The sequence below is a fragment of the Adiantum capillus-veneris genome, chromosome 9 (genome assembly GCF_014529385.1).
Source record: "Adiantum capillus-veneris isolate H3 chromosome 9, ASM1452938v2, whole genome shotgun sequence".
Taxonomy (NCBI): Eukaryota; Viridiplantae; Streptophyta; class Polypodiopsida; order Polypodiales; family Pteridaceae; genus Adiantum; species Adiantum capillus-veneris.
In genome coordinates this window covers 69,031,366-69,319,723 of record NC_140939.1, presented here as the reverse complement: position 1 = coordinate 69,319,723, position 288,358 = coordinate 69,031,366, and the positions used below count along the sequence as shown (strand labels likewise).

The window sequence follows — 288,358 nt, the reverse complement described above, 5'->3', positions numbered from 1 at the left end:
GCCTCTTCCTTCCTGTTGCCAGTGCGCATAATCTTCCTCATCAGCAACATGTGGCCGTGCAACCCATTGAATTTATTCTCAAGGGCATCGTTCCCACAGACACGAGCTCCACCCACACAATTTGACCTCATAGCACTATTTTTATTGGTACTAATTTGACACAAAGGCCGTTGCTCTATAACACAAAGTAGAAACAAAGATGTTAAAGCACTTCAAGGATTTCAAGTAGGAACATCAATCAAAGATTCAAGCATTAAATGGGCTGTAACAAAGGAATTTTTTGAGGGTATCCGTAAATGGTGGAAATAGCCTCCAAACAAAGATTCAAATGGGCAACTGAATTGGCTAGACTAGTAATTACCAAGGCTAGTTACTACGACAACTGATACAGTGCATAATCGATCAAAGGCCCAATCCGAGGGTAATAATAGGTCTCAGGTGTCTTGAGCTAATTGAATTTTGACAAAAAAATTATCTCCCAATTGGTGTTAGAGCTAGTTGTAATCGATCATGCCGCCCAGACGAGTTTGCTATGACAGAAGACTAGCTACTAGACTCATGGATGATCCAGATCACGTCAGCGTATCCACAAAGTGTTAAAGACAGGCTCTGATACTGAGAGAGAACCTGGGAAACAGATGTTCCTCCAAGACCAAGAATAGCTAATAAATCAAGGATTCTTAGAATTCAATTTATTCCAAGAGAAGACATACAAAGAGAGCAGAGCGACGTATCGGATCTCATGGATTTCAATGGAGCAAGAAACTTATCGAGGAAAGTGAGGGCAACAAGCAACTTCATCGATCAGAAACACATAAACCAACTAAGAAGATTGAAGAACACACAATGAGTGAGACTAAAGACAACAATGATTGGGAAGCTGATACATGTTACTACTATAAAAGAAGACCCAAAAATAAAAAACCAGCTCACAAAACCAAAGCCAGTACCCATGAACATTCTATTGACCTAAAAATCTCATTTCTAATCTTCAAAGTGGGCAAGAAAGACAATCCAGATGTGCATATCCAGAGTGGGTTTTGAACAGTATGTTGAGCTCAATGATATAGATGAGGATGAATAGGGAGAATAATTTCCTCAAACATTGAAGGAGGTAGCCAAGAAATGGTACTACCATTATCCAACCTGTCAACTTAGATCATACAACAAGTTGAACAAATCATTTTTCATGGAGTAATTTGATAAGAGAGGATATGAAGACATAGTGTGCAAGATGGATAAGGTAAAGCAAGGCAAGTTGTCAGTCAAAAGTTATGTAGAGAAGATTAAGAACCTCCATTAAAGAAGAGGATGAGAGCTTGGTTCCTTAATGACTTTAAAAGTAGGAAGTTAAGAGAATAGGAGGTTCCAGCCCCCACGAAGAGATTCAATGATCCGATTCAGAGAGCACTGAAACTAGAACAACAAGCTAAAAAGGAAAAGATCCATAAGAAGAGGAATTCCAGTGGTGGCAGTGAGATCGATTGAAGGGTCAGAGTCCAGTACAACTTTCAGCTCATCTGATAGTTAGTCAGATTAAAAAGGGAAAAGGCAAGAAGAAGGGCCGTGGATCAAAAAGCTGGAAGAAATGTTGAAACAAATTGCCAAAATTGGGGGTACTGAACTGGTGAAGGATCAATTATAGAGTCCATCACAGGGTCAAGCAACTACTAGATAAGGGAAGTTAGTCCAATAAAATTGCAAAGACAGTCAAGTGGAGGAGAAAAATTCCACTTCAGACTATAGCTCTTATAAGGAATAAGAAAAAATATATGTGAAGGCCTATGAAAGAATTCAAAAGATGATTGTAGAGTTGGATGATATCAGATGCACATTTTTTAAAGCTGCGTCATTCATTAGACAAAAAAGAAAGGCAGAGGCTGAAGCAAGAGTAGTGGACCTGGTAGCCATCAGAGATGACAAGGTTCTAGTCATTCAAGTCGATTACAAGCTAAGGAAGTAGTGGGAACCATTATCTGAAGTGATACTGGATGGAGGAGTTGGTGTCAACATCCTTGGAGAGAAGATGCACATTTTCAAAAGCTACGAAGTTCATTAGATAGAAAAGAAAGGCAGAGGTTGAAGTAAGAGCAGTGCGCCTAGCAGCCATCAGAAATGACAAGGTTCCAGTCATTCAAGTCAATTACAAGCTAAGGAGGTATGGAAACCATTCTCTCGCGTAATATTAGATGGAGCTGGTGTCAACATCCTTGGAGAGCATCTGAGGCAGAAATTGGGTATTCGCAATTTGAAACTAGCACCATTCAAAGTGAGAATGGCTGACCATAGGGTATTCATGCCACAAAATCAATTGAGAACATGTAAATCAAAAGTAGGAAAGGAAAAATTCAAAACCAGTTTCTTAGTTCTAGATGTACAAGGAGCATATGGAATGCTTTTAGGTAGGCCATGGCTCATAACTACTGGTGCAAATACATGATTATGCTAATAAAAAATTGACAATTCAAGGGTCCAACAAGAGAATTCAAATCAACACAGATAATACAAGAACCTGAAAAAAGGCTCTAAGACCAGAAGATCTTTGCAAGAAATATGGAGGATGTTAGCCTCAATGAAGATTTTTTCTTACTTGACTGCTGTTTTGATGGACAAAGGATGAGAGGTAGAAAAATGAGTACCTAGATCAGTTCACAGAGTCAAACATTAGGGAGAGGACAATTTAGCTGGACGGACAGATACCAGAATAGCTAGACCAATTAAAGCATGATAAGTTTAATTTCAGACCACCAACTAAACCCAGTTAGATGAATGCAGAAGGATCAGGTTAAACATTTGAAGGAATAGAGATGGAGCCTGGATTGGTAGAACTACGCAACCCATTCAATAAATATGCAGCAAGAATTTGTACAAAAAAGAGGCAAAATCAATGGCCAAGAGGAAGGGAGGGGGCTAGTTAGCGGGTCGCCGCGATGGACGCCTGCAACATAGCTTTCCGGCACTAACATAATGTCAATACTCAGGGCAAGTGACTCGGATGGGGCACGGAGACTCTATGAGATCGTCAATCTCATGAAGTGAACCTTAACAAGCAAACACACTAGCTCAACAAGCAAACCAACACTCAATGATCAGGGAAATTTGCCTATGTCCTTTCTCACAGCTCTAGGTCATCACGCCATTTTCTCACTTGAACGGACTTGAAATGCAACGAAACTTTAAGAGGAGGTCTACGACACCTAGGGGCACTATCCTAGCAAGTCTGGTCGCAATCCGACAAGGTACCAAAATCACGATCCACCATGAAAAAGGTCCTAAAAATTGCAACAGATCAGTCCAAGAAGGTCGCCCTATGGTCTAAGAACACTCTCCTATGGTCAAAACGACTAAAAACAATGATTTAAGTACTCAAATATGCAATTATAGCTCACAGACGCGTAGTCGCGAACCACATCAAAACTAACAATGCTTACACTTAATTTAAAGAGCGAAGAGAGAGGAACACAATGCAAGTTTCAAATTTGAAAACGGATTACCCAATCATTAGAAAAGTCGATTACAAGTTGGAGCAGCTCGTAGCTTGAGCGTACGTGCAGCATAGCTCTTTTTTCCTCTAAAAATAAGCCTTCTTTCACATTAAGGTTATTGAACTTTATACCTAGGGCATTCTAAAATGGCTAGTGGTCGGCTCACGCGGACCTTTACAATTATCATGACATCATTACAACTCCGGGAATTGACGTGTTACTCTAAAATTAGGATTTACATAGAGTATCACTACACTAGCTCGGACAATTAATAGAGTACAAATGTGGTGTCCGGCTACGTGTCCGACCAGGTGGGCACTCCTTTGATCTGTCCTCAAACATTCCCCCCTTCCTAATTCGTATCGTCCCTTAATACGACCTTGTGCAGTCTTGTCATAGGGTTGTCTTCAGCTTTGTCTTCAAGGTTGGACTTCAGCTTAAGAAGTGCTTTGTTGTTTATGACGCTCCCCCCTTCCTTGAGTGATTCATATCTGTCATGTTGATACGTGATTTGATCTTTGATTTTTGAGGCAACCTTTCCTCTTGTTGTGCATTCGCCTCTTTGTTGTCAATCTTAGCCCCCGTAAAGGTGGATGTTGATGTGTTTGAGTTTGTAGAATTGATCCTCTTTGGCACGTGGACTTTATGATGGATTTGCTTTCAAGGTCCACTGCAATTTGAGTTGTCTACAATAGGTCACCAATGTTGAAGCACTATGTGAGCTACGTATGGTTGCTATGGATAGCTCGCTTGCTGAATTTTTCATTTCTTGTTGTTGTAGGCCATTCTTTGACTTGCCATTGTTTGATGGATCTTTGTTGTCATCCTTGAAGATAAAAGATGTTCTTGATAAGCATATGGAGACCTGCTGTGTTTGCTCCAAGTCGTTGTCGATTGATTTGGGTAGCTACTTCCTTATTGTTGATGTAGAAGGAATATATACAAGAAGTTGATGATGAGGGTTTCTAGATTAGGGTCTTATAACCTGGATGACCAAAGGGAAAAAAAACCCAGTGGGAAAAAAGTGCCTTTGGTATACGCTCTTATTGAAGTTGAGCATTTGGACTTGAAGTACCTGTCATGCAAGGTGAGTGCTTGGGAGAAACAAAGGAAGAGTGCCTAATGCAAGAGCCAATTATGGGACACTCTATATGCATATGAAAATTTGTCAAACAAAAGCATGTAGTGTAAGAGATGGAGTTGATGGGTGCTTCAAGGAACAAATGTAGCACATGTGACATCAAAGGATGTCTCAATAGCTTCCATGTTTCCAAGAAGGGTTTTTGATGTAGAAGCTTCTCCACTCATTCCTCACCGTGCTGAGTGCGTGAGTGTCTTTTGGACTTCCTCCTTCACTTACCACCATACTACAATGACTTCGACTCTTATGCTCACCTATACCAGCATGAGCGACACAACGTAATTATACTCAACTCTCTGGCAGCTTGAGCAGTACCTAGAATAGCTAAGACGCTTAGACCACAGAGAATATTACACGAAGCTTTGGGACTAATGCCTAGCTCATTTAGTGGCTTAGCTGCTCGACGCTGAATTTTATGCCATGTATCTTTAATGGCGACTTGGACTTACCTATTCAATGCCAGAAACCCATTCCATAAGTTCTGGAAATTTAGGCCTCTTCCATTGTGTTGGTCTTTGGATGCCACCATTTTGTCGAGTAGGTTGGCATATTTTGGCTCCTCTTGACTTGCTTGTCATATGTTCACACTGCTTTGTGGAACAAGTCCTTCAACTCTGATAGGGCTTGATGTAGACTTTGCGTTATCTTGCATGAGAAGCGGTTGTCGAGATGTGTGGGTTTTTTATGATTGAGTTTCTACTGGCAATTTTGGAACCCACCTTGTGTTTGGTCCTTGTGTGACCGTCTTTGGCATTTTCCTCTTTTTCTCGATAACTTGATGGACACTAGATTTTGGTAGCCAGATTTGATGATTTCTATTGTAGAAGCCTTGATTTTGGAGTTGATGACGAGGTATCCATCTAGACATTGTAGGAACCTTGGTTTCATTTGGCTTCTTTTGGTTGTTGGTGATCATTGCTTGCCGTGGGGTAGAAGCTTGTTCTGCATGATTTTTCTTGGTTGTTCCAGATTGAGCTACACTTTTTGGTAACCATATTTGAGTGTTACCTGTATAGAATCCTTGTGCTTCGAGTAGCTTAATCGGAATCATCCGGTGATTCACCTATTTGTGTTGGGTATCTTCGTTGAAGTCTGATTTCGGTACCCAAACTTTTCACGTTGCCCGTTTGGAAGGTCTTTTCGTTTGCCTTTTGTTGGTATTCTTTCTCCTGGTTGAGTTGTTTTTCTTCTCTTGATAGCACATCTTGTTCTTTGTAGAACTCATTGGTTGAGGTGGGTAGGTCCAAGCTATTACTTTAGGATTTTTGTCCCAAACATTAGCGTTTTCTTGAAAGTAGCCCTGAGCAGTGATTGACTCATTATTTGCTACCCACCCTATCACCTTTTGTTGATGTTGAACTTGTGCTTAATGTATCCAAATTGGGTCTTTGACTTGGATGTGCTCTTTGGATACTAGCACTTGGTTGACATTCTTTGGTTTCTTTTGTATTCTTTATTGTGATGGAAACTTTGGTTGATAGACTTTTTGCTTTGATTTCCATTGCATTGTTGGTGATGTGGCTCTTGATGTAGAGGCTTCGTGAGAAATTTGATGGAAGCTCGTTGAAGGTAAAGTCGTCTGGCAAGGTTGATATACTTCAGTGTTTACCTTTGCGTTACCTTTTTCCGCGATGGTTGGTTGCTCATTTTTTGCATTGACTTGAGGTGCTTTTGGGGCTTTTGATGGTGTTGTTGTTGCGGCTTTTGATTGTTGTCGAAAGAAGACATTCCTCCAGCTTTTTGTCAAGACCAAACTCTCTTTGATGTGATGGGAGTTGATTATGTGGAACGTATCCTTATACTCCCCGATACTCAACTTGAGTATAGCTTCTACCACTCCGAAGCTAGGAATCGGCATTTTTGAACTTGTGTACACTGTTCCTTCTAGCTCATTGATTGGTGGCTTTCCCATCATGATCCACGTTCCATAAGTCATTAGATTCTTTGTCGCTTTTGGATTATCATAGCTGAACATGTGATTTTGAGTCGTGTTTCTCTGCATATGATAAATTTGATCATTGTAGGAGACAATAGATCTTCTTCCTTGTCCCTGCTCTTCTTTTGATCTTGCATTTTTTGAACATTTGACGTTGAATTTGGAAACTTTTTCCTTCATCTGCTTTCATTTGCACTTTTTTTGGAGTCGGCTTCTTTGAAACAGCTTTTGTCAATTCTTTAGGTATGTCAATGATGACATATTCTTGTGGTTGCTCTGCTTCCTTCGTTTTCACCTTGGAACCATGCTCCATGATGTAGCAATCTGTCTCAACTTTTCTGCTTTCACACTCACAAACTTCATTAGCTTCCTTCAACACCTTTATCATAAATAAGGGAGTTATATCATACCCATATTCATCGAAAAATTTAGTCAGGGTCGCCTCATTCACACACAAATCAAGAGTTGCCAGTATTTGATTCCATCCAAAGGGTTCAAATAATTCCTTTGGAAAAGATGCAGGTACATATGCCTCATCTTCTACTGAATGCTCTAGGATGCAATCTTGCTTTCTAAGACTTTCACTCTCAGGAGATCCGTACATCCAAATATGCTCTTTGCTTTTCAAATCAGTTGTGGAGTTTAAATCTTCCCCCGGGGTTCGCACTACATCTCTATAACTATGATCTTTGACACTGATTTTCGTTGTGACCTCTTTGTGTCTCAAGTAGATATAGTCATAGCTCCAGTCTTGTACCATTTTGAGCTGACGCATGAATGGTCTGCCCAATCTGATGTCAAAGTTGCTGCTCTTGTCAAAATTCATTATGGTAAAGGTGTGCTCATACTCTATGCCACACGAGGATACAATGATTTGTTCTAATATTCCAATCGGTTTCTCCGTGTATCCATCTGCTAATTGCAGTTTCATTTGAGTTTTCGTAAGAGCAAGCTTTTCCCATTTTTTCCATATCTCTTTGGTTGCAATGGTAATTCCTGCTCCACTATCTAATATAGCAACCGTATTTACTCCTTTGTACTCAAGTGGTAAGGTGGTGTTTCCTTCATCTCCTTCACAGTAGTTACCCACCTTGTTTACTGGTACTGGCTTTGTTTGTGGATTCTTAGGCATGGTGTCATCCATGTTTTCATATGCAAGTTGGTCATGTAAAAGGATTTTCAGCCCCATGTTTTCCAAGTGTTTGCCCATTTGGCCCCATAGATGCTGTTTAATTTTTAGTAGCTCTGAGAGATAAAGTGTGCATTATATAGGAGAAGACATCAATTCATGCAAGCTCTTGGTATCCATCATTTTTGGTGTGGATTTCCATTGAGAAGGTACCATTTTAACCTCATTTTGTTTCAAGTTCTCCTATGAAATATGGCAAAGTCTGTAGAGAGCGTGGTTTACTCTCTTCAGATGCGGCAGACCCGACAAACCCGTATAGAGATCGTATATCTCTTGGGAAAGATTCATGATCCATGTTTAACTCAGGAATAGGTGCTGATTGTAAGGTAGCACTACCACCTTTTCGGTTTTTGATTGATTTCCACAAGGATTGTGGCCACGGTTCTTATACCTCCGGAATAGGCATCACTGCTTGTGAGCCCACCCCATCTGTGGTATTGGCTACTTCCCTTGTATCTAAAGATGCCTCAACTCCCGGATATTCCTGGTCTCTGTTTAAAATACCCTAGCTCTCCAATTCTTGGAGTTTATCGCGGATTAGCACCTCGGTTTTTGGAGCATCTGGAACATGTGGTTCCATAAGAGCTTGGGCCTTCTGGATGAGCTCCTTGCACATTTGCAACCTCTCTTTTTCATACCGTGGATGAGGGTATGTTAGCCATCTATCCTCTTGGATTTGGTTGGGTTTTAGCTTAGCTTCATAAGCTTTCAAGATCACATCCAAAGGTTCAAACACTTTGTCGACCCAGACTGAACCTCCCGAGTTAGACTTTGACTCTTTAGGTCCCTTTGCATTTTTCTTCCTTTCTTGCTCTTGTCTAAGCTGCTCTCTTGTTTGATTCAATTTAGTTTCCAAAGCCGCTTTCTCCTTCAGCCTCTTCAATTTCATTTTGTCTCGTCTGCCTTTGCATGATCTTCTTCCGAAGGTTCTCACCGATTTGTTCTCAAATTCTGTTTGAACAGGCAATGTGGGTTTTTCAGTTGGTTTGTTTTTGGCAGCTTCTTGAGCTTGAGCTCGAGTCATCACATTTAAAGGAATGGTGGGTTCTACCTCAGACCCGTTTGAAGAAGGCATCACGCCTACAACATTCATTGTTGCTTTTCCTTTGTAGTATGGATTTTTAGCACAGTGTTGGCGTAGATGGTCTATACTGTTGGAATTAGGGTTGCAGAGAAACACACACAGCTTGGAGAAGACGAAGGAAGCTCAAGGCACACAATAGAGAGTGTGTTACTTAGTGTGCAATGGAAAGATGGATAGCCCTAGATTGATGGGCGTATATACAATGCACAGGGGAAAAAACCTCCTAAAGAGGGAAAAAATGCCCCGGTGGTCCTATTGTGTTCACACACATCACTACCACATGTATATGGTAACAAATCCCCCCTGGAGTGATGTGGTGAACGAGAGCTGGCACATGAGTAAAGGGAAGTGCCATGCCCTGAGGACAGGATCAGTCCACAAAGGGGAGTAAGCCCAAAGCTTTGCTGAAAGCTTCAAGCTTCTCACGAGACAATGCCTTTGTGAAAAGATCTGCAAGGTTGTCCTGTGTTGGCACATAAGCCAAGCTGATCTCTCCTGCTGAGAGCCTCTCCCTGACATAGTGGTAATGCACCTCAATGTGATTTGTGCGAGCTTGAAAAAGTGTGTTCCTCGCAACTGCCAATGCGCTCTGACTGTTAGTGTAGATAGTGTTGGCAGTGTCCTGTCCAACACCCAAATCAACCATAAGGCGTCTGAGCCATACACACTCAACCGTAGCTGTGAAGACTGCCTTGTACTCAGCCTCACAACTCGAAGTGGCCACGGTAGGTTGCTTCTTGCTCAACCATGATATACATGAACTGCCAAGCACGAAACAAAAACCACTTGTGGACACTCGCGTGTCAAAACAACCAACCCAATCTGAGTCCGAAAAAGCATGTAAGTCTGGCGGCAATGATCCCCCCCTTGGGATAAAACAAGCCAAGATGTAAAGTGCCACTAAGGTAGCGGAAAATCCTCTTAACAGTCTGCCAATGCTTAGACCCTGGCCTATGCAGAAATCTGCTGACCTGTGAGACTGCAAACTGAATATCTGGCCTCGTGTTGCATACATAAATGAGGCAGCCAACAGCAGTTTGGTAAAGAGTGACATGAGCAGGATCACCAGCATCATGTAGACTCAACTTCAAACCTGTTTCCATGGGAGTGGCAATAGGTTTGCAATCCTCAAGTCCAAACTTACATAGCAATGTCTCTATGTAACTTTTCTGACACAAGGCAATACCACCATCACACTACTTAAACTGTATACCCAAATAATGATGCAACAGCCCCAAATCTTTCATCTTGAAAGTAGCATTCAAATCAGCCTTAAATTCAGCAATATGTCTCTCATTTGGTCCAGTGATCAAAAAATCATCAACATAAAGAACCACAATGAGAAGTACATCACCCTCACGCTTTACATACAATGTGCTTTCTGTTGGACTGTTACGAAAGCCTTGTTTGACCAAATGAGTGTCAGCTTTCTCATACCAAGCACGGGGAGATTGCTTCAACCCATACAAAGCCTTGTTACATTTGCACACTTTGTCCTCTTGTCCTTTTATGACAAAACCGCGAGGCTGCATTACATAAACTTCCTCAAATATGTCACCATTCAAGAAAGCAGTAACAATGTCTGATTGATGTACATCCCAACCAAAATGAGCTGCCAATGCACATAGAAAACGCACAGTAGTCATACGACAATGGGAGCAAAAGTCTCTTCATAATCTATGCCTTTTTGTTGTGCATAACCCTTTGCAACAAGTCGAGCCTTATGGCGATCGATCTCACCATCCGGCTTGCGTTTCAACTTGTAAACCCACTTCGTACCAATGGCCTTTTTGCCAGGAGGCAAATCACATAAAGTCCATGTGTCATTTTCTATAAGTGCATCATATTCTGATTGCATGGCAGCCATCCATTTTCTGAATTCTGTGCTTCATCAAAAGACAGAGGCTCCTCAACATCATGTAAACTAGACACAGCCAAAGCATAACAATCTGATGCATAAGATGCATGGCGAGAGCCTGAACGAGTACGACTAGACAAAGGTGCATCCAATTTACTGTCACGCAAAGTGTGCACCAGCCATTTTGGCATACCTCTAGCCTGCTCATTTTCAGCCCTTTCCTCATCAAGTACATCATGTACATCTGCATCAGTAATAGGCTGATCTAAAACATTTTCAGAAACCCCCATAGGCTGTACATTTGCCTCATTGGAACTTACATTCGTATTTCCACCACTGAAAAGAGGCAACAAAGTGTCATAAATGTCCTGTGAGCTTACATTACTGTCTCTAGTACATGACAGCAAGGGCTGAACAAAATCTTCCACAAACACTACATCCTATGAAACCAGAATACGTTTTGTTTGCGGATGATACAACCTGTAACCTTTGCTTTCAGCACTATAACCAACAAAAATACAGTTGATAGCCTTATCATCCAATTTTCTGCGCTGCACTTGTGGCACCAAAGCATATGCCAAACAGCCAAAAACACGCATGTGCTCAATAGAAGGCTTTCTATCATGCCATGCTTCATATGGAGTAATAGACTGCAAAGATTTCTTAGGACACCTGTTAAGTACATAAGTGGCACACATAATGGCCTCAAGCCAAAAAGAATGCGGCAAAGCTTGACTTTTGACCATACATCGTTCCATTTCCGTCAGTGACTTGCTTTTCCTCTCAGCAACACCATTTTGCTGAGGTGTATAAGGCACTGTACATTGGTGTTTTATCCCACGACTAGCCAGAAATGCATTAAATTCATGAGACATATACTCCCCCCCTCGATCAGAACGGAGGGTGCCCATAGTACATTTCGAGACATTTTTAGCCATAGCCAGAAATTGTTTGAAGCACATAAAAACTTCGGACTTCGCTTTAAGCGGAAATACCCATGCATGCCTGGAGTAATCATCAATGAAAGTCACGAAGTATAGGTAATTTCCCAAGGACGGAGTTTGCATGGGCCCACAAACATCACTATGCACAAGCTGCAACCTGCATGTGGCCCGAACTGAACCATCCTTTGGAAACTTAGAACGCTGCATCTTACCCAAAATACAGCCTTCACAAACATGTTTGACAGGTGCTTCAAGAGGTGGCAAAGAAGCAACCATATCAGATTTTTGCAAACGCAGCAAACTGGCAAAATTCAGATGACCAAAACGTGCATGCCAAAGTTTTGCATCTAAAATAGCCCTTGAATCTGCAACAGAATTTGCAAAATTTTGTCCACACTTGTCATACAAAGTGAGCTTATACAACCCACGACACAAAAGCCCAGATGCAACAATTTCATCACCAAAACTGAGATCATGAACTGTACATCTGTCATCCACAAATTTGACTACAAGTCCAAGTCTAGCAAGTGCGGATACAGACAAGAGATTCTTCTTGATCCCAAGTACATAAAGTGCATCAACAAGTGTGAAGGAACTGCCATTAGCAGTAGTGAGCACAATCTTTTCAACTCCCTGAACTGGATAAGAGGCGTTGTTGGCACAAGTGACTGAATTCCCATGAGGGACAGACTCAAGAGAGGTAAACAATTCATGATGTGAGGTAATGTGCTTTGTAGCACCACTGTCGAAATACCACACATGTGAATCTGCAGCAACTGACAAGCATGCATCATGGACAGCAGGATTGTAAGTGCACTCTGCGCTAAAAGCCCATTCTGCATCGACATCAGCAACACAGCTCCTTTCATAGAAGACTCAACAATGGCTGCATTTGTAGTGGAACCAGCATTTGCAGTGGAACCACCCTCTTTCTTCTTAGCCTCTTTGGCCTTCAACTTAGGACACGACTTGATCAAGTGATCATTGGCTTTACAATAATGGCAACACATCTTCTTTTTGCCCTTATCACCAGAATTTCCAGACTAAGTACTGCCAGCAGAAGCATTAGGAACAGAATTTTTGCCACTCGCAGTAGAACCATAAGAAGTGGCTGCATTGTTGTAACCACCCTTTCTTTGAGAAGCAATAAAAGCCTATTCAACTGCACGCTGCCTAGTCCTGTTTTTTCTAGAAAGTGACTCTTGCAACAGCAATGTGTATAATGCATCAAACTTGACAACTTCAGGATTTCCTTGGGTCATCAGTCTCCAAGTACTAGCAAAAGTCTGGTAGGAATCTATTAAGGCATCAAGAACAGTCTGCACAAGGGAACTGTCTGAAATGACTTCACCTGCAGAAATAAGCTGCTCATTGATATCCTTGACACTAGCAAGGAAAGTGTCCATATCATCTTCCTCATGCATAATCTTCGACTCTAGCTCTTTACGCAGCAAAGCAATTTTAGCCTCATTGCGGCTTGCATAAAGACCTGCTAAAATATCCCAAGCCTGTTTTGCAGATTTTGCTGAACGGATGTGAGGAACAATGGTGCGCTTCACAGACAATGCAATCAATGCATGAGCCTGCGCATCCTTAACATCCTAATGAGCCAATTCTGTCGTAGGCAAAACAACTCTAACAGCTGCAATCCTTGCAGCAAGACCTGCAACATCCTCAACATCGCCTACATCCTCAGAACCAGGACGTACATCAATGCCCTGCACAATGTTCCAGACACCCTTTGACACAAGAACATGTTGCATCATATAAGCCCACATAGGGTAGTTGTCCCCATCCAACCTGTCCTCAGCAACAAACATCTTGAACACATCTGTGTTGTTGTTGTCAGCCATGGTAAATGCTACACCTGATGTGAAAGCTGCCCAAAAAGGAGAAACGGAGCGGAAACAACCTATGCTATATAGCACAAATCGTAGAAGACTATAAGGAACCTGTTATGCAAAAAACGGCACTGACAAAAATTCTGCACAAAATGACGAAATAGCCTATGCAGTACTGCCTGTAGTGGAAACGGAGGCCGAAATGAGCCCAAATCAAAATTCTGAGTAGACCAGGCTCTTCGAGCTTCCCCAAAGTTTTTGGTCGACCTGCGAACGCTCGCCAAAGCTCACTGAAATCGGAGAAAGTGAGCAGGCGTGTGCTGGAGCAGCTGGCGACTAAGCCCGGGAGGACGTGACCTGCTCTGATACCAATTGTTGGAATTAGGGTTGCAGAGAAACACACACAGCTTGGAGAAGATGAAGGAAGCTCAAGCCACACAATAGAGAGTGTGTTACTTAGTGTGCAATGGAAAGATAGATAGCCCTAGAGTGATGGGCGTATATACAATGCACGGGGGAAAAAACCTCCTAAAGAGGGAAAAAATGCCCCGGAAGTCCTAGTGTGTTCACACACATCACTACCACATGTATATGGTAACATATACCACAATGTTCACATAATATAAATAATTCAATTTGTGGACCCTTGTTTGGACAACTTCGTGCACAATGGTCACCTCCACACTCATAGCATGGACCTTCTTGTTTTACAGTTGGTGATCCAGCTAATGGTTGTTCTTGCCTTGTGAGGATGTTCTTTGAACCATACTCCTGTGAATGATTGGCTATGAACATGAGCGTATTCGCATCCATGGAGTACTGGTTTCTCATGGGTTGTGGCATATGCATTGGTTGAGCATAGTTGACTATCACTCTACCATCATTCAAAACAGGTGGTTGTTGCCCTAGCACACATTGTGTCTTTGGCTGAGTACTACACCATGGAGTGGGATGATCCCCTCCACAAGTATTATGTATCCTCAATTGAGGCTGTCGTACATCTAGGTTTTGCTTGTAGCCTTGGTTTATTCTTCTACTCACCCCCTCGACCACTTGATCAATGATGGGTTCCCAAGGAGTTTGAACATCTCTATTTTTTGTTGATTTGCTCTTCGGAGATGATGCACTACTAGTCGTGTTGTCTGTATCTTCACTCACCTCTCCGTAGGCCTTGCAATAGTCAACGAGATATAGAGCTTCTCTAGTGACTTGCTCAAATAATGTGCATCCTTTTAGATGTAGTTCCTTTTTGAGAGTTTCATTCCTCAAGCCCTCTATGAAGAGAACTGATAATCTCTCATCTTACGGTAACTCTCTCACAGGACATCTATCAATGTATTGTTTGAAGCGAAGCAAAGCTTCCTTCACTCTTTCATCCCTTTTTTGTTTGAAAGCATAGATTTGGGACACTGTGTTGTGTTTAATTCCCCTTTTCAAGAATTCCTCTACAAACTCTTGTAAGAGTTGTGCTATGTTGGGAAAATCATCTGTATTTAGTGGCTGGAACCAACTCAAAGTTGTTCCTTCCAATGTCAATCCAAATCCCTCATACTGAGTATGGAAATCCGCAATCTGTTCAGCTCTCAAAACTTGTTTGAAGAGTGAGACATGAGCATAATGATCCCCTAACCCATTGTACTTTGTCTTGACACATTGAGCCACTTGATATGGTCTCAATAGTTGTGGTTCAATCACCAGTCTAACCAATTTGTGGTCTCTTGGAAAGATGTCTCTCACTCTCTCCTCTCGTCTTGGAGAGAATCCCGATGGAATCCTCTCAAATATGTGCTATGGCATCGTTTTTGGCTGAAAGTAAGTAGAGATCAGAGTACCCTTGTACGTATATATCTCTAGGTCAATTGGATCAACAAGTGTGTACTCATGTCCATACTTATCTACCATCAAAACTTGCACTCCATTGGCATCTGTATACGTGAATGCATAGAGATTCTTATGGGTGATCAACTCTCTAGCATTGGGCTCTACACACCTGTAGAATAAGTATGGATCCCCGTTTGTGAATCTATGTAAGCCGTCATGAGTGTAATCTGTAAGCACTCTCCTGGATTCATTGGCTTTGATGAATCTCACGTAGGATGCCCCTCATCTATGTATTCTCTCAATCCCTCTGTTGAAGGCATTGCAGCGCTTCTTGCATTTTTCATGTCTCCGAGTGGAGTAGAGAACCATGGTGGTGAATGATTTATCATGATTAAGGATCACTCAAATCTCTCAAGATAGTCCTTGACAAGCTCACTTTGGCTTAGTGCCGCTTATCTCTTTTTGCCTCTGATCAGGTCTCTTAAAAGTCAGGAATTTATGACTTTTTGGTCTCTGGAAACTGGTCTTGGGAAAGCCTAAAAGTTTGGATTTAGGAAACCTTGTAAAATTTAGCTAGCTTTCTTCCTAGCTATACCTGACTCAATTTGGAGTTGTCTATCAAAAGTTAGAGCAATTTTAGTGAACTATACTTGAAACAACACTCAAAACAGTCTCAGGACCAGAACACATGAACTTTGGCTTGTATCTTGGCCTCCCGAAGGTATTTTTAGCTCAAACTTGAGATTTGGGATGTCCTTAAGTATGTCTACAAGATCACCAAGTCAGATACCCCCACTATGCTGAGAGGTACATGGATCGCGATCCATGTTCCCTGTCAAAAAAATTTTCTCCAAATTTTTACTGTGTGTAGACAAGGTCATGTGCATGCATGCTATATACCAATTTTCATCAAATTCTGAGGTGGAGGTACATGGATTGCGATCCATGTTCAACCACATCTGGACTTGTCCTCTTAGGGGTTTGTTCCTGACTATGTCCACAAGCTAAATCTCAAATATTTTTGGATTTGGACTTGTTTTGACAGGCCAAATTCTCAATACAAGGTCTGCATTGCGGTTTTCAGTCTGTCACCTGTTTCGTTCCCTTTTGACCCAAACTTGCTCAAATTTTTTCCCAAAATTGGACTTGGGGATACGTTTTCTTGTGTGAGCACTACTGATCTAGAAAGTTTCAGGTCAAGCTGTCACTATGGGTACATGGATCGCGATCCATGTTTGGAGCCCAAAATTGACTTCTCTTGCTATCATTAGATTCACCATGCTTAGGAGACCCTATGGTGTGAATGTTTTTGAAAATTGACCTCTAGATTGAAAGTTAGGTCAATTCTGGCACTTTGTCAGAATGCTTGACAGTTCTGTGCTTTTGGACAGGTTTTTGATATCCAAATTTAGTTTTGAGAAGAACACTAGATTCCTTGTGATGTCCTCTAGCTACGATGCAAGTTTGGTATCAGTCTGTGACAAAGGAACATGGATCGTGATCCATGTACCTATGTGTCAGATTGCATTGAAAGTTGGCACACAGCTTCCCCTAGGTCTCCTGATCATTGCTATGTGGTTTTTGTGTGATTTGGACTTGTTTAGGCCAAGCAAAAGTCAATCCTTAGGTCTGTTTTAGGGTTTTTCTTTTTGCAGTGTTTTTGGCTCTTTTCATCCACTTTTTGAACTTTTTTGACAAAAATTCTTTGGGGACTTTTGTTCACAATCATCTTTGCTACAGGCTTGAAATTTTTTTTTCCAAAAATTTCTCAGAGGTACATGGATCGCGATCCATGTTTCACCACTTCTGGATCTAAATTTTTTGTGTGCTGACAGCTTGTAATGTTTGTAGCCTGCTGGCAATTTTTTTGGAATTTGGATCAGTTTTACCCAACCAAAACTGACTTCTACAGTCTGCTGTGACAGTTTAGAGAATGTTATGTTTTTGCCTCTTTTGACCACTTTTTACAACTTTTTTGCATATGGTTCTTTTGGGAAAAGTGTTTGTCTATGTCTCAGCTACCCACTACTCAAATCTCAGCCAAAAAAATTTCAAAAGTTTTTCATGAGGTACATAGATCACGATCCATGTTTGACCACATGTTGACATGAAACTTGGTCAGCTTGTAGTCCATGTTATGGTGATACTCTTCCCCAAATCTTTTTGGATTTGGCCAACTTTTTTCTAATCAAAAGTGAGTTTTTCTGTCTACCCTGCTGTTTTTGACTAGTTTCTGTATTTGGCTATTTTGACCAACTTTTTTCAATTTTTTGACATGGTCCCTTTTGGCAATTTGTTCCAAATGATATCAGGAATGTACTTGTCAAATATTAGCCCCAAATACCAAAAAGGTACATGGATCGCGATCCATGTTTGACAACATTTTTTCATGAATTTTGTTATGTTGTTTTTTATGCCTTATAAAAGCCAAATCTCACCCCTTTTTTAATTTGGATCCCAAAATCTCACGATTTGTCCAATTTTGTGTCTGAAATGCCTGTTTTGCTGTTTTCGCGCTAACAGCCAATTTTGATGTGATTTTTGAGTTTTTCTTTCAAGCAAACTTGATCAGAGCAGTTTCCCAATGATGTACACTGTAACTGGTCACTTTTCACCAAAAATGGTTTTTTGGAGTACATGGATCACGATCCATGTTCCTCCACAGATTCTTGCCAAACTTTCCAGATTGCTTCTAGACAATATGTTGATGCCTTTGATCCACAAATTTTTGAATTTGGATCACTTTTGAGGTCTCTACCATCAAATTTTCATAATTTCAGAGTTATGATCATTTTGGCCAAAATATGGTTTCACCCTTTTTACCCTCAATCTTTTAGCCCAAATTTGATGGTTGTAGTTTCTACTTACCCTACTCATAAGTACTGAAATGAAACATGAATTAGAAACAAACGGAACGGTACAAAATAAAGTCGAAACGGAAAACGGAACAACACTCTTAAAGTAATGAGAGAATCGAAGAATGAAATGCTTTTTGCTATCTCAGTCACAACCCTCTTTACTTCTCAAGAATAGATCTAGCAAGTCCTCGACTTCTAGACTCTATCAAGCACTAAACCCCGTGTCTAGCTGCTTCACTACTAAGGTGTAAATGGGATGGAGAGACAAATCTTAGAAAAAGAACGCTCTAAAAACGTACTAGGTCACTCACCATCTAAGGATCATGTCCCCGGCAACGGCGCCAATGTTAGAGGGTCGCCGCAACGATGGACGTCTGCAGCATAGCTTTCTGGCACTAACATAATGTCAATACTCAGGGAAAGTGACTCGGATGGGATACAGAGACTCTGTGAGATCGTCAATCTCACGAAGTGAACCTTAACAAGGAAACACACTAGCTCAACAAGCAAACCAACACTCAATGATCAGGGAAATCTATCTATGTCCTTTCTCATAGCTCTAGGTCATCACGCCATTTCCGCACTCGAACGGACTCGAAATGCAACGAAACTTTAGGAGGAGGTCTACAACACCTAGGGGCACTATCCTAGTAAGTCTGGTCGCAATCCGACAAGGTACCAAAATCACGATCCATCATAAAAAAAGGTCTTGAAAAATGCAACAAATCAGTCCAGAAAGGCCACCCTATGGTCTAAGAACACTCTCCTATGGTCAAAACGACTAAAAACAATGATTTAAGCACTCAAATCTGCAATTATAGCTCACAAACGCGTAGTCGTGAATCAGAGCAAAACTGACAATGCTTACACTTAATTTAAAGAGCAAAGAGAGAGGAACACAATGCAAGTTCAGATTTGAAAACGGATCACCCAATCATTTTAGAAAAGTCGATTACAAGTTGGAGCAGCTTGTAGCTTGAGCGTACGTGCAGTAGAGCTCTTTTTTCCTCTAAAAATAAGCCTTCTTTCACATTAAGGTTATTGACCTTTTTACCTAGGGCATTCTAAATGGCTAGTGGCTGGCTCACACGGACCTTTACAATTATCATGACATCATTACAACTCAAGGAATTGACCTGTAACTCTAGAATTAGGATTTACATAGAGTATCACTACACTAGCTCGGATAATTAATAGAGTACAAAATGTGGTGTCCGGCTATGTGTCCGGCCAGGTGGGCGCCCGTTTGATCTATCCTCAAACAGGGCCCAAGTTGGTTTCTTTCAAATGATCAATAAGTGGAGGGATGGAATCTTGGCACATATGAAAACCCTAATATTGTCAAGATTAACAAGCATCTAAAGCTAGAATTAAGGAAAAGGCTAGAGCTCTATTTGAGAAATACAAGAATGTGTTTACATGGGAACACACTGACCTAAAAGTCATTGATCGTGAAGTATGGAATCATAATATACAACTGAAGCCTAATGCCAGGCTAGTCAGACTATGCAGATATAGAACGAGTCCCAACTATCCCAAGAAGGTCAAGGAGGAGATTGACAACCTTCTGAAGGCAGGGTTAATCATTGAGATTGCAAGTAGTGGTTTGCGCTTCCCTATTGTAGTGGTTCCTAAGAAGAATGGGAAGTTAAGGGTACGCGTGGGCTATAGGAAGCTAAATGCCCAAACCATTAAAGATCCTTTTCCACTCCCATTTATAGATATGCTACTTGATGAGATTGCAGGCCACAAGATGTATAGCTTTATGGATGGCTATAGTGGCTATATTCAGTTGAAGATTGCACTTGATGCTAGTGATATAACAACATTTATCATTGAATGGGGAGCATTCATGTACCTAGTCATGCCATTTGGACTCTGTAATGCTCCAGCTACATTCCAAAGGTGTGTGTTGTAGATATTCAATGAATTTTTGCATAAATTTTTTGCAATCTTTAGGGATGATTTCACTATCTTCTCTAGTGAGAAAAGGCATCTGCCCTTCTTGGAGATGATCTTTGAGCAATGCAAAGAGAAGAGGATTTGCTTGAATCCATTTAACTCAATATTCATGGTATGGAAGGGTCAGGTTCTGGGATATATTGTATCCAAAAATGGTATTGAGATGGCCAATGATAAGATTAAGTGTGTTTAGCAAAGCTAGAACACCAACAAATATATCTGAACTAAGTTCTTTCACTGGATATGTGAATTTCCTTCGAAGGTTTATCCACATGTTTGCAGCTAAAGCACTTCCCTTATATGAGTTAACCAAGAAAGGAAATGAATTCATTTGGACCCAGGAATGTGAAAAAACTTTCTAGTGCTTAAAGAAAGTGATCAATAGGAAGCCAGTTCTTCCTCAACAAGACTATAATGTAATATTTCATGCACATGTGGATGCATTTGGAATGGCGATGGGAGCTATACTGGCCCAACCTGATGGGAAGTTAGACTATCTAGTCTACTTTGTCAGTTGTTGCCGGTTATTTCAGCTGAACAAGTGTGTTCTACCACTGAGAGGAAAGCACTAGGAATGGTGTTCATTGCCACAAAGTTCAATTTATGTCGATCATCAGGCACTCCTATTTATAATTAGCACAGTGATTATTCAAGGCATGTTGATTAGATGGATAATGTTTTTGATGGAATTTGAGTTCAAAATCTTCCATAAGAAAAAAAAAATCCATTGTGGTGCTTATTTTCTTTCAAGATGCATAGAGGGAAATCTAGAAACATCATTAAGAGATGAACCCGTCGATGCTAAACTCTTTCAAAATATATCTATAGAAGGACCAGATCTTGAATGGCAAGATGTGTATGACTTCCTTCAATTGGGACGATTTAGGATTGGTCCCATGCAAAGAAAAAGGCATTGATGTGTATGACTTCCTTCAGTTGGGAGGATTTCCATAGGATTGGTCCCATGAAAACAAAAAGGCACTGATCATAAAGAGTTTGAAGTGTACCATTATTAGAGGAACTCTTTACAAATTGTGTGTTTATGATCTACTTCAAAGATGCGTGCATATGCAAGGGAGGATGCAAGTAATCACATCATAGTGGAGATGCAGGTGGACAATTTTCTACTGTCATCGCTTTTAAGAAAATCGTGCAAGTAGGTCTTTGGTGGTAGAGTATGATGGTGGATGTCAGAGAATTTTGCAAAACTTGTGACATTTGTCAGTGAATGGGAAGACCAACAAAAGATGACATGACATTTTTGATTCCACCAATACAACCACTGGGAGTATTCATGAAGTGGGGTTTGGACTTCATGGGTCCATTCAAGAATATTACTCCTAGGAAAAACAAGTACATCATAATGGTTGCGTGCTATGTGAGTAAGTGGATTAAAGCCAAAGCACTGCCAGATAACACTTCTAGATCAATAGAAGCATTCTTTTATGAGAATATTATTTGTAGATATGGATGTCCTATTGAGATTGTCTCAAATCAGGGTACACAATTCATGAATGAAACAATTCAAATATTGACTGAGATATTTTTAGTTAAGCACCAAAAATCCACACCATATCATCCGAGGTGAAATGGTTAGATAGAGAGAAGTAACAAGACAGTAAAGACCATGTTGACTAAGATAGTATAGAAAGAGCCATTTTAGTGGGATGCAAAACTCCAAACAACGTTATGTGCTTATAGCACTACCTACAAGATCATTACTGGAATGAAACCCTTCATTGATCTTGTAGGTAGTGCTTATAGCACTACCTACAAGATCATTACTGGAATGAAACCCTTCAAAATTGTATATGGCACAGAGTTTGCCATACCAAGCCTCAGGTTAGCACTGGAACATGGAATGAGTTTCAAAAATAATCTGAAACAAATCTTGAATGAATCACTGCATCTAGATGAGATTAGGCAATGTGCTATGTTGGAATAGGAGATCAAAGAAATCAAATTTGAAGATTGCATGGTCTGGACCTTATGAGGTTGACTGGATATTCTCTAATGGCACAATAAGGTTAAAAGATCTATTAGGATTGTTGCTACCTCAAGTTGTATTACCCCAAATCACATGATATTCTAGCAATAGCAGTGCCACACACCAATTAAAAATCAGAGAAAGAACCCCTTGATTTGTTTTATATCAGACCAGTTTAGGAGGCTAGGAATTGCTAGAACCAGTGGTTGGTGGATGGTTTGGATATAATCCAAAAGTTCAAACTCGCATGAATATATGCCACATGGCAGGTGGCAATCCTAGAACCAATGGTGCAAGCAAGTGGAGAATTCATGGCATGAATAAGGATAACTATGCTTACAATATGCCATCTTGCACTTTACCCTCAGCTTGCACGCCTTGCACCTTTTTGTGTAGATATTTTTGCATCCTTACCTTCTACATGACCCCCAGAGTCTTTCATATCCTCGCCTTCTCCTTCTACTTCCATAGTCTTTGCATCTAAACCTAACACTCCTAGGGTTTCTTCCATCTTGTTGTCAACAACCATAAATGAGTCTTCTTTCTCATAGGACTATTCAAAAGATTTAAAAAATGGGCAAAACCAAGAAGCTGTTAGAGCAGATGCATGAAAACTTTCATCAGGCTAGCGAGCAAATGGAAGAGCAACTCATTTAGGCTCAGCAAGCATGTTTGATACCACATAACAATATCAAAAAATATGTTCTCCATCTAAATGGATGAGCATTGTTGAAGCTCTAGACTTGGAAGTGGTATAGGAAGCTACTAGGATGGACTTTGATGCAAGGATTATCCAGCAGGTTGTCAACACCTTTGATCCAAACACTGGTCACTACAAGAGGTACTTCACATTAGTGACGCTCGTAGTGCAATGCTCAAAAGTGAAAATCCACGGCGCCGCTATGGGCGTCGCTATTTTATTTGTATATAGCAACGCCTATAGCGACGCCCATAGTGACGCTCATAACGACGCCGACAGGGGTAAAAAATAAATCGAGAGCGCCCGAAAACTCAGATCTCAGATCTGAGTTTTCTCAAATCTGAGTTTTTGGCGCTCAAGCAAAGAGGTAACTCGCGCTCTCCCTCTCTCTCTCTCTTTCTATGAACTATCATGAATTCATCTAGAAGATTTTCAATAACTTCATTAATAAATTGTGTGCCACACTTACTGACAAGTTCTATGGGTAGACCATATCTACCAAAGACGTGTTCATAGAGAAATTGTGCAGTTGTCATTGCATCCACTTTCTCTGTGGCTTTCGCTTCAACCCATTTAATGAGATAGTCTGTGGCCATGATGATATATTGGGCATGAGTTCTATAAGCAAGGGTGAAATCACACTTACAAAGTCTATACCCCACTTAGCAAAAGCTCTGGCTCCCATCATTGGCCTTAAAGGAATCTCATCCCTTTCTATTGGCACTTTGGTACATTGACACGCTCTTAACATATTCTTTAACATTCATGTGTAATGTAGGCCACCATATTCCAATGGTTAAGAAAATTTTTATTGTCTTATCCCCTGAGAAATGGCCTCCACTTATGCCTCCATGTGCTTGCTCTAAGATCGACAAATACATGCTTTTCGTAGCACATATCCTGAGTTCCTCTCTTTTGAAGTTGATTTTCAAGCAATGTGAAGTCTTGAACCTCTATTTCTATGGCACTTTGACGTGCTCTAGAAGTATTTTTTGAAAATGTTCTCGTTGCTAAGTAGTCAATTAGATATTGACTCCATTCTAGTGCACTTGTTACCTAAAACAACATTACATGTTTCATTGGTGGTTTAGACTTGATGTTGTGAAATTAGTAATGTACTCATGAACATCAGTGTGCATAGTTGGCCAATAAACTCCTAATTGTTTCAAGTGCTGGCATGTTTTTGTTTGTGAGCAATGAAAGGTTAAGTCCTAACCATGTGCTTCCAAAATATAGCAATCGTACTGTTTTGGACTTATGCATAATCGTAAAATGTTATGTGATCCCAAATGATACAAACATCCACCAAGTAACTGGAAATACCTTGATTATCGAACCGTTTGTCATTTATACTCTTGCTCCATTATATCAAACTCACCTCTATAGGATAGTAAATTGACTATCTCTTGAGACCATTTTGGTATCATTTCAACGTTAAAATATATGTGTCAGGGATGTCATCGTCTACCCCTTTTGGAACTTCTTCATTTGGCAATGTAGAAAGATGATCTGCTCAAAGATGCATCTGCTCTTTTTTAACCACTACCATAAAATCAAACTCTAGCAATATGATAAACCATTGCACAATTCTCCTAGTATTGCATGATTTTTTTACAAGGTACAAAAGAGCTTGAAATCCCTAGCCCTTTCTCTCAGTGGTAGTGTAGTTCTTCTCAGCACTGCTAAGCTGTCTGCTTGCATAGCAAACTGGGGAGGCATTAACAAAATCTCAAGAACGACATAAGAAGGCAGCATATTGACATCGATGAGATTTGAAATTAAAGGAAAGCAGGATTTGTTAGAATGTGCTAGTGTTGAAATGTGCAGGTTTTTGTTAGATCTGCTAAGTTCTGTAATGTGCAAGTAGTAGTAGGATTGTTAGTTAGTGTAGATTTGTGTTGAGCCAGCAGAGGATCACACCCACATTTTTGCTCACACCCATCATTTTGTAACCATTGATTGTAATAAATGTCTTTCCGACATTAATTTTGATTTGAGCCATTCATTAAGTAACGGGACTCAATTGAGTTTCCAGCTTGTAATCCCGAAGTAATTTCACCTGTTAATGTAAATAATTAGAGATGTTCTCACCTCCAAGGCTGAGGTATATAAGCCAAAGTTTTGTAACCTAGGGGGGATTCAATTATTAATCAAAGTGAGTTTTTGAGCGCCGTGACTGTGCCTGAGAGAGAGAGAGAGAGAGAGAGAGAGAGAGAGAGAGAGAGAGAGAGAGAGAGAGAGAGAGAGAGAGAGAGAGAGAGAGAGTCTTATCTCCTTGCTACGCGAGCTACGGGACCGCCATTGGAGAAGCGACACCGCCATTGTGTTAGCAACGGTGAGAGCTACGCACAGATACCAAGAGTGCGCGCTATCGGCTTCTACGTGTGGTAAGTTCCTACGAGCTTCGGTGTGAGTTTTCTTCCAACTCGTGTGTCGGAATAGAGCGTGCAGCATATCTATAGAACCACAACGAGTAGAGCTACACATTAGTACCATCGGGGTCAAGTTTCGGTCACCTGTATTTTTCGGCCTGTCTTCATACGCGTTTACCGCACGGAGTGATTATAGGTTGATTTTACAGTTCAAGTCTTTAGGGTGTTGTTCTTACCTAGTGCATAGACTTCCCCATGAGTTTGAGATCGATTCAATGATTCTAGATCCTGTTTCGTATAGCATTCGTTCGTAGTACGGATTTCAGTCACTTGCGTGTTTTAGAACTTAGATTTGATTTCCTTAGTAGTGATTGTCATTAGAAGGTCGAGTAGGTGATTTGACACCCACCTAGTTGTTTCCATGCGCCTGCGGGTCAAGCTTCGTCCTCGTCTGACAAATTCTGTTGTTGGTTGAGTTCTCGCTATTTAGCTTCCGCTAGCGGCGTAACCGCCTTAACATTTGGCGCCGCTGCCGAGGACGAGAACCCTAAGTAAGTGACCTTAGACTAATCCTACGAGGTGAGTCGTATAAACTACTTTGTATACTTTAGTTAGAAAAGATCTAGGAGTGGTGGACTCCGAAGGTCTCGAGAGATACTAGGAAGTGGGGTATTCCTGGGTCTTCCGCGTTGACAGTATTTTTAGTTTAGCTTAGATTAGATTGTTTTTTATGGTGTTTAAGTGGTTGTTGACATAAAAAGCATTTGCTACTCCTTGTGTGGTAGTAAATCTCTTTATATTTTCAATTGCAAAAAAATCCATTTTATGATTAGAAGTAGCTTAGGTAGGGCCTGATTTGATCCTGATCTAGAGCTATCAATTGGTGTTCTATTCGCTTGATGTGTTTGATTGCATGTTAGATCACTGAAAAAGTCTCTTTGGTAGTGAAATATGCAATAAACAAAGTTCAGAAAAATTTTCTGTGTAATTGATTGTTGCTGAGCACTTAAAAGAGCTATTGGAAGAGTTCTGTGCTGAAAAACTGGAAATCTGCAACTTTAGACATCATACGCGTATGATGTCTTAGGACCTAAACAGAGACTAAAATTGAAAATTTGACATTGCCAGAGTGTTTAGAAGGGGGGTTTTACCCTAAGATCAACTTAAAACAAGAACATTAACACTCAAAGAAACCCAAAAAAGACAAGTCGGAGTCCAAGAAACGCAAAGAATAGGAAATTTTGGATTCAAATCTTGTTTTTACATTCAAACCTGACAAAAACACTTGAAACTCAATTATAAACATTGGAGAAGGCTTAAAACCAAAAATAGTCAAAATCTGGGACAAAAGACATCATACGCGTATAATGTCTTTTGGCACATCCACTACTTATTTTTGAAATCTGACCTGACAAGATTGTTACAAACACTGTTGGAAGCATAAATATCAAGTTTGGACCCAAATTGATGAAAAAGACATCATACGCGTATGATGTCTTTGACCTAATTTTGGACATATTTTGATACTTTGCTAACACAGATCCATTGTAATAGCTGTCTAGAGGTTATATTTCAAGTTTCATCCCATTTGGATCACAATTGACCCAAAAAACAAGTCAAAAGCGGAAAATTGCCAAGAAAAGCCTGAACTAGCCATAACTTGCTCAAACAGAGTTCAAACTGAATTTTGTGAGTGAACAGAGCATAAAGAGGCCACTGAGAGTGAGCATAACCAAAATAGTCAAAATCTGTGAAAAAAGACATCATACGCGTATAATGTCTTTTTCAGCATAACTGCAACAAAATTCTCACTTGATGAAACAGAAGTTGTCCGACTGACAAGATTAAACAATTGACCAAGTATCAATCAGTTTGGATCAATTCTGACCACAAAAACTTGGGGAAAACAAATTGCCGAGACGGAAAAGTTACAGTCCTTTAGGGGAATTGATGAATTTGAGATCGGGCAGGAATCTCCGGAATAATCAACCAAAACAAGGGGAACCAGCAAGTGTCATATCAACCGAGGGAAGTGTAAACCAAAGTTGGGTGCAACCATTAGAGCCGATCTTTGAAGGAAGTGTCTCTGATTACTTCTTCGGAGAGATCTTACGAGATTTTCACCGAAAACTTGGAACACTTGAACCTGAACAATAGAGAAAATATGGCAGCAGGATCGTCAAACCCTTCCGCCACCATGAAGCTATTGTTCATAAAATACCAGTACGACAATGAGCAAGGTGCCAAGATCTACAAAGATGGAATGGACCGCTATTGTGTAAAGATAGAAGATAGACCTAGTGAGTTCAAGGACTTAGTGCCTGTGAGCTATAGCGGAGATAGATATCTAGATGACGAGGGTACCATGTACTTGGTAGTCCTAAATCCTAACATTGTGGACAAGTGGGGATTGATGGGCACCAAAGCCAAAATAGATGAAGAACTCGAGGAGAAAGCACCAATAATGAACTTCCCTAATGCGAGGTTAAGAAGAGAGAATGAAACTACAAGGATCAACACTGATAACATCTATGTGGGGCTATACAAATATAATAATGGGGAGCAAGATCTCTATTATAGATGTGAAGAACCCTACACCGGAGAGTTGACAGACCAAAAAAGACTTTATGTCTTTACCTACACAGAGGGATCGGAAGTGAAAATTGCCGCTTACGATAAGTACGGCAGGCAATACTCAACAATGGGCAAGAAAGAATTAGAAGGATATACATACTTTGGGGGACCACTACATCAGTATTATGTTACTTCTAGCTCACATAGACCAGCACCAACAAATGGAGTGCAAAACTCAATGACAACAGGAGGACAAAGAACTCAGGTTGCTGACTCTTTCAGTCAACCTTGGGACTCGAAGCTCGGACCAATGGGATCATTACATTCCAGAGAGTCAATGGAGACGAATCGAGGTAGTGCAGTTCCAATCCCCACCTATACCAAGCCAGGTCCAAGGTTTGAAGCGGAACCATCGCATTTACCTCCTAGTAGTAGATTCAGGGCAGGGGAACCGACAAGGGTAACCCATGAAGTCCATGATGCTAGAGAAAGCTTTAGCCGAGACACAGGAGCAATGAGATTGGTAGCAGATCATAGACGTATGAGACCATCTCAAGTAGCCAAGTGTATGCCAAAGAAGTATGGTGGTTCAAGAGATCCGTATGCACATGTGTCACTCTTTAAGCAAGTCTTAAGAGCTGAGCAGATAACAGATTTCCATACACAATACGAGGGATTTGGTCTTACTCTAGAAGGTACTGCATTGACATGGTTTCAACCAATGAACATAGGGGGATTCCATGACATTGACCATTTGCTAAGAGAGTTTGCTGAGGAATTCTCAAAACGAGGGATTAAGCACAATACGGTCTCACAAATATATGCTTTTAAACAGAGAGAACACGAAAAAGTGAAGGAAGCTTCACTTCGCTTCAAACAATACATTGAGAGATGTCCAGTACGTGAACGACCACAAGATGACAGACTATCCGTTCTCTTTATTGAGGGACTGAGGAACGACACTCTCAAGAAGGACTTGCACTTGAAAGCTTGTACAAGTTTCGAGCAAGTAACGAGAGAGGCATTGTACTTAGTGGATAACTGTACGGTTTATGGAGAGGTGTCAGCGGATACAGATTGTGCATCCAGTAGCTCCTCCTCCGTAGCGAGCGAGACTACCACTAAAAAGAATGTTCAAACAACAACCATGCCAAATGTAGAGCAAATGATAGAAGATGCTCTAAAAAGGATGGCACCATACCAAAAACCATTGCCAAAACCACTGAAATGGTGTGCTATTGAACAAAAATGGACAAATCATCCAACAGAGGAGTGTTATTACAACAAAGGGTATGTAAGGGAGCGCCAGTATGCACCTCCTGCTCAATTAGCACCACCTCAGATACATCCAGTACCTCGATACCCAACGGGAAATGTACCTGGACCTATGGGGATAGAAAGACCGCAACCGGTATTGGGACAACAACCACCTTTACCAGGAGCAAGACCAGTGGGCATTAGATATGCACCAACCTTAGAGAATCAGGAAGAACAAGCCTTAGTGCCTGTTCAAGCCTATTACGAAGAATCGGGTGCACACATGTCTCCGACAGTTTATTACCCACCAGAAGAACCAAAACAACCAGAACCATGGGGCATGATGGGGAATGTTGGAATACCAACAATTACAAGTGCTTCTGATGAAGAGAGATACAATATGGACGCAAGAACCTTGATGTTCATAGCTCATGGAGGGTTAACAGGACAAAGACCATCCTACCCACAAAGGACGAATCAAGCGGGACCAAGACCAGCACTAGGACCCTGTTACAAGTGTGGAGGTGACCATCTGATGAATGTTTGCCCACATACGGAAATCATTCAAATTAACGCTTATTGCACTGAGTGTGGGGTTACTCACTTCATTGAGGATTGTTCAAAGAATCCAAACAAAGTGCAAAAGACGACATTGAATATGCTAGAAACTATTCCTACCAGCAGTGGGTCTGAAAATGAAACTCTGATACCAACGCAAGTTGTTACTAGAGCTCAAGCTAAGAAAACCACTAGAGAACCTGAGAATGGAAAGTTAGCGACTGACGTAGTTAGTCAAGGACCGCGGAGTCAGAAAAATACATGGAAAGCTAGAAAAGCACGCATGAAGTTGAGAAAAGAACGTGAAGACGGTATTCTAGCTGAGGAACTAAAGCTAGATTAGAAAAACTTGAGAGTCAAAACGGGAAACGAGAGATGAGCCCGGAAAGAACGAAACGAAAGAGTATCAAAGAAACAACGAGCTTAAGCTCCGGGGGATCAGTGCTAGTCGACAAGGTACACGAACCATTGGACGCACTGATGAGAGCTTACGAAGCTAGGTTAAAGAACAACCAAACACAAGAACAGAGGTGGATGACATACCCAAACGCGGAATTGGAAAAGCAGAGACTTGAAATGTGCCAGAGAATGATCGAGACTGCACAAGCCTTATTAGAACCACCAAAAGAAACAATGAATTGTGGAAAGGAAAACCCAATTCAGCAAGGGACTATCGTTTCACGGGTAGCTGAAAAGACTCCTAGTGCACAAAAGCCTGAAGATACACAAAAGGATGACCGCATAGTATTGAACACAACCGATCAGGAGATAGAGAGTTTTCATCCAGTCATACAGAGGATTTACGGAAAAGATGAGGATTACAATGAATTTTGGAAACAAGTGAGAGAGGCAAACTTTGCAAACGAGCTAAGTTGCCAAGCTAATCAGACAAATTGGGAAAAGGACATCAGGAATCCTCCCATAGTGGAATTTGAGGCAGGATCTCAAGTGGACTTGGATCTGCAATCTTACTGGGGAGATGGGGGCTCTGTTAGAACAATGGAGAGCAAACCTCATTCACTGAAAACCTTACCTTCATACTTAGGAGAGTATGAAGCAAAATCCGAGATTAGAGCACTTCCCTCACGAAAAATCTCATCAGAAAAAGTCATGGACTCGCAAGGATTGATAGAGATTTTGTCAACACCAGTGACATGCACTATCACTCTAGCTGAGCTTTTGAGGCTAAGACCACATATGTGGACCACTGTAGGAAAATGCTTGGAGAAATTCGGGATAAAAGATCCAACATCGAGATTGCAAGAGAGCATTGAGGAGCTGAGCAAGCCACAAAAGAACGGTAAGCTTGTACCCTTAAACAAGGTCGGAGAGTATTGCGAAGGTGAAGAGGGGAATACAACCTTACCAGTTGAATTCCAAGGAGTGCACACAATGGCAATACTAGACAGCGGAGCTGGGGTAGCCATAGCTACAAAGGAAATCTGGAAAAAATGGGGGAAACCAGCAATAAGGAAGACTAGGTTGAAACTCCAATTAGCAGATGGACACATGGAGAAACCTATGGGGTTATTAGAGAAAGTTGTAGTGACTTCTTGCGGCATTGAATACGAACATACTTTTGCTATTGTCGATTTTGGCAAGGAGAATAACTATGATATCATACTGGGAAGACCATTTATGAGACAGTTGAAAATGGTCCAGGATTGGGGCTACGATCACATATATCTGAGAAATATGGAAACCACTACACGTGTGAACCTGAAAGACCATAGCTACAAAGATGTGAACCGAACACCGGTAGAGGAGTTTGATTCAGCTACTTTGGCGGGATCCGAATTTCCAGCTTGGTTAGGTAAACCCAAGGAGTTATGGATGTGTGGAGCTTCGAAATGTGGAAGTCTGAAACGAGAAGAATGTGTTTTAGAAAGGGCTATCGAAGACGAAACTTATGTAGGAGAACCCTTTCCAGAGGACACGTTTGAACCATTAGAATGGACACACATTCTAGCAACCCTAGATGTTTGCGCAATTCCGGATGGTCCCACAACGAAATTTTGCGACAAGGACGGGTACGACGTGGTTCCGTATTTCATGTTGAGAACTGTGCTCCAAAAAGAAACTGAAAAGAACGATACACTGGAAAAGAAGGATGAAGAAGAGGTGTTTCACGACATTCCCAATCATCCAGAGTGGGGAAATGAAGCAGACAACGAGTCAACGGACAATTCAAGCGAAAACGAAGAAACTATAACGGATGTCCGATTTTATGATTTTCCGAACCAAACTAAACAACGCCAGAAACACTATAGAGCAAAGAAAAAAACAAAAGGGGTTAGAACCAATCCGATGCCTAGAATAAGAGGAAAAAATCAATTCCTAATGCTAGTAAAGGCCGAAGATTGTGTTAAGGATAAGATTTCTGGAAGAATGAGAGGCAGTGATCAAAAGAGCTTACGAAAAGACAAAAGAGGCTCAAGAAATCAAGTTCAAAATAATGGAACGAAAACTGAAACAGAAAAATCAGAAAAGAACAAGCGCAACAGAGAATACACGGAGTCCAAGTTAGAACGTAGAAACAAATACAGAGAGCTCAAGAAAACTCTGAAAGAAGTTTGGACTACAGAAATTGAAAGTGGAGAGGACGAAAACGCCAAAATCAAGGAAAACATGGATGTTCCCTCTCACCATAGGAAATTCACAATAGAGGATAGGAAGGTGATATTAACCCCACCTATTCGAGAGAGGAAGGAGAACGAATCTTATGACGGACCGGAGGATGCAAAAAAAGTTGATTTAGCAGCTCCAGGTGAGACGCCTAGACCGGTGTACATAGCCACAGATTTGTCTCCAAGCGAGGAAGAGAGACTTTTGAGTCTTCTCAGAGAGTATAGGGATGTGTTTGCATGGTCTTATAAGGACTTAAAGGGAGTTGACCCATCGATATGCCAACACTCAATCCCACTGAAACAAGACGCAAAGCCTAGCAGACAGAGACCATACACATATAATGATACTTTTGCTAAGCGAATCAAAGAAGAGATAGATAAGCTAATGGAAGCTGAATTCATATACGAGATTGAACACACTGATTGGGTATCTCCGATTGTGGTAGTACCTAAGAAGAACGGAAAACTCCGAGTGTGTGTCAACTTAAAGAAAGTGAATGCTGCAACAATCAGGGACAATTATCCCCTGCCGATAACTGATCATGTTCTAGAGCGTGTATCAGGGAAAACAGCATACTCCTTTCTTGATGGTTTTTCAGGATATAACCAGCTAGCCATAGCACTGGAAGATCAACATAAAACAGCTTTTGCAACGGAGTGGGGAATTTATGCTTATCGAGTTATGCCTTTTGGTCTAACCAATGCTCCCGCAACCTTCCAGAGGCTGATGACGCATGCTTTCAAAGAATACTTAAGGCTGTTTCTCGAAATATACATGGATGACTTATGTGTACATTCTCTACTGAGAGATGAGCATCTAGAACACCTAAGAAAAGTATTTGAGAAATGTAGGACATATCGCATTTGTCTCAATCCTGAGAAATGTGTGTTTATGGTCCGACAGGGCAGAATTCTGGGACATATTGTCTCACAAAACGGAATATCCACGGATTTAGAGAAGATAAAAGTTATAGTGGATATGCCTAGACCAACCAATGCGAAACAAGTACAGAGCTTTATGGGACATTGCGGATATTATAGACGATTCATTTACATGTACGCTATAATAGGCCAACCACTTTACAGGCTAATAGTGAACTTTGAATGGACAGAGGAGTGTGAGGAATCATTCAAGAAATTGAAAGAGGCACTCATTACTGCTCCAGTCTTGAAATCACCAGATTGGGAGAAGATATTCCATGTGCACATAGATGCTTCTGCATATGCAATAGGATGCATTCTGGCTCAGCCAGAAGAAGGAAACATGGATTTTCCTATCTGTTACGCCAGTCGACAGCTCAACCATGCAGAGAAGAATTACACCACAACAGAGCGAGAGGGATTAGGAATGATATATGCTGTGAAGAAATTTCGGCATTATCTTCTAGCCAACAAGTTTGTGTTTTTTACGGATCACCAAGCCTTGCTCTACCTAGTGAATAAACCATGCAATACCGGGAGAATAGTGAGATGGTTCATTATCTTACTGGAATTCGACTTCACGGTAGTAGTAAAGAAAGGAAAAACACATCTTAGAGCTGATCATCTTTCGCGATTGACGAATGGAGAAGACCCTATAGGAGTAGATGACGACATGCCAGACGCGTACTTGTTCAACATAGAAATGATACCTAAGTGGTCTCAAAATGTCGTTGACCTATTAACCTATGGAGGAGAGTTCGATAGAAGAGAATACAACCTGAAACATATTGCTATTCAGCAATCCAAGAATCTTCAATTGATTGCAGGAAGGTTGTATCAATTGGGAAATGATCATGTTTTACGACTATGCATCAATCCTGAGGAATATAATATATATCTGTGCGAAGCACATGTTCAGGAATGTGCATTTCATTGTTCAAGAAGGAACACATATAGGAATTTGTTACAATTGGGAGTCTATTGGCCAGGAATGAAAGAAAGCGTACATGAATATGTCACTGTATGTATTGTATGTTCATCAAAACCGCCAGCCGAGTATTCAACATTATATCAGATAATGATCGCTCCAGAATGGAGTCAGTATATTGTTGAATATCTCACAAATAGAACTTTCCCAGAAGGAACGTCAAAAGCTCGTCAGAAATCTGTAGAGACAGAAGCTAGAGATTACGCTTTAATAGGAGATCAACTCTATAAGAGAGGTAAAGACAACCAGCTTAGGATTTGCGCATCAGAGTCTGAGTATGTGATAATCCTAGAGCAAGCTCATGGAGGAGTAGGTGGAGGCCATTTCTCAGGTGATAAGACAGCAAAACTTGTCTTAGCCGCAGGAATATGGTGGCCAACATTACATATGGACGCTGAGGAATACGTTAAACGGTGTGATGACTGTCAGCGGACCAAAGTACCACTTAAAAGAGATGATATGCCGCTTAGACCAATGATGGGGGCAAGAGCTTTTGCAAAATGGGGGATTGATTATGTCGGACCCATTTCACCTCCTGCATATAAGACTCATGCACAATACATCATTGTGGCTACAGACTATCTAACAAAGTGGGTCGAAGCAAAGGCAACTCAAAAAGCAGATGCCAGGACCACGGCACAATTTCTATATGAATACGTCTTTGTACGATATGGATTGCCAATAGAAATTGTGAGTGATCGAGGCACACATTTCATAAATGAAGTGATAGAGATCCTTCTAGATGAATTCATGGTAATCCATAGGAAATCAGCCCCGTATCATCCACAAGCAAACGGACAAGCTGAAGCAACAAACAAAACCATATGCACGGTCCTTACGAAGATTGTATCTAAGTCGAGAACTGACTGGGACCAGAAGTTGCATTCAACATTATGGGCATATAGGGTAGCATATAAAACATCAATAGGAACGACCCCATATAACATGGTTTTTGGGCTAAATGCTATCTTACCAATAGAATTCTTGATTTCAACCTTAAGGGTGGCTAAGGATCTAGAGTGGACAGGGCACGAGCTCTCTGATAGAATAGATGACCTGGAAAAGCTAGATGAGCTTCGCCTAAAAGCAGTAGCTTCCATCTACGCTCAAAAAAGGCGACAAAAGGATTTTTTGATAAGCATGTGCGGACTAAAGAGTTTAAAGTTGGGGACTATGTCCTAGTTTACACTCTGAAACAGCATGCTAAAAAGCTTAAAAAGCGAGGGATGGGACCTCTGGTGATTAAAGATCTATCACCAAGTGGAGCCGTCAAGCTTGCTACATTAGACGGAGAAGAAATGCCCAATTGGATTAGTGGATGCAGAGTGAAAAAGTATCTTTTGCCGCTAACCCAAGACATGCTTCTCAAAATACATCAAGAAAAGCTGCGTGTCCAAAAAAAGAAAAAGATTGTAGAGGAAGCGCAAGCCGAGGCGAAGGAAAGAATGGAGAAAAGAAGACTACTGCGTCAGAAACAGCGCAATGAAGGAGCAATACGAATAAACGCAGTTAGTATAACAGAAATGGGGAATGACAAAGAAGAACCCATCATTGAATGCAAAGTAGGGACCAACCAAATCAAAGCCAGAGCACTATTGGATTCAGGAGCTCAAGCTAACCTACTTTCACTCAGTTTGTATAGACAATTGACAAATGACACTAAATTACAAACTGCCAAGCAAGAGTTAAAAAGTTACTCTGAGAATTCAATCAAAACTGTCGGATGCACAGTTTTACATATACAGATTAACCAATATGTGTATCCTCATATGTTTTACGTGGTTGAAGACCAAGCTACACAACATCCATTATTGCTAGGACAACCATGGCAGAAGCAATACAATGCAATGATTGACTGGAGTTCTAAATCAGTGCTTATCAAATACGAAGGTGAAAGTCAATCAGTTAAGTTCACCAAAGGAGCAGAGCCAACTCCAAAGGAAGAATCCACGGACAAGGTCAAACAACAAACAGAGAAAAAGAAGAAGCAATGGCAACCAAAAGTTTCTACACAACTGGATTGCTCGTCGACGAGGAACTCTCAACATTGGATAAGGAAGACAAGCAATAATATAACAGCTCAACCTTGGGATAAAACGGAGTCAACATTGGTATGGAGACCAAAAAAGGTGGTGCCAGAAAAAACAAACAGAGTCTTCAATACCAGACAACAGAGTGATCCCCGACAATCAAGGACAGTGAAACAGATCTGGATTCCAAAGAAGTTCATGACGGCACAAAGCTATAGCAAGCAAATTTGGATCCCAAAGATTTGTAAACAGGAACTCCCTTCAATACAATCAACGGAAACTCCTAGGTATTTCAAGCCAAGGAAATCAACACACAGAACAAAGCAGGTTTGGGTCGCAAAGAGTTTGTGGCAAGCACAAGCAAAGCGGAAGCCGATTTGGATTGTGAAAAAAGACAACAAGGTAACGAAGAATCCATCTACTGATTCTACTACCAAATTGCCAAAACCAACCCAAAACCCGACCACCAATCCATCAATCAAACAAAGAGCAGCTTTATTGGAAAGACTGTTGTATCATCGCTCTACAATTGCATTGGGAACTTATGACCAAAACAACTACAATGCTTCACCCACAGACACTTCATAGTCGTCCGGGAGGACTCAGACTAGGAGGGGGGGAGGTATACAGGAGCTACAAAGCAGCTACAAGCGGAAAAAACAAAGAAAAACAAAAATTATATTACAAGGGCAGTGTCTTACATGATTTTGCAATTTTTTATGTTTGATTGCGGATATTGATAATATTTATGCCCTTATATACCTTGTTTTGCAACAAGAAGAGATCAAATGATGAATTTGGGTCTCTAGATGTGTAAATATCACTAAATAAGAGTGTTTTTGGAGCTAAAAAGTGGTAATCCAAGTCCAAAAATCACAAAGAAGTGTATATTCATATACACAGGGTTACCAGCTATTTATCGTGTATGTTTGGAATTTTTTGGCTTCAATTTGCTATTTTCCTTTATTTTTTATGATTTTCTTAATAAAAGTAAAAGAAAAATAAAAAAGCAGGTGAAATGAGATCGGAAAAAAGAAAAGAATAGACGGTGATGATCCTAATGACAAGGGCAACCCATGGTAAAAATGGGGTACAATTCTGAAAAAGTTGCGGAAAGCCCGAAATGACAGAATTTTGGCAAAGTGGACAGATTTCTCAGAAACAGGTCAAACGGAGTCCAAATTGAGAAATTTCAAATCCTAAAGTGCATTTCACGACGAGATAGGAGCACATGTCAAATTTGGTAACAAGTGATCCGGGAAGCCCGAAGTTAAGTATTTTTCACTTCACTATCAAGCTCATTTCCACTATTACCTTCTTGGAGAGAGCAAAGAGCACACAGGAGCATCCGACCTTCTACCGCCTTCTACGACTGCTACGAGAGCTCAGAGGACACCAGACATGAGAGGTAGACTCGTTGCCATAAGCTTTTGATGCTTATCGTTAACTTTTGTCGCGAAAACTCACCAAAACCAAGAAACAAGAGCAGACGGGGAATGGGGAAGAACGCTAGGTAGGGGCACAACCGCCTAACCAAACCTTGCAAGAACTTAGAGGTGGGTTACCCTAACATAGAAGATGAGTTTCTAGCACTCAAAGCTCGAGAAAGAACGACTGGAAAAACCCTAGGTCAACAGAGCCTGCAAGAGGCAAACAGAAAAAAGTTGTCGGAACGACACAAAACTTCTCAGGAAGCTTAACAACATCGAGGGCAATGCAACCATGGAGTATCTCCGGGTTTGGATCACCAAAAGTAGGTCGGAACAACCGATTCGGCTGCGGACACACAAAGCGTCATTTTGGCATAACGGCTAAAATTGACGACCAAATGACATGAAACTTCACGAGCAGTTTCAACTATACATGGATGACTTATGTTTGCAAGCAAAACCCAAAAGAAAGCTGATTCACTTACCGATGGTGAAAAAGACGCTTTCGAGCAACCAAATGGATAAAGATGGAGAACGGGGAGCCAAAGTCAAGTCCAACCAACTGGATGGCTTCACAACATATCCAATGAGCTGGAAATGCAACTCTCAAGAAGAAAAGTTGAAGAAATTCAACTCCAAGGCAAAAAGACGACTTCGGAGACTGAAATGCCTATAAGAGGGCTTTTTAGCTAAACTGATGACTTTTTAAGTTGAAAACTAGTTAGCAGGGCTTAGGGCACTAGCACAAAGCATTCTTTGCACAAAAAGACCAACATTTCAAGAAAAGACATCATACGCGTATGATGTCTCACAGCATGATTTTCACATCCATTTCAACATTTGAGTGCATAGCCTCATTCCACATGTTAATCACATCCTATGAACCAAGTATCATGAGAATTGGAGTTAGAAAACCCAAGAAAACCAAAAAGACGCAAAGTAGGCCATAAAATTGATTTTTGGTCCTAATTTTGTCAAAATAACTCCAAACTCATTGAAACTTTGTAGGATTGTTGATTAACATATCTACAAGCTATCTGGAACCAAAAAGCACCATTTTGACACAAAAGACATCATACGTGTATGATGTCTATTTGCACTTACAGAGCCAAAAATGCTCATTTGTCATCATACATCCATTATATATATCTAATACATGCTACATATGAAGTTTGGAACCATTTGGTCAAGTGGATCACCCCATTAGCCCAATTAAGAGAAAATCCTTCATACAAAGCCTATTTTTGTCCCAAATCCAACATATTCAAGTCCAAACCAAGATTTGAGTATAAACAGTCCTTCACTAGCACATGGAGAGTCCACAGAACCAATCCCATGAAAAATTGATGAAAAAGACATCATACGCGTATGATGTCTCCAGAGCCATTTTTAGTCCAAATTCTATCCAAACTTGATAAATCCACTGAATAAGCCTATCTAAAGCCAAAACCAAGCTTATACAGAAAATTGGTCCAAAAATGCACTAAAAGACATCATACGCGTATGATGTCTCACTATGTGATTTTGGCATCTAAGGGCTTCAACCACCAAACAGAAGTGTTCTACATGCCATTTGAAAGTAATCCACCAAGTTTTATCCAATTTGGATCATAAAATCCATCTCCCTTTCAAAATTTTGCCAAGAGCCTGAATTGGACTAAACTGGCCAAAACTTGACCAAATGGGATCCAAACTCAAATCCAAGCATATGACACTCATGTATACACTATCAGCTACAAGCACAACCAATATGAAGTCATTCTGACACAAAAGACATCATACGCGTATGATGTCTCAAGCATGTTTTTGAGCCCAATTTGCATATTTTTTTACCTACATTGCATCCTTAGGCCCTGAATAGCTTATGTTTCAATTTTCAAGTCATTTGAATAGTTAAAAGCTTCATTTCGGCTTTCAGTACTAAAAAGACACTAACTTCTGAAATTGGAGTTACAGGATCCATGGATTCTGCTAAGTCATCGGCAACTAAGAGAAAAAGACCAACCATCAAGGATGCTCTTGCAGAAGCAGAACCTTTTGATATTCCAACAGAAACCCTCAAGCCAACCAAGACTTGGGTGGAGGAAGCAGTACTAGAAAAAGAGGGAATAAAGATCTACCAGGGGACTTTCAGAGATCCTCAAGGGCAATCGGTCGATGTGCCTATGATCCCACGAGAATTAGTGGATTATAGCAGATCAAAGAACATCAGCAGATACCTGGAAAAGGCTGACTTACACAGGTTCTTCACCTCGAGACCATCAGGTGTAGACACAAGAAGAGTGTATGAGTTGGCAACATCCATTCAGAAGGATGGGAAAGCCACATTGACAGCCATGGATGGAGAAACAGTTGAAGTACAGATCACTCCACAGCTCATTGCAGATGCATTGAAGCTGCACAACAAAGGGAGTTCTGTCAGAGAAAGAAGGGAGGCCATAGAGGTCTATGGATCAAAGAAACAAAATACAACCTACGGAGATATGGCAGATCAACGAGCGGCAACCCTTTGCCGATTATACAACCAGTTTTTCCATGTGTGCAGTAAAAGACCGCAGAAGTATACTACACCACCCCATGCCATTGCGACTACCATCACATGGGCACTGAAGAGCAACGTGCCAAAGGAGGTGAATTATGCTCAATACATCCACGAGCAAGTAATCGCCATGCACAACCAGAAACCAAAGTACATAGGAGGAGGAGAAATCCTAACAAGAATAGCTTATGAAGCTATTGGAGCCAGAGATCAAGGGCCACGGGTTCCCTCCCAGAATGAGTGGCTTAGAGAAGCCGATGAGGAGGAAGAACAACAAGAAGTATCCAAGAGGGCGTCCACAAGAGCACGCCGAAAACTAGAAATAGTTTCAGAACCTGAAGAGGCCTTGGACGAGCCGCTCAAGAAGAAAGTGAAGAAGAAGGCCGATCCCAAGCAAACCAAAAGTCAAAAAGCCGCAAGAATGGAAAGGCTGGTGGAGCAGTTTAGAGCGGAAAGAGCTCTAAAGGGGGACTTTGAAGAAATGTGGGTGCCAGACCCCAGTAAAGTCGGAACCAGCTCAGCCAGGCCACATGTTGATCAATATGATCAATATATTAGAGCTTATGAGGAGTCGGAGGCCATACTGGAGCAGCAACCTGTCGAGCCTTATACTGAAGAGGAAGTACAGCTTTTAAAAGCTGAGCTGCAAAAGGACGACAAGGGGAAGAAGAAAGTGGATGAGTCTACTGAACCTCAAGAGAAAGACGAGCAAGCAAACAAAGGGAAAGCCAAGATGACTGAGGAAAATCAGCCCTCTTTTACTGTTGTACCAAGCCCGAAGAAGATGGAAATTATTGTGGAGGAGACCACAATAGAAATAGAAACAGAAATTATGGAAAAGCCGGAGGCCGGGACCAAGGAAAAGGAGATAGATCCAGTTCAGCAAAAGAAAGATGATTATGAGGATCTGGTAGCTATCGGATACAATGAAGAAGAGGCCCTGGAGGCAGTTTATGGGATATCCCTACGGAAACAAGATGATCGGAAAGGGACGAAGGAAAAGACAAAGGGTACAATGGAGAGTAAAGAGAAAATGGACGAGCCGAAGCTATTGGAGGTGGTGGCAGAAAGAGTTGTCAAGTTGACAGATGAAGATGAAAAAGACATGCACATGGTGCATGAACTGCTCAGCAAGATTAAAGAAAGATCCAGAGCAAAGGAAGTAGCACTTGAGACAGCAAAACAAAAGGAAGCAGAGTTGCAGAAGAAGTTAGAGAATGCTATGACTGAATCTGAAAGTCATAAAGCATCACTCTACGACGCAAAAAACGAGAGAGACGGCTTGATACTCCAACTAGCCGAAGCTTCAAGAGAGGTAACAAGTTCACAGGAAGCAAAGGAGAGAATAGAAGATGAGCTGGAGGCAGCCAAGGATGAGCTCATTGAGCTAAGGGAAAGAGTCGAACTTCAAGAAAGGACAATCACGAGACTCAGGACCACCCCTAGAGCTAGCAGAGCAGGAACAGAACAAGAGGGAGCCCTCGTACCAGCTCTGGAAGAGCAGGTCAGAAGTTTGCAAAGAGAGCTAAGGTTAGAGCAAGTGCAAAGATTTCACATGGCGGAGGGATCATTGGCTGCAGAGGAGAGGCTCACATCAGAAAACCAAACACTAAGGACAGAAAATGAGGCCCTCCGCAAACAGCTCCAAGACCTCCAAGAGCAACAAAGAAGAGAAACAGAGCCACCACAAGAAGAAGCAGGGGGAGCAGCCATAGAGCTACCTGAAACTGGAGAGGCAACCACAATTGAAGATCCAGCCCCAGTTCAAGAAGTGGCCTCGACTTCAGGAATCTCTGAAGAAGAAGAACAAAGGCTCCAGGACCAAATAGAAAAGTCAACAGAGGAAAGTGCCAAGGCGGAAATGGAATGGGAAAGGAGACTCCTCATCTCCATTAGACTTCAAGGTTTAGACACAAAAGTGCTCCATGAAGAGTGGATGCAACCCAGCCTGCCTTTCCCTCTGATGAAATTTGAAGTGATAAAGACGAAAAAGAGAATAGAGGAGGAGCAGTATGTCGCTCTTTACGAAGGCGACATCACAAAGGATGAACAATCAAAGAAGATTGTAGATTCTCAACCTAGATGGAGGAAAGGTTGGCTAAACAAATACCCAGCCTACCTCATCTACTTGGTAGAGGCTCCAAAGGAGATTCGGGAGGATGCAACCTTCTGCCCGGTGCCAAGAGTCAGAAGCTGGAAAGAGCATGGCAGGATTGCAGAAAAGAAGCCAAATTGGCTTAATTACCCAAGGATGCCAGGACCAAAGGAAGGAGAGAGAATAGGTAAAGCCTACATGGTGAAAACCCTAACGGGCACCATCAAACTCTTTACTGGCTCTCCTGACCTTTCGTGTCAGATGCTAAAGAAAATCTGCAGGACTCTCTTAGCATGCATTGAAGTGTTCGCGCCAGATAAAGCCACGACCTCGAGTCTACTATCGACGGCCGACACAGTGACGGATATGATGTATGATCTTTCATTGCAGCCATCACCAAAGGTATTACATCTCTTATACCAAAGAATTATGTTTTTGCCTAGCTTCCACATGCAAACATTCGAAGAAGCTTTCTACACCGGCTTTTTCACTCACGAAAGCAAAATATTCGGCCCAACCTTGACCATCGGCAACCTACGCTACGAATCACATTTGCAGATGCTCAAGACGACAGGACTCTATTGACCAAGCCTAAAAGTCATGTCAGGGACGACATGAACGCGGAGGGGGGGGAGTGTTGAGCCAGCAGAGGATCACACCCACATTTTTGCTCACACCCATCATTTTGTAACCATTGATTGTAATAAATGTCTTTCCGACATTAATTTTGATTTGAGCCATTCATTAAGTAACGGGACTCAATTGAGTTTCCAGCTTGTAATCCCGAAGTAATTTCACCTGTTAATGTAAATAATTAGAGATGTTCTCACCTCCAAGGCTGAGGTATATAAGCCAAAGTTTTGTAACCTAGGGGGGATTCAATTATTAATCAAAGTGAGTTTTTGAGCGCCGTGACTGTGCCTGAGAGAGAAAGAGAGAGAGAGAGAGAGAGAGAGAGAGAGAGAGAGAGAGAGAGAGAGAGAGAGTCTTATCTCCTTGCTACGCGAGCTACGGGACCGCCATTGGAGAAGCGACACCGCCATTGTGTTAGCAACGGTGAGAGCTACGCACAGATACCAAGAGTGCGCGCTATCGGCTTCTACGTGTGGTAAGTTCCTACGAGCTTCGGTGTGAGTTTTCTTCCAACTCGTGTGTCGGAATAGAGCGTGCAGCATATCTATAGAACCACAACGAGTAGAGCTACACATTAGTACCATCGGGGTCAAGTTTCGGTCACCTGTATTTTTCGGCCTGTCTTCATACGCGTTTACCGCACGGAGTGATTATAGGTTGATTTTACAGTTCAAGTCTTTAGGGTGTTGTTCTTACCTAGTGCATAGACTTCCCCATGAGTTTGAGATCGATTCAATGATTCTAGATCCTGTTTTGTATAGCATTCGTTCGTAGTACGGATTTCAGTCACTTGCGTGTTTTAGAACTTAGATTTGATTTCCTTAGTAGTCATTGTCATTAGAAGGTCGAGTAGGTGATTTGACACCCACCTAGTTGTTTCCATGCGCCTGCGGGTCAAGCTTCGTCCTCATCTGACAAATTCTGTTGTTGGTTGAGTTCTCGCTATTTAGCTTCCGCTAGCGGCGTAACCGCCTTAACAATTTGTAATGTGCGGTAGACAGTGAGTAGATTGAGTAGTCTATGAGTGACAAGTATGTTGTGTTTGGAAGTGTAGACAGTGTGTAGTTTACTATGTTAGACAGTGTTTGTGCAAGCCCAAGCACAAGCCAAAAGCCCAGGCCCAGGCCTTAGTCCTCAGTCTTCTGATATAGTATAGACACTAATATATATATAAAGACTAGAACCTCAAGTGAAGGGAGGGCATGTGGGACAAGTTACTCAAGTCCTCCACCATTCCCTTCACACCACTCACCCTTTGGACTTACTAATTCTAGCGTTCTTCCCGACTAGGAAAAGACTGTTTTAGGATTCTGAGGGCTTTACGTAACCACATTGGGGATTGTAAAGCACGGCACATCCTCCAACCAAGACGCTCATTTTTTGAGCTATCACACACCATATTCCATCGTTTGGTTAGGAAAAAGGACCATAAAAATAAAAATTTGAGGGTAAATTTGGGTTGCAAACACCCAAAAAACTAGGTGAACAACCTTCACGGGCAGTCACCAACACTTCTAGAGTGTTGAGGTCACGTGCACCTATGCTATGGTCGTGTGCTAGAGGACAATCACATAGAGAGTGTCTCCGTTTACACGGGCACTCATTATTCCTCTACATTAGGCTCTACGCCCTCAGCGGGAACCCAAGGTTGCACCACTCAGGACCCACATATTGTATCTAGTGATTCTTCCTCTGACTACAACGTCATGGAAGGTTACCCGATGCTAATACCAATAGTTCAAGCCAAGACATGCATGCCATGGGCCCACGGTCCGGGCCAAGCATGCTGAGCCACTTGAAGGAGACTTTGAGTAGAGCCACTCGCTTCGAACATGGAGCTAGTGATGTAAATGAAGGCGGTGGGGATGTAAATTCACCATTCATGACCAACATAGACCCCATGCTCCTAGAGAATGTGCCTGTGAATACTCCATTCACTGCACCCCTTGACTCTTTAGAGATATTCCCCTTTGAGATTATATTACTTGATGGTAGAAGCCTAAGTGCAAGAGGTTAAGTGATATATCCTTGCAGCGAGGGAAAAGGAAATCAAAATTTTACACAAGGCAGAGCAATGGAGAGAGTTAAAGGCGAGGATCCCTATGTCATCATCCATGCTAGTCGAGCAATTGAGTGCTCCTGAATTAGCAACCACCAAGGGTCAACCCATAGAGAGCCACATTGCATCTAGTTCAAAGGACGCCCCTAGCACCTCTATCCTAGATGGAGCATTTTTGAATGAGAATTGGGAGTATGAACTACAAAGGGAGACTTTAATCGACCTATACACAGGTCACACCTATCACGTGGGTTGGTTAGATGTCCAACAATCCACAATGGGTGCTACTAGCATAGAGGATCAACAACAAAGAGTTTTTGATGTCATCTATACGGTTATTGAGCGGGAAAGGCAGAACAAAGGGATCCACATACCTTCAACGGGTCTCATGAGATTCTTGGATACAGGGAAGGCTAAGCAATCAAACTTATCACAAATTGAGACTCCCTCAGTAAGCCCGATGGATCCTCCATATGTTGTTTTGCTAGGGGTCTCAGTACAATCTGAGCCCACAACTGATAGCTTTACCTTTCCAAGTTTAGCTCATCTTTCTCTTGATGGCACCATGGCTACCATGCCTACGCCAGTGATGGGCATGACAAAAAAATACACCATGAACCTCATTTGTTAGTAAAGCACCACTACATGCTCAATGCCTGCAACAGTACCTACAAGTGTGTATTGAGAGCGGATTTTTTGAGATGGGGCTCAACTCAAGGCTCCCACCAAACAACCACTCCGTGAGACCCTACACACGCATATTTCTTAGGGGCACCACCCTCTTTTATGGAGAAAGAAGGAAACCAAAACAAACCATATACAACACACACACACACACACTCACACACACACTCACACCTTCCTTATGTGCTTCAACACAAAATGCCCTTCAACCATTCAACACACACTCCTTAAGCAATCCATTTGAACACTGCACAAACTCACATGCAAAGATTGACCTTCACCATATTAGTGCTCATATACTTCTAAGAAAAGCAAGCACAAAACCTCAAAACTCAAAACACCATAATGCACAAATACTTGACAACTCCTTTCCTTTCCCAAAAGAAGAGACTACTTACACACATAAGGCGGCATGCATAGAGAGCTCTTCTCCATCTATGCAGCCCCAAGACTTACTTACACACAACATAAGGAGAGAAGCCAAGCAAATAGACACCATGGTGCACAAAAAAAATTTCTCAACAAACAAGCAACCCAATGAGCACAAAATATGAGAAGCTGCCAAGATAGGCTTACCAATTTTACATGCGTTTAGAGCAAAAGTGTGACGACGACACCCCAATTGCAACAATTTGTTGATCAAACCATGAGATAGATCATTGAACTTGATATCCTTGCTCTCATATAGAATCTACAATCCTTATTTAGGGATGAGTATGATAAGAGAAATGTTTGCAAGAGAATGGTAGCAATAGCATATTGATGCTCTCTCTATGGTGCCGCTTATGATAGCGAGCTTAGGAAATGGATAGGGAGACAAGAGGAGAGAGAGATTAGGGCTTCCCTAACCTTAGAGGAGCTTATTTGCAGCAATGGAGTAGGTGTGTGTGTTTTTGTGCTTGCCAAAGGGCCTTTTTATAGTTGTACAAGACCTTGGGTTAGGTTAAACTTGACTAGGGTAGGTAATTAACCATAGTTAGGTTCCCTTTTGACCACTCCTTCAATTATGCAAATAAGGGACTTATTTTTTCATTAAAAATAGCCTTTTAAGTCATGGAGGCTCCATAAGGGTTGATAATGTATGTGGGCCCCACCATGATGTCCCTCCAGTGGCTCCTGTAGAGTGTCCCCACCCTGTTTGTTGTGTCTCTGGAAGCATCTTGAGCCGACCCCTCCACATGCAAGTGGTTTTTAACTCCCCATTGGTATTTTAGAATGTTGGAGAAGTCAAGAAAACTTTTCACCTTTGTGGTTTACCTGATTGTAACTTTGACCTGCAGTAACAGTGTCCGCAGCACCTTGTTTTCACCATAACTTTCAGCCTGTAACTCAGAATTGGGTGTTGTAAAAGGCAAAGTTGACCTTCTCAAAGTGTTTAAGCTGATTTTGGAGTGTTACTCAAGTATACCCACGAGCTAAGGCGTTCAAGATGCATCCAAAACACCTTTTGAACCAAGTCTCCTTGTAGGGGGCCCTTTAGCATGCATCCAAGGTGTAGCATGCTTTTTCAAAAGAGAATCCACCTTAAACAAATGAGGTAGGCTCCAATAAAGTTTGATTTATTGGGGATATACATTATATTTAAGATTTGTTGACCAACACAAGTAAATGATCCAAGAGTTGGGTCACATAGTGGTGGGGAAGGGAAGGCCTACAAGGTTAACCCTACCCTTGAGAGAAGATGGGTAAGATAAGTGCCCATAAATTATTTATTTACAAATTATGGGATGTAGATAGCTATTTAAATTAGTAAAGGTAATTAGTTAAAAGAATATGCAGTAAAAAAACTAGGAGAGTAGAATTAAGTTTACTATTTACATTTAGCATGAAGAGAGAAATATGATGTAAATGCATAAAGATCTAAGAAGGTAAGGTGTTTGTATGGAAAAAAGCTATTACGGAAAGAGAGAATGAACACTAGGTTAAAACTTTGATAAAAAATATATACATTTGAGTAGAAATGTAGTTCAAATGCAAGGTTACCATTTAACACTACTCAGTATCAATCATATGCACGTATGGGTCCTCATGCTCATGTAGCCCCTACCCCTCCGATTGTTTCAACAACTTATGCTCCACAACCACAACATCCAAGCTCTTATTTCAATAAGACCATACCGGCTAGCATTAGCATGTCACATCCCACGTCTGCTATGCCCAGGGCCACACATATGAACTTTGGGCCACCACATGGCACAACATCGTACCCAACTTGGAACCCAAGGGCTACCTATACACCAAGCCTGATGCCAACCCCCATTCCACATGCAGTCTTGAGAGCACCTATCCCCATCGTACCTGCTCACTTAGGTGACTTGGTAACATTTGCTCATGCTATCGGTCAATCTGTTGCTGAATATATGCGTAACACGCCAAATAGATAGCCTAGAAGTAAGGAATTACAAATAGCCAAGCTCACACAAAAATTCTAGTGGAGACGGGGATGTGACAAAGCATATCAAAGTATTTGAACAAATATGCGATTTCCTAGGAGAACACAATGACCTGCATAAGAGTAATGCTTTAAGCCTAACCTTGAGTGGGAAGGCTGGGGATTGGTATAGAACCCTAAGGGTGGAAGAAAAAACAATTCACCCTACTCTTAGGAGATTGTTCTTGAAAGAATACATACAAGAGGGAGTACTTTGGGGTGTAGCATCTCAGCTCCATAAAGCCCAACGAGAAGGAGGGGAGTCCGTGAGAGACTTTATTAGTCACTTGAAGCATTTGAATTCTCGTTGTAATCCCAATGAGCACTTAAATAATAATCAGATGCTTGATAGATTCATTAGGGGACTACGACATGAGGATATCTACAATGGCCTAGTCATTAGAGGTATCACCACTTGGAAAGCATTCATCACCAATGCGATCCAATTGGAGGACAACTTAATGATTCAAGGAGAAAGAGTGTTTGTTGAGCCTAAATCTACTAGCTCGCAAGCATTGGGGCATGAGACAATGACCATGAAGCCTATTGCTAAAGAGCCAAAGATATTTGAGATGACTTTAGCAGATCTCACCAAGGCATTCAGGAAAGTCTTAGAGACAGTCGCTCTCCACAAAACAATCATATGTATCCAAGAAGGGAGCAACAATGGTGCTCAGTTTGCTATGGTCCACATAGTACCAGTCAATTCCCTACTTTTAGAGTATAATTTACTAGAAATTTCAATGTCTGTGAGAGGTATGGTCATCAAGCTAAGGATTGCATAGTATTTAAATGCACGATAGCAAATAGACCAACCTTAGCATGGACGGACACACCTTAAGTGCCTGCATTGATGTTGGCCCCACCTCTTGAACAACCATCACAACACATGGTCCCTAGGGCCCAAAATGTTGTTCAAACGACACCCTTACCACCTCCAGTGCTAGGACCGCAACCCCCACATCCGAGAATCACTTCTGGGAATCAAGTGGGTTGTGAGTCATCTATGGCTTGTTTGGAAGGCTGTGACAAAGATATACACCCTAATATAGCCTATGGGATTGATGCACTTGAAGAAAGTTCACAATACTATATGGAAGACTATTGGGGATAAGTCAAAGCTGTCTATCAAGTATCTGCTCTTGCGGCGAGAGGCCAAATTATCACTTTCACTGCCAAGAGACCACCTCTTCAATGCTATGAGTGTGGGGATCCACATCCTGTAGCCGAGTGTCCTATTAGATTACAGAAGAATTCCACACTAATGCAAACCAATCAAGCAAGCACATCCACAATGCCAATACTCATGGCTAATCGATGTGGCATAGATCATTTGATTTCCCACTGTCCGAATAATCCAAATGCACCAAAGAGTCGTGCCATTGAATTTAATTGAGATTACCGAGGAGCCCTCACAAAGTACTTATGTGGTACCAGTAAATGTACTTACACGATCAATGCTCCAAAACCAAATGTATATTCTTGAAGAAAGAGACACAACATCAATTGCCCAATCTCAAAAGAAGAAGAAAACACGAAGGAAAAGATTGCAGCGAAGTCAGACCCCAGTTCGAAGACCAACATAGGGACTAGTGACGACCCCGTATATATGAATGATGCTGAAGAGGATTCTGATTCGGGTGAGACCATGGAGACTAAAAAAACCATTAGAAAAGAAAGAACAAGGAAAATCTTCATGAGCCACAATGGCCAGGGCCCAAGAAAAAGATAGAAGCTTACCCAAACCCTACAGAGGAGATCGAGCAAGTCAAGAAATTAATGGGTTTGGTGGAAGAGACCCAAAGGGATCTAGAGCTAGCACCTAGGCAGATCCAGATCACATACACAATGTTCCCTATGCAAAAGCAACCTCACAAAGTCCATAGACCACTAGCCATACCAAGGGTCATCCAAGAAGAAAGTAACCTTAAGTCATGGGAAAGTTGAGGTACTCCCTTCTTGTTGGAGAGAATGTTTACGAAGGGATTACCTAACCTTATCGAAGAAATGGAGATCCCATCTTCCCCATGTCAAGGGATTGAAGCCCAAAACTGCCATTAAATATTGCCACATTGATGGATTTCATGGCTTCAAAAATTAGATCCACCATCATGTCCAAACTATATGGAGACCCCAAGCTATTCTTAGCTCTTTGATCTTTCCTCAATGGAGAACTAAAAGTCGGGCTACCACAATTTGCACAGATGGATGGAGCTAGGGAGGTGCCAATAGAAGAATAACACTTATATCCACAACCCAACCTAGATGAGAACTTTGTTATTGAAATACCTGTTAACAAGTTGGGGCAATACTTTGAAGGAAATGAATCCAATGCAACCATACCAACCAAGGGGTTAACTGTGAAAGGAATCCTTGATGGTGGTGTTGGGGTTAGCATTGTAACTGAAAATTGATGGGAAACTATGGGAAGACCTCACCTTGAGACTACAAACATAGTGGTAAAGATGGCCAATGGGAATATTGTTAAGCCTATTGGGATGCTAGAAGATCTCAAGATCAAGGTCTTTGGACACAAAATAAGGCATACCTTCATTTTATGGATTTTTCCAACCACATTATGTCATTTGAGATGATCTTAGGATGTCCTTTCATGAGGGAAGCAAAATTGGTGCATGACTGGTCTAAAAACCATATCTACCTGCAGTTCCAAGACTCTGTCATTCGACTTGATCTTGTAACTGGTCGAGCACATCCTCTAGGAAACAGATTTATAATTGATCATAGATCTGATACCATAATTCACTCAGTCCCGTTGTAGTATTGTTACACATGTAAAATGGACACTAATGTTGGGGAAGATTCTCCTTATATGGTTGTTCTACCTGGGATGATTGAGTCTGACAATGTGGATTGGGTCCACCTAGTAGCAACCATAGACACTTGGGGAAATAGGGGGATGACCTGGGTAACACCTGAGGGGGATGAAATGCCACAACTTGTACCTTTAATTATGATAGGATCAATGCATATAGCTTCTGATGACCTCCCAGATGAAGGCTTGACTCACATTGGAACCAGTAGTGTCTCAAAAGTCAATAGCCCATACAATTTGGAGTCAAAATCATCAATTGAAATTGACTCTGAGGACAAATAATCTGAGTTAAATCTTGGTGCAAATGTGGGCATGAACCATACGAAGCCCAGTCATACTCTAGATGACAATCTATTTGGGAGAGGAAAAGCCACAAGTAGCGATTCATCTAGTGACTCTTCAGTGGAAATCGGCCATAATTTAATATTAGACAAGAGGAGTAAGAGATATAAGAGGCAACAATATCAAGTCAATGTACGTGCTAGGATAAATGAAAAGAAATCTACCGCAGAATGGCTCAGTTATATGGGGGCATGTGATGCTCATCGTAAGTTGGTAGATAATTTAAGCCAAGAGGAGCTACATGCCCAACCACGGCACAAGCAAAATTGAAAAAGATACAAGCTCAAGCTGAGGCTAAAGAGTGAGAACAACGTATTAGACGCCAACGAGAGGCTAACCTTGGAGTTACACATGCATTTCACATTGAAACAAAGGATGATTGGTTGGACTCTTACTCACCTCTACGATACCCTATTGAGTTAAATAGCACCTATGGGAAAGGGCTATATAACACCTTATTGGACACGTGTGCTAAATATAATCTGCTATCATATGGAGTGTGACGTCATTTAGGAAAGCCATCTCTATCTGAGAGTACCATCCAAGTCAAGGGTAATCAACAAGAAAAAAACTACCGTTTTTGGAATTTGGCACACTGCTGTCAATTATGAAAATGGGGTTATAGCTCAATACTTTTTGGTCATGCCTGCTGGGACTATGGAAGGCAATATAAACCTAGGATTCACGTGGATGATAGGGACCAAATGCACTATTGATTGGGGGACAGGGAGTGTCACAACATAGAAACCAACTCTTAGCTCTGCCACTCAAGCGATAGTCCCTGAGATATCACCTCCCGAGAAAATACAACCCAAAACAGTACATGCCCAAGAGGTTGAATCATCTGTAACTATAGCCCAACATTCTAGAGCTTCAACTTCTATAGCTGGAACAAAGCGTGAGACACACAAGAATCATCATAATATAACAAAGAAAACATACAAATGGGTCCCTAAAGCTTCTTTAGTAACCATTGTTGATGCTAAAAAATAGGAGCCTTGTAAGAGACGACGTTTCCTTGGATTCCTAAATGACTATTGGAAGCCCAAGGCTACTATGAAGGAAATGATCAAATCTGGGTCCCAAAACGTAAATTGTGTTCTTACCTATCACCTGACAAATGTGAGTCAAATCCTGTAACAATAAATCCAATTGAAGATCGTGGGAAGGGAACGATCCCAGAACACCATACACTTGTTCCGGAGCTAGTTTGGGTACCCAAGAGAGAAAGGCTTGTTTCGCTCAACTCAAACATAGAAAAAACAAATAAAGCTTCTTGCTCTTCATGTAGTTCATATACAGAAATACAAGCTTTGACACAACCTCCACCTACCATTGTATATATCCATACAAACAAGGGAGAGTACCTTACCACCCTTGTAGCTAGATAAAGAGCCTAAGCGGTCAAAAACTATTGGTCAAAGTCTTCACCCATAACAACTTGGAACAATTGGTTTCAAAAGGTGATGACATTGTTCCAAAAGGTATGATCTACCTAAGGAAGGGGGAAGTGTTTCCTGACATCCATCATTCACTTGCTTCCCTCTTACCCTTCCTCCCTGACCTCTCAATCTCCCAACCTTAAGAAATATATATATAGTCCAATACTCAAGAAAAATAAAAACAAAAAAGTAAAAGAGCAAGAGCCACCAAACAAAAAGCTAGAAACCTATAAATTCTAGTACATGACCCAAAAATCATAATAACACATTATGCACAAGGACATGACCTTTTGAAATGACCCTCATAATATTTGCACATTAACCAAAATCTATCTGTGTGTACAAATATGGCTAGTACAATAGAGTCATCCACTCCTACCTTGGGTGAGAGGTATCCTCTTTACTTTTCACATAGTCTACCTAGTGCTTACCTGTGAATGGGATTTGGTAGATACGCTAGCGTGTGAGAAAAATTTTAAGGAATTAGAATGGTTGATATGTCTCTTGACCATGACTGATCCCTACTTAGTAGAGAACGTATCTCCGATTGCACAAGCTTACCCTTTTGACCAAGATGAGTATAGAAGTCTAGTGACATTCTTAGTGAAGATATGTGCATCTAATGCTGAGAAAGAGTTACATGATTACACGGATGGCACGTATGGTCTCACGAATGATGACTTTTTTTTTCTCGACGATGACGAGGATAGGGGTTTAGACCTAGGGCTACCCGCCCATCTATTCACTATCATGTTCCTTTGACTCTCTAGGGGGGTGCAAATAATTAAGTTAGGGTTCCTTATGTTGTCTGATTGTGTTCAATAAAGGTTGGTGCCTCTTCCTACTGATGTGCCTCCTAGAGGTATTCCTTGTGTTTTCTAGTGTGTAAAGAACGCATTGTTGTTGTTGGGATTTTGAATCTTTGTCTAATTTACTCTTCAAATCTAGCACGATCATCAACATAAACAGATGTTTCTTGTCCGTTTACATTGCTTCTTGTCTTTTTTAGCATCCATGTTTGCCTGCTTTAACTATGATTGATAGCACAATATTCATCCCATTATTTAGTATTAAAACATTGAATTCAATATAAGTTTGTCTCATAATTCCTTCTCTAGGTTTAAGAATCAAGTAGTCTGACCAATGCAGAGTGGGTGCTTGAAAAAATCAAAACAAAAATGAGTAGGTGGGAGTATGCTCTTCTCCCATTCCCAAGTCGGATAAAAGTGATGAATGACTTTATGATTCCTTATATTGCCTTCACTAGCCTGCTTCTCAAGATGGCTAAGTGTAACCGGAAAGAGTTCTTGAAACCAGTAAAAAGTTTTTTATGGAAAAATAACACGAAATCTTCCAGGCCATGGCAATGGGCCCGTTGGGAATCAATTGCTCGGCCGGGGAATCAAGGAGGCCTCGGAATTCTCAATCCGATGACCCATGTAGAAGCTTGTTGCACAAAATTTGTTGTTTCCTTGGCTAAACAGGATCAAGTTTGGACTGTCATGATCACAGATATGATAGAAGCAGCTAAACTTGGCTCGAAGGGTGGAAAGTGGAGAGGGGTGGAGGTTCATGACAAACTGCTAGCCCCGGTGTGGTCTACCTTAAAAGTGGGGGGCAACTCAGCAAAATTGGTAAGAAAATAGAGCAGCAGGAGTCTTAAAGTGGGGGGAAGAAGCTAGATACTTCAAGAACTCCATTTTGCATTGGTCCCCCTCACTTTCCAAACTTGTAGATCCGCCACAAACTCCCTATTGAATTGAGACAGCCAGGAAGCTGAATAATAAGGGTTTGAAGCGACTTGGGGACTTCTGGGACAGTGGCAACAAGAGTTGGAAAACCATTGACCTTATGGTTACCCAGTACCAACTTAAGAGCTTGGAGGTCTTGCTTGTCCACAAAGTGATGAAAGACCTTGACAATATAGTGATGCCAATCTGTGATTCGGAGTTGGGACTGGAATGCTTGGAAATGGCCCGGAAGCAGTCTCTTATGGAAACCCCATACTTAAAGCATTTATGGAGGTCTTGCTTGTCCACAAAGTGATGAAAGAGCTTGACAATCTAGTGATGCCAAAGGTTCCGCAGCACATGAAGGTTTTCTTATGGAAGGTTATGTGGGGTGCTCTACCGACGGGGGCGAAGATTCAGGAGAGAGGGATTGGGTCAGATCGATGCTTAGGGTGCAGGTTGGCTAGTGAAGATCTGGCCCACCTATTCATGGACTGCCCAACTATCAAAGGCCTCGCATAGAAAATATGCAAGTGGGTCCAAAGAACATGGAAAATTAGTTTTTTCAAGACTGGCCTATTCCTTGGAGGTAAGATTCAGGTAGTCCTGCACTCCTCGTCAGCACTCAGATCATCAGATACTTCTTCTTACATAATGTATGACAACAAGGAACCGCCGTGTGTTTGAAGGAGGTTTTGAGGTGGCAAGCTTCGCAAAAATTATACAAGAAAGAAAAGTGCTAATATGGACACTCAGGCGCAAGCAACACTTCGAGGATTGGTCTAGGACTACTTGTGCCTTGTTGTCAGCAGATGGAATGCCTAGGATGGGGAAAAATCTTGGTCATCGTTAAATAAAAGATCTTAGAATGACAAGATTATGGACCTTGTGTATCAAGGAGGAGGGGCCGGGTTGGTAGGGGTGGCTGCTTCCCTGATAGCCGATGTAAGTATGGTCCCTGAATGATGTCATGGCTTAACAAGAGCATGACAAGACCTTGTAATTTTTTGGGTTGCTCAATATAATTCACTCACAATTGTGAGTTTTGAAAAAAAAAAAGGAATCAAGTAGTCTGACTAAGCTAGTTTGATCAACTTAGGCGTTAGAGATCTTCTCTTGATACCATGGGGAATACCATCCTAATAATCAAAGTTACTTTAGGTTCTTAATCCGATTTAGGCAGTATTGTGTGCAATGTACTAGGGCTTTCTAGTGGGCTTACTCTCTATTGACCTTTACCTTAAGTATTATAAAGGAAATTTACTAGTGTGATGAGTCTGGGGAGGGTAACAATTTCATATGACCCCCCAAAGTTACAAAATTGAAAGGTAATGAAAAACAAACAAACAAACAAAAGTGCCAAGAATGTAAAATCTTAATTTGGTACTTCACTCACATGTATTTCCTATGGTACCAGAGCCCTAGAGGTTCCCAGTATGAGCGCTTTTCCTTGAAAAGCAAAAAGCCCAAGGCATACAAAATAAGCACACACATCAAAAATTGAATCAATGTGAAAAAAAATTGGGGGGTCAAAGAAAAGGGAATAATTCAGGTGATGATTTCATGAGCAATTCCTTTTATTGTAGCTTAACTACAAGGTCTTCTACGTATAGCCTCTAGTCAGTCCTCAGACATGAAATACTTTGCTCTCACGATTAAACAACTTAATTGATCAGAAAAAATTGAGAAGCTCACCCATGGTATTAATAGTTGACCTCTAGTGCGCCTTGATTGTTAAATTAGTGACCCTAGATTTGTTTATTTTTTACCTTTACAAGTGCTTATGCATTTGATTATATTACAATTTAATGTTTACTGTTGAAAAATTGTTTAAAATTTTGTTACCAATCAATCTGTGTGCCTACTCACTGCATACACTTTTTAATTTTTATTGTATATAAAAATGCAATTACTGTGTGATTTTTGGTTGATTTTCTAGTGTTTGAAGAAAGCTCAAGACTACAAACTCATATGCTCTTCCACCTCGACGAACTGGCTTCATCTCAATAGATTTCGAGGATGGAACCTACATCAGGAAGGGGGACATGTTAACCCTTATGGACACCCTATCACCTTCGACGGACGCATTGTCATTATTTGATCGAGTCATGGACCGGGCTTGTCAGGCCAATAGGTGTGTAGGCGATCGTTGATGAGAGACGCACCACTTGTCTTATTTTTACAGTATTTTTGCAACGACCGACCACTATGAGTGCCCACGTGTGAATGGATCAGACTCTTATAAAAGGTCCATTTGATCTAAAATCCTCATTCTTTGAGGTGCAAGCTAAGAAGTGCTCTTGCTCTACCTCTATCTTCTCCTCCTTCGTGTGCTCACGTGTGTGTGTGTGTGTGTGTGTGTGTGTGTGTGTGTGTGTGTGTGCGCGCGCGCTTCACACACACACACACACACACACACACACACACACACACACACACACACACACACACACAGAGTATTGCAGAGGCATCGGTGGCGGTGAGGCAGCGGGAAACGGCTCCTTCTTCTTCATAGAGCAGGATCCTTCTTCACAACACAAGCATTGAGTGGTGAATGACACACCATTGCCCCTTTGAGCTTGCTAGGACTCTTTAGTTGTGTGCTTGCAGCCATTCCTGGCTCACACATGGTGTTTTGGAAAGTTCCCAGCCTTCCACACGTGCGGCAAAATGCACAGTAAAAGAACTATGAACGCGCATTGTGGGGATTGCTACTACATGACCTCTAGGAACCCAAACCTTTCTATGTCCCTCATAAAATCCTTGTGCCGCTAGTGACCATCTCGAAGCTAGCCATCCTTGTGATGCACCATCATATGCTCTATGGCTTGCTATCCGCACAAGTGTGTCATCACCAAACAAACACCTATCATGAAGCTCTCCGGGAACATAAACATGTCTAGTCCTATGGCAAGATCTATGAGTCAAGCACTATGGCTAGAATCCCTTATGTGCCCTGTTAAAGTAGCACCATAGTGTGGTGTAGAGGCCAAACTAGGCTCTAACGGCTCTCATATTTGTGGTTTGGTCTTTGTTGTGGTCTCATCAACATGTTCTATAGGAACTTGATGTGACAGTGTCTCCCAAGTTGTAACTACTCGCTCTATGATCAAGGAATGTGGTCGTGTCTTTGCAAGTACAAATGGCTTTGTGGGATCATCTATATGATGTGGTTGCTCTGTAGGAAAATCACTCAATAATTTGTTGCTCTCCTGCATATCAAGATGGTGAGGAACACATGTAAGCTCTATGTCGTCAATCTCATAACGATCGAAGCTATGAAGCTTGCTCTGTGGTAGGCTAAGCTCTGAAGCTACATCCGGGGGTGGCATAGTCCTAGGAATCTCTTGTGGAGGATCACAATCACTCATGGGTCTAGGAGGTGATCTATGACCTGATTGGATTGGAGCTATCATAGGTAGTCTAGCTCTATAACATGCTCGATTGATCAATGGTCTAGATGTGTAACTGAATCCGATAGTTAGCACATAGATGGCATCCTTAGTGCCCCTAGATACTCTCTCTGGAGGATATCGATCAAATATAAGCATGACGGTCACACTCAGAGGTAACTGGCCAAATGTGCTAGACGCTTTTGTGTACCTACATCCACAATTGTCAACATACGTATGTCTCTCCTCAAGTCAATACAACTCTACCAATGTTGGATGAGTATGCATATCTAGGGACTCGTCATAATATAAAGGCTCTCTGGTGCATAAGTCAATCATAATTATCGGCAAGTACAACACATCATACTTGTCTCTAAAGAATCTTGGCATGCCTGGGATAGCTATGGCTCACGCTAGCTGATGTCTGGAGGACCGGCTCAAATCATGAAATGTGCACAATCCCATTCTCTCACCACATAAGACTAGCATGTGACTATCTCTCTGTAGAGTAGTGGCTAGCAAGTGTAGCTCATCTCCCATCGCAAGGCTCGTGTAACTCATCGAAACTATAGCCTCATGTGACACAACTCTGTCATGGGCATGTGTGTCCACAGTCTCCTCAAATTTAGGCTTTGTGGGACATCTACCTCTATGATAGGTTCATTGGAATCAACAATAAGTGTATAACTTGGCACACTATCCATCCCTACTGGCTCAGGCTTCATCTCTGGTGTAGGAGCAATCTCACTAGGCTATATGTCGTCGATATCTGCGTCCACAATCATCAACATAGGTCAATGTTTGCTCCAATCTATGTAACTGCACTATCTTTGGATGTACTTGGGTGTCTAAGCAATTATCCGGATTTTCTCTATCTATAGCATTGTATGGGCTGATCGGAATGGACATGTATCTACCCTTGAGCTCATCAATAAAGAACTCAGTCGAACCAAGGTGACGTCTCTGAACTTTAACTACTTGTCGTATTGAAGGGTCAATGTCATTCAAAAGGGTGCCTCTATAGGAATGTCCATCAAGGTCAACAAACCAAGGCATGAATCCTCTGTAGCTTAAGAAATGTAGCACAAGCTCGGTATGGTGCTCTCTGGTAGTCGTGGCAACACTATCCTCAAGTGGTGCCTATGTGGTGTCTCTCAGTGGTGATACATGTCTTGTCATCATATTTGATGACGATACATGCATCATATCTGATCACATGCATCATATTTGACGCATGTGATCTATTAAGCTCAATGGACGGTGTGCTTGTGGTCTATGGTGCAGTCTCTACAGCCTCTCTAGCATGTGTACTAGTCATATTGGCAATCAAAATCTGTGATGTGACTGTGTTTATGCATGGTAACTCTGGTTGTGTAGTGGTAAGGCTCTGGCTCCTGCACTCCATACTTTTTCATGCTCTCAACAGATGTATGTCTACTAGACGGTTTAGATAATGTGAATCCTAGAGGAGATCTAAGTCGTCTCCACTATAGGCTCGATTGTACTACACGGAGAACAAAAATAGAGTCGTCCACATAGCAATGTATATGTAGCCCCATCATAAATGCTCCTTTAGATGCCTCGGAAGAAACTTGGTGGGATAACATTGACTGTATCGAAGGTAGGGTACTCTCGAAATATGGCTCTAGTACTCATGTACATCCTCCGATGCTCATCAACATAAAGGAACTTGGTGGGATAACATTGAGTGTATCGGAGGTAGGGCACTCTCCAAATATGGGTCTATTACTCATGTACATCCTCCGATGCTCATTAGCATAAAAGTACAAAGATACACTTTGTGGTAGCTCAAGGGTGTCTAGGCAATCCTCACGAAGAGCTAGCATGAAACTCGTTGGAATATCCTCCAGCATAGGTCTATATGATCATGTACCAAAACCATCAAGAATGTGTTCTAGTAAGGTTGAGTATGCTCGAGCTCTAAGCACCTGGAAACTAGGTGTCTTGAGAGTCTGTGGGATGAAGTTGGATATAGCTCCTCTATGTTTCTACATGTATATATATGGGCAATTTGTCTACCTCACCATAAATCCATAATAAACTATGGGTCCATGATCGCCAAAGTCGACCAATGTCGATCAATAAGCAAGCGCACAAGCTACGATGCAAAAATCTGGGAATCAAAGCCTAGCCAAGCACTAATATGGGATTGTTGTGTGTGAACAAGCTAAAATCCTCTCTCGGTCCAAGTCTTGGTCAAAAATCAATCAACGGATCAAACCGGGCTCTAATTGTGTGCAAGCGTGTGACCAACATCTAAAATCAGGCCAAGTCGAGATCTCACGTGTGAATTGGCTCTAGCTGGCATAATCTAGTCAATATCAAGTCCACAAATGAATCTCTAGCAAATCGGGGTCAAACGTGATCAAGCGCGGATTCTGCTGTCAAATCTAGCCAAAATGGAATAATGCGCATGAACAATCTCTAAAGTTCATCAGTTGGCCAAATGTAGACCAAATTCAAAATCCGTGTAAGAACAGGATCTATGCGTGCAATCTGGCTCAAATCTAGTTAAATCGGGTGTAATCGGGCAAAATTTAACTCCTCGGGTGTATCTAGTCTAAATCTGCCTAACCTTGCGTAAGCGGGTGTGTTCGAAGCCTATACAAGATGTTAGGTAAGACTTGCATATTCTCTAAAAAGTTATATTACCATAATTTATTGTTACCATAATCATTTGGTTTGTGTTAGTATTGAAATGTGGTTCAAGAAAACACCAATCTATGATGGGCGTGAGTATGCATTGAAGGGGGAAATCTCCCAATATGTGGCAAGGTTGATCTTTGCAGACTTCCCTACGTCCGTGTTAGTTTATGGTATTCACAATCACACTACAGGTGAACTTTTTTTATGTCATTTGGGAGGCTTCGTGTTTGTTATAGAATGCATATATGTTATGATGTAATTTTTCATTTTAACTTGAGGGTGTAGGTAATGTAAAAGTTGATCCTGAGTGGAACCACTTTTCCACTGCCTTGTCTTCTCTGAGTGTTTAGAGAAGAAAGTTTGTGGTCCTCCTAAGGAGAAAAACTACTAGATAGTCACTTCCATTGGTGGACAATTATTTTTGTGACGACTCTATGTATTGTTTGAGATAGTATTTTTTTTAATGCAACAACGAGGAACATATGGAGATTGTGGGTTTTTCCCTTGTCCCCACAAGGGCTTTCTCACCCACAGTCATGGTACCTTGATTGGGATGATGTTTCATATCTCAAATCGAGGCTCAATCTATATCTTGTTCAAATATGGGAAAACGTTGTGTTTCTTATGTCATTATCTTGTTCTTGTTATTCTTATTGGGGTTTAGGGTAATGCAAGAAAATGCCTACTCAATAATCATCATGTGGGGGGTCTCTCTTAATGCTCTAGACTTGCATCTCTCTCTCTCTCTCTCTCTCTCTCTCTCTCTCACACACACACACACACATTCTCTCTAATTGCTTATAGAATGAACAAGATAAAGACTCATTACTAGAGTGGACTTCAATTTGCCTCATACCAAAAATTCAAATATTTCACTTTGTACTCTCTCTCTCTCTCTCTCTCTCTCTCTCTCTCTCTCTCTCTCTCTCATTCTCATTGCTTGTAGAGCAAACAAGATAAAGACTTGTTGCCAAGGTAGACTTCAACTTATCCCATGCAAAAAAATTAAATATTGCACTCTGTTCTATCTCTCTCTCTATCTATCTATCTAATTAAATATTGCACTCTGCTCTCTCTCTCTCTCTCTCTCTCTCTCTCTCTCTCTCTCTCTCTCTATATATATATATATATATATATATCTAATTGGCTTATGATGCAAACAAGATAAAAACTCATTTGCTAGAGTAGACTTCAACTTACCTCATACCAAAAATTCAAATATTTTACTTCGTACTAAAATTCTTGTGGATCATAAACATAGACTTTGTGATGATCTTTCTTATAAGTACTACATATATGACATTGCAGTATCAATATATTGATATTGATATGGTTAGGTTTTTTTTTAATCAAATCCATGTTGTATTACTATGGCCCTTAATTGTGTCACAAACATGTAGAGCAATTTTTTTTTAATATGCACTTTATCCTAGTTCAAAAGCTATATACCTTAATATGCGCAAAAGGTTACATCTAATTTTGCTACCCAGAAAAAGCTCTAACTTTGTAAAGAAATCTCTAAATGAAAAGCTCCTATATTTAATGTCCCCAATCAACCACAAGAAGAAGCTAATGGATGGGAATGTGAACACCATTCTCACAAGACTTTCCAAGATCGAGACAAAAAGAGAACGATGGCACCAAGTGAAGGAAGGATCAGAATGAGGCCATGATGGTCTTGAAGGGCAAGATGCAAGAGGAAGGAGAAGTAGCCTCTCTTTGCGATCAAATCATGCATGAAGAAGGAAAGATTACCATCGAAAGCAAAGACGCTCTCAAGGAAGAGCTTACCAAAGCACTCACCGAGGGCATTAATGGGAAGCTAGAAGCCCACGGTGCCTCAACATACGTGTGACGGGCATTGAGGAGGAGAAGAATTTTACTCCCAAAATGGATGGAAAGGGGTTCTGCATAAAAAGATCGGATTTAAAAAAGAAGAGCTTCCAACCTTTGTAATCACCCAGGCTATTCCCAGAGTGATCCATTGGAGTTATTGACTTCACTATGTATCTTTGTAGGTGGGCTAACATGTGTCCCATAGGCCCTAAATCACTAATATGGGAGAACCATCAATGATGAACAATCCATCTTTATAGAAGGCCTTTTTTTTCTCTTTGCGTGCTTGGATAGCCACCTATGCTCAATTTTCATCTTGGTAAGGTCATCAAAGTAGATAGGGGACTCGTGAGCTCTTGTACGATCATCTGCTTGCTGATGAAGGTGGTTCTAGTCTTTTTTGTGGCAAATTATAGTATTAGAGCCCTCTTCTTAGTAAGATCTTTCCAGCTCTCAAAACCTTGGAGCATGTATCCTAGTATTCATAGAGACAGGCTACCAATAGGAGAGCTACACGTCAGAATATTTCGACAGTGGGATCTCCAAGGGCATCTTAAGAGTGGTAGCTTGGGCGTATCATTTCTCCTTGAGCAGAAATAGCATCGTTTCTTGAGCTTCAAAGAGGCACGAACCCTGACACCTATGATGGACACATACTTGGCACATATAAGCCAAGGGCTTGTACCAGGCGTTCTAATTTCTTTACCATCAAGTGGGTAAAGAAGCTCATGGTGATGGTCGAGGTTGCGGTGGTTGTGGAATGGGTGGTTCTTGGGGACCAAGGCTTTAAGAGACCTATACTTCTAGAGAGGTTTTTCTAGCGCCTACAATCATCAAGCATACCGTCATGTATGACGTGGGGCTTTTGCGCATTGAACGAGTGAGAATTTGGGAGAGTTCGATGACCATTTCTAGCACTATTAACAATGGCCACTTTCTACGATACTATTCGGATTATACATAGACGAGGTAGCCGACTTCATTATGTGTGGTGGTGGAGTAGGTACTCCAATCCACATTATTTTGTATAATAATGACATTATATTCGTTTCTAAGTCACTGAGAGGCCTGCAAAAGCACTTCCGTGCATTATGCGATTTTTGTATTGTGGGAAGACCAAGGTCACGATCTTCCACACCTCGAGACATGGCCAAAGCTAGGCTACATCCGACTACCTTGTATGGGGTGAGGGGGTGGTGGTCACTTCATATACATTGGGGTTACTTTTTCTGCTACCAACACATGATTCACCATGGAATCATCAGGTAGAGCTACCTTGAACGTGCTAGAGAGACGATGCCACCATGCATATTTTCACGAGCCCCAAACAAAGGGGTCCATTTTCAACACTCAAGTCATGGCAGCACTGATGTATGAAGGCACGATATGGGCACAAAGCCTAGATAGAGACCACATATACTCATGATAGCATGTTTGATGCATTGAAACGCTTTGCACTCCATGACATTCTATGAGCCGAGTTTGCTCCACCACGCACAATGGTGGAGGCCGCATTGCATACCATATGCCTTTCAAACAGATTCAAAGCGATGTCACAAGACCCCTTGTCACATGACAGCTTATCATATACAATGTTTGAAGCTTCTAAACATTTCAAATAGAGGATCTTTATATCCCCAAGTCACTCGATGTTTCTCATAGCAAGGACTAGAGATGGAGTGCATATCATACTTGTATACCCTTTGTATGTAGAATACATTCTCATCCCCTAGCAGCTCCATCCTCCCTATTCATCACGGTCACCACTTATTGTTCACCCCATATCTCACCAGCTTATCAGTTAGCTTTAACTACATTACTTAATTTCAGTTCATATTTTCCTTTTTTGGGATGACACGGGATATATCCCATATGAACATTGATTTTACTCATGGGCCAAGTTCAGCCTTACGATAGAATCTCTTTCTCTCTCTCTCTCTCTCTCTCTCTCTCTCTCTCTCTCTTACTTATCCAATTGCGCCGCCCCGCCCCGCCCCGCCCCGCCATTTCCTGCTCGCGCCCCGCTGCATGCCCCTACGCCCCTTTCCTTGCTCATGTCACACTGCCAGCTCTCACCCGCCACGCCAAATAGCTCGCTACACCCCAACCCATCAAACCCCCCCCCCCCCCCCCCAAAATTCTTCAGTCCCGCTGCCCCCGGCCCATCCCCCCAATCCCAGCCACACTCACCCACACACCTCAACACGCATACACATCCACCAAATTTTCAGTTTTACAGATTCTTAGAGATTCGCAATATTCTGAAACTTCAAAAATTTGCAAAATATTCAGATTGCAGAAATTGTAGAAATCCAAGACCTACCGCAATTATGTTTAATCGTGCCATGTGTGAGGGCCTGCCTGATACTTGGGGACGATCTACTATTGTATCTATCTTCAAGTCAAGAGACCTTATGGAGCTTGGGAATTACCGCACTATCATGATCGGACACACATTGGCACGGATGTACGCATCCATCCTTCAACAACAACTGAGTAGATGGGCAAAGGAGGGGATACGTACAACCAAGCAAACAAGGTTCAAGAGAGGTTTTTCTACTCTTGACCATATCCCGACACTCATAGCCATTATTGAGGAGGGCAGATAACATAGGAGACGAATCTATTGTAGCTTTGTGGACTTCCGCGAAGCATTTAACACAGTACTCAGAGCCAGATTGATGCGCAAACTACACAAGATGGGAGTACCCACAAAGCTCATCTGGGGGATCATGGCATTATATAGGTCAGTAGTGGGGCATGTACGCACCTCAGAGGGTCTATCTACACCAATTCACTCCACTATTGGGGTATATATGTGGATGAGGCTTTTGACTATATTGAGAGAGATGGTGATAGAGGTGCACAACTGGCAGGGACATGGATTCCACTATTGTTATATGCTGATGATATTGTGTTGATCTCGGACTCGTCGGAGGGGATACAAGGTCACTTGGATGCTTTGCATTGGTTTACCCATGAAAGTGGTTTGTTTGTCACCCCTGGTAAACCAAGGTTATGGTGTTTAATATCACTCCACAGTGGGTCAGGAGGTCAGCACCCGCATTTACATACGACCAAGAGACGATGGAGAATACAGATGCTTACACTTACCTTGCAGTGGTCTTTAGTGGACCAGCATTTTCATTGAGGAGAGCAACAGAGACTAGACTGACCAAAGTCCATGCAACATTGGGTAGATTGGAGAGGATGTGTTCACAAGTTCATTGGGTAGATTGGACAGGATGTGTTCACAGGTTCAGTTTCAAGAGCCTTAACAAAGCTCCGGCTCTTTGACAATCTAGTGGCTTATACATTGCTCTATCGAGCTGAGATATGGGGACCTTCATTGGATCATCAAGGGAGGTCGGGTCGCACTGATGGATTGGGGGATATGGAGAAGCCTCTAGTATCTATGATCTCGCGGCCCATTAGAGCCAAGGCTTCAATACCATGTGACATTATCCGAGCAGAGCTAGCTACCCCCCCTCTAGTGGTTGAGGCACTCACAAGATCAATCTCCTTCATACACCACATGTGGGAACTTCCCAGGGACAGATATGCCCGCCTTGCACTTGAGTCCTCTCAACAATTAGCCAAACAGGGAGATACGGCATGCTGGTATGGGAAAATGACATCATGGTTTCAAGCACATGGATTCACCATAGACAGATTGCCCTCCTTCCAACACTCATTAAATGCACCCTCTCTAACTCTTGCACAATCCGAGATCACCATGCTGATCCGCCAAGACCTAATCCAGCTAGACACCAAGAGGACATGGATACAGCCAACACAAGAGCTGAGCACGAATATGGCCTTCTACAAAGAGCATCTTCTCCAACTTGCAAAGGACGGTTTTGTGACGCAACCCATACACGGATAACCACTTGTCTCATGGGATGCGATGAGCTATTGGCCAGATACGCACATCTTCGCACCAACTACGGGTAGAGACTGGGAGATACAGTGGAGTACAAGTAGAGGCCAGGACATGCCCCTTGTATGACAAAGCCTGAGACAGATTTGCACTACACATGCCAATACCCAGTCTACTATGAGATACGAGGCTGCTTCCACTGCTTGTTCAGAGAGGGCTTTGGACCTCTCTCCAAGTCATGGGGTACGAGGACCAAAATGCCTGGGTTTGTTTTTGCTCGAGCTGCCCAGACATAGAGAGAGCCTGATGAGAGGAGAGGCTAGCCAGTCCCAAGAACAGATCACAACTTTCTTCAGAGCAAACACTGAACACCTGGAGGAGCTACTACCACAACCGAGCCCACATTCGCCTCGCACTAGAGGCACGTTGATCGATCGAGCGACTAAGCTGGGGAGATCCAAACGCCCATAATTGCGAAGGACTGCACACTATCGACGGAGGCTACATCAGAGAATTCGGATCACTTTGGCCCGACATGCACGACACCCACCCAGACTACTGACCATGGAGGAGATTGATGCGATCCGCCAACGACCGATGTTGGATCTCTTGTGATTTAGCTAACCCAGCTAGCTGCTTTGTTCACATCTAGCAGCTTAGGATTCCATAATATTCTTATTTTCGTTACTCAAACTTTGCATCAGATCCACCACATTGTAACTTTCTGATCTCATAGGTCATTTTGGGCTTTTACAGACGTTAATATAACATTTCATTTCATTTTTCTCTCCCCCCAAAGAAAAAAAAAAAGCAGCACACACAAGGGCAGACATGTAGGTGGGTACACTTAAGGGTGAAACTGCCTAATTTAAACCTTGAAATTTCCCTAAAAACATGAAATGTGGGGTGAATTTTGGTATGGGTGACATAGACAAATTGAGAACAAATGATGAGGACCATTTACATCTCTGCAAACTTTGGTAAAAAAAAGTAATCAGCAAGCTCAAGACATGATGTATACAGAAAATTGATGAGAATGTAGAAGTCCGAGACATATCTATACAAATTTGTGGTGAAACTCTCTACAAAGTGCTAAAAATTAAAGAAATGCTATACCCAATAATGCATGTGGTAGGACTTGATATTGGAGCCATGAGACCTTGCACCATCCCTGATCCTATACATCACTAATAATCTGGAAAATGACATGCTTTGATACATACAAAAGCTCTTCCTTCCAGAGAAATTTAGGCACAAATCATTGATCATCTAAAACTGAGCCTAAGTTTCTGATACACTGAATGCAGGCACCAATTCTACAACCCCCTTTTTGCCCCATATTACATTTTTATCAGGGCGCATCGAAGCCGCAGCGGGCTTTACCCCATGCCACAAGCATCTTCACAAAAATCATGTTTTGTAAGCAAAAATCCATGGAAACTTGCTCCAGCTGCCAATCGGAACATCCTTCAACTTTTACAAATTCTTACTGTACAAAAGACGGGAAACGTGCCCTTCAACAAGACCAGCCAAATGTGCTGAATTTGGTTGTCGAAGCATTCGTACTATTTGCGGATGCTGGACTTCCACCTCTTAAAATCCAAACCTGCTAGAAGAACACCCAGCTCTCTGGGGAGATACATACCCACCCAAGTCCATTCCAAATTCAAAGGTTTCAAGGTTTCAACACCTTGAGAAGTGCAGTCTCCTGTTCCCAAGTAGGGAAGCTTCATCATGCAATCTTGCCATCACAATTTCTATCCTTTTGAGACTGATGAGGGTGTAATAGGTTTTTGCAAGGGTTTCAATGTGTTTATTATCTCTGCAAAGGATGGGCGTAACGTGGGATCACTGCAAGAAGTACCCAATCAGCCAGTGTTAGAGGCCGTTCCAAAAGAGGAACCAGAAAAAGTAAGACATTGACACAATGCTAGCAGAGCACAGTTCTGTAAATTGAAGATTAAGACCATACAGAAGGTGATAATCTGACAGTAGTGCTTGCACCTTAATGATTGCTTGGTTCTGAGTACAACTAGCCTACAATTGCTAAAGCTTAAAAAGGGGAATCGTGTTCACATGCTGCCACTGTGCTGCCAGGACTCCTTGTCCTTAACATGCATAATGCAAGAGGAGGATCTCTTCCTGTTCCAAGCACAATTCCTGGTGTCCACTGTAGCAATGATCTCCACATGGGATGGCCACATGTGGCCCATGGCACTTGCATTACCAGTATATATATATATATATATATATATATATATATATATATATATATATATATATATATATATATATATATATATATATAGTGTGTGTGTGTGTGTGTGTACCTAGATGGACCCAGGAAGAGCCCAAATTCACCTCCGAAGGTAAGTGCAACTATAGTGAACCCATGCCCGAGGAATATCTAGATGAATCTGAACAGACAAATAAAGGGAATGGGCACAATTAGGGGTCAAAGAAAGGAAGGGTTGGGAACAGGAGTAAGAAAGGGGGGGTAAAACATATCCCAAAGAGAGCCGCTTTGCCGGTTCTACCCTCTTCAGCATTTCCACCAGCCCATCAAACCCCACCATGGAGGCAGGCCCCAACCTCTTGCTCACCAAAACTGACTCAATACCAATAGGTGCCAAAGCAACTGCAACCGAAGATCCCAACTTTACCAACCAAGCAGGCTATTCTTAGTAGTGAGCAGCAATGTCCAAGTACCAATTCCCTGGTAATTGTACAGCCCTAACTTAAGATAGGCCATGTGTGAGCAGCTATAAACATCACCTCACATCATCATGTTATGGGTCCAAAATCCTACCTATTTGACTCGAGTAATTAAGGAAACCACATCCTGACAGAGTGGCTTTCCAATAACAAGAAGCTGTTCCTAAAAGCTTACTTCCTAAACTAACCCACCAAATTTGACTAAATTAATCAAGTTACAAGCCCATTGTGTAACATTGTGTCTACATTGTTACAAAAGAAGACTTCCATTAGCAGACTCATAGTCAAGCACAATCAACAGATGACTCCATTTAGCGAACTCATAGTCAATGCTGCTATTTTCCCTTAACAAAAAGGATGCTTATATAAACCACTTTACCTCTGCCAGCATTGACGTATAACATTAACAACGATTGGATCCAGATTGTCGGGGATATCCAAGGTTCTGTGTTGGAAACCAACAGCTCCAACAACCTGCATCGGATTCATGCTAGCCCAAGGCTGTTGCAATGTAGCCAACTCCCACAATATCACGCCGAAGCTGTACACATCTGACCTGTGAAGCACCCAGAAACGCACATTTGATCAGACTCGATCTCAAGGTTTATGTTAGCAGCCCTTCAAACCATGCATATACATTCCCATGCTGCCAACTCCTATAGGTCAACATTAAGTCCCTCTCTTTTGATCCCTAATACATGGCTTATAATACTAAAACATGGTCCAACAATGCTTAAAGTCCACCAAAATTACGGAACATAGTGGCTCATCTCACAACTCTGATGCTTCTTAGCAGAAAACTAATGCCTTGATATCTGTTCTTAATTAAGATGGGGCTTGTACTAATGTCTAGAAACCTTTTTGAGGTACAATCTGTACCCAGTATATCTGAGGAACACCCCCTCCAACAAAAAGAAATTGTAAATAGGCATGCATGCACATCACTTTTCTCTCCTTGTTGTTTGTTCCGTGCCCATAATCCCTATTGACTTCAAACAACCACAATTGCACGACTGCAATGCAAGCAGACAAATGCACATACATACAAGCCTGCACACAACACGGCTTACTTTTCATTGGATGGCTCGTTTCTGAGAACTTCAGGTGCCATCCATTCAGGCTGAATCAGACACAAAAGAAACTTTAGTAGCTATTCAATCTAACAACTGGAAGATCCATGTCCTCTCAGCCTGGGATCTCAGACACACACATTCTACAGCAGTTACACTACTGCTGTTTAAACTGACAAACCATAATTAAGAAATGAAAAGAGACCACATGGTTACCGTTCCGGCTGTAGACTTGGAAGAAAGAAACGTATTCGGCTTCATGCGCGAGAGACCAAAGTCACAAACCTGCAAAGAGCACGTCACACAGTTTGGTATAACCAAAAAGGTCTAGATTAAGTCATATCAAAGCACGGACTTAGAAAGTACAAAGGTACTGCAGTAATGAAATAGGGTACCTTAACCACCCAGTTTTTATCAACTAGCAGATTGGGCGACTTGAGATCACGATGTACAATGACTGGAGAGGAGTTATGCAGGTAATTCATGCCTCTTGCCTGGAGATAGACACGCCACATGCAAAAAAGGGGGTGGTGAGATCATATGCAAAGTAGATTAGCTAAGGACCTTGACACCCATACCAAGCATACTCCTATCAAAACTCACAACATCCAGTGCCATACGCATCCGCCTCCTTTCATCAATCTGGCTGTTTGATCGATGAATCAATCGGTAGAGGCTTCCCCTGTAAAAAGAGCATCTCATATTCTAAGACATTGAAAATAGTCTGTAGGTAGACAAATACAAATGTGTGTCTCTGTCTTTTGTAACTCACCTTGGAAGAAACTCAGTGACTATGGACAAATTTGGTGGGTGCATGACAGCTCCCATGAAAAGAACCACATTAGGATGGCGCATACGTTGCATCAATTCTACCTGAAAGGTGATTAAGAGATCACATGAGAAAGGTTAGAATGCATAAGCATGTGGTTCTTTACACAAGATTCCCAATGATGCGCCAAAAACTAAGCTTGTGAATGCTTAGAAGCTAGCAATTACACAGCACTTTCCCTATATCAAAACGGCCTCACACATCACCGAAAGCCAAAAACAAGAGTCCTTGTCTAGCAGAACAATCTGTGTAATGACCAGGTTTCACTCGTTCATGAATGAAGAACAAAATGTTGCCAGTTAGTAGATTGACGGCAAAAAATGCTGATCTACACTCCCAATGGCATAACACAATTGATGCAAGATCAACCAACTCTGATGCGGCTCAGCACGTTTAAGAATTGCAGAGCGAAAAAAACCACTAAAAAAGTTGAACCCAAAACCAAACATTGATTGGAGGTTCAAAGCAAACACACTATAGACACTAGATTACAGCCTTTCAAAAACAAAGGACTTGTAGAGTAATCAGGCAGACACAATACAGAAGCATAACACTGTGCAATAAACGAAAAGTACCTCACTTCCAAACTCCAGAAGAGCATCTCCTGAAATATCTTGATTAAGGAATTTTTTAACAGCGACCTCCTGCCACCAAAAAACCAAATAAGTTTATTTTACTTCCCTTAGCACACAGCATGAGAGACGCCACAATTGACAGAGTAGAGTCTAGACCCAAGATTAAATGCACAGATCCAGGTTCCAACATTCAGCTCTCAATGTGTGTGTGCGTGCGCACGTGCACGTGTGTGTGTGTATGCGTGCGTATGCATGTTTATCAAAAAATTTAATTTACCAAAAAAAAGTGTAATCGTGTGTGAGCGCGCATGTGCACGCATATACATATACATAGATGTGTGAATCTCCTCTATGAGAGAGAGAGAGAGAGAGAGAGAGAGAGAGAGAGAGAGAGAGAGATGAAATAAAATGATATATTAACGTCTTCAAAGGCCAAAATGACCTATGAGACCAATCCGTTATAAACTGATGAATCTGGTACCATGTCTGAGTACAAAAGAAGAGATACTAAAATCAATCTAGAAGTGCTACTAGCTAGAACCGGCCCGTAGGGAGGTAGACTTAGCTTTCACCCCATTCTTACTTCACAAACTTTACTTGAACTTTACAACACAGAGAAACTTCACGAATAAGCTTGTGACTGGAAATTACACTTCAAACAAAATACGGCCTAGGAGCTAGAGTGCTTCCAAGAAGACAGCAACACCCTGGAGGCCCCAAAGACTGGCGCCCCTTTCAGTATTTCTTTATTCTTATTAGACTTAGGAGAAAACCTGCAAATCCCTACGAGCTGTCCCGCTTTTACCGGGCTGAAGATGACCTACTCTAGCCCGACTTTGGCAACATAACCGCAGTAGGAGGCTTCACAGACAAAATCCCCTACAAAAGGTGACTTTTCTAGCGCATTCGAGCACTTTCCCAAACCTAGCGAGAATCTGCAGCACGCTGAATTCTCTGTTTCTGCACCAAAAAATGCACCAGAACACCTGTACAGTGATCCCCTTCCCCGAAGCTTCTAAGGGTATTAGGGATCAATTAGGGTCAAAACCCTAAACCTGCTAAAATACACAGCAGGCTGTAATTTTCTGTTTCGGGCTCCGTTTCTATCGTCAAATCTCTCCGAGTTCACCTGGGCATGAACGCACACAATTGTACATCCACATGAAAAGCCCTCGAGCGGGACATCACGTTTCTGTATTCAAAAGAGGTGCACCAGAGCAGAATCATTGTGCTACATAAGACAATGGAGAAGGTAAGCTTTCCATTTTCCATTAAAGTTGTGATCACATGCACCCACTACTCACACACACAGAAAGTGGTCTCTTTGTTAAGAAAATCAGCCGCCTCTCTCAATTTGGACGCCCCCTCTTCATACAAACCTAGCAAAGCCCTCTTAGACCGCCAAGTGTCCCCTTTGCCTTATTTGAGTTAATTTCCTAGTACCAACCAGCTTATAAGTGTCACATGGGGCTAAATGACTTTGAATTGAGCCTAGACAGCCTTTTACTGCTCCGATTTCAGTGCCGATTGGCCCGACCATCTCGTGGCAACCTGCCCTTCACAGCTACGGGTAAAACTCTAGGCCGTCGACTGTTTCACACTGGTCACACAATGTCTGGCCATTTGTGACTTCAAAAAGAGGGTCACAAAAATTCAAATAAAAATCAAGGGAAAGAAACAAACAACTAAGGTTAGTGGTTGCCACAGCCTCGTGATAGAAGATGCTCTCTATGGAAAGCCATCTTCGTACCCAACTCATGTGTAGGATGTATCCATGTCCTCTTCGTATCCAACTGAGTCCCATTTCAGTCCTCTTTGCATGCACCATCCATCTCCCTCACTCGGACATAGATTCCTAGGCTCATGACACAGGACTTGGGTAGTCTGTCCATACTAAAACCATGTAGCTGAAACCAAGATGCCATCTGGATTCTATGCATACCAACATGATCTATCTCCCTGCGATGCCATTTGTCGTCAAGACTCCAAGGCTAATTGAGTGTATCTATCTTTGGGGAGAGTCCAAGTGCTATGCATAAAGGAGACTCCTCAAGTGAGCGCCTCCACTACCAAGGGAGGGGCAGCAAGCTCCACCCTAACAATCTCATGTGGTACTGAGGCCTTAGCCCTAATCATCCAAGAGATTATAGAAACCAAAGGCCTCTCCATACATCTCCGGCCATCAGCACTACCAGCTCTGCTGTGATGGTCCACTTAGGGTCCCATATCTCCACTCTGTATAGCATGGCAGAAGTGATGAGAGTGTTAAAGAGCCAGAGCTTTGTTCGAGGTTCCAGGAATTGAACCTGCAAGCACATCCTCTCCAATCTCCCTAATGCTATGTGAGCTCTCATCATGATCCAGAGGAGGGGAAACGAATGATCAATGCTCTCCTTTGAGGTCTCCCATTTCCTTCTTCCTTCTCCCCCACCCTCGATGCCTTTGTGTGACTAGCCTCACTACCCATCATGAAGAGAAGTTCCTTGACTTCCCACTCCACATCATCATGGTCTTTTAGACTGGTCACTCGTACATGTAAAGCTCTAGTCTTCTTCTTCTGAGGTCATGTTGATGATTGTGGGAGAGGGGATGGTTGTTGTTTCTTTCCCTTTCCCTTTCTTGGCCGCTAGTTGTAATCTGAGGTCATGTTGATGATTGTGGGAGAGGGGATGGTTGTTGTTTCTTTTCCTTTCCCTTTCTTGGCCGCTAGTTGTAATTTGATTCCTAGTCCAAGAAGGACCACTATCCACCTGTACAATATAACATGCCGGTCTAAGGATAAGGGAAGTAGGTGTGTCTTGAATGGTATAGCCTCCAAGAATCAATCTCGAAGACGAGGCATAGGAACTACTCCTCGGATGCATTGGGAAAAGCAACCGTCACACAACAAATCCAAAAGACGAGGCAACCACTGAAATGGCTAAGGAAAAACATCCGCCAAGATACTAACTGCATTGTGGGCTAAAGCAACCCACAAGAAATGGGCAAGGCAAAGGATTGGAAGCCACCATGCATGGTACTCTGCTAAATGGAGAATCAGAATTCAACTAAAGATATAACATGGAAGCCCCCTCTGAAAGAGAAGTATCCTCAAACTTAGGTAACAAGTGTCTCAACCCCTCGTCCGAACAGAGCAACCACTGTTACTGAAATCTCTAGAGCTGAAGCTGAGAACTCTCACGTGCGCACTCACTAGCGCTACGTGGACATGCTTCTGCTACAGTCTAGCGTCAGTCTTAGCTTAGGACCTAGCCTGGCACCCTTGTGAGCCTCTAGCAAGACGTGCATGTCCAGGCTAGTCATAGTTGCATACCCTCACTTGCACAATTAGGTCATTTAAACATATAGGCATATGAACAATCACTCAAGTCATTCATTAATAAGTGACTTTGACATGACATTTATTAAAAGTAGGTAGGGAAAATGGCTAAAGGACCTATAAAAGAAGCCCTTTGGGCACCAGTAGAGGATAAGAGAAGCAGAGCCTCTCAAGGACCAGCAGTACCAGCGTTTTTGCAGCCTTGCATCGGCGTTTTTCAGCCAGCATTCAACCCTAGCCTCACCGTCGATTTCAGCCCTTCACTTCATTACCGATTCAGTCCTCTGCCATTAGCAGCACCAACGATTTTCAGCTTCAGCCATTGCCACTCTCGGTGATAGCAAATCAACCCACAGCCTCGTCATCGTCGTCATCGACCCCGCCGTACCAAGTACCAAGAACCCGCAGTACCCTTCAATATCTCAAGAGTACCAAGCATCCACATCAAGTACCCATCAACATCTCAGCATCTACACATTGTATCAGCATTCTGCAAGTAATAAAGCAAGTACTTGCTCTAGAAACAGAGCAAAGGGCCCTTGAGGGTGGTTGGGACCCGACATGCAGTGTCGTTTCTGTTTTCTCTCTCTCGTGTCTCTCTCTTTCATTCAATTCAGTTCAATTCTTCAAGTGAAGTGAAGTGTCCCTTGTGTTTGTGCGAAGTACTAGATCCGAGCTAAACCCTTAAAACACTTCCGTTGCACCTGACATTGGTATCAGAGTTGTGTGAGTGCTTCGGCTTCGCAAACTCAAGGGAAGAACCACTAACCCAAGCAAAACCAAGAACCCAAAGAACCTCTCTCAGTTTTTTTCTCAAAGAATCTTCGTGTCCCAATCCCGGACTTTTTAGCCACTCCCACCATTAGTCCATCCTGCATCGGGCCCGCTCCCGTCTTCATCGCTATGTCTTTGAACGAATATCGACATCGGATCCACAAAAATCCAGATCTTGAATACCAAGTTTTGCTAGCCTCGTATGTGGACATGGAAGGAGTTGGTGGAAGGATCCCTAACCCTCTTCTGCATTTGCATTCGCATGTAGCGTGCATCGACTTCCGTCGACAAGAAACCCTCGAAAACCTCCGAGCACCCTTGCCGTTCATCTTCACCCGCAATGTTTTCATGAAAGGACTATTCGAGTGGTCGTACTTGCTCGCAGGACAAAGTCAGCACCAGCCTGGTATTTTGCGACAGTAGTAAGGCTGCCTAGCAACTTGTATGATCGGTGTTTACATCGCAACAACACCTACATCCGTAGTATCTCTCACAAAATTATGACATGGCATGACCTAATGACAAAGACCAGATGCTATAAGTTGTTCCAACTTATGGGCACATGCCGACAGGGCCCCAAGGGACACTACGAAATGAAAAGAAGGATGGCAGACAAGCTGTACGGACCCACCGCAAATCGCGCTTACTCGCTGTACGGACAGCCGAAAATCGAGTTGACAGTGTGGCACCGTACGACATCTTGTAATTTGCGCTGGCTGAAAATGCTGCCAGCTTTTGGGGCAAATTGCTTTTGAGTTTGAACAGTTTTATGTGGCTGCTTTCCATGGCCAAGGACCTTTAAATAAGACCCAAGGGCCACTCTCTGGCTCAGTTTTTCTGACGAGCTTACGAGCAGAGAGGACCTGCGGCCATTGTAACTTTGCTCAAGCATTAATAAAAAATTAAATACCAAAGGGGCGCCAGTCTTTGGGGCCAATCTCTCTAGGCACGAACTACGCCGAGCCGTGTCGACTCAATTGAGCTATGATTCAAGTGTGAAGTATTTTTAAGTGATTCTCTTGTGCGTCGTGCCAGATTCTCGACTTGGGGTGCCCAAGTGTGTTACAGTATCCACAAGTTTGGAGGAGTTTTCATCAACCACATTCAACATCAGAAGCATTCAACATCAAAAGTATAGGTAGAAGTTCGGCAGTTGTGCCTCACCTTTAACAGGGGGGATGTCACGTACGCACTTCACTTGCGCTACGTGGACATGCTTCTGCTACAGTCTGGCGTGAGTCTTCGCTTAGAACCTAGCCTGGCACCCTTGTGAGCCTCTAGCAAGACGTGCATGTCCAAAAAAATCATAGTTGCATACCCTCACTTGCACAGTTAGGTCACTTACACATATTGGCATATAAACAGTCACTTAACTCATTCATTATGTCACAACATGATGACGTGGCTACCGGCAGCAAAAAACCTAATTTTTGCCAGAAAACCCTAATTTCCTGCAAACCCTAAAATCTGCCAGAAACCCTAATTTTCAGCAAACCCTAATTCTTGGAAACCCTAACCCTAGGGCAGCAGGAGAGAATGCACTGGCCTGCTAACGTGACAGTACGGCAATCCCGAAATATGCGCTGGCTTTTTTTGCTTTTCTCTACACTGGGCCGAGAGAGAGAGAGAGAGAGAGAGAGAGAGAGAGAGAGAGAGAGAGAGAGAGAGAGAGAGAGAGAGAGAGAGAGAGAAAGTTGATTGCTTTTATTTTTACTCTCATTGAGAGCGAGAGAGAAAAATTGCTTTAGCTTTCAAGCTTTTGGGGCTCTGCTTTTGGGCATCCCTTGTAACTTTAAATAAGTGGTTTGGGCATTCACTTCTCAGAGAATTTGGACGTAGAGTCTGAGAGTGAATCCCGACCCACTCTCTTGTACTTTGAACTGATTAATACAAAAAGAAATACTGAAAGGGGCGCAGTCTTTGGGGCCAATACCTCTAGGCACGGAACTCCGCCGGGCCAGTGCAAATCTATTGTGATCTGTGAATTATTTGAAGTGGTTATTTGGTGCTATCGCGATTGATTCTTGACTTGGAGTGTCCAAGTCTCTTACAGTGGTATCAGAGCACGGCCGATTTCTCTTCTGCGGGAAGTCCGATCCCCAATTTTTTTTCCGCGGCACCTATGGCTTCACGCAAGGATCAGTCGACTCCCTCTGCATCTGGAGATGGGGGTAGGGATCACAACGAAGATTCAGACAAAGAGTATGGCCCACCTCGGCCTACACAGGCGGAGCAAAGAGCGATGAAGCGTCGTCAATTGATTGGCGATGCAACAAAGATGATGCTCAGTTTTGCGAAGGATCCGAAATTGGCAAAATATATGAGCGAGACTGCTTTTCATGAAGTGCATGCACAGTGGCAAAAAACCACTACACCACCCCTGAAACCCGCTCTCAAGAAACCTTCTGATCACAAACAGTACTCAGAGAAGAAATTACAAGAGGTGGTTGATGCACGGATTGCATAGCTTTTTGACGCGCAAGAATATGAACAAGATATACGAGCTGCTTGGAACCATCTTCGGAAGACCAAGAAAGATACAATCAATTGTTATTGTGAAAGATACTGGAGCTCTTTTCTACCCGCCTCTTCATTCAAAAAGATCTCGTTCAGAGAACAGATTGAGCGGTTTAGCTTGGGTCTACCTACAGAGATCCGAGATCACTGCTTGGAACAGAAGTCAACTTCTATTCAGGAGTTGACAAGTCATGCAAAGCAGGGCTTTGCCATTCACTGTAGCAGTCTGACCTACCCCACAGATGAGGCCATGACACAACAAGCAGAACAGACTTCTGGGAATGAAAGTAGAAAGAAAATGGCAATCTAGAGAAAAAGGATGCACGACCCCAGCTTACTCTTGAGGAGAGAGCTTGCTTCATCAGAGAGGGGAAGTGCTTTGGATGCACGGAACATGGACATATCTCCGCAAAGTGCCCTAAAAAGGCACAGAAAGAACAAAATGATAAAGACGATGATAAGCCCGAGAGTTTCACAGCCCCTGAGGAACGTGGCAGAAAGGCACATAGAGAAGCAGAACTGGTACCACATGGCGTAGGACCTGCACCGAATCTAATGAATGAAAGTACAAACTTTGCCCCTTTTGGGGCAAAGTGAAGGATCAGGAAGCTCTTTTGAAGGAGCCAAGGCCAACTTCTTTTCACTGGGAATTGGCGGCTCGATTTGGAATTACGCACGACAGACTGACGCCACAGGCGGAGGTAGTTCGACTGGGACCAGGATAGGATGTTGCCATTACACCGAGCATTGGCAAACTTCGTTTGCAATGACAAGGGTGTTCAAGGCACGCGAGTGACATTCTACTTAGGATACCTTGGTACCACAAGAACTACGGCGTGGTTGACTATCGGGCCGAGAAAGCCACTTTGATAAATGAAGGTCTCAGAGAATTGTACTTGAACTTCAGTTTCTTTACTCATTCTTCTGGGAGAGAACTGAACGATGGATAAAGGTTGAATATGTTTTCACGTGATCAAAAGAATGCCGATTGCTTTTGAGAGGGCTTGAAGATCAGACCATTGACTTGATACCTGTAAGCACGCCACCGAACCGGCCACCTTAATGTGTGAGCCCAGTACAGAATGAGAAGATTATGAACCCAATGAAAGACCTCTTGGAAAAGGGTCTTGTCCAACATAGTACTTCACCGTATTGCTCTCCACTGTTGTTGGATTTGAAGAAAGACGGATCTTGGAGAATGTGCATCGATTATAGAAGCTCTCAACAAAATCACCATCAAAACAGATTTCCGATTCCTAGGATCGATGATATACTCGACAGGTTACAGGGATCCTCGTGCTTTAGCAGGATTGAACTGAAGAGTGGATATCATCAGATCCGAATCGCAACGGGAGACGTCTACAAGACAGCCTTCCGGACTACCTTTTGGATTATTTGGACAGCCTTCAAGACTACCTTTTGGATTATTTGAGTTTTTGGTGATGCCTTTTGGCTTAACCAATGCTTATGGACAGGATTTTTCGAGAGTACATGCTATTTGTTGGCACTTTCTTTGATGATATCATTGTTTTCTCCAAGAATGAAGCAGAACACAGAGATCATATGCTTCAGAGATACTTTTTTTTTGGGACACTTTGTCTCAGCAAATAGGAGTGCAAATGGATCCGACCAAGATAGACATTATCCGTGATTGGCCCGATTCGAAGAAAGTCCATGAAGTTGGAAGCTTCTAGGGACTATGTTCGTACTACAGACAATTCATTCGAAAGTTTGCAGAGGTTGCTTCCCCTTTGCATATCTTGATACAGAAAGGAGTCCCTTTTCTCGTGGGATCCACAGAGGAGACTGCCTTTCAAACTTTGAAAGAGAAATTGACTACGAGACCAGTTTTGACTTTGTCGGACTTGCAGAAGTCATTCGAAGTATATTGTGATGCTTGTGGTCGTAGTCTGGGTGCGGTCTTGATGCAAGAAGGCCATGTCATTGCTTACAAGAGCCCATTGTTCTCTAGGCCGGAGATGGCAGCACAAATTTATGAGAAAGAGCTTTTGACGGTTATCCATGCTCTTACTCAGTGGCGGCATTCCCTACTCGAAGCGGATTTTACTGTCTTTACAGACCATCAGAGTTTGCGCTACTTCTTGTCACAGAAGCAGCTTTCGGAAAAGCAGATGCGGTGGGCGAACATCTTGTCACAGTTTCACTTCCAGATTGTCCATGTACACGGACAGAAGAATGTGGTGGCAGATGCTTTGTCTCGGAAGCCGTTGGTTCCGGCTATTTCCGCGATACATCACAAGAGCTTCGAGGATATGGTCGATCAGTATGCCACACATACAGATTTTGCAGATATTTCACACGCATACGGGATGGGGAGACAGTAGCTGGATACTCCCTTCAGGAAGGCTACTTGATCAGAAAGACTATGTTGTGCTTTACACAGCCGTTGATGGAAAAAGTTATGTTGAATGCCACTGTCCACCTTTTACGGGTCACCGCGGCATTGCTACCACCATGAAAGGGGTAGAGAGATAAATTTTTTTGGTCGAGACTCAAAAAAGATGTGGAAGAGTTCGTGCGCAGTATGCCAGAAGGTAAAGTTTGACAGGCATAAAGCACAGGGATTGTTACAGCCTTTACCCATACCCACCCGCCCCTGGGAAAGGATTGCAATGGATTTCATTTCTGATCTCCCAAGAACACAGAATGATCACGATGATTTTCTGATTACATGGCACATCTGAGACGATTGTCTCCGACAGAGACCCCAGATTTATGAGTTTGTTTTGGAAGGCACTTTGGGAGAACATTGGCACGCGGTTGCAGTTCTCGTCATCGTTCCACTTGCAGACTGACGGGCAGTCTGAGATTGCCAATTCAATGGTTTTAGATTTATAAAAGTCTAGTATCTCGGATCACAAGACTCAATGGGAAAAGAACTTACCTTTGGTGGAATTTGCCTACAATAACAAGATACACTCTTCGACAAGGAAGACGCCATTTGAGATTGTTGAAAGTGCTACGAAGGTTCCATCCTTCCTGAGCACGAAAGATTAGATATTTGAAGCGGATGAATATTCGCGAGATTTGGATACGGCTTTTACCAAGGTTCGCGAGACTTTGCAAAAGTCTCAAGAACGACAGAAAAAGGCTGCGGATCGCCATCGTCACGACTTGAAATTGAAGGAGGAAGATTGGGGGCTCTTACGTTTTCAGAAGGCACGCCTAAGAAAGAAAAAGGCAAAGGAGAGGCTTTTTCCAAAGCTTAGTATGCGATACTACGGACCTTTCCAGATTACTGAAAAGATAAATGATGTCTCCTTCCGATTGAAACTGCCAGATACTTGGAGGATTCACAATGCATTCCATGTGGGTCTCTTGAAACCTTTTAAGGGTGATGTGCCTGATGATGGGAAGCCTGATGAGCAACCCCGAAGTGGAAGAAAACGAGGAAACCCTTGTTTCTGAACAGATTTTGGCACATAGGGATACGAAGAAAGGTAAAGTCCGAAGGCGGTTCTTGGTTAAGTTCGAGAACTTTCCTGCATTTGATGCGAAGTGGATGGAGGAGGAGGACCTAGCAGATACTCCTCGGATTGTGAAACTTTACCTCAATGCTTTTGGATTAGCATAGTCTACTCCAAACAGAACCCGGAAATTCAGCTTAGCCGAAGATCTGGTGCAGCGAGATACACAAGAGGGGAGTTACTCCGCTCCTTTGTCAACAGATGCCTTGATTTTGATACTAAAGTCACTGATGTCTCTTTGAGCTTCAGGGATACTGAGAGCTGACAGTATTCTGCTGGATGACTTCATGAAATGGAAAAGTCAAATAGAATTGTTGATTATGATACTGATTTGTTCTTGACTTCTTTTAAGTGCAGGAACTGATAGACGAAATGATTGCAGCATTTTGGTCTGATTGATCTCGAATAGACATGGTTGCAATAGGGGTTAGTTAATCGGACATCGATGAGGTCTCGATTGGACCTAGATGTGATTGCTAGCTACATTGCCGATAAATCATGCTCTAAGATCCGAATGAATGTTGAATGTCATGTGATGTCTGGTGATGTCGTGTGATGTGACTATCGATTTGGTACATGTGCTAGATGTGTGTTCCTAGTACGTAGGTACTAACAGTCAGTGTCTGCTAAGATGGTTTATGGCTTTTGTCGGTTTTGCGAGCGTAATCGCGGTCGATTACAATGCTTTCAAGAGGGGGGTATGTCACAAAATGATGACGTGGCTACCGGCAGCAGAAACCCTAATTTTTGCCCCAAAAAACCCTAATCTCCTACAAACCCTAAAATCTGCCAAAAACCCTAATTTTTAGCAAACCCTAATTCTTGGAAACCCTACCCCTAGGGCAGCAGGAGAGAATTCCGGAAAATGCGCTGGCCTGCTGACGTGACAGTATGGCAGTCTCGAAAATTGCGCTGGCTGTTTTTGCTTTTCTCTACGCTGGGCCGAGAGAGAGAGAGAGAGAGAGAGAGAGAGAGAGAGAGAGAGAGAGAGAGAGAGAGAGAGAGAGAGAAAGTTGATTGCTTTTATTTTTACTCTCAGTGAGAGAGAGAGAGAGAGAGAAAAATTGCTTTTGCTTTCACGCTTTTGGGGCTCTGCTTTTGGGAATCCCTTGTAACTTTAAATAAGTGGTTTGGGCATTCACTTCTCAGAGCATCTGGACGCAGAGTCTGAGAGTGAATCCCAACCCACTCTCTTGTACTTTGAACTGATTAATACAAAAAGAAATACCGAAAGGGGTGCCAGTCTTTTGGGGCCAATACCTCTAGGCACAGAACTCCGTCGGGCTAGTGCAAATCTATTGTGATCTGTGAATTGTTTGAAGTGGTTATTTGGTGTTGTCGCATTTGATTCTTGACTTGGAGTGTCCAAGTCTGTTACACATTAATAAGTTACTTTGACATGACATTTATTAGGAATAGGTAGGGCAAATGGCTAAAGGACCTATAACATTGTTTGTCGGTAACCAACAAGGGCATTTTCTGCTGACGTGTCAAGCCACTAAAGACTAGAGTCAACCTGCAGATCTCGGCCGAGGGGCCTAAACCCTAAGAAGCAACAGCACAAGAAGTTTTTACCAACTTATAGAACCCCATTCCATGGGACCTATAATGAAGCTAAGCAAGACCCAAAAAGACCTGGCGTAAACAATTGATGACGTGGCATGCATTGTACGAACTGCCGCAATTCGCGTTCACATGCTGATGTGACAGGTATACAGACGCCCGTATTTTACGGTGATGAAGTGGCAGCTGTATGGATTCCATGAAACGCGCTAGCAACTTTGGGCGTCAGCTTTTGGAACCAGATGCTTTTAGAACTTAAATCTTCTTTTAGAGGCCAAGGGCCTTTAAATCATAGTTACCAGGAACGGGAAATCAGAAGGGGAACGAGGAACGGGAACGCAGAACAAAATGCCATTCCTTGTTCCGGGTACTCACATTTGAAACACAGAACGGGGATTCGGAACAGGAACTTGGAATGGGAACGGGGAACGGAGACCTGAAAAAGGTCATTCCCTGTTACTATGCTTTAAATATCACCCATGGGCTCTCACTCTAGCAGTCTATCCGTAGGAGATGTAGAGCAGAGCCATGGCAATTGTACCATGCATAGCAACTAAAATACGCGTATTTTATTTAGAATACACGACATCCCGTATTGAAACGTACAATACGTCTCATAACGTTTTCTATTCTAACGTTTTTTTCCTCAAAATGTATCTCTTTTCCTAGTTGATCGATTGTATTTTAGAACTTCATGGTGCTTGTTTATATATGTGATGGTTAAATATTGAAGAGTCATTGAAGAGGTCCATGAACCGCTTCATTTGTCCTTATTAAAGTATCATTTCTAAAAAACGTTGACGTATTTTATTTTTCATTCTCAAAAATACGTCTTTGTATACCGCGTATTAAACGTCTCGTCCCGTACCGTAGCTGCTATGGTACCATGTTGAAGCAATATAAAGAAATACCGAAAGGGGCACCAAGGTTTGGGGCCAATGCTCTCTCTTGGGGTGGAACTTCGCCACTCCCGTCTCGTGTGTCGTGCATCTCTTTCAATTCAGTTGTTATTGAAGTGCTTAAAGTTGTTCAATCTGGACTCTATTCTTTTTCGTTGGCACGCGGTGCCCGTCCCGTTACGTCCTTCGGAGTTGGCCATTCTACAAAAGCTTTTACTTTGATAGGATCCATATCTTTACTTCTACTCAAATCCATATCCATATCTTTTACTTTGATAGGATCCATATCTTGTGGCCAAGATACTTTATTTCTTGCAAAAAGAATTCACTCTTCTTTGGGTTGACATAAAGCTTGTGAGTCCGCAATTCTTGAAACACAATTGCCAAATGTTTCTTATGCTCTTCTTCATTGGATGAGAAGATGATAATGTCATCAAAGAAAGTTTCTATGATGACGAAACAATGTGATCCATCAAACGGTTGAAAGTAGTTGGTGCTCTTGGCTACTATGGGTACATTATGTCTTGCTGGATTTTTTCGAGCTCCTGCATTAGCCAGCTAGAGAGAGTGATCAAGAACTTTCTGTGGTCAAGGGGAGATACACACTTGGCTCGAACCAAACTTTTCCGGTAGGTTATTACTTTACCTTGCTCTAAGGGAGGGTTGGGGATCATCGACCCAGCACGTCGAAGTAGAGCCCTGCTTGGGAAGCTTGTGATCAGAGGTCTTCTTCCAGTGGAGGAGCCCTTGAAGGAGCTATTGTTACGTCGGATTCGTGCCCCAGTCGCTCAAATGAGCGGCCCATGGAATCCTTCCATACGATGGATTTTCACAGAGATGCGCAGAGTGCACCTCAATAGGAGCTAGGGAGACTGCTTTGCAACAATCCTGCTTAGGGCCTGTGAGCAGCTACGGAGTGGCCTTGAGCAGCATTATCCCACATGCACTGAGGAATGCTTCAGACAACCACTTGTTTGGAATCATATAGTCAGCGAGGCCACATGGTTGATAGCAAACCTCATGTTTCTTAGCGTCCCATGGCAAAGGGGCCAGCCCGTTCTCTTGGCGATTGGCTACAGCTTACACGACTTTATGAGAAGATCCAAAGCATCCAGCTGCGGGGCATGAGGGGGACACAGAGCATGTGTCAAGATATTGCAGAGGCTATACAAGCGGAGTGGTTCGCCCCTCTAGAGCCAACAACTCCCCTTTGGATGGGGACCTTTCACACGACTGGAGGCATGCCTAGCATTACATCGCAACCTTGATTAGGACCTTTGTCTTCATTAGTGAGGCCAATCAATCTGGCTGCTACCTCAGAGATGAAGTTACGAGGTTATTCAAAGTCAATCATAATTACAACAGGTAAACCTCTCAAGCTTTCCATGCTTGCCTTACTACATTCAAGAGCTTGGACGTCTCTAATGGTAGCAAACTTAGGTTTAGTTGGCTCCTCTGTCCTTTTCTTCCTACCATTCTTTTTCTTGTACTCGAATGCCATGTGTCCTTTGCCACCGCATTTGAAACGCCTTCCTTCCTTGAGTCGTCTCTTCATTTCTTCCTTTGACAGCTTGGTGTAGGTTGAGCTTTCTTGCTTTGACTAATCTTTAGAACTTGATGGTGTAGAAGGTGCTAAAGGCTTCTTCCCTTGATTCTCATCAATCTTCGCTCTCTTTGATGACCCTTCATTTGTTGAAGAATTTTTTCTCTTCAACATTCACTTTATATTACGAGCTTCTGCATTCAAAGTTGATTCCATGAAATCCTTCAAAGTTTTCTTTTTTGAGACATGCATAAGAGGCTTCAAAAGTGGATGTAGGCCGCCTTCAAACTTGCAGATAACTTCGTCATCGCTTACATTGATATATTGGGCAGCCTTGAGGTATGTATCCCAAAAGCGGTAAATATACCCTTGCACATTATCCTCTTTTTGATCCAGCTTATCCCAAACGGAGCACACGTCCTTCTTGAAATTCGTAGGCAGAAATTGAGATATAAACATCTCTTTAAATTCCTCCCAAGTTTTAGGATCTGTGTTCCTGGTTACATGTGTTAGATACCAATTACTAGCAACTTCTTTAAGAAGAATAGAATCTTCAGAGAAGTTAAGATTCTTGAAGACTAAATCAAATTCTCTGATGAAGGCAAGCGTTTTTGCAATGTCCATACCCTTTCCATCGAAGTAAGAAAGTTTTACTCTCTTGTCTCCAAGCTTGCATGTTTCTTTCTTATTTTTCTCATTTTCCGATTCAAATATCTTATTCTCCTTTGTACGTAGCTCCGTTGATGAATCATGAGAAGAGGATATAGCATCGAGCTCCAAGAAAATAGCATTTCCAAAGGAATCCGGACAGATGATGCCCACCTTTAATAGATATTCCTTGGCAACCACGATTGGGTCTTCATAATCAGAACTTTTTTAATAAAATCTTCAAAGTGAGATACCTTTGAATTTGTGATTGCCTTCCTAGCGACCACCAATTGCACATCAAGACCTGTCAAAAGTCTCCATCTCTTTCATAAGTTCAAGAAGCTTCTTTTCAAGCTTTGTCAATCCATCTTCTATATAGATGTGAGCATGAGATCATGATGGAGTCTTTTCTCTATGTCAACTCGTTCATTTCCCATGGCTACTGCTCTTGAAGAACGATTCTCTTTTGGAGGAAGAGGAATCTTTTGAACGACTGTAATGTGCGGTTGACCTCCACCTCTCTCTATGGCTTGAAATCCTTTCAACAGCAAAAGTCTTTTATGGTGAACCTCTTGATCACTCCAAGAGAGAGAGGGCTCAGGAGACACCAAAGAGTATTTCTCCGTGAAGCCTTCTCCAGAGTCCACTCTGATACCAATAAACCTCGCCCTTGATACACCGCAGGCTTATTACTACCAATTAACACTTTGCACATACGATAAATACCAATCTTTGGTTAGTTCTTGAGTGAGAGAGAGAGAGAGAGAGAGAGAGAGAGAGAGAGAGAGAGAGAGAGAGAGAGAGAGAGAGAGAGACATATATGTATGTAGAGATATAGCATAATAAGTGTGTAGAGATATGGATAACTTGAAAGAATGAGAGAGACAGATTAGATACTGAAATAACATTGATAGAAACACACCACTGACCCGGAACAACCAGACCCCTTCACAAGAATTTGTTTATTCATCCAAAAAATTACAAGTGCATAGGCTGAAAATTTAGCATGAAATCCCCGTGAGTTCTCCTTCATGCAATAATTGCGGCCACACCTCCTCCAATGTCTTCCTTCCTCACATAAGCTTGAGAGAGAGAGAGAGAGAGAGAGAGAGAGAGAGAGAGAGAGAGAGAGCATGTAGGGCTTATAGGAGACAAAAGTAGCATATAGCCGGCAATAGGCTGAAAATTTAGCATGAAATCCCCGAGGGTTCTCTTTCATGCGATAATTGCAGCCACACCTCCTCCAATGTCTTCCTCTCACATAAGCTTGAGAGAGAGAGAGAGAGAGAGAGAGAGAGAGAGAGAGAGAGCGCATGTAGGGCTTATAGGAGAGAAAAGTAGCATATAGAGGGCAATGGCCATGCTATTGTAGAGGCTTCTTGAGCTGAGATTTAGAGAGTAATTTCAATAACGAGGTGATCTCAAAAATGAGAGAAAGGGCTGCTTTTATAGATGAATTTGCCTCTTGAATAAGGAGGTTGTAACAAACTGCTGACGTGTCAAAGCCTAAAGAATGGAGTCAACTTACAGATGTGGCCGAGGGGCCTCAACCCTAATTTCTGCCAGAAACCCTAACCCTAAAACCTGCAAACCCTAATTCTGGAAACCCTAACTCTAAAACTGCAGAAACCCTAACCCTAACCCTAAGGGCAGCAGGCAGATTTCCGCGTTTTGCGCTAGCTGATGTCGTGGCAGCTATACGGATTTCGGTGATTTACGCTGGTAGCTTTTTGGCTTTGCTTTTGAACCAGATGCTTTTAAGTTTGAAGGCTTTTCACTGTAATTGCTTTTTAGGCCGAGGGCCTTTAAATATGAGGTTAGGGCTCATTCTCTGGCATGCTTCCTAGCGAAGGTGCAGAGTCTGAAGTACCGGCTTGTACTGTGTTGATGCAATATAAAGAAATATTGAAAGGGGTGCCAAGGTTTGGGGCCAATACTCTCTCGGGTGGAATTCCACCACTCCGTGTCGCGTGTCGTCTCTCTCTATTTCAATTAAAGTTGTTATTGAAGTCTGTTCAGTCTGTTCTTTTCTATTGGCACGTGGTGCCCGTCTTGTGACAGTGGTATTAGAGCATGACGCGTGTGCTTTTCTGAAAGCATACCGGTCCTACAAAAGAGCAGAGAGAGCTTTTGGAATTTTATTTGAGGTATTTTCACCCTCCACTCTAGCCCGGACTTATCAACCATTCCCACCCTTACTTCATCGCGCATCGGGCGCGCTCCCGTCTTCACCGCAGTGTCTTACAAGGCATAAGCCAATTAAGAACCCATTACTTGGAATTCATGGATTCAGCAAAATATTTGCAGTTTCTTCTCAATGAGCTTCACGACATTCTTTCGCGGCATCCTGAGAAGAATCTTCCGATGCTGCAAAGTTTTCAACAATTTTTGAACTACATGTTACCCCCTCTCATGCCCCAGGTGGTACCTCCTCCTCCGGCACAAAAAAGTACGAGAGCTTCCGACCAGCAACCTTCTCAACCATCTGTTCCGATCGGGGGAGTCTTCAGGAATATGGTGCAACCATCTGACCCTGATCCAGTGCAACCGCCTTTGCCACCGCCATTGCCCCCACCACCACCGCCACCGCCACCAGGCTACAATGTTTGGAGCCCATATGGATACCCTTATTATCCATACCCGGGACATGCGCCTAACCAACCCAAAGATTTCAAACATGGTGGCACGACAGTCAATTTTTTCACTTTTTCCGAGGTGAAAGGTCGCAAGAAAGCATTGCAATTCCTACAGCAATTCGACAACATCTATGCTTTGGGGAACTATACAGAAGAATCCAAGATTTCTCGAGCAACGGGATTTCTTAAAGATAATGCTATGCACTGGTGGAGTTCAATCGCGACACAACCGCATGCTCCAAGGACCTGGCAAGCTTTCAAGATGGTTTTTGCACGTAGTTACATGACTTCAATGTTTTGAAGTCCGGATTTTGGTAGAGTGGAGCAACTTGAAAATGCTTGCCACCGAAACCATGGACGACTATAACCAAAGGTTTCTCGACGTGTACCTTCCGGTGTCCTTCTTTAAGTTCATTCCCCTGGAGGACCACTGCGAGCGCTACACCATTGGACTACCATCACCATTGCAGGAATATTGTCTATCCAAGCAAGTCTCTACCATGCAAGACCTTATGGACCATGCCGCGGTCGGCTACAAGCTCATGAAAGGAAAGTTGGAGTTTACCACAGAAGAACCTCCGGCCACTAACCAGAACTCCCGACAACCAGGGTAGTTTTCGTTCGACGTACGGGACGTCTAGTACCGTTCGGTCGGACCCGTTCCATTCAATACGTTTAGTACGTTCCGTTCGGTCGAAATATGTAGCCTTTTATGACCGTTGGCCGCAGTTTTGAACGGTGACAGTGAACGTTAGTGGGCATTTAGGGAGCAGTTTTGGAGCATGTTTGCAACCATGTGGCATGTACCAATGCCCATTGCCATGCTCTCCCTCTCACATGCATAATGCCCCATGCTCTCCCTCTCCCATGCTCTTCCTCTTCCTATAATCTATTTAAGCAACTCCTCCACCTTGTTCTCAACACAACTTACAAGCTACAAGCTCTAGCCTCTCAATGCTCTCATCATCCATGTGCTCCCATTGAAGCTCTCAAGTGACAAGGCTCAAGCTCTCCATCTTCTCTCCCTTGGGTCTCTCCCCCTCAAGCTCCCATTGAAGCTCTCGAGTCTCAAGTGACAAGCTCTCCATCTTCTCTCCCTTGGGTCTCTCCCTCTCAAGCTCTCATAATTGTAATCTGTACAAATGTCAAGTTTCTTTAAGGCCTAAGCCTTAGGCTTAAGTATTATTTGTTTTTTTTATTTTGAACGTACATAACGTCATCGTACATCATAAATTTTTTTAGTTCGTTTAGTACCGCATATCATCGTACGTGTACAAAACGTACAGGACCGTACGAGACCACCCTGCCGGCAACAACGAACAAATTCTCGGGAATCCCATGAAAACCAACCTCAATGGCCTCGTTTGACACAACGTCAACGAGACGCCTTGTTACAAGAAGGCCGATGCTCGAATGTTTCCAAACAGCGCATACGTTCAATACATGTCCTGAGCGAGCCTCGACGTCCTCACTGCAACCTTCTGCTCCCACGACAGACAGATCCCCGCAGCCACCTCCGGCCAAGAAGGCTAGGCCTGCTATTGGGCTAGTACCCGATATTTATGTTATACACCTCGAGAGTTTTAATGAATTATGCAAAGCTTATGGAAAACTCAACAGCTTGAAAGCCCTTATTTTCTTTGACCCCGGAGCTATGGAGAACTTCATCCATGCAGAATTCTTGAAGCAGATGCACTTAAAAAATGATGCAGAGGGTGGAGAAATTGAAGTTGAGCTAGCCACGGGGCAAACTCAGAAAGTGATACCGCTCATTGGTGCACTTCCAGTGACTATACAAGATTATCATGGAAAAGCCGATTTCCACATTATGTATGAAGTTGGGCAATTGGGACGTTCTCTTGGGCATGCCCTGGCACGACAAGAATGATGCAACTCTCCAGGTCCAGAACCGAACCATCACCGTGATGCAGAAGGGCAAGCCCATTGTTCTCAAAGTTCGATTGTCCGAACAAAACCCTGAATGACCTCTCTAGTTGTTTTCTAGTTAGATACTTTTGAACATTGTTTGAGAAAGTATTGTTTGAACTTTGTTTAAAATGGATAATATCTGTTTTAAACATGTCTTGGTGCCGGTTTGAAATGTTACTCTGGTTTCAATACTGGTTTCATTGATTGGTTGTTTTGCTCCTGGGAGGAGAGTGAGAAATACTGTTTTGGTATTGTTTGAACCTGGGAACGACGCAGGCCGATGCCTGGGGAGCGTTTCGTTGTATGCTAGAAAACCTCGGAACGACGTAGGCCGATGCCTAGGGAGCGTTTGGTTGTATGCTTGAACCTCCGAGCGACGCAGACTGCGGTCTGGGGAGCGTTTGGTTGTACAGTCTTCTGAGCTCATGGCCCGGACCTATTTAGGTTATTTGCGGGGGAAGTGACGAGGTAGTCGTTGAGTAGCTTCATACCGCCGACCGTTTGTCTCGGGGGAGTGCTAAGCGGCGCTGTTTGTTGTGTCTTGTAACATGCATATGTAAGCATTTGTGTTGCATTGTGATGTGTCAATTACTCAATATTCCTAATTGGATGAGATTGCCTGGGTATGTAATTTTAGTGCATCAAGACACCCGTGGAAGATCAGTACAGCCTGGGTGTGATGGCTAATTTTACTACGCCGGAATATCAAGAGTTCCGATCTGGACGAAAGGAGAAGCTAACTCCTTGATCAAAACAGCCGAGAGGAGAAGCTAACTCCTTGATCAAAAGAGCATAAAAGAGAAGCTAACTCCTTGATCAAAACAGCCGAAAGGAGAAGCTAACTCCTTAATAAAAAGAGCAAATTGATTGTCCCTCAGAATGTCCCTCGGAATGACCCTCGGAAATTTTTGAGCTAACTTGAATTGTTTAGCAGATATGATGTAATCGCGGACAATTACTCTCTTTCAAGAACGGGAGATGTAACAAACTGCTGAAGTGTCAAAGCCTAAAGAATGGAGTCAACTTACAGATGTGGCCAAGGGTCCTAAACCCTAATTTCTGCCAGAAACCCTAACTGCTGAAACCCTAATTCTGAAAACCCTAACCCTAAACCCTGACAACCCTAATTCTGAAACCCTAACCCTAAAACTGCAAAAACACTAACCCTAACCCTAAGGATAGCAAGCAGATTTGCGTGTTTTGTGCTAGCTGAACACGTGGCAGCTGTACGGATTTCTGTGATTTACGATGGCAGCTTCTTGGCTTTGCTTTTGGACCAGATGCTTTTAAGTTTAAAGGCTTTTCACTGCAATTGCTTTTTAGGCCGAGGGCCTTTAAATATGAGGTTAGGGATCATTCTCTGGCATGCTTCCTAGCGAAGGTGCAGAGTCTGGAGTACCGACTTGTACTGTCTTGATGCAATATAAAGAAATACCGAAAGGGGCGCCAAGGTTTGGGGCCAATACTCTCTAGGGTGGAATTCCTCCACTCCGTGTCGCATGTCGTCTCTCTCTATTTCAGTTAAAGTCGTTATTGAAGTGCTAAAAGTCTGTTCAGTCTGTTCTTGTCTATTGGCACGTGGTGCCCATCTTGTGACAGAGGTTGTGTGTTAGCATTAGCACAAGTGTCTTGCCGCTTGTTTAAAAAGATAAATTTTCTTTGACAAGTGTCCTTACATGTCTCAAGTGTCTTGGCAGAACTGTTTTGCCTTTTGAAAAAAAGAAAAAGTGAATTGTCTTTTGTCTTTGGCTATTGTCCTTACACATGTAACAAGTGTCTTGACACTTGTTTTTCTTGTGAATTTCTCCTTTTAGATTCTTCTAGCCCTTGACTAGAAGCTTCTAGAACATTCCAGAATCGGCAGAAAACTGAAACAAAATAAATATGGGAATCAAATGAGAGCTCTTTTTGAGTAGAATACATGATGCTCAAGCATTTTCAAAACAGCAGTAAATGGAAGTCATCATGCATGTTTTAGTTTCTGTGTGTGCCTAAGTTAGCTTCCATCCGTTCCATACACTTGTATCCATCTATATCTCTCTTCCCAAAAAGGTAAGAGGATATAGTCCTTCATGCTTTTTAAGCATGTCAATGGCCATTCATACTTCCCCACTTACGGATAGAAGTATGTCTAATCAATCATGGTTTTGTAAACACAAGAACACATGTCCAGTTATCTAATCTTTCAATCAGAAAGACAACATATGTAATCTTTCATAAGTTTCTTTGATTCGTATACAAAAGCTGATGACAGCCATAAGATAGACTCACACTTTGAGGCCTCCAGGAAGATTTCACAGTCACATGAGCAGGGTTCTTGATACTCGCAGGTGAGAGAGTGGTTTGGACTTTGGAGCACATGGACTAGACATGGATAGCTTACCACCCTTCTAATACCACCTTGACTCACCCTTCATTCAGTTCTCACATAGTGAGAGGAACACAGTACTCAGAGAGGATCTTTGGCAGCTCTACATCAAAGAGACATGGATTGCACCTAGACAGTCTCTTCTTCCCCCAAAGATGATTACAGTGAACACTTCTTGACCATACTAGATGAGGGGTTCATTCAAAGACACCGCTACATGGACACATACATGCCACCATATATCTCACGAGGGCGATTGGTCAGCTCCGGATATCATTCACACTGGCTAGAAATAGAGACAGGACTCATACCCCCTCCCCGGTGAGAGATTTTCTAGCTTTGCACAATGAGGGTGATTGAGGACGAGGAGCACAGATGTAGATCTTGATGCACTTCATACTTGAACATTCCTGAGCATATAGATGTGCACACATACCCCCTAGTGATAGAGCTCCCCCCCCCCCCCCCCCCCCCCCCCCCCCCCCCCCCCCCCCCCTCCTCGTATACCATATATCTTGTATCCTGGCATCCCATAAATCACCCACTTCCCCCCTACCACCGGACCACATTTTTTTTGTACTTTTGTCCTTTCCTGATAGATGGAGGACACGCACATGTATATTTGATTTGTCTCATAGGCTGACTTCGGGCCTCTAATAGACGTAAAAAGATCTCTTTTTCACCAGAGAGAGAGAGAGAGAGAGAGAGAGAGAGAGAGAGAGAGAGAGAGAGAGAGAGAGAGAGAGAGAGCATCTATTTTAACCGGATGGATCAAAGAAAAAATTCACCTTCAGACGAACGTGTTAAGTTACACACACATACTAGACACACATATAATTAAAATATATCTACATAGGTATATACATGTGTGTTGTCTACATATAGACGTGCACACACATACATACATTGTGGGTGTACATGGGGTGGGGTGTGGGTGTGGGTCTATTTTTATGTGTGTGTTTGTGTGTCGATATACACATACAAAACACGTGCACACGCAAACACTTTCATACATAACTGAAGCCAGGAAAACAAAAGGCACCAATAATAGGCAGTTCAAGTTATAGCCTCATGGTCATCCACCAAACAATATAAGCATTATTTCCATCATGGTAGTATTGGCTACATGCGGTTTTGTTTTTGAGCCAAAAGGTGGAAAAACAACCTTTTACTTGGTGCGTAAAAGGTTGACTAATGCTTTTAATCTTGGCACTTCCATAAGAGGGTCTAAGGACAGAATATTTTGAAGATACCACGTAGGTCTAATTTTCAATCATAAAGCCAAATATTCTTTTCAAATTTACTATGCATTGTAATGCTCACTCAAAAAATGTGACAGCTAAACAATTATTGTTATTCACGATGTTGAAAGACCTCCACAAAGAAAGGAGAGAGAGCATCAAGAAAGTACCGTTCCATGCCAGTCTCCATGATAAACCTCTCCATAAGAACCTGTTCTAAAAGAATGCATATATAAGCTAATGAATAACAAATAAAAGCTCCCCTCTACAAAAAGTTGTTTGCTTAATAACGGTAATCTGAAAGGCACCTTACTGGATTGATAATCAATACATTATGATACAGCATGTAGAATGCAAAAGCCTTGAGTGTAAATAAACACACAATCCTAGACAAGGTCACATTCATTTTCACTGGAGCTGTGACATTGTGCTTGAAATAGAGAGAAACATATGCAGCAAAGGCAGCTGCAATATTCAAGACATGAGGTAAAATAGGTGACTTGATTTGAAATTTCACACTGAGAGCTGCACGTAAGGGGGAAACAAATAATGCGTTTCAGCTACCTACCCATCACATGATTTGAAGGTGTAACATCAATTTTTAGGGAGCACATAATTGTGATAAGATATCCTAACAAACCTTTGACACAACAATCCACTTACTTTAAACCTTTGACACAACAATCCACTTGCTTAATTGACTTACCCAGCCCAATCCGTTCTCCAATAACCAATTCATCCCAGTGAATTTCACATTTGGCCACTTCATGAAGAAGCCGATCAGACCTGGCACTGACAGACTCAGTAGACTTATCTGACACTCTTTCCTCTTCAGTGTTCTTATCTGCACCACCACTGCCTCTCCCTTCTGATACACTATGTTGTGAGTTTCGTCCTTGGTAATCAGTACCTTCATCATGCTTCTGCTCAAGCGATTCGCGGACACCCTTTCCTGAAGCTTCCTCCTTTATAGGCTCAGAAATGGGGAGTTCCATGCGCCTGCCAACAACTGCAGTGGTGGCTGCGACTACAGCAGCTGTTGCTGTTGCTGCCACTGCGACAGGAACATCCAAGGCTGGATCTGAAACGCGTTCAGATTTTGTAGCAGCAACCAGCATGGAGGAGGCCACAACAGCTGCTGTTGCTGCGGCAGCGGCCACAGGGCCCTTGATCAGTTCAGAAGGAAGAGTCTCATGGGCAAGGCTCAATGCACCTGCTGGAAGCACTGGACTTGTGGATTGCACAACAGCTGCCCCTGAAGATGCTGATGAATTTGGCGACGAACTGGGAGAGACATTTAAGAATGAAAAATCTAAAGGACGTCGATCTCCGAGGCCTTCTACAGAATTTAATCTCCGCAACCTCTCTTTGCAACTCTCCTCTGAGCTTGAGCTGTACGATTGTGCTGCAGAAGCAGGTCTTCCAGGCCCCACACTGCTCTTCTGTTTCCGTCGAATTGCACCTCCTCTTGATGCCTTTACTTTCTCACTTTCATCATCAACCTTCCATTCTTCACTCATCTGGTCTTGCAACTGCTTTCGTGACTTTTCAGTGAATAAGTCAGGAGGAGCCTGAACACCACTCTCAATCAAAACATCGTGTAGTCTCTGCGCAAGAGTGGGATTATCTTTCGCAGCATTGATCATATATTCAGAAACATCCTTTACTTTCGTGTCTCTTGCACCTGGTAGCCCAACACCCTCCGTCCATGATGGTGATCTCCGGAGCATTGTGGATTTATTCGGAGGTCGAGCAGGTATTGCATGCACTTCCTTCAGTTGCTGCCTGCTTACCTGGAAAACTTTAGTTGTCGGAGGTAATTCCTGGAACTCCTTCCCACCAACTCCTTCAGCAGAAAGCTCCTTTGCTGCCTTGTTAGGACTTTGTTGCAGGGAACCAAAATCTTTTCCAGCCATGTTTGTGCTTGGAATCAATGATGGATCATAAGGAAGAAGTGACCCAGGGACTGCCATCAAATCAATTATGAACTCCCTGCAAACCAAAAGTGTCTCTCTCTCTCTCTCTCTCTCTCTCTCTCTCTCTCTCTCTCTCTCTCTCTCTCTCTCTCTCTCTCTCTGTGTGGGGAGACTTCCAAGGAGAGAGCTTTAATCATGCGTTTCCCATCCATGGAGGTAAAGAAGGACTTCTTGAAGAGGCGTCCTACACTTAAGAAAACGGGCATATTCCTTGGAGATGACCTCACTCTCACACAACTTGCGCATATGAGAGAGGTAATGCCAGAGATTCAAGCGGCAAGAGAGAAGGGAAAGACGACCTTCTACAAAGATGGTCGGGTGGTGATTGTAGAGCGGCGCTCCACATGACAGTGCAAGACCTATGGGACCACACTCAAAGTTGCCACTTGGAATTGTAATGGATCTATGCGCCTTGATGTGGGTGCTTTTGAGGATAGTTTTATGGATAGAGACATCGTCTTCTACTCTGAGACACATCAGGCCCCTGGGCAGTCTATGCCTCACATTAGTGGATATAGATGGGAGACAGCTTGTAGACAGAAGACACGATCAGAGCACAGAGGGCGGGGTTCAAGAGGAGTGGCAATATCACCCACATGTACCTAGCTTGCTCATCCCTGCGAGCTATATGTATCAATGGTTGCAACTCCTCCCTGAATGGCCTACAGAGATTTCCCGCTGCGTGGGGTTTTACATGCTTTCCACACAGACATGGAGCCAGCACAGTGGATTATATCATGGCACAGCCGAGCCTCATCTCTCATATCCAGGATCTCACGGTTGGACCCAGACCTCTGGGTGTGGCAGTAGATCATGCTCTTGTGTCGTTTACCATCTCTTTTCAGTTTAGTGTAGCACACAGGTCACGGGCAACAGCCAACACTTGCTACGCCTTCACGCGGGAGACGGACTCTATATACATAGATGGGATCTACAAACGCCTGTGCATAGAGGAGCCAGGGCGATCTCTGGAGGAGCTTACTACTATACTGACACAGACACTACATGATGCAGCAGCAGAGGCATACCCACATACCCAGCCTGAGCAGAGACGCCGTTCGGGGAGCATGCCCCAAAATAGCTGGTATGATGAGGAATGCCGGGACACTAGAGCCAGACTTCAGAGGGAGGTACTTTTGGGGGACATCACTCACAGACAGTCACAGATTGACTTCCGCCCCCTAGTGCGGCAGAAGAAGAGAGCATTCTTGGCTCGCCTAGAGCAAGATCTATACAAGCTATTCTTGAGTCAGGACTCGCGTGAGGCATGGCGACTCTTTCATGAGCAATCCCCCCCCCCCTTTGCCATTACTTCTACAGAGGCCTGGGGCCAATACGCATCATCTCTGTACACAGTTCCTGAGCAACCCTCCCTTCCCGACCCCCCCCCGATCCATGCCCACACACGTGCTTTTTCCACCGCTGAGATGATGAGGAAGGCCATTGACAGGATGAGGATTGGGAGAGCATATGATCATGATGGCTTAGTGGCTGAGCATTTCACGCATGCCAGAGATCTACTAGCACAGCTTCTAGCAGTTATGTTTAACCGTGCCATGTCTGAGGGCTTGCCTGATACTTGGAGCCTATCTACTATTGTACCTATCTTCACGTCGGGAGACCCTATGGAGCCTGGGAATTATCGCACTATCATGATTGGACACACATTGGCACGATTGTACGCATCTATTCTTGAGCAGTAGTTGAGTAGATGGGTAGAGAGGGAGGGGATCCGCGCAGCCGAGCGAGCAGGGTTCAGGAGGGGTTTTTCTACTCTTGACCATATCTTGACACTCAGAGCCATCATTGACGAGGGCAGATCACATGGGAGACGGATCTATTGTAGCTTTGTGGATTTCCGCAAAGCATTTGACACAGTACCCAGAGCTAGATTGATGCGCAGATTACAACAGATGAGAATACCCACAGAGCTCATTTGGGGGGTCATGGCATTATACAGGTCAGTAGTGGGGCATGTACGCACCTCAGAGGGTCTATCCACGCCGGTTCACTCCACTATTGGGGTGAAGCAGGGTTGCCCGCTCTCTCCTACTCTATTTGGTATGTGGATGAGGTTTCTGACTACATTCAGAGAGATGGTGATAGAGGTGCACAGCTGGTAGGGACATGGATTCCACTATTGTTATACGCTGATGATATTGTGTTGATCTCCGACTCTCCGGAGGGGATGCAACGTCACTTGGATGCTTTGCATAGGTTTGCCCAAGAAAGTGGTTTGTCCGTCAACCTTGGTAAAACCAAGGTCATGGAATTTAATACCACCCCACAGTGGATTAGGAGGTCAGCGCCCGCATTCACATACGACCAGGAGACAGTGGAGTATACAGATGCTTACACTTACCTTGGAGTGGTTTTTAGTGGGCCAGTATTTTCACTAAGGAGGGCAGCAGAGACTAGATTGACCAGAGCCCAAGCAACATTGGGTAGATTGGAAAGGATGTGTTCACAGGTTCAGTTTCAGGAGCCTCGGACGAAGCTCTTGCTCTTTGACACTTTGGTGGCTTCTGCATTGCTTTATGGAGCTGAGAATTGGGGACCTTCATTGGATCATCACGGGAGGACAGGCCGCATTGATGGATGGGGGGACATGGAGAAGCCTCTTGTCTCTATGATCTCGCGGCTCATTAGAGCCAAGGCTTCAGTAGCACGTGCCATTGTCCGAGCAGAGCTAGCTGCCCCCCCACTAGTGGTTGAGGCACTCACCAGATCTGTCTCCTTCATACACCGTATGTGGGAACTTCCCAGAGACAAATATGCCCGCCTTGCACTTGAGTCCTCTCGACAGTTAGCCATGCAGGGAGATACAGCATGCTGGTATGGAGAGATGACATCATGGTTTCAGGCACATGGGTTCAACATAGACAGATTGCCTCCCTTCCAGTACTCACTGGATGCACCCTCTCTGACTCTTACACAGTCAGACATCACTAGGCTCATCCGCCAGGACCTGACTCAGCTAGACACCAGGAGGACATGGATACAGCCAACACAGGAGCTAGGCACGAAGATGGCTTTCTACAAAGAGCATCTTCTCCAGCTTACGGAGGACAGTTTTGTGACGAGGCCCAGGTACATGGACACCCACTTGTCTCATGGGGTACGATGTGCTATTGGCCAGATACGCACATCTTCACACCAGCTGCGGATCGAGACTGGGAGATACAGTGGAGTACCAACAGAGGCCAGGACATGCCCCCTGTGTGACATAGAGCCTGAGACACAGTTGCACTACACATGCCACTGCCCCGTCTACTACGAGATACGAGACCACTTCCACTGCTTGTTCAGAGAGGGCTTTGGACCACTCTCCAGAGTCATGCGATACGAGGATCAGAGATGCTTGGGTTTGTTTTTGCTCGAGCTGCGCAGACACAGAGAGAGAGCCTGATGAGAGGAGAGGCTAGCTAGTCTCAAAGACAGATCACAGACTTCTTTAGAGTAGACATTGCACACCTGGAGGAGTTACTACCACAGCAGAGCTCGTCGCCTCACGCCAGAGGCACACTGATCGACCGGGCGACCGAGCTGGGGAGATCCAGACGCTCGCGACTACGGAGGACTACACAACACCGACGGAGGCTGCATCAGAGGATTCGGATCACTTTGGCCCAACATGCACGACGCCCGGTCAGACTACTAACCATGGAGGAGATTGATGAGACCCAACAACGACTGATGCTAGATCTCTTGTGATTTTAGCTATCCCAGCTAGCTGATTAGTTCACACCTTGAAGTTTAGGATTCCATGGTAGTCATTTAGTCATTTTGTCATATTGTCATATAATTTCATTTTGTTACTCGGACTTTGTATTAGATCCACCACATTGTAACTTTCAGGTCTCATAGGTCACTTTGGCCTTTTGAAGACATTAATATAACATTTCATTTCATTCCACCACATTGTAACTTTCAGGTCTCATAGGTCACTTTGGCCTTTTGAAGACGTTAATATAACATTTCATTTCATTCCTCTCTCTCTCTCTCTCTCTCTCTCTCTCTCTCTCTCTCTCTCTCTCTCTCTCTCTCTCTCTCTCTCTCTCTCTCTCTCTCTCTCTCTCTCTCTCTCTCTCTCTCTCTCTGTGTGTGTGTGTGTGTGTGTGCGCGCGCGCGCACGCACGCGCAAGAACAAGAGGCTAATTCTATTACTTGAAAATCTCCCAGAACGCAACTAGGCACATGGCCAAACGGAAAAGATTGAAGGCCAAGGTCAAAAACATCTCCTATAGAGAGTAAAAAGTGTCGTGGCAAGCTAAATGGAGAGAGGATGGCACTAGCCTCTGAAAGATAGGCACTTCGACCAAAACCCCATTCAGCAACTGTAAATCAACAACCAGAGCCACCAAAAGCCACCAGCGATGAAGATGACAATGAGCTCTCTCTCTCATTTCCCTCCTAGTACGTCAATATATGCATCACCTAGAGGACAGTCCCCCTTCTCTATTTTAGATGATGAGATATGGGAGTTTTCCAGAGATGGCGACATTATTATCTTGGGGGATTTCAATGCTAGGACTGCCCATCACCAGACAATTTTCTATGATACCTCAAAGGAGTTGATGCGGGAGCTTGATATTACAAAAATGGGCATGTCTAGATTATGACAGGATGGGGAGCACACTAAGTATGGCAGATACTTGATTGATATGGGGACTGCACATGGATTGGCCATTTTGAATGGCCTACAGAGATTCCCTGCAGCAGCTGGTGGTTTTACATGCTTTCCACATCGGTATGGCGCTAGTACAGTGGATTATGATATGGCTCCGCCAGGACTCATTCCTTCCTTTCAGGATTTCGTGGTGGGAACTAGGCCGGTTGGGGTAGCAATCGATCATGCTATCTTGTCTTTCACTCTATCATTCCAGTTCAACACAGCTCCATTGGGAGAGGCCTCCTCACATACTCGGTATACTTTCACGAGGGAGACGGATCACGTGTACACTAATGAGATATACATGCAGCTATGCACTTAGGAGCCAGGACGACCACTAGATGAGCTCACCCAAATTCTGACAAAGACACTACATGATGCAGCATCAGAGGCATATCCCCACAGCCAGCCTACACACATACGATCTGGGAGCATGCCTCAGAACAATTGGTATGATGAGGAGTGTAGAGAGACGAGGATCAGATTACAAAGAGAGGTGCTCATGGGTACTACTACACATAGACAGTCACGGATTATCTTTCGCCGCCTAGTGTGACGAAAGAAGAGGGCTTACTTATCTCAATTAGAGTGTGATCTGTATCAGCTATTTATGAGTCAGGACTTAAGTGAGGCATGGAGGCTTTTCAATGAGCACTCTCCACTGCCAGCCATCACTTCCACAAAGACATGGGGGGAATATGCTACATCTCTCTATACAGCATCGGGGCAGCCACCTTTGCCTGACCCTCTAGAGGCATGCCCAGAAACATGTACTTTCTTTACTGCGACAGGGTAAGAAAAGCCATTGACAAGATGAAGACAGGAAGAGCACAGGATCATGACGGTCTGGTAGCAGAGCACTTTATCCATGCCAGGGATATGCTTGCAGAGCCCCTTGTTATGATGTTTAATAGAGCCATGTATGAGGGGTTCCCTGAGACTTGGAGTATGTCCACTATTGTGCCTATCTTCAAGTCGGGAGATCCTATGCTTCTCAGGAATTACCGAACCATCATGGTTGGTCACACTCTGGCTAGGCTATATGCATCAATTCTTGAGCATGAGTTGAATGGATGGGCAGAGAGAGAGGGCACACAGGCTGCAGGACAGGCAGGGTTCAGAAGAGGTTTCTCCACTCTTGACCAAATGTTGACATTAATAGCCATTATTGAGGGTAGACACCATGGCAGGAGGATATATTGTAGCTTTGTGGATTTCCGCAAAGCCTTTGATACAGTGCCACGAGCCAGACTCATACGCCGATTGCAAGATATGGGGATGCCCATAGAGCTGATATGGGGGATCTTAGCTTTATACAGGACAATGGTAGGACAGGTACGCACTACTCAGGGCATGTGTGACATGGTTCACTCCACCATTGGGGTGAAGCAGGGTTGTCCCCTATCTCTGACTCTCTTTGGGATATATGTAGATGAGTTTTCAGATTATGTACATACAGAGGGTGATAGAGGTGCTCAGCTTGCAGGGACATGGATTCGGTTGCTATTATATGTTGATGATATTGTGCTGATCTCCGACTCTCCAGAGGGAATGCAACGTCATTTGGATGCATTGCATGTATTTGCATGGGAGAGTGGATTGTCTGTGAGCCTTGGTAAGACCAAGGTGATGGTGTTTAACACCACGGCACAGTGGGTAAGGAGGTCCGCTTTACATATGGTCAAGAGACTGTGGAGTATGTAGATACATAAACTTATCTTGGGGCGGTTTTCAGTGGTCCAGTATTTTCCCTGAGGCATGCAGCAGATACGCGATTGACCAAAGCCTATGCAGCATTGGGGAGACTTGAGAGGATAAGTTCAAGTTCAGTTCCAGGAACCTCGGACAAAGCTTTCGCTCTTCGACACTTTGGTCACTTCGGCCATGCTGTACGGAGTGGAGATATGGGGCCCCTCAGTTGATCATAATAGCAAAGCTGGGAGTACTGATGGATGGAGATGTATGGAGAAGCCCTTGGTGTCTATGATTTCTCGGATGATTAGGGCTAAGGCCTCCGTACCACATGACATTGTTAGGGTGGAGCTCACTGCTCCTCCATTGGTAGTGGAGGCACTCACTCGATCAGTTTCATTTATGCATAGCACTTGGGCTCTCCCTAGAGACAGATATGCTCGATTAGCACTAGAATCTTCGCGACAGCTAGCATTGCAGGGAGATAGATCATGTTGGTATGCAGAGATGGCATCTTGGTTTCAGCTACATGGCTTTAGTATGGACCGGCTACCCCCATTTCAATACTCTATAGATGCACCCTCCATCTCCCTCACTAGGGCAGAGATTATCAGGCTCATCAGACAGGACTTGATTCAGTTGGATACGAAGAGGACATGGATACAACCTACACATGAGCTAGGTACAAAGATGACTTTCTATAGAGAGCATCTTCTCCAACTCACAGAGGATGGTTTTGTGATCAGACAAGGATACATGGATACTCATCTATCCCACGGGATACGATGTGTTATTGATCAAATACGCACATCCTCACATCAGCTAGAGATCGAGACAAGCAGATTTAGAGTACCCGCTGAGTCCAGGATTTGTCAGGTGTGCCAAATAGAGACAAAGTATACTATGATATACAAGGCCGCTTTCACTATCTATTCAGAGAGGGTTTTGGGCCACTTTCTAGAGTCACGAGATACCAGGATCAGAGATGCCTCGGATTATACTTACTGGAGATTCGCAAACACAAAGAGGACTCTTGAAGAGGGGCACAATGAGAGAGATCGAGCGACAGCGGAAGATTACAGATTTCTTTCAGTCACAGACAGAGGAGTTCGAGCAGCCTCCACAACATAACAACACCAGAGGCACCAGAGGCATACTGCTTGATCGAGCGATAGAGTTGGGGCGGTCCCGTCGCCCACGGATGAGAGGGCCCTCTTGATTTTGACACAAATTGCGATAGAGAATCCATACCATATTGGCGCGACATAGGAGTCGTCCCGGATACTGATGTATATGTATATGATGCCTCGACTGTCAGAGAGCTCCATTGCATTGTATCAACTCACCCTTAGTATTTCCTACTCCCTTTGTATCAGCTTTCACCCAACCCTACCCACTATTTTCTTTTCCGTTCTTTGTACTTTTTGTACCCAGACGTGGTTTTAGATTCACCACATGTAACCTTTTGGTCTCATAGGTCATTTTGGCCTTTTGAAGACGTTAATATTACATTTCTCCCTCTCTCTCTCTCCCTCTCTCTCTCTCTCTCGCGCGGACCTGCTGCACCAGCGCCCTCCTCCTGCTGCACCAGCGCGCGGACCTGCTGCTGTGCTGCCCCAGGCACATTACTACTGTGCTGCGCGCTGCTGTGTCACCCCGGTGCGCAGCGCGCCCACCCCACCTGCACAGCACCCCCGGTATCCGCCTGTTGCTGACGCTGTTATACCTGCTGCTGCTGCTGAACTGCCTTGCTGCACACGTACTCCCTCTCTTCCCCTCGCGCAGCCCCCCTCCAGCTTCCCCCTCACTCAGCCCCTACCCGCTCCCATCACGCAGCCATCTCTCTCTCTCTCTCTCTCTCTCTCTCTCTCTCTCTCTCTCTCTCTCTCTCTCTCTCTCTCTCTCTCTCTCTCTCTCTCTCTCTCTCTCACACACACACACACACGGATACATACCCACACACATAATACACGCATATACGCATACACACACGTACTCCCTCTCTTCCCCTTCTCCCCTCTTCTTCACAATATGAAGAGAGGGTAGCTTCGAAGACAACCATGTCTTCCCCCACCATCAAGACGCCGACACCGACAATGAAGACAACCTTCATGCTCACGAACAAGAGGCTTGCACAATTGGAGAAGGACATGAAAGAATGGTGGATGGAGAGAGAGATATGGAGGGAGGAGAAAGCCACCTTCATCAAGCTATGGAACGAAGAGAAGGAGGACATGAGAGCGGAAATCGAAAACCTCAAAGAGGAGAAGGAGAGAAGGGAACGGGAGAACGAGAAGGAGAGGGAGAGATGCAGGAAAGAGCAAGAAGAGATGAAGGCACAAATCGATCTCCTTCATGCTTCCATCACATCCCTCACCCCCGAGGAAGGAGAGATTAAAGAGGAGGCTAAGGAAGCCCTCAAGGAGGAGATCACCAAAGCCCTCACCGCAAGCATTGAGGACAAATTAGAGGCCACCAAAGAAGGATGGGTCGAAGTGGTCAAAAAGAATATCAAGAAGGTAGCAAGAGAGGAAGCCCAAAAAGATGAGGTACTCATAGTACACACAACCATCGAGGAGGAGAAGATGCGACAAACTCGCCGTCTCAATGTGCGAGTGACCGGCATCAAAGAAGAAGAAGGGTCTACACCCGAGAGCGATGGGAAAGCTTTATGCAAGAAAGTGGGATACAAGGAAGAAGAGATCCCTTTCTCCAAAGTTTGGAGAGCCGGCAAAGATCCAAAGAAGAGAGCTCTCATCCTCCAATTCGCCTCCGAGGAGTCTCGAACTTCTTTCCTCCGAAAGAGGGTCATCTTGAGAGGACTAGAAGGCCCCCCGATTTATCTTGATGATGACCTCACAAAGATGCAACAAGATCACCGTCGTGCGTGCATGCCTAGAGTCCACCAAGCCCGCAAAGAAGGGAAGAAGGCAGTATATCGAGATGGCAGGGTCATCATTGATGGCAAGACCATCGCATAGGGACTCGCGGCCTGTGGGACACACGAGGAGATTCATGTCACGGTTTGGAATTGCAATGCAGACCTATGGACACACCCAGAGAGACTTGAGGAGGTGATGAGAGGTCGAGACATCATTCTACTTACAGAGACACACGAGAGCCCAGAGAGAGGGCTACCACGGATACATGGATTCCAGTGGGAGTCTCTACATCGGGGATGTATGCGCCAGCACACCACTCGCGGTTCAGGAGGAGTGGCCATACTCTTTAGAAAGGGGCTTCACAACAGACTACAGATTGTTGCCCGAGACCCACAGGCCCGCTACATGTGGATTCGCCTCGAGCTCTCATGAGACAGGATCGTCTACATTGCCCTTTGCTACTTTGCTCCCACAGGCTCCAGATTCGTCCCTACTGAGCAGGAGTCACCGTACGCATGCCTCACGGAGGAGATTATGGAGTACTCCACACTGGGTGAAGTCTTCCTTATGGGAGACTTCAATGCTCGTACGCGTAGTGAGCAGTGTGAGGCATATGACCACGAGGACCCAGAGACACTACACACTCTAGATGAGGAGGCTACTATGAGAGATACAGCAGACAGAGCTCCAGTCACAGCCTACGGACGACATCTACTTCGACTTGGCTCCCAGCACCGTCTCGTTATTTATAACGGGATGGCCCAGTGGCCCACCTCAGGGGGCCTGACTTGTATGCCACATGGAGTTACAGAGGGAGGGGGGAGTACAGTCGACTATATTCTGGGACACAGGGAGGCTACACACCTTATCACATCCTTCACCATTCCACCCATACCCATCGGAGCCGACCACACATACCTCTCTTTCTCCATCACCGGAGATACCATCCCACACAGCTCCACAGCACACACTCCACACACCACCATCCATTTCACACATGAGCTAGCCCCTCTTTACTCGGCCGAGGTCGAGCATGGCCTATGCCTCCTCCACCCATCCACACCACTCTCAGTTCTCACATCACATATCTCTTCCGTTCTCCACACTTCAACTATTAGCTCTTTTCCACACACCACTCACAAAGGACGCACTCTCCTCCCGGGACTATGCCTCAGAACCGCTGGTATGATGATGAGTGCAGAGAGCTATACCGACGCCTCCGTGCACGGCGAGCCTTAGGAGAGATCATAGAGAGAGAGGCCAGACGGCATATGAAGACGCTGACACGCCAAAAGCGGCGAGCATTCGAAGAGGCACAGGAGCTAGAGCTATACCGCCTATTCATGAGCATGGATAGCGCGACGGCATGGCGCACCATGCGCGAGCCACGTCCGACTACAGCTATTGAGGATCCACAGATATGGCATGATTATGCAGAGCGACTCTATAAGGTGCCAGGGCAGCCTCCTATCCCACAGCCACACGGGCCACGCCCCACGTGCTCTTCCTTCTTTACAGCAGAGATGGTAGAGAGGGCCATACACCGCATGCAGCACAGACGATCAACTGACCATACTGGATTACAGAGTGAGCACATCATTTATGCGGCCTCCACTATAGCCCCATTGATTGCACATGTCTTCAACCGGGCTATAGGGGAGGGCTTCCCAGAGGAGTGGACACAGCACACCATAGTGCCTATCCACAAATCTGGCGACACCCTGGACCCAGGGAACTACAGGACTATCATGATTGGCCACACGATGGCCAAGCTATATGGAGCAGTACTTGAGGCACAGCTCAGCCGCTACGCAGAGACCGAGGGTTTACGAGCTCCAGGCCAGGTAGGTTTCAGACGAGCTTTCTCCACCACTGATCACATCTTCGTTCTGCGCTGCCTCATTGATGGGGCAAAGGCGCGGAAGAAGAGGCTTTACTGCTGCTTTGTGGATTTCCGCAAGGCCTTTGACACAGTCCCACGCGAGAGACTCTTCCAGCGCCTTCACAGCATTGGGGTACCAACAGAGATGATTTGGGCCATATATACTCTGTACGAGAGGGTGACGGGTCGGGTTCGTTGCCCAGGCGGTTTTTCAGAGACCATTGCTAGCACCATTGGTGTTAAGCAAGGATGCCCACTCTCCCCGACACTCTTTGGGCTCTACATCGACGAGATCTCCGACTACATACTGCGAGCAGGGGGAGAGGGGAGCGACTTGGCAGGTACTCCGGTCCACATCATGTTATATGCTCATGATATTGTGTTGATTTCAGAGTCACCCGAGGGCTTGCAGCGCCATCTTGAGGCCTTGGACGAATTCAGCACACACAAGGGGTTGACTGTGAACCTTGGCAAAACCAAGGTCATGATCTTTCACACATCCAGTGCAGTGAGGAGCGCTGCCACCTTCACAGCAGCAGGAGGACAAGTTGATGTAGTCACCTCCTATGTCTACCTTGGCATCACATTCACCAGCCTACCAAGACCCTTCACTATGAGGCAGGCTGCTGTTGACAGGCTCACCCGAGGATATGCAGCTCTGACCATGCTAGAGCGGAGGTGCCACCAGGCACACTTTCAGGAGCCCCGCACGAAGGGGTGGCTTTTCGACACCTTAGTCACCCCGGCCCTGATGTACTCGGCGGCAGTATGGGCACCAGGATTGACAGTTGACCAGTGGACACAGCTTGAGAGGCCACAGGTATGTATGATCTCACGCTTGCTCCGCAGCAAGAAGACAGTGCCACATGACATTATTAGAGCCGAGCTCGCCACACCACCTATGGTTGTAGAGGCACTATTCCAGACAGTCTGCTTCCTCCAGAGGATGAGAGAGCTACCTCCTGACAGACTTACTCGTAGAGCATTTGAGGCAGCTATACAGCTATCAGAGAGTGGGCATGAGAGAGCATGGTACTCACAGGTCAGAGCATGGTTTGAGGGACACGGTCTTGACATGGAGAGCCTACCACCATTCCAGTACGACCCCCACTCACCATATATTCACCTCTCTCGCAGTGAGAGGAACTTGGTATTGAGACAGGATCTGTGGCAGCTATACACTAGGAGAGTCTGGGAGTCACCTGGCTTGGGGACGAGGATGTCAGATTACAGAGACCAGTTTCTCACCATATTGTCTGGGGGGTTCATACAGAGACCACGCTATATGGACACATATATGCCACATAGCTCACGGGTGGCGATTGGTCAGCTGAGAGTGGCTTCACACAGGTTAGAGATTGAGATCGGGAGACACACTGGTGTTCCCAGGGAGGAGCGAGTCTGCAGAGCCTGCACAAAGGAGGTAGAGAGTGAGGAGCACTTTGTATGTAGATGCAGAGCATACACTGAGATCAGAGGCAGGTATGAGGCCTTATTCAGAGGACAGCCCACTCTCCGAGAGATCATGGACTCTCGAGATCAGAGACAGCTCGGACGTTTCTTACTAGAGATACAGAGCCATCGGGACACACTACTACAGCCACACACAGCTACACAGACAGAGGGGAGACAGTCGCAGCTCACAGACTTCTTTCAGAGGATTGCCGCCCCTCCCTCACCAGACACTCAGAGGGGAGTGACACTTCCACAGGCGGAGGTGAACCGAGCTAGACGACGACCACGAGTCACAGGCTACAGGGGCGCGAGCTCCCACCACCGACAGATCGAGGAGATCCGAGCCCGGGAGCGCTGTGCCACTGAGGAGCGAGTAGCTCAGATGAGGGCCGACCCGACAGCTTTCATCCGGGTAGCCTTGGCACCAGCCCCGCCCATGTACCACATCTTACATCCCCCCATTAGTACAGGATGGAGCTAGATAGCTTGATGCATTCTCATGATTGTACTACCTTGAGCATATAGACATGCATATACCCCTAGAGAGATAGAGCTCCATCCCTCCTCAGATACTCCACTACCTACATTCAGTTCAGTTTTGTATCAGTTTTGTTTCATTTGTCTTTCCGATAGACGGATGACATACACACCATGTACATCTGTTTTGTCTCAGAGGCCGATTTCGGCCTGACATAGACGTTAAAAATCTTTCTTTCTTTCTTTCTTTCTCTCTCTCTCTCTCTCTCTCTCTCTCTCTCTCTCTCTCTCTCTCTCTCTCTCTCTCTCTCTCTCTCTCTCTCTCTCTCTCTCTCTCTCTCAATGGAGAGCTTGATCCTTTTTTATACGTAACATACGCCCATAGGCATCACAACATAAACATAATCGGTAGTGAAAAAACTAGGTTAAAAAAGCACCAATGATACAAAGTTAAAAAAGATGGGTGATACATCAAAGGCTAGGGACAAAGGAGGGAAGGACAACAGTAGCAAAGAGCTGAAGCAAAAATAGGCCACCTCAAACTTACAACGAAATGCCACCAAAGAAGCTCCAATATTAGGTTCCAGGTCTCCAAGGCCAAAGGTGCACTTAAGTAGAATCCGCATCGCCACCGGGCATCCGCTTGTAATGTGCAGCGGAAGTGATTGATGGTTAATGCTTAGGATGAGTGCTCACTACGTACTCAAGGTTCCTTTTAATTCATGTTGAGAGAGTTGCAAAGACTAGAGACAGAAGAGAATGATACTGAGAGTGAACGTTGTGTATGTGTGTGTGTGTGTGTGTGTGTGTGTGTGTGTGTGTAAGGTGAAGCGGAAGTGAATGTTGATCGCTCCGAACTGTGCTAAAGGGTTCCTTTTACTTACGGAAGGGAGAGCCTTCCGTTCCTTTAGTGAGAGAGTGCAATGGACACAAACAAAGTGGATGAACACTGGCTGTGAGTGAAGGTACTGAGACTGAGAGATAGAGAGAGAAGCATACGACACCAGAATGTTGTCAAACCCTCCTCCGAAGGCCCCACTCTCTATGGCAAGAGCGGTCTACTATTGATTGCACAAATCTCTACAATGCTTGGACTTGCCGACGATGTTGACGACGATGAGACAGGCTGAAATCTGAAAATGCTAATGGCTGAAATCTGAAAATCTTTATCTGCTGAATTCTGACTCTATGTCGGTGACGATGTCCATAGCGACGATACGCTGAAAACGCAGATGCTGAAATCTACGTTTTCTGGGCTGAATTTGCAAACTTCGCGGGATCTGACCGTGCGGCGAGGATTTGTTGCGGGAAGGTGATATCTGCAAGGTTCGGGGCTTCTTCTGCGGGTACTGACTGCTGAAAACTGAAAACGCTAGTGTTCTTGATGGTCTTGTCGCGATGTAACTGCAAAACGCTGGATGTCCTGCTGTGATGAGCGCGCGGCGGTGTGTGCAAGTGATAGAGCACGCGAAGATGTGCAGGCATTGAGGCTTGAAGCGGAGGCACTGTGCTGCGAAAAGGAAGCGCTAGCAGAACGAAGAGGGAGAGAGAGAGAGCTCACGTTTTTGGGGAAAACTCAATAAATGAGTTTTGGGTTTTCCCACTTTTATTATAAGTGACTTTCAAAAAATGTGCCCAGGTTCAATATGAACCTGACAAAGTATAAAAATGTGGAAAAAGAAGTTATTTAAACCTTTAACCCAACAACCTCCCACTTAAAGGCATAAATGACGCCTTTAAGTTAACCAACTCCCACCAGCTGTATGCAATGCTCATGTTGAGCCTTAGCAAGACTCTTGGTGAGAACATCTGCAAGGTTATCCTGTGTATGGATCTTAGTCAAGCTGACTAGACCATCCTCCAATACATGTATGAAGTGGTACCGCATATCTATGTGTTTGGTACGCGCATGAAACATGGCATTTTTGGCTAAATAGACAGCACTCTGGCTATCACAACCCAACACGAGTGTATGAGCAGGCATGCCAAGTTCTTTTGTAAGTCTGCCCAACCAAATGGCCTCTTTTGAAGCCTCTGTGGCTGAAATATATTCAGCCTCAGTAGTACTCAATGCCACAATTTTTTGTAACCTAGAACACCAAGAGACTGCACCACCCCGCAATGGCAAATACATATCCACTGGTAGATTTCCAGGTATCCATGTCACCTGTTATGTCTGCATCACAATATCCCTGCAACTTTAAGTCACTTTTGCCATAACAGATACACTTTGATTGTGTACCTTTCAAATATCTCAGAATGCATTTGACAGCTTCCCAATGCACTTTGCCAGGATTCGACATGTATCGACTAACAACTCCCACAGCATAAGCAATGTCGGGACGAGTGGCAACCATAGCATACATAAGAGAACCACAAGCTGATGCATAAGGGATTCCCTTCATTGCTTTCAATGCCACCTCATCCTTTGGGCAATCTGCTTTGCTAAGCTTAGTATACAGAGGTAAAGGTACTCCAAGAGGCTTAGCATCAGCCATATTAAACCTGTCAAGTACTTTTGCAATGTACCTTTCTTGAGATAAAAACAGCAATCAGATTTCTATCTCTTTTAATACGCATGCCCAAAATATGCTCTGCATCACCCAAATCCTTCATAGCAAATGTTGAATTTAGCTTACGTTTCAGAGCATCAAGACTAGTCTTATGTTTCCCGGCAAGCAGCATGTCATCAACATAGAGAACAAGTATGATGGAACTACCATCTTCATCCATTTTCGTATACAAACAATGATCTACATGGCTGCGTTTAAAGCCTTGAGACAGCATAAAAGTGTCAAACTTCTTATACCACTGCCGTGATGATTGTCTCAAACCATACAGAGCCCTTTTCAGTTTGCATACAAGTTCCTCACGTGTAGGAACTACAAAACCTTCAGGTTACTTCATGTATATGTCCTCTTCAATGTCACCATGCAAAAACGTTGTCTTTACATCCATTTGATTCAATTCCAAATCAAGCACCACAATGAGAGCAAATAGAACACGTAAAGTTGTAAGCTTTACAACGAGAGAAAAGATCTCTTGAAAATCAATTCCTTCTTTCTGTGTATATCCTTTTGCAACCAATCTTGCCTTGTACTTGGGTTTTTCATCCACAATCTTAATCTTGTATACCCATTTGTTAGGAAAAGCCTTTCTCCCTTTAAGCAATGGCACAAGATCCCAAGTATCATTTGCATGCAAAACTTTAATCTCTTCCTGCATAGCAAGCTTCAACTTGTCGTTGTGCTCACATGTCTTTGCCTCTTTATAGGTAAGAGGCTCTCCCTCATCTATCAACATAATGTAATGCAAAGAGGGATCATATCTGCTCACAGGCCGTCTTTGACGAGTAGACCGCCTCACCCAATGATCCACATTCTCCGGCAATGGGTTTACATCAGGTGGCATGATAAAATCATCAACAATGGGCTGTTGTACATCATTTTCAACACCATTTTCAGCAAATGCCCTTCAGGCGCCTCAATTTGCTGCAAATGGCTTCATCATTTTCGTGGCTACAAATGCCCTTCAGGAGCCTCAATTTGCTGCCCAACATCATCTGGCTCAAACATCATTGGGTCATCTACATTTTCAGCCATATCTGGTGCATCCTGAGGGTCAAAAATAGGCCTAACAGGTGGCTGCTCATGCTGAAATTTGACCCTTTTATGCTCATGCTTTGAGGCACAATTGTTTTGAAGTAGCCTTGCCTCATTAAAAACAACCTCCCGGCTGCGTACAACCCTTTTGAGCTAAGGTAACCAAATCCTGTAGCCCTTTCCGCCTTCTTCATCATATCCCATGAAAAGGCCTTTAATGGACTTGACATCTAGTTTGCTCCTCAACTCGGGTCTAACATGCACAAAAGCTTCGCAACCAAAAATGCGTAAGTGGTCATATGAAGCAGGCTTGCCAGACCAAACCTCTTCAGGGATGTCACCTTTCAAAGACATGTGAGGGGATCGATTGCATATATGCACTGCAGTTTTCAAAGCTTCTCCCCAAAATCCATGAGAAAGATTCGCTGTGGACAGCATGCATCTCACCCTCTCACAAAGTGTCCTATTGAATCTTTCAACCACACCATTAGAAGAGGGATTGTATGGCACAGTAAGCTCCCTCTTAATGCCCAAATTTTCACAAAATTTGTTAAATTCAGCACTTGTGAACTCCCCCCCATCGTCCGTACGCAAACATTTTAGTTTTCTACCTGTTTGGGTGGTCACAAATGCATGAAATTTCTTAAACGCAACAAAGGCTTCATCCTTAGATTTAAGCAAATAAACCCAAATTTTCCTAGAATGATCATCAACAAAGAAGACAAAATAGCATGCACCTCCATAGACTTAGTAGGCATGCTAATGTACAAGATCAAGCACACAAGATTTACGAGAGACACCGGAGTAGTAAGAACGCTTTACTTGCTTGCCATATTGACAGTCATTACAAAAGTCAAGCTTTGTGCCTTTAGCATCAAGCTTGTTCAAAGTACAAAGCTTAGAAAGGCCCTTTTGGCTCATATGGCCAAGCCTATTGTGCCACAACTCCATGTGAGAGTTAATTTCAGCCAATGCAATAAATTTGCCCAACACGGCCTTTCCATGCATGCAGTAAAGTGTCCCTTTCTTTGTGCCCTTTACAATCAGCCTTGAGCCTTTAGTCATTTTCCATGATCCTCTCTCAAACAAGATGCTGTAACCATGCATATCCATCTAACCAACAGAAAGCAGACTCTTCTTGATTCCCGGCACATATCTAACATCATGCAAGACAAGCTCATTTGTGCCATCTATGGAGAGATGCACAGTGCCAATACCCTCAATGGAACATGCATGATTGTTTCCAAGGTATACATGGCCACGCTTGCCTGCATCAAAAGTAGAGAAACACTCCTTGATAGGAGTCACATGAAATGAAGCACTAGGAATCAACAATCCAAGTTTGGGATAATGAATCATTGACAGTCAACAAAGCATCAATAAGATCACTCTTGGTGATCTGCATGTCCTGTGAATGAACATTAAGAGAGGCATCAATGTTATAAGCATCATTATCTAACAAAGTGACACACAAGATGTCCTCTACATTTAACAGTTCCTCGATCACAACATTAGAAGCCACATAGGCCTTCTCTTTGTCCTTTGAGCTATCCTGTGCATCTGTCTTGACCTCCTTCTTCTCTTTCTTTTTGTCTCCGCCATTCTTTTTCCATTCTAACTCGGCTAAATAGTACCTGCAATCGGGTTTCTTGTGACCTTTCCTGCCACACTGATAGCAAGTCACATCACCCTTGCCTTTGCTGGCATTTCCCCTTTCCTTACTCTTACTCTTACTCCTTTGTGCATGGGCATTCTTCTTTTCTGTCCTCCCTCTAACCATGTTGGCACAACTGCCTCCCTCTCCACTTGCTTTCCTCCTGATTTCCTCATTCAAGATAGAACCCCTAACACCATCAAAGGTCAAATTGGGGTTATTGGATAATGAAACCACCAATGTTTCCCAGGACTCAGGTAAGGTCATAAGCAAGAAGATAGCTTTCAGCTTATCATCGAAAGGAGACAAGGCTGAATCCTGTAACTACGACAGAGTACCTGCGAACAACGACAAGTGCTCTGCAGCGCTCTTGGACTCATTTAGTTGCATGCCAACAAGTTTTCGCATCAAATGCACTTGGTTGCCAGGCGTTGTATTCTCATACATTCCCTTTAACTTCTCCCACACATCAAAAGCACTTGTGAAACCTTTCACATCAATGACTGTCTCATCGGTCATGGCCATTTTAATGTATGTAACAGCCTTCCTGTTCAGGCTAACCCATGCTTCATCCGTCATATTCTGTGGCTTTACCTGTTCAAGTGCCCCTTCACAATTCTTAAGAAATAGAATTCCCTAGATCCTGTCTTTCCAAAGGTCGAAACCTGTTCCATCGCATCTCCTAATCTCGAAGAGATTCTTCACATCGAAGAAGATGAGGCCATAGTTGCACGAATAAAAGGGCTAATACGCTGAATTTTTGGGCAAAATGCACAAAAACCGGAGTATAGCCTCACAGAGGTGTGCTTTACAGCTCCAAATGGTCACAGGAGCAATTTGGGGCAAAATAGGTCGATTTGGGCACAAAAATCAATTTCTGAAATTTACGTGCAGGAAATTTCAGCGAGCGAATTTGTGCTCAAAAACAACAATTTTAGTTGTTTTTAGCCTCACAAAACATACATAAGGCTAATGCACAGCCTTTAGAAGCATGTATGAACAAAAGCCCCAATTTGTAGCATCAAATTGCACAAAAATGAACCACAAATGGTCATATACATAGCCAAAATTTGTCAAATGCGCGTAGATTGCATCAATTTGCACTTTCCCCAATGTAGTCGCGTCATAAAAACACTTTCAAAAACCTGCGTAAATGTGAAATTTACTGAAAACACCTGTTTCAAGACCTGTTTTTCGACAATTTCAATGTTTTTGGGTAGCGAGGACTTAGCAAAAGTGTTCCCACACCTTAATACATGATTTGCAAAACCTGTATTTTGCTGTCATAACCTGTAATTTGCTGATTTTGACCTAATTTCAACCTGTCTTAGGTCAATTTGACTTGCCAGGAGCTCTCTAATGTCTGGGGTCGAGTCAGAGGATATGCATCTAATCTAAGTGTGTGGACATGCACGGTCTGCATACAGACTCACAAAAGTGCCAGATCACTTCCTAAGCTAACTAAACTGAACCCTTGTCATGAAGTAGCTTGTCCACGTACACATACGGTCAAATGTGCATGTGACAGTGTGTGTGTGTGTGAGAGAAAGAGAGAGATGTGAGAGAGAGAGAGAGAGAGAAGATTAAACACCATATGGGGTCCCAAACCCCCTGCCAAGGGCCCCCCTCTCTATCGCTAGAGAGATATTTGCTTTAGATTGCACAAATGTTGATACAATGGTCCTGGATGCTGAGATGTCGATGGGATCTTGTTGTGGATGCTTGGATTTGCAAGGCTAAAGGCTGAAAACTGAAAACGCTAGGTCTGATCTGGCTTGGGACTGCGATATGACGATGATGCTAGGGCTAAAATCTGAAAACGCTGGTTGATCTGTTGTCTTGGGCTAAAAATTGAAAACACTGGTACTCATGGTTGGATCTGCGACGGTAAGGCGAGGTTATAGCTGAAAGCTGAAAATGCTGATGTTAATGGGGTGTTGTAGCCTAACCTAGTGAAAAAACACTAGAGATGCTCAGGTATTGCGGCTACTTGGTGCTTGTACTGAGGGTACTGAGTCATGCTTGAGAAGTGATCCCTAGGGTCACTTACATATATGGAATTAAAGCTGGCCGGGCAATGCCACTAAAAAACCAACGATTTATCAATGAGTTAATAAACTCACTTATAAGAGGAGCTTCACGTGCAGATAAATACCTAGGTTGGGTACTCATGCAACTATATGGGAATAATCCCCAATGCCTACACCTAGCACACATTGGCTATGCTCATGTGCAATCAAAGGTATGCAACTAATCTAACGTGCCTAAACATGCATGTCCTACCTATAGGGTCACAAGGGTGCCATAACACTTCCTAGGATGTCATAAACCCTAGACATAGGAGTTAGCTTGTCCACATGCACATAGGGTTAGATGTGCACGTGACATCCCTCCCTTTTCAAGGTGAGATACTGGTACCGAGCTCCATGGCTTTTGTGTAGTCTGCCAACTACTCTGAAAAATCTGCACAGAAATCTTCGTCGGCCCACTCTACTGCGTGGGTGCCACAATACCTGAACTTCAAAACAGATTGTAATGCTTGCTTCTCTGAGCCGTGTCGAAAGTGATGCAGGATAATCTGCTCCGGTTCCATGTCTTCAACTTTGTCTACGATCTCGAGTTCGTCCTCTGAAAGATTCTCCTTTGGGCGATCTCCCTGAAACATTAGCACAAGCATTAGCACGATTGTCTATCAAGCATTGGTATTCCCTTTGTGGTTTTCCATAGTTCTAGTCTCTCGAGTCAAGGTCCACAATACCCATTCAAGAAGTATCTCCTGTAGCATGAATAGTCACTATGCATTTTTCGAGTCTCTTATTCATGATAATCTCTTGTATTATCGTCACCGTCTTTATGTGTTACCTTCTCATAGGAAAGCCATAGTGCACAATGCACATAATTCACTCATGAGTGAGCACACAAGCATGATCTTCATGAAGATCACTTTAGAAAAGGTACTTGGAGGCTTGATGATCCTTACGAACAATTAAATCTCTATCATGCAAAAAATGCTTCTCATGCTTTAGAGAATGAATGACAGAGAGAGGCTCCTTTTCATGCAATGACTGATTCTTTTCTTAACTGTGTGACTGTGTATTGAGAATGCTATTGGATTGCGTGTTATATCCTCTTTCAAAACATGAGAGAGAGATTAATAACAAAGACGGAATACTCTGCTCACAATGAATGGCCACTGGAGAGCCACCCTCGAGAGATGGTGAGAGTGTTTTCTTTCCAATTAACTTGCGGATCAGTCTCACGGAACCAATTAATGCCGAAAATCATATCACTACATGTCACAAATATGTGACAAGCACTAGCTACAGTTGTTGGTTCCTTTCCTTTGATTTTTATTTAATTTTTGGGACCCTCTTGTTAAATCACAAATGGCCGTACATTGTATGGCCAATGTGAAACCGCCAATGGCCGAGAATGAAGGCCAAGTGGCCACAAGTTGGTCGGGCCAATCGGCATTGAAATCCGAGTAGTAAAAGGGTGGCTAGGCTCAATTCAAAGTCATTTAGGCCCCATGCGACACTTTGTAAGTTAGTGGATACTAGGAAATTAACTCAAAAGGGCAAACCAGACACTTGGCGGCTCCACATGCATCTGCCAGACACCTCAACTGATGGGGGCGCCTAAAATCGATCAAGGCAAGAGAGAGGCTGATTTCATTTATTAGAAATGCTATTGTGTGTGTGAGTAGTTGGTGCAGGTGTCACAGCTTTAATGAAAAGCTTGCCTTTTTGCCTTCTCCGTTGTTCTCTGTAACAAGATGACTGCTAAGGTAAACTTTATCTCACCAGAGTTAGCTATCAAATTGGGCATCAAAGCTAAAGAGATGGTTACACAGCAGAGGCAGGTTTGGCATGTCCTGGCCATTCAGAGTGTGTTACTCCCATCATTAGAAAGTTGCATCTGCATATTCAGTCGTCTGTGGACAAGGAATTTTATATCATGCCACTGGAAGGGTGTGCTGCGTTGTTGGGAATCCCATGGATGTTTTATGTACATGGAGTCTTGGATGTCTTCAACCAAAAGGTCACCCTACACCATGGGGGCAAAACTCACATCCTGGTTGTAAAGATTAAAGGTGAGTTTGTCCCTATTGTATCAGCTTCAGCTAGCACTTCTGTAGTTAGGAATCATCTTTCTGCATACTTGAATTTTGCATATGATGTTTCAAATAGTTGTCAATCAAACTTATATGTGTTAGATAAAGAAAGGTCAGCATTTTTGCAAGAGTTTAGTGACTGTTTTTCTGACTTATTACCGTCCTAGTTGCCGCAGGAGAGGCCTGAAGATCATACGATAGATTTGGTGCCACGTTATAGACCTCCCTACATGGTTAGCACAGCCCAACCAAAAGAGATCATGAGCCAAGTAGAGGAGCTGTTAGAAAAAGGGTTGATTCAACCTGGTTCTTCACCCTTTGCTCCCCAATGCACCAGTGCAGAAGAAAGATGGCTCTTGGTGTAACAGCCTTGGACACTCCAAGTCAAGAATCTACCACGACAGCACCAAATAACCACTTCAAAACAGTTCACAATTCACAATTGATTCAACACTAGGCCGGCGAAGCTCCGTGCCTAGAGATATTGGCCCCAAAGGCTGGCGCCCCTTTCGATATTTCTTTTTGTATTAGTCTGAGTTCAAAGTACAAGAGTGCGGGCAGGCGCTCACACTTAGACTCTGCATCCAAATGCTCTGAGTTGTGAGAGGCCTGCTCACATATTTAAAGTTACAAGGGATGCCAAAAGCCGAGCCCCAAAAGCTGAAAATCAAAAGTCGTCCAAAACAAACTCGTGAACCTGAGGTCCTGTCGAAGACAATCGTCTCAGACATGCCATGTAATCTAAAGACCTGGGCAATCAACAATCGTACCCACGCTGTGTTCTCGGGAGATGAAATCAATTGCAATACTTTCCCAGGGCGGGTGGGTATGGGTAACAGGCTGTAACAATCCCTTTGCTTTAAGCCTGGCAAACTTGACCTTCGGGCATACCAAGCAAATGCGCACAAACTCGTCGACATCCTTCTTGAGTCTCGGCCAAAAGAAGTATCCGTCTACCCCTTTCAAGGTGGTAGCAATGCCGCGATGACCCGTAAAAGGCACACAGTGGCATTTGGTTAGAACCTTTTCCCTCGACGGCTGTGTAACGCACAACATGGTTTTCTTCATCAAGAAGCCATCCCGGACGGAATAATCCGCTACTATCTCCCCTTTCTGTATTCAACTAAATACATCTGCAAAATCTGTTTTGTGGCGTATTGACCGACCATACCCTCGAAGTTCTTATGATGTATCGCGGAAATAGCCAGAACCAACGGCTTTCGGGACAAAGTATTTGCCACCAATTTCTTCTCTCCCTGCACATGGACCATCCGGAAGTAAACCGTCACAAGAAGTTTTGCCCACCGTATCTGCTTTTTCCGATAGCTGCTTCCGTGATAAGAAGTAGCGTAAACTCCCATCATCTGTGAAATTCGTAAAATCGGCTCCGAGTAGGTAATGTTGCCACTGAATAAGAGCATGGATAGCCGCCAAAAGCTCTTTCTCACAAATCTGTGCAGTCAATTCTGGCCTTAAGAACAATCAGCTCTAGTAGGCAATGGCATTGGCCTTCTTGCATTAAGACCGCATCCAGACTACGACCACAAGTATCACAATATACTTCAAACGACTTCTACAAATCCGGCAAAGTCAAAACTGGTCCCGTAGTCAATTTCTCTTTCAAAGTCTGAAAGCCAGTCACCTCTGTGGGTCCCCACGAGAAAGGAACTCCTTTCTGTGTTAAGATATGCAGAGGGGAAGCAACCTCTGCAAACTTTCAAATGAACTGCCTGTAGTACGAACACAGTCCCAAGAAGCTTCTAACTTCATGGACATTCTTCAAATCGAGCCAATCACGGATAGTCTCTATCTTGGCCGGATCCATTTGCACTCTTGCTGCTAACACAATGTGTCCCAAAAAGTGTATCTTTGGTAGGAAAAAATCACTTTTCTTTGCAATAATCACTAAGTAATGCCTGAAAGACCTAAAGCAGATGATCTCTATGTTCTGCCTTATTCTTGGAGAAAACAATGATATCGTCAAAGAAAGTGTCAACAAATAGCCGGTACTGTCGAAAAATCATGTCCATCATTCGGTTAATTGTCGCAGGAGCATTGGTCAAGCCAAAAGGCATCACCAAAAAGTCAAATAACCCAAAAGTCGTCCCAAATGCTGTCTTGTAGACGTCTCCCGGCGGGATTCTGATCTGATGATATCCACTCTTCAAATCAATCCTGCTAAAGCACGAGGATGCCTGTAATCTGTCGAGCATATCATCGATCCTAGGAATCGGAAATCTGTTCTTGATGGTGATTTTGTTGAGAGCTCTATAATCGATGCACATTCTCCAAGATCCGTCTTTCTTCAAAACCAAAAACGCTAGAGAGCAATACGGTAAATACTAGGTTGGACAAGACCCTTATCCAAGAGGTCTTTCACTTGGTTCATAATCTCTTCATTCTGTGCTCGGCTCACACGGTAAGGTGGCCGGTTTGATTGTGTGCTTCCAGGTATCAGATCAATGGTATGGTCTTCAGGATGAGCAGGTGGTAACTCGCTTGGTAGGCCCTCTGAGAAGCAATCGGCGTGAGACTGCAGAAAATCTTGGCGTTCTTTCTCAAGTTTAGACATATTTGTCCTATCCTCATCACTCAACTCTTTCATAAAGATGGAGTAAACAAACAGACTGGATTTCATTAATTAGAAATGGCCAAAGCCGATACAACACAGACAGACTCGCCCTTCAGTTTAATGTCAAGTACAATGGTTCTGCCCTTCTCTATAGTCAATGTCGCTTTCCTCGCCCGATAGTCGACCAGGCGTTGTTCTTGTGGTACCAGGGAATCCCCAAGAGAACATCACAACCTTCCAAAGGCATTATGTAAAAGTCCTCATGCCCCAAATACCCCTGACAATGCAATCGAAGTTTGCCAATGACAGGTGTAATGGCTACGTCCCTGCCGGGTGCCGCTAGAACTGTCTCCGCAAGTGGTCCCATCCGATCGGGAGTGATCTCGAGCCGCGCAGCCAATTCCGGTGAAATGAAGTTGGCCTTGGCTCCTCCATCAAAGAGGATCAGGGCCTCTTGGTCTTTTACTTTGCCCCAAGCTCAGCAAAGTTATGTACTCTCGTCCATTGTGTTGGGATCGGTATCCACACAATCTGGAACCAATCCTGTTTTCATCTTGCCTTTTCTTCCACGTTGCTCAGCCGCTCTCGAACTCTCAGGCCTTTCGTCGTCCTTGTCATTCTGTTCTTCTATGCCTTTTTAGGGCACTTCGTAGAGATGTGTCCAGGTTCCCCGCATCCGAAGCACTTCCCCTCCCTGATGAAGCAAGCTCTTTCCTGAGGAGTAAGATTGGGTAGTGCATCCTTCTTTTCTGAGTTGCTCTTTCTCTTTCTACTTTCATTTGCTGAAGTCTGTTCAACTCGTTGTGTCATGACCTCATCAATGGTAGGTCAAACTGCCAGAGTGAATGGCAAAACCCCGTTTCGCATGACTCGTCAGCTCCTGAATAGAAGCTGACTTCTTTTTTAAGCATGTGATCTCGGATCTCTGTAGATAGACCCAAGGTAAACCGCTCAATTTGTTCTCTGAACGAGATCTTCTTGAATGAAGAGCGAGTAGAAAAGAGCTCCAAAATCTCTTGCAATAAGCGTCCACTGTATCTTTCTTGGTCATCCGAAGATGGTTCCAAGCAGCTTGTATATCGCATTCATACTCTTGAGTCAGCCAAGAAGAAATAAAAAGCTTCTTAAATTTCAGCCATTTAACTGGCGCGGTCTTGTTTAAAAGAAGCGTGGACCACCAAGTTCGAGCATTCCCCTTAGAGTAAGAGGCAGCTCTCCCAATCTTGAGTGCTCTGAGTAGCGTCCTCTCGCGACAGCGATGTCAAACTGAGGTACAAAAGACAAAGCCTTCGAAGCATCTCTATAACCAGAAAACGTGTCAAATTTAATTGACTGTCCACCTTCCTTAAACTCTCGAACTTTCTTGCTTTTGTCTTCCAGAAAGTCATACTGGTTGGCTTAATACAAATTCTTCTTTGCGTAAAAGTTGTTGTCATCACAGTCCGAACTGTCTGTAGACGAGTCCTTTGTAGAACTATCACTCACATGGAGAGATTTAGACTTCTTTGCCTTTTTCTTGCCCTTTCCGAAGCATTGCTTTTTGCTTCTCTTTTTGCCTTTTCGGTCTTCTTCGCTCGAATCAGATGAGCTAGAAGAACTGTCAGAAGAAGAAGAAGAAGAAGAACTGGGTACTCCTTCAAATCGAACACGCTTCTTCTATTTCTTTGCCTTTTCAAATGTCGTGTGACGACCCAAAATGCCCGGGAAGTCGATGCCTTTCTTCTCCTTTTTGCCGTCCTTTTCAGCTTTATTTTGCGCGTCAAAAAGCTGAGCAATTCGTGCATCAACCACCTCTGCTAATTCCTTCTCTAAATACTTCTTGTGAGCAGAAGGTTTTTTGAGAGTGGGTTTTGGGGGTGGTATTGTGGTTTTCTGCCACTGCGCATGACCTCCTGGAAAGAAGTCTCGCCCATATATTTTGCAAATTTTGGGTCCTTCGCAAAATTGAGCATCATCTTTGTTGCATCGCCGATCAATTGACGACGCTCCATCTCTCGACGCTCCGCCTGAGTAGGCCGAGGTGGGCCATACTCCTTGCCGTAATCTTCGTTGTGATCCCTTCCCGCATCTCCGGATGCAGAGGGAGTCGACTGATCTATGCCTGAAGCCATAGGTGCTGCGGAAAAAAAAATTGGGATCGGATTTCCGTAGAAGAGAAATCGGCCGTCCTCTGATACCACTGTAACAAACTTGGACACTCCAAGTCAAGAATCTACCACGATAGCACCAAATAACCACTTCAAAACAGTTCACAATTCACAATTGATTCAACACTGGCCCGACGGAGTTCCGTGCCTAAAGATATTGGCCCCATAGACTGGCGCCCCTATCGGTATTTCTTTTTGTATTAATCTGAGTTCAAAGTACAAGAGTGCGGGCAAGCGCTCACACTCAGACTCTGCGTCCAGATGCTCTGAGTTGTGAGAGGCCTGCTCACATATTTAAAGTTGCAAGGGATACCAAAAACAGAGCCCTAAAAGCTGAAAATCAAAAGCCCATAAATAAAGCAAAGGCTCTGCTCTTTCTCTCTCTTGCTTATAAAATAAAGCAAGTTCCAAAAAGTTGTCCAATCAAAAGCTTTTAAAATAAAGCACAAGCTTTTTCTCTCTCATTCTTCTATGCTTTTATAAAATAAAAGCAAAAGCTTCTCTCTCGCTCATCTCTTGCGTTGAGTAAAAGCAAAAGCCAAAATCTGCCCAGATTTCCGTAAATCACGCGGGTGTCCGTACAGCAGGCCACATGTCAGCCTGCCACGTCCGCAAATCAGGGTTAGGGTAAGGATTAGGGTTAGGACAGAATTAGGGTTTTAGATTTTAGGATTAGGGTTTCAGCAAAATTAGGGTTTTTTATTTTAGGGTTAGGGTTTTAAAAGAATTAGGGTTTTTGATTTTAGGGTTAAGTTTTCAACAAAATTAGGGTTTGTGGTTTTAGGGTTAGGGTTTCAGCAAAATTAGGGTTTTCGGTTTTAGGGTTAGGTTTCAACAGAATTAGGGTTTCTTGCAACCACGTCATCACTTTGTGACACTTGGTGCATCTGTATTGATTACCGTGCGTTGCATAAGAATATCATCAAAACGGGTTTCCTATTCCAAGGATTGATAACATTCTTGATCGGTTAGAGGGTGCTGCAATTTTCAAAAGGATAGACCTTAAGAGTGGATACCATTGGTGTAAATAACTTGACGTGGACGAGCTCGCTGCTGCTCACGCCCCCCCAGCCCCCCAGCTGTGCACGCCACTCCCTCGCCATTGCTCCTCACTCCCCCCTCCTCCCTCGCACTGCGCGCTCCCCTCCCCGCTGCCCTGCCCGCCGCTGTCCAGCGCGCTGCTGCGCTGGTACAGCCAGCCCCCGCGCCCCCATTTGCCGCCGACTCAGTCTCCCGCCCCCTGGCCTCAGCCCTCCTTACCCACCCCCCCCCCCCCCCCAGACCCCTTTTTCCATCCCTTTTCGTCTTCTACGTGCCTATAGGCTGTTTTTTCAGCTTACTGGCACTCGCCTCGACACCAACGACCCTATCCTCTTAGCAGCAGACACAGAATGGCGGCCTCTGCTCCACCTCAGAGGGACTCTACAGAAGCCCCCTGGACTGACACCGCGGAGCCGACCCTTCGGCTTGCTCTTTCACCAGAAGAGCAAGCGAGCTTGATGGCTGAAGTGGAGCGCTTGCGGGCCACTTCGGTTATCTATAAAATCATTGGCACTCGGACCTGTAAGGGCGAAGTTCGGGATTTAATGCAGGCCCGTCTTCTCTCCGATGTGGGCAAGATTACAGATGTCCAGATCCTCGGGAGAGGGTACTACCAGGTCGAGTTCGAGTCTGCAGATATCGCGACCAAAGTGATTTCGATGAGCCCGCTCGGCATTAGAGCAGCTCGAGCTTACTTCCGCCGTTGGCATCACGGTTTCGACCCTACTACAAATGTGCTCGAGGAGGAGGCAGACTTGCCGATTTCGGTTTGCTTTTTCAGGCCTGAGGCAAGAGTACCATCCCCTCCTACCTAGGATTGGTTCCATGTTCGGGACAGTTTTGGAGTCTCCACGCATGGCAGCTTCGGTTGTGGTCAAGACCGCAGGTCTACCTACTGTGCGAGTTCTTGTTCGTGACACACTCCCTCCCCAAGGTGGTACTGCTACCTAGGGTGAGTGGGGGATGGATTAGACAGAGAGTGGAGTATTCGGGTCTCCCGAACCAGTGTTTCATTTGCAGACAGATGGGCCATATGGCAAAGGGCTGTCCTCACAGGAGACCTCGACCCACAGCGCATGTGCAGCCGCCCAAGGCTGAGCATGCCAAGCAGCAAGGTACACAGGATACATAGGCTCGTACTTCAACAGAGACTAGTAACCAACCAGCTGATGGTTGGCAGCAAGTGCCTGGCCGCCGCCATCAAGGGAGAGCTCACCCCACTGCTCCTCCTGGTGGCCAACTGCAGCTCAGCAGCACTGGGTTCCGACTGGAAACCGTTTCGACCCCCTTCAGCAGGACCTGCCTGAGGAGGCCCCGTCCACTTCTGTTCCTCCACCAACGCCTCCTCCTCCCTCAGCCGCTGCCGCCCCGCCTGTTCCCCCCCCCCCCACCTCCACCTCCACCTCCACCTCCACCTTCGCCCCTCCCCTCTTCTCGATGGGGCCCACAGCATCATCTCCGGACCCCCCCGCCACTCCTCCTAAGACACGGGTACTGGCCACGCTTCTTCCGCGAGGCGTTCTCTTGGTAGTGCTTTCGCTAAGAGCCGTGTCGCTCGTGAGGGATAGCCCCACTTGAGGCCGCCTTTTTTGGTGCTCATTTCTCCCTTTGCACCGATCCCCAGAGGTCTGACCAGCTTCGACATTCGCAGACATTGGGATTTCTTCGATTTACAGCTTCACTCGGTTTCTGGGTGATTCCTCTTCCGACTTGGAGGAGGCAAGCTTTCGAGTCCACGTCCTCTTTCTTGCAGCTAGAGGCAGTGAGGCCCTGGACACAACGGTGCGTTTCTCCTTTCCGTTGTGTGGTAGGGATATCACGGAGTGGACCCAACAACAAAGTCCTGGACTGGCTCCAGACAGAGGCTATTGAGTTCTCACATCACACAGGGGACTTAGTAGTGACAGATCTGGTGCAGACACTTTGGCCTCTTGCCAAGTTCAGCGTGACACCTCCAGATGCAGCAGGTTGCATGCACATTGTGGTACATTTGTTTGCTGACACTCAGTGCCCTCCGTGTTATGTTTTTGTGCATGTTGGACAGAGGATGACATTCTTATGCTGCAAGAGCATCATCTTTGTGAGAGCCGCATTCGGCGTTGTGGTCAGATTTGCGTGGTCGCTATGAGACTTTTTGGTCAGCTGCTTTTGGACCTGGAGGCATCCAGGGTTGGGTATGTATAACTATTGCAGAGTCTCTACAGCAGGCCATTGTGGGCAGAGGGATTATTGTGCCAGGCAGGGCTCAGTGGATCACTATGCAGGTTCAGGGTTGCCTTGTGGGCTTCCTGAACATATATGCGCCCAATGTGGCGAGTGCACGAGCAGAGTTTTGGTCACAGATTCTTGAGTCTCTGCCGCAAGCAGAGCAATGGTGCATTGGGGGTAATTTCAACATGTTGGAGGACCCTTCTGACAGGATTGATGGTAGCCACGCTACTGTGTAGGGAGTTGAGCTGGCAGCTTGGGAGAGGTTTTGTATGACTCTGAGGGTTTCGGATGTGTGGCAGCACTCTAGCTTTGTGAGGCCCCCAGACAGCCTAGCCTTCTCTCGTTCGGACTGCAGAGTGGAAGGAGTGAATCTATCGCGAATAGATCGCTTCTACACTAGTGACTTTTTCTGTGACTTGTGTGGGACAGTTGGCATCCTGGTAGGGACTTCCTTCTCGGACCATGCACCAGTGATCCTCACAGTGACAGATAGGCAGAGACAGGGGAGCACGATGCTACGCATCCCTGAGAGGGTATTGCTGGACTCTACGCTCAGAGAGCGAGTGGAGGCTCTTTGGACAGAGAGCTTGGACATGCAGGATTCTCCTGTTGACAGAGTGGCCTCAGGACTAGCTCAGCTTAGTCGTTTCTTTCTCCAGGAGTCCTTGACTCACCTGACTGCAACGAGAGAGGAGCAGCAACGTCTCAGACGGGGAGTTGCTTCCTTGCAGAGGATGCAGGAGCAGCATCCAGACAGTCCTTAGTTGGAGGAGCAGTTACAACAGGCGCGCCAGGAGCTTGGTAGCACAGAGGACTGGCGCCATGAGTTTGCATTTCAAGTTTTCACCGACAGGCATCTCAGTGGACGTAGGTGGGTGACAGAGTGACTGGCGCTTTCTTCGAGGCAGTGGGACCTCGGCATACGCATGCCAAGGTCAGTCAGTTGAGGAGGCCCAACAGGTCAATTGCTTCTGAGCCACAGGACATGCGTGCAGTTGCTACTCACTTTTACCGTGAGTTACTATCTGTAGAGCCTCAGTCAGAGAGTCAGGATGCATGCAGGGAGCAGGTGTGGGCACAGATGCCTTGCCTTGTGACTGAGGAGATGCGCCAGAGACTTGAGCTTCCACTTCAGCTTGAGGAGTTGCACACAGCTCTTAGTGCACTCCCCCGTGGTAGCTGTCCAGGTGAGGATGGCTTGACTCTCAGTTTTTTCTTGGAGTACTGGGACTTGCTCGGCCCTGATCTCTGTAGTGCTTTCCAGTACATCTTGCACACAAGAGAGATGCCTGACAGCATGAGTGAGGGTCTAATCTACCTCATTCCCAAGGAGGGTGGCTCCTTGGATGAGATTTGATAGTGGCGCCCCATCACCATCCTCAACTCAGCCTACAAAATTCTTGCCAAGGATCTGAGTTTGAGGATCCAGCCACTTCTAGAGAGCCTTATACATGGGACCCAGATTGGTTTTGTCAAGGAGCGCAGTATCCTTAACATCTTTACTTTTTGGGAGGCTTCTGCCCTAGCGAGGCTTCGTGGTGAGGATCTCGTGATTCCTCTTCTCGATTTTGAGAAGGCCTACGACAGAGTTGACTAGGACTTTCTGGAGGGCACTCTACGCAGGATGGGCTTCTCAGATGCTTGGATCAGAGGGGTGTCAGCTTTGTACAGACGAGCACACAGTCAGGTACTTTTGTCAGGAGGTAGAGGCGATCGTTTCATGCTCACACGTTTGGTCAAACAGGGCTGCCCTCTTGTCCCCTTCCTCTTTCTGTTCTATGCTGAGGCAATGAGAAGGTTCTTGGTGTCGCAGTAGGTTGGTTTGCGAGGCTTAGCACTTCCTATTCGGGGAGATGAGCTACTGGACGCTGAGTTTGCTGACGACTCAGCCTTGTACTTGGATGGCCAAGAGGCCAACCTTCACAGGTGTGAGCAGGCTCTTGAGACCTTCTGTTGTGCATCTGGCGCACTGATCAACTGGAGAAAGACAGTGGCTTTCTCGGTTGGTAGTGCTCCTGTGCCCGATTGGATGCCAGGTGAGGGTTTTAGGTGGATTCCCCCAAGGACTGCAGTTCGGTACTTGGGCTGTCAGGTTGGTCTGGACTTGTCTCCCGAGCAGCAGATTGCTCCCCTCCTCCTGTCTATCAAGAGGAAGTTGTTACACTGGAGCTCAGCACGACTTTCTTTGGCTTGCAGAGTAGTAGTGGCCAACCAGGTGTTGTTGGCGACTATGTGGTACATCACTTCTTGCTGGATCTTCTCGAGTTCTTGTATCAGCCAGGTAGAGAGGCTGATCAGGAACTTCCTTTGGTCAGGACGTGACACTCAAATAGCCCGAGCCAAAGTGGCTTGGCAGGTCATCACTCTTCCTTGTTCACAGGGAGGGCTTGGGATCATTGACCCAGCACAGCAGAGCAGAGCCGTTCTTGGAAAGTTCATTGTCAGAGGACTTCTTCCACGAGAGGAGCCTCGAAGGAGTTCTTGCTACAGTGGCTTCGTGCTAGGGTGCCTCAGGCTGGAGGCCCTTGGCGACCTTCGACCAGATGGATCTTCACAGAGATGCGCAGAGTTGGTTTGAGCAAGAGACTGGAGGACCGCTTCGCTGTGAGTTTGCTTCGATCTTGGGAGCGCTTGCGGCGAGGCCTGGAGCAGCGACAGCCTACTTGCACGGAGGAGCGCCTACGACAGTCCCTTGTTTCGAACCCCATGGTTAGCACTTAGAGAGGCCACTTGGTTGGTAGTCAACCTCATGTTTCCTGGGGTCCCATGGCAGCGGGTCCAGCGCGCTCTCTAGGTGACTGGTTAGAGTTTTCAGGCTTGTCAGAAGAGTTGCAAGGTTTCCAGTTACAGGGCATGAGAGGGGTGCAGAGCATGTGCCAGGACATCTCAGAGGCAGTTCCAGCTGAGTGGCTCACTCCTCTCGAGCCAATAGCACCCAGGTGGATGGGAGCCTTCACACGACTGGAAGTTCTCATCTCAGTCCGGGCTTGCTCAGAGACTGTTCCATCCCTTCTTTTCCAATTACAAGGTGAGTGACGCTTACAGCGAGTTGCAGTAGAGGCCCCGCAGGTGGCAGAGTGTTGTTTTCAGAGGATCCGAGTGGTGGGCATCTGTGGGAGGACTTCTGTCATCGATCCTGACCCAGCAGCTCTTGAGACTGAACACTGGAGACGGTGGGCTTGGGAGTACTGTCCACTAGCACGAGTACAGTGGGATCCTAGGGAGTGGCTTTGGAGGGACCCTTTCTCTTCTGCAGACCACCCAAGTGTCCCGTTCTTTCAATACACTGTTCGACTGGGACGTCACATACTAGCAGCACAGAGAGAGGCTCGCCCCGCTGCAACCATAGTTACCGGGGAACGCGTTCCGTAGGCCCTAGAAGGCCGGAACGTCGTTCCCTCCCCCTCTGCCAAGCTGGAATACCCCGGAACGTTTTGCCTTTCCGGGTGACCACCTGATATACCGGAACGGCTCCGGAACGGCCAACTCTCAAAAATGGGAAGGAATAGGTAGTTTTTGCAAATTTGTTGTGAACATTAGGTGTTTTTTTAGTGTGCAAGGACTCAAAAATTAAAATGCACCCCCTCACACCCATTCCCTTCTCAAGCATTATTTGGGTGTTTTTTATGCCTCCCGTTCCGCGCGGTTCCCGTTCCGGACCCCTGGCCGTTCCCCCGTTCCGCGAGGGTCCCCGTCGTCGTTCCCATTCCGCGTTCCGGGTAACTCTAGCTGCAGCACCTCATTGGTAGGAGGAGTGTCTCACAGCTGAATTCTTGGCAGCCTTTTGGGAGAGGTTGTGGGACTCCAGACAGTCGAGGCGAGTCACCTTATTTCAGTGGCGGGTCGCACACAAAGCTACAGCAGTTGGGAGCTGGCTAGTGCATAGTGGTCTCTCGGCCGCATGTGCAGCCTGTGACCATCTTGTGGAGAGTCAGCGTCACAGTCTTTGGGACTATCCTTTGGCACAACAGGTGTGGCTTTGTGTTCTTCGGCTGATGCCTGCTCTCTCCACGGCTCGACAGTACACTTGGGGAGCAGCGGCTTGGTCCACCCTCACGGGCCCGGCACTTCAGTTTGAGCTATCTTTCACCAACAAGATGATACTGATGCAGGGGGGGCGACCTACACTCCAACCTGCCACAGAGCTTACTCCACAGGAGTGGTGCAGTGACACAGAGGAGTGTTGGGAGCTCATCAGTGGCCTGACACTCTGGTTCATCTGGCGGGCCCGTTGCTTCCGCATCTTTGAGGCTCGCCCTATGCCACCAGCAAAGACTGTTCGCGATCTTTGGCTAGAGCTGATCCACACTCTCAGAGGACAGCTCGAGAGACTACAAGGCAGCTCCGACCGCATGCAGGAGTGCAGAGAGGCTTTCCTTCGACTCTGGCGGTCATGGGCCTTCCTACACTGTGGTCCAAGGTGTACTCAGATGGCACTATCGACCACTTGTGTGGCTTTTCCCTCCTCCCATCTCTTGATTTAGCCTCATTGTACATATGTTGTTTTTTCATTGGGAGAGTCTCCCCATCATGGTTGTTGTAGCCCTCTCTTCAAGAGGTGGTTGTAGCCCTATGGGCAGTTTCATTAACTAATAGAAGGATCTTTTCCTCGGAAAAAAAAAGAGTGGATACCATCAGATCCGTATCAGGCCAAAGGATGTGCACAAGACTGCGTTTAGAACAACAATTGGTCTATATGAGTTTCTAGTGATGCCATTTGGTCTTACAAATGCTCTTGCTACATTCAATAGATAAAGGATCGGATTTTCCACCCACATCAAAAGTTTGTCAGCACATTCTTTGATGACATGATAGTTTATTCGAAAAATGAAGAGGAGCATAGGCATCACTTGACCATTGTGTTCAAAGAGCTACACAATCAGAAGTTGCTCATCAAACCCAAGAAAAGTGAATTTTTCTTGAAAGAGATTCACTTTTAAGGTCACATGGTGTTAAAGGATGGTGTCTGAATGGGTCGTGCCAAGCTTGAAGCAATCAAGACATGGCCAGATTTGAAGACTCTGCATGATGTCCATAGCTTCTTGGGATAGTGTTCTTACTACAAAAGGTTCATCCCAAACTTGCCAAGATTGCTTCACCCCTACATGCTTTGCAAAAAAAAGAGGTCGCTTTCAAATGGACACAAAGAGAGAACTAAGCTTTTAATCTCTTTAAAAAAAAAGATGACTTCGAACCAGTAATTGTTTTGCCAGATCTCAGGAAGTCATGTGCGGTCCACTGTGACGCGTGTGAATCTACGAGAAAGAGTTACTGGCCATGATTCATGCGCTTTCAAGTTGGAAACACTACTTGCTAGGTGCTGATTTATTTGTCCAAACAGACCATCAGACCTTGCGATACTTCTTAACACAGTAAAAGTTATCTGAAAAGCATATGCAATGGGCAAACATTCTCTCTGTTCGACTTTCAAATTGTGCATTTGGAAGTCAAGAAAAATGTTGCGGCTGGTGCGCTATCAAGAAAGCCATAAATTTCAGCTATGTCAATTCCTTAACATCATGAGCTTGATGACATCAAGGACCAGTATGCTATTGATGAAGATTTTTTTGCAAAATCCTTTGAACAATTGCAAGATGGACAACGCCATGAGCACTATCTCCTCAGGGACAATTTTATGATGATGCATGGCAGACTATGTGTCACTAGGCCATTGTGACATAAGGTTATGGTAGAAAGTCATGTCCCACCGTATGCAAGGCATCATGGTATAGATGCAAGAGTGAAAGTGTTGTCTAGGCCAGAGAGGGTTGCTTAGATATATGAAAAGGAGGATACTTCTTGTCCCAAAAAGAAGCACATCAGATGGGCAAATATCTTGTCGCAGTTTCATTTCCAAATTATATATCTTGAGGGAGAGAAGAATGTAGTGACAGATGCGTTATCTTGCAAGCCACAAATATCCGTTGTTACATCGGTGCATCATCAGGACCTTGATGCAATGGAGTAGTAGTATGCCACAAACCCCGATTTTGTTGAGATTTTTAAAATGGTACGAGTCGGGAGATGGGAGCAATATATTATGTCAAGAAAGGTTATTTGATGCATAAAACCATGTTGTATGTGACACAAGGTTTGAGGCAAAAGGTTTTGACGGCATGTCACAATCCTCCCTTTGTTGGGCACAGGGGCATAGAGGCGACACCTAAGGGTGTTTAAGGATACTTCTATCGGCCACGACTCCAGAAGCATATGGACGAGTTTTGAGTACTTGTTTGGTGTGTCAGAAAGTAAAGTATGAAAGGCACAAAGTGACACGACTCCTACAGCCTTTACCTATTATGGATCGACCATGGGAGAGTATAGAGATGGACTTCATCTTTGATCTTCCCAGAACTCAAAGTAGGTATGATGGCATCTGGACTAAAGCTCACAGATTGGTCATACCATATGCCAAATACCTACGCGAGTATGGTGCTACATTTACCATAAGAACACAGTAAAAATTATGCCTCTAAGTAAGAGCAAGACTACTCCAGACTCCACTTTTACTTTCACTAACTGGTGGATGATACTCTGGCTAAACAAGGCACCTCTTGCTCTGCCTCCACCCAAATAAAGGTGGAGTTATCCTAGGTGCAAAACCAAGAAAAGGTTCTCACTAAATTGGGTTTAATACGTAACTTTTTTCCTGACAAACCCTACATTAGACAATCAATGACTATCATTTAAGTGAAATGCAGGAATTTAAGGAAAAAATACAACCTTTCAAATATATTAGAAAAATGTGAGTAAATGACTCAACAGCAGATGAGTCGATCAAAATAACGATAGACAGAAAGAGAGTTCATGAACATCAACTGTAACAGGGTCCAATTGGTATGCTGACCTTTCAGAATCAGCCTTAATGACAGTCATAGCAGATTCATCATCAAATGCATATTGTTTGCCTTTAATTAACTGACAAGGAATCCCAACGGCATCGGCCAAAACCTGCAGATCACAACTATAAGAATTTTTGGCGGTGCAAGTTCAAGCTGAACATGCATGTGCTAATTCACTCGCTGTTACAAAGGAAACTCTCAATAAGCTGTGTGCTTATTATCAGTATAAAGACAGAAACATTGTAGCATCATAGAGATGGCATTTAATGAAGGGAAAGTATCCTATAGAATATCTTAAAAGTCTCCTTTTGAACAACTATGAAGAAACCTTGGCCCAACATAATAGCAATCTGGGTCCAGCTGGACTCGTCTTTTCAAAAAACCTGACATATCCTTGCAGTTTTAGAGAATTTGCTCAACTTAAACAGGAGTGCCCGATGACGCCCAAGACCAACAACTAGTCGTCCAAGTGGTACCACCACATTCCCGACTGCCAGCCTGAGGGCTGCACTGCTTGCCTTCCAGTTTTGAAGCAACAAATCTGCATTGTCTACTGGACCACCCATCTGATCAGCCACCAATTCTGCAATCCTGTTGATCACTCCACTTTTGGACTCAGTAGCAATGACTGAGCCATAGCTTGAAGCCAGTGCAATTGCCTTCTGTTCCAGCTGGACCAAGTCACTATCCACTGCTCTATTCACCAGAACAGCTTCCCATATCACCTCGTTTGATGCTGGAGTTTCTTGTAAGACAATCAAGGACGGCATCATCTCAGAAGGTAAGTTAGGAACTACTGCATAAACATCATAGAATCCATCCACAATCTTGTCTTCATAGCTAAGAGCGCTGTACTTCTGCCAAAAAAAAAAAGAACCAAGGAAACCACATCAGAATACCTTGAAACTTTTGAGGATCAATCAGAATAGCATTTCTGTATAATCTCTTTATTAAAAAAAGATTGTGATTATTTCTCAAAACAAGGGCGTGTGGGGGGCAGCTACACATAGATAAAAACAACATAGCTTGACGCACATGGTATGGTCTGACTCTTTAAAACGCTTCGCAATATCATTACTCCACATGATATGCTCTCACTATTTAAAACTGCACATCACTTCTCTAAATCATTACAAACAGATGTGACATATCGACACTCTAAACATGAAGATTTTGAACACAGTATGAAATTAAAAATGAATGGACCGCACAGCACTCTCTCAAGAGCCACATGCATGTACTAACAAAGCAAGGGCAAGCCATTTTCTCGAATAACATTACTCCATAACAAGAAATGCTCACTGTAAAAAGCTCTTAAATTGGAGGTGCTTTGTAAGTTGTCTACACTTTGTTGAGGGTCTCCATTCTTGGGAGAAGAAAGCTGTTAATTGCTGGACAAAGTAGATCCCAATCTTTCTATTATTAGAGTTTGAGGGTCAGCTCCTGGGTATTTTGTCATAATTTAAGCAGAAAGGGCTTCTCTGTGTCTGTGGAGGCTAGTCCCTACTGCTTTGATCTCAGGCAGTGCCCATATTCTGTCCAGTCACTTCAGTTTTGGGTCAGTTATAGAAGGTTTTTGAGCAATGACTTCTCATATCCCCACATTAAAGGATTGAGGGTGGTATTTGGGGAATTGAGCCAGCCCATGTAGACTTCTACATATAGAGGAGAGGGGAGGGGTAACACTTTAGAGATATCATCTGCACAGTTTGAATATCTAGTGATCATTGAGAGTGTGTGACGGCCTGCAGGGCTTGGTCCATTCTTTCAATTTTTTCTCCTCTTCCCACCACCCTCCACCCATGCTCTCGTGCCTTCGTCCTTTCCATTGCGCTTTGACATGGTATCAGAGCCTAGACTTTTGCCAAACCTGGCTTACAATTGCGAGAGCTAGGTACTGCACGGGATGCTAACTTTCCATTGCACTTTGACATGTATCAAACTCCAGAGCCTAGGGTTGCCGAAACCTGGCTTATGTTTGCGAGAGCTTGGTACCGCATGGGGTGCTAACTTTTTACCAGCACGGCTCGTGGCTGCGTTTCGTCACAGAGCCACATTCTGTGTTAGACGAATGGTCGGGAGATCTTGCTACACTTCGACAAGGTTCACAATCGGACCACGCCTATGAACCTTGTCGGCAGCAAGAGGTGCTCGCACATGGGCATGCAAGCTATGCTCTTACCATCGGAAAGGGGGCTACGACAAAGTGAGGGCACACTTTCTTCCAGTGCCAGGACATGAGGTGAGATTTTGCACCAACGTAAGCGCCAAGAAGAAGAAGGATCTTGAGAAAAAGGATCGGCAATTCAATCCTAAATCCAAGCCCGCACGCAAAGCTATCGACCCAAAGACCCTCATCCCTCATTTTTCCTTCTTCCACTCTTCCCGGTGGGTCTCCATCCAACGGGTGGAGCGATACGAGGAAGAGATCCATTCATGGCCTCGTCACATACTTTGTGAACTCTCATGATGCCACCGAGAGTGGAAAATCCGCCGATGTCCTCGCTGCAGAGTGGACAACAGCCATAGAGACGATCAGGAAGCAACATGTTGTCACACATGGGGAGGATCAAACAGGGCTGTAGAGGGCAATTATCCGCATGTCATAGTGTGCTTTTGCATGACACATTGCTTTAACAACCTTTTAAACGACATCGGCAAGCTAGAATGAATCGCATCAATCATTGCAGATGCAGTGACGACTATGACCTTCACCAACAATCACAATTTCATTCGGTCCAAGTATCTCAAGAGGTCAGGTGGCAAAGTGCTCCTCAAGTATTCAGACACCAGCTTCCCGTTCAATTTTCTCCTCGTACGTAGGTTGTCTAAATGTCAAAATGCGGTACGGCATGTTTTCATCAGTGACGAGTTCACCACCTCCTCCTATGCAAGGATTGTGTGCAAGGAGAAGGCAGAGGATTTAGATTTAGAGTTCTTGAAGGAGCTCAAGAGTCTAGACACACACGTTAAACCGGTGATTCATTTGCTTCGTGTTGTGGATGGCACGGAGCCTTCCATTGGCAAGGTTTATGAGGCCATGGAATGCATGATCGAGGAGCTTGCACGGCTTGAGCCGGATGTAGAGTGATATGCAGAGATCCATGCCCTCTGCAACTTGCGGTGGATCCAAAGTTCCAAGGTGCAGGGCAAGAGACACATAAGAAGTCATGTATCAATTTACAGAGATCTCAAACAAGATAGCCCTAGACAGAGATGGCCGACGCATTGTCAAGGATCAGTTGAGACAGTACAGAGAGATGTGGGGGTCATTTGGCACTCCTAATGCTCAGATTGATCGCAAGCAGATAGGTTCAATGCTACGGTGGGAGGACTGTGGCTATGATGGCCCTGAGCTTCAGAGACCGACGATCCGTATTCTCAGCCAATCACTTAGTACCTCATGCTTGGAGAAATTGCGGAGTATCTTTAGCCACGTTGCTTTCGACAAGAGGAATCGGTTAGAGTAGAGAAGGTAAATGATCTTGTCTTTGTTAGTGCAAACTTGAAAATGCTTTGCAAGAGAACGACTAAACAAACAAATCCTTTTACACAGTGGGAGATGGAGCAAGAGGCTCCTCGGGCAGGTGGAGATACAGAGGCACCAACACCAGGTAGTTTCTCCATGGCCGAGACCGAGCCGCCAGAGCTCGATGATGAGGCATGGGAGGATGTGCATGACATGCAACCGACTACTACTAATTGGGAGGCTACTCAAGGTAGTGACTCTTGAGTCTTCAGACTTTAAGACTTCCATACCTTTTTGTATTGCCACATTTGTAGTTTCTTTATGGTATATGTCACCTTTGGTTTTCTTGTATTGCAGTACATTAGACTTTAATTTTAAGTCTTCTAGACTTTTGGGTCTTCGCACTGTACATTAGACTTTATTGCAGTACATTAGACTTTAATTTTAAGTCTTCTAGACTTTTGGGTCTTTGCACTGTAGAGTCTAGACTTCTCTTGAATTTTATCTTTTTTGTGGCGCCTTAGCGGGCCTTGTTAGCCAAAAATAATGGAAAACTAAATTTTGTTGAATGTTATGGCTCAAGCTTCAAGTCTTGTCTGTTAACTTCTACTCTTGCAATTATTTCAGAGCTTTAATATGTAATTGCATGTGTTCTTATGTATCAGCATTGTGTCTATTGTGTATATACTATGACCGCGGATCACCTATCACGTGACACATCCAACCCTATGCGTCCGTGGACAAGCTACAGCATGACAAGGGTTCAGTTCAGTCCATTCGGTCTAGCTTAGGAAGTGTTCGGGCACTTTCGTGAGTCTGTTCGCAGACCGTGCATGCCCAGGCACTTAGAGTAGATGCATATCCTCTAGTTGCGCACAGCATGATCATTAGCACTACCATCAGAATCCATCAGAAGCATTTCTAGCACACAAAACCTATTTTTGACATTTTTCACTTATTATTTTAAGTGACTTTTGTTGGGAACTAGGTAGGGCAGATTTGCTAAGAGAATATATAGGCAAACCTAGCGCTAGTACAATTGGGCACAAGAGGAGAAAGCGCACCAGGAAATTCTCTGCAGCAGCAGACTTCTCTCTCCCCCTCTCAAGCAAGAACCACCCCCCTTAAGCCTAGCGTTTTTCAACAACTCCAGCGTTTTCAGCCCACACACCTGGTGTTTTTCAGTACCTGCTTTTCTCGCCAGCAGCCACTCAGTAGCGCCTGCAATACTCAGCCAATTCAGCGTTTCAACAACCTGCAGGCTCAGCGTTTTCCCAGCCATAACATCCAGCGTTTTTGGCTTCGAACACTAGCAAATTCAGCGAGCAGAAGGCACCAGAACCAGCGTTTTAAAGCAGTAAATTCAGCGAACAAAAGGCAGCAGATCCAGCATTTTTAATACAGCAGATCCGCATTTCATTCACAGCATGCACAGCAGCAGGCAGTAGATTCCGCAGTCGTCGTCGTCGTCACCGTCGTCTCCGCACTTTGCATCATAGCTTCACGAGTTTGCATCAGCATCTTGTACCGGTTTGTGCAATCAATAGCATAGACTTCTCTTGCCATCGAGAGAAGGGCCTTCGGAGGAGGGTTTGACAACTTGTTGGTGTCGTATTCCTCTCTCTCTATCTCTCAGTCTCAACACCTTCACGCACAATGTCACTTTGTTTGTGATCACTTGCACTCTCTCATTAAGGAAACGGAAGTCTCTCCCTTCAATAGAACCTTGAGCACGATCGGATCACTCATCTTGAGAAAGAACAACATTCATTTCCGCTGCACCTTATATTCGTATCAAAGCTTTGGCAGTGTTCTGTATCACTCAAGGAAAGAACCACAAGAATTTTTTTTTGCTGTTGCGGTCGCACGTAACCCAAGTTCGCTTGGGCGTGTCGATTCCTAATCGTGTTTTTGAAGAAGGGCTTGTCTAGCCTCCCCTTGTGCCTCTTTTCACTCATTGAGAGCGGACCGTGCACTTAGCGGCCGGCCAATGGACGTGAGGTGGGAAAAAGCAACCTTGGTGTGAGCGCAAGGCCGCCAAGGGATGCGCCTGCGGAAAAGAGCAAAACTCGGGTGAAGACCCTCAAGAACCCAAGTTCCTCGTGAACTTAAGAACCAAAGATCTCAGTGTATGGTCATCACCCGAAGCGGAATGGATACTTCGCATGGAGGTGATGGGCATGACAGTAGCGAAGAAGAATCTCATCACCAAGGAGGTTTTCCTAACCCTCCTCCTTCCCCATCTACGCCACGGGTTGTACCAAATCCTATGGAGGTTTTGGTCAAATCGATGATGGACATGATGGCACAAAAACAAGAAGCGAATTGCATTGCGATGGCTCAACAAGAAGCGCAGTGCGTTACCTTGGAGCTTGAGCGCCAAGAACGACAGGCAACCTCCGAGGAACAGATGATTCCTAACCCTCCTCCTTCCCCATCTACGCCACGGGTTGTACCAAATCCTATGGAGGTTTTGGTCAAATCGATGATGGACATGATGGCACAAAAACAAGAAGCGAATTGCATTGCGATGGCTCAACAAGAAGCGCAGTGCGTTACCTTGGAGCTTGAGCGCCAAGAACGACAGGCAACCTCCGAGGAACAGATGATTCGCGAGCGTGAACAAGCGCGCTTGGCGGACAAGGAACCAAAAGAAAGAAATGCAGAAAGAAAGGCATCTTTGGAGCGTGAGCGCGATGATGCACGCTTGGCGGCCGAAGAAAGATGAGCGGCCTTGGAGGCCGATCGTGAGGCACAAAGAGAACTACGCATGCAAGAATTGGTTCGACAAGTTCTCGCCTCGAAGTCCGAGCCAGCCAAAGATGTTGGTAGTTCATCAAGTGGCGCAAGCCGAGATTCAAACTCCAACAACCCAGTCACAGAGAAGTTAACTTTCAATAAGTATGATGGTAAGATGGATGCTACAGTTATTCATTCTTGGTTGCATCAATTTAATGAATATTTTGCGACAACTAAGAAGACAGGCAATAGCAAGGTTTTGATGACAGCCATGTACCCTGCCGGTGATGCCATCAATTGGTACCACGCATGGCAAGAGGCACAGTTGGCCGCGCACCTAGAGGAAGCCGACGAAGACGCACCCCTTTCCTTCAATTGGGCCGACTTCCAAGACAAGCTCAAGGCGTGGTTTATGCCACCCCAGTACCGGGCACGATTGAAGGATGATTGGCGCACTCTAAAACAAAATGGTATGCCAGTTATGTCTTTCTCTCATTGTGTTTTGCAGCTCAGCACTCAATTACGCAAATCGGATACGGAGCGCAAGGAGGCATCTCGCACAAAAGATGAAGCACAATAAGGGAAAGCCTAAGGAGAACAAGACTTCTGAAGGAACCTCTCAGACTTCTCAGAACCCACAGAATGGTAAGAACGGTAGAAATGGTAAAAATGGTAACTCTTCTATCCCATCTTCCTCTAATTCTTCGGAAAAGATCTCTCAAAATGAATTTAAGGGTAAAGCTAAAGCACCTACAAAACCTAAGCTAACCTAGATGAAAAAGTTGCACAAGGAACTATAGGAGGATACATCACGGCTAAAGAACAAGTGATTCATGCTAAGGAAGGTAGATGTTATCAATGTCACGTAAAGGATCACATTAAGAAGGCTTGTCCTAAGACAGCCCCACCTGAAGAACCAAAGGCATTCACAGCAACCACAAGCACTTTAATGAACCAAGCTGAATCTTCTCATGTCTCTGACACACACATTGATGAGTCTCTCATGAAGCGTTATAGTCATGTAAAGGGTCAGAGTTTTATCATATTGTTTGATCCAGGCGGTATGCATGATGTGATTAGAGCCTCTCTTGTTGAGAGAGCCCACCTAGAGGTCAGCCAGAAATCTCCTCTCGAGGTTTCTGGCTTCGCTCCCGGTATGGACTCTCTCATCACGAAAGAGTGCCTTGATTTGTTGTTTACAGTTCAACAGGATGCTTTCCATAGGAAATTTCTCGCGTCTCCTCTTTCAAGATGTGATATGCTTTTGGACATTAGATGGTTTAGTGAGCATAACCCTCTCATTGATTGGGAGGCCAACGCTCTCACATTAAATGCCAAGACTGACTCCCCCATCATCATTCGTGCTGAGGAAGGTCTACATTCTTTGCCTCTCATTTCTCATGTGCAGATAAAGCGTGAATTATGACGAGGAGCACAAGCGGCATTCATCTATGCTACTCCAGTTTCCCAGAGCATTCAGGCTCCAAACAAGTATTCAGATTTGTTTACCAAGTTTAAGCATCTCTTTTTGCAAGATGATCTTCCACCCCGTCTCCCACATGAGCGGCCGGAGGATCATCGCATCGAGCTTATGGAGGGGGCAAAGCCTGTCAGAAAGGCTCCCTGCCATTTGAACAAGACACAGGAGGAAGAGTTAGAGCCGCAACTCACGGAGTTGGTGGCTCGAGGATTTATATGTCCTAGTGTAAGTCCTTTTGCTGCTCCTATTTTGTTTGTCCGCAAGAAAGATGGTTCGTCTCGTTTGTGTGTTGATTACAAGGCATTGAACAAGATGACCGTCAAGAACAAGTTTCCGATGCCTCGCATTGAGTATATCCTTGATAGTTTTCAGCAAGATCGATCTCAAGAGTGGATACCATCAGGTATGGGTATTCAAAGGCGACATCTTCAAGACCGCTTTTCGCACCGAGCGAGGGCAATGGGAGTATGTTGTTATGCCTTTTGGATTGACAGGTGCCGTGGGTACATTTAATCGTCTCATGGTAGGCCGTTTCGGCGATATGGTTGATGTATGTGTGTTCATCTTTCTTGATGATATTCTCATTTTTTCTGCATCGTGGGAACAACATGAAAAGGATGTCAAAAGGGTACTAACCCGTTTGGATGAGTGTCAATGTACATTGCAGCTAAGAAATCTGCGTTTTTTCTCACTGAAGTTACTGATCTAGGTTATATCATTTCTGCAGAAGGCGTCAAGCTAGACCCCCTGAGGGTGGAACAGATACGTAATTGGGAATTGCCCAAAACTGCATATGATGTGCGTTCTTTTCTTGGTTTATGTCAAGCATATAGTTCGCAAATAGAGAATTTTGCACGCATTGCCGCACCTATGACTGATGTTTTGAAAGGGGTAAAGACTCGCCGTCAACGCGTAGACTTGCCCGAAGCAGCCATTGAGGCTTTCGCAGCTCTCAAGGTTGCGGTGCAAAAGCATCGTGTCTTATCCTTGCCTCTTGACCCCTTTGAGGTATGGACGGATGCGAGCAATGTCGCCATCGGCGCTGTGCTTCAGCAGCATGGTCGTCCTATAGCTTTCCTTAGCCGGAAGCTCAATAGTGCAAAAAAGAACTATTCAATTTATGATAAAGAACTTTTGTTTGTCATTCACTCTCTTAAGCATTGGAAGCATATTCTGTATGGTAGAGAGTTTACAGTTCGCACAAATCATCAAGCCCTCAAGTGGCTCCAATCTATGCCTAGTGCACATTGGAGTGATCGCCAAGCACGGTGGTCACAATTTTTTGAGCAATTTGGAGATTTGATTGAGTATGTGCCTGGAAAAGCTAACCCTGTTGCAGATGCGTTGAGTCGCAAAGGACAAATTTTGGCTCTTGAGTCAAGATCCACAATTTCTATTCAGGGTGTGTCTCGACAGCATGAAGAACCAATATGCGGATTCCGAGTTTAATAAACAATGGTTGCAGGCTCTTGCTTCCCAAGGGCCAAGCAACTATCTCATTCGTTATGGTTTGTTGTATTTTCGTCAAGTTTATGTGTGTTGTCCTCTCTCAGGCCAACCATATTGCATCACGTCCAATTTTTGGCGCGCACTCTTTCAAAATTTTGGCACTATGTTGAATTTTTCATCGGCTTTTCATCCACAGTCAAATGGTCAGACAGAGATTTACAATCAGTTGGCTTTTGATGTTTTAAAGTCATATGTTCATGATCAGCAGTCTCAGTGGGAGCTCTATCTCCCATTGGTCCAGGCTATTTTGAATCACTCTTTTTCCTCTACCATTGGTCGAACTCCGTATGAGACAGCTTTTGGCCGTCCATTCCAGTCACTTTTGACTCACTTGGTCAGTCAAATACCTGATGCCAATGCTGAAAGTCAGTCATTGGATGAGATTTCTGAGAGTGTAAAGCTTGGCTAAGCAAGGCTCAGGAATCTTATTCACGGCAGGCTAATAAGCATCGTCAGGAAGTTTCGATCAAGGAAGGGGATTGGGTGTATTTAAAAATCAAGAAGCAACGTCTTAAGCAAGTTGGAAAGAAGTGTCCCAAGTTGTCTTTTAGGATGTATGGTCCATTTCCAGTCATTAAAAAGATAAATGAGGTTTCAATGAAATTGCAGTTAACGACGCAATCAAGTCATAGTAAGGTTAAAGGTCTTCAAGTCGAGTTTCCTATGAGTAATTGAGTCAAAGAACTCTAATAGTACTTGTATTCAAGCACATAACGCTAAAAATTGCATTATTTGGGTGTTTTTATGGCACGCCATTCCGGTTCTCGACCTTTGCCGTTCCGCCATTCCACATGGAGTGTACCGCCGTTCCCGTTCTGCGTTCTGGGTAACTCTACCATCAGGTCTCGAGGCACAAGAAAAAGAACAAAATAGTAAGCTAAATAATTTGTTCAAGGGCAGGAACTTTCCCGCTCTCCATGCAAAGTGGATGGAGAAGAACTTTGCAAATTCTGCTTAATATTAGAGTTGTAACTTGAGACTTTAGCAGTGTCTATTCCTTAAGCGCACATTGAATCAGGTGGTTGTATCTGGTGTAGTGCGTGCTGCACAAGAGGGGAGTCACTCCACTCCCTTGTTACAGATTACCTAGATTGAATAAAATCACTCATGCACTCACATTTCAAGTCGGCCTTTCTTTCTTTGCGCTTGCGATCCAATTCTGCTTTTCTTTCTTCGCGCTTGCGATTCAATTCTTTTTTTCTTTCTTCGGCCACCAAGCGTACTTGCTCGCGCTCACACTCTAAGGTTGCCATTCTTTCTTCGCGTTCACGATCAAATTCTGCCTTTCTTTCTTCGCGCTCGCGCTCCAAGGCAGCGCATTGCGCTTCTTGTTGTATCATCATGTCCATCATCGTCTTGACCAAAGCCTCCATAGGATTTGGTGCAATCCTTGGCGTAGATGGGGAAGGGGTCGAAAAAACCTCCCGATGGGAAAAAAATTTCTTCGCCACTTCCATGCTCATCACCTCCATGCGAAGTATCCATTCCGCTTCGGGTGATGACCATACACTGAAGTCTTGGGTTCTTAAGTTCATGAGGAACTTGGGTTGTTGTGGTTATTGGGTTCTTGGGTTCTTGAGGGTCTTGAGTTCTTGAGGTTCTTAAGGTTCTTGAGGTTCTTCTTTAGCTTGCAATCTGTGTGTTAGAGAAGGATCTTCTCTTACCCGAGCTTTTCTCTTTCCCGCGGGCGTACCCCTTGGCGGTCTTGCGCTCACACCAAGGTTTCTTTTTTCTACCTCACATCAATTGGCCGGCCGCTAAGTGCACGGTCCACTCTCAATGAGTGAAAAAGAGAAACAAGGGAAGGCTGGACAAGCCCTTCTTTCTTGGGTTTCCTGTCACTCTTCAAAAACACGATTAGGAATCGACACGCCCAAGTGGACTTGGGTTACGTGCGACTGCAACAAGCAAAAAAAATTCTTGTGGTTCTTTCCTAGAGTAATACAGAACACTGCCAAAGCTCTGATACCAATGTAAGGTGCAGAGGAAGTGAATGTTGAACTTTGCTCAAGATGAGTGCTAAAGGGTTCCTTTTACTTACGGAAGGGAGAGCCTTCCGTTTCTTTAGTGAGAGAGTGCAAATGATCACAAACAAAGTGGTAAACATTGTGAATCAAGGCTGAGACTGAGAGAAAGAGAGAGAAGAATACGACACCAGAAAAGTTGTCAAACCCTCCTCCAAGGGCCCCTCTCTCGATGGCGAGAGAAGTTTTTGCTATTGATTGCACAAATCTCTACAATGGCCTAAATGCAATGGTCTTGCCGACGATGTCGCTGAAATCTGCAAACAGCGGTCTGAATCTGCAAACGCTGGTTGATCTGACCGTGCAGCAAGGATTTGCTGCAGGAAGGTGAGATCTACGAGGTTTGGGGGTTGCGATACGGAGTCTGACTGCTAAAAATGCAAAACGCTAATGCTAATGGTATTCTGCAAATGCAAAAACGCTAGGTTGATCTGTTGTCTGTTGCAAAAACGCTAGGGGAATCTACTGTGAATCTGCAAAACGCTGGGGCTGATCTGCAATGGCTGAAAAACGCTGGCCTTTCTTGATGGTTGAAAACGCTAAGTTGTTCCGCCGGGGGTCTTGCTCAGAAGGTGCATTGCCAGACAACTGGGTCTCTGCTGCCTCTTCTACTAGAAAGTGCTAGCACTAGTTTTCTTATATAGTAGCTTGGCCAAATTGCCCTACCCAGTTTCCCAACAAAGTCACTTATTAAAAATAAGTGAAAGATGGGTAAAATAGGTTCTGTGCACTGTAAAATGCTCCTGATGAAATCTGATGGTAATGCTGATGATCATGCTGTGTGCAACCAGAGGATATGCATCTACTCTTAAGTGCCTGGACATGCATGGCCTGCAAACAAACTCACAAAGGTGCCAGAACACTTCCTAAGCTAACTGAACCCTTGTCATGAAGTAGCTTGTCCACATGTACATAGGGTTAGATATGCACGTGACAGCAAGGCATCGGAAACTTATTCTTGACGGTCATCTTGTTCAAAGCCCTGTAATCAACTGTTAGGTGCAACGGAATGAATATTTGCGCTTTGCTCAAGATGAGTGCTCCGAACTGTGCTCAAGGTTCCTTTTGTTCTTATGGAAGGGAGAGCCTTCCATTCTTAATGAGAGAGTGTGCAATGGACACAAACAAAGTGAATGGACACTGTGCGTGAAAGTGTATGAGACTGAGAGATAGAGAAGAGAATACGACACCAGAGACGTTGTAAAACCCTCCTCAGAAGGCCCCACTCTCGCCGACGAGAGTGGTCTACTTATGATTGCACAATCTGGTACAAATGGTATGCATGAGACTGATGCAAGTCTAGGCTAAGTCGACGATGACGACTGTGATGACGAAGTCGACCTAAGGGCTGAAATCTGCAATCTTTCTACTGCTGTCCAAAAACGCTATGGGCTGAAATCTGCTGCAGGTCCAAAAACGCTGATTTTTGGGGCTGTTTCTGTGGTTCTTTGTCGCTGAAAATCTGCAGGTTTAGGGCTGAACACTGAGGTCTCTTAAGGCTGAAAACTGATGGTCTTACCGGGCTGAATCTGCTACTTCTTTATGGCTGATCTTGCAGGTCTTCTAATGCTGAAAATCGCCGGGCTGAAGGCTGTAAAGGCTGGAGTCTGCAAACGTTGGGGAAATCCAAAACGCTACGGTTTAGCATTTCCAAAAACGCTGGCCTGTTGTCTTGTCAAAAACGCTAGCTGAAGCGGAACAAAAACGATAGCTTCTGTGGTCTTCTGCTCGCGATGACATATTGATGCAAAACGCTAGGCAATGCTGATATGGTGATGATGTGCTGTTGCAAAACGCCAATGATGAGGATGGCTGGCGATGGTTCTTGTTGAAAAACGCTAAGGGAGGTCCTTCTTGCTTAGTGGGGGAAACCGCCAAGGTCTTTGTCTTGCTCAGAAGTTGCCTACTAAGCTTGGCTCCTGTTGCCTCTTCTGCCAAATAGTGCTAGCTCTAGTTTGCTTATATACAAACTTAGCAAAATTGTCCTAGCTACTTTTGTTGGAAAGTCACTTAAATTAATAAGTGAAAAATGCCAAAAATAGATAAAATAGGCTAAATAGATTGGAAAATTCCCCTGACTGATTCTGATGGATTCTGATGGGAATATTGATGATCATGCTGTGTGCAACCAGAGGATATGCATCTACACTAAGTGATTGGGCATGCACGGTCTACGAATAGACTCACAAAAGTGCCAGATCACTGCTAATCTAGACTGATTGGACTGACTGAACCCTGATCATGCTGTAGCTTGTCAACGGACACATAGGGTTGGATGTGTCACGTGACATTCTCTCCTTTTCAAAGTGAGGTACTGGTACCGAACTGTATGGCGTCAAGGGAGATCGCCAATAGCATCCGGAATCCTGGAAGGGACTCTTCGCCGTCCCACTCATATGTGTGGGTCGTGCCGTACTTGAACTTCATAAAGGTCTGCAACGCCTGCTTCTTTGGGCCGCGCCGAAAGCGACAAAGTCATCTTCAATGCTTCAACTTCGTGGAGTCATGCTTCTTTCTTCGTCAAGAACTCCATGGCTGAAAATTCTTGAACCCATTTCCAACACAAAACCATGAACATACCTATTCCATGTAAAGTGACTGGAAAAAATCTTGTCTTCTCTAAAGACTGTGTATGCAATGTAGATGAACATAGAGACGGAGTGACAAACCGTTCACCAAATACATGCAAACAATGAGATCGAATCTTTCTCTTTTGATCTAGAGCAATCAACTGTGGCAATTCACAACGGAAATGCCCATGCTTGGTGCTCATACTTTCATGAGCTCTTTCTACGAATGTGTCATGCCGAGGAAGTGACATGGAATGTGACTTCCTTACATACATACCTTTCAACTTTTCATGAAAAATCCGCATACATTCGTGCTCATTCATGAGTGAAACGTGCTCAACGTACAATATGTCATGCCTCGGAAAAGGGATCACATAAAGACACTGACTAAAATACAAGAAACGATCACGAATGAAACACTCGAACAATGCTTGCGTATCAATCATGCGAACACATAATACTTCCTGTGAGGGTTCTTTGGACCTAGGCTCGAGAGCAAAGATCGGTTCTTCTTGAAGGGGTTCTTTGGACCTAGGCTCGAGAGCCAAGATGGATCCTTCGTGATTGATCGAATCTGCAACGAGGTTAGCTTCGCTAGAAAAAGCATCAACTAACACATCATCTTCATGTAAATCATCATGCTTGTCATTATCATTCAAATCAATGTGACATGAAACGTTTCGTGGTTTCGGTCGTTTCGAGGTTTCGAGGTTTTGAAACGTTTCGTTTCATAGCGTCAAAAACATGAAACAGGTTTCATAAACGACATTAAATTATATATTAATAAAATATGATAAATATGTATACAATGTAGCACACAATGCACACGACTCTAGACTTTAATGTCCACAAGAGAGAGAGAGAGAGAGAGACGTGCTCACTGCTTAGAAGCGACTTCAAGCGAGCACGATCAAAGAGATGTTCAGTATTGATGAAAGTTAAAACACAGCCACTAGTTTCATGAATCATAACTGATGCATCATTGATTCATTTAGCAAAGTACTTCTATTGAATAAAGTTTCTGGAAATAAAGCCCCAATTTTGAATGTTTCATAAAAACTGCCTCTCCGTTTCATGCGTTTCGGCAAAACGTTTCATAGGTTTTGGGGTTTCGGGGTTTCATCTGCATGAAACGCGTTTTTATGTCACACTGATTCAAATCATCATGCTTATCAGAATCATGCAAATCATTGTCATTCAAATCATCATCATGCTTATCATCATGCAAATCCTGTGTGTCATGCTTTGGAGAAAAAGAGACTGAGAGAGTCTCTTTCTCATGAATCCGTTCAATCTTGTCCTGCATATTAGCAATGAGAGATGAAGAATGAACAATGTCCTCTCCATGAATGACAATGGGAGAATCACTTTTTGCATTGATGTTAGCCTCCCAATCAATGAGAGGGTTAGCATCACGAAACCATCGAATGCCCAAAATCATATCACATCCTGAGAGAGAAGAGACGATGTAAAGTATCCATTCCGCTTCAGGTGATGACCATACACTGAGATTCTTGATGGTTCTTGAATTCTTGAGGTTCTTGAGTTCTTGAGCTTCTTGAGTTCTTAGCTTGCAATCGGTGTTTGGGAAGGCTTTTCTCTTACCCGAGCTCAACTCTTCCCTGCGGGCGCACCCCTTGACGGCCTTGCGCTCACACCAAAGTTGCTTTTTCCCACCTCACGTTGATTGGCCGGCCGTTAAGTGCACGGTCCGCTCTCAATGAGTGAAAAGAGGAACAAGGGAGGTTGGACAAGCCCTTCTTTCCTAGTTTACCTGCCACTCTTCAAAAACACGATTAGGAGTCAACACGCCCAAGTGGACTTTGGTTACGCGAGACTGCAACAAGCAAAAAACTTCTTGTGGTTCTTTCCTTGAGTGATACAGAACACTATCAAAGCTCTGATACCAATGTAAGGTGCAACGGAAATGAATGATGATATGGCTCAACATGAGTACTCCGAACTGTGCTCAAGGGTTCTTTTTACTTACGGAGGGGAGAGCCTTCTGTTCCTTTAGAGAGAGAGTGCAATGATCACAAACAAAGTGAATGCTATTGTGAATGAAAGTGTTGAGACTGAGAGAGAGAGAGAGAGAGAGACAGAAGAAGACGACACTTGACGGTTCTCAAACCCTCCTCCAAGGGCCCCCCTCTCTATGGCGAGAGAGGTATGTGCTATAGATTGCACAAATCTGGTACAATGATCTAGATGCGATGGACTTGCCGACGATGTCGACAACAATGACGACGACGACGAGGACGGGCTGAAAACTGAAAATGCTAGGGGTGATCTGCTGAATTTCTGAAAACGCTGACTTTCTGCTGAGAACTAAGACTGTGTCGGCGAGGACGGCGATGGCGACGACGCGACGACGGTACGCTGAATACGCAGATGCTGAAATCTGCAGATAGCGAGCTGAAACTCGAAACGCTGGCTGATCTGACAGTGCGGCATGGATCTGTTGCGGGTAGATGAGATCTGCGAAGCTAAGGGCTGAAAACTGAAAACGCTACTTGACTTGGCTGATTTGGCGACGGGAAACTGCAAACGCCAGGCCTGATCTGCAACAGAAAACGATAGGCTGATCTGCAACAGAAATCGCTAGGCTAATCTTGTTGGCTGAAAACGCTAGGGCTCTCTCCCGGTCTTGCTGAGAAGGTGCACTGCAAGTCGCTCGAACTTCTTCTACTATGTAACAGACTTGGTCACTCCAACTCAAGAATCAATCGCGACAACATCAAATAACCACTTCAAAACAATTCACAGATCACAATAGATTTGCACTGGCCTGGCGGGGTTCCGTGCCTAGAGATATTGGCCCCAAAGACTGGCGCCCCTTTCGGTATTTCTTTTTGTATTAATCAGTTCAAAGTACAAGAGAGTGGGTCGGGTTTCACTCTCAGACTCTGCATCCAGATGCTCTGAGAAGTGAGGCCCTCACCACTAATTTAAAGGTTACAAGGGATGCCCAAAAGCAGAGCCCCAAAAGCTTGAAAGCAAAAGCAAATTCTCTCTCTCTCTCAATGAGAGTTAAAATAAAGCAATTCAACTCTCTTTCTCTCATCCAAAATCCTTGCATAGCAAAAAGCTAGGATTTGCATCCCTCATTTATAAATAAATAAATTTTTAACAAAAATACACCTCTGCAATTTCCGAAAATTAGGGTTTCTAGCATAAATTAGGGTTTCTGTTGTCCGTTGCCACGTCATCACTTTGTGACATACCCCCCTCTTGAAAGCATTGTAATCGACCGCGATTACGCCTGCAAAATAGACAAAAGCCATAAACCGTCTTAGCAGACACTGACTGTTAGTACCTACGTACTAGGACCACACATCTAGCACATGTACCAAATCGACAGTCACATCACACGACATCACAGGACATCACATGACATTCAACATTCATTCGGATCTTAGACCATCATTTATCGGCAATGTAGCTAGCAATCACATCTAGGTCCAATCAGGACCTCATTGATGTCCGATGACTAACCCCTATTGCAACCATGTCTATTCGAGATCAATCAGACCAAAATGCTGCAGTCATTTCGTCTATCAGTTCTTGCACTCAAAAGAAGTCAAGAACAAATCAGTATCATTATCAGGAATTCCATTTCATAAAGTCATCCAGCAGAATACTGTCAGCTCTCAGTATCCCTGAAGCTCAAAGAGACATCAGTGACTTTAGGATCAAAATCAAGGCATCTGTTGACAAAGAAGCAAAGTAACTCCCCTCTTGTGCATCCACTGCACCAGATCTTCGGCCAAGCTGAATTTCTGGGTTCCGTTCGGAGTAGACTATGCTAAACCAAATCATCGAGGTAAAGTTTCACAATCCGAGGAGTATCTGCTAGTTCCTCCTCCTCCATCCACTCCGCATCAAATGCAGGAAAGTTCTTGAACTTAACCAAGAACCGCCTTTGGACTTTACCTTTAGTCTTCGTATCCTTATGTGCCAAAATCTGTTCAGGAACAAGGATCTCCTCGTTTTCTTCCAGTTCGGGTTGCTCATCAGGCTCCCCATCATCAGGCACATCACCTTTAAAAGGTTTCAAGAGACTCACATGGAATGCATTGTGAATCCTCCAAGCATCTGGCAGTTTCAATCGAAAGGAGACATCATTTATCTTTTCAGTGATCTTGAAAGGTCCGTAGTATCGCATACTAAGCTTTGGAAAAAGCCTCTCCTTTTCCTTTTTCTTTCATAGGCATGCCTTCTCAAAACGTAAGAGCACCCAATCATCCTCCTTTAGTTTCAAGTCGCGACGATGGCGATCCGCTGCCTTTTTCTGTCGTTCTTGAGACTTCTGCAAAGTCTCGCGAACCTTGGCAAAAGCCGTATCCAAATCTCGCGAATATTCATCCGCTTTAAATATCTAATCTTTCGTGCCCAGGAAGGATCGAACCTTCGCAGCACTTTCAACAATCTCAGATGGCGTCTTCCACGTCGAAGAGTGTATCTTGTTATTGTAGGCAAATTCCACCAAAGGGAAGTTCTTTTCCCATTGAGTCTTCAGATCCGAGATACAAGACTTCAATAAATCTAAAACCACTGAATTCGCAATCTCAGATTGCCCGTCAGTCTGCAAGTGGAACGATGACAAGAACTGCAACCACGTGCCAATGTTCTCCCAAATTGCCTTCCAAAACAAACTCATAAATCTCAGGTCTCTGTCGGAGACAATCGTCTTAGATGTGCCATGTAATCGGAAAATCATCATGATCATTCTGTGTTCTCAAGAGATCAAAAATGAAATCCATTTCAATATTTTCCCAGGGGCGGGTGGGTATGGGTAAAGGCTATAACAATTCCTGTGCCTTATGCCTATCAAACTTGACCTTCTAGCATACTGCTCACAAACTCTCTTCCAAATCCTTTTTGAGTCTCGACAAAAAAAAAGTATCTCTCTACCCCTTTCAGGCCTGTCGTCTTCTTTATCATTGTGTTCTTTCTGTGCCTTTTTAAGGCACTTCGCAGAGATATGTCCATGTTCCCCGCATCCAAAGCACTTTTCCTCTCTGATGAAGCGAGCTCTCTCCTCATGAGTAAGCTTGGGTCGTGCATCCTTTTTCTCTGGGTTGCTCTTTTTCTTTCTACTTTCATTCCCAGAAGTCTGCTCGGCTCGTTGTGTCATGGCCTCATCTGTGGGGTAGGTCAGACTGCCAAAGTGAATGGCAAAGCCCTACTTCGCATGACTCATCAACTCCTGAATAAAAGCTGACTTCTGTTCCAAGCAGTGATCTCGGATCTCTGTAGGGAGACCAAAGGTGAACCGCTCAATCTGTTCTCTGAGCGAGATCTTCTTGAATGAAGAGGCGGGTAGAAAAGAGCTCCAGAATCTTTCACAATAAGCATTGATTGTATCTTTCTTGGTCATCCGAAGATGGTTCCAAGCAGCTCGTATATCTTGTTCATATTCTTGCATCAACCAAGAAGAAATAAAAAGCTTTTTAAATTTCAGCCATTTAACAGGCGCAGTCTTGTTTAAAAGACGCGTGGACCACCAAGTACGAGCATTCCCCTTAAGGTAAGAGGTAGCTCTCGGAATCTTGGAGTGCTCTGAATAGCGTCCTCCCGCGAAAGCAATGTCAAACTGCTATATAAAAGACAAAGCCTTCGAAGCATCTGAGTATCCTGAAAAAGTATCAAACTTGATCGAGTGGCCACCTTCCTTAAACTCTCGGACTTTCTTGCTTTTATCGTCGAGAAAGTCATACTGGTTGGCTTTGTAAAAATTCTTCTTGTAAAAAAAAAAACGGCCACGATCTCTACGCGAGCAGCTACTCATGCCCGTGGGAGCTATAAAAGCATCACATGCCCTCACTCAGAGAGGAGGACCAGTTTTTGCAAGAAGGAGATACTGCTGCAGAGTTCACCCGCAAAGACGACGTTTGCCGGTGATGCCCATGACCGTCCAAAGTGTACCCGATGTCGCCAAGACCCAATGCACGAGTTCCCTCGCGAAGAAGTGCCTACGGAGCGTGTTTCCATCGCGACAAGCTGCTATTTTTCTTTGTTTTCAGCCCATAAACGTCGTAGACGGGGCTGATTTACGAGAAGGAACCCGAGGACACACCTCTTCTGTGTGTAGGATTGGAAGAGAGGATTTTCTATGTAGAAATCTCTTCCAGGGAATTGCTTTTCAAGAACCGAGTTGCGTTTCGAGCTTCGAGACTTTGAAGGTAACGATTTTCATGTTATGAACTCTGAGTATTTGTTTGCAGGTGTACTTCCTCTTAGCGAGGGAGTAGGAGCAGAGGAAGGCATGAGCCTCTACAGGAGAAAAGCGCTCTGAGGAACTAGAGCAAGATCAGCCCAAGGGTTTTGTACCTGAGTTTGGGAAGTACATCCACGGATCGGAGAGAGGTAGTCTCTCATGCTGTGATCCGGAAGTTGGGATTCCCAAGGACTTCGTGTTCGGGAAAGCAAAGTTGTTCTACGGGAAGAGGACTCTAGAAACAGAGTTGGAAAAGAGAGTTGCAGGGATGTCATGCCCTGAGTCTAGAAGGTGAGATCCAGAGGCGAGAACCTTGGTTCTCAAGGATTTGAAATAAGGAACGGAAGTTCCTTGGGATAGGGTTTTGCCCTAGGAATCGAAAGCCGAGGCTTCCGGGAACCATCAAGTCTTATTCTAGAACGAACGTGGTAATACGTTCGGTTCAAGTGCTTGTATAGACTTCTCCTCAGTAATAAAGATACTATTACCGGGGGGGACCAGCCCATCTTCTGGTCCCCAGTACTGTGTCGATCTTCTCACTCTCTATCTCTCTCTATCTATTTCAGAATTTCTCTCTATATCCTTTGGCTTCAGTAATAAGTGATAAATTCTATTTATCCGAATGTATTTTATAATGTTATGCGCACCCGTTTGTGACAGTGGTATCAGAGCATGGTCTCCTCTCTTTCTCTGTAAAAGAGGACGACTCTGGGAAGATACGGGAAGAAGCCATGACAAGCCAAGAGAGAAGTAAGAAGGCGGAAACCTAAGACCTGCAGGAAAAGCTCGCAGAGTTCGAAAGAATTTTTCTCTTTGCAAGAAGTCGACACACGACTTGGGATTCTCTGAGAAGGCGACAAGAGCATGATGCTCAAGAACCTAGAGAATCCAAGGAGCGGAATGCTCGAGATCCTTCAGAATCCAAAAAATATCCATGAACGTCAATCCAGAACCATAGCCATGAAATCCCGTCATTCCGGGAAGGATATGAAGAAGGTCTCTAGATCTCAGAACACCCCGGTCAAGTTTGATACTTTTGACGGAACGGAAGATGCCCCGAAAGCTACCGCTTTCATTCGACAGTTTGAAGTTGCCTTTGCAAACGGCAATTTCTGAGAAGCGTCGAAGGTGAGGCATGTGACCAAACACCTCAAGGGGATTGCAAGTACTTGGTGGTATACCAAAGCTCTGCAAGGAACTTACAACAAGACTTGGATTCAATTCAAGGCTGAATTTTCCCACAAATTTTTTTCCTCTACACTGTCGGGGGATATGTGTTTGCTACGTGAGCCGGGTAGGCGCCGGGCCTCTGGTTGTGGGAGGTGTCAAGAGAGAGAATAAGAGACACTGACAGCTCTGGCAATCACCGCAATCATCAATTGATCAATTCAATACTTTGAGTATTGCTTAATCTTCAGCCAAGGCGGACTGTTAACAGCACCGTCACTTGGATTATCTACTAACTAGGAGTTTAAGCTCCCGTTATACACGATTAACCGGGCTGTTAACGACACCGGGGCATAATAAGCTATTTAATTAACCTTCGGAATGATGACGGTGATGGAAATTCCTCTGCCGCTTTAATTGCTTCAAACGCCTCCAAGATTCTGCACTGATCTTGTTCCTTGCTTAACCTCGTTTCTCCCTTGCCTTCTTAATCATGGCCGCTCATCTTATGCTCGACGAGAGTGAGACTTCATGCTTGCTTGGATCTGAGATCGAGAGAGAAAGTCGTTTTTCCTCCTCCCCAACTCCTTTCACCGACTTCTCAAGCTGTACCCTTCTTCAACACTCGTTGATGCTCCTCAATTCCCTGCTTTTCCTCTAACCGTTCTTGCTAATCCCCCCTCTTTGATGCCCTATTCCTTCCTCCTTTGCTTGCTTTACTAGTCAAGGATGAAAGCGCGAGAGAGACATCCCCTTGCTTTCATGCTTTCCCTCTTCCAAGCTCTTCTTCATGAGTGCCCTTGCTTAAGCCTTTGCTTGCTTACTCTCGAATTCGCTTGCTTCGGCTTCAGCCTTGCTACTTCGCCATCAAGCAAGCTCCCTCTCTTCTCCTTCTCGATGCCGAAAGCGAGAGAAGTGGCAAGCACCCCCCTTGAGGTCGAGAGCCCAAAGAGATGGCAAGCCCTCTTCTCCTCTTCGTTTTCTTCAATTTTCCGTATGCTCCTCAATTCCCTTCTTCCTTTTTCTTTACGCTCTTCCTTTGCCCTATTTCCACACACCTTAAATTTTTCGCCCCCCCACCACGCAGTCACGGCGCCGTGATTGACGTGGCATGGGACTCCCTACGATGGCGTGGCAGTGGCGGATTTTGAGCGGCTTCAAACGCGTCGCGGTTGGCACCGAATCAGGGTGCCATGCCATCCTCAGTCTTTTTCGTCTCTTGCTCGCGCTCATCAGAGCACCGCAGCGCGCGCTACGTCCTCCTCTTCTTCTTCCTGCACTCGTTGGCTGCTGTTGCCCGCCATGCCATTCCTTTTTTTTCCTTTTTTTTCTTTTGTTCACACTTTCCCTAAAAATAAGTGGCCCCGTTTTGATTTACTAAGTGGGCGGGCGGGCTCCCTATGGTTGCCTTTGGGTGGCCATAGGTTTAGGCCATTGGGCTTCATAAATTGAGCGGCCAATATAGTTTTATGGGTAGTGGGCGGCCCTTAAAGGGTACCCCATTTGGCATGCATAGCTTCACTTTATTTGGCATGCGGCATTCAGCCAAAGCAACCCTTGACTGACAATAACATCCGGATTCCAAAAATTCTTCCAACTCAGTAGTGCGGCAACTGACACCGGCCTCAAGCTGTATTATCTCACCAACCAGGACTCTATCAGACAAGCCATAAATTCCTATAGACTTCTCAAGCTACATACAATGCATACAAACTCTGCTAGGGCTGTAAATTTCCAGATGGCGCTCCGATCGAGGTGACCGGCCTGGCACGGAACTGGCCCCCGGGGAATCTGTAACGGCTAATATCTTGGCAACCGAAACTCCGATCATTGATCTGAAAAGACCGACTCGCTCCACAAAGTGAGCACTTCAAGTCCATGCATTCATTTCAACTCTGTCCCCACAGCTGCAGTTGCCCTATCCGGTATAGATCTGCAATCGACTTGAACTTTAAGCTGCCATAACTTCTTCACCGTAGCTCCAATCGACGAGCCGTAAAGACAGGCCGGTAGAGCACTTCAAGCACTGCATTTTTAGATCTTAATATCCCATCTGTGCTCACTTCAAGCATAGTCCTTTTTAGCATCATTAAGGCATCAATTGGCCCATTTAAGCCGCATCTGGCATACATTAATCATTAAACTTGGCCTGTTAACAAGCCTTGGTCACTGACCATTAATCAAGTAGGCTTTAAATAAGCTCGATATGTATTTTTCTGGCATCTTTCTTAGCATGGGAGCGGAGCTGCACGACAACGCTTTGAGGAAGGCATCCAAGAAGATTGGGATCGGTTTGCCCAATAGGAACACGAGTGAGACAGAGCAAGTATTGGTTCACTCTTGCCAAGGTAGCTCCACTCTCGACCCTCTCTAAGGGAGGAAAGATGAAGAAATTCAACAAAGGACTTTTGTCTGAATTTTGTAGACGCATCTGCAAAATACTTTGCTCGGATGGTGGAGTCAGTAATAAAAGCTGAAAGTGTACATTCAAACTACAAAGTTGTTCATTGCGTCGTTTCCAATAAGCTTAGAGGGCCCTTTTTACAGAAATGCCTTCTTTTTCGAGTTATTTCAGAAATATTCACCTTGGGTTCTGTAAAAGCAATTTTCTATATTAGAGCTACTCCTCTCACCTTCTCTTTTGCATAGGAGGCTTGTGGACCACATCCCTTATCTCCACATACCTTTAAGTTGGCATGTGTGGATAATAACACCTTGGCTCTCATTCCCACCTTTTGGTTATCCTTCTCACTTTCGGAGGCTTTCGGGATCCATTTTGAACTCTTTTGGACTCGCTAATACCCTGTCCTTGCCCATAAATCCCAATTGAATCCTTATTGAATTCCATTGGCACTTCTGAAGAATGCAACTCTCTAGTTCGCGAACACATTCCTTTGCCCATTGTACATAATTGACCCTTCTACTATTTTAATTTTCTCTCATTAGAATGGCCAATTCTAGAGAGAGAAAACTCATCTAAGTAGGTTACAGCTACTTAGCACGCTTGATGGTTCCTTATAGATAGATAATGAGAGAGAGAGAGGAAGAGATGTGTAGAGGGAGAGCGAGAGAGAGAGAGAGAGAGAAAAGGAGTGACACCCGATGGGTCCCAACCAACCCTCTCAAGAGCCCCCACACCGTTGCCGATGTGGTATTTGCTTTTGATTGCGTAGCTGGAATGTACATACAAAATTACCTTTCAGCTTCACCTGCAATGTTTTCACGACAGGACTATTCGGGTGGTAGTGCTTGTTTGCAAGCAGAGACAGCATGAAGGCTAGTATTCTGCGACAGTAGTAAGGCTACCTAGTAACTCGTATGGTCTGTGTTTACATCGCAGCGGTACCTACATATGTAGTATCCACCCGTTCGGAGGAATTCGTGATGCATCCACAGCATTAAGCATTCATCAGTCAGCATCAGAAGTTCGATAGCTGTGCCTCACTCTTAGCAGGGGGGGGGTGTCACGTGCGCACTTCACCCTTGAGGGTTGGGACCCGACATTCCTGTGTTGTCTCTTTTCTCTCTCTTGTTTCTCTCTTTCTTTCAATTTAGTTCAGTTCTTTCAAGTGAAGTAAATTGTCCCTTGTGTTTGTGTGCGGAGTATTAGATCTGAGCAAAATTCTTATACTCTTCCGTTGCACTCGACATTGGTATCACAGCTTTGTGTGTGCTTCAACTTCGCGAACTCAAGGGAAGAACCATCAAGAACCAAGAACCCCAAGAACCCTAAAGAACCTCAAGGACCAAGAACCCCACGAACCCAAGAAGAACCATCAAGAACCCAAGGAACCTCTCCCAGTTTTTTTTCTTGAAGAATCTTTGAGTCCCGACCATAGACTTACCAGATCCCGTCTTCATTGCCATGCCCTTGAAGAAAGATCGACATCGAATACATGAAAACCCAGATCTTGAGTACCAAAGATCTCTTAGCCTTGTATGCGGATATGGAGGGAGTTGGAGACAAGATCCCTAACCTCTTTTGCATTCGCATGTAGTGTGCATCCACTTCCGTCGACAAGAAACCCTTGGATTTTTCTCCGAGCACCCTTACCTTTCAGCTTCACCCGCAATGTTTTCACGACAGGACTATGCGGGTGGTAGTGCTTGCTTGCAGGCAGAGTCAGCACGAAGACTGGTATTCTACGATAATTAGTAAGGTTACCTAGTAACTCGTATGGTCGGTGCTTACATAGCAGCAGTACCTACTTTGTAGTATCCACCCGTTTGGAGGAATTTTCATTGGTGATGCATCCACAGCATCAAAGGCATCATCAATCAGCATCAAAATTTCATATAGAAGTTCGGTAGTTGTGCCTCACTTTTAACAAGGGGGGATGTCACATGCGCATTTCACTTGCGCCACGTGGGTAGTTGTGCATCACTTTTAACAAGGGGGGATGTCACATGTGCACTTCACTTGCGCCACGTGGACATGCTTTTGCCATGGTCTAGCATCAGTCAGCTTAGCTTAGGACTGAGCTTGGCACTTTGTGAGCCTCTAGCAAGACGTGCATGCCCAACCCAGTCATAGTTGCATACCCTCTCTTGCACAATACAATCATTTCAACACGAGCATTTTCTAGAGCATAGAACCCTTCTTTCCACAGTACACATTTTTCACTTATTTATTAATATGACTTTTGTTGGAAAATTAGGTAGTGCAAATTGCTAAAGAAAATATAAAAGAAAACCAGTGGGCACGCAGTAGAGGCAACAGAAGGTGGTGCACCAAGTGTTGCACTCGGCAGGTGGTCTCTCTCTCAGGAGTACCCCAGCAACACCAGTGTTTTTGGAGCAGATTTCAACCATCAGTGTTTTTGCATCACTACCATCCCTTTAGCCTCATCGCATCTCCGATTCCATTCCCGACAGCAGATCCTCGCCGGAAAGCCATCCATCATGACAGATTTAACTTTTCAGCCTTAGCGTTTTCCAGCCTTGACGCCGTCGTCGTCGACACCATCGTTGTCGTCAACATCGTCATCGTCATCACAGGTCCCATCGTCGTCATTGTCATCGTCATGACATAGTACTACATTGTCAGCCCTTAGCACAACAGGCCCCTTTCGGTATTTCTTTATTCTTTAGGAGGGTAAATTACAAGGTAAGGTCCTGGGAATCCTTCACGTGTATCCACCTAGATACCATTTGATTTGGCCAAATTTCGGCAGCATAACAATCCCAAAACTTGCGCGAAACCCATTCCCCTGCTGGAACTCGCTTGCACTGTCGTATACCCTCTGATTCCTGTCCAAAAACAGTAAATTCAGCACGCTGTATTTACTGGTTTTTGCCCTGTTTTCAGCCCCAAACAGTCCCCTAACTGTCCTTTGCCAGTGGGGCACGATTCCCAATGATCCTGGCGTCCGTATGGCTGAAAAACAGTCAAATTACAGCGCATACACAGCGCTGATTTTGCACCTGTACGGTGAGGTTATGACCCTCACCAGTGCCTGCTTTGGAGCAGCAATTAGCTACCCCTGTTCCTGCTCAAGGAGGCTCTTGCCTCAGCACAAAAGCATGAACCCACACAACTGTACATCAGTCAAATGAGTAGCCCTCTTGTGGGGCATCACATAACTACACGTAGGGGAGAAAGAGAGCAGTATGTAGCGTGCGGGGCATCACTCCCGTCACCATACTGTGCATAGAGGGCAAGGTAAGCATTCCATAGCTTCTGTAGCTGTTGCAATCCGCTTGTGGCTGAAAATGGCGCCCCCTTTGTTGATATGCAGCTCGTTTTTGCCTCCCAGAGTGGCAGAATCGCTCACAAGCTGACACGTCGCCCAGTTTCCGAGTTTGGGCTTTCCCTGCTAAAAATATCTCAACTGGTGCGTCAGTTGACTTCGCGGTAGAGTTGGAAAGTGTTCCCCTAGTCATACCGAAGGTAATGACGCGAACACATTTCGTGGCCCAAAATAGCAGTTCCCTAAATTTTAGGAGATGCTTCCGTTGGGCTCCCACTGGTCTTCTGACCATCTATCCTCATTGGGACCGCATCCAAAAATGCAATGTGGCCCAACTGTCGGATACTTTTTGTTGGAAGTCCCACCTTGACTTTACGCCTTAATTGAGTTCACTTCCTAGTATCCACCAACTTGCTAAGTGCGACGGGGGGACCTATATGATCTTGCTCTGAGCCTAGACATCCTCTTACCATACGAATTCCAATGCCGACCACTTCCCGTCTGCGGGTGAATCTACCGTTCACATTGGCCACACAATGTCCGACCGTTTGTTACTTCAAAAAGAGGGTCTCAAAATAAATAAAATAAACCCCATTGGAAAGAAACCAACAACCAAGGTTAGCAGTTGCCACATCTCTGTGACATGGTTAATAACTGCCACGTCCTCGTGACAGTTTTTATCCCTAGCGTTTTCAGATTTCAGCCCTAGTCTCGCGTCATGTCGTCACGAAGACATCATCGTGTCCGTGATGGTCGCGTCGTCATCAGCATCGTCGTCTTCGACATAGACCAGCAGTACCCATCATCGGCATCATTGTCTTCGACATAGACCAGTAGTACCCGTCACAGACCTCCTCGTCTTCGACATAGACGAGCACTACCCGTCGTTGACATCATCGTCGCCGACAAAGACCATCAGCACCTCGTCGTCGACATCATCGTCATCGACATAGAACCTCACTACCTTAGTACCCTTTCAATACCTCATTACCCAGTACCCAGTCCCCAGAATCAGTAGCATTAGTACCCATTAGCATCAACATCGTTGTAGTAGAGCATTGTGCAAGAATAAAGAAAGTACCTGCTCTGGCAAACAGAGCAAGGGGGACCCTTGAGGGTTTGGGACCCGACATTCGGTGTCATCTCTTTTCTCTCTCTCTCTTGTGTCTCTCTCTTTCTTTCAGTTCGATTCAATTCTTTCAAGTCAAGTAAAGCAACCCTTGTGTTTGTGTGCAGAGTACTAGATCCGAGCAAATCCTTATTCTCTTCCGTTGCACAGAGCCATGTGCACGTGACATCTCCTCCTGCTTAAGGTGAGGAACGGGTACCGAGCTGCATGGCCTCCTTGTTTGAGGCTAGCACATTTGGATAGTTGATGAATAATTCCTCGGCCACCCAAGCAGTTTCATGTGTCCCTCAATCCTTAAATTTGAGGAAATGTTGCTTTGCCTTCTTCTTATTGCCAAACTGGAATTGAAGCAATTGAATATGCTTCTACTTGACGACTTTGACTGAAACAAGGATCTCCAGTGGTTCTTCTTTTGGATTGCTCCTTAGAAGTCCACTCTTGTGGTGGCAACTCTTCAGGTCCACTTTGGAAACTCTATCCCTCGTGTAGCCGTTCCAAAGGCACGGCAATGCAAGGTATTGGCTTCCGAAATTTTACCATCCTTGTTTTGAGTGCCCTGAAATCCGCACAAAAATGAAATGAGTTTGGTTTCTTACTAACAAAGAGAACCAGTAACCAAAAAGACGTAACGAAACAGAATTTATGTGTTTTAAACTTGTCTTGGTGCTGATTGAGTTTCTTTGATTCTAGTTTCAATGCTGGTTTCAATACTGTTTGAGAACCTCTTGATGACGCAAGCTGCAATTTGGGGAGTGTCTAGTTGTATTTGGTCCTCGAAACGACGCAGGCTGCATCCTGGGGAGCGTTTGGTTGTATATGGCTTCTGAACGACAAAGACTTTGATCTGGGGAGCGTTTAGTCGTACTTGGAAACCCTTTGAACGACACAGACTTTGGTCTAGGGAACGTTTAGTTGAATTTGGATGTTTTATGTTATGTGTTTGAACATGTGAATTCTGTGTCATTTATAAAGCATTTTGTGGAGCATATAAATTTGATGCATCAATAGTTCCATATTGGATAGATTGCTTGGGTATGTGATCTTAGTGCATTGATATCCCTTTAAAGATCATTGTGGTTTGGTAATGGCTAACATTGCTACGCTAGAATATAAAGAGCTCCGATGCGGGAGGTGACTGGATAAAATGTGATTGTGGAATTGTATGGTGTACTGCATGCTAGATAGTGTGCGGTCTGGTAATGATGGGCATTGGCATGTATTCATAAAGGCAGTGTCTGCTAAAGAATCGGATTTGAGTTTTGCATGTCTAGTTGCGTACGATTACTCTTCGTTCAAGAAGAGGGTATGTCACAAGTTGTTGACGTGGCCAATCCTATGGGGTTAGGGCCACTAAAGAACTACAGTCAGACAAACCGGTCGAGAAAACAAACCCGAAAGTGTTGACGTGGCAGAGAAACTCAAATTGCTGATGTGGCAGCATTGTACGGATTGGCCCGCGATTCGCGAAACTGCTGATGCGGCAAGTGTACAAGCTATCGTAAATCATGGAACTAGGTTTTGGTGCCAACTTTTGACCCAGTTGCTTTTGGGGATGAAAGCGCCAGGTTCTGTAAAGTGCTCTAAAGTGCGCGGAAAGTCACTGTTTACTTGGTATTTTGTCCATGGAGACTTTTATTGTGGTTATGTTGCCAAAATTGGGTTAGAGTAGGGGATTCCAGCCTGATAAAAGTGAGACAGCTGGTAGAAGTTTACAGGTTATCTCAAGTGCAATAAGAATAAAGAAATATCGAAAGGGGCGCCAACCTTTGGGGCCAACAGGGTGTCGTTGTCTACTTGGGAGCGCTCTAGCAACCAAGTTGTGAATTGTTTTGAAGTGGTGAATTCCAGTTACATGTTTATCTGTGAAGTTACTTTGTGTCGTTAAGTATAGAGAAAGTTAATCAAAGTAAAGTTCGGGTCAAAGCCAAAGTCTACCGCCCTTTAGCGGGTCTACGGGCCGGTTTCACGCTTGGCTTTTGTGAGCTGCCACAAGGGTTTTTTCAGCGGATGCTTTATATCAGCTAGATACACAACATTGAACTTCGTGGTTATTGGTACATCGCCTGAGGTGGACAGAGCTTTGGACAGATTTCTGTAGGCTTATCACAAACCAGATAGCTACATTTCACTACCTGATTAGAGTAGTTTTATCCCTAGATGTATACTGTGGTTTTGTTTTGGGATTTTTCCTATTATCTCATTGTATATCTTTCAAGGTTTTCCCCGTATCTCTTGATATGGACCTGAGGTCGAGTTTATGTAATGCAAAGGGTCCCGTGGCCCTTACAATGGATTAAGGGTGTAGCTGCATTATATGGTACTGCTTCCAATGCTATCACTATTAGAGGCCACATTGGACTCCCCTCTTGTTCAATACGATAAGAATGTCCCTTGGCAGCATACATCTTTTTGTTTTTTGTTGAGGCCATGTCACTCTTCTTGGGTTGCAGGACACCACAATTGAGAGGTTTAGCTATGCCTTTGGATGGCTGGCCAGACTTGTTGGGTCAGGAGTATATAGATGACACTATACTCTTTGTACGCTATGACACACACACACAATCTACGCGATGCTCTTGCTTCCTTTTGCTTGGCCAATGGTGCACTTATCAACTGGCACAAGTCTCTTGGTTTTCTTGTAGAATGCATATGTGACAGACTCGCATGGGCATCAACTAGGCAAGAGGGCTCACATTGATTGGGCGAGATGGGATGATGGCCCGGCAGGTTCTTTACGTCGTTGGTCAATTGGTTGATGCACACGTCATTGGTGTTACATACGGGATCCATAGAGGGGTTGCTGCCTGTATAAGAGATTGATGATACTATTCTTGGTGACTGGAATGGCTAGTAGCTACATTGGGAGATAGACTATTTTACCTTCTCATCAAGGTTGGTGGCTGTTTTTTCGACCCTCTCTCGGGAGACCAGAGTAGGGGACTCTTGGTGTTTAGCATTGCAACGATTGGCCATCATGGCCTTCACATCAGGCCGGAGTTTCAGGGGGAGGTGCCACTTGATCAGCAACTGGATGCGGATTGGCAGCTTGTTAGAGTGGTAGGCTCTTTCAAGAGGTGCTCTTATGTTGACCCTATTTTCTCTACTGAGGCACCACTTGGAGATTGTGGATTTGGCAGATAAAGCCCCTAGTTGAGTTGAACTGGGATCCTGGCGAGTGGCAATGGCCGTCTTTGAAGGGAGACAGGGCCCCTCTTCCCTTTTTCGAGTACACGCTCTCTCTTGGGAGGAGGCTTCTCCCGCGGACACAACACCTACCTCACCATCCCCCACAATTGGAGGTATCGCAGTACCTTCGCATCTACCTTACTTTCCACCAACAGTTTTGGTCATGCATATGGACCCTCAGGATTAATCGCAGGATATGTTGTTTCATGTGGATGATAGCGCATGCAGGATTGCCTGTTGGCACTTGGGTAACAATCACTGGTCATGATTCGACGTGCCAACGATGTACTTTACAGGGCGAGTCCTTGAGGCACTGTTTTTGGGTTTGTCCATATGCTCAACCAGTGTGGAGGGCAATTTGTTGTTTGTTGATTAAAGTGGGCGTACATGATGGGTTTGTGACGTGAAGGGCAGTTGCATGGCCTTTGCAATTCCCGAGTCACACACCTTTTGCCAATAGATTGAGTCTTTATCCTTGCTTCCTTAGGATATAGACTAGGATTCTACAAATGATTCCAAATGCAGATCAGTGGTTGACCAAGGGAATACAATATTCATTACGATTTGTAGCATCACTCTTTGGACCATGTGGAAGGCCTGCTGCGCTCATGTTCTGGGCTATCAAAAACTGTTGACGTGTCAAGCCACTAAAGACCCAGAACCAACTTCCGCATGGCCCCATTACTAAAATGAAATAGGATTCCCAACCAACTTACGGAACTCTGGCCGAGGGGCCCATGTAACAGACTTGGACACTCCAAGTCAAGAATCTACCAAGACACCACAAATAATCACTTCAAACAATTTACAGTTCACAATTGATTCCCGGGGGAGTTCCATGCCTAGAGATATTGGCCCCAAAGACTGGCGTCCCTTTCGGTATTTCTTTTTGTATTAATCTGTGTTCAAAGTACAAGAGTGCGGGCAAGCGCTCACACTCAAGACTCTGCCTCCTAATACTCTGAGTTGTGAGAGGCCAACCCGCGTATTTAAAGATTACAAAGGGATGCTAAAAGCAGAGCCCAAAAGCTGAAAATCAAAAGCTATAGCATGTTCAATCTTTTTATTTCTCAAGCCATACTAGGCAATAAAGCAAAAGCTTTTTAAATAAAAGCTTTCTATCTCTCTAACTCCTTGCGTAGGAATTAAAGCAAGACCAAAAGCTGCGCTGCGTAGACAAAAGCAAGCCAAAAAGCTACCCACAGAAATTCTGCCAACGTAATTTACGGGACTGCCGTACAGGCCTGCCGCGTCATCAGTCAATCTGTACATCGCCTGCAACGTCCGCCTGCCACGTCAACGTTTCCGGCAATCTACAGCAGCCAGCCAGGCAGGCAAATGTGTGTGTACCACGGGCAGCCACGTGTCCAGATTGTGACATACCCCCACTCTTGAAAGCATTGTAATCGCCCTCGATTCTGCCTGCAAAACAGACAAGATGCCATAAACTGTCTTAGCAGACACTGACTGTTAGTATCGATGCACTAGGAACACACATCTAGCACATGTACCAATCGACAGTCACATCACACGATATTACAGGACATCACATGAGAAATCACATTCAACATTCATTCGGATCTTAGACCATGATTTGTCGGCAATGCAGTTAGCAATCGCATCTAGATCCACTCAGGACCTCATAGATGATTGACTAACCCCTATTGCAACCATGTCTATACGAGATCATTCAGACCAAAATGCTACAGTCATTTCGTCTATCACTTCCTGCACTTAAAAACAAGTCAAGAACAAATCAGTTTCATATTCCGGAATTACATTTCATAAAGTCATACAGCAGAATACTGTCAGCTCTCAGTATCCCTAAAGCTCAAAGAGACATCAGTGACTAGTATTCTACAAATCAAGGCATCTGTTGACAAAGGAGCGGAATAACTCCCCTCTAATGCAACCCACTGCACCAGATCTCAGGCCAATCTGAATTCGGGGTTCCATTTGGAGTAGACTATGCTAAACCAAAAGCTTCAAGGTAAAGGTTCACAATCTGAGGAGTATCTGCTAGGTCCTCCTCCTCCATCCACTTTGCATCCAATGTAGGATAGTTCTTGAATTTAACCAAGAACCGGTTTCTTACTTTACCCTTATTCTTTGTGTCCTTATGTGCCAAAATCTGTTCAGGAACAAGGATCTCATTTTCTTCCACTTCGGGTTGCTCATCAGGCTCCCCATCTTCGGGCACATCACCTTTAAAAGGTTTCAAGAGACTCACATGAAATGCATTGTGAATCCTCCAAGTGTCAGGCAGTTTCAATTCGGAAGGAGACATCATTGATCTTTTCGGAGATCTGGAAAGGTCCGTACTAGCGCATACTAAGCTTTGGAAAAAACCTCTCCTTTCCCTTTCTCAGGCGTGCCTTCTCAAAACGTAAAAGCACCCAATCATCCTCCTTCAATTTCAAATCGCCGCGATGGCGATCCGCTGCCTTTTTCTGTCTTTCTTGAGATTTTTGCAAAGCCTCGCTGACCTTGGCAAAAGCCGTGTCCAAGTCGCGCGTGTACTCATCGGCTTCAAAAATCTTACCTTTCGTGCTTAGGAAGGATGGAACCTTCGCAGCACCTTTAATAATCTCAAATGGCACCTTCCACGTCGAAGAGTGTATCGTGTTATTGTAGGGAAATTCCACCAAAGGTAGATACTTTTCCCATTGAGTCTTCTAATCCGAGATATAAGACTTCAATAAATCTAAAATCACTAAATTGGCAATCTCAGATTGCTCGTCAGTCTGCGGGTGGAAAGATGACGAGAATTGCAACCGCGTGCCAATGTTCCCCCAAAATGCCTTCCAAAACAAACTCGTAAATCTGGGGTCCTTGTCGGAGACAATAGTCTTGGGCATGCCATGTAATCTGAAAATCTAGGCCACAAACAGTCTCGCTAAGTGATCCGGCTTGACCGTTTTCTTCACTGGAATGAAATGAGCCTGCTTGTTAAATCTGTCAATAACAATCCAAATACCATCATGACCACTCTGTGTTCTCGAGAGATCAAAAATGAAATCCATTGCAATCCTTGTAAGGTGCAGCGGAAGTGAATGTTGAACTTTGCTCGAGATGAGTGCTCCGAAATGTGCTCAAGGTTCCTTTTACTTAGGGAAGGGAGAGCCTTCCTTTCTTTAATGAGAGAGTGCAATGGACACAAACAAAGTGAATGGACATTGTGAGTGAAGGTGTTGAGACTGAGAGATAGAGAGAGAAGAGAATACGACACCGGAGATGTTGTCAAACCCTCCTCCAAGGGCCCCACTCTCGATGGCGAGAGTAGTCTACTTATGATTGCACAATCTGATACAATGATGCTGATGCAAGTCTAATGGCTATGTCGAGGCCGACGGTGTGGACGACGAGGACGAGACTATGGCTGAAAACTGAGTGCTTCGAATCGCTGATTTACTGATCTTCTATCTGCTGATTTGCTGATACAAAACGCTGGTTCGGCTGAATGTTGTTGCTTCAAAAAACGCTATCTGCTGACCTCTTGTATGCTGCTAAAAATCGCCGTTTGCACTGCTGTCCAAAAACACTATGAGTGGCTGAAATTTGCTGCAAATTCCCCTGATGGATTCTGATGGAAACGCTGATGATCATGCTGTGCGCAACCGGAGGATATGCATCTAATCTAAGTGATTGGCCATGCACGGTCTGCAAACAGACTCACAAAAGTGCCAGATCACTTCCTATTCTAGATTGACTTGACTGATTGAACCCTGGTCACGTTGTAGCTTGTCCACGGACACACAGGGTTGGATGTGTCACGTGACAATACTTTCCCATGGGCGGGTGGGTATTGGCTATAGCAATCCCTGTGCTTTATGCCTGTCAAACTTGACCTTCTGGAATACTAAGCAACTGCGCACAAACTCGTCCGAGTAGGTAGTGCCGCCACTGAGTAAGAGCATGGATAACCGCCAAAAGCTCTTTCTCATAAATCTGTGCTATCAATTCCGGCCTTGAGAACAATCGGCTCTCAAAAGCATTAAGACCGCACCCTCTACGACCACAAGCATCACAATATACTTCAAATGACTTCTGCAAGTCCGGCAAAGTCAAAAATGGTCCTGTGGTCAATTTCTCTTTCAATGTCTGAAAGACAGTCACCTCTGTGGGTCCCCATGAGAAAGGGACTCATGAGAAAGGGACTCCTTTCTATGTCAAGATATGCAAAGGGGAAGCAACCTCTGCAAACTTTCTAATGAACCGCCTGTAGTACGAACACAATCCCGAGAAGCTTCTAACTTGATGGACATTCTTCAAATCGGGCCAATCACGGATAGTCTCTACCTTGGTCAGATCCATCTGCACTCCTGCTACTGACACAATGTGTCCCAAAAAGTGTATCTTTGGTAGGAAAAATTCACTTTTCTTCGCATTAATCACTAACTTGTGATCCCGTAAGGCCTGAAAGACTTGAAGCAGATGATCTCTATGTTCTGCCTCATCCTTGGAGAAAACAATGACATCATCAAAGAAAGTGCCAACAAATAGCCTGTATGCTCGAAAAAATCATGTCCATCATCCGGTTAAATGTCGTAGGAGCATTGGTTAAGCCAAAAGACATCACCAAAAACTCGAATAACCCAAAAGTCGTCCGAAAGGCTGTCTTGTAGACGTCTCCCGGCGCGATTCGGATCTGATGATATCCACTTTTCAAGTCGATCCTGCTAAAGCACGAGGATCCCTGAAGTCGGTCAAGTATATCATCGATTCTCGGAATCGAAACTCTGTTCTTGATGGTGATTTTGTTGAGAGCTCTATAATCGATGCACATTCTCCAAGGTCTATCTTTCTTCAAAACCAACAACACTGGAGAGCAATACGGTGAAGTACTAGGCTGGACAAGACCCTTTTCTAAGAGGTCTTTCACTTGGTTCATAATCTCTTCGTTCTGGGCTCGGCTCACACGATAAGGTGGCTAGTTCGGTGGCGTGCTTCCAAGTATCGTTTCAATGGTATGATCTTCAGGACAAGCGGGTGGTAACTCGCCTGGCAGGCCCTCTGAGAAGCAATCAACATGAGCGTGGAGAAAATCTTGGCGTTCTTTATCAAGTTCAGACATATTTGTCCTATCCTCATCACTCAACTCTTTCAAAAAGATCGAGTAGACAAACAGACTAAATTTCATTAATTTGGAAATGGCCGAAGCCAATACAATAGGGACAGACTCGCCCTTAAGTTTTATATCGAGTACAATGGTTCTGCCCTTCTCTGTAGCCAAAGTCGCTTTCCTCGCTCGATAGTCGACCACGGCGTTGTTCTTGTGGTACCAGGGAATTCCCAAGAGGACATCACAACCTTCCAAAGGGGTTATGTAAAAGTCCTCATGCCCCAAATACCCCTGACAATGCAACCGAAGTTTGCCAATGACAGGTGTGATGGCTATGTCCCTGCCGGGTGCCGCTAGAACAGCCTCCGCAAGTGGTCCCATCAGATCGGGAGTGATCTCAAGCCACGCCGCCAATTCCGGTGAAATGAAGTTGACCTTGGCTCCTCCATCAAAGAAGATCAGGGCTTCCTGGTCTTTCACTTTGCCCCAACTCGGCAAAGTTCTGTACTCTCGTCCAACGTGCTCGGATCGGTACCCAGGCAATCTGGAACCAGTCTTGTTTTCATCTTGCCTTTTCTTCCATGTTCCTCAGTTGCTCTCGAACTCTCAGGCCTTTCGTCGTCCTTGTCGTTCTGTGCCTTTTTAGGGCACTTCACGGAGATATGTCCAGTTTCCCCGCATCCAAAGCACTTCCCTTCCCTAATGTAGCGAGCTCTCTCCTGAGGAGTGAGTTTGGGTCATGCATCTTTTTTTTCTGGGTTGCTCTTTCTCTTTCTACTTTCATTTGTCGAAGTCTGTTCGGCTCTTTGCGTCATGATCTCATCGGTGGGGTAGGGCAAACTGCCTGAGTAAATGGCAAAACCCCGTTTCGCATGACTCATCAACTCCTGAATGGAAGCTGACTTTTGTTCCAAGCAATGATCTCGGATCTCTGTAGGTAGACCCAAGGTAAGCCGCTCAATCTCTTCCTTGAACGAGATCTTCTTAAATGAAGAGGCGGGTAGAAAAGAGCTCCAGAATCTCTCGCAATAAGCGTCCACTGTATCCTTCTTGGTCATCCGAAGATGGTTCCAAGCAGTTCGTATATCGCGTTCATACTCTCGAGTCAGCCAAGAAGAAATAAAAAGCCTCTTGAATTTCAGTCATTTAACTGGTGCAATCTTGTTTAATAGAAGCGTGGACCACCAAGTTCGAGCATTCCCCTTAAAGTAAGAGGCAGCTCTCCGAATCTTAGAGTGCTCTAAGTAACGCCCTCCCACAAAAGCAATGTCAAACTACTGTACAAAGACAAAGCCTTCGAAGCATCTATATAACCAGATTACGTGTCAAATTTAATTAACTGTCCACCTTCCTTAAACTCTCGGACTTTCTTGCTTTTGTCTTCCAAAAAGTCATATTGGTTGGCTTAATAAAAATTCTTCTTCTTTGCATAAAAGTTGTTGTCATCAGAGTCCGAACTGTCTGTAGACGAGTCCTCTGTAGAACTGTCACTCACAGGGCGAGATGTAGACTTCTTTGCCCTTTTCGAAGCATTCTTTTTGCTTCGCTTTTTGCCTTTTCGGTCTTCTTCGCTCGAATCAGATGAGCGAGAAGAATTGTCAGAAGAAGAAGAAGAAGAACTGGGTACTCCTTCAAATCGGACACGCTTCTTCTGTTTCTTTGCCTTTTCAAAAGTAGACCGACGACCCAAATAACCGAGGAAGTCAGTGCCTTTCTTCTGCTTTTTGTCGTGCTTTTTAGCTTTGTTCTGCGCGTCAAAAAGCTAAGTAAGTCGTGCATCAACCACCTCTTCTAGTTCTTTCTCTCTATACTTACTGGGAGTAGGTGACAGCGGGTTTGGGGGGTGGTTTTGTGGTCTTCTGCCACTGCGTGTGCACCTCATCGAAAGAAGTCTTGCTCATATATTTTGCAAATTTTTGGATTTTTCGCAAAATTGAGCATCATCTTTGTTGCGTCACCGATCAATCCTTGATGCTCTATCTCTGGACCCTCCGCCGGAGTAGGCCGAGGCAGGCCGTACTCCTTGCCTGAATCTTCGTTGTGATCCCTTCCCGCATCTTTGGATGCAGAGGGAGTCGACTGATCTTTGCCTGAAGCCATAGGTGTCGCGGAAAAAAAAAAGAATCGAATTTATCGTAGAAGAAAAATATGCCGTGCTTTGACACCACTGTAACAGACTTGGACACTCCAAGTCAAGAATCTACCACGACACCACAAATAATTACTTAAAACAGTTCACAGTTTACAATTGATTCGACACTGGCCCTATGAGTTCCGTGCCTACGGATATAGGCCCCAAAGACTGGCGCCCCTTTCAGTATTTCTTTTTGTATTAATCTGTGTTCAAAGTACAAGAGTGCGGGCAGGCACTCACACTCAAGACTCTACGCCCAGATGCTCTGAGTTGTGAGAGGCCAACCCGCGTATTTAAAGGTTACAAAGGGATGCTAAAAGCAGAGCCCAAAAGCTGAAAATCAAAAGCTATAGCATGTTCAATCTTTTTATCTCTCAAGCCATACTAGGCAATAAAGCAAAATCTTTTTAAATAAAAGCTTTCTCTCTCTCTAACTCTTGCGTAGGAACTAAAGCAAGACCAAAAGCTGCGCTGCATAGACAAAAGCAAGCCAAAAAGCTGCCCACGGAAATTCTGCCAGCGTAATTTACGAGACTGCCGTACAGGCCAGCCACGTCATCAGCCAGTCCGTACATCGCCTGCCACGTCAGCGTTTCCGGCACTCAGAGCGTTTCCAGCACTCGGACTCTGCGTCCAGATGCTCTGAGTTGTGAGAGGCCAACCCGCGTATTTAAAGGTTACAAAGGGATGCTAAAAGCAGAGCCCAAAAGCTGAAAATCAAAAGCTATAGCATGTTCAATCTTTTTATCTCTCAAGCCATATTAGGCAATAAAGCAAAAGCTTTTTAAATAAAAGCTTTCTCTCTCTACTCCTTGCGTAGGAATTAAAGCAAGACCAAAAGCTGCGCTACATAGACAAAAGCAAGCCAAAAAGCTGCCCACGGAAATTCTGCCAGCGTAATTTACGGGACTGTCGTACAGGCCTGCCACATCATCAGCCAGTCCGTACATTGTCTGCCACGTCAGCATTTCCGACAATCTGCAACAGCCAACCAGCCAGGCAAAAGTGTGTGTACCAGGGGCAGCCACGTGTCCCGATTGTGACAGCCCAACTTAAAATAAAGCAGGACACACACTCACACTCTTAATTGCATAATAGACATGACATGGCATGTTGTACGGACCTCCGCTAATTGAGGAACTGACAAATGACGTGGTAGCAGTGTACGGACAACCCTCTACATGTCAAGTCACTATAGACCCAGACTCCATGAGCCTAACCCTAGCCAACGTTCAGAACTTGGCCGAGGGGCCTAAACCCTAATAGAAGGAGCAGAAGAAGTCCTCACCAACTTATAGATTCTTGCCAAGTGGTCCCATCTTTTGAATGGGTTAGGATTAAAAATCCTAAGCCCCAATCAACTTACAGAATTTTGACCGAGGGGCCCAACTTAAAACAAAGCAGGACACACACATTAAGTACGTAAAAGAAGATGACATGACATATACCTAGATGAATCCAGGATAAGCCCAGATTCACCCTTGAAGGAAAGTGCAAGGTATAGACCCATGATAGTCACCCACAAGACAATATAACCATCAACTCCATCATGCATAGTATTGACTAAATACCACGACGTCCCCACTAACGTCGTCAGTGCCCAATAGTGGGTGTAGAACTAGGTCCTAACATATGCTCCCCAACACAACACACACCACACACACGCACACATGGGCATACATCAACACAAAGTTCAGCGTACTGAGTTTCTGTCATGACTACGGAGATCAAGGGCAAACTCAGCCCTAATGAAGCCTAGCACTAAAAGAAGCATGAAATCGAAAAAATTAGCACAAATGAGGTAGTTGATAGGACATACGCACCACAAAAGATAGAAAGAATTAGCACAATATCAACCGGTCATAACTCGGACGAAAACTTCACAATGTGAAGACATGACATGTTGTACGGATCTCCCCAAATTGTGGAACTCACAGATGACGTAGTAGCAATGTACAAATAGCCCTCTGGGCGCTTGCTTTTGAACCAGGTGATTTTAGAATTGCTGCTTTTCATGTAACTGCTTTTGTACAAGCCAAGGGCCTTTAAATACGTGATGTGGGCTCCCTCTCTGGCATGCTACCCGCAGGAGATGCATAGCAGAGCTACAAAGAGTTGTACATTGTGAAGCAATCTAAAGAAATATCGAAAGGGGTGCCATCGTTTAGGGATATTGCAGTTTGGGAATGGAACTCCGCCTCTCCGTGCCGTGTAGATTCTCTCTTCCTTTCTGTTTAGTTGTTTGAATTGCTAAACATGGGCTCACAGTCTTCCCCTACATCCACCACCTTCACGGCCATTTGGAATGAGGTGCTACATATTCTTTGTAGTCAATGAGATACTTCAACAGGCTTCTCCAAGGCAGCGAAGTAGTGTAGACACTCCTTTCTTCATACCTGGGTAAGATCTTTAGTTCTTTTTAGTTGAGACCTTATGGTCACATCACATGGCATTATGCACCTTCCCAGTGGTTCATTCTACATTCATCATATAGGCCATTTTGATGTTCACATAGCCCTCCCTTGGTTATCCCGCTTTTGTACTTCCTTTGGATGATAGGCCATCAGGCATCTCCAAAGGTCTCGTTTGTACACAGAATACAACACAGAGAGAGAGAGAGAGAGAGAGAGAGAGAGAGAGAGAGAGAGAGAAATTAAATGAAAATGAAATGAAATGAAATGTTATATTAACGTCTTCAAAAGGCCATAATGACCTATGAGACCAATTTGTTACAACATAGTGAATTTGATACCATGTCTGGGTACAAAAGAAACTAGAACAAAATACTACTGCTACAAGCTAGAACTATGTGAATGTGAAACAATGACAGGATGGGGGGTGGAGAAATGGTGAGAATCCATCCTGATCTGCATTCAGAGTGTCGAGAGAGTATAGCTCAAATCCTCTGATGTCACGTGACACATCCAACCCTATGTGTCCGTGGACAAGCTACAGCATGATCAGGGTTTGGTCAGTCCAGTCAAGTCTAGATTAGCAGTGATCTGGCACTTTTGTGAGTCTATTCGTAGACCGTGCATGCCCAATCACCGAGTGTAGATGCATATCCTCTGGTTGCACACAACATGATCATCAGAATTCCCATCAGAATCCATTAGAATCAAATAGGGGAATTTTCCAATGCATTCAGCCTATTTTTGGTATTTTTCACTTATGATTTTTAGACTTCCCAACAAAAGTAGGTAGGGCAATTTTGCTAAGTTTGTATATAAGCAAACCCAAGTTAGCACTAAATGGCAAAAGAGGCAGCAGGAGCACATGCTCAACAGGCACCTTCTCAGCAGAACCCCCCAAGTGACCTAGCGTTTTTGCTCCCAAGCAACAACCTAGCGTTTTTGGATCAAACCACCGCAGATCAGCCAACGTTTTACATTTGCAGAGCCACGGCGATAATTCACAGCAGATCAGCCTAGCGTTTTTGCATTTGCAGAATCCCGATGACAGAAACCTCATTTTCAGCCCCTAGCGTTTTTGCATCTACCAGCAACCTCAGCGTTTTGCAGATCTATTGCGACAGAATCAGCCACAAGACCAGTGTTTTCAGTTTTCAGCTTTGCAGATATCGCCACACTCCAGAACCTCAGCGTTTTCCATCAGTAGATACAGGGCAGCCCTAGCGTTTCCTGTTTCCAGCCAATCGGCAGCAGGAGGTCAGCAATTTACTAACGCTAGGACAGCAGGCCAGCGTTTTTGGTTTTCAGCCTTAGCGACAGCAGATGCTCAGCGTTTTCAGCAAGCCTTAGCAGCAGACAGTTCATCCCTAGTTGGTTGCAGAAGAACCCCCATTTTCAGCCATAAAAACGCAGCCAAAACAGTCATTTTCAGCCACCCAAAACAGCCCAAAGATTTGCAGATTTTCAGCAGATAGAAGACCGCAGATTTCAGCCCTTGAGTCGTCATCGACATCCCCGTCGTCGTCGTCGACAATAGCCTAGACTTGCATCAGTCTCATGCATCACCATTGTACCAGATTGTGCAATCAATAAGTAGACCACTCTCGCCCCGACGAGAGTGGGGCCTTCGGAGGAGGGTTTTACAACGTCTCTGGTGTCGTATCTCTCTTCTCTCTCTATCTCTCAGTCTCATTCCCTTGCACGCACAGTGTCCATTCACTTTGTTTGTGATCATAGCATTCTCTCGTTAAGAACAGAAGGCTCTCCCTTCCATAAGAACAAAAGGAACCTTGAGCACAGTTCGGAGCACTCATCTTGAGCAAAGCACAAACAATCATTCTGCTGCACCTAACATCTAATGTAGTCTCCGTCTATGCTGTGTAGCTCCTCTCCTCAGTCGTGGTCGTCTAGATCTCCGTAGCTCCAATGCTCGGTTGATAAGAGTGCCAGTAGTGGTCGAGTGAGTCTGGGCCGAGCTCTACGGTGGTGGCTACTCCTCTGGCTGTCCCATATCTAGTAATCCGTCTCTGGGACTGTCTCTCTCTAGCTCTCCCCACTAAAGTGTCTCTATGTCTGTGTAGCTCAAGTAGATATAGTCCAAGACATTTTTGATCCTCGTAACTTATGACCCTAGATAAAGGACCGAAACCCTCTCTGAATAGGCAGTGGAAACGGCCCCGTATCTCATAGTACATTGTGCAATGACACAAGGTTGATGTGTATGTACTGTACGTTCTGTATATGTACGTACTGTACGTTGTTCCGTACAGGAAAAAATTTTATGTACGTAAAAATGCGTACCATTGGTAAAAAATAGGACATTCAACACTTTTCTACATTTAAGAGACCTCAAACATTCAAGAACCAAAACAAACCACTTTGCATGTACTAATTTCAAAACACACATCAAATACATCATACTTGACACAAATTATAAATACGAGCATTGAGCCGCAAGCGGCAATACTAAAAGCACATTGTACCATATGGCATACTGCGAGAAAAGATGGATCATGGTCCACATACAAAACTGTGTCAACCAAAAAAGGCTCATACTAGAGCATACAAGAAAACAAATGTCTGATGTCAAGACTTAAAAGTAACAAAGACTAAGCAATAACAAACTGTCTGGAATCTAGACTCGGGACTCTACTCTCTGAATCCCAAAACTCCTCATCAGATGAGGATGATGACTCTGCTAAAGAGAGCAAGTCCCCATCTGTCAGGACGTTGCCCTCTTCATCATACTCTGGCTCTGCCATCATACTCTGTTGTCCTGGATCATCATCCTCCGTAGGCTGAATGAGAGAAACAGCCTCATTTGCCCGTCTCCGAGGAGTACGGACAGGAAGCTTTCCTCGACGAATGGTCTCTCGTCGTACAATCTCTGGATCTGCATCTCGCCCGACTAACGGAAGACTGAGAACTCGTGCACGTGACCTCGTCACACGTCGATCCACACTCTCCAGCTCTCTGTGTAGCATGCAAATAATCTCCTCCTGCTCGTTCCTCACAAGCTGCTGCTGTTGTTGCTCAATCTCCTCTACACTCTCCTCCGATACCAAGTGCAATTTTGATGGATCTGCCTGTTAAATACCAAAATACAATTCGTACTATTAACAACGTAGAAAGTGAAGGAGTACGAGCGGAAGTGCGACGCGAGAGAGAGTGCGAGAAGAAGAGCACGACGATATGGTGAACTTGCTCTACTGTAATGTGTAGAGCATAGTGAGTTCTTATTAGGTTTTTACAAAAGAATATGTGTACATACCTGGCGGCCCGCCCACTGACCTGGGCGACCACATTGGGCTTTATACCCCAACAACCTCCCACTTAAAGTCCAATGTGGTACTTTAAATGTGAGAGAAGCTACTATACAAGCTAATATACAAGAGATGTAGAGAAGTGATGTACTACCCTACACCTAACTGCTTGCGAAAATGCGCAAAGCTCTCTGAGGGAAGTCCTTTTGTAAGTAGATCAGCAGGATTTTCTATGGTGTGAACTTTGACAAGCTGAAGTTGCTTATCCTCGAGCATTTCCCTGATGAAATGATACTTCACATCCACATGCTTTGTCTTTGAGTGATAAACTGGATTGCGAGCCAATTGTATAGCACTTTGACTATCACAATATAACACAGGCATCTCTTCTTTGATTCCCAAATCTGTTACTAGTCGATTAAGCCAAATTGATTCTTTGCATGCCTCTGATGCTGCAACATATTCAGCCTCTGTAGTAGACTGAGTAACACAATCTTGTAATCTAGAACGCCATGATACTGCTCCACCAGCCAATGTAAAGACATACCTTGACGTAGACCTTCGGTTGTCTAAGTCACCTGCATAATCTGAGTCTGTAAAACCCTTTACACTTAGCTCCTGACTCCCATTGCATATACGCATACTCTTTGTAGCTTTCAAGTATCTCAATATTCCTTTCACTGCCTCCCAATGTTTCTTGCCTGGGTTTGACATGTATCGACTTACTACTCCCACTACAAATGCAATGTCTGGGCGAGTAGCAATCATTGCATACATCAAACTACCCACTGCAGACGCATATGGAATCTTATCCATTTCAGCCTGTTCTTCCTCAGACGCAGGACAATCTTGTTTGCTAAGTTTCACATATGGTGGCAATGGAACACTCAGTGCCTTTTCCTTCTCCATATTGAAACGTTGCAAGACCTTGTCAATATACTCTGTTTGAGATAACCAAATCAACTTCTTTGATCTGTCTCTCTCAATGCGCATACCAAGTATATGACTTGCCTCACCCATGTCTTTCATGTCAAACGATTTTGCCATCTTTGACTTCAAAGCTGAAATTTCTTCCAAGTGCTTGCCAGCAATCAACATGTCATCCACATACAAAATAAGGATCAGCCAACTACCATCCTTAGCCTTCTTTGTATATAGACAGTGATCGAACTCACTACGTTTGTAGCCTTGAGAAAGCATAAACTTGTGGAATTTATGGTACCATGCCCTCGATGATTGTTTTAAGCCATAAAGACTCTTTAACAACTGGCATACCCAATCTTCCTTGCCTTTCTCAACAAACCCTTATGGCTGCTGCATGTAAATTTCCACATCTAAATCACCATGCAAGAACGCTGTCTTGACATCCATTTGGTGCAACACCAAATCTAATATGGCAACCAATGCAAGAAAGCATCTCAATGTAGTCATCTTGACCACCGGAGAGAAGACTTCATCAAAGTCAATGCCTTGTTCTTGCTTAAAGCCCTTGGCAACAAGCCTTGCTTTGTACTTTGGCTGACTATCATGAGAGGTGATCTTATACCTGTAAACCCATTTACAAGGTAGAGCCTTTTTGCCCTGTGGTAATTTAACTAGCTTCCATGTCTTGTTTTTATGCAGAACCGTCATCTCTGACTGCATGGCCAATTGCCAATTCCCGAAGTCCTTCATTTGCACTGCTTCCTTGTAACATGAAGGCTCATTGCAATCAGTCAACATGACATAGTTCATAGATGGAACAAACCTATCAGGAGGTCGCGTGACACGTCCAGATCTACGCACAATAGGTGGCTCAGGCTCAGCCACAACCTGTGGTTCCACTCTATCCTGTCCTTGCTCCTCTTGAGCTCTGACATTTTGTCTTGCACGTGCAGGTCCATCTTCTTGGAAGACAACTCTTCTAATCTCCTCAACCCTCTCTGGTTTAGAATGATATTTGGATTCATTAAAGTGAACATCATTGCTGCGGACAACCTTTCTGGATTCGGGATCCCAAAGTCTGTACCCCATCTCACCAGAATTACCATAGCCTAGAAAGATGCACTTTCTACTCTTTGGCTCAAGTTTGTTCCTAAATTCCTTTGGAACGTGAGTATATGCCTCACAGCCAAAGACTCTGAGATGCTTGTATGAGGGCATTTTGCCTGACCATACCATCTCTGGCACTGAATCCTTCTGCAAAACCTTGCTAGGAGATCTATTTACAAGATGAACAGCTGTTGATACAGCTTCAGCCCAAAACCCATTTGGCAGTTGTGCATTAGACAACATACTTCTGACCTTCTCTTGTATGGTCCTATTCATCCTCTCAGCAACACCATTTTGAGGAGGATTGTAAGGAGCAGTAAGTTCACGTTTTATACCTTTTGACTCACAAAAGTCCTGAAAGGCCTTTGAAACATACTCTCCACCATTGTCAGTGCGTTAGCATTTAAGCTTCTTGCCACTCTGATTCTCCACAAGTGTCACAAACGTTTTGAAAACACTACTTGTGCTTGAGAAAGTAAACCCATACTTTCCTCGAGTAATCATCTATAAATGTCATAAAGTAAGAAGCTCCCCCTAGAGATAGGTTAGGCATAGGTCCACACAAATCACTATGAACAAGTGCCAACTGTGTATCTCTTCTACTGCTTCTATGCTTATGTGGCTGTTGTGTTTGCTTACCATACAGACAATGTTCACAGAATTCAAAATCATTAAATGAAAAGCCAGACAAATAACCAGAACGAGACAAGATTTCCATTCCCTTCTTGGACATATGTCCTAACCGGCTATGCCACAAAGAAACGTTCGGCTTCTCGGTTACATTGATTACATTTTAAGAGACATTTGATACATAAATCATGTAAAGTCCTCCAGACTTTAATCCATGTGCTACTGTCATAGAACCCTTGGATATCTTCCACATATTCTGTCCAAAAGTGGTGACGTAGCCAGCATCATCAAGTAAACCTGTGTTGATCAAGCTCTTTGTAATTGCGGGAACATGTCTCACATTCTTCAGCGTGAAAGAAGAGCCATTCTGAAACTTCAATTGAACATCTCCAACACCTAAGATCTCACATGTCTTCCCATTGCCTAGCCGAACATGATCTTTAGTGGTCACATAAGAGGTAAACCACTCCTTGTTTGGAGACACATGAAGTGATGCCCCTGAGTCTATAATCCAGTCACTCAGTGCATTTCCATCAGATGCTGTAAGAAGAGCTGAGTCCATTGTATTCTTCAAGAAGTAGATGTCTCCTGACACTAGACTGTCATCCTCTGCAACAGTGTTTGTCACATTTATTTCTTGAATCTTCACTGAGCACTTGTTCTTCTCACCATGGTCTTCAGCTTTCTCTTTGCCTTTTTCTGCTTTCCATTCTCTACAGTCTCTTTTCATGTGACCCTTCTTGCCGCAATGGTAGCATTCTATGTCACTCTTGCCTTTAGCACTGCGGGACTTGCTACGAGACTGATTCCTCTTTCCACCTTTGTACTTTTCATTGGTCCTTCCCCTGACAACTAAGGCTGTTCCTTTGCCTTTGTCCATTGTCTTTCTATTGGTTTCTTCAATAAGCAGACTTTCTTCTACACCTACTATGTTCAAACCATCTGGAGGTGCAGAATTACTCAAAGCTGTGCGAAAAGTGTCCCAACTTTCCGGCAATGTGATCAACAGGAACATAGCTCTAACAGGTTCATCAAACTTGACACCTTGAGCTGACAACTGACTGTAGATTGTGTTGAATTCATTCAGATGATTGGACATAGGTGTCCCTTCTTTCATCTTCAAGTCAACAAGCTTCTTAAGCCAGTATACCTGTGAAGCTGCACTCTGCTTCTCATAAAGATCACTCAGCTTTAACCATGCTTGATAAGCCGACATCTCGTCTGCTACATTGAAGTAAACGCTTTCTGCCAAAGTCAGCATAATGATAGAAAGTGCCAATTCATCCATTTCGCTCCATTCATCTTCGTCCATATCTTCTGGTTTTATCCCCTTGAGCTTTATAGGTTTTATCTGCTTCTTTTGTACCAACACGTGTCAAATCTGCTTCTTCCACAATGGGAAATTGGTTCCATCCATATTGTAAAGAGCAGTGTCCTGTGATCCAACCATAGCTACGCTTCACAGTAGTTTACTTTCCTGGGAAAAATTCGGCAAAGTTTCCCCTGTAAACTGACCTCTGAACCAATATCAACCTGTCAAATGAACCAAGAAAGCTTCAGATTCTGCAGAAATTTTGGCAAAGTTTCCTTTGTAAAATGGCTCTCGTGTACTCAAAAACAGACCAAAAAACAGCTCAAAAAACACTGTCTCTCTGACACTGTAAGCTGTGGGTAAACCTGTCCTGCACATGTACTGTCTCTGACTGTCCTGTCACTGTCCTGTAAGCATAAACTGCGACAATGCCTCAACGGCAGTAAAGCAAAGATGCAATCCCAACTGTCTAACTCACAGTCAATACATCCTAGCTGCCTATCTAAGGGTGCTCGAGGGATCGCTCCAAGACCTGTATCACCGAAAGGATCTCAACATTCGAGAATCCCCCAGCTCAATAAAACCTCACTCGACCCTCAACAAAGGCTGCAGTAAATCTGACAGTACATAGACTTCCCACAAAGCCATACATCCACAAATTTCCCATAGTATGCTGTAACCGCTGCGGCGGTTGTTTGCTGCGTGACTCACAGCCAGCAAACCCTCAACAGACATACATCATCTCTGACAATACATCCCATGTGGAAGTACCTGCAATGTCACGATGAAATCTGGAATATCAAGCAGCAAACACAAGCTACCTGATGAACTAGTGGATGTCGCCTACAGTCTGTGTGTAGATGCGTCCGTGTCGTATGTGACACGCCTCCAAGAACTGTGAGCCGTCCTTCGATGTGTAGATAGCCACAAATCAACACTCTAGGAGTGTCGATATCCTTAGCACTTGCAGTCGTAAGCCGAAAACCCCAAATTTGCAGAGTCGGATCTGCACCCGTCGAGACCACGTAGTCGAAAATGGCCTGCGCAGACCTTTGTCGAAGCCGAACGATGGTCGAGATGACCTCATAATGAAATTCTGACACGAGATTTAGGGCCGTGTCTTCGCCTGTCGAATTTCACTCCAATCTGAGTTGGTGACTCTAGCCTCCTACAGTGCTGCCCCGAGCCTCGATCTGAGCTCTGATACCAGTTGAAGGAGTACGAGCGAAAGTGCGACGCGAGAGAGAGTGCGAGAAGAAGAGCACGACGATATAGTGAACTCGCTCTACTGTAATGTGTAGAGCATAGTGAGTTCTTATTAGGTTTTTACAAAGAATATGTGTACACACCTGGCGGCCCGCCCACTTACTTGGGCGACCACATTGGGCTTTATACCCCAACAGAAAGTAGTAATTACGAATATTCGCGTATACAGATGCGTTATGCTTGCCCAAAGTTTCAACTTTCAAACCTGCTTGGGTGTCCCCAAAGCGTGGTAAACTCGCACAAGCTTCATATTTGCTCGGCAATAGACCAATCTCTCTAGTTGTGCAATGCTAAGTCGATTGCGGATCTTCGTGTGAATAAGCAAATAAGCGCTCCAATTGCGCTCGCATGCACCAGCAGAGCAATCCTGCATGTGACATGTGTCAATGGTGACAAATTACAATGGACATGGTCATAGACAATGGACAATGAACCATGTACACAAAATGTAACGATAGAAAACTTTACCTGTGAGAGGAGACGTAAAGCGATACGAGTGAGCTTCGGAAGACCTTGTCTTCCATATCTCTGCCACCATGTAAGAGAGAATTTCGTTGCCTCTGGCCTCAACACCACAGCTCTATTAAATGATGGCCCTAAATTATTCTCATAGCTAGCGATCTCTGCATCAATGTCCAGCTGATCATCTTCCTCGAACATTCTATCAATGTACTCATCCTTGCCTTTTAGCAGACTCCTCTCATTAAAGAGTTCTCGCTTCTTGTAGAAAGGATGAAGCAATGCAGCCATCGCATGAATGGGCCTACTCATAAATGTCCATCGCTTATCTACAATAGCCAAGATCTCTTCTCGGCTGTAACTCAACAATGAACATTAGTTAATAGGCTGAATTTTGAGTCTTGACACTATGGAATCAACAAGGTGCAATACATTATAGTATTACACTATATAGATTAATCATTAATCATTACGGAAACAAGTACAATGTACATAGTAGTAAGTACATACCGATCCAACGCCAATGATCTACAGCCTCTGATGTGTGTCTTCATCTCATGGAAGAGATGATAGACTAGGCCCATGGTGGAGCCCTCCATGTCTGTGACGCGTAGCAACACATAAAATGGTTGCAATGCTGCGATCAAACCCTGCACCTCCATCCAAAAGGACTCATCAAGCACCCGCCGCTGTATGTATCTAGTGGACTCCTCCTGCGCGTGATGCATATCTCTCCACTTCGGGTCCACTACTGTCTGTAGAAGTGGATCCCTCAATGCATAGAGTCTCTGCAACACAAGATACATATATGCAAATCTGGTCTTTGAGGGCCGCACCATGTCAAGTGTACTGTGACTCCTAAAGATAGCCAATGCCTGGTGCTTTTTGCGGAAAAACGTAGTCATTTTTGTGGCATCAGAAACAATAGGTGACACCCATGTTAACTTCCCTATGTCCTCCATCAACAAGTCAAGACAATGAGCTGCACATGGAGTCCAGACAATGTTGTTAAACTCAGCCTCAATCATCTCACCCATAGCCTTGCAATTGGAGGCATTGTCAGTAACAACCAGCACCACACTCTCTGGGCCAACCTCAAGTATAGCCTGCCGGATGTGCTTATAGATAAACTCACCTGTAATCCGCTCTCCAGCCTTTCCTGCATCAACAGCACGCAAGAAGTATGTGCCAAGGCAAGACGACACAAGAATATTAATGATGTGTCGCCTACGAATGTCACTCCAGCCATCTGAAATGATGGTGCACCCAAACTGTCCCCAACCTGCCTTCACTGGTACCAATGCAATCAATGCTTTCTGCTCATCAAGCATAGTAGTCCGCATCTTAGTGTATTCCAATCCCGACCAAGATTCTGTGTGTCCAACCTGGGCTATGGCTCTGACCATCCTCTTCCACTGCTCAGTCCTCAAGACATGAAAGGAGATGTTGCACTCAATGAGAGTGCGAGCAATCTCCATTTCAGCCACTTTCTGGCGCTCCTTTACCCAAGAAAGAGAGGCCACTCGAGAAGGCAAGGTAGTCTGACTCTGCCTCGGTGCATGCATCTCTTCATCATCCTCCACATCGACATGCATGGTACGAGCCCTCTTTCTACTGCCAGAGACCTCCTCCTAAACCTGTGAAGAGGAACCACCCAAGTCTCCCACAAGAGCATCATGGAGAGCATCCTGTGTCTTCTGACTACCTTTCACCTTTTCCGCTGCAGACATTGCTGGAAAACATTCAGCAATCAACTTATCCTTAATGCCCTTTGGTACTTCCTTGCACCCTCCACAGTTATTGGTTGTGCCAATGCTTGTCAAGTGCTTAACCACGCGAGAAATGGTACTGGTGAGCTGAAAGTTACAATACTTGCATTGCCATCGTCGCGTACCAGTCCCAGCTTGCCATGGCGTGTTGATGATGCGGATGACATTGGTGTGCTCCTTCCAATACAGGTTGCATGGCTAAGGCATGTTGGCTCCTAAGATTTTTGTCTGCACATTGCAAGTGCGCAATACATATGAAAAAAAATAAGCATGAAGGTCTCGCGTGACATGGAGAGAGAGAATAGGGAGGGAGAGAGCGAGAGAGAAGGAGAGAGGGGTGCTCAGTCTTTACCTTGCGTGTTGCAGCTTGCTCCTGCGTTGCTCTGCGTTTTCCTGCTCTCTGTTTTTCGCTCTCTGGAATCGTGTGTTTTTCGCTCTCTGCAATCTGTAATCTTTGGGACTTTAATATTAGCCAAACATCAAATGGCCAGGCCCATCATATAGGTGCCCTAAAAAAATACACTCGTCGGCAAACGAATTCCCGAAAACCAGGAAAAAAAAAAACTCGCGTACGGATCGATCCGTACGCGTACGGATCCGTACGGTACGGATCGTTTTTGCATCTACCACAACCTCAGCGTTTTGCGGATCTATCGCGACAGAATCAGCCACAAGACCAGCGTTTTCAGTTTTCAGCTTTGCAGATATCGCCACACTCCAGAACCTCAGCGTTTTCCATCAATAGATACAGGACAGCCCTAGCGTTTCCTGTTTCCAGCCAATCGGCAGCAGGAAGTCAGCAATTTACTAACGCTAGGACAGCAGGCCAGCGTTTTTGGTTTTCAGCCTTAGCGACAGCAGATGCTCAGCGTTTTCAGCAAGCCTTAGCAGCAGACAATTCATCCCTAGTTGGTTGCAGAACAACCCCCATTTTCAGCCATAAAAACGCAGCCAAAACAGTCATTTTCAGCCACCCAAAACAGCCCAAAGATTTGCAGATTTTCAGCAGATAGAAGACCGCAGATTTCAGCCCTTGAGTCGTCATCGTCATCCCCGTCGTCGTCGTCGACAATAGCCTAGACTTGTATCAGTCTCATGCATCACCATTGTACTAGATAGTGCAATCAATAAGTAGACCACTCTCGCCCCGACGAGAGTGGGGCCTTCGGAGGAGGGTTTTACAACGTCTCTGGTGTCGTATCTCTCTTCTCTCTCTATCTCTCAGTCTCATTCCCTTGCACGCACAATGTCCATTCACTTTGTTTGTGATCATAGCATTCTCTCATTAAGAACAGAAGGCTCTCCCTTCCATAAGAACAAAAGGAACCTTGAGCACAGTTCGGAGCACTCATCTTGAGCAAAGCGCAAACAATCATTCTGCTGCACCTAACATCTAATGTAGTCTCCGTCTATGCTGTGTAGCTCCTCTCCTCAATCGTGGTCGTCTAGATCTCCGTAGCTCCAATGCTCGGTTGATAAGAGTGCCAGTAGTGGTCGAGTGAGTCTGGGCCGAGCTCTACGGTGGTGGCTGCTCCTCTGGCTGTCCCATATCTAGTAATCTGTCTCTGGGACTGTCTCTCTCTAGCTCTCCCCACTAAAGTGTCTCTATGTCTGTGTAGCTCAAGTAGATATAGTCCAAGACATTTTTGATCCTCGTAACTTATGACCCTAGATAAAGGACCGAAACCCTCTCTGAATAGGCAGTGGAAACGGCCCCGTATCTCATAGTACATTGTGCAATGACATATGTGATGTAACTCTATCTCTGGCTCTACCTGGCATAAGTAGCATAACCTGTTGTCTACTGGTATCCCTCTGAATCTACTAGTTTCAATCTCGAGCTGATGTAAGGATGTGCGTATCTGACCAATGGCACAACGCAGACCATGGGACATATGTGTGTCCATGTAGCTGGGTCGAATCACAAACCCATCTCGTGTGAGGTGGAGAAGATGCTCTCTATAGAAAGCCATCTTCGTGCCCAACTCCTGAGGCGGATCTATCGATGTATTCCTGGTGTCCAGCTGGATCAAGTCCTGACGAATGAGTCTAGTAATCTCCACCCATGTAAGAGACAGCGAGGGTACCTGAAGAGAGTATTAGAAAGGGGGCATGTTGTCCATGGTGAAGCCATGCGCCTGAAACCATGATGTCATCTGTGCGTACCAGCATGAATTGTCCCCCTGTAGCGCTAACTGTCTAGAAGACTCAAGGGCCAGTCTAGCATATCTACTTATTTTGCGACAACTAAGAAGACAGGGAATAGCAAGGTTTTGACGGCAGCCATGTACCTTGCCGATGATGCCATCAATTGGTACAACGCATGGCAAGAGGCACAATTGGCCACGCACCTAGAGGAAGCCGATGGAGACGCACCCCTTTCCTTCAATTGGGCCGACTTCCAAGACAAGCTCAAGGCGCAGTTTATGCCACCTTGGTACCTAGCACGATTGAAAGACGATTGGCGCAGTCTCAAGCAAAATGGTTTGCCAGCTATGCACCTCGGCACCCAATTACGCAAACCGGATGATGAGCGCAAGGAGGCTTTTCATTTTCAGGTTGGACGAATATATCAAGTTTGATGTCGAAGTTCTCAACCCCGTACGGTGTAGATCTCAACAAGGCGGTAGCGATTGCTCTCGCACAAGAGATGAAGCACAATAAGGGAAAGCCTAAGGAGAACAAGACTTCGCAAAGTATCTCTCAGACTTCTCAGAACCCTCAAAACAATAAGAACGGTAAGAATGGTAAGAATGGTAACTCTTCTAACCAATCTTCCTCTAGTCTCTCAGAAAAGAACTTTCCAAATGAACCTAAGGGTAAAGCAAACACAATTGCTACACCTAAGCTCACTCCATATGAAAAGGCAAAACAAGGAATTTTAGGAGGATACATCACGTCAGAAGCACAAAGCATTTATTCTAACGAAGGTACAATTCAACAGATACAAGATTTGCAGATTTCAGCCCTTAACGTTTTCAGTTTTCAACCCGTCTCCTCGTCGTCATCGTCGGCAAGACCATTGCATTTAGACCATTGTAGAGATTTGTGCAATCAATAGCAAAGACTTCTCTCGCCATCAAGAGAGGGGCCCTTGGAGGAGGGTTTGACAACTTTTCTGGTGTCGTATTCTTCTCTATCTTTCTCTCAGTCTCAGCACCTTCATTCACAGTGTTTACCGCTTTGTTTGTGATTTTGCACTCTCTCACTAAAGGAACGGAAGGCTCTCCCTTCCGGAAGTAAAAGGAACTCTTGAGCACAATTCGGAGCACTTATCTTTAGCAAAGTTCAACATTCACTTCTGCTGCACCTTACACTCGCATTGAGTATATCCTTGATAGGCTCAATGGGGCAAAGGTTTTCAGCAAGGTTGATCTCAAAAGTCGATACCATCAAGTAAGGGTATTCAAAGGCGATATCTACAAGACCACTTTTCACACAGAGCGAGGGCAATGGGAGTATGTGGTTATGCCTTTTGAAATGACACGTGCTGTGGGTACATTCAACCGTCTCATGGTAGACCGTTTTGGCGATATGATTGGCGTATGTGTGTTTATCTTTCATGAAGATATTCTCATTTTCTCTGCATCGTGGGAACAACAAGAAAAGAATGTTGAAAAGGTCTTAGCCCATTTGAATGAGTGCCAGCTGTACATTGCAGCTAAGAAGTCAGCAAGGTTGATCTCAAAAGTGGATACCATCAGTAAGGGTATTCAAAGGCGATATCTACAAGACCACTTTTCGCACAAAGCGAGGGCAATGGGAGTATGTGGTTATGCCTTTTGAAATGACAGGTGCCGTGGGTACATTCACCGTCTCATGGTAGACCGTTTTGGCGATATGATTGGCATATGTGTGTTTATCTTTCATGAAGATATTCTCATTTTCTCTGCATAGTGGGAACAACAAGAAAAGAATGTTGAAAAGGTCTTAGCCCATTTGAATGAGAGCCAGCTGTCCATTGCAGCTAAGAAGTCTGAGTTTTTTCTCACTGAAGTTACTTATTTGGGTTATTTCATTTCTACAGAAGGTGTCAAGCTTGATCCCACAAAGATAGAGCAGGTTCGTAATTGGAATTTGCCCCAAACTGCATATGATGTGCATTCTTTTCTTGGTTTATGTCAAGCATATAGTTCGCACATAGAGAATTTTGCACTCATTGCCACACCTAGGACAGATGTTTTGAAAGGGGTGAGAACTGCCGTTAAGGCTTTGTCGGCTCTCAAGGTTGCGGTGACAGAAGCGCCGTGTCTCATCCTTGCCTCTTGGGACGACCCCTTTGAGGTATGGACGGATGCGAGCAATGTCGCCATAGGTGGTGTGCTTCAACAACATGGCCGTCCAATTGCATTTCTCAGTCAAAAGTTAAATAGTGTTGAAAAGAATTATTCAGTTTATGACAAAGAACTTATGTCTATTATTCACTCTCTCAAGCATTGGAAGCATTTTCTGTATGGTAGAGAGTTCACACTTCGCACAGATTATCAAGCCCTCAAGTGGCTATAGTCTATGCCTAGTGCACATTGGAGTGATCACCAAGCACGGTGGTCACAATTTTTTGAGCAATTTGGTGGTTTAATTGAGTATGTGCCTGGTAAAGCTAACCCTGTTGCAAATGCGTTAAATCGCAAAGGACAGATCTGGCTCTTGAGTCAAGATCCACAGTTTCTATTCAAGGTGTCTCTTCCGACAGCATGAAAAACGAGTATGCAGATTCCGAGTTTGATAAGCAATGGTTGCAGACTCTTGCTTCCCAAGGGTCCAGCAACTATCTCATTCGTGAACGTTTGTTGTATTTTCGTCACCGTCTATGTGCGTTGTCCTCTCTCAGGACAACCATATTGCACGATGCTCATGACTCTCACGGTGGGCACAAGGGAATAAACACCACTTTGGAAAAAATAGAAAGATTCTTTTATTGGCCTGAAATGCAAGGGCCTAGGCCTTAGACTTAAGACTTATTTGTTTTTTTTATTTTGAATGTACGTAACACCGTCACACATCTTAATTTTTGTTACTTCGTTTAGTACCGCACATCGTTGTACGTGTATAAAACGTACGGGACCATACGAGACCACTAGGCGCTCGAGCAAGAGGGGGCCATGTTGAAGTTGCAAGATCTGGAAATCTAGTAAGCCTTCTCGCGCTCCAAGAGCGGCCACACTAACCAAGCAACAAATTCTCCAAGCTGTTCCACTTCTTTGCTACTCCCAAACGGCTCCGTAAAATCTGTTATCCCTCTCTTAGGCTCCAATTTGCTCGTCTCTCCTAAGCCGCTTCACACACTTTGCTTCCAAGCTGCTCTGCAAGAGACTTTTCCGGCCCCTTGATATATCTCCTTGCTCCAATCTTCCAAAAAACTTGCCCTAACCCTCTCTGTGGCCCAAAGGTCCAAGCTACCCCTAGCTCACAGCGTTTTGTAATGTTGTAGCACCAAGGGAGAAGCGGGAGGTCGATTAGGGAGGGGGTTGTTTAAACACAACGTTCCAAAACGTTGGAATTGGAGTGGGTGATAGGACGACAATGTTTGTGTTGATGTCGTAAAGGGGAGGTCGTCGCAAAGGGTTCACCAAAGGGCTGTCAATAACAACGTTTTAAAACGCAAGACGTTGGGTACTATTTTATCGGCGCCGCCAAGGCAAGTTGCAAGGCCGTTGTCAACGCTACCAAATAGCGTTCTGAAACGCCCGACGTGGGAGAGCAAGACGGCGCCACCAATGGGCTACAGGGGGCTGCATTCCAAAACGCTTAGCAGGAGCCGGGGGCGAGGGGAGAGGGGGGGGGGGACAAAGGGCTGCGTTTTAAAACGCAGATAGCAGGAGGGTGGGGAAGTAGGGCGTCGACAACAAGGTGATCTTCTCAACTTCTCTGAGCAGCTTCACCTCCAAATCTCTTCAAGCACACGGCTCTGATACCATGTCAAAGTCGACGATACGGAAGAATAGAGACCAACGGGGGGGGGGGGGGGGGGGAAGAGAGAGAGAGAGAGAGAGAGAGAGAGAGAGAGAGAGAGAGAGAGAGAGTCTCCTGAACCATTCAACCTTGGCAATGAATAACTAAATGTGTAATACAATGGAGGCAAGGGATTGCATATATACCAACCTCAATAAATTGCCCTACCCATACCTTGACAAATAAGTAAAATAAATACGTAAAAGCCAAAATAAATAATGGGTTCACATTGGGCACTTCACTTGAGATGCCAAAACTCTAAGAGGAACTTCTAATTTACAAAGCACCATACTATGTCTGAACACAATCAACAAGAGGAGAGAGTGATTGACTTTACCAGTTTTAATTTTCACAATGATGCTACAACTGCTGATGGTATTTGAGCAGTTGAATTCTTGCTCGCAGGTTACAAGAAGTTATGGAAAATCCTGCTTTGCAGATTGTAGTCCAAACACAGCTGCAAACAAGGAATCTTATTGTCCCTGCTCCCAAAGAGGAGTCTCCTGTGAAGTCTCGTAAAGAAACTTCAAAAAGAGGAAATTCTATCAAGCAAAAGAAGCACTCGTCTACTACAAGAAGAGCAAGAAGCTCTAAACATGAGATAAAGGGAAAGAAGAAATACAAAGATAAAAGAGAGAAATCTCTTGTGAATGAAGAAGATAGTCCTATGCCATCTCATGCACATGTACATCCTAGGAGACGTCGAAGAATTCCCTCACCATCGCCTCCCTCAGGGAGGAAAAGATCTTCAAGCTCTCGTTCTTCTCGTCGTTCTGGGGAGAGTGAGAAGAAGCCTGAAAAGAAACAAAGAAAGAAGAAATCATCCAGCTCTCCGTCATCGTCAAGCTCATCTGGATCCGGGAGTTTTTCCTACTCATACAACAATTCTGCCAAAGCACACAAGAGGAGAGGCCATCGACGCTCTCATGCTGCCTTGAAGAGAGCATCTCGCCTAAGGAAGTTCCAGGAAGGAGATAAAAGCATAACCTTCCTCTCCTTCAATGGAATTTTTGGCAATGTGGACAAAGTTTTAAGCTTTATCCAACAATTTGATGGTTGATATGCAACATGCATCTCCAAAAATCAGCCCGTCAATATAATGCAAGCCTATGCTCCAAAAAAGAAGCTCCCAAGACTTGGGAAACAAGCCGAGTTGCTATCATGAAGAAATTCTTATCCAGTGGGGCTTCCAACCAAGTGCTTGCAGCATGGCGAAGCCTAAAGCTTCATGATGGAGAGAACATGCAAAGATATGTGGAGAAGTTTTGGGATCTACATCTCAAAGCTACGGTATACAAGCGCATCAACTTCTCAGAGCAAAAGCAGCATATCTATTATCTGTGTTGGGCTCCCTGAAAATTGGAGAAACTATATCAATACACAAAGACCCGGGACCATTTTGGAGGTTATCCGCCACGCAATGGTAGCCTCCAACATCAAATTCCAAGATTCCGACAAGGGTTCAAAGCCAAAGAATGGGAGAGACAAGCCACAGAAGAAAGAACAAAATTCAAATCAAAATGTTTTTACCAAACCTCGGAAGCCTAAAGACAAATATGGCTACCAAAGTAAGAATCGATTATCTCTGGAAGATATAGAACGTTATCGTAAGGATAATAGATGTTTTAGGTGCGGTGAACAAAGTCATTCTCACCGTGCATGCCCTCAAAAGCATGAAAAGAAGAAACCCCCTACAACTGCAATCGTATTTGTTCAAGAAGAGGACGGTATACACCTAGAAGTCCCTCATATTATGCATAGGGAAAAGTGAGAGAACATGATGTACTCATCTTCTTTGATTCTGGTTTCCCACAAGACTATCTATATAAATATATATGTGTGGGACTAGCATTAAAGCTAGGGATACATGCTCATGAGATAGGACAAACATATTCTGTTGAAGGACCCTTTGAAGGCAAAGAGACTCCAATCACACCTTTGATTGGAAAGTTAAGGCTTCATGTTCAAGGGTAGTGGACAAAGAGGATTTTCTCATCTCTCCACTCAAGAATGAAGATGTGTTGCTTCGGGCACCATGGTTCGATCGTATGGCCACTTCCATCAAATTTCCAGAGAGGTTGGTAGCATTTCAGCACAAGGGTAGAGACATCACTCTGCGAGTCAATGAGAAGAGGCACACCATTCCCATTGTATCCCATGACTCCTTTGAAAAATCAATAAAGAGTTCTATTTCTGCTTACATGATATTTGTCAAGGATGTTCCTAAAAATATTGTTCTCTTCTAATGGCTCATTGAAAGTAGAAAGTGATTTCTATTCGTTTCTAAATGAGCATGCTGATCCTTTTATTGATGGCATCCCAAGAGAGTTACCCCCCAGAAGGGGGGATGATCATCATAGGAGTGAGCTCATACCAGGAAGCTCTCCTCCTACCAAACCTCCTTATCAAGTGTCACCAACTCAGCAAGAGAAGATTATGTCACAAGTCAATGAACTTGTGCAAAAAGGAATGGTAAGACCTAGCTCTTCGCCATTTTGTTCTCTTGTTTTATGAGTGCACAAAAAGGATGGTACATATAGAATGTGTGTAGACTATTGTGCATTAAGCAAGAAGACAGTATAGAACAAATTTCCAGTCCCAAGGATTGAGTATTTGTTTGATAAGCTACAAGGATCTACCTACTTTAGTAAAATAGACCTTAAAAGCGGCTATCATAATCAAATACAAATTTTACCAGAAGATATTCACAAGAAAGCTTTGGCTTGTACAAATATCTTGTCATGCCTTATGGGTTGACAAATGCTCCAGCCACATTCAATTGAATGATGGAAAGAATTTTTCCTGTACATAGGGCTTACACTGGAGTATTCTTTGATGATACCATAGTCTACTCTAAGTCCTTAGAAGAACACAAAGAGCATCTCAAAGCAGTGTTTCAAGCATTGTAAGATAATAAGTTATTCATTAATCACAAAAAGAGTGAATTCTTCTTAGAAAAGATTCAATATTTAGGTCATATTATCTCAAAGGATGGTATTCGTATGGATCCACAAAAGCTAAAAGCTTGAGGTGATAAATGAATGGCCTGAACCAAGGAATCTACAGGAGCCACGAAGTTTTATGGAATGTGCTCATACTATAGAAGATTCCTTGCAAAATTCTCAGCCATAGCATGACCATTACACGATTTGACCAAGAAGAACGTCAAGTATATACGGACTAAAAAAGAGAGAAAAGCCTTCACTAAGCTTAAAGAGAGACTCGCATCTCAACCTATCGTAGTGCTAGCAAAACTCTCAAAGCCATTTGCGGTCCATTGTGCAAGTGGTGATTTCCTTGGAGCGGTACTACTTCAAGAAGGGCATGCCATAGCATATGAGAGTCGCCGATTGCACTCTGGTGAGATGATTCTTGGCATCTATGCAAAAGAGCTTCTAATTGTCTTACAAGCCTTGGATATGTGGAAGCATTACTTACTTGGGACACCCTTCATCATTCGAACGGATCATCAGTCTCAAGTATTTCATGAGACAAACCAAGCTTTCCGACAAACAGATGAGGTGGGCAAATTTCCTTTCGCAATTTCATTTTCATATTGCTCACATTCCTGGCAAGCACAATCAAGTAGCCGATGCACTCTCACGTAGACCTCGATGCAATGCTGTGCCATTAGCCTTTCACACAATGATCATCTAGCCTCTATGGTAGATGAGTATGCTACTGAACCAGATTTTCAAGATGTTATGTCTACCATAGCACTAGGAAAGACACAAGAATTATGCGTGGTTCAAGTATGACTTAATGCATTACTTGCCAAAAGATCAAATATGACTGTGGGAAGCAATGCAGTTTGCTTGGGCCACTCCCAATTCCTAATTCTCTATAGGAGAGTATCACTATGGATTTTATCTTTGGCTTACCAAAGTCTTCTCCATGGGAATAAATGAATATGGACAATAGTAGACATGCTTAGCAAGAAAGCTCGTTTCATACATGTCAAAAAAGAATATTAAGGCTCCACATACAGCATAACTATTTATCTTTCAAATATTTAAGTATCATGGTTTGCCAACAAGTATTGTTTCCGATAGAGATCCCAGAATGAGCAATAATTTCTGGAAGGGACTCTTTGAGAATCTTGAAACAAAGTTCAATTTCTCGTCAGTCTATAATCCTCAAACGGATGGGCAAAGTGAAATTGTGAACTCCATTGTGCTTGATCTACTCAAAGCCTATGTAACAGAAGTAGACCAACACAACGAATGGGAAAAGTATCTACCTTTAGTAGAATACGCGTACAACAATACTGTGCATTCTTCTATAGGTATAGCACCTTTTAAGATAACCGAAGGAAGGTCAAAAGTTCCCCCCATTTACGATGCCAAAAAGATGAGATCACTATCTAGAGAGCAAGTCTGTAGTCCACCTGGCTAGTGTACCAAAAGTCCACGAATTAACTCGTAATTACAAAAGAAAAGCAAAATTGCATCTCGAGGCTGAAACGCTAAAGCCTTTTCATAGCCATGGCCTGTATCTTGTGAGCGATAGTTCAGTTGATCCTTCAACTCCATCAACCACTCATGCTTCTTCAAACAAGATAATCATAAGCACATAAAGATACACATGTGAAGGGCAAACGATGTCAAAGCATGTGCAACTTGCACCCAAGGATCACCAAAGCCATGCATAAACCTCAACAAGCTAATGAAATGAAAGATACATCATATAATTTCATCAGCCTTAAAGAGAAAAAGATAAACAAAACTTTCACATGATGCCATTCATCACAACCTAAATTAAGCCACCTATACATTCACTTTAATCAAGCTCCAAAAAGGACTCTTTCAGCATATTGCTCCAATTTTAGCATCCAAAAGGACCACATCTAGTTAGCATTCAGAATGACCCTCTATCCTTACCGTTCATATCCAAAATCCTGCATTACGACAATTTTGCAGAGTCTTGCATTCTGCAATTCACAATATGGTTTGTTTTCTTGACAAATTGTCTAACATAGTTTTTAACAACAAAACATAGTCATTTGCCAAATAAGACTAAGAAACCCATTGAATGTTTTTTTTGTGTCATGTATTTGATAAAGAGTTGACTAAACAACCACCAAAAAGGGATCTAAACTATTCTGACATACAATATTGTGGAAATCAATGTCCTTTCAGTTTTGACAAGAAAAGCAAGACATACATAAATGCCACTTCCAACATAAACCAGTATAAGAGCCCTTACTCACCCAATATCGATATGCAAGGAGCTGAGCTGAGGAGTTTAAGAGTTGCAAATCAGAACCCCGAGTAGCATCCTTGATAGTCTCAATGGTTGCTGCTTCTGGATCATCACGCACGCTTAGCGCCATAGCTACACGTACCTGGAGTTCCTCATCTTGGAGTAAAACAGCTTGATTACTAGCAAGCTGGAGGGCCGTTGTCTCAGCTGTTTGTGTTCTCTGTATTCCTGGTGGACCCCTTAAAAGAGCATCAACGGCCAGAAGGGTAGAGTCTGACGATGTGCAAGCCAAGCTCTTGTGCTGTGTAGATGGTCTTGAAGTCACAGAAGTAGAGGGTGAAGCGACATTGGTGACCAAAAATTGCTGCTCATCATCACCCATCTTGCTAAGAGTCTCTGCATTCTCGGTGCGTATGCTGGCACCTGCACGTTCGGTGGTAACTGGACCTAGCTCATTTCGCTCAAGACGATCAACAGATGGGTCGTCCATATCTTCTCTATGATCTTGCTCAACAACAACGCAACCTTCTTTCTTTTGTTTGAAGTTTCCAGCCTGGTTGAGAGTCTGCTTTGCAGCACTGAGCAGACCTGACAACCCGGTAAATGGCTTGGAGTCGGATGCCGCTGAAGAGGAGGGTGCCAATGCGTCGGAGAAGGAAAATCGGGATTTGGGTCCTTTAGGGTGAGCGCCATCGGGGGGATCTTCAGGGGGGGCTGCAAGGTGAAGCCGGCGCAAGAGGTTCTTCATCGGAGGGATCTGCAGGGGAGGAGCCACTGCTAGAAATCAGACGGGTGGAAGAGGAGGAGGGGAAGCATCATCGCCCACATCGCCCAGATGGCCCATCTCACCCTCATTGCGTTTCTGAGCGAGAGCGAGTGTAAAAGGAGAGGAAATTGAGCGAGAAACCAGATGCAGAATGAGCGAGGGGGCAGGATCCATAGTTACCTTCTTACTAGAGGTCAAAGCTTGCCAGCTCAGGTAATCCCATTTTTCTCACACCATACATATGCATGATGTGACGGACTCCTTTAGCATCCAGCATTGCTTTCCAAGCTCCTAAACTGCAAAAGTCCATCCACATCCACACCCATCAACTTAAATATTTTCGTCCTCTCCCATCGTTCACGCGCGTGTAGGAAAAACCCATAGACTGGCTACTTTGCTCTCTCAAATTTCTTACTTGCAATAAGATACTCTCTCTTCCTTCTATATGTAGAGAGAGACAGAGATCAGAGCCGCTTGCAAGTTGCAAGTTGCGTAGAGAGAGAGAGAGAGAGAGTCTAATTTACCTTCGAGAGAGAGAATCTACCTAAGAACCTACTATTTTCATTTTTGTGTTGCGGTGCAGACATAATTGTCTATAGCCCAAAATTCTCAAGGATCTCAATATGCCACTCCCTTACCTACAAGGGGGTTATTCAATTCTCGAAGATCTACAAGGGAGTATCAAATTCTCGAAGATCGCAATTAGCCTCGACAAGATGCTTTCCTCAAAGAAAATCTCGAACATTCTTCTATTGATGTACTCTCTTTTGAGCCCTACCCCATCAAAGTGCAACAAAGACTTCAGAACATCCATGCAAATAGCGTCAACCATTTTCATACCATCACATTTTGAATCAAGGCTTGGGACAAATTAAATCTTCGCATGCATTGCTCTTAATGAGGACAAGGCGACAAGTTCTAGAGAAAAAAGTACGTTGATGTATGTGTAATGTGCATTGAGAGCTAGCATACGTGCTACCATGGAGTGTCAAGATGACATGGATCCTTGCTACCAGTGCTCACGTATCTCGATTTGCAGTGTAAATTTCCCGATTGAAAATGAAAAATCCCGGCTGTAAATTGGTGGAACCTTGATTTTCAAGGTCAAACATTAGGCATTTTAGTTGTAAATCGCAAAGAGTGCCCTAGATATTGGTATAAATCCCACTTGTCTGACTGGGCCTCCCTCATGTTGGGTTCAAACCCTCGTTCAGTTTTTGGTGTCAACCCGTGGGAAACGCCCCAAGACAATTAGGAGAGCCAGTTTGCATGGTCAAATCCTTTTCTATGTAAGGTTTTTTACAAAGCAATAAAATAATACCATAGCGTTTCTGGTTGCTGTGTCGAATCTCTCTCTCTCTCATTGCTCTGCACACTCACCATGGTTGCTCGTCCACCTCGCCATCATCCCCCATAGGCTATACTCAACACCTGATATCAAAGCAAAGTCCCTTGGATCCTCCAGTGGATTAGCATTTGGAGCTCAAGACCAAAGATCTCTTCCTGAAGTGACCCGCGCACCGGTAGAAGGCTCAAGAAGACGAGGGTGGAGATGATGAAGTGGAGGAGGCCTATACAGGGCACAAAACTCTATCGCTTGCTTGGGGCTCGCGCGCTTGGCCAGTTTGCTTCCTTGCTCATCACCTTCACGGGCCTCACTTCCAGCATTCTTGCGCGCCAAGGAATCAACGCTCCGACCTCCCAATCACTTTGCAATTATCTTCTTGTTGCACTTTTTTATGGGGGCATATTTATCAACAAAAAGAGCCACTGCAGGTGCACTGGTATTATTATCTTGTTTTAGCTCTTATGGATGTGGAAGGCAATTATTTTGTTGTCAAAGCATATCAGTACTCATCTCTTACAAGTGTGATGATGCTAGATTGTTGGACCATTCCATGTGTTCTCTTATTGACTTGGCTATTTATAAAGACCAAATACAATGTCGGCCAGCTTATTGGGGTATGTGCTTGTGTTTTGGGACTCGTGCTCGCCATCCTATCTGATGTACATGCCAATGATAGAGGGGGAGGCAGTAATGTTGTTTTGGGTGATGCTCTGGTTATCATCGGTGCCACGTTGTATGCTCTTACTAACATTTATAAGGAGTTTTTGATCAAGAAAGTTGATTTTGTGGAGCTGATGACATTTTTGGGCTTGTTTGGCTCTATGATAAGTGGATGTCCAGTTGCTATTCTAGAGCGAGCAGAATTGGCCAATATCAACTGGACCAGACATGCAGCTGGAGATGGTCATTTCGTATTTTGTTCATTCAATTCACCTGTCCATTTATACAACAGAATAAAGTGGCATCCAAAATCAAAACGGTAGAAAGACAGCCAGTAATGACTTTTTTTTTTACAATTTGCTTCGAGCACTCGATTCATCAACATATGCACAATTTCACAAACTATTTTTACTAGTTCAGTGTGGTAGTTTTGTTCAAAGTTTCTCTTTGGTCAACAAAATCAGTCAAAGCCTTGTTTTCTCTCATCATATGTCAGTCATGCCATGATAAAAACTTGTACTGGTTAGACACTGCCACAAATATATAAGTGGTAAGACCTCTCAAACATATTTGTTCTCATCCCATTTTTGTCATGCTTCTCGTGAGGTTACTAGGTACACCTTTAACCCAAGGTTTGGCAGTGAACCAAAAACTCCATTTATTGGTAGCTAATTTTTTGACCTACACCCTATCTATTCAAGGGGGGGTTTTACTATCATAGCACCAAGTTATGGATACACCAAAATCTTTGGTTGTGTGAGAACCTAAAACTCACGGTTGACAAGTACACCAAAAACTTGAGGTACCATGGGAATGGTATGTTTAGTTCGGGCTTGAGGGGGGGATTGTTGGGTTCCAACCCTCGTTCAGTTTTTGGTGTCAGCCCATGGGAAACGCCCCAAAGGCATGCAATTAGGAGAGCCAGTTTGCATGGCCAAATCCTTTTATATGTAAGGTTTTTTACAAAGTAATAAAATAATACCATAGCGTTTCTAGTTGCTGTGTCGAATCTCTCTCTCTCTCTCTCCCTCCCTCCTCTCTCTCTCTCTCTCTCTCTCTCTCTCTCTCTCTCTCTCGCGTTGTTGCTCTACACGCTCACCATGGCTGCTCGTCCACCTCGCCATCATCCCCCATAGGCTATACTCAACACCTCATGTGCTATTGGAAAACATGGAGAGCAAACCGAGGTCTACAAGGGAGTATTAAATTCTCAAAGATTGCAATTAGCCTCAACAAGATGCTTCCCTCAAAGAAAATCTCGAACATTTTTCTATTGATGTACTCTCTTTTGAGCCCTACCCCATCAAAGTGCAACAAAGACTTCAGAACATCCATGCAAATAGCGTCAACCATTTTCATACCATCACATATTGAATCAAGGCTTGGGACAAATTAAATCTCCGCATGTATTGCTCTTAATGAGGGCAAGGCAACAAGTTAGATAAAAAAAGTACGTTGATGTATGTGTAATGTGCATCGAGAGCTAGCATCCGTGCTACCATGGAGTGTCAAGATGACATGGATCCTTGCTACCAGTGCTCACGCATCTCGATTTGCAGTGTAAAAAGGAGCATTTTCATTGCCCGAGCAAAAAAAAGTGAGCAAAGTAGAATTTCGAGCAAAGATCACCAAAACTCTAATATTGTACCATCATAAAATTAAGAAAAAGACAATCACACAAAGTATGGTTAAAATATCCGGAGAAATGCGGGACTGTGTTATTGCTATAAAAATGTTAACAAGTAGTTCCATCAAAAAAATGTTGTTGACCACAAGATTTTTACAATGTGCCCACACAAAAGATGAAAGATGAATTACTTTTAAAAGCTATATATTCTTAATTTCTACAAACAATAGTATATTACAAGCACCAATAGATTGACCCTGTCTTGATAGTATTACATGAAAATATTAAAAGAATAGCTACAAAAAACATAAGTGTAAGCTAAAAACCAAATAATTTTTACTAGAATGAAGCATCCATGTGCCTCATATATCACCCAAGTAAAAGAGGATCGACGTAAAAATGATCTAATTCCCTCCTAAAATATTTATATCTACACGAAGTAATTCATTGAGTATTTCTATACATGACAATATGAGATATATAAAATCATTTTGACTATATCATTGTATTTAAAATGTTTCAAAATCTTACCTCAAAATGAAATAAAAGGCTTCAAAAGACTTTAAAACAATCTAAATTTTTACATTTGTTAAAATTTGACAATATAGTTGCGTTCGAAACACCCCAAAACCCTAGAAATGACTGCCCATATGCCTCATTTTAAAACCCGAAGACCGGGTTTCGAACCAAAAAAGGTTCTAAAACTACCTCAAAGGATCCTACGTCGGCGCAAGACCCTTTCGAGCAATTTCCAGATGGAATTTCATAATTTTGGCCACATGGTCACTTGTAGATAGTAGTTCTAGGGTTTTCGACCATTTCAAACACAACCATGTGGCCAAAATTGTGAAATTCCATCTAAAAACTGCCTAAAACCATCGTGGGACCCTTTGAGGTAGTTTTCGAACCTTTTTTGGTTCAAAAACCTGCTTCGAGTGTCAAAATGAGGCATATGGGCATACATTTCTAAGGTTTAAAGGTGTTTCGGACGCAACGATGTGGTTAAAATTATCAAATTCTAACAATTGTAGAAATTCAGATTAGCTCAGAGCTTTTTTCTTCATAATAAAATATATAGATATTTATTTTCAAGGTTTTCAGGACATCTTAATGCCGCAGCCTTTTCTAGGATCTATGGGCATTTCAAACACAATGACTGATCGAAATCATCAATATGTATCTCTCTCACATAATATCGTAATAATAGAAACTCTATGATTTGAAACAAAATACCTTGAAAGGTTTTAGGTCACGTCCTTGTTTCTCTCGCTAAGTGTTAGAACAAAGTGAGTCCACATAATATAAAAGTGAGATCAAAGTTTTAATTGTCTATTGCTGGTTTATATTTCATCAAATATTGAAGTAAAGCATTTTTAAGATATACTTTATTGCAAATTGGATTCTATATTGTAGTCTGTCTCTAGAGAGAAGGCTTAGAAGTCATTATGCAAGGGAATTTCTTCAATGTCAGCATGCATATTAGTGAGCACGAGTAGTTTCTACTCTCCCCAAAGCAAGCTTGATCCTTGGGTTTCATGTCATGATCTCGCAACATCTCTTCAATGGCAATATGAGCATAAATTAAAATGCTATACCATCTTCCTTTTGTAAACAAGTGAAAAACTCACATTTTGAATCAATCTTTTCCTTGATTGGATGTATGGTTGTTCGCTCGATATTTTGTTTGCTCGGTGTTTGGTAAAACTCATTAAAAAGGAAAAGGAAAAGGAGAGTCAGCAGGTGACAGGCGAATAGACGAGCAAGGAACATAGTGGGGCAAGTGGCATGCAAGGGAGGCAAACAACGGGGGGTAGGTGTCAATTCGTGTGCAAGGCTCCACCAACATGTGGTGTGCAAGGCAGCCCGTACGAAGTCTACACATCAAGGGTTGGCAAAAGAGAGGTCAAAGTCTTTTTCCTATTATAGTGGAGGCATCATCTAATGGGCATTGACCTTATTGCGGCAACATGGTTAATGCAATCGTTCCAATCTCATACATGAGTATCACAGTTCCATTCCCAACACACATGGCTCATGGTTGGGATCCATGGTAGTTTTGCTTGATCCTTGCATAGCTTTGAGTAGATGGAGAAGAGGAATCTGAAAAGGTTTTGCCTAATGGAAATGAGAAACCAAATCTTGATCTTACTTCTATAATGAAAAGCACACAATTTAGAAAATTGAAGGGTTCAATTGAGTGGGCCACAACTTTGAAGTAACTTAATTTGGCACCTTATATGAGTTAGAAAGAAAGGGAGGGTACCGAGTAAAGTATAAGAATGGTTAGGCTAGCAACACTGCTACCAACTCTCTCCCTCTCGAGCCCCCTTATTTTGGGATTGCAAGGCCTAGCAGTGGCCTACTCCTGCGTTCATAAGGGCGAAAGCTTGCCCCACCTAAGCGTGGATAGTTCGGATGTTGTTGTGGCAGCTACTTTTCCATGATAGACGATCCTTTTTCTAGGCCTCCAGTGTGGTGAGCATCCCATGGTAGGGGCTGCTCTCCATGGTGGCATCAGGGGCCACCTTCCGATGGGATGGGCTACCCTGTCTAATGGTGTTGAAGACTTGGTGGTGGATGCCGATAGTGGTGATGGATGTGCGGCTCTTCTCCCCTTGCGGGCTCTTGTTAGTCAGTTGTAGTTTGTAATCTGTAAGTTGTGCTACTCACATCTTGGATGCATGGGGCATACCTTGTGACAGGAGGTTTTCCCTAAGTGACAACCATCCAGGGTCTTGGGGTTTCTTTGTACTTCTGGGTCTGGAAGCTTTTGTAGAACTATTGTTGTTCTAACTCATTTGAGCAGGACCTATATTGTAATTCTTTTTGAGTAGTTAATACAAAACTCACAACTGTGAGTATTGGCAAAAACCAAAAGTATAAGAACGGACTCTAGTGGAAACCATAGATTATGTTAAGAGTTATTCGTGTCTATAAGATTCTGTGATAGGTGAAGACGAGGCGAGGTGACACCCTTACTACGGTTTGATAGCATGCTCAGTCTTCAGGAGCGGAGAAGAGCGTAGGAAGGGGGCACAACTGCATGGATGTGGTGGGGATAAGCCGAGATGCAAATCTCCCTTAACGTGAGGCGCAAGAGTTTGCTAGGGCGCCTCTCGGATGCCCTCCCTATGTCTTCGTGGATGTCCCCCTAGCTCGTCCGTCCCTTTTATTTTTGGAGTTAGGTAGAGGGCCATCCTCCTACCTCTTCACAAAGTATTCTTGGTGGCCTAGATTCTTTAGGAAGGCCTGTTCGACCTGGCTCCCTTTGTGGCAGCAGAATTGTCGTTGATGGCATGAATGGGCCGTCTTGGAAGGGGCTTGGCTCCCCCGAGAACTCTGTTTCTTGTTTGCGACCAATTGGGTTCAATCTACTTGCGACAAAGCCCTACACTGCTCACAGCTCTTTTGCAGACCCAAGTTCCTTGATGGATATTTTATGCAGAGGCATGGCTCCCCTTTGATAGTCTTATGTCAAGATGTCATTGCTCGGTGAGTGCAACTATGTTTTGTCAGGTGATGCGGTATTCTTCTGGTGCTCTTTGTGCCTTGGAGGTTGGCGGCATGCTTTATTTGGTGGCGGTGTCGTGCCACTTTGCGGGTACGGGTGAAAGATGCAAATCTGCATACTTATTCAAGGTTTTGCCAAACTTATGAATAATGTTACAATTTTTATGCCAGTAAGAGGGCAGGGATATATGCTTTATGTGGGTTGTTAGACCAAAAAGGCTCCAGACAGGGTTTGACAGGGTGGCAGGTGAAGAATGGTTGAGGTGCTGGTTTTTGGCCCAAATATGTAGAGCTTGAAGTGCTGAAGGAACAGGTCCAGACAACTCGTCAAAAAGAGCTATAAACTGCAAGATATTTGAGTTTGAAGTTGAAAGTGATTGCAGATTCAAGACGGATAGGCCGGGTGAAGCCAGTTAGTCCCATCCAATTGGGATCTATGGGTGTGTAGTGCTTGATTTATGCAACGTGTTGGTCTTTTCAGATCATCAATCGGAGTTCTGGATGCTAAGATACGGCCGGTCAAAGTTTTGCCAGGGGCCAGGTTTATGTCGAGTTGGCCGCCTCAGTAGATGTGCCATCTGATGATTTTGGAGCTTTGCCAAGGATTCTATGCCTTCTATGCGGTGTATGGAGTAGACAAAAAGTGACAGCGTCTCAAATGGAGTCCAGACCAAGAAGATGCAGACTGTTGAAGTTGGTGATGATTGCCGGTTGGGTGAGGCCAGACGATTTTACTAGGATTTGGTCGTATTGGTTGGCGGGCACGACAAGGTCGATCATCCGACCCTTGGGCATCGAATTGCGGGGAGAGAAATTGGGGCAAAAAAAGGAATTTTGAGATGTTTTGTGGTGAGTTGTTTGTGGAGTTTGGAAGAGCTTGGGGGGGGGGGGGGGGGCTTCTGTGGGACTGCCATGTGGCCAGTGGGTGGCCCCACATGCGCAAGGCGACCTCAAGCTCTCGGGTATATACACTGGGGTGTTACGCCCCATTCAATCAACGAGGTGGAATGAGGGAGCTCCTCACCAGCTGTAGCGATGGAGGTTCTTGATTGGCATTGCTTTGGCGGCATTCAGAGGTTGTGTGCGCTGCGAGGGGGAGACCTTGGGTGGTTTTGGCTGAGGCGGCGCCATAGGCACGAGGATGTTCCTGATGTGGCGCCCGCTTGGGGGGAGGTCACGTGCCCCTTGGGCAAACCCTTTTTGAGAGTAATCTTGGGAGCACCGACGGCGCCATCGGTGCCCCGGCTAAGATGGATGAGGTCTGCATTCTTCTTCTCAAAAACATCATTGTAATCTTGATATTGATGTGGAAATGCCTCCATGATTTTTGTTGTTGATGTGTCGGTCGGTGTTGCAAATATCAGGAAAGTTGGATACTTTTTGGCTGCACGCATGAAGACCTTGGCTCCAAGATATATAGGCCTATTGCCTTCCCTTCTTCTTTTGTACTTTTCGTGGTTCAATTCTCCGAGCCCTCCAATCGATGTTAGGATTATGTAATTCAAGCCACGGTAGCCCAATAACAATTGGACTGCTTGGGGCTTTGTATGATATTGAATGCTATTCTTGAAACATGCTCCTTCAATGTTACTTCTATGGGGCGAGTTTCATACCTGACATCCCCTGAAGCAAGGGGACGACCATGAATGACTTCTACAGTTGCTGGATTAAACTTCTCCACAAGTGGTATGCCTTGTTCTTTTGCAAATTCTTTGTCCATGAAGCACGCCATTGCAGCTGACGCTTCACAATCCATGTGCCTACCTGGCATATGGATCTTAACTAATGGCATAAAACTTGAAGTGGAATCAGCGGGAAGAAAGAGACCTTCTTTTGCTTGTCTTTTGTCCAACCGGTCGGTCTCTATTGAGGTTGGACGTCCATGTTTTCCGAACACATTGAGGCCATTGCACCATGAACCTTCATCCTTCTCTTCCTTTGGACACTGTTGAACAATGTGCCCCTACTCCTCTCCGCAATACATACATAAGCCATTAATGCACCGCCTTTGCTTCTCCTAGGCTAGAGAGGTTGAAACCGTGCTGAATCAATTTTCATGGGCTCAATGCTTGATTCATGGCCCTGTTGAGGTGTGTAGCCATCATGTGTCACTTTTGTTTGGGATCGCAATGGTGCCCCAAGATGCCTCTCTTGTCGTCTCTCAAATAGTCGATTATCACATTCTATTGCTTGAGAGATGAACTTGCTTAGTGTGTGAACCTTTAGCATAGTCAATAAAAGATCTTTTACGTCATCCTTTAATCCCCACTGAAATTGGCTTATGAAATATTCCTCATGCAAAGTTAAATCACAAGTGAGCTGTCGAAATTTGGATGCATAGACGGATGCAGTCTTGATCCTTGGTGGAGATTTCTAAGTTAGGTTTCAGCAACCCTTGCTCTATCAGCATCCCCAAAGGTTGCAGAGAATTCCCGCACAAAAGCTTCAAAGTCATGAAGGAGAGGATATTCTTTTTCAAGCAAGGGAGAAAACCAAGAGAGAGCCATACCCGAGAGGAGGGTCCCAATAAGGCCTGCTTTTTGAGAAGAATCAAATGGATAACGCTCTTGTTGCATTCGAATGAAGAGACGCACTTGTTGGAGAAAACCTTTAAACTTTGATCTAGTCTGATCAAATTTTTCAGGCATGCTGACCTTCGGCTCCTTCTTATGTTGTTGAGAATAGCTAGATCTTGCAGCTTGTGCTTGTCTCTTGAAGCTCTTGAATTTGACAGTTGTGCGCACTGCGGGGAGAGATCCTGGGTGGTTTTGGCCAAGCGGTGGCACCTATAGTAGGCAGCCGAGGCGGCGCCGCTGGCGCGCGGATGTTGCTGATGTGGTGCCCGCTTGGGGGGAGGTCACACGCCCCTTGGCCAAACCCTTTTTGAGAGTAAGCTTGGGGGCACCAACGGTGGCTAAGAGTGGATTCATGTGGGTGACTCGGGTCTCAAGGGAGCCGAGGTTGAAAATAGAAAAGGTGGTCTGTCACACTCCATGAAAAGCTAAAAAGGGAAGCATCGATAAAAATAGGAAGTAGGGCTCTCACATGCCCTAAGGGGGGTAGTTTTTTTGCATTGTGTTGTGGTTTTTGGAGAGCGGGAGTTGTCGAAGTAGGGGAAGCAGATCGTGTTTTGTGGGTGGGAGGAGTCAAAGAGGAAGAGACAGGTGGTGTTTTGGAGAGCAGGTGGAGTCGAAGAAGAACAAGCAAGTATGTTTTGGAGAGCAAGTGGAGTCGAAGAAGAACAAGCAAGTGTTGTTTTGGAGAATGGGGCAAGTGTTAAGAAGGGGAGAAGGGAAGGTATCTCGAGAATCACGTAAAAGAATTCTCTCTCTCTCGAAGGGAGAAAGGAACGAAAGAAGGAGTTTTTCATCAACAAGCTTCTCGTTCGAGAAGCGTCTAGCACATGATTCAAGAGCAAAGAAATAGTACAGGGTGGATGTTCTGCTTGGCAATTACGAGTTGCTTCCAACAGGTTTGGGTTATCTGAATAGTGGATTTCAAATCAGCAGGCATACCAATGTTGGCGTATGCAATCAATTTGTATCAAGGGTTCTAGATATCTGATTAATGGAAACATCTTTTGATTGCCAGCCTTAATTAAATGTTAATATCTATTCTAAGTTGGATTTTAGCCAATTAACTATGTTTCGATCAGTGTTATTCTCTTGCAATTCTCTCTAAGAATCTCTATATCATGTTATTTGAACTAAATCGGCCTTGGTTTGCACCTAGGCTACTTCTCTGTCTACAAACAAAAGCCCGGTGCTTTCCTGATCGACCCTGGAGAGACCCGCACTCCGATAGCAGCAAGAGGACCCATGGTGGCATCCTCACCCTCCTTGGCCTCTTCTTCAGTTGGTGATGGAGTCTCAAGCTCCCCCCATATGCGATAATATGTTCTCTCCTTTCTTCTTTGCTTTGTATGGCTCTTGGTATATCTGCGTGTTATTGGTGGCTCCTTGCCATTTGTTGTAATCTGTTTTATGGCTTTGTGTTGACTTGTGGACAACATTCTAATCCTTTTTTATGGTTGGTGCCCCCGCACAGTTGTCATGGGGAGATTGTAATGTTATGGTGGATTTGGTAATATATTCTCGAATCACATGTGTGAGTATGGCCAAAAAAGAATTACTTGTGTCTATTGTTGTGATCCAAGATGTGTGGCTTAGATGGCAGAACCGAAATGGAAATGTTGATTGCTTGAGGTCAAGGCATTGCTCACATATCTCGATTTGTAGTGTAAATTTTTGGGCTGAAAATGAAAAATCATGCTTGTTATATCATTGGGGGACCTTGATTTTCAAGGTCAAAATGGTGGCATTTTAGTTATCAATTTGAACAAATGCCTTAATTTTGGGAACTAATCCCGATTGTCTAATTTTATAACCAAGAAAAGTATTTCTAATGGCTTCAAAAAAATTAAAATGCATCATTTCTTCTGAGATTCTCTCTCTAGTTCAGCATGTCACAACACTGTGACCTTAATGAACAATTGTTTATATCTTTATATGGACTTCTTTGCTTAACTTGCTCTTTTGCATATCAAGCATGCACTTGATATTCCTAATGGCTCTAAAACAATTAAAATGCATCATTGCTTGTGAGATTCTATCGAGCTGGTCTACTATGGGATGTGCCAACAAACTATCCTTAAGTGCTAGGAAACGCAACGTAGAGAGAGAGAGAGAGAGAGAGAGAGAGAGAGAGAGAGAGAGAGAGAGAGAGAGAGAGAGAGAGAGAGAGAGAGAGAGAGAGAGAGGCATGGTGGTGTTGGAGCACTTTTAGGGAACACATATGGTAATGCCATAGCCTAGCCTCATTTTGGAGCTCGATAACGCCATAGCCTAGTCTCATTTTGTTGCCCACCATGGCTGTGCGACAAGCCATCAAAAAGGGCACCTCATTGAAGTCTCCATTCTGGAATCCATGTTGGACCTCTGCTTATTCATAGTCACCTTGTGTGGCGTTACCATCACCGTATTCGGAAATGGCTTACTACTTGTCTTCCTCTTCATGCTGCTTTGTGGCAGTGTCACCCTCCCCCTTTTTCTTCACAAACTAGTCCTTTTTCTACAATGTCTAGCTTTAGTTTGAGTCGTGGCCTCAACTTCAACCCCAACCCGAGCGGTGCTCCTAATTCTGATGTCGACTGGCCATCTCTTAAAGCTATCTCACTGCCGAACAAGGTGTCAAAGAAGGGCCAAGACATGACTGGGTACTAGAGGATATTCAAGCCATCTACAATTCAAACCATCACCTGCGATTGAAGCACACAACAAAAAATCGGTCTCTCTCTCTCTCTCTCTCTCTCTCTCTCAACCTGGTACGATTATGGAAAAAGCTGGTGGTGTGCATTGAGAAGTCCCGAGAGCCTACCCACATGAAATCTTTCACGTCTAGCAATGCCATCAGCAAGAACTTAGTGAAGATATCAAACAAAAAGGGCCACTTGCAATGCCTCCTGCACATGGCATTGCCATGTTTCTTTGCACTATTGCCTCCCTCTTTGTGGTGCAAAGGCATCCTGCTCCTCCGACGGGTAATGACCAAGCCAGGTTAAGGGCCCACCGACTTGATTGGGTGGCCTAATTAGTCCTTCATACTTGTAGCAAAGTAGCCCAGAAGAGCATGTTGGTTGTAGTCTTGCAACTACTATGACTCCCAAGGGAATAAAGCCGCCTTTGGCTTTTTCTGAAAGTATCTTCTTCTGGTTTGGAGGGTCGTGCACGATGCAAGCCATAGGCATCCGGTGCCTTCCTAAGTTCCTCAACAATTTTCCGCTTCTGGATCTTCTCTATCATGAAGCGCAAGTGCACAAATATGCACTCTATTCTCGATCACTCCCCTGTGTGTGTTTGAAATGTAGGTTTCCACCCATCCTACTCTAGATCTGTCAGCGATGATGACGCTCAATCTCTCGACCTTCCATATTCAATAAAGAGACGCGCACTAAGCTTTTAAATCACTTTTCATCTTTTCCTTGTTAGTACTAACAACCTTGCGATATGACAACCATCCCAAATTGATTTGGAATCTGGAGGGAATCCAGATGAGTATTGCACAAACATTTTCTTTTTTTTGAAATTGGAGGACCTAATGGCTTCAAAAAAATTAAAAGGTATTCCTAATTCAAAGATTACTTCAACAACAACAAAAACGATGTGCTATTCTATAGTACATAGCAATGGGCAATGAGGAAGCACGTAGATATGCAACAATATCAATAGGAAGAACGGATACAACAATGTGTGTGTGTGTGTGTGTGTGTGTGTGTGTGAGAGAGAGAGAGAGAGAGAGAGGGGACACTTTAAAGAGAAAACAACTCTAAAGGGAAAATAAAGGAGAAGAGAAACACAAATATACCAATGTGAATTTGACCACCTCTTTATATAGACACAAAAGGTCTTTTTACCTTCCACCTTTATATATCTTTTGACTTTTCACCTTCCTCTGTCTTTTCATTTCCTAAACCCACCTTTCACTTATGTGCTTAATATGTTTTGAAAGAATTTTTATGTTTGTGAGATCGAGAAGACCTAATTGCATTCACAAAAAAAATTGCTTTTTTTTAATAGTAGTGGTACTATAAGGTTTGTGTCCTCCTTTGCGTGTGTCTACCTTTTAATGCGGTTTAAGACACTTTGATGAAAAGAGAAAAACTCAAGAAAGTGTGGAAATTAAATTGGGTGCTGCACAACTCCGTGTCGTTAATGGGTCAAGGGGTAATGATATGAAAAACTAGCATAGCAATGACATCCAAGGACCCATTGCCTCACCACATAACAACCACTTAAAGAGACCCAGTGCCTCATTACTGCAATAAAACAAGAACGGCAAGGATGATGAAGTACAAACCACTAAGAACTTGTTTGCTTGAAATAGTGGCATTAGCATTCAAACTTGACTGATAAAAATAAATGTTGAAGCACAAATTGATAAGAGCTTGTTTGCGTGAAAGGTAGACTGATAGCTTTAAGAACTAGCAACCACATATCATACCTTTATGGCCCATTGCTAGTATGTCTCCTTCATGATTATGAATTACTATCAGCTGGACAAATTGCAAACAGTTACAAAGTCAACCGGCCAACTTATGCGGGGGTTATGCAATAATCTTCACATTTAAGGAAATAACGTCAATAGTATCTATTTGATCATATTGCAATCGTGAACTAGATCAAATGGGGATGGGAATGGAGAGAGCTTTTTGCTCAACTGAGAATTTTTTTTAAAAAAGCTCCCTTCACTCCATTATCAGTTTTTGGAGAAATCTTTTCGGAACGAGTTTTTTTCTTAATCGCTCAATCTCTCTCTCCCCCCCTCCTTCTCTCTCTCTCTCTCTCTCTCTCTCTCTCTCTCTCTCTCTCTCTATATATATATATATATATATATATATATATATATATATATATATATATATACACACACACACACACACATATGTAGATACACACACATATACATATATATTCATATATATATACATATATCTCTCTATATATATATGTATGTATATATATATGTATGCATGTATGAATATATATATATATATATATATATATATATATATATATATATATATATATATATATCTACATATGTGTGTGTGTGTGTGTGTGTTTGCAGAATCCTCAGATGATCAACGTATAATGGACGTGGATGAAAGTGCAGAAGTGCCTGATCCACGTCCATTATACGTTGATTATCTGAGGATTCTGCAAACACACACACACACACACACACTTATGTAGATATATATATATATATATATATATATATATATATATATATATATATATATATATATATATATATGTGTGTGTGTGGAGAGGAGGTTATGATGAATTCGATGAGGCAGAGCCCATGATCTCTGCGCGGAAGGCACATGAGTTGCTATTTATTGTTTTAGCTGAATGTCAGTGTTGTCCTTGTGAAAACACAGACTAGAACTCTTTTGCAAAATTTCAGGTGGTCTGCTAACCGAGTCCACGAAAAATGGTTTGTTGACGAGTTGAGTGTTTGTGATCGTGTTGGTTTGTTGGACCTTGTGCCTTGTGCCTTCGAACAAAGTAAAACCTAGCTTAAGAGAGAGAGAGAGAGAGAGAGAGAGAGAGAGAGAGAGAGAGAGAGAGAGAGAGAGAGAGAGAGAGAGAGAGAGAGAGAGAGAGAGAGAGAGAGAGAGAGAGAGAGAGAGAGATGGGCACTAGCACCCACCTAGCTTGAGAGGGTGCCTACTTCGCTCGTCATATATGGACCAAGCAGGTGTTGGACCATACTGTGGGCGATGCCTGTTCTATTCAATGCCTGTTGGCCCACTTGCAATTGGGGCCGAGTGCATAACAACGTAGTTGAAGCTATCAGGTGGAAACTAATTGGAGACTCTATTTTCGCCCGAAAGTTGGCATGGTCGAGAGTGTCGGGCCCTTGTGAGTGCTTGGAAATTTTCACGACACTGCATGCATTGTTTCGTGCACTATCTAGATTCCATTGGGAAGGCTCTGCATCAAGAACAAATCTCAACACACTATTGCTATCTCGAGGATTCCCTGGAAAGTGTGGTGCACTAGGTGCATACACACTAGCCCAAGTATCATCAAGACCATGCTTAGAAAGTCTTGAATTTGACTTACATCAAGACAACCTGGTTCACATGAGTGGGTAAGCTTAATTATAGAGCACAAGACTTGGCTCCCAATACCTCTATTTGCATTCACATTAGGCTTCCCATTTAAATATGTAGCCGTGTCATCTACAAAATGCCATCTAGTGCAAAGATTTGGAGCTGCATCTACACCTTCATGAGGATGAGATCCTGGAGTCCAAGTATTGAAGTCATTGCTCAACACCTCATTGTTAAGCTATTGAGGCCCGCCATCACACATTGTCATGCACATGCCATGGCAACCCCTCCCAGATCAAGTCCTTGACCTTTTGGTTCTCTCAGCTTCACCTACCCTCGATGGTATCAATTGGTGTTGCCTTAATTCTAGCTACACACTGAATGTACTCACTTACGCACCTCATCATCATCTTCACCCTGAAGTGCTCACTTTCTCACCTCATCATCATCAACTTCACACCTTTCTATTGAAATTATAGTGAGCCTTCAATACATGCTGCCCTTCGCATTGCTTGATCCTCTGTGCTGATTCTCTCCACAAGCGACCTCAACAAGGGATTGTACTCGTCAGCTTTGTCATGACTCATTAACCGACTCACACGTGGAAAATTGACCATGTTTATTCAGTTTTTGAAGATTACTTTTTAAGTGGCGTTCCCACTCAAATTGTAAAGCTCTAGAACATCAAAGCCTCGCCATCAAGCCACATGACGTTGCTGGAGAAATGAAATGCAGCATTTGTTCAGAGTATCATCCCATTGAGATGATGCAGGCAATAGCTTGTTGTGACCATTGTTGTTGCCTGTCTTGTTGGGGTGGAGATGCACATACATCTATAAGTGAAGGCCTGGGTTGCCTCTTGTTGTGATGTCCCATTCCTGATTGCAATGTGGCAGTGGGAGATTATCTTATTTTTTTCGTGGCATTGCAAGAGAACAAGACGAAGTACATGCGCTACATACTCAGATCCTTTGTAGAAGCGAATAGTAGAACACTAAAGTGGTGTCCTACATCGAGCTGTGAGAATGCCATCGAGTTCCACACCAGCTCACAAGTGCAGGTGTATACGTTGCCTGTGCATGTGGGCATAAGATTGTTTGGAATTACATCTCTCTCTCTCTCTCTCTCTCTCTCTCTCTCTCTCTCTCTCTCTCTCGCGTGCAAGTGGGCGCTAGAGAGAGAGAGAGAGAGAGAGAGAGAGAGAGAGAGCAATTAAGGAAAAAAGCTCACTCCAAAAATTGATTTTGGAGTGAAGCGAGTTTTTTTTAAAAAAATTGCTCAATTGAACAAAAATATGAAAAAAGCTCCTTCCAAATCTCCCTCCAAACCTCAACTCGTTAAAAATAAAAATTGCTTCTTGCTAGTACATCTTTGTCTTGATTAAAACTGCACAATCAATCTAAGAGTGCTAGGGTTATTACCTAAATAGGACCTATTCAATTATATTACAACCTCGAACAAGGTAAACTAGAAATAGCCAAATGAACCAAATGGCAAAGCTTGATATCTTAGTTGACAACCTCAAAATCTAAAGCCGAATTGTACCATAACCATGAGAAGCATTGTTAGCTAAACATTCTGAATGACAATGAGAGAACAACAAAGGAAGAGAAAATGCATTGCTTATCGCTGCTCAAGATAGCCAAATGCAATTGGAAGGAGCTCCTTAAACTAGTGAAGAGATTCCTATGGAAAAACAATAATAAAGGCTCAATGCCTTGTCTCTGGCTTTTCACTAGTGCCATGGGGTGGCCCCCTTGTAAGCCGATGTACTAGTGTCTGTTGGAAGATGTCATGGCTCATCTTGAGCATGACTAGTATTTGGAATTATTTTGGGTTACTTATATAATTTACTCACATTCGTGAGTTTTACCAAAAAAAAAAAAAAGTTGCATTGCTTATGCTTTTAGATGCAAATTAAAAATTCATTCAATTTTGATTTTCAACGTCAAGTTTGGACATTGTGGACTGTGGTTATAAATCCTAGTTCATAGCATACATTTTTGTGTGAATTTTTGTTGCTAAAAGGGAGGGAAAATAGTTTCTTAGGGAAAAGGATTTGTACTATGCACATAAAGGGATAGAGAGGTTTATTGCTTTCTCAAAGAGAGATATGGCACAAAATAAATACATAATTTTTGTCCCTACAATGAGAGACAATTGATTCCAAGTAGTTAATTGATAGCAAAAGCATTCCCCGAGTAGGCCTCAAAGAGGCGAGAACATGTGATGTATCCCTAAGTAACATGAGATTGTGAAGTAAAAGAATAATAGCAAGATTGTGAAAAGCGGTTGGCGCGGTCTACTGGTAATAGAGCGGGATTGGAGTGAGGTTTTGTTGTTTTTTTTTTTTTGTTTGGGGGGGGGGGGTGCCGGTTATAACTAGGGGACAATATTGAAGGTGAAAAGAAGATGACACTCATGCCCAAGCATCAACACACACCCTGCTTTTGTGCACTAGCAAGCTACCTTGTTGCAACTTTCTTTGTGGTTGAATGATTAATCAGGGTGCATTGAGGCACAATGATCTTAACTCACATTGAAGCAAGAGTTTTGAAGCTTTTCTCTTTTCACTTTATGCCATAACTCTTGGCATATAAGGATCTATACTAAGGATAATGGGGGAGGGAATTTCGGTTCTTTCCCACACTGTCGCATGTCAGAAGCTCCTTCAAGCAACAGGTGTGGCCTGTAACTCCGAGAGCACAACGACGCAGAGAGAGAGAGAGTGAGAGAAAGACAGAGAACTAGTTAGCAATAAGTTTATAAAGGACAATTGAAGTTACATATTTGAGTTTCTATAGCTAATAAGCTAATAAGAGCTGAATATTCACGATCTCATACTTTGCTTTTCGATAGCATATCATCCTTAAGTTTCCTCAATGGGTTTAAAATCTACTTTTTGGAGCCCATGTAAAAGTGAGAAACTTTAGGAGACATAGTACCTCCTTTTACTGCAAAAGGCAAGTAAAGCTAACATTACGTACCACAAAAGGTACCTCTCAACGTAATTATTAAATGCTGTATTCTCTTACTTTACTCTCTATGCATTAATTAGAAGTGGGGTACTTAGGAGAGCTATTTCACCACCCCTTCTCTTTTTACCAAATGATGGTAGGTAGGCCACACGCATACAAGGACACTAAGTGGAAACCCCTCTTTATGAGGTGTGGATAAGATGATCGGAAGTGTAGGTTGGGAGTAGTGTTTGTCGGGAAAATGATTTTGGTAACCATACACAATTCTTTTTTATCAATTTTGAAGAGTTAATTTTGAAAATGAAAGATAATTTTAATCAATTCAACAATATTTTCCTCAAACATTTACGCTATTTTCCAGGTGGAATTTTTCCTTTTCATTCTCCTCTCAACCGGCATTTTTTAATTTCAAACACAATTGTTATTTGAGACACATTTTTCTCGAACATTGGTTGGGAGTGCATATCTCCCAACTTTGACAAAAAGCAAAGCAAAGCTACCTAGGGTTGTACCCAACCCTCAAACCCCTTAGCATTCATATGCCTTAACCACTCCCCCAATGAGTATCTACACGAGAAACACGTGGAGCTCTTTCCTATTATGTTTCTAGCTAAACTTGGATAGGCTTCTTGTCCAGCTCAAGGTGTTTAGTCTCTCAACGTTTAAGATGATGACTAGGGTTTTGGGATCCTTAGGGCACTCACACACCATGGATCCCTTTGCCCTAGAGGAGATGTCAAATGTCATAATTGAACGAAAAGGATGCAATAATTGAAATTTGATAAAGTGTTACTTTCAATCCCATCGTTACATAATATTTACAATGACACTTTTCGTCATCTCTGGTGGTGATGTCAAACATGATCATTATGTGCACTTATACGAAGGCAATTTGTGTGTGTGTAAGAGAGAGAGAGAGAGAGAGAGAGAGAGAGAGAGAGAGAGAGAGAGAACCTACAATACGAAGGTTGTAGAGCTTGAGGATGTCATCTAGGATTAAACAAAGGTTGTTTGATATCGAGGTTGTTACCAAAGTAGCTATGGCCGTTCGACCTCAAATTAGGTAGGGAAAATATATACTTGGTCTCTATAGATATCTATCTTAACTTCTCTCTATTTGCCCCATATTACACAATACATGTGTACACTATTGGACCCATTCTTCCTGCTATACACATGTGTCTGTACACCTTGCATAAACTTCATAAATTGAACTTCGTATGCAGTTTTGCCTCAGAAATAGCCAATCGTGACTAATAAAGAGACCTATGTCTATAAACATATCATAAAAGAAAAATAAATATATCCATATCACAAAACCAAATTTGCAACACAATAAAGTCATCCACAACATAAAGAGACACGAGCTTCAAGCAAAAACCTTATTGAAACAAAAGAAAAATATGGTTACAATAATCACCCATGAGTCAAATCTGCTTATCTTATCAATCTAAGATGCTTGCACAATACCTTGGTGTGTTAAAATACAAATCATCTACCTTTAGGTTAGAGGTCCTTTACCACAAAAGCATAGAATCTAGAGCAGCAATTTGCGAGGATCAAAGGGGTATATTAATAATTATTAAGTCAGTCCGATGCGATTTAGCATGTTAATGATGTTACAATAATCAAATTTGCGTCTTTAGGCATTTCGATAAGAATTTGCGCTTGACCTTTGCACAAACCATGAAAACAATTGAAAACAACATATAACTTCAAGTAGTTGTTTGAAGTGAGAAAAGGAAAAACTTGAGTAGGCAAACATGTTCAACAAAATCAATTCAACCATTTGAGAAGAGCACACATCATTTTGACAACATTTTGATTAAGAACACATAGAAACAAAAATAACTTTTTTTTTTCCCTTCCAGTACTCACAATTGTGAGTTGTATATATAATATCATTGCAAAAAGAATTACACTAAAAGCCATGCTCAACATGAGCCAAGGCACCACAGCAGCAAAGATAGCCAACCATCCACACCTTTCACTCCCATCAACCATAACATACAGACTTACAATCGCATCAAAGAGTCCATAGGAGCTTTTTACAGGGAAGCCCAAAACCAACACAAAACAAATACAAGACCATTGTTGAGACAACTTTACAAAGCTACCATGAGAGCCACCACCCAAAGCGGGCTACCACCCCAACCTCAAGTGCTCACGGCCCCAACATAGAAAAAAACCCTAAACTGACAAAATGAGACCACAACTAGACACATGTAATGAACTTGAAATCAAATAATATTAAAATTGCTAGATATCTAGTAAAAATTGGTGTATTTACAACGTCACAAGCAGTGAAACATTAGCAAATCTATGAGATACATGTAGCTAAGGTCATCGGACAAGGAATAGGTCCTAAAGATAGACCAAGCCCAAGTGTGTAAGTAAGCTGGATGGCCAAGCATGTCAAGTGTGACTGCAGTACACAAGGGTAAAGGTTCCTATGTTAGCCATGGATTGCTACATTTTGCTAGGGATGTGGCTTGTGCTCTGGAGAGCTTATAAGAAGGAAGATTTGCAAACGTTGGATGGGAATGCCAAGGGCTAATGGAGGATGCTCTAATGGAGCATCAAGGGCAAGAGCTTTTCTTGTATAAGGTTGGGCGCAGAGTTACACACAATATTCTGATTTTTCATCTTCTCTCTCTTTGAGTTATCTATGTGCAAATGGAATTCGTCGTCGTCATGAGACAAAGGTCTCACATTTGGTATCAAAGACATGGTCTTTGGATCTTGTGAGATCAGCCATTTGCAATTTCATAGTCATCATGCAAGAGATATGTCAATTTGATGAGTATTTGAATTTAATTTGGTGTATTGAGTTTGCTTATTAATTATTACTTTTTTGCAATATGACTTCTCTAGTACCATATACGTGTGGTAGTAATAGTGTGAAGACACTTAGGGCTGTCGGGGCATTTTTGCCCTCACTAGGAGGTTTTCCCCCCTGTGCATTGTATATACACCCATCACTCTAGGGCTATCTTATCTTTCCATTGCACACTAAGTAATACACTTTGTGTTGTGTGCCTTGAGTTTCCTTCGTCTTCTCCAAGCTGTGTGTGTTTTCCTGCAACCCTAATTCCAAAAATTGGTATCAAGCAGGTTGCAGTCTCTCGGGCTTAGTCGCCAGCAGCTCCAACACACACGTGCTCACTTTCTCCGATTTTTGTGGGCTTTGGTGAGTGTCCATTCAATCTCCTCAGAATTTTTATTTGAGCTCATTTCGGCCTTCGTTTCCACTACAGACAGTACTGCACATGCTCTTTTGTCATTTTGTGCATAATTTTGTCAGTGCCATTTTTTGCATAACCAATCCCTTACAAGATTCTACGGTTTGTGCTATATAGCACCTGTTGTTCCCACTTTGTTTCTCCTCTTTTTGGGCAGTTTTCACATCAGGTGCAACATTTTCCACGGCTGACAACAACATAGATGTGTTCAAAATGTTTGCTGCTGAGGATAGATTGGATGGGGATAATTATCCGATGTGGGCTTATATGATGCAACATGTCCTTGTGTCAAAGGGTGTTTGGAATATTGTGCAGGGCATTGATGTACGTCCTGGTTTTGAGTATGTAGGCGTTGTTGAGGATGTTGTAGGTTTTAGTGGCAGGATTGCTGCTGCCATAGCTATTTTGTCTATGACTGAGCAAGCTCGTTGGGATGCAAAAGATGCCCATGATTATGCTTTCATTGCATTTTCTGTGAAGCGTACTATTACTCCTCATATTTGCTCAACAAAATATAGAAAATAGGCTTGGGATATTCTAACTGGTTTTTAGGCAAGTCGCAATGAGGCAAAAATTGCATTGCTGCGTAAAGAGTTGGAGTCAAAGATTATGCATAAGGAAGATGAAATGGACACTTTCCTTGCTAGTGTCAAGGATATAAATGAGCAAATTATTTTTGTAGGAGAAGTCATTTCTGACAGTTCCCTTGTGCAGATTGTTCTTGATGCTTTGCTAGATTCTTACCAGACTTTTGCTAGTACTTGGAGACTTATGACCCAAGGAAATCCTGAAGTTGTCAAGTATGATGCATTATGCACATTGCTGTTGCAAGAGTCACTTTCTAGAAAAAATAGGGCTAAACAACGTGCAATTGAACAGGCTTTTATTGTTGCTCAAAGAAAAGGTGGTACCAACAATGTAACCACTTCTCATGGTTCTTCTGCGAGTGGGAAATCTTCTATTCTTAATGCTTCTGCTGGCAGCACTTCGTCTGAAAATTTTGGTAATAAGGGCAAAAAGAAGATGCATTGCCATTATTGTAAAGCTAATGATCACTTGATCAAGCAATGTTCGAAATTGAAGGCAAAAGAGGCTGGATTAACTAGAGGGTCCAATACAAGTGAAAGGAGATTGTGATACTGATGTAGTCTATACATATCCTATAGGTCTTATCGTTCTTTTCAACTAAAAAAATAGGGGCTCCAAAGGGATATTAGAAGGTTGTATCAAGACTTTGTCAAGTAGTTCAATGGATTTTGAATTTTCTTTTGTGGAATGGGATTTTGCCTATAAGGTTCCATATGAGGAGGTTGACTACCTATAATAAGGTCAATTCTATGATCCTTGGTCTAAAAGTATGTACATGTGGAGGTAGTGTGAACCATAACAATTTTGATACTACAAAAGACACGAGTGATGTAGTGGAATGGCGGTGAAGGAGAAGACTCTTCCACTTCATCAAGGAGTGTTTGCTAGCTTACTTGCCTCTCTCTACCACTTTCACTTCTGGGTGGCTGATAAAGATTGAAAGGTGGTCCGCATTACTTTGGCTACGCGCTTTTGGATCTTCAACCTCTTGATTGAAGGTAATGGGGTTGACATTAGGTGTCATTAAATCTAATATCTACCCAACCCAAATGATTTTCTCATATTAAACTGATCATTTAATGTGGGATACTAAAAAGGGAACAAGGGTTAGAATATAGACATGTGCTTATACACACACACACACACACTCATTTTGTGGAACCATTCTCACTTGGAAAAAGATCAGGAACTCCACCTCCTTCTCCAAGCTTGTGAGAAGTGAGATCCTACACCAACACTCTTGGCTATGGAATGAAAATCCAACCAAGAGCCATGCTTCAATGCTTAAGCTTGCCATCTTCTCCATCTTCATTACTATGCTATTATGTATGCTAGAAAGAAGAGTAATGATAAGTGAGGAACTATTTCTTTCTCCTATGGAATGTTTCTTCTTCCTCTTCCCTATCCTCATTCCCCGCTAGCTCTCTCCACCTTTGAAGGTGTTTGAGGCCTTGGGACCAAGGCTTGGGATAGTTAATGCTTTCTACAAAGTTTTATGTTATGCCTGTAATGCATGAAGCTTTCCATCTTCATTGCATCACCTAGGTCACAAGGAACACAAAGATTGTATTGTACCAAGTCTCTCTTGATGGGAGAAACTATACTACAAATATTGGAGGTGTGACCGGCTCCATATGAATCCGGTCCTCAACTATTGTCATGTTCTCTAAACTCTATCTCTCTTGAAAAAGTATTGTTTATGCCAAGTTAACTAAGTACCGTGTTTATGTTGCTACCATTAATTAAGTTCACCCGTTATGCTCACAAACTAATCTCACAAAAGTGCTTCATCTAATTTTCTAATTCCGCTACTCTCAAAATTCATAGGCCATTTACATAACATTAGGTAGAGATAATATGCTTATAGAGCCTAGATAGATAAAGCTTGCTTTGAGAGGACCACCTTTGGTCTTTTTGTGGAGCTCCTCCGCTTGTTTAACCTGCTAATCCCTTTTTTCTTCTAGTTGTTCACTTATGGCCTAATTTGTAGTGGCTTCAACCTTGCAAAGAGCTTCTTGTGTAGTGGATTGATTGGCTTGGTAGTAACTTCTTTGTCTTTGGCCACCATTGCTCCTCCATTGCTTGTAGCTTTGATTGCTCAAATTCTATTGGAGTCGTGCTGCTTCTTGTTGTTCAGTGGCTAGAGGTTGGGTTGCAATCACCGCTTACTAATGTATGCAATCACTTCAATTGGAGTAACCACTTGAGAAATATCTTGGGGTAGTGCTATCTTCTTCTAGCAAGCTCTTGTAGTAGAGCTTGCTAGAAGGAGATGAGTGGTCCTACAATAAGATGTAGTCTTCCTTGACAATTTCTTTAGCCTCTGTTGTAGGTGTGAGCTAGACCTTTAGATTTTGATTTCAAGAGACACATTTTGTAGATCTTGATTAGCCTCAATAACATCCACCATAATTGGCTCACTTTTCTTTGTTTCCTTTAGAAAAGCTTTAAGAATATTCTTTTCCTTATTTCTTTTGGCTAGGAGTTTGTTTCTTTTTGTGATGGCCAACTCTTGTTGTCTAGTGAGTAGTGCTATGGGATTGCTATTTATGGACCGCTAGTCTTAGGAGATCCCTTTTCTATTGAAGCCTATCTCTAATGCACATTATTTCTTGGAAACAATTGCCATTCATTTTGGTGGCTATTTCTATCTCCAGTTCGATCACATCCTTTGGTACACAAAAAGATAAATAAAATTTTTGAGCTTCTTGGGCGTGTTGTATATGTTACAGCTGGATACACCTAGGGTGCATCAATTTTGGGCATCCATAGGTGAAACTTTTAACTTTGCCCAATTTCTTATCTCTCTAGATATTTTCCTTTTTAGCTCCCTAACCTGCAAATTAGTATGGAATAGAAATTCTAAAACATCCTCAATAGTTAGGGTGGTTTGTGGCTTGTCGTGCTCGGTTTCCATCTCAAGATCTTCTTTCAAATGACCTCTATTGTGGATTTGGCTTTTGCTAGTCTTTGTTGAGCTCTTCACGCATAGGAATGTGTGAGTGATTCTAACATGATCCATCTTCCTTTTTGTCTCCTGAGGCCGGGGTTTTTTTTCTTTAGAGGAGTTTGTTTTGAAGAGGGCGTAGTCTAGATAGGTGGTTGCTTTTTCCTTTTTGGCTTGTGGCTTCCCTTGGGATTTTTAAAAAGGATTCTTGGATCCTCGCTTGTAGAAGAGCATGGAACCAACCACACTTGAAAAGCAAGCTCCCCTATAGCATCTTGCACTTGTTTCTCTTGGACCACCCAACTTGGGTCTTTACTATTTTATACAACAGCTTTTGCATTTTCTTATCACATTGAGCTTGCAGGCTAGCTTATTCCTTAAGATCATGTAAGCGGATGGCCTTTCCCTTGTCTTTAACTATGTTTTGCTGAAGTAGGTCCAGCTTGCTCAACACTTTGGTCCATCTTGGATACTTTAAGTTATGTAGGTTCTTCAAGATTCTTTTCTAGCTTGGGTGGAGATGGTTCTTTGTTCTTTTTCGTGCCATTGGAAGCTTCATCTTTATAATCTTCATCATCCTCTTGGTTGTACTCGCACCTAATGTTAGAAGCGAAAAAGTGGAGTGGTATTTGGTGGAGATATGGTTCTCTCTAGTATAGATCTTTCTACTTCATGTTGGAGGAATCATCCTTGTTCTCTTCATTGGGTGGCGTAGACTGTGTGTCAGGTACCTACCCTTTTACCCACTAAAAGGTAACATTCTTTTATTATAAATGGCTCAAGGAGATTCCAAATTAGATAAAGTATGATATTTTATGAATCTTACGGTAAGCATTACTTTGCACATAAATTTTTTTCTTTGAAAATGGACAAATCTAAATCCTTGAAACCTAGATTGAAGCTTCGATGGAATTTAGAATTTGGTAGATCTTTTGTAATTTATAAGGGTTGAAAATCATGCAATTATATTGTCTAGAATGGATGAGGTATCACATGAATTGCACATGGGGACAGTGTGGCACTCAGATCAAGCAAGGAAGCAACTATAAAGGAGTAGCAAAGGAAAAAGATTTCCTATAAATTGACTAAATGGGTAGTGTAGAAGCAGTAGATGGCACGCCAGGCCTTACTAGGCTTAAAATAGCATTCTAGGGCGAGTGTGAGCTTGCTCTTGTAGCAAGGGGGTAGCTTCTAGTAGACCCCTTTCTTGGCAAAACCTATAAAAGTCATAGCGACCTCACTCACATCCACAAATGTTGGTAATACTCTATCACACTTAAGGCATATGCTACCCCCAAGAGAAGGGCATCCACAAACCACTTTGAGATCAATACCTCAAGTGGGTTTACAAGGTAATCTAGCGTTGTTATGCTGAATTTTTCCTTAGGTACTCTATGCAACTATACTAAGTCCCCTTTAGGTTAGAATCTATATTAATTACACACCTTGTTGCTTAACAAGAGTGATTATGCTAATCATGTTTAGTTGATTATGCATGCTTAAGCGTTATTATGCTGAATTTTTCCTTAGGTACCGTATGCAACTGAGCTAAGTCCCCTTTAAGTTAGAATCTCTATTACTTACTCCACAAACCTTGTGGAGTTGAGCATTTAACTTTTATTATTGACCTATTTTAGGTGCCAAATATTTGAGGCCCCTATTTACACTTTAGCATGAGTGGTGGATATCATTTATTGCATGACCCTTTATAGGTGTGTTCTCACTAAATATGTACAATAGAGCCATATTGACTTATTGACAAAAATAACTACAACACTATGCAAACATAAATGTCCGAGAGTTAATTGATGGGACCTTATCCTTAGTTCCCAGAGTTCCAATCTACACAACATCAATACATTATTAGTAAAAATAAAAGACAACATGGTAATTAACCATTACATGCCAACTCTTCTAATTGTAATGCTAACCACATATAATAGGAGAGTATCAATTAAGCACTATATGTACTTGCATTTATCAAAAGTATTGATGACTTTTACTTTGATTAGTATAAATTAACTAACTTAAAGACTAATTAAGAAAATAAAAGTAAAAATTGTATTTTCTATTGCATGATTGAGAGACATGCATCAACAATTTTTGCGCTATTAAAATAGAGGGAAAATTAGCTTTGTTTGAATTTAAGCTGAATTTGATTTCTCAAAACCTTTAAGATATTGGGAAGAATCATTGGTAAAGTTATGTTGCTCGATTTTACTCTTCATATATATTTTTTGTTAATTATAGAATTCTTAGAACATAGGAATTTCCATTAATTATACATATGACTATTAAAAATAAAAATCTTGTAATATAAAATTGATTTGATCTTAAAAAAATGATAATTTCTCAAAAAAATTTAAATTATATTCACTTTTTATTTTGATTATTTTAGTTGAAATAATACTAAATTTAATCTTAAAAATAGCTATTTTTTCCAATAATATAGATTTGGTAAGTCTTTGTTATAATAACTAGATATAACTAGGAGAAGCTTGAACCCTTGATTTTTCTTATTAATATTAGCAAATTTTCTCTTTTATATATAAATTGAGTAAAATAGTTACAAGAAAGTAAGTTAATTACGAGATAAATATGGTAAAAATCCCTTAGTTATATCTACCTATGTTAATTATTAGAGAGTTTATTTAATCTATACAAATCTATAAACTAGATATTTATTCTAAAAAATTAGCTCTAAAATAAAGAAAATAAACAAAAAAATTACCAAAAAATTATGAGAGTGCATTTAATAGCCTTAGTATATTCTTGGCTACCATGGTAAATTACATGAGGCTAATAAATTAATCTAAGTGTAATAGTGACCATCTACATATGCTATGGCACCTTGTAAGAGAGTTCATGATGATCAAGCTGCGAGAATGACCATGAAGTTGGTCCCAACAACTTGGCGACACCAGTGGACCACGAGAAAGCTATACCGATTATACTTGCCATGGATTTTGTATAGGTTAGGTTAGTGATGTCATTCAAGTTATGCATACTTTGCATACATGACCATAGAAAAGTAGTAGGGAAATTTTAGGATGTGGGATTTGTAGCACTTAATATGTGTGAGCTTCCACTTACTAGTGAATACTTAGTCAACATGTGACATGTGATAGACCATGTGATACATCACATGTGGAATCCTAGTGTGCAGTCTACTTGGCAATTCTTGCAACATCATCATTTATGTGTGCACAAATGCTTAGCTATAGGCTAAATATTGAGCATGTATCTAGTCTTTTCAATAATCATTGTGTGCTTATGCTATGCTCAATATTTAGCTATAGGCTAAATATTGAGCATGTGTCTAGTCTTTTCAATAATCAATAATCATTGTGTGCTTATGCTATGCTCTTGTGTGTATTGATTGTCTAAGAGTGATTACAACCTTCTTAATCTCTTGATTATGCCACTAGCATGAATGCTACATTAGATTATCCACCATAATCCACAACTAGAATCAAAGTATTTTAGTGTGATTAACATATCTTAATCACCTCTATTGATCCTAATCAAATCCCTCTCTTGTCTAAATTGTATGGCACCTCCTCTTAGGCTTTCAATCGACACTCATAACTTTAATAAAGCCCAAAGTAACCCTTGATTAGGCCATTGAGAGCATGTCCATGGGCCACTACTCTCAGGAGCTAATTGGGTAATTAATTATGGCAAATGTTGATCAATTTGCTCTTTTTTTTTTTTTGGGGGGGGGGGGGGGGGTGTTTTTTTCTTGTTCTTGTTCACCATCAAGTGTTGCATTCGATTCATTTGAATGCTTACATCAATAACTCTTTGCACAACCTTCCATAAGAGCCCATTTTTTGTTTAAAATCCAAGCAAATTAGAGTTACCAATCATATCTCTCGAAAATTAGGTGTGTGTGTGTGTGTGTACACGTGTGCATGCCTTCATGTGTGAGAAGGACCAATATTAGGTCAAAAAAATCATGGACTTTGAAAGTGGCCTGTTTCAAGTGAGGTTCAACTTCAAATATAGAAGCCCACATTTCCACTTGTCATGACTCTCACTCCAGCTGTATATATCAACTCTTGCATGCCCTTCCTCTTCATCATTTAATGCTCCATGACCATGGCACATGCGTACCATGCTAGTCTTGCCCATTGACTTGACCCTCTCTATCAGCTCCATGTGCTCAACTCCCTATAGATCACAAAAATGATGATGTTCAAGCCACACACACCTATCCAAGCCCTACTTGCCATGTCTACTACTCTATCCATGTGTGATTGTTGAGCCCCACCTACAACCTTGCCTCCTCATCTTGTGGTGATCCATGCCATCGCAGGCTACTACTCCTCATCATTACTTATTGCAGCTGTCCCCATATGTTGTTGCATGCACCTCAAGTCCAAGGGCCTCTCCACTTGCCATCTAAAGCAAGAGCTCACTCCCATGAAGCCTCAAAGGCTATAAGCCAAGCAAAAGTCTCCAAGCTCCAAGGTCTTCTTCCCGCGCTCTGTGTGGACATAGCATCAAAAGCTCAAGTTAAATAGGTGATCTTGCACAACTTTATATTTGCAATGTATGTCATACAAAGATAACAACAATAAGCACAAAGCAAACACAAGCAATGACAACCACTACAAAGACAAAGGAAAAACTCAAGTTAATGTTGTTGCTAAAGATCTTAATACCAAAGATGAATTGTTGGTCTGCTTTACACTGATGTATTCTAAGCACTTTAACCATGTGTTCCTCCCCCTATGCTAGCTCCATTACTACTTATGTACCGATTTTGGTTTTGTAACCTTCATGGTCCACCCACAATGTATTTCCTATAGTTACGATGAAAAGCTAGTCCTTCAATGATGGTCAATGGAAGTGTTATTATCCCTAGTTAATGGGATATGTTAAAACTTTTTTATGAAGCCGAGGTAAATCACCATATCATAATTAGAAGCTGGTACTATAGACTTAAAAGGTTATCATTAAATTATAAAACTTGAATAATTTCAGGCGCTTAAGAGATAATTAAAGATGGTTGACCCATATCAAGCTCATTAGATGTGTTGTGTCCATCCAATTCTAGCTTGTTCACAACTACCAAAGTTCACGACAACTAGAATAAACGTCATTTCATTGGTATAAAAGATACATGTACTTGATAACAACCACTTGATGGTCAATGGAAGTGTAATCATCCCTAGTTAATGGGATATGTTAAAGCTTACTTATGAAGCTAAGGTAGATCAACATATGACAATTAGCAGCTGGTACTGCAAACTTAAGAGGTTATCATTAAATTATAAGAATTGAATATTTTCAAGTGCTCAAGACATAAACCTCATTGAGATAAGGAAAAAATGCATTGCTATTCAAAAATGACAAGATAAGGACATTGAAGGACTAGCTTTGTGGTTGTTATCGAGTACATATATCTATTATACCAATGAAAGGAAATTTATTCTAGTTTCTGTGGACTTTTGTATCTATGAACAAGCTGGAATTGGATAGACACAACACATCTAATGAGCTTGATATGGGTCAGACCCTCTTTAATTAACATACCATAAGAATGATCACCTAGAATGAGCTGGGACATCTATTTGCGTAGATGGTTGGTATCATATGCCTTACCCTTAATGCATTGGATACATGCATGCTATACTTAAAATTTAAAAATCTAGAATCCTCTGCGCATGGATTCTTTGCACATTCAGTACTTTGCCTTGCTTGCCTTAGCTATATCAGCATATGCTACGAACACTTTCTCCATCATAGTCACACACACACACACACACACACACACACACACACACACACACACACACACACACCCACACACACATGCACACCCACATGCACAAGCACACTCACAATCTTATGCATCTACATAAGCACACACATAACCTACATTGTGCTTGATGCCCTTATACGCAATCAACTGGGAACTGCTTTTGATCATTTTCAATTTGGATATTGTCAGTGTCTCAAGCTTACAAATTCAGCCAATTTCAATACACATAGAGAGTGTCTTGCGAACCTGCAATCTTTGCTAAGATAGTAGCTATTTCAATGAATGATGTAGGCCTTGTTGCCTATTGAGATATTTGAAGTATTCATTTGATTCCTCATTGGGCATATCTGATATAAATTCGACATACAATTTTAGTTTTATTAACAATTGAACTAAGTGCTGAATTTTGTCTATAAGAAAGAGACCTGAGTTGATTTATGAACTAGCTTTAGAAAGGCTAGCTGATGTAATAGTAGTCTTCTTTCAAAATGATCACATTACTGTAGGATATTAGATGATTGATGAATTGAAGATATGAAAATCTATCTTATGAGTATAGTGTTAGCAAATAGAATATGTTTATTGGTTTTTTTGAAAATTGTCAATAAAACAAACGGGATGCTGGCAAATTTTTCAGGACTAGCGTATCTAATTTTTTAAATTAAAGTTGAGTTACTCAATGACACCATATATTTATACTTTTTGGATAGTGATTTCACGAATACTATGATGTTAACCTTTTTTACTTTTTGTTAACAAACAATATACCAACGGATTGCCTAGCTTAGCGCAAAAATCTTGCATATGTCTTACTTATGACACAATATGGTCATAGCACTACCTTCACCACACATGGATATTATCTCTGTATAATTTCGCATGATATGTCTAGTTTTACCTACCATCATGGCATGAGTTTAAGTATTGATCTAATTATTGTTCAAACATCCTAAAAGACATGTCTACATGGTTTTTTTAAAAGAAAGTTGCTAAAGCAAACAAAATACTAGCCAAAAATTTAGGGCGGTTGACTTCATCTACTTTGTTTTTAGTAGTGGGAGCTTCGAAAACACTAGCATAGGATGATACACTTAACACTGACTGGACGATTTTAGAACAAAGAGGGATTCACAAGATCAGTACAATACCTTATGTAATTACTTGTTTTAACTTGTAATGGTTGAAAAACTCATGCATGGTAAACACGAGGTGGTTACATACATCATAGGATGATTGCAATATACTATTACTTATTGTATTAATTGATTTTCATGATAGGTCTACCTTAGCATTATGTGGAAAGCATTTGATATTTCACACTGTCTAAATGCTACTTTAACTTATAGATTTAAGCTTCAATTTATACTTATTGCCAATATTTAATGAATAGAGGTGTGTTTTAGGGAAAAAGACTACCCACGGATATCATCTACAAATGCACGGCTAGGATGCATGTACAGACTCGGTTAAAATGGTAGCTATCAATGAAAAATTAGCATTAGCACGTTGGTGCAACCAAAGTTGGTCAGTACTGGGAAGTGTGCAATGCAATGCTGTGTATGTTGGCAGGTGCACAATGAAGGGCTAAGGCATGTATAAAGGCCCTAGGCAACCAGGTCATGGCAGAAAATGTATGCCTAATGTGGTTTTTTTTTGCCAAGGGGGCTTCAAAGAGAGCCAATTGAAATGGAGGTCAAAGTGTCCAAAGTGCTGGGAAAGTGCCATGAAATATAGTGTTTGAGAGGCTCTAGAAGCTCTTCCAGACGGCTCGTCAAACGGAGCTTTGGTGTGAAAGATGTGCTAGTTCAAATTTGAGGGATCTTTCAGATCCTCGACGGGCACAACAGATGGGGACACTTAGCCCGAACTAGAATGTGCAAGTGGGTGTGTAAAGTTCAAGTTATGGAGCATGCCGATCGTTTCGGATTGCCAATCAGAGTTCAGATGGAAAAGTTATGGCCATTTGAAAATTTGTCGGGGATCGAGTGTATGCCCACTTGACAACATCAAAAGACGTGCCATTTGATGGGTTTTGAGCTTCGACCAGGTTCTAGAGGGTGGATCATGTCACGTGAAGTTGACAGGAATTAATGGCTTGATAATCGGAGTTGCGGTGATCAAGTTGTGCTAGGTGGGAATTTGACCAAAATTGTTGGCATGGCAGCACCAAGTGATTTTCTTGGTTTTTGCAGCCCCGATTTGCAGCCTTGGTAAAGTTCAAGTGGGGCGTGGGTTGGCAAGTTTGGACTCCAAGTTGGCGACCTTCGGTAGCTTTTTGCAGCTCGAGAATTAGTACACAGAGCACTGGCAATATGGGGAACAAGGGTTTAAGAAAAAACCCCTTGGTTATTATTTGTAAAGGTAAAAGGAAGGAGTGACTGCAATTTGAAAGAAAAAAAAGAAGAAGAAGACAATGGCTAAGCTTTAGAGTTAAGAGGAAAAGAAAAAAAAAGAAATGGGAGGAGGCCCCAAAGGTTGCTAATAGAGAGGTCGTTTTTCAGAATGTTTGAAACAAGTGAAAGGGTCACGATGGCTTTCTAAAACAATAAGAAAGTGATAAAATCATTAATAAGTTGAGTTTAACTACAATTATATAAGGTGAAGTAGTATTCGGCAATTTCTCTTTTATTAAGCGATCAAGTGTCCTCCTCCCAAAGAAGCAAACAAAAAATACTAGCAATTTTTGTTTGAACTATGTAGGATTTTTGAACTAAGTTTTGACATCATTGCACTAGTTTATCTTATCTTTACCATGCTTTGCTCATTAATATTTCAAACATACAAGAGTATGTTTCAAAATGTGTGGTATGCCATGAAAGCAAACATACAAGAGTATGTTTCAAAATGTGTGGTATGTCAAAAGACAAAGTTTGATAGAGGGAAGCAACCACGATTGCTTCAACCTTTGCCAATCCCTAATTCACCGTGGGAGCGCATATCCATGGATTTTCTTTGGATTTCCCAAGTCTATCCATGGGAATACAAGAATATGGAAGATAGTAGACAAATTTAGTAAACAAGCACATTTCATACATGTCAAAAAGACTATCAAAGCCCATCAAATGGCAACCCTCTTTATATCACAAATCTTCAAGTACCAAGGCTTGCCAATGGCCATAGTGTTCGATAGAGATCCTAGAATGCCCAGTAATTTTTGAAAGGATCTCTTTGAGAATTTAGGTACAAAGCTAAACTTCTCTTTGGCCTATTATCTCTAAGGGGATGGCCAAATTGAAATAGCTCACCAAACCATTCGTGATCTACTAAAAGCTCATGTCACAGAAGTAGATCAAAAGTCCCAATGGGAGAAGTACTTACCCTCAGTGGAGTGTGCTTACAATAACAATGTACATAATTTCACGGGAAAAGCACCTTTTGAGATGATAGAGGGAAGATAAAAAAGGTCCTTGCTACTCAAGGTACATGGGAAGATCTTTGCTGTAGATGAATATATCCGAGACCTCCAAGAATCTTTCCAAAAGATTAAGGATGCTTTATCCATCTCTCAGCAAAGGCAAAAGGCTACTACTCATAATCACAAAAGAGTCCTAGCCTTTAAACAAAATGATTGGGTCTTGCTTAAGTTTCCCAAGGCTCGATTAAGGTACACAACGAGCAAAAATCCTACGGGACACCAAAAGTACTATGCTAAGTTAGCAAAAAGGTACTATGGTCCCTTCTAGATTCTTAGACCAATCAATGAAATGGGCTATCAACTCAAGTTGCCCAACCATTGGCCCATACACAATGCTTTCCACGTGAGCCTGCTAAAGCCTTACAAAGGAGAGCCACCTCAAGAAGCAATCATTGAAGACCCACCGAAGATTGAGGACGAAGAAGAGGTGTTGCAACCCGAGTCCATTCTCCGACAAAACAAGGTATTATGAGGCTATAAGACTATTCAATGATATCTTATCAAGTTTAAAAATTATCCTTTTAAAGATGCTAGATGGATGCAAGGCATACAACTAAAGGATAACCTAAACCTTGTCAATGCTTACAATGATTCCCTAGAGTAAGCAAATGTAAATATGTATAAATGAACAAAGTTTTTGTCTTATAAATGTCATAAAAACTTTGTTGTGTGTGGGGTGAGCCCAAGAAAGGGCCTTTCCTTTGTAACGAGGAGTCGAAGGAGAGACAGTGTGTCACCACCACGGAGGTGTGTTCTTGTGTGCAGGAAAGCTATAGGGAAAGGTTGTCGAGCCAGTGTTTGGGGCAAGCCGAGGTGCGACTATGGTGCCATAAAGAAATTTGTACTAGCTTTTGGTTAATGAATAAAAAAACTCCCTTGAATTGCATCGTTTTTGTGGTGTCGATTCCCTTTCCCCCCTTCTCTTTTGCCCTTGTAGAGGGTGTCTCCGGGTGTGTGTCAGCGTGCGCCACCCCTGATGGTGATGTGTGATAAAGGGAGAGAGAGTGTGCGGTGTTTGAGTGCATGGGAATGTAGGAAACAATGGAATTTGTGGGTGTGCGTTAAGTTATGGTGGTTTGGTGTAGTGTGGGTGAGTCGAGAAGTGTGCAGACAATGGTCTGCAAGTAAGAGTGCAAATTTTGAAGGTGGATCCCAGTGGATTGGGGTGTTGTGTTTACTGTCATAAAAACTACTATCTAATTCTCCCAAATGATTTTCTCATGTTAAACTGATCATTTAATATGGGGAAGTACCAGGGGAGTAAAAGCTATAATATTGCTAAGGCTGTTAGATCAGTTTTTGTAGGGATCCAAAGGAGGGAAAATAGGGATCCAAAGGGGGACGGCTTGCAAAAGAGCAATGTACTTCAATGGGGCTTAAAAATACCTAAGGTTCAGCTCCATTAAGACTTCTATAGGCTAAGGTTCCTAATTTTTTATTCAATTGTTCAAAGGCCAATATAGGGGAAAGTTGGATGGTCATGGTAAGACTAAAAAGTCTTCCCACATCCCTATTAAGGAGGGGGCGAGCCATGAGAGTAGGGGATGACACACACACACACACACAATCCAAAGCTCCCCCTTTGGAATACTTTGACACATGTCGGGCTCCTAGGCTAGTTGGCCCCAAGCTTTCCTCAAATCCTACTGGATGGCCATAGAGGTGGACCAATGAGAATCAGTCGAATAAATTTAGTCTAATCAATTTTTAAAAAAATGTTTGATAAAAGAAACAATAGAAATTAAGCTCCGTAGAAGACTACTGGACAATTTACCAAGGGGTCCAATGAGCATTCAACAACCCAATGGCTTGCCTGATTCCTATTGGCCAGAAGACTAAGAGGTCAAATGAGAGTTTAATTGAATTATTTAATTGCCTAAAGCTCCCACAAAAGGGAAAAAGGGGACACATGTCACAAGGCTAGCAACTATGCTTCTAATTTGTGATTGGCTAAGCTTTACAAGAGCCAATGGGAGGCCATCATGAGCATTTAGCAAGAGGGGTCAACCAAGATGAGAGAAGGGGCTGCATTTTACTCATACAAAATGCTACACACACACACACACACACACACACACACAAAACTCGTGTGCAAGAAGAACTCCATCTCCTTCTCCAACAACTCTTGGCTATGGAATGCAAATCCAACCAGGAGCCAAGCTTCAATGGCATGCTCATCTCCTCTACCATGCTAATTACTAAGCTAAGCTATGCTATTAGAGTGATTATGTGATGCGAATACTTCTTTCTCGTAAGATATCTCTTCTTCCTCTTGATCTATCCTCATTCCTTGCTAGCTCTCACCATTTTTGAAGGTGTGTGAGGTCTTGGGACTGAGGCTAGGGATGCTAGGTGTGATTTTAAAGCATAATTTGGTGCATGAATCTTCCTTCATTGCACCAACAAGTTTTGTCAAGGAACACAAGAATTGTATTGTACAAAAGTCTCATTTGATGGGAGAAGCTATAATACAAAACCTTTATGGAGGGAGGACCGGCTCAATGTAAATCCAGTGCTCAACTGTTGTCAACTGTTCCATTTCTCTCTCTTTTCAAGTATTGTCAATGCCAAATAGCTAGGTGTAAATCTCTATGTCGCTTTCTCAAATTAAGTACTCTCTCTATGCTCATTAGGAACTTGTTTTTAATGAATGCTCACTATGTTATCAATAGCCACTACACAAAGTTATTAGTGCATTAAATGTTACATTGGTATCAGAGCTATTGGTTTCTCTTTCTTGCTCAAGAAGAGAGGTCCTCAAGCTTGCTACAAATGGTTGGTGTTATTAATTGCATAAGAGTAAGTAGAGTAGGGATTTTTCTTCCTTGAAGCACACCTGCTTTATGCAGTTAACGGGGACACCGTCGAGAGCTATGGTCTTAATAACGTAGTTCTACGGGGCTTAACCATTATTGAACTATTAGAAGCTTGATAGGAATTGATGCTCTCTTGGCTCTGTTGAACCCTCTCTTCTATTCCTTGCAATTAATAATGTTTGAGCCACGGGTATAGATGCTTGAGTGCTCATCTTTGAAGGTAAAGAGGAGTAGCAACTAGGGCTTGAAGTGCCAAAGTACAAGTAAAAGTTTACATCTAAAATTTGCTAGTATGGCTGACAAAGGAAAAGAGATTGAAATAAATGTTGATAGATTTGATTTTGTTAATGAAATAGCAACTAATGATGCCCCTATGCTTGTAAACTATCTTGTTTCTAGGCTACAACAAGCCTTGGGCAACCCATGCCTCCAAGGTGAAGTGCTACAACAATTGCAATTTGCGAACCCATGGTATTCTCCAAACTCCCCACCAAGAAGAGAGAGTACCTAGGAAGCCTCTTAGTGAGACTACCAAAAGAGGACTCTCTCCAATAAGGGAAGACGAAGAGGATCTGTATGAAGGGCTCAAAAATATACTACTCGATGATGCATCTCCTTCCCAAAGGAGAACCCAAGTTACAATGGTAGAGCCCCGACCAAACGAATGAGAAAGAAGTGAATCTCCTGCCACCTCGGTAGAGATGGCTCCACAAAGACGGCGGGCAAAACACTCTCCAACAACCCCTAAACGAAGAAGACCATTGCATACTTCTCTACACCATAATTCAAAGAGGGACGAGAGAAAACAAGAGAAGAAAAAGGCGAGAAAGAGTTCACCCTCTTCTCCACCTTCTTCATCCTCTTCCTCTTCTGAAGAAAGTGATGGTGCAGACAAGGAGGATCAAGGGAAGAAAAAGGCAAGAAAGAGGTCACCCTCTTCTCCATCCTCCTCATAGACTTCCTCTTCCGAAGAAAGTGATGGTGCAGCTTTTGAGCCACCTAAAAGAAGAGGCCATAGGAAATCCTATGCTGCATGGAAGAGGTCTTCCAAGATAAAAAAGCTCAAAGAGGGAGAAAAGAACATCTCTTTCCTTACCTACGATGGCACCTTTGGTGCTACGGAAAAAGTCTTGGCCTTCATCCAACAATTTGATGCGGTGTTTGGAGACGAGGGCTTCACAGAGTCCTATAAGCTACACCATGTAGCTATGCATTTTCAAAAGTCTTCCAGGCAATGGTGGTCTAGCCTACGGGCAAATGGTGAAGCTCCACAAACATGGAAAGCTTTATGAGCTTCCATCATGAAGCAGTTTTTGGCTACCGATGCCAAAGACAAAGTACTCACCGAATGGCAAAGCTTGAAGCTCTCTCCCTACGAATCTATTCATAAATATGTAGACAAGTTTGGGATTTATTTTCAAAGACACTGTCTTCAAAAAGAGGGATTTTGGAGAGCAAAAACAACAATTTTGTGCAGGTTTAATTGAAAATATGGTGGAGTATGTCAACTCCCAAAGGCCACGCACCATATCTGCAGCCATACTCCATACCATGGTGGCTTCACAAATCAAATTCCAACAAGGGGCTAAGAGAAATCTTAAGCCCACGGAGAACAAGGACCGTAGTAACGAGCCCAAGGGGAAGGACAATGTCCAAAAGTCTCCTAAAGGCAATGCCAACAACAATAAAGCTAAGGAGAAGGGAGTTTATAAAGGCAAAAATAAACTCTCTCCTGAAGAGTTAGAGTTTTATCGAAAAGGTAACCGTTGCTTCAAGTGCGGGGAGCAAGGGCATGTCTATCGCGCTTGCCCCCATAGGAATACACGTAATAAGACTCTTAGAGCTACCTTGGTCAAAATTTAGAAAGAGTATGCTCATCACAAAGGATCTCCTCTATGCCATGCTTGGGGAAAGGTAAGAGAACATGATGCTTTCATTCTCTTTGACCTTGGTTCTACTCACAATTTCATATCCACAGAATTGGCCACCAAGCTAGGCATCCAAGCCTATGTGATGGGAGATGTCCTACCTGTCAATGTTGCGTTTAAGGGGCAAGAAACCTCAGTCACTCCCTTAATTGGGAAATTGAGGCTCCATGTCCAAAGCTATGTGGACAAGGAGGAATTCTTTATCTCTCCTCTCAAGCACGAGGATGTAATCCTAGGGGCACCATGGTTTGATTACATGACTGCCAATGTTAAATTTCCTAAAAGGAAAATCTACTTTAGGTTCAAGGACAAAGATATGTACATAGATGCTAAGGAGTTGGATAGTACCATACCTCTTGTACATAAGCAAGCTTTCAATAAGTCAATAAGGAGCTCTATTTCCGTGTGCATGATGTTTGTTAAAGATCCTCAAAATGAATCTAATGCTTTAGCAAAATAAAATATAAATAATCAAAAGGAACTAGAGTTATCCAATTTTCTCAAGGGGCTTTCAAGATGTTTTTATAGACGATATCCCTTGTGAACTACCTCCAAAATGAGGCAATGACGACCATGCAATTGAACTTCTTCCAAGAAGTTCACCGCCTAATAAACATCCTTATAGAGTTTCCCAAGCTCAGCAAGAGGAGATTATGCAGTAGGTGCATGAGTTAGTTGAGAAAGGCATGGTTATGCCTAGCTCATCTGCATTTTGTTCACCAGTGTTATTAGTGCAAAAGAAAGCGGCACATATCATATGTGTGTCGACTATAGAGCACTAAATGGGATCACTATCAAGAATAGGTTTCCTGCTCCACGGGTAGAAGACCTATTTGATAAGCTACAAGGGTCAATGTAAGTCACCTCTCGAAGACTTATCACCTTGCTTTCGAAGTAGATAGGCTTATAGCTCCTTCCTACCTTTTGCAGTAACACCGCCCCAATAGCCATTGTACTTACCGTCATGGCCACATAAAAATCATCCTCTTGTCTTGGAGGGCACATAGTTGGCAACTGACACAAAATTTCTTTCACCTTGTCAAAAGCTTCTTGAGCATCTTCATCCCATTCAGAGCCATGCACCTATTGAGCCCTCTTTTGAAGAGGATACACATACTGTGACAACATCCAGAAAAAACGCGACAAATACTTTAGCTTATGTACAAAGAAGGCCAAAACTAGCGCCTTGACCTTTTCTGGATGTGCCTCAATTTCATTTTGTGACACCGCATGGCCCAGCAACTGCGCTTGAGGTTGTGCCACTTTGCACTTCTTAGGGTTTAACCGACCTCCTTCTTCATCCAATCTTTGAAAACATAGTCGGAGATTTGACAAATGATCCACCCTTCAGCTATAACATCCAATGTCATCCATGAAAACTCTAATGAACCTGCCCAAATAGGGACCAAACACCCTATTCATCTAGTTTTGGAAGGTGGCATAGGCATTCACCAAACCAAAAGGCATCTTGCGATAGGCAAAGCATCCCCATGGAGAGATAAACTTCGTCTTCATCTGATCTTCAAGAGCAATCCCTATCTGAAGTACCTTGAAAATACATCCATAATAGAGTACCTCTCATGACCTGCCACCTGATTTAAGATTTCATCTTGGAATGGCAGTGGGTAGTGGTTTCTCTTGGTTGTCGCATCCAATGGCTTGTAGTCGACGCACACCCACTATTTCCCATTCTTCTAAGGGGTGATAACCATCATAGAAACCCACTCTGACTCTTTCACGGGGTATATGATACCTGCATCTAACAATTGGTTAATCCCCTGCCAAAGAGCCTCCTCTGAATCTCCCCTACCCTCCTTAGCTTCTGCACCTTTGGTTTGCACCCTTCTTTAAGAACTATCTTGTTCTTTGCACCCTCTGCTCCTCATAGATCCTTGTACTTCATCGCAAATAAATTTGAAAAAGAGGCATTTCTGCCACAAGGTGAAAACGACTCTCTTTGGTCTTCAAATCAAGCACCGCCTGTCTCCCTCTCTCTTTGTCAGGCAGGGTAAACACCCTGCTCCCCCAATCCTGCTTAGCCCCTATTGCAAGTAGCCAATGGCATACCCAAGATGATTGGATAAGCATTGTCACTTGCTTTCATCACAAAGAAATCAATTAGGCACTCAATGCCCATCACTTTCACTCTTACATCTTGAGCCACGCCCAAACATGTGGCTTTGATATGGTTAGCCATTCTCATGCGTACATTTGATTTAGCTACTGCTTTGACACCCATTTTATTCATAGCAGCCTCCGTCATGATGTAAACCTGTGCTCCACCATCTATACTGGCATGAAACTCCTCTTTTCAATGACCGCATCCACTACAGGAAGGGCATCCGTTGGACTACCCACTCTCAATGCCATGTTTTACAATATTTCCCTTAGCCTTTGGCAGCCTCGTGCTAGCACTTGTAGACAATTGTCTTTGCAGCTTGGGATTCAAATCCAACAACTGACCAAAGTAATGTTAGCCTTTTGATTTTGAACATCGCTTACCAGGTCGTATTCGGGGTAGCCCTGCCCTAGTTGAAAATCTGCTTGCTTGATTTTGCGATGCCTCCTCTTCTTGCTAGTTTTCAGCTGCTCCTTGCCTTTGACACTTTCTCTTTACCTTTATAGGCCCTTGTTTCTCGCTCGGTTTCTGTCTCCCTTTCCATCCTTGCTCTTTTGTTGGCCAAAACTTCAACATCATGCTTATCCACTCCGATGATGTTCACCCTAGGGACTTCACACCATCCGAGGAGCTGGCTGCACCTAATTCTTGACTACCTGCTCCCTCAGGACATTGAGTTGTGCTTGGCCTCTACCTCTGCCAAACAACGGATACATACCGCAACTTTTTCCCTCACTTTAGGATGTAGGCATGCCATGAATTTATTTAATTTGAAGTAGTCGCCATTGGCCAATTGCATGGCACACGCTAACTCTGCCCAGCACACTTGAAAATGATCCAAAAAGAGACTGAACTCTTCACTTACATCCTGTTTGAGCGCCTTCAGCTTGGCATCCATCTTGATTGGGGGATGCCTCTTTGCGATAATCATGTAGGAAACGTGCCCATAGAGCCAGCCAAACATGCCTTGTCTCCCCTTCCAAAGATTCGTACCATACCTTTTCTTTCCCGCGCCCACCAAAGGAATGTTTGCATCTTGCTATCCTCATTTGGCATACGCAATGACAGCATATACAGCTCAAATTCTGCAACCCACTCCTCAGGATTCTCTTACCGGTAAAAATCAGCCCATAGCTTGGAGATGCCATGTGGACCACCACCAAAAATTGCTTCTCTTCACCTAATTGGGAGCAATCAGTGTGCTCCTTAGTGGGGGCACCAGAAAATGGATAGGGGAAGAGGGTACACACCCAACACACAAACAATTTTCCTCTTTACAGCTCAGGGTAAATGTAACATTTAATGCACTAATAAGTTGTGTGTAGTGGAAATTGATAACATAGTGAGCATTTCATTAAGAACAAGTTCCTAATGAGCATAGAGAGAGTACTTAATTTGAGAAAGCAACATAGCAGTTTACACCTAGCTAATTTGGCATTGAAAATACTTGAAAAGAGAGAGAAATGGAACAATTGACAACAATTGAGAACCGAATTTACATGGAGCCGGTCCCCCTTCATAAAGGCTTTGTATTATAGCTTCTCCCATCAAAGGAGACTTTTGTACAATACAATTCTTGTGTTCCTTGACAAAACTCATTGGCGCAATGAAGATGGAAGCTTCATGCACCAAATTATGCCTGAAAATCACACCTAGTGTCCCTAGCCTGAGTCCCAAGACCTCACACGCCTTCAAAAATGGTGAGAGCTAGCAAGGAATGAGGATAGATTGAGAGGAAGAAGAGATATCTTACAAGAAAGAAGTATTCTCCTCACATAATCACTCTAATAGCATAGCTTAGCTTAGCAATTAGCATGGTAGAGGAGATGACCATGCCAATGAAGGTTGGCTCTTGGTTGGATTTGCATTCCATAGCCAAGAGTTGTTGGTGTAGGCCTCTACTTCTCAATGCTTGAAGAAGGAGATGGAGTTCTTCTCAAATACATGAGTTGTGTGTGTGCATGTAGCATTGTGTAAGAGTAAAATGCAGCCCCTTCTATCATCTTGGTCGACCCCTCTTGCTAAATGCGCATGATGGCCTCCCATTGGCTCTTGTAAAGCTTAGCCAATCACAAATTAGAAGCATAGTTGCTAGCCTTGTGACATGTGTCCCCCTTTCCTCTTTTGTGAGAGCTTTTGGTAATTAAATAATTCAATTAAACTCTCATTGGACCTCTTAGTCTGCTGGTCAATAGGAATCATGCAAGCCATTGGGTTGCTGAATGCTCATTGGACCCCCTTCGTAGACTGTCCAATAGTTTTCTAGGGAGCTTATTTCTATTGGTTCTTTTATCAAGAATTTTTTACAAATTGATTAGACTAAATTTACTCTAGACTCATTCTCATTGATCCACCTCTATGGCCATCCAATAGGATTTGAGGAAAGCTTGGGGGCAACTAGCCTAGGAGCCTGACATCTGTTCAATATTCCCTTTGTGTAAAGGGGGAGCTTTGGTGTGTGTGTGTGTGTGTGTGTGTGTGTGTGTGTGTGTGTGTGTGTGTGTGTGAGAGATCCCCTACTCTCATGGCTCGCCCCCTCCTTGATAGGGATGTGGGAAGACTTTTTAGTCTTCCCATGACCATCCAGTTTTTCCCTATATTGGCCTTTGAACAATGGAATAAAAAATTAGGAACCTTAGCCTATGGAAGTCTTAATGGAGCTGAACCTTAGGTCTTTTTAAGCCCCATTGAAGTACATTGCTCTTTTGTAGACTGTCCCCCTTTAGATCCCTATTTTCCCTCCTTTAGATCCCTGCAAAGACCGGTTTGGTAGCCTTACCAATATTCTAGCTTTTATTCCCTTGGTACTTTCCCATATTAAATGATCTGTTTAACATGAGAAAATCATTTGGTAGAATTAGATATTAGTTTGTATGACAGTAAACACAACACCCCAATGCACTGGGATTCACCTTCAAAATCTGCACTCTTACTCGCAGACCACTGTCTGCACACTTCTTGACTCACCCACACTATACCAAACCACCATAACTTAACGCACACCCACAAATTCCATCGTTTCCTACATTCCCATGCACTCAAACACCGCACACTCTCTCTCCCTTTGTCACACATCACCATCAGGGGGGGCGCATGCCGACACACACCCGGAGACACCCTATACAAAGGCAAAAGAGAGGGGGGAAAGGGAATCGACACCACATAAATGATGCACTTCAAGGGAGTTTTTTATTCATCCACAAAAAAACTGGTACAACTTTCTTTACGGCACCATAGTCGCACCTCGCCTTGCCCCAAAACACTGGCTTGACAACCCTTCCCTGTAGTAGCTTCCCCGCACACAGGAACACACCTCCGTGGTGGTGACACACTATCTCTCCTTTGACTCCTCGTTACAAAGGAAAGGCCCCTTCTTGGGCTCACCCCACACACAACAAAGTTTTTATGACATTTATAAGACAAAAACTTTGTTCATTTATACATATTTACATTTGCTTACTCTAGGGAATCATTGTAAGCATTGACAAGGTTTAGGTTATCCTTTAATTGTATGCCTTGCATCCATCTAGCATATTCAAAAGGATAATTTTTAAACTTGCTAAGATACGTTGGATAGTCTTACAGCCTCGTAATCCCTTGTCTTCATGTTGAAGAGTGGACTCGGGCTGCAACACCTCTTCTTGGTCCTCAATCTCCGGTGGGTCTTCAATGATTGCTTCTTGAGGTGGATCTCCTTTGTAAGAATTTAGTAGGCTCACGTGGAAAGAATTGTGTATGGGCCAATGGCTGGGCAACTTGAGTTGAGAGGCCATCTCATTGATTGGTCTAAGAATCTAGAAGGGACCATAGTACCTTTTTGCTAACTTAGCATAGTACTTTTGGTGTCCCGTAGGATTCTTGATTGTTGTGTGCCTTAATCGAGCCTTGGGAAACTTAAGCAAGACCCAAACACTTTGTTTAAAGGCTAGGGATCTTTTGTGATTATCAGCAGCAGCCTTTTGCCTTTGTTGAGAGATGGATAAAGCATCCTTAATCTTTTGGAAAGATTCTTGCAGGTTTCGGCTATATTCTTCTACAACAAAGATCTTCCCGTGTACCTTGAGTAGCAAGGGACTTTTTGATCTTCCTTCTATCACCTCAAAAGGTGATTTTTCCATGAAAGTATGTACAATGTTATCGTAAGCATACTCCATTAAGGGTAAGTACTTCTCCCATTCGGACTTTTGATCTACTTCTGTGACATAAGCTTTTAGTAGATCAAGAATGGCTAGGTTAGCTATTTCAATTTGGCCATCCGCTTGGGGATGATAGACCAAAGAGAAGTTTAGCCTTGTACCTAAATTCTCAAAGAGACCCTTCTAGAAATTACTGATCATTCTAGGATCTCTATCCAACACTATGGACATTGGCAAGCCGTGGTACTTGAAGATTTGTGATATAAAGAGGGTTTCCATTTGATGGGCTTTGATAGTCTTTTTGACAGGTATGAAATGTGCTTGTTTACTAAATCTGTCTAATATCATCCATATTCCTATATTCCCATGGAGACTAAGAGGTCCAATGAGAGTTTGATTGCATTATTTAAATACATAAAGCTCTCACAAAAGGGGAAAGGGGGATACATGTCACAAGGCTATCACTTATGCTTCTGAATTGTCATTGGCTAAGCTTTGCAGGGGCCAATAGGATGCCAGCGTGAGCAAATAGAAAGAGGGGTTGACCAAGAGAGAGAGGGGGCTGATTTTTGCAAGGCATTATCACACACACACACACTCACACAAGCTCATGTGTGAAGAATAGAAGACTATCTCCTTCTCAAGCTTTAATGGAAAGCTCATCATCTACTCCAAGCTTGTGAGAAGGGAGGCCTACACCAACAACTCTTGGCTTTGTGAAGCAAATCCAAGGAGCCAAGCTCAATGCATACTCATCTCCTCTACCATGCTAATTACTAAGAATTAAGAGTGATTATGTGAGGAGACATACTTCTTTCTCATAAGAATACTCCTTCTTCCTCTCGATCTACTCTCATCCATCTTCGAAGGTGTGTGAGGTCTTGGGTCTGAGACCGTGATGGAATTGATGTTATGTTTTCAAGTGTAAGCTTGGTGCTTTGTGTTCCTTTATTGAAGGAACACAAAGTATTGTATATTAAAATGTCTTCATTGATGGGGGAAACCTATAATACAAAGCCTTTTGGAGGGGGAACCTGTCCATTTAAATCCGGTCCTCAACTGTTGTCAGTAGCTTAATTTCTCTCTCTTTTTGAAGTATTGTTCATGCCTATCTAGCTAGGTGTTATGCTTTGTTTCTCTCTCCATCCAAGACTCTTGCTATGCTCATTAGGAATCTATTCTTAATGAAATGCTCACTATGTCGATGTTATTTTCCGCTATACATAAGTTACTAGATCATTAAATGTTACATTGGTATCAGAGCACAAGGTTTCACTTTTCTTGCTCAAGAAGAGAGGTCCTCAAGCTGACTATAAATGGTTGGTAGTATTAATTGCAATTGAGTAAGTAGAATAGGGATTTTTGAGCCTTGCAGTGTGCTTGCTTCGTGCAGATAACGGGGCATCACCGTCGAGAGCTATGGTCTTAATAGTGGATTCCTACGGGGCTTGCCTATGGCTTAACCACTATTGAGCTATTAGAAGCTTGACAGGAGCCGATACTATTTTGGTGGTGAAAGACCCTCTCTTCTATTCCTTGCAATTAATGATATTCGAGCCACAGGTACAGGAGCTTGAGTGCTTTTCTAAAGGGGTTAAGAGGAGTAGTAACTAGGGCTTGAAGTGCCAAAGTACACTGAAAGATTTTACACCTAAAAGTCGTTAGAATAGATGACAATAGTAAAGAGAGTGAAATTAATGTTGATAGCTTTGATTTTGCTAATGAACAGGCTACTAATGATGCCCCTATGCTTGTTAATTACCTTGTTACTAGGCTTTAACAAGCCATGGGCAATCCATCCCTCCAAAGTGAAGTGCAACGGCAGTTATGTGCTCATGGGATTCTCCAAACTCCCCACCAAGAAGAGAGAGTACCTAGGAAGCCTCCTTGTGAGACTTCCAAAAGAGGCCTCTCTCCGATAAGGGAAGAAGAGGATTCGTACGAAGGGCTCAAAAATCTGCTTCTTGACGACACATCTCCTTCCCAAAGGAGAACTCAAGTTTCAATGGTAGAGTCCCTACCAAAAGAACGAGAAATAAGTGAGTCTCCTGCCATCTCGACAGAGATGGCTCCACGAAGACGGTGGGCAAAACGCTCTCCAACACCCCCTAAACAGATAAGACCATCACACACTTCTCTACACCATATCTCAAAGAGGGATGAGAGAAAACAAGAGAAGAAAAAGGCGAGAAAGAGGTCACCCTCTTCTCCATCGTCTTCATCCTCTTCCTCTTATGAAGAAAGTATGGTGCAGCTTTTGAACCCCTTAAAAGAAGAGGCCATAGGAAATCCTATGCCGCATGGAAGAGGTTGTCCAAGCTCAAAAAGTTCAAAGAGGGAGGAAAGAACATCTCTTTCCTTACCCACAATTGCACCTTTGGTGCTACAGACAAAGTCTTGGCCTTCATCCAACAATTCGATGCGGCGTTTGGAGATGAGGCCTTCACGAAGTCCTCTAAGCTATGCCATCTAGCCTACGGGAAAACGGTGAAGCTCCAGGAACATGGAAATCTTTAAGAGCTTCCATCATGAAGCAGTTTTTGGCTACCGATGCCAAAGACAAAGTACTCACCGAATGGCGAAGCTTGAAGCTCTCTCCCTACAAATCTATTCATAAATATGTAGGCAAGTTCAGGGATTTACATCTTAAAGCCACTGTCTTCAAAAAGATGGATTTTGGAGAGCAAAAACAACCATTTTAAGCGGGTTTAATTGAAGATATGGCGGAGTATGTCAACTCCCAAAGGCCACGCACCATACCTATAGCCATACTCCATACCATGGTGGCTTCACGAATCAAATTCCAACAAGGGGCTAAGAGAAATCTTAAGCCCACGGAGAACAAGGACCGTAATAACGAGCCCAAGGGGAAGGACAATGTCCAAAAGTCTCCTAAAGGCAACACCAACAACAACAAAGCTAAGGAGAAGGGAGTTTATAAAGGCAAAAATAAACTCTCTCTTGAAGGGCTAGAGCGTTATCGTAAAGATAACGGCTGTTTCAAGTGCGGGGAGAAAGGGCATACCTATCATGCTTGTCCTTAGAAGAATACACGAAATGAGCCTCCTAGAGCTACCTTGGTCGAAATCCAAGAAGATGATGCTCACCACTAAGGATCTCCTCTATGCCATGCTTGGGGAAAGGTAAGAGAACATGATGATTTCATTCTCTTTGACCTTGGTTCTATTGACAATTTCATGTCCACAGAGTTGGCCACCAAGCTAGGCATCCAAGCCTATGAGATGGGACATGTCCTACCCGTCGATGGTGCTTTCAAGGGGCAAGAAGCCTCAGTCACTCCCTTAATCAGGAAATTGAGGCTCCATGTCCAAAGCTATGTGGACAAGTAGGAATTCTTTATCTCTCCTCTCAAGCACGAGGATGTAATCCTAGGGGCACCATGGTTTGATTTCATGGCTGCCAATGTTAAATTCTCTGAAAGGAAAATCTACTTTAGGTTCAGGAAAAAAGATATGTACATAGATGCTAAGGAGTTGGGTAACACCATTCCCATTGTACATAAGCAAGCTTTCAATAAGTCAATAAAGAGCTCTATTTCTATGTGCATGATTTTTGTTAAAGATTTTCAAAATGAACTTAATGCTTTAGCAAAAGAAAATATAAACAATCACAAGAAATTAGAGTAATCCAATTTTCTCAAGGGATTTCAAGATGTTTTTATGGATGACATCCCTTGTGAACTACCTCCTAAACGAGGTAATGATGACCATGCAACTGAACTTCTTCCTGGAATTTCACCGCCTAATAAACCTCCTTATAGAGTCTCACAAGCTCAACAAGAGGAGATTATGCGGCAAGTGCATGAGTTAGCTGAGAAGGGCATGGTTAGGCCTAGCTCATCTCCATTTTGTTCACCCATGTTATTAGTGCAAAAGAAAGACGGCACATATCGTATGTGTGTCGACTATAGAGCACTAAATAGGATCACTATCAAGAATAGGTTTCCCGTTCCACGGGTAGAAGACCTATTTGATAAGCTACAAGGGTCGATCTACTTCAGTAGGATTGACCTAAAAAGTGGCTACCATCAAATAAGGATAGTTGATCAAGATATTGTAAAGACCGCATTTTGCAGTTTGGTCTTTACAAATACATTGTCATGCCTTTTGGTTTGACCAATGCACTAGCCACATTTAACCACTTGATGGAGAAGCTATTCAGGGCTCACTGAACCTTTACTAGAGTGTTCTTTGATGATATAATCATCTACTCTAATTCACTAGACGAACACAAGCAACACCTCTAGGTAATATTTTAAGTCTTAAAGAGAATAAACTTTATATTAATCGAAAGAAAAGTGAGTTTTTTTTACAAGAGATTTAGTGTTTAGGTCACATTATCTCTCAAGATGGCATCCAAATGGATCCATCAAAGCTAGAGGTAATAAAAGGATGACCTAATCCAAGGAATCTACATGAACAAAGAAGCTTTATAGGTATATGTGCATACTATAGATGCTTCATAGAAAAGTTCTTACAAATCGCGGGACCATTACATGACCTAACAAAGAAAAATGCTAGATATATATGGTCCACCAAGGAGAACAATGCTTTTGAAAAGCTTATCTCTCAATCTGTGCTTACACTGCTGGATCTCTCAAAACCATTTGAGGTCTAATATGACGCTTGTGGTGGTTGCCTTGGAGCTGTTTTACTCCAAGAAGGGCATGCCATAGCCTACGAAAGTCGAAGGCTCAACCCTGTTGAGCAAGATCTAGGCATATATGAAAAGGAACTCCTCACAGCTCTACATGCCTTAGACTCGTAGAACACTACATATTGGGGACTCCTTTCATTCTGTGGACGGATCACCAAAGCCTTAAGTACTTCATGACGTAGACCAAGCTCTCTGACAAACAGATGAGGTGGGAAAATTTCCTTTCACAATTTCATTTTCATATTGCTCACATTGCTAATCAAGTAGCTGATGCACTCTCAAGATGGTTGAGAGTGAATGCGGTTTCCATAGAAACTCACAATGATCTATATTCTATGATAGATGAATATGCAATTGATCCCGATTTTAGAGATGTGATTTCAGCCCTTGCACTAGGGAAGAAAGACAAACCATTTACCTTACAGGATGGTTATCTACTCTATGGCAATAGACTATGTATTACTAACTCACTACGTGAGAAAGTAATGTATGAATCTCATGCTCCTCCTTATGCGGGGAATAAAGGGATTCAGTCTACCCTAAAAGAGATAGAAACATATTTTTATTGGCCTGCCATGAAAGAAAACACAAGAGTATGTCTCAAAATGTGTGGTATGTCAAAACATGAAGTTTGATAGAGTGAAGCAACCTGGATTGCTTCAACCTTTGTCAATCCCTAATTCACAATGGGAGAGCATATCCATGGATTTTATCTTTGGATTGCCTAAGTCTATCCATGGGAATACGAGAATATGGACAATAGTAGACAGGTTTAGCAAACAAGCTCATGTGGTAGTGCTCCTTGCCCGATTGGATGCCAGGTGAGGGTTTCAAGTGGATTCCCCCAGGGACTGCAGTTCGGTACTTGGGCTGTCAAGTTGGTTTGGACTTGTCTCCCAAGCAGCAGATTTCTCCCCTCCTCATGTCTATCAGGAGGAAGTTGTTACATTAGAGCTCTGCACGACTTTCTTTGGCTGACAGAGTTGTAGTGGCCAACCAGGTGCTGTTGGCTACTATGTGGTACATCACTTCTTGTTGGATCTTCTCAAGTTCTTGTAGCAACTAGGTAGAGCGACTGATCAGGAATTTCCTTTGGTCAGGGCATGACACTCTGACAGCCCGGGCCAAAGTGGCTTGGTATGTCATCACTCTTCCTTGTTCACAGAGAGGGCTTGGGATCATAGACCCAACTTGGGAAGTTCATCGTCCGAGGACTTCTTCCGGGTGAGGAGCCCTGGAAGGAGTTCTTGCTACAGTGACTTCGTGCTGGGGTGCCTCAAGCAGGAGGCCCCTGGCAACCTTCGACCAGATGGATCTTCACAAAGATGTGCAGAGTTGGTTTGAGTAGGAGACTGGAGGATCGCTTCTCTGTGGGGTTTCCTTTATTTTGGGAGAACTTGCGGCAAGGTTTGGAGCAGCGACAACCTACTTGCACGAAGGAGCGCCTGCGACGACAGCCCCTTGTTTGGAACCCCGTTGTTAGCACTTAGAGAGGTCACTTGGTTGGTAGTCGGCCTCATGTTTCCTGGGGTTCCATGGCAGCAAGTCCAACACACTCTTTAGGTGATTGGTTACAGTTTGCAGGCTTGTCAGAGGAGCTGCAGGTCTTTCAGCTATACAGGCATGAGAGGGGTGCAAAGCATGTGCCAGGATATCTTAGAGGCAGTACCAGCTGAGGAATTTCAACTACAGGGCATGAGAGGGGGGTAGAGCATGTGCTAGGACATCTCAGAGGCAGTTCCAGCTGAGTGGATCACGCCTCTCGAGTCAGCAGCGCCCAGATGGATGGGAGCTTTCATGCGACTAGAGGTTCTCATCTCTGTTCGCGGGCTTGCTCAGAGACTGTTCCCTCCCTGTTTTTTGAGCTACAAGGTGAGGGACGCTTACAACGAGTTGCAGTAGAGGCCTCGCAGGTGGAAGAGTGTTGTTTTCAGAGGATCCGAGTGGTGGGCATCTGTGGGAGGACTTGTGTCATCGATCCTGAACCAGCTGCTCTTCAGACTGGACATTGGAGACTGTGGGCTTGGGAGTGCTGTCCACTGGCACGAGTACAGTGGGATCCTGGAGAGTGGCTTTGGAGGGACCCCTTCTCTTCTGCAGACCACCCAGGTGTCCCCTTCTTTCAGTACATTGTTTGACTAGGACGTCACATACTAGTAGAACAGAGAGAGGCTCGCCCTACTGCAGCACCTCATTCGCAGGAGGAGGGTCTCACAGTTGAGTTCTTGGCAGCTTTTTGGGAGAGGTTGTGGGACTCCAGAGAGCCGAGGCGAGTCACTTTGTTTCAGTGGCGCTGGTCGCACACAGAGCTACAACAATTGGGAGCTGGCTTATGCATAGTGGTCTCTCGTCTGCATGCACAGCTTGTGACCATCTTGTGGAGAGTTAGCGTCACTGTCTTTGGGACTGTCCCTGTGCACAGCAGGTGTGTCGTGTTCTTCGGCTAATGCCCTCTCTTTCCACGGCTCGACAGTACACTTGGGGGGCAGCTGCTTGGTCCACTCTCACGGACTTGGCACTTCAGTTTGAGCTATCATCCACCAGCAGGATGATAGTGATACAGGGGGGGCGACCTACACTCCAGCGTGCCACAGAGCTTACTCCACAGGAGTGGTGCAGTGAGAGAGAGGTGTGTTGGAAGCTCATCAGTGGCCTGACACTCTGGTTCATCTGGCGGGCCGTTGCTTCTGCATCTTTGAGGCTCGCCCTGTACCACCAGCAGAGACTGCTTGGGACCTTTGGCTGGAGCTGGTCCATACTCTCAGAGGACAGTTCAAGAGACTCCAGGGCAGTTCCGACTGCATGCGGGAGCGCGAAGAGGCTTTCCTTAAACTCTTTCATGGGCTATTTTTCACCATGGTCTAGGGTGTGCTCAAGCCTCACATGGCACTACCGTCCACCTGTGTGGATTTTCCCGCGTCCCATCCCTTGATCTAGCCTCGTTGTACATATGTTGTTTTTTCATTGGGAGAGTCTCCTCATCATGATTGTTGTAGCCCTCTCTTGTAGAGGAGGTTGTAGCCATATGGGCAATTTCATTAACAAATAGAAGGATCTTTTTCTCGAAAAAAAAATTATAAACTAAAAAAGTTTAAGAGAGCATTCTTATTGAGGGTTCGCAGCCTTGATGAAATAAGAAATACATTGGAGGTCTATGTGCCATTCACAATGCTAACAGTGGGTGGGTGTGATAATTTTAACATCTAACAATCCAAAAAGGGAAGGTCAAAGTATACTCGTCCACACGAGAAGCCTTTTGTTTGTCTATGAATCTCTATCCCCTTCTTGTGTTGCATGCATCTCGTGACAAGAGAATTGGAGAGGTGGAATGTGCAACCCAAGATATAATGTCTATATTTGATTCCCATTTTGCAACAAGATCATATTTATGCCACTATTCTGAAAACTTGAAGGTAATGAATTCCTCTGAATGCATTGAAAATCCAAAAAAAGATGACCCTCCTATATTAGAGAAGTGTGAGTGCACGAATGCGGTGCGCGTGCGGAGAGAGAGAGAGAGAGAGAGAGAGAGAGAGAGAGAGAGAGAGAGAGAGAGAGAGAGGATGTGGGTGGAGCTCCCAAATCTCACTATATGAGCACAATGTGAGAATTAGTGAGAGCTCCTTATTCTTTGTATGTATAAAGAATAAGGAGATAAATGTGGGCGGCCGGACACTGGTCGACGGACACGAGCAAAGCACGGTGAGGCACACCGCCTTTTACCTAACATTTTCCCACTAAAGGCTGTTTGTCTATAAGTGGCGAGAAGACTAGCCTACAACTAGTATATACAAGAGGTGAGAGAAGACGGCTCTCAACCTAGGCCCACTGGCTCACTCCGTACTGCTCTAGTGTAGATGCAACATGCATATCACTAGGACTAGAGCTACGATGACACTCTTGATGTAGGTATCTATTGACGACCTACATGGCTCCACAATGCACAATGCCAATGTCAGTCATCACACGACGACTAACAACTCCCACTGCAAATGCACCAACCGCATAAGCAGGATCAGGTATCGAGACCAAAAGGTCAGACATGAGAGACCCCAAAAGTCGATGAAGCATGCACTATGTGTGCCAACCTATCCGGGTCAGCAACCTCAGTGCCATATGCATCCTCATCAGGAACTACCTGACTATGCATCACCATATCAGCATAATCTGGCAAAGGCATATCTGTTGAGAATGACTGCAAAACTGAAAAATCGGCATCATTGTAATTGCACACAGCTATCTGAAGGACACTGTCGCCCTCAAACATATTAGACGCATCATAGAACAATGCATCGGTCTCTAGCTCAATTGATGTCACCTCAACTGATGACTGACAAAGCTGTGCATCCCCAGAGATACCAATGTCTGCGTGAACATCACCACAAAACAAACGCACAACCTGCTCTCCATGCAACACATCCGCAAAAGAGACACGTTTTGTCTCTCGCTCCAAACATGCCAGCAACAAAATCGAGACTACGTCGTCGAACCTCAAACATATGCATAGGATATACCAGCCAATGCGCGCTCCTCTGGCAATCACTAATGAACCGCAATGCATCTAAAAAGACTGCTCTCTAAGCAGTACATGACAACCAAAAGCTGCCAGCTATCTCACTGAGATCAAGCTCTGTCATAGTGCACATGCTGTAATGTGTATGATGCACCACTGGTGGGCAAAGACAAACAAACGTCTCTTGCACCCTCTATGTCAAATGTTGAATCATCAACAAGTCGCACACAACCAAGTTTCCCACTACAAAAAGTGCTAAACCACTCACGACATGGTGTGACGTGGAAAGTAGCATCACTATCTAGTAACCAATGTGGAGAAAATGTGCTACCCATAGACAAATCTACGAGAGGTACACTCGAGGCAAGCATGACATCACCGTCACTGGCATACATTGCCACACTGGAACTGCCTCTGTAACATGTGTCAAAGCCGTATGTGCATCACACATACATCTCTGTTGTTGTCTCATACATCTGAAACAACATTGCCTAATGTGTCTTGTGTGACCACAATGCCAACAACGCAAGTATCGGTAAGAACGAGACCGTCGTCTCTCACTGTCACACATATCTGCAACTATAAGTGAATGGCTAAGAACCAAAGAATGGCGAGAACTTTGGGAAAAATCTGACAGAATCTCCTCTATAAACTGACCAAAACCTCAAGTACAATCTCAACCATAAACCATGCCAAACTAGCAACAAAGTGGATGGTAACTCGACCACTACACATTGCTCAAAAGCACGATCAATTGCATCAAAACCGATGCTCATATATGCATAAAACAACTCCACAATCTACAAACTCTACAAGCATAAACTGGGACAAACTGCTCAATCGAGCGTAAAGCGCATAACCATATGTGCAAGTAGAGAGAAAACTAGCTCAAAACGCGTCCCACAAGAGAAACTGCTTGTAGAAATCTACAAAAACCTGTGAGACCTATGACTAGCTTGTATTGTAGCCACACAAGCATACACAAATCCTCACTCTTGGGAGAGTGGATATAAAAATACCAAACCGTGTCCAAATCAACAAAATCTGTCAAAAGTGAGAGTAAACACTCGATCATTGTCAAAGTGAGAATATATCGACCACAATACCATCAGAGAGCAAACTGCGAATATGCATAAGTCATAGCGAGAATCTGGAAAAAATCCGGCAAAGTTTCCCCTGGAAACTGAGCAAAAACTCAAAGAATCTCACCAAATACGCATGACAATAGACACTGTCTCAATAGCAAAATCCACAAATGGTCTACATGCAATGCCAAAAGCCTGGCAAACTGGCTCACTCTTGGCCGAGTAGCTCTATGGACGTGTACCTGTCCAAAATACACTGCAAACCTGTAAATTTGCTACTTGCGAGCTATGGCTAGCTCAAACTGTATCCGCATAATGCATACATAGCATGAAATTGCACAAAACCGTGCGTACAAAGCTCTCTGAAATGCCCCACACAGTCAACCAATGAGCATGAAACCGCATCCAGATCTGTATCAATTCGAAAGTCACATCCCAAAGTATTGCTTGTATACGCAAAAACAAGGTGAATTCTCTCTCAAATAGCATCACAGTGTGCCATACATAGCCAAAGATGCAAACCGCATCATTCTCTACACTGTAGGAATCAAACTGCAGAACCTGAATATGTCGAGATTGTTGACACACTGCTGCAAAAAATTCAGTGCTCAAAATTTTAAAATTCTAATATGACCATCACATTCGGAACGTGCTAAAACCTCAGGGTAGACTCGTGGATCACATGTATCCGAGTCTGGTGGTGTGAGAGATATGCCAAAAACCTCTGTTTTCGATCGAAAAACGCAGCATAAACTTGCTGATGTTGCAGGTGCTGTAATTCAGAGCAAAATTTCAAAAAAATGGGCATCACCATCATGTCCAAAATGTGCCAAAACTCCAACCTAGACTCCTGAATCATATCCATCCGACTCCGTGTGACAGAAATATGTAAGAAACATTGTTTCGGGAGCCAAAAACAGTAAAAACGAGTTGCAACACTTCTTGTTTATGCTCTTTCTCTGCAAAATTCAGCAATGGCTTGCTACAAAAGCTCTACACAAGCTAAAAATACATGCCTAAGCTGAGATCTGACATCGTCGAGCCGTATCCACCTCCGCCGAGCTCAAGCCGCCATAGCCGAACTTCGTTGCTTCCGTCTCATCGGGAAGCCGTCGCACGTGCGTCGCCAAAGCTCTGATACCAATTGTGAGTGCACGAATGTGGTGCGTGTATGGAGAGAGAGAGAGAGAGAGAGAGAGAGAGAGAGAGAGAGAGAGAGAGTACATAGGATGTAGGTGGAGCTCCCAAATCTCACTGTATGAGCACAATGTGAGAATTATTAAGAGCTCCTTATTTTTTGTATGTATAAAAAATAAGGAGATAAATGTGGGCGATCGAACACTGATCGATGGACACGGTCAAAGCACGGTGAGGCACACCGCCTTTACCTAACAAGAAGGAGGAGAAAACATGACCATCATTGGAGGAGAAGCATATAATAACCCTTCAACACTGGAGGAGAAAACAAGAAACACTTTCCCTACAGTTCATAATGGTTGGGTGAGGATGGTGCCACCTCCCTACATATTTACATACATATTTTTTTTTGTAGACTCAACATACGAGCCCATACTGCATTGATCATAATCTTTTGAAACCATGTGTGTAAAGTTTTTATTACTATCAACTTTTGTGGAGTTCTAGTTTTTTGTTTTATGAGGTTTCTACAATCGACAGCTACATACATGTGCTTTGGGATCAATTTTTGACAAGAAATACGAGCACATTATTACCCTTCAATCGGAGAATATTCAATGATTATTTACTTCAAATGTGACTTGAATTGAACGGTTTTTTATGGGATAATCATGGCATACTAGTTTTCTTCCTAAATGATCATTAAGCTTCAAAAGATAAGTTACTTTGAAGGTGAAAACTTGGGATGAAATCAAATGGTTAAAAACATTGACTACAAAAGCTTTCTAACACTTAATTCCATCCTGGTGATGGCCTTTTGATGGAAATCAAGAGTTGAAATAAACGATGGTTTTTTTATATAAGTACTTTACCTAAAAAATCTTTCTGATATAAGATAGTTAATCAAAATTTTTAACCATAACATGGATTGCAATGGATAGGTTTGTTGACACTTATAAAATGTGTATAAGGTTAACTAAAGCTATTGTCTTACTTTACCTAAAAACTCTTTCTAATATAAGATAGTTAATCTAAATTTTTATTAACTAAATTTTCAACCATAACATGGATTACAATGGATAGGTTTGTTGACACTTATAAAATGTGTATAAGGTTAACTAAAGCTATTGTCTTATTTATATGGATGCACGTGAAAATTCTATGCTTGGTGAGAATTCTATGCTTGGTTAAAGACGTTTAGTTTAGTTGCAGTTCAACTTTAAAGATGAAGACCTAATTTATCCACAAACTCAATTTTTGTCATGATGTATAGTTTAATTGGAACGTTTTCGCATTCTGACTATATTGTACAAAAATGATTCGAATGCAGAAAGTTTTTGTGTAAATGCTTTCTTGTTGTTTAGAGTTACATGTATTTTGAACATAGTGTTCTTTTGTATATAAGTATTATTTTTAATACAACTAACACACGCACACCCACACATACAAGAAATGCATTGCAGATGCTTGTGGTGGGAAAACCTTCAAGGGACAAGTTTTTTTTCTACTCATGGTAGGGAAACCTCAAAGGGCCAAGAGTCCTCATGCACATTATTTTTTTATGTTGTACAAAAAGTTTTTGTGTAAATGCTTTCGTGTTGTTTAGGGTTAGATTTTCTTTGAACATAGTGTTCTTTTGTGTATAAGTATTATTTTCAATACAATAGCGCATGCGCGCGCACACAAGAAATGCATTGCAGATGCTTGTGGTGGGAAAAAAGCTCCAAGGGTCAAGAGATTTTCCTCTGCTCATCGTAGGGAAACCTTGAAGGGCCAAGAGCTCTCATGCAAAAAAAAAATTTGTTGTACAAAAAGTTTCTATGTAAATGCTTTGGTGTTGTTTAGGGTCAGATGTCTTTTAAACATAGTGTTCTTTACTTCATTAGCATAGTAGGCAATTCGCAATCCCTGGCCTGTCATTAGCCCACGTGGTTCCAACGCTGAAAAGCTCTAAAAAAAACTACGCCCTCAAAACCCCAACGCTGAAAAGCTCTTAAAAAAGCTACGTTGTCAAAAGCTCCCTCTGTTTGGAATGTCATCTGTTTTCAACAGACATGCATCTTGAAGGCACGAGGCTCTACGAGAAAGCACAAAAAGTGCTTGAGGAGCTTCTTTTCCGGAATGTCGCCTCCTGAAATGCATTGATTGCAGGATGTGCAAAGCAAGAACAAGGTTGTTGAAAGAAGATGTCATGCTTGGGACTGTCTTGGTCGATATGTATGTCAAATGTGGTGTGCTTGAGAAAGCACAAAAAGTGCTTGAGGAGCTTTCTGTCCGGAATGTCACCCCTTGGAATGCACTGATTGCGGGATGTGCGCAATAAGAGCAGGGGTAGAAAGCTCTAGGTTGTTTTTAGCAGATGCAGAGCAAGTATATCTCTCCAAATTCAATCAAGGCATGTGACTCTACGCAAGTGCTCGAGGAGCTTTGTGTTTTGAGTGTGGACTCTTGGAATGCGTTGATTGCATGATTTGCTCCACAAGGACAGGGCCAACAAGCTCTATTTTTTTTCCAGCAGATGCAAAGCGAGGGCCTCTCTCCAAATGCAATCACATACGCATGCATGAAGGCATGTAGCTCTACGCAAGAAGCTGATATCGACACAAAAAGTGCTTGAGGAGCTTCCTTTCCAGAATGTCGCCTCTTGAAATGCATTGATTACGGGATGTGCACAGCAAGAACATGGCTATTGAAAGAAGATTCCATGCTTGGGATTGTCTTGGTTGATATATATGCCAAATGTTGTGTGCTTGAGAGAGCACAAAAAGTGCTTGAGCGGTTTTCTGTCCGGAATGTCGCCCCTTGGAATGCACTGATTGAGGGATGTGCGCAACAAGAGCAAAGAAAGCTCTAGGTTGGTTTTAGCGGATGCAGAACGAGTATATCTCTCCAAATTCATTCAAGGCATGTGGCTCTGCGCAAGTGCTCGAGGAGATTTATGTCATGACTATGGACTCTTGGAATGCATTGATTGCATGATTTGCTCCACAAGGACAGGACCAGAAAGCTCTATTTTGTTTTTAGCAGATGCGAAAAAAGGGCCTCTCTCCAAATGCTATCATGTACGCATGCATGAAGCCATGTAGCTCTACGCAAGAAGCTTGTATGGGCACAAAAATTCACAATCATGTATTGTTAGTTAGAGGCTGTTGAATGCATATGCTTGCACCTTGAAGGCCATTGACCTTTTGCAACACTGTTGACATGGGTGAGAATTAATGAGCCCATAGCTGGTCCGATGCTCTTGGGGAAGCGTATCATGCTCTAGGCTGCTTTCAACGGATGCAAAACAAGTGTATCTCTCCAAATTCAACATCCTATACTTGCGTCTTGAAGTCTATGCTTACATCTTGAAGGCATGTGGCTCTACGCAAGAGCTCAAGGAGCTTCCTTTTTGGAGTGTGGACTCTTGGAATGCTTCACATCTGGCCTCTCTCCAGATGCAATCACCTAGGCATGCATCTTGAAGACATGTGGCTCTACGCAAGGAAAGTCATGCTTGCGACTGTTTTGGTGAATATGTATGCCAAATGTGGTGTGCTTGAGAGAGCACAAAAAGTGCTTAAGGAGCTTTCTGTCGGAATGTCGCCTCTTGGAATGCACTGATTGCGGGATGTGCGCAACAAGAGCAAGGGCAGAAAGCTCTATGTTGTTTTTAGCAGATGCAAAGAAAGTATATCTCTCCAAATTCAATCAAGGCATGTGGCTCTAGGCAAGTGCTCGAGGAGCTTCGTGTCCTGAGTGTGGACTCTTACAATGCACTGATTGGATGATTTTCTCCACAAGGGTAGGGCCAGAAAGCTCTATTCTATTTCCAGCAGATGCGAAGTGAGGGTGCAATCACGTACGCATGCATGAAGGCATGTAGCTCTACTGAAGAAGTTGTTATGGGCACAATAAGTGCTTGAGCAGCTTCCTGTCCGGAATGTCACCTCCTGAAATGCATTGATCGCGGGATCTGCCCAACAAGAACATGGCTGATGAAAGAAGATGCCATGCATGGGACTATTTTGGTCGATATGTATGCCAAATGTGGTGTGCTTGAGAGGTGCTAGAGCAGTTTTCTGTCCGGACTGTTGCCCCTTGGAATGCACTGATTGTGGGATGTCTGCAACAAGAGCAGGGTAAGAAATCTCTAGGTTGTTTTTAGCGGATGCAAAGCAAGTATATCTCTCCAAATTTAGTCAAGGCATGTGGCTCTACGCAAGTGTTCGAGGAGCTTCATGTCCTGACTGTGGACTCTTGGGATGCGATGATCGAATGATTTTCTCCACAAGGGTAGGGCCAACAAGCTCTATTCTGTTTTTAGTAGATGCGAAGTAAGGGCCTCTCTCCAGATGCAATCATGTATGCATGCATGAAAGCATGTCCAGAATGTTGCCTCTTGAAATGCATTGATTACGGGATGTACACAACAAGAATATGGCTATTGAAAGAAGATTCCATGCTTGGGACTGTCTTGGTCGATATGTATGCCAAATGTGGTGTGCTTGAGAGAGCACAAAAAGTTGTAGAGCAGTTTTTTGTCCAGAATGTCGCCCCTTGGAATGCACTGATTGTGGGATGTGCGAAACAAGAGCAGGGCAAGAAAGCTCTAGGTTGTTTTCAACGGATGCAAAGCAAGTATATCTCTCCAAATTCATTCAAGGCATGTGGCTCTCCACAAGTGTTCAGGGAGCTTCATACCCTGAGTGTGGACTCTTGGAATCCGCTGATCGAATGATTTGCTCCATAAGGGCAGTGCCAGCAAGGTCTATTTCTGTTTTTAGCATATGCGAAGTAAGGGCCTCTCTCCAGATGCAATCATGTATGCATGCATGAAGCCATGTAGCTCTACACAAGCTTGTATTGGCAAAAAAATTCACAATTATATTGTTAGTCAGAGGTTGTTGGATGCAAAGAGAGGGCCTCACAAAACGTGCCTGAGGAGCTTCCTGTCTCAATGTCAGGCAGGGTCTCTCCAAATGCAATCACCTATGCCTATTCAGGCATCTCGAAGGGATGCGGGACAACAGATGCAATCGCAGGCAGGGTCTCTCTCGTGAATGCCGTCTCTTGGAGTGCATTGATTGCGGGATACATGCAACAAGAGCAAGGCCAGAAAGCTCTCGGCTGTTTTCAGCGGATGCAAAGCGGGGACCTCTCTCTAGATGCAGTCACACACACATGCATCTTGAAGGCATGTGGTTGGATGCAAGATGTCGATATGGGCTTGAAAATTCTCTTTAATATTGGTTGTTGCAAAAAATTGCCGTGCTTGGCAATGCCTTGGTCGATATGTATGCCAAATGTGGTGCCGGATGTTGTCTCTTGTAACATTATGACTGTAGGATATGCCCGACATGGGCCGCACCGGAAGCTGTGGGTTGTTGATATGGGCTTGAAAATTCATGCTCATATTGTTAGTCAAGGGCTGTTGCAAGACATTGTCGTGCTTGGCAATGCCTTGGTTGATACATATGCTAAATGTGGTGCACTTCAGATAGCACAAAACGTGCCTGAGGAGCTTCATGTCTGGAATGGCGTCTCTTTGAGTACATTGATTGTGGGATACGCACAACAAGAGCACAGAAAGCTCTCGACTGTTTTGAGCGGATGCAAAGCGGGGGCCTCTCTCCAGATGCAATCACATACGCATGCATCTGGAAGGCATGTGGTTGTATGCAAGATGCTGATATGGGCTTTAAAATTCACTCTGCTATTGTTAGTTAAGGGCTGTTGCAAAAAAATCTCGTGCTTGGAAATGCCTTGGTCGATATGTATGCTCAATGTGATGCACTTCAAAAAGCACAAAACGTGCCTGAGGAGCTTCATATCCCTGATGCAAGATACGCACAATAGGAGCACGGACAGAAAGCTCTCGGCTGTTTCCAGCGGATCTAAAGTGAGGGCCTCTTTCCAGATGCAATCACATACGCATGCATCTTGAAGGCATATGTTTGTACACAAGATGCCGATGTGGGCCTCTCTCCATATGGTATCACCTATGTGTTCACATTGAAGGCATGTGTCTCTATGCAAGAGGCTGATACGAGCACAAAAAATGTGCTTTTTATTGTTGTTCAGAGGTTGTTGAAATAAGATGTCTCGCTTGGCACAATCTTGGTCGATAAGTATGACACGTGTGTTGCGCTTCAAAAAAGTGATAGTTTCTCACCAACCGAAGTCTCTTGGAGCGCTTTTATATCCAGTTATGTCAAGCAAGGGCAGGTGAGGAAGCTCTGAAATTAATTACAAAGGTGTAATATGACATGGGCATGTTCTTCATGACCATTTTGCCCGAAATGTTGCCTGTCGAATGCATTAAATGATGGGAATGGCGTCTCTTTCAATGCATTGGTAGCGGGATACGCACCGCAGGAGCAAGCGCGGAAAGCTCTAGGCTATTTTCATCTTTCTATCTGCAGTGTGGACTCCTTGAATGCACTCATTGTGGGATGTGCGTAAGAAGAGCAAGGCCAATGAGCGATATAGGAAAGAAGTTGTGCTTGGCTTTGCCTAAGACTATGTGTACGCCACATATGGTGCTCTTCAGAACGCACGAAAAGCGCTCGAGGAGCTTCTTGTGCGGAACGCCGCCACAAGATCGCAGGAAGGGTCTCTATCCAGATGCAATCAACTACACCAACACAGGAATCTGAAAGGCATGCGGGTCAGCAGATGCAATCACGTACGCAGCCATAGATATTAGAATTCACGTTATGATCGCTAGTCAACGTTTGTTGGGAGTACAATTTTATGCTTGGTGGTGGTTTGATCGATATGTATACAAAATGTGGTGTCCTCATAATAGCACAAAAACTTCTTGAAGGGTATCCTCCCTGGGGTGTCGTCTCTTGTAGCGGGTTAAGTGCAACAGATGCCCAACATCGTTGATGCAAGGAAGTCCATTGGCGATAGACATTCAATCGCGCGGTGAGTAAGCATTATCATTTTTTTATTTTTGACACTGAAAACGCAGTTAATGAACGTATTGAAAATTGCACGCTGCCGTGGGAATGGCACGTTCCCTCGTATTATAAAAATTGGGGAAGATTGTGCAAACTCCCCCATGCAAGGAGACTTGCATGTTTTCTTTTTTTTTGAAACATAAAAATGGAACAACAAACAATAACATTGACATCTTGTATGATCATGAACATTGAGCTTGACGAAACTCTTAACACTCCTTGTGGTTTTTCGCGAGGTACCCTCTGAAGCATTACGATCAGTAACCAATTTCTGTGGAGGTACACCACTGAACCACGACAATCGGTATCCCTCCAAACACTCTCAGGTAAAAAATTCTAACACTCTTTCATGAAATCTCTCTCTCTTCTCTCTCTCTCTCTCTCTCTCTCTCTCTCTCTCTCTCTCTCTCAGTTTTCAATATTTTGTTCAATCTCAATTCGATGGAACATAGCTAACGAAGCACTCTAGTTTGTGTATAAGTACTATTTTCAAGATAGTAAAACAAACACACACACACACACACACACACACACACACACACACACACACACACACACACACACACACACACACACACACACACACACAAAATAGATATTCCCTCGAAGGGAAACCTCGAAGGGCCAAGAGCTCTCATACACAGAAAATAGATATTCCCTTCATGCACAAGTACAAAGGGAAACAACAGCCAAGGCATTAGATTCAAATCTAGTGTGTGCGCTCTCTCTCTCTCTCTCTCTCTCTCTCTCTCTCTCTCTCTCTCTCTCTCTCGTCTCTTTTTGAGGGGGGGCGGGGGGACCTCATAAAAAACTACAAGTGTAAATCCTCAGTCGCTGGGTGGAGACATGTATATTTTAGAGAAGGAGTGGAGTCTCGTTTTTACTTACCCAATCCCAACACCTAGGAGGGGTCAAACAAGATTAAAGCATCTCATGTGAGACCTCGATTTCTAGAAAAGCTAGTCCATAGGCATTGGCATGTGTACAACTAGAGTGCTTCGTTAGCTATGTTCCATCGAACTGAGATCGAACAAAATATTGGAAACTGAGAGAGTGAGAGAGAGAGAGAAGAGAGAGATTTCATGAAAGAGTGTTAGATTTTTTTACCTGAGAGTGTTTGGGATACCGATCGTCGTGGTTGTAGTTTAGAGCATGAATAGCTCAATAGCTGCACGTCTTGACAAGGCGGCTGATGAAGGTCATAAAAAAAGAGAGCAAGCACTTGCCGTTGGATGGTTGATGCCATTCCAGATAGGAAGCTCCTCAGCCACATTTTGTGCTTTCTCAAGCGTACCACATTTGACATACATATCGACCTAGACAATACTGCCAAGCACGACATCTTTCTTTAATAGCCTCCGACTCACAATATACTTTTGAGTTTTTGTGCCCATATGAGCATCTTGTGTAGAGCCACATGTCTTCAAGGTACGTGCAAAAGGTAATTGCATATGGAGAGAGACCCTCACTTTGCATACTTATCGACCAAGATAGTGCCAAGCACGACATCTCAACAGCCTTTGACTAACAATACAATTGTGAATTTTTGTGCCCATATCAGCATCTTGCTTAGAGCTACATGCCTTCAAGATGCATGCATAGGTGATTACATCTGTAGAGAGGCACTCACTTTGCATCTGCTGAAAACAAACTAGAGCTTTCTGTCCCTGCCCACGTGGGACAAATCTTGCAATTAGTGCATTCCAAGAGTGCACACTCCAGACAGGAATCTCCTCGAGCACTTACGTAGAGCCACATGCCTTTAAGATGTAAGCGTAGCATTCAAGACGCAAGTATAGGTGACTGAATTTTGAGAGATACACTTTCTTTTGCGTCTGCTGAAAACAGCCTAGAGATTTCTGGCACTACTCTTGTTGCGCGCATCCTGCAATTAGTGCATTCCAAGAGGTGACATTCCGAACAGGAAGCTCCTCAAGCACGTTTTGTGCTTTCTCAAGCGCACCACATTAAGCATACGTAACGACCAAGACAGTCCCAAGCACGACAGCTTCCTATGCCCTTGTCGGGCATATCCTACAATCACTGTGTTCCGAAAGACGACATCCCGCACCACATGTGGCATACATATCGACCAAGGCATTACCAAGCATGGCAATTGTTGGCAACGACCCCTGACTAACAATATCATAGTGATCTTTTAGGCCAATATCAGCATCTTGATGCACGCTTATGTGATTGCATTTGGAGAGACACCCTCACTTTGCATCCCCGTTGAAAGCAGCCAAGAGCTTTCTAGCCCTGCTCCTGTTGCGTGTATCCTGCACTGAATGCATTCCAAGAGACAACATTCCGGATAGAAAGCTTCTCAGAAACATTTTTTGTGCTTTCTCAAACACACCACATTTAGCATACATATCGACCAAGGTATTGCCAAGCACGAAATCTTTCTAGCCCTGCTCTTGTTGTGCGTAGAGCCACATGCCTTCAAGATGCATGCGCAGGTGATTGCATCTGCTGAGAACAATCTAGAGCATCCTGAAATCACTACATTCCAAGAGTCCACACTCCGGAATTTGGTGCTACTATTGTTGTGCACATTCCCAATCAGTGCATTCCGAGAAGCGACATTCCAGACAAGAAGCTCCTCAAGCACTTTTTGTGCTTTTTGAAGTGCACCACATTTGGCATACATATCGACCAAGACAATGCCAAGCACGACATCTTTCTCAAGCGCACGAAATTTGACATACATATCAACCAAGATAGTGCCAAGCATGAGAACTTTTTCTAGCAGACTCTGACAAACAACATAATTGTTTTTTGTGTCCATATCAGCATCTTGTGCCACATGCCTTCAAGATGCATGCATAGGTGATTTCATAGGCTCTCCCATGAATACATCCCATTTGGCCCATGTCGTGCAACAATAAGTGCATACCAAGAGACCGCATCCCATCCCGATCCTGGAGGCAGTTGGAGTACGTAGGTGATTGCATCTGGAGAGAGGCTCTCGCTTGGCATCTGTTGAAAACAGACTACGACCTTGCTACACGATGCATGCTAGTTGATTGCAGTTGGAGTACGTAGGTGATTGCATCTGGAGAGAGGCCCTCGCTTGGCATCTGTTGAAAACAGACTACGACCTTGCTACACGATGCACGCCAGTTGACTTCCTTCTGGGTAAAAATTCTACTAATGTGTCAACAATTAGAACCCCCGAACACTGCTGAACTCCAGACCAGCTAGAGGTTCATTCTCCAAAGGCTTCTCACGATGTCCCAAGTCAAAATACAACCAGGCAATTTCTTCGACAACCTGGAGGCACCGTCAAACCTCCGACCATTGCCACAACTCTGTACGCAAAGCTGCTAAATCCATGATCAAGATTTCATCGTAATAGTCACAATTGAAAACAGACTACGACCTTGCTACATGATGCACGCCAGTTGACTTCCTTCTTGGCAGAAAGTCTGCTAATGTGTCAACAATTAGAACCCCCAGAACACTGATCAGCTCCAGACCAGCTAGAGGTTCATTCTCCAAAGGCTTCTCACGATGTCCCAGGTCAAAATGCCAGCAATCACTTACTGCACAACCAGACAATTTCTTCGACAACATGGAGGCACCGTCAAACCTCCAACCATTGCCACAACTCTGTACGCAAAGCTCCATCTATGTCTCATACAACGGGGAACCCACAATCCTCCAGCTATGATCAATACACGAGGGCTTTGCGAGCCCGAGAGCAACACTATGGCCGGGTCTATAGTGGCCGGCGTCACTAGAGGAGCCAACTCGGCTCAATCCAAAAAAGGAATACAATCGGGTTCGATGCCCCAGGCTCACCCGAATGGCATACAACAAAATGGGCTCGAGTCTCTGTGGAGAGACCAGCTGAAAGCCTCTAAACCGGCTCGACGCTCTGGCTCAGCAGGTGGAGATGCAAAAATGCCACACAAGGCCTCGACGCTCTGGCTCAGTGGAGACCAGGCGGAGAGCAAAAGATCCACAATCCACTACGGGTGAATTCCAGTCCACAGCCCACTACGGGCACCGACAAGTAACCAAACATAAGATAGGGGCCTTGCGCCCGAAGACCTGCCAACTGTCCGAACTGTTCTGCACGCCACAAGCAACCACACAGGATCTGCTCTCGGTTCCAACGTGCTGTAACAAAAATCCCCCAGGCTCGCAGCCCCCAACAGGGATGGCCTGCGGCTCCAACTGGCCCCTTCCAGGGCGCTGACTGTCACCTGCGTGCAGCCCTCACAGAAGGGCCTGCTTGCTGCCTGCGTTCGCCACCTGCTATGCTATTCTTTTCGCAGGAGGTCGTTACCCATTTTTTTAAAGCACTGCAGTAGCTTTAACAGTAGCTTTGATGCGCTCTGCAACCACGTGGGCTGTTGAGGGGCCAAGGAGCGGAACATTGACACTTCGCTAACGAAGTAAAGAGGGCTCTTGTATGTATGCAATAGGGAAAAATTTTGCTAAGAAAGGAGAATTGGCCTCCACATTTGAATGTGTCCAAGTCCCCGAACTCGCGGTCCCAAAACGCGAAAAAAAATCAAAAATCTTTAAGCTGTGGTCGCGGACTACCAATTTTTGAATTGGGATATCTTTGTGCTCAGGTATCCGATTGATGAGCAATAACTTTCAACTTGCTTCATATGTTGCGGGTCACCACTTGAAACTCTAGCAAGGTAGAAGAGAGCTTTGGTTGCACGTTTCTCGAAGCGATCAAAATGATGTAAATCCGACCCCTATTCAAATTTTCTATACTCATAACTTGGCCACTTGAACTCCGATTAAAGATCCGAAAAGACCCGCATGTACAACAAGCTAAACTCTTCGATATCATTAATTTCGATATCCATTGCCATACAAGCCCAATCTGTACAGATTTGCAAACCACTTATACCTTCAAACTGCAGTATATGCATAGAAATATGCATAAATCATAGAGCAATTGATTGTCTTACGCATCCCACAATATGTAAAAGCAATCCCCAATCTATGGCTATGCACAAACTTAGAGACTCGATCTCATAAACCACATGGGACATACATCAAGCCAGTATGTTGCCTCAATTTCGCGAGCAGGTCAATTTAGAGGGTATCTGCTCAGATACCGCGCAAAAGATAAAGCAAAAGGAGAGTGCCTGTGAGAAAGTCGTGGGGACAGAGCCGTGTGTCAGCAGGTACGTAGGTGATTTTTTTTTGTCGATTTCGGGCAGAAGGGCGTCAGGCGGGGACGCGAGAGGCAGTTGCTCTCTGCCGACCTGTAGCGAACCTGTCCTGGAGAGGGTCTCCTCTGTCTCTCTCTCTCTCTCTCTTTCTCTCTCAAGCTGCGGCGACGGAGCTGGGGTGGCCAACGCGTAGTGTCTCATTCAGTATAGGGCGCTTGGCCAGCATGTGTAGGTAGAGCTGAGGACACGCAGGCGATTGCTCACAGCGGAGGAAGAAGAAGAGGAGCATGTGAGGTTTTTCTACATGCATGGTATGAAAGGCAGCAAGACGGTGGATTGGGAGAGGACAGGCGGACTTAGGTGAGGAAGGGAAGGAGATGGAGGTCGGGCAAGGAAGCAAGGGGAGCTCTCCGGAGGGTCTGTGCAAGGATGGGGAAAGCCATCGCGCAGGGATCTCGAGCAGGAGGATGAGCATCACGACACTCGACACAGCAGCGAAATCTCTCTCTCTCTCTCTCTCTCTCTCTCTCTCTCTCTCTCTCTCTCTCTTTGCGCAAGAGATGCTTGACCTCACAATGCAGGCAAGATGAGGTCAGATAAGCAGAAGCGAACGCAAGGTCAGCAAGGTGGGTAGGCGAAAGGAACGTGCAGGTAAGAGAGGAGGAAGTGGACAAGGGCGACAAACAAGACTGAGCAAGCTGTGCAGTGAGGAGTGGGCGACTGAGTGTGCAGACCCTGCGTGGGAACCAAGAGACAAGGGGACCTTTCATTTTGGAATTCTCGGCGAAGGAATCTTCCAAGATAATTAATTAATGAAGTGCGTGTACACCCAGGTAGTATGTATGTAGCCAAAATTGATATGGGTCTAGATTCCTTGATGTGCCCTCACAAGCTTGTGGTGTCTTCCCTTAGTAGGCAAGGCTTTAGAGCTTCCCAACACTAGGAATTTGCACAATTGGATAGACTTGCCTTGCCTACCAAGGGAATACCCCTGTAATTTGTGGAAATTTCCAAAATACCCTTCAAATTTCAAATTTTCAATATACCCTTGTATCATTTAGGAATGGATTTGCCTCAATTTTTGCATAGTGTAATCTTTATGAAAATAAAACTCTATCTCACACTCTTCTAGACAAAATTATTCACCAATGCTCAAAAATTGAGGCACCTGTGTCTAAAAATGATGAACACTTTCATCTTATTTGCCCATAATACCATTTAAAATTGGAGTCCTATAATGTTCTATTGAGGGAGAACAAATCTTCCTATGAAGAGTTGAAAAAAAAATGTCGTTAGAAATGTTTGAGAGGTTAATTAGGGGTATTTTGGAAATTTTGGAGAAATTGTAGGGTATTTTTGAAATTTTTGGTCAAATATGAGGGGTATTTTGGGATCTCCACAAATTACAGGGGTATTTTGGTGATTCTCCCAAAAGAGCAATTGTTAGTGATGGGTTAGTGGATTTTACGGCCAGCCACTTGGCTATTACCCTAACAGGGGGAAGGGAATTGGCTACAAATGATTGATTAGTGGATTTTGTTGCCAGCCACTTGGCTGTTACCCTAACAGGGGGAAGGAAATTGGCTACAAATGAAGCTCTTGATAGCCAAGATTTGATGCAACAAGCGTGAGAATGAGGAAAGAGGTGCATGTGAGAGAGAGAGAGAGAGAGAGAGAGAGAGAGAGAGAGAGAACAAGAAGAAGAATAAGAAGAGTATTTCAACATCGTAGGAAACTATCCCAAGAGACCTTAAAGATCTATCCGACGAGGAGAGTTGAACTCAAGACATGTTATTCAAGAGGGAAATGGCATAACCAATCTACCGCATTTGGGTGATAGATAGAAAGAGAGAGAGAGAGAGAGAGAAGAGAGAGAAGCAAAAAAATGTGCTCTTCTATGTAGGGTAAAGGGGCCATTTTAAGGCCACCTAAGAGAGGCGGCGAATTGCAAACAACATGCTGCACTGTTCTCAGGTCGGGGAGGTGCAGTGAAGAGCTCAACGCAAGGACAGTTTGAGGTAGAAGCCGCGTCGCGAACTGTGAGAGACAGAGAACGCACGACATGAAAGAAGTTTTAGCGTGTAACAAAATCGGCCGTGAATAAGAAGCCACCAAGGGGTATAAATTGAGCCAGCTTGCCGACGAGGCTCGAACTGAGGATCCAACGACGAAGATGAAAAGCTGCCTTTCGCTAATCGCTCTAGTGCTGGCTTCTGTGCGTCTCAGCACTGGATTCAAATGGTTATAATAAAAGGGGCCAATGGGTTCCATGTCAGGGACCCGGTTTTTTATTGGCCCCTTTACCCTAGATATTGATTGAAAGAAAGCTCTCCATATCCAAGACATGGTGCAGCAACTCAAATTTAACATTAAGAGTAAATAGAGAGGCAGATGAGAGCGAGACAAGGGAGAAAAGGGGCTATCCATAGCCCTATAGTGACTTTAGGCTATTTGATTGGTGGGACAAATAGCCCAAGGAATACTCTGTGACTCACCACCCCTCCATCATATGTCATTTGCCCCCCCCCCCCCCCCGCCCCGCCCCGCCCCCCCCCCCCCGCCCCCCCCAAAAATATCTCCTCTATCCTCAAACCCATTTTGGTCAATTTTGCCCCCCATGAAGTTCCCTGGGTACATAAAACGGCTTCTCTTGCATTCTTGTGGCACTACTTGGTCTTTGAACACATGCGCCTTAGCATCCTTGCATGCTAGTGGTCAGTGTTCACGCAAAAAAAAAAAGCAATCAATGGAAAAAAGGAAAGTGTTGTGGATCTCCCAATTTTAGTTAAAATTTTTGGGTCATTATTGGTTCTTACACTAAAATCCTCCAAATGTAGTCGGTTTCCATCAAGGTGACCCTCCAAACTAGCCCAAAATTTTCAATTTTTTCCCCTTTAAAAATACAAGAAAGGTCGGTTTTCTGTGAACACCGCTAGTGGTACAAGGTCTTGAGACAAAAGGAAGCCAAGAGAAGGGAAGCCAATACATATACTACAAGGACTTTGTGAGGGTTAAAAAGGGTTTGAAAATCACTTGGAGGGGGGAGCGGCCGGTAGAAGTGGTTAGTTTACGTTTTTTTTTTCGTCGAAGGGAGGGAGGGGGGGAGTTCCATCGACACATACCCAAGGGTGTGCGTCATAAAAGTACTTTTTCCTACATTCGAAGGGGGAACTTCGTGGGGGCCAATAAGGTGGTAAAAATGACTAGTCAAACAGCCAAAAGTTTTCGCATCACACACACACACACACACACACCATGGTATGCTTCACGGACGACTCCCCTCCCCCTCAATGTACTCCTTGACCATCCCTTGGTAGCCATTTTTTAATCACTTTTTGGCCCATGCAAGGTCCCTCTGGTGACTGCACCAGCTTCCTTATGCATTTTTTCACTTCCAAAAAAAGCACTTCTTATTTGAAAAAGCATTACATTGAGAGAGTGTGACTTAGCTGGCCAAAATAGCCATTGAATGATCTAAGTAAGCTTCTCTAGGGTTAGAATTTTGTTGCCAGCTCATTCTTGATTGTCTCTCTCATTACCTTGACATGGTGTAACCCCTTGTGCTCTTCCATAGAAGATATGCACATGGTTGCTTCCTGTTTACCAGGACATGTTTATGGGTGTTGCTAGAAATGAATTTACAAAAATAGGGGCAAGTCTTTCTCCTTCATCCATATCTTCTACCTGTGGCAAGAATATAATCGCCTTTTGGTTCAAAGTTGAGGGTCAAGTAGAGATCATGAGACACAAGAAGATTTATAAATTTTCTCATGTAGGAAAGCGGAGTCTTATCATGAGCTTCTGCTCGAGAAGCATCGCATACCTAGCTAGGTACGATTGGGAGCAAGGGACCGCCGGCCCGATGGGTCACATACCTATCTAGGTACGATTGCGGACAGGGGACTGTCGGCCCCCCCACCAGGCCGGCGGTCCCCTGCCCCCAATCGTACCTAGCTAGGTACGCGGTGCCTCCCTCACAAAAGCTATGATGTTGAGGTAAGTCACAATGTGGGAATTATTGTGAGAATTTGTCCAAAACTTCTCGTGAGAGTCATCTTCAATCCTTGAAGTCATGAATGCAATAATACTTCATTGTCAAGGAGTGGCCATTGTGGGTTGGTAAGACCTATGCAAGAATGACTTCCACCTTTCTCCGACCATTGCGTGAGGTGGGCACCTCTCGCAAAGTGTCATAGAAGAATAAATTGTGCTTGACAAGCTTTAATGATCATCCTCCTAAATACATTTTCCCTAAACATGGTGCACACTTGAGGTTTTCTTGTAAGAACACCTCCAAAGGCTCTCACTCGAGCATTTGCACAAGTCTTCAAATGTTGAAGCACAAAAAGGCCAAAATACACAAAGGACAAAGCTAAATATTCTACTACACAAAACAATGGTAGCTTGAAGAGAGCCCTTGATCTTCCTTAGCACGTGTAGATTGCTCATCTCTGCCGTAAGAATGGCAATTGAATAGTGCATGGTTCAATCATCCACTTGTAAGAATCTTCAAAAGAGTATTACCCACGACTTTTTTCTTGAGAGTATTTCCCCTTAGGATTTTTAAGTTTGTGTGAATAGGCCTTTGTACCATCCAACAGAGGGTGGTCAAAGATCTCGAGTAGTGGCTTCACTGGGTTTACGATGCTTTAGTTAATTAATTAGTTGGCAAGATTCTTCTGTAGTTTAACAATTAAATGGAAGGTCTTGGTTGCATGCGGTGCACGCGCCAAGTTGCTTGCAAGCGAGCTGGTCTTCGCCTCCTGGACGTGGTGCTCTCTCCAAGCAGCTCCGGCATCATCTCCTACATGCACCTCGTCTCGCCTTTCTGCACACGGCCGTCTCCGCAAGGAGCTCCTGCTCCTGCAACATCTCCTCGTTGCATCTTGTCCTGATGCTCTCGCCCCTACCTCCTCCATCTTTCTGTTCCTGCGCTGGCCTGCGCTCGATGTGCCTACCTCCGAACCAACTCCACGTACCTGCAACAGACACACTCCCTGCGCACTCCTACCCTTGCATACCCTACGTGCCTACTATCGTGTGGATCCCTACAGGCTGCGCCGTGTCTCTCTTGCTCTCTCCCCTTGTCCGCCTCTGCTCGGCACGCGCCTCCTGTCCCCCCTCCCACCTGCACTCAAGACAAAATCGAACAGTATCCGAAGGGAAAAAATCCACTGCTCGACGACCTGCCACACGTCGTCTCTCTCCGTCTCTCTCTCTACACACGCCATGCTCACGCTTTTTGGGCCTTATCCTTCACAAAAAAACTGAGCATCTTCTCAGATTCGATTTAATTGATGTGCTTGCAAAGATTGGGCACACATACTGGATTGAATGCAACCCATGGAGCTTGAGAGAGATGGTTAGAATGCAAAATTGACCAACGAAACTAACCAGCTTCTTTCAAGCTTTTGAAAAACAAGAGCCCATGTGTTAAAGTCCTACATCATTAACTCCATACAAGTAGAAAACAACAGAGGGAAGAGTATTCATGCAGTTTTCAAGATTGCGAGATAACAAGCTTTACATTGATCATAAAAAGAGTGAATTTTTCTTACAAGAGATTCAATATCTAGGTCTAGGTCATATCATCTCCAAGGTTGGAATCGGAATGGAATAAATGTATGGATTGATCTAAGAAATCTACATGAACTTTAAAGTTTCATTGGAATGTGCTCATACTATAGAAGATTCATAGAAAAGTCCTCTCCTATAGCAGGACCATTATAGGATTCGACCAAGAAGCACATCAAATATGTATAAATTGATTGAGAGTGAGGGCCCGAGTTTTCAGATTGTGTATCATATCGCGTGAGTTAACCAAAGAGGATTATAAATAGTCCAAAATGTATAGTATCATGTATGAACGAGAGGGGGTGGGGTCTTTTTAAATAAGCCCACAATGAAAATATAACATGCATGTTGGAGTGGAATTATTATTAAAAATCTCTTAAACGCACACGATATAGGGAGTTTTTGTTGACCTAGGATATAGGGAAGGGGGGAAAGTCAAATGGTAGATGTTTGCAAACATATCTGGATTTTGTGTCTATATAATTGATTAAATTTGCAAAGTAGCAGTTAGATTCCAAGATTCTCTTTTAGAAACTCATTGAAATTTTAAAGTTTAAGTGTTAATATCGGCAAATGTTCTAAATTTTAACCCTAAAAGAAGGTCTACGAGGGTTTTAAGTGTGGCCCCTTTTAACATGGATGAGCCTTGGTAGGCGAGGTCAACATTCTTTTGAAGGGGGGTTAAAAGCGTGGATGATCCAATTTTTGAGAGGGGGGTGTCTTGCATGTGATGTACGTTTGCCAATTACTTTGACCATCGGCAATTTGAGGATAATACTGAGGGGACTAGAGCATGCAACTCTCCACCCAGCCATGGCCTATATAAGCCTTGCCTTGCTAATAATAGGGCTCCTTTGATTGCATGGCTCAATTCTGGCCCCCTTGGCGTGCTCGGTCTTAGACATTACTCCCCCCTTGGTGTGCCCGGTCTTACATTAGACCTGACATTACTCCCCCCTTGGAGAAGCGTTTTTGTCCTCAAAAATAAAAGTGCTTGTATCTTCCTAAGAACACTAATGTTTTCCACAGTGGCATCCTTCATGGATCCAATTGTTCATTTAACCAAAGCACAGTTTAGTAGAGGTTCAATGAAATCAAGAATAACATCTTGATTTTCCACATTGTTGTCCCTTTACAACCGTCTTGTGTAACCGGCGCATATCTAATATAGCGTGTAAACTCCATTTAGAAGCCACATGAGCATACTAAATGAGTTATCACAACAAAGATGTACCCAAAAGTGTACCTCTTTTCATTTCTATGAAAGTAACTAATTGACATAACTCATCAACAAAACTTAAGTCCTTGACTTGGTATCTTATCAAATCAGTAAACAACCCCATCATAACTAGTGTTCAAGGTTGAGAACCTAACTTACACATAAAGAGACTAAACCTAGTCGCGAACATGCTTGACCTTATGGTTAGCAAACTTCAAGTAGAGCAATACATGCTTTGTAATTGGATTTCTTTGTGCTAACATACGCACTTCGCATATCCTTTAGCACAAGATTACACTTGTAATTTGCTTATCTTCTTTAGATAAATGATAGTACTAGGGTGTTTTTCCTCGCCGTTTACAAACCGTCTTCCAAAAGGACTGGTAAACGTGAATCACGCTGCCTTAGGACATTGTTGAGGAAACAACAATGTTATGGATAACCAGCTTGGTTAACTTGAAAGACTCACAAGCACTTAAACCGAGCCATGACCACTATTAGTGATTATGAGATCTATGTCATGAATGTGCATGCCGCTCCAAATTGGCCTTTTCTAAACACTAGGGCCCATAACACCTAGTGTGCATGCCTTTAGTAAAAACAAATTGGAACCTGCATATCCATGATCGTCCTCGCCCCTAGCCTGCCGCTCGATTTTACCCTAGGGCTGGCATTACTTGCCAATACTTATGGCGAACATGAGGTTGATAGCACACATAAATAAGGAGTGTAAATAGTTTCAAAAAGAAACTAAATACTTTTTATTGCAATCATTTACAAAACTTGTAGATACGTTTGAGCTATAATAGAAGGTGAAACATAAATCACTTTTAGGTACAAACAATGAAACATTTTCATTAACAACACATAGCCTTGATATATGCATAAATAACCATCCGTTAATGTTGTTTTGTAGCACTTGTAACCTTAACAAGTCATTTTAAGTATCATAATTTTTTGCCATTGAAATTGTTCTTGATACGATGTGCTCGAAACGGTCTATAAAATGGAATGGACTAGCACCTAGGAACTTTGTCTCGACACATAATTGAACTAAGATTCACCTGAACTAGGATTCACCAGAGTCAGTCCCAGAGACTTATATTCTCCACATGTGGAATATGTCAAATAAGAATGTCTAGAAAAAGAACATCCTTCAAGTACGAGATGTACTTGTGTGTGGAGGTAATTGGAAACACTCTACGACGGGAGCAAGAGGGACCCTCATTAACCTTGCTCCACACTTGTTAAACCAAACTTCTTGAGTTCCTAGACCATGTTGTATCCCCTGTGACAACATGTGCCAAAGAAAACCCTACATGTAGGTCCATAACTACATAATGCAGGAATTTATGTTGGACACTACGGTTCAGAATACTTTGCTCCTACACATGACCTTATCATGTCTCTTAAAGAGCAAAATGGATGAAAACATAGAAGGTTATGCATCCTACTTGGAAAAGTAAACAAAAACATATTAAAAAAAGAAACAAAACCAAATCAAATGCATGCATGAGATTGAACATAGTGGTCACTTACTTGTACTCAAAAGCACTTGCCCAAATTTCTCGCTTACAAAGGCTAGTTAAAAATTAGTGAAATTCAAGTAGTATTGCATATGTAACCATGGGTGTTGCCTTTGCTATCCAAACCCCTTAGTTAAAATCTACATTGTCAAACCCCTTGGTTAGACTTTGCAAGAAAATTGCTCAACTAGCAGCAAATAGTAATTGAAGTCAACTTTAGAAGTTGAAATTGTCCACTATCCCTTGGCAGCTTGTGGACTTCTTTCCTCAAAAGTGCAAGTGTGAAGGTTCCAAGAATCGACCATCAACATTCAATAAGTGATTTAGTAATCAAAAGTTGGGTCTTACCCCAAAACTATGCTCATATAGACACTCTTAATGATATAGATAAAATAGGAGATCCACTCAAGTTGGAATCGTATTCACAATTCAATCTTTTCTAGACCCAAAAATCCATACTCTTGGGTTTTTGTGAATACTCGTGTTGTTTGAATTGCTTGCTTCATCTATACACCTTGGTAGAGATAAGCATTTACGAGTTTGAGACTTTCAAAAACTCAACTTGATCTTCATACTTAAAGTATATAGTGCTAAAATAACACCCAAAAAATCGCTAATGGCAAGACTCTTGCTTGTCCATTAGAATTGATGGGTAATCAGCTGAATAGAATCATTCGATCTAAAAAGTAATCACTGATGGATTATAAGCAGATGGCTCTTAGCCCTTCAAATAGATGGCTCTTAGCCCTTCTTGTTACCATATCGACATAGAAGATTTTAGTAAATCATGCCTAATTTCCCTTTTCTTGTAGAGGACGAGCAAAAAGAGAGAGTGAGAATACTAGGATAAGGAAAATCCCTTATTCTTTCTTTCTTATTTTCCAAAACTCACAATGGTAAGCAGATTATATTAGGAAAAACATAGAATTACAAATTACAACCATGCTTGTCACAGGAGCCATGACATCATCATATGATCATAGATACATCGACTAGCCGAGGAGCCGTCCCAATGATGATGGATGGGTCCTCATCAATACCCATTCAAAATCAGTCATTATTGTAGCCAGGGTCCTTTTCCACTCATTAAGGTCCATGTGTTTTTCGATGGTGATAATAGGCCCCTTGCTTTCTTGGATTATCTCTATGAACTTAGCAACTTTCATGGTGTTCTTGAAGATCTGGCAGCTCCTTGCCTTCCAAACATGTTAAAGTAGCAAAATCTCATAATTTGAGTCATGACAAGCAGAGCATGGCTCTTAAACAGTTTCCCTCCCAAGAAGAGATCGTTCTTGAAAAATCCTATTTTCCAGGTCTTTTGGACCCACTTGCAAATCTTCCTTGCAAGGTCCTCCATAGCTCCTCCCTCCTCGTGAGATATGATACCAGTATAAGACTGAGGGGACTAGAGCCTGCATTTCTCCACCCAACCATGCCATATATAGTCCCTAATAATAGGACCCCCTTGACTGCATGGCTCCATCTTGGCCCTTGGCCTGCCTTGTCTTACCCTAGGCTCGACCAATGTGAGACTGAGGGGACTGGAGCATGCCACCAACCACTTAAACATGCCCTATATAGGCTTTGCCTAGCTACTTATAGGGACCCCCTGTACTGCATGTCTGTCTTGATTCTTAGCCTGCTACTCGGTCTTACCCTTGGCCAAACAACAACTTTTCATCTCTCAAATATTTAAGTATCATGGCTTGCCTACAAGTATTGTTCCCAATAGGGATCTCATAATCACAAGTAATTTTTTGAATGGACTTTTTAAAACTCTTGGAACAAGGCTTAAGTTCTCTTTGGCCTATCACCCTCAAACGGATGGCCAAAGTGAAATTGTTAACTCCGTTATGCTGATCTACTGAAAGGCTATGCCACAAAAGTAGAACATTGCAATCAGTGGGAGAAATATTTACCTCTAGTAGAATGTTCATATAACAACATTGTGTATACTACTATAGACAAGCACCTTTTGAGTTGATTGAAGGCAAAACAAAAGATCCCCCAATATTTAAAATGCATGGGAATATTTTTTTTGTTGACGAATATAGTCGTGACTTACATGATGCTTTCTTTAAGATCAAAGAATTCATATCCATAGCACAACAAAAGCACAAAGTTGTTTTTGACAAACATAGATGAGCTCTCCAGCTCAAAGAAAATGGTTGGGTTCTCCTAAAATTTCCCAAACCTCATCTAAGAAATACTATGGGTAAAAGTTGGCAAGGTGAGCTATGTCACAGAAGTAGAACATCACAATCAATGGGATAATATTTACCTTTATTAGAATGTGCATATAAGGATAATGTGTATACTTCTACAGATAAAGCATCTTTCAAGTTAATTGAAGGCAAAACAAAAGATCCCCCAATATTAAAAATGCATGGAAATTTTTTTGTTGTTGATGAATATTATTGTGACTTACATGATGTTGCAAGGTGAGCTCATAGGTCACTAAAAGTACTATGCTAAACTAGCATGCAAGTATTATGGACCTTTTCAAATTCAAAGGCCAATCAATGAAATGGCTTATCAACTTAAATCCATGATGCATTCCATGTCAATCTACTCAAAGTCCATAAGAAGGATGATTCACCATAAGAGCCAATAGTAGCAGAATGTCCTTTTGAATTTGAAGGAGCCAAGGCGATATTGTACCCTGAGTATATCATTTGCCACCATAAAGACAAAATTTTACGTAATGATAAGATTTTGCGTAAGTATCTGATTAAATTCAAAAATTATCATTTTGAAGATGCTAAATGGATGCAAGAGCTAGAAATAAAGCATAGCATGACCCTTTTAGATCCCTACAATGAATTACACACAAAGCCTTAATGTATTTACCTCGATGTATTCCATAGAAAACATACTAAAGAGTAACATGATTCTCTCTTTTGAAATCTATTATGTCACGTTCTGCTAAAACTGGATCCTTAGTAAAAAGCCAATGGACCAAGGATACCTCTCTTGTATATATGCATATTTGAGGATAGCTATAATTTCAAGGGTGAAGTAATATCACCAAATTTCATTTATGGTCTATTAAAATTATTTTCTCTCTTTAGAATTGGCCATTGTAGTTAGAGAAAACAAAAAATAGTAAAAGGACTAATAATGTAAAGTGGATAGTAAAATGTATTTTAGGACTTGAGAGTTCCAGTAGGTGAATGTATTCTATAAAAGTGGCAATATAATTTGACAAGGATTCAATCGGCCTTTTATGGGATGATAACGGGATATTTATGAGTCCAAAAGAGTCTAAAACGGATCCCAAAAGCCTCCAAAAGTGGGCAATATAGCTCATCAAAAGGTGAGAATGGGAGCCAAGGTGTTGATATCCACAAATGCAAAGCTAAAGCTATGCAAAGATAAGGGACATGGTCCACAAGCCTCCCATGCAAGAGAGAGGTATATAGAGTAGTTCTAAAAATAGAAACCTATCTCTAAAGGACTCACTATAAGTATTATTGAAATAACTTAAAAAAGAAGGCATTTCTTTAAAAAAATGGTCAATGGATCTTGGTAGAAATGGAGAGATGAATAGCTTTCACGTTCAGAGTTTTTTGTTTCAAGGACCGCAAAAGGGAGATTTTTTTTTGTTTTTTTATGGGATTGCCCTAGAGAGAGTAGGGGTACTATCTTCCTGGCTCTTGAAGCTCCATCCAATCCACTAAAGCAAAGTCTCAATGATCTTCTCAAGGCTCATCGTCTTTTGTCTCTCTCCCGCACAAGTCTCCATGGCTAACTATACTGGTTATGCTAATTAACAATGGAATAGGTTATTACTTCTTAATGCTTATGTATTCTTTTACAACTTGAGTTCATAAATCTATATAGATCTTATCATTTGCAAGGTATTTTAAGGCCTTAAGATAGAGTCCTATGAGTTAATTGTAGATCAAGTCTATTCACAAGATGTTGTCGAATTGTAGAGTCCCCGTCTCTCTAATTCATTAGCAGGAATTGTGATTAACATTGTAAGTAATTAGATGCACTTCAATTGAAGAGAAAATCTAAGAAGAAAGTCCTTTTAGAGGGGGAGTCCTCTGATTAACATTGTAAATAATTAGATGATTGACATTGTAAGTAATTAGGTGCGCTTTGATTCAAGAGAACAATTAATAAAAAATTTCCTTTTAGAGGAGGATTCAGGTCCAAAATTCTAGCCCTCAAGTGGTGTCAAATCTTCTTTCTCTCTCTCTAATTGTGTTTGAGTTCGTGTCTGCATACATGATTGAATCTTGATGAAATTGTGCATGTCTTTGCAAATGTTATGCTACATCATGCTTAGTTATACACGAAGTGATTCATCTACAAATTAATATCCATTTTTCCACTGTTTTATTGTCAATACTATGACACTCTTCATGGTAAATGCCTTTTTTTATGCATAACATTTTTGCTACATCATGCTTAGTTATACACAAAGTGATTCATCTACAAATTAGTATCCATTTTCCCATTGTTTTATTGTCAATACTATGACACTCTTCATAGTCAATGCCTTTTTGCTATGCATAACATTTTGCAACAAGTCTAGCCTTGTAGCACTCAATCTCGCCATCTAGCTTACGCTTCAACTTGTAAACCCACTTTGTACCACTGGCCTTTTTGCCACGAGACAAATCACATAATGTCCATGTTGCATTTTCTATAAGTGCATCATATTCTAATTGCATTGTAGCCATTTAAATTTTTACTTTTGTGCTTCATCAAAAGAAAGAGGTTCCTCTTTATCACTAGAAACAACTAAAGCATAACAATTTGATGCATATGATGCATGGTGAGAAATTGAATGAGTATGACTAGACATAGCTACATCCAATTTGCTGGCATGCAAAGTATGAACCAATGATTCAGACATATCCCTAGCCTCTTCATTCTCAACCTTTCCACATCACGTACATCTGCATAAGTATATAGGTTGATCTGTAACATTTTCCAAAACCCTTATAGGCTATACATTTGCCTCAATGGAACTTACATTCAAGTTTCCACCATTAAAAAGAGACAAAAAAGCGTCATAAATGTCATGTGGGCATTTACTATCTTTGATACATGATTAAAAAAGGCTAAAAAGAATCTTCCATAAATATAACATCTCATGAAATCAAGATATGTTTTTTTTCCAGATGGTATAATCTATAACCTTTTAGTTTAGGATTGTAACCAACAAAAATGCATTTGACAGCCTTAGCGTTGCATTTGTGGTACCAAAGCATAAGCTTAGGCCCACTCATGTGATTGAAAGAATTCTTCTTATCATGCCATGCTTCATAACGAGTCTTATACTATAAGGCTTTGGTGTGACACACGTGAAGTACATAAGTAGCACACATGATAGCCTCAATCCAAAAAAAAAAAGTGGTAAAGCTTGACTCTTGACCATGCATCGTGCCATCTCTGTAAGCGACCTATTTTTTCTTTTAGCAACACCAATTTCTTTAGGTGAATATGGAACTATGCATTGGTGTTTTATCCGCCGATGACTAGCCAAAAATGCATTAAATCCATGAGACATATACTTCCCCCTCAATCTAAACAGAGGGTGCCCATAGTACATTTAGAGACGTTTTTAGCCATAACCAAAAATTACTTGAAGAACATGAATACTTCGGACTTAGCTTTAAGCAGATACACCCATGCATGCCTGGAGAAATCATCAATGAAAATCACAAAGTATAGGTAATTACCCAAGGATGGAGTTTTCATAGGCCCACAAACATCACTATGCAAAATTTGTAGCCTATATGTAACCCTTAATGAACCATTTGTTGAAAACTTTGAACCTTGCATCTTACCCAACATACAACCTTCACAAACATCACTATGCACAAGTTGTAGCCTGCATGTAACCCTTATTGAAGTAGCCATTGGAAACTTTGAACCCTTGCATCTCACCCAAAATACAACCTTTACAAACATGCTTAGAAGGTGTTTCGAGAGGTGGCAAAGCAGCAACCATAACAGACTTTTGCAAATGCAACACTGAGAAAATTCATATGCCCAAAATATGCATGTCAAAGTTTTGCATCTTAAACAACCTTTAATCCACAACTGCAATTGTAAAAATTTTCCCATACTTTTTATACAAAGTGAGCTTATATAGCTCACTACACAAAATTCCATATGCAATAATTTCTTCATGAGAATTTAGATCATGAAGTGTACATCTGTCATCCACAAATTTGACAACAAGACCAAGTCTTTCAAGTGTAGATACGGAAATGGTTCTTTTTTATTCCTAGAACATAAAGTGCATTAATAAGTATGAAAGAACTACCATTCGTTGTAGTTAGCACAATCTTTCCAACTCTCTTGACCACATAAGAGATATTGTTGGCATAAGTAATTGTATTCCCGTGCGGAACAAACTTGAGAGAGGCAAACAATTCACGATGCAAAATTGTGCTTTGTAGCACCACTATCAAAGTACCAAACATGTGACTTTACAACAACTGACATACATGCATCATGGACAGAAGGATCATAAGGACACTCTACACTAAATGTCCACTCTACATGTACATCAACATCACAATCTCCATTACAGAAGATTCTACAATAGTTGCACTGGAAGTAGGTCCAACCTCTTTCTTCTTGGCTTCTTTTGCCTTCAACTTAGGACATTTATAGATCAAGTGATGCTTAGACTTGCAATAATGGAAACGCATTTTCTTCTTGCATTTTCACTAGAATTCCCAGACAAGTTGCTGCCATTAGAAGTACTAGACACAAGTGATTTGCTACTTACAGAAGAACCATGAGAAGTGGTTGCATTGCTATCACAACCTCCTCTTTGAGCAGCACCAACAGCTCCTTCAACTACACATTGTTTAGTCATGTTCTTTCTTGAAAGTGTCTCCTATAACAACAATGTGCATTAACTTGATATCTTGAGGGTTTCCTTCAGTCATAAATATCCAAGTACTGGCAAAAGTTTGGTAATATTGTGGCAACGCATCAAGAACAATTTGCACAAGTGAACTGTCAAAAATAACTTAACCTACAAAAATGAGTTGCTAATTGATATCCTTGATACTAGTAAGAAAATTGTCCATGAAAATCATCCCAAATCATTATTTTGAGAACAATCTCTACAAACTAACCCCAAGTATTTATCCACCTGCTAATGCTCACCAAAGCTTGTGAAAATCAAAGAAAATGAGCAAGGGGGTGCCGATGACTATGCCCGAGAGGACTTAACCTCCTCTGATACTAATTGTTGGAATAAGGGTTGTAGGGATACACACACAATTTAAACAAGATGAAGAATCTCAAAGCACACAACAGAGAGTGTATTGATTAGTACAAAAACGGGAAGATAAATTAACCCTAGAGTGATGGGCATACATACAATGCATGGGGGGGAAACCTCCTAGTGAGGGAAAAAGTGCCGATGGTCCTAAGTGTGTTTGCACACATCACTACCACATACATGGCAACAATAGGAAGTTTACGTTGATTAAAGAACAAGTAGTAAGTGGCTTAAGACTATTCAAAGAACAGGTGTTCCTTATGTAGCACTTGAATGGGATGATAATCGCAATGTGACACAAACACTAGAGGCAACACAAATATTAAGATAAGATAACTACTAGGAGTAGCAATTCAGTAAATAAGATAGTCTGACAAGTGAAGATTGCATGGTATATGGGTTGTTGTATGTTCATTGAATTCAAAGATGCGGATAAGTGTGAATGCATGAATGACATGTGGTTTTACTAACGGCTTAAGTGCCACTCGGGGTTTATAGAAGGCAAGCAAGAAGTCGTGATGAGTGGCCAAAAGGTTTAGGACTCAAAAACCTTAGTCTAAAGAAACTATAAAACACTCTTTCTCTATTGAACCAAGACATTTGCTTTCTAGGATTAGAGCAAGTCTTTTCTCTCTTGAACGTAGGGATTTTATTTCAGCATGTTTGCCCAATTTTGCAAAGTGCATTTATTAGTTAGAATCTACCAAGATGCCTCTTACGGATTTGAGGGAAAAAAGGGCCTGTGCATGAGAGAGAGAAAGGTGAGCCATATGTCAGCGCAAGCGTGGAGCCCAACAAAGACTTTTTTTTCATGTAGCTTGTGCTTTGGGGTGCTATATGGGATTGTGTTTGCATCTCTCTCTCTCTCTCTCTCTCTCTCTCTCTCTCTCTCTCTCTCTCTCTCTCTCTCTCTCGCTCTCTCGCTCTCGCGGAGCGCAAGAGCAGCTCATGTGTGTGTGCGCTCAGCCATGGAAATGAAAAGACCAATGGCGTGTTTGGGGCTGATGGTGTTGGTGTGTGTGTGTGTGCATGCGCGCGCTCAAGGAGGTTTGTGTGTGTGTGCAGACATAGCTTACACAGTTAGAGAGAGAGAGAGAGAGAGAGAGAGAGAGAGATACAGTACTCGTGATTTTGACTCAAAAGGTGTTACATTAAAAGTACACACTATAGAATAAAAATATGTACATAGAGGGCTTTATTTATAAGCCTGGAGTAGATATCCGGTTGAAGCTCCTCCCTTTCTACTTAGCTTACACATAGCCACTATACAAGTGTAGAGATGTTTCCCATGGTTACAGAAGGCATGGACTATACTGAATGAAGCTGGATCGAGACCTAAAGCCACACAGGCTAATAGTCACACAGACTGAGGTAGTCTAACAAATTATAGTCACACAGACTGAGTGGTCTCATCAAATGGTGTCACACAGAGTAAGAAATCCTCCCCTTAAACAAACAAGGTGGAAGACCATCCATTTTATAGTACATCAATATACTCGCAAAAGTAGTTGGGGGCGGCATACACATGGAGACAATTCTCTGCTTGTTGAGTTGCATCTCCGTCCTCTTCTTCTGCAAGATTGACTCTACTTTTGTCTTTGTTGTCTCTTCCTTGACATTTTATGGTGGATAATCTTTGATGCCGCAATTGCTACAATACTTGTTTTTGTAGTAGTCCTTGGAGAAGTGTCCAGGCTTGCCACACTCATAACACTTCTTGTTATTTAATCTAGGTGATGATGATGACGCCCTAGATGATGATAATGATGATGTAAAATAAGATCCTCCCACTGATTCAGATTTCTTCTTATTTTCTTTTCTTCTTCATGGATTGCCCCTGTAACATATTGCAGAGAAGGTATGGGTTCCTTTTGCTCTAAGACTGTGACTATATTGTCAAAACTTTCACGTAGAGCACTCACGAGCACAATGACTTGATCTTCCTCCGGGACTTGACACTGAATGTAGGTGAGCTGTGTGATTATGCTCATTAGTGTGTTAATGAGGCTTGAAACATCCTCCTCTTGAAGCATAGTAAGTTTATAAAGATTTTTCTTTAAGCTAATCTTACTTTGCTTTTGTTTAGCACCAAAGTTATGTTCCAGAATATCCCATGCTTGGATTGCAGTGGTGCAGCTATCTGTAAAGTGCACATAATTATCGTGGAGTGATGTGATAATTATGCCAAGTGCTTGTTCATCTTTAGCTTGTGCTTGTGCGATTTGGGCCCTAGTGAGAGTGCCTTCAACAGAAGTGGATGGTTCGCTTACTCTCGGTTTTACAACAGACCACAATTTCTTTTTCATAAGATATCCTCGCAACTTGTTTTGCCAGGTGTGGAAGCCTTCGCCATTAATTTTTCAATTCCCTTTTCTCCCATAGTGTGCGAGCAGAGGGGTCTTAACGCTTGACGCTTTGTCAAGATCAGTGTCTGCCTCTTTACAATAGGTGGTGTGAGTGCAAAATTAAAACAATTCCCTGATCGTGAAGTCACTCTTCACAAAAGATTTGTGAAGCACCTCTTCACAAAATTATTCCGCCTCGAGAGAATTACAAGAAACTATGGTTGCTTTGCATTTCTTCGTGTGAAGATCTGAACTTCACAAAAGATTTGTGAAGCACCTCTTCAAAAAATTATTCCGCCTCGAGAGAATTAAAAGAAACTACGGTTGCTTTGCATTTCTTCATGTGAAGATTTGAATTTCTTCGCCTTCTTATGTAGATTAGGTTTGCTCCGTCTTGCTTCACGTGAAGAGCCATCGTGTGTATAAAATTTAAAGGGCCGATTTGCTTGGTGTGGGTGGCGGATGCCCTGTAAGCCTTGAAGGGATTGAGTTTGAATTCTCCAACTTTGATAATGAGGTCGTCTTCACTTGGTGTGAACGGCCAGCTTGCGAGCTCAAAGGTAAGTGAAATCAAAAATCAAAAGAAAAAATGAGCTGCTGAGAAATGGCGAGCACTGTAGAACAAGCAGGACTCGTTGGTTGACTTGCTGAGCAAAAAGGAGCAGCTACACTCGATCAGAGGGTGTAGGGGGGTCGTTTTTTAGCTGCGACTACATCTGCGGGGGCTAATCGACAAACTCCAAGGCCAAGAAGAGATTCCGAAGCAAAGCCAAAGCCGTCGAATGAGGTGATAAGCTGAAATTTTTAGCTTTGCATGATTGGAAGTTGTAGAAGGGAGTAGTTTAATGAGAAAAAAACATTTGTGAGCTCGGATCGAAGCAACTTGAAGCCGTGCTCTCGATTTTCTTCGATTAAGGGACTGATTTGGGCTTTTTTATCATCTTCTGATCATTGATTAATGCATTTGAAAATCAGCAAATTGGGCTTATGTGTGATGCTAATCGGATTGCTAAGCTTGTCATGATGCTCAATAGCTCTGATACCAATTGTTTGGGGCTGATGGTGTGTGTGTGTGTGTGTGTGTGTGTGCGCGCACGCGCACGCTCAAGGAGGTTTGTGTGTGTGTGCAGACATAGCTTACACAATTAGAGAGAGAGAGAGAGAGAGAGAGAGAGAGAGAGAGAGAGAGAGAGTACTTGTGATTTTGACTCAAAAAGGTGTTACATTAAAAGTACACACCATAGCATAAAAATATGTACATAGAGGGCTTTATTTATAAGCCTGGAGTAGATATCCGGCTTGAGCTCTTCCCTTTCTACTTAGCTTACACATAGCCATACAACACATAGGCCAAATGCCAAACACTAAGCTATACAAGTGTAGAGGTGTTTCCCATGGTTACAAAAGGACATGCCTATCCCAACATGGTCTCGCTCACATGCTTCAAAGAATTTGGTAAGGCGTGTGGGAGAAAGGGTGAACCATGGTGTAAGACCAAAGGGGAAGACATAACACAAATGGTGGGAGAGAGGGAGCGATGACACAAAGTGCAACACTACGGAGATAGAGAGTGGGTTTGTTTCCATGTGCATGGCATGCTGGACCTCATGGGATGAAGTCAAAGTACAAGAACCACAAGGGGGAGAGAGAGAGAGAGAGAGAGAGAGAGAGAGAGAGACGAGCCATGGCAAAAAGGGACAAGCAAGGGTGATGGAGGCACATGCTCGGCACAGGGAAGATGACATGCACGCATTGGGGGGTGGGGTTGAGCTTGCACAGCCGACATATGGTTTTGCTTTGAATTGAAAACATTAGGGTAAAGGGGCGGTTAAAAATCGGGTCCCTGTCCTACAACCACAACAAACCACAAGCCGAACAACAACAACAACAACTATCATGGTGATAATTTTCAATATACTACAATCAACGTGATAGAGCAAGGACCATCGATGAAGATACTATGGATGCAAAAGCTAATTTTGGAGATACATACAATGATGGTAATCAAAATAAAGCATTATTCAAGGTTAAGGGTAAAGTGTAAGGCATAAACAACACTATTTTTCTTGATGATGTGAGTAGTCGTGATTTTGTTTCTTCATGTTTAGCATGATTAATATGCATAGTTTCAATCAGCAAAGAACATTTCTTGTAACATATTTGCATGGTATTGACATAATTTTGGATGTGCCATTTTGTCGTGAGTTTAATTCAAAACTTACTTATCATATAGAATTTCTTTCAGCTACACATAAAATAAATTTCAAAGAAATCAATCAAACACCGAAAATTGCACTTTTATCTTACACTCAAGCCATGACGATAATTTGAAAAAGAAGTATCTAGGAATTGTCAATGAAGTAACTACTAATGAAACATCTACATGTGGTGAGCCAAACGACATATTTCTCACACAATTTAAAGACCTTTTATGACTTAACTAACACGTGGTTTACCATCATCTAGACAAGAAAACCATAAAACTGACATCATTTCTAGAAGTGAACCACCATGGCATACAGCTTAGCATATAATCCACTTACACACAAAACAATATAAACCCAAAACCAAGGTGTTCTAGATAGAGGATGTATTGGCCTCATAGTGCACCATATAGAGCACCTATTCTTTTTGTCAAGACGAAGAATGGAACCTTTTGTATATATATAGACTACCAAGCTTTGAATAAGATCACGATAAAAAATATAACTACTTTCACATATATGATTAATCGCATATTCATTGATCACCAAGATTTTGTAATTGTTTTCTTGATTACATAGTGGATTTTAATAAGTTTGTGGATAACTTCAAAGAGCATATTATACCTGTTTTTTATTTCTTTCAAAAGAATGAATTATATTTGAATCATGAAAAGAGATCTTTCTTTCAATTTTACATAAAGTATTTAAAACATATACTCTCTAAGGATGGTATTCATGTAGATCTTAAGAAAACGAAGGCTATCCAATCATGGGCAATCCTTAAAAATGTGTATGAGTTGAGAACATTTCTTGGCATGTACTTATTATAGAAAATCAATTAGGAATTTTATATACAAGTATATAACCTCATATCAGCTTTGAAAAAAGCCACACCTTAAGTTTGGACTAATTTGCATGCTCTATCTTTTCAAACTATGAAAAACCATTAACTAATACACTTGTTTTAACATCGTCTAATTTTTCTCGTCCATTCTTTGTCGTTGTAATGGATGTTACTGGAAGAAGTATAGGTGTTTCACTTATGCATAGCAATCACCCAATTGCTTTTGAAAGGCATGAGTTTAAACCTTATAAAGCTAAGTACAACACTTAGAACAGGGAACTCACAGTTGTCATACGTACACAATTTAAAAATATTATTTAGTGGATTGTGGTTTTCTCATTAAAATGGATCTAAAAACTCTTGACCTTAATTTTTGATAGGCACATAAGTGAGACTCTTTCATTCAAAATTTTCAGCCTACTATTCAATACCAATGTGGGAGACATAATTTTGTGATTAATGCATATATGAAATCTTCTTTGAGTGTACAAAATCTTCTTTTAATAATCTTTTTATCATTAAGATTATATTATTCGTATTCATGCCTGAAACATATACACAAGATGAAGATTTTAAGACAACAGGGTTGTTCATGAATGAGCATGCCACACATTCATACACCATTCAAAACCAATTTCCATATTTTGAGTAATAGCTTTACGTTACACAACCGTTTCATCTCAGTATGATTGAAGAATTGCACAAACCACCATATAATGGTCATCAAAGTTTTATTGTCACTCATCAAAGTTTGTGTCGTGATTTTTGTTTTTTTGCTTACTATCTGCTTTTGTTAAACTTGTTCTTTTGCTTGTATGGACCATTCTACATTTCATATAGCATCATTAATATTTCATTTAGAATTGATTTATCTATTAACTCCCAGATACATAGTACATTTCACATTAGTTTATTGAAACCATTTAAAGGATCCCTACCGTCTCATCTAGTCCATGATAAACCACATTACTTAATGACCAAGAAGAAAGACTTGTACTTGACACCATAGTAGATGAAGAAGCCACCACTACACACTAGCACATCTCATAATAGATACATCTTGACCTTTAAAGGTTTCCATAAAGAAAATGCTTGTTGGATGCCGAAAAAATTCTTTCAAGATTTTCTCAATCTTCTCTCCATCATTCATAATTCATTGGCCAATTAATTTCTCTTAAGAGAAACTATGATAGTTACTATCTTTGGTGGGGGAGATATTATGATTTTGTTTGCTTTCTTGAGTAATTGACTTGGGACACCTAGAAAATCA

General features: G+C 43.2%; 2 protein-coding genes and 1 pseudogene across 2 annotated transcripts; 1 reads left to right on the top strand and 2 right to left on the bottom strand.

Moving 5' to 3' along the window:
* Nucleotides 1–67,117: 67,117 nt before the first annotated feature.
* Nucleotides 67,118–197,098, bottom strand: LOC147450637 (putative serine/threonine-protein kinase SIS8). Its single transcript, XM_086519783.1, has 13 exons — nucleotides 196,141–197,098; nucleotides 133,881–134,316; nucleotides 133,465–133,570; nucleotides 94,947–96,232; nucleotides 94,411–94,451; nucleotides 71,316–71,384; nucleotides 70,684–70,784; nucleotides 70,515–70,593; nucleotides 70,307–70,405; nucleotides 70,128–70,196; nucleotides 69,912–69,961; nucleotides 69,221–69,397; nucleotides 67,118–67,977 (listed from the first exon to the last, which is right to left on the bottom strand). The coding sequence occupies exons 1-13, from the start codon at nucleotides 196,879–196,881 to the stop codon at nucleotides 67,884–67,886; spliced, it is 3,348 nt and encodes a 1,115-aa protein (XP_086375909.1). The 5' UTR covers nucleotides 196,882–197,098; the 3' UTR covers nucleotides 67,118–67,883.
* Nucleotides 176,859–187,151, bottom strand: LOC147450638 (uncharacterized). The gene is made up of 7 exons (XM_086520962.1): nucleotides 187,146–187,151; nucleotides 185,332–185,424; nucleotides 184,878–185,177; nucleotides 183,721–184,841; nucleotides 183,220–183,565; nucleotides 182,957–183,118; nucleotides 176,859–177,335 (listed from the first exon to the last, which is right to left on the bottom strand). Exons 1-7 carry the CDS (start codon nucleotides 187,149–187,151, stop codon nucleotides 176,859–176,861), a joined length of 2,505 nt encoding a protein of 834 aa, XP_086377088.1.
* A 1,347-nt stretch (nucleotides 197,099–198,445) lies between the features above and the next one.
* LOC147450636 (uncharacterized) lies at nucleotides 198,446–199,230 on the top strand (annotated as a pseudogene).
* Nucleotides 199,231–288,358: the final 89,128 nt, after the last annotated feature.

Excerpts from the sequence above, each read along its gene's own strand:
- LOC147450638 (XM_086520962.1), bottom strand. Across the intron at positions 185,178-185,331 it reads AGCAAGCTGCAACACGCAAG|CCATGCAACCTGTATTGGAA; the intron begins GTAAAGACTGAG and ends AACATGCCTTAG. Across the intron at positions 177,336-182,956 it reads CTTTGGGGACACCCAAGCAG|GCAGATCCATCAAAATTGCA; the intron begins GTTTGAAAGTTG and ends GGTATTTAACAG.
- LOC147450637 (XM_086519783.1), bottom strand. The coding sequence starts at position 196,881 with ATGAAGAACCTCTTGCGCCGGCTTCACCTTGCAGCCCCCCCTGAAGAT. Across the intron at positions 133,571-133,880 it reads TCATCGGGCACTCCTGTTTA|AGGTTTTGGCCGATGCCGTT; the intron begins AGTTGAGCAAAT and ends GTTGTGATCTGC. Across the intron at positions 94,452-94,946 it reads TGGAGAACGGATTGGGCTGG|GTTCTTATGGAGAGGTTTAT; the intron begins GTAAGTCAATTA and ends CTTTTAGAACAG.